Below are 288,358 nucleotides of genomic sequence, written 5' to 3'. Positions count from 1 at the left end.
AGATTATATAATCCAAATAATGTTTTTCTTTCAATGTCATGAGAAAATACATTTTCTTTTCAGCTGCAACCAGGCAAATGAAGCATTGATCCTAAAAATCCACCAATGGCAGTGGGGTTGGAATTATATGGTCTTTGAAGTTCCTTTTAATGCAAACCATTCTATGAACTTGTGATATTTTTTCCAGATTTACTCTTTGAATATGTCCCTAAAAATAAATTCTGAAATGAAATCTTTCTTCATTAGTGTTCTGTTCTCCTTATGAACATTTTAAAATGAGATTAATTTTCTCGTAACCTCATAAAAATCCATCAAAGCCAGTGATGATCAGATTTTGTGTAGAATGTTTAAATGACAATGCACCATTCATATGTCTCACTGTTTTCAGTTAAGGTTTCTCCTTTTCCCATCAATCCATGAGTTGCCTTTAGCAACTAATTCTGTATCTTCTGGATACAGAAAGAACAGTCGCTTCATTTGGGTTGATTTATCTGTGGCTGCTTGATATTTGATTTATCCAAAATGGAAAAACTGACAGATATTCCAAAACAACAACAAAATATCCCCAAACCTAGTTTTTCTTCTGTTAGATCAGGCATGGTGATCCAAAACAATGTATTTCTATTCTGTAACTGTAGCTAATAGTTATCTTTCTCACTAGAAGGATTCTGTTTCAGTGAAGGAAATTTGATAAGCTATTTTATTTCTGTATAGCAAACATCTTTACAGCAGCCTTACTAAAGAATAAAATCAATTAAATTATTTTTGAGTTAAACTCCATATCTTTACAAAAGCCTGCTTAACCTACACAATGAATGAGAAAGATTTTCATGGACCAAATAGAAAAGTCACCATTTCTAAAAACAATAAAAATGACAAAAGTAAGAATCTGATTTGCGTGCTTCATTAGTCATGTTTAATGCACAATTGATTTAGCAAATTTACAAATGCAATTGTCTAGTGAAAGGACTATATTATACAAATCTAGAAAGAAATAATCTTTATAAGAGAAAGTAGATAAACTTCACAGAATGAATAATAAGATCATATGAATCAAGCTTTCCTTCTTCCAGATATTTCAGACATACTCAAAATGAGTTGTTTGATTTTCCTGGATTTAATTTATTCTACTCTGCAAAATGAGATGAAGCAGTCTTCTTTACAGATCTCACTAAAGTGTTCTCAAATTTGTTTATTTGAGCCTCTTCATGCTGATGTTGCAATTTTTACATGAAGCAAATTTGACCATTTGTAGCTGTAGATCAGCAGCACTGTTAGATAGAAAAAAAATATGTTAAAATTGGTTGAACCTCTTTAAGAACTGCTTTAAGCTTTCTTTGGGAAGATGGGAAAAGGCCAATAAAGTTCCAAGTGCATATTTCTCATAAATCTGTGGAACAGACACAGTGGATTTGAGAGTCTGCACAGAAGTAGGGACTAAATTTAAATTTAACTCTTGGTTCTTATTTAAGTTTTAAGCAGTAATTAATCTCAGGGTAAAGAAGGATAAAAATCCATTTTCATGTTCTCTGAAATTGCATATTGCTTTATTTACAAAAACATTAATATCTCAGCAGCAAACTTAGCACTCCCTACTCCCTCCTTAAGTCATGTACTCAAGTGCAGCAGGAATCCTTGTGGTGACAGGACTAGACTTTGAGTAGTCATCAAAAACCTTGCATGAAATAGGCTTGGAGAATGAATGGAAGCATCCTGGGACAGCTCTGAGAGGATAGAAACAAAACACTTTTGCAGGAGGAAGGTAGGAAAGTCTGCACAGTTGCTTCCTTGTTTATTATTGAGTGGTTTCAGTCTCCAGAGCTGTCAGGCCAATGCATGGCACAAATCCTAAATTCACTTTAAACAGCCAGCTGATTTTGATATAAGCATGCTTTTCCTTGACTTGCCAAGAATGCTGAGGGAGTCTCTTAATTAAGAGGTACAGTTCATTTGTTATGCAAAACTCCTGTGGTTTTTTTACACCTGCTTTGTAAAGTAGCTCTCTCTAGGGAAAATCCAGCCAAAGCATTTTGCTCATTTTGAGATCTACTTTAGCAGTTTCTATATCACCTTGCAATGTGCTGCAAAGTAACTTTTTAAAGACCTATTGCCTTATTTGCAACTCCACTCCTTTCACTGTACTTAAAATAAACTTGTTGGGGTAATCATTAGCTATAGATTTTATCTTGGCATTCAGCATTCCTACTTAGTTTGCTCATCATTTCTTGTTTTTTTCTCATGCATTGAATCTCTATTGTCATATATGCATGTTTGATCTAAGCATGAGGACAGGAAAGAAAATGAGGCTAAGGACCTAAATTTTTTCTTTTGATAGTTCCTCCAGTTTTGCTAGGAATGTGAAAGCCATAAAGAAGTGAGCAACTGTTTAACCAAGAACACTTTCTATTGTGAGAGACCTCCCATGTAATCTTCATTAACAGAACCTCTTCCACATATTTGAGGGTTTTCTTAATATTTCTTTTCGCATATTCAATTCTGATGCTCTTAGGAATTCCGAAGTCATTATCTTTTAAAACTTATTTTTGAGATGCACTAAAATTTCTCTCTCAAGGGCCATAAAATTTTGGATTACGAGTCAATAATCTTAGCTTTAAGGACTCTCATCATTATCTAGGAATAAGAAGCAGTAGAAAGATGATAACATTGATATCCAGAAGTAAACCCATCTAATCAAAGTGCTGTGCCAATGATCTTAGCTAGAAAATGCATACAAGCTAAGTCTTTCATGAAGCATGAAGCACTTCTGTTTGGAAATCTTTGGTTTTTTGGTCTTGGTACTCTGATAATGTAACAAAAAACTTCTGTAATCATGCAAAATTAATCATCTTTAAAAGTTACAGAATGGCATATATAACTTGTCTTTTGTAATATACCAGAATTTCCATGCTGATATAAAAGGATAAACAAAATCCCCCTGGTTATCTAGGCCTCAATGCCTTTGAATGAGGATTTGTGGGCTTCTTTGAAAGTTCTGGAAAGTGTCTGAACTTACGCAGTCTTTGCTATTTCAAAGAATATTTTTATGCAAGATCTGGAGGGAAATATCTCTTGTTATTGACAGAATTTAGCCTGGATTGTTTTAGTCCAAAGAAAGGTTTAACAAAAGAGAACAGAACAATTAAATACAAAAGGAAAGTACTTTTGCTTACCTCTTTGAACTGAAAGTATGGGAGAGACATGAGAGGCAGAACTTTAATTATTAGAGACTTAACACGTGCTAAGTTTTTAAATAAAAGACACACAAAATATCTGTGAAATATTTCTACAGTGTATGACTAGCAGTTGTATTTATAATGGCTAATCCTTTATTATTTGCTCCCCAAAGTTTTTTAGAAACAACTGAAATTGGATGACTGATGTTATTTGTTGTGTACTGTGCTAGTGGATACTGCAGTAAGAAAGAAATCTCAAAGACAAAGCTAATGACCATTTAGAGCATCTCCAAAATTCTAAATGCATAATTCTGCAGGATATTTCTGCAAATACACACTCCTCTCAGAAGGTACAACTGTTTGAGGGTACTTCTAGTCACCTGTATGTCTCACAGACTTTTTCTGAGCCTGTAGAAATATCTGAAACATGCTAGAATAAAATAAACCTTGCTCCCTACTCTTTTGGGGTTTTCCCATGAGAACTTCTAGGTGTACAGTAATATCAAAGGAAAGCCACACAGGTAGCCAGTACCAAGTGGAAGCTGCCTGGAGCTGTCTGTTACAATGGTTGTTCTGTGTCTGAGGAATTTGTGTCCAACACAAGCCTGAAGGCCACTCTGTATGTGTGGCACAGCACAAACCTGGCCCTATTCAGGAGCCTGTTGTGTGCATCACTAACTCCTCAGTGCCTAGCAGTCTCACTGTCGGATCACTGCAGTAGAAATACATATTTTTATGAGACATTAATAAAAAAAGATGCATTAAGATATGTTTACCTGGGGTTATCTCCTACTTAAATTTATGTCTCTTCAATTACAAATACATTTTAGATAGCTGGAATTATCATAATCACATTTTATTTGCATTCCTCCTAGTTTTGAATTTCATAATGCATCAATAAATGCATGCAGTTTCATTCTTAAAGTTACCTCTGTTTTAACATCTGGATACTCAGTCGAAGTTAAGCTCTAGTAATTTCATAAGTAGCTACACTTGGAAAGGAGAAATTGCTTCCTTCTTCAAAGGCTAAAATTTTTATCAGAGATAGATAAAATCTATCTTGTCTGATTTGGATGTATACTGAGTTCCCTTTGCAACACATTGACTGTGAAGGAATCATAAAAGCAACTGCAGATACAAGAGACCTTTTTTTACACTGTACAAAAAACATAAGAATCAAAACATGGTTCTTACTCCCCACAGGCAGAATGAGTAACAAAAAATTTAAAAAGAGACAGGAAATAGAAAGAGGATAAAGCAAAAACTGTGTGCATGAGCAAATCAAAAATAAGGAATTAATTCATTAATTCCAGTCAACAGGCAGACGTTTTGACACTTTCAGGAAAGCAGGGTTTAATGACACACAATGGTTGCTTGGAAAGACAAACATAGTAAATCTGAATCTCCACCCTCCTTCCTTTTCCCTGAAGTTTTATACTGAGCAAGATTCCATATGTATGGAACACCTCTCTGGTTACTGTCATGGCTGTGTCCTCTCCCAGCTTCTTGCACACCTCCAGGCTACTCGTTGGCAGGGCTGTGTGAGAAACAGAAAAGGCCTTGATGTTGTGCAAGTGCTGCTCAGCCATAACACAAGTTCCATGTATTATTGACACTGTTTTGGTCACAAATCCAAAGCACAGCATCACATAAGCTACTAGGGAGAAAACTACCTGTGTCTCAGCCCAAACCTGCAGCATGCCAACAGATACCTGCATGTACTCCCCATGGTCCTCACAGTGAACTGGACTGAGATGGTAAAGGCTAAATTGTTCCCAGAAAAGGCTCTATCCAGGCACTGTCAATTATGGCCATGTGGTCTTGGAGCCTGTGTAATTTCTCCAGTCTGCTATGGTCCCTTTGGAAGGCAGTTCTATCCACCATCATAATGCTCTAGATAATCTTTGTCCAGGTTATCCACTCATGAAAGCAGAACTACTGCACAGAATTAAAAAAAAAAAAAATCTAAATAAGAAACAAATAATTGCATTTACAATTTTAATTTGTGTTCCACAGTGATTCTAATACTCTTTGCCTACACACAGTGATTTTAAACTGTATAAATAATTTAATTTTCCCTCCAGAGAATTGTACAATCCTTTGAGTAGACAGCAAGATAGATCAAAGGTATTTGGAATGTTTCATCTGGAAAAGGCAGATCAAGAAAGGAATGGTATAAGCCTTGTTCACATAAAAAGCCCCCAAAACCAACACACTAAAGATAGTTGTTAGCTGGCATAACATCTGCTGGAGGAGGAGAAGAAGGAGGAGGAGGAGGAGGAGGAGGAAGAGGAAGAAGAAGAAGAAGAGGAAGAGGAAGAAGATGAAGAGGAAGAAGAAGAAGAAGAGGAAGAAGATGAAGAGGAAGAAGAAGAAGAAGATGAAGAAGAAGAAGAAGAAGAAGAGGAAGAAGAAAAGAAGAAGAAGAAGCAACAGAAGTAGCAGCAGTAGATGAAGCAGAAGCAAAAGAAGAAGGAGAAAAGGAGCAGAAATGCAGCAGAAGCAGCAGGAGGAGAAGAAAAAGCAGAAGCAGAAGAAATAAAATAAGTAGAAGCAGAAACAGAAGAAGCAGAAGCAGATGAAGAAGAACCAGATGCAGAAGCAGAAGCCATGCATGAAGCAGCAGCAGAAGATGAAGAAGTGGAAGCAGAAGAAAAAGTAAAGGAAAAAGAAAAAGAAAAACAAAAAGAAAAAGAAAAAATAAAAATTGAAAAGCTGTTATTGGAAGTACTCCTGGAGATTGCTACATACTGGTTTTCACTTTCCCTTTACCCGACTAAGCATCTCCTTTGCAGATCATGTGCTCTAGGCCCTACAACATTTTAGCAACACTCTGCCAGACCCTTTCCAAGTTTTTCCACATCCTTCATTTATCATGAGTTCTTCAGCTCAAGACTGTCTGAAGTTTCCCCAGGTCATTTCCCTAATTAGATATATTTTCAGTTGTTAGGAAAGCTAGGCAAGATCCTAGGGACTCGGCCTTCCAAGACATGGATCTGGGTGCTGTACTTCATCCAAAGTAATATAATGAAAAGAAGTGGTATAGATCTTATAGAAGGGTTCTAGCTCATACCTCAAGATTGCATTTTTATAGACTGATAGTAGCTAAAAGATGCAAAGTGGTGCCTCAGAGGGCTGTCACAGTTTCCTATAGACAGATATGCATGTTTTAACACAGAAGAGCTTCACTTTCAAGATGGTTTTCTTGAACCAATATACGCTCCAGCAGTTAAAAGACTCTGTGATGGTAAAACAGATTTTTTTTTTTCAAATGAGAGAATTCTCATTGGATTTTCTTGCTTTTGTAGCTTAACTATCCATCAGAATATGAGGTTTTGCATAATTTTCCCTTTCTTTGAAAAGTAGCATGTACAGGAAACGTGGACCCCAATGCCTGGATTTTTATCAATGTTCTGAATTTTTGATGCTGCTGCAGTTTGTACTGTTCCTGTGAAATGAAAATACTTTTATCTACACACCTTAGTCAAAAACTTAGTGCACCGAAATAATTCACACTGCAAAATCATTCCACTTTGACCTGTTTTGTCCAGACAAAAAATAGTTTATCACAGCCACAGAGTTGTCACCTAATTAAGCAAACAGGTGCCTGTAAGATGATGGTGAAATCTTTGTCGTGGTTGAGGCTTGATTTTGTGTTCAGAGCAATGATGGCACTGTTACAGATTAACACATGTGACACGATATGTGTTGTAGAAAATAAGAGAAGGAGGTGATGTGGACTTTGTACGAGGATTTTTGTGCTCACATCCTAAAGGAGAGTTCTTCTGTTCTCCAGCCTAGTTTGTCTATTTTGACTGTAAATTCATCAGAGAATCGGCTTTCTCTTACAATGCGCACTAATATAATCTGATATTCCTCAATTATAATTTAGAATAAATAATAAACATAAACAAGCACACTGATGTAAAGTGTAGCTTGCTCAGTTAACAATAGAGGGTGAGTGTTTTGCACAGCATGTGTTACTCCTTCACTGACTACTCTGAAGAGGTGCATGATAGACTCAGAGAGAATCCAAAGACACACTTGCTGGCAGAGGAGAGAGTTTCCTTCCATACTTAGCAGTGTGAGGGAGAACCCGGGAAGTTACTAGAGTGTGTATGGTCCCTCTGATCCACACTGAAGAGAGTTAGAGGGAAACATCTCTGGAGGGGTAGCAAAGTCCTGGTGTCAAACTCTGCTTTATTTATTACATTAACTACTCAAAAAGGGAATTTTGAACTTTTACATCAAAAATCCTCCAGGACATAGCTCAAAAAAATCAAACAAGAGGACTTCCCAAGTTAAAGAAAAGGGTGCTACAGTAAAAAAGAAAAAGCAGAAAGGGGAAAATGCGGAACACTACCCAGCATGGACACCATCTATCTAAATATTAATGCCTTGAATTTTAATTATGAATATGAATATGATTCATTGCACTCTATATTATTTAGTTCTCAGAACAAAGCTGGAGCATTTTTAAAAATATGTTTACTCCTTACAAATATTCCATGGACACAGAAACCAAGCAAACTATATTTGCAAGCGATACCTAAAAGATTTTGTGGACAGCAAATTGATTGTATGCTTGAAATATGATATAAAGGGAAAGGGATGAAAGAATGTAATACTGAACAGCATCTTCCAAAGTATTATTTCTTACACAATTATGGGCTATAATTCTGCAAAGTTCATAAATATAAGCTTAGATTCCAGGGCCACTGTAGCTTTGACTAGAGTGTTATGTTAAGGTTTATCTGCAGGACTAGGTGCTGCAGTTTGTTCAGGAAGTATGGAAGCAAATAAAAAAAATAAATATTTCATAGTGAGTGTGAGATAAGAATCCAGGCCACCACACAACTAGATAGACACTTAATGAGTAAGTTTTCTTCATTCTTGTATAGTTTTGTAGAATACATAAGTAAATTTTTTGTAGACTAGGTAAAAGAAAAGTGAAGCTTGAAGCAACAGTGACATCACATGATACAGATCATACTTGTCCTAAAGGTATTAGTTGCCTCCTGATTCCTTTTTCAAATGAAAAACAAAATAACATAAACTAAACAAGAAACCAAATACAGATGAAACCAGCAAAACAAACACCCAGACACTCTCTTTGAAAACATTAATGTCACAACACCTCAGGTTCAGAGATTCATTTTTCAATGGTGATAAAACATGAACAGAGATACAAATGATGTGATGTAATCTGGTTAATATTTGTTAAAGCAATGAGACACATGACATTGCTTGAAAGAAATATGAAAGATTTGACAACTGTGAGAAGGTGGGATTTAGAAAATATGCAAATTATCTGTCATGAAATATTAAATTTGGTTATCATCTTTTGAAAACTTCTGCATCAGTCAAGAAAAATCCAGAGAATGTGAATTTTTGATTCTACAAAAAGCTAATAGTCTAATGTTCTGCTTTAATTAAAACATTAAGCTGGGCAGATATCCCCCACTCATATATCAGTATGTCAAGTTGTTTAATGTAAGATTTCTTTTTGGCAGTTGTTTGTCACAAATTATAATGGTTAACAGCTCTTGCACTTTACTGCAGAAAAATAGGGGCAGGCATACATGAATGTCAGTATTTTTCCAGTTACAAAAACACTGTTCAGTGAGAGGAAATTCCATAGGACATAGTGGCAAATTTGCATTTAAATGAATGCCTTCTATTTCTGCATTCTAAATAAAATGAACCATCTGCAGCTAGACAATATATCCAAAGTTAGCATGATCCAAAGAGTTCCAAGGTACAGTATAACAGTTCTCTTTGATAAAAACAAGCAGCAGACTAGGTTTGGTCAATAGTTAATATCTCTGATAGAAATGCAAAATCTGTTTGTGCATTTCTCCTTTTAGAATGGGAAAAGTATTTGACTCTTAAGGAACTTCTAGAAGAAAATTCCATGATCTTTATGAATATTCATTATTTGCAGATGTTCCACTAAAAACTAATAAGATTAAAATTTTATAAATTCTCATTATTTGGGTTAAGGGAGAGTTAATTTTCTTCGTAATAGGTTATGGTGCCATGCTTTGGATTTGTGGCCAAAACAGTGTCAATAATACACCAAACTCTTCAATACTGCTGAGTAGCAATTACACAATATTGAGGCTTTTTTTTTTGTTTCTCATATGGTCCTGCCCATGAGTAGGTTGAGAGCGTGGAAGAAGTTGGGGGAGGACAGAGCCAGGACAGCTGATCCCAATGACCAAAGGGATGTCCATACCATATGGCATCATGCTGAGCAATAAGAGCTGGGGAAAGAAGGAGAAAGGGGAAAGATCAGAGTGCTGGCATTTGTCTTCCCATTATGTGAGATGGAGCACTGCCTGCCTGGAGATGGCAAAATATTTGCCTGTTGATGGGAAATAATGAATGAACTCCTTATTTTTGCTGTGCATGCAGCCTTTGCTTTACCTATGAAACCATCTTTATCTCAGCCCATGAGTTTTCACACTTCTACCCTTCCGTTCATCTCCCCCATCCCACTGCAGGGGAGTGAGCGTGTGGCTGGGTGGTGCTTAGCTGCCTACCCGGGTTACACCACAACAGTACATTTTTAGTTATCTCTTCCCCCTCAACACCAATATTTCTTTCATAACTGTTCCCAATCCTGCATTATGTTCTTGCACCAAATATTCTTGGTATGCCACATATGCTTGGATAAGGACACTCATAAATACTAATTAATTAACCAGTTAGCTGTGCTATTGAAATTTTATCATGAAAACAAGAATCCTTCCAAATCCTCCTTCCAAGTTTATTGTATTAAACACTGTGGTTTCTTTCTACGACGCTCTCTTCTAAGCCAAGTCAGTCTAGCAGGTTAACTCCTTCTCATAAAGGAATATTCAGCCTGTGGTCCCCAACTTCCTATTGTTTTTATTGCATGCCTCTAGATGCTGTATATGTGCTATTTTGGGGTGACTAAATAATTCCTAAGAAATGTACACTGCCATACTCCAAAGACACAGTGTTGTCTCTAAGATTATCTTACAGATCACTCCAGATTTTATGTCCCTTTGAGAGGGCAGAAGTAGAAATTTCACTTGAAATACTGTGTGATCCTACATCTCCTATTTTACCAATTCCAAACCCTTACATCCCATATTTTTACACCTCCTAAATAGAAATCCAAACCCATGTTCCTGTCACTGCCACTCAACTCACCCAAAAGATGAATTAACCTTATTCACTCTCACCTCACACTGCTGTTTCCTCAGTTCTTTTTCCTGTGCTTCCCTGCTTCCATGTCTGGAATACTGCTGTGCTTTAATTCCAGCCACCCAGTAAGTATCACACAGCCATGTGCTCCTTCCTCTCCCCTCAGCAGACTGGGGAGGGCAAACTTGGAAAAGGCAAAATTCACAGAACGCTTTAATTATTGAAATAAAGTAAAAGATAACGATGATCATAATGATGATAGTGAAAAACTATTTAAAAAGTGAAAAAGGAAAACAAGTGATGCACAACACAGTCACTCACCACCCACTGACCAATGTCCAGTGCATTCCTGAGCAGCACTTGGTGGCTCACAGCCAACTCCCCTCCATTTAAATACAGAGAATAAATTTGTCTTTGGCCAGTTCAGGTCAGCTCTCCTGGTCATACTCCCTTCCAGCTTCTTCTGCACCTGCTTGCTGGCAGAGCACAAGAAATTGAAAAGGTCTTGATTTAGAGTAAGCACTACTTAGCAACAACTGAAACATCCATGTGTTATCAACATTATTTCACACTAAATCCAAGACACAGCAATGTGCCAGCTACTAAGAAGAAAATTAGTTCTATCCCAGCTAAAGCCTGTAGTACATCACTTGTTCCATAAAATGTATGACATGCCACACTTCCAATACCCTATCTTTTCTGGTTTTGGGTATATGCACACAGATATATCCTCTTAGTGTATGGACCATTTATTGAGTTCATTTAGTCCATGACACTGGCCTCCATCTGTCATAACAATCTTTCAAGGCAGCAAGATGTTGTGTGAATTGTTGCATGTTGAAGTCAGTTCTGATTCCATCACTGCTGCACTTGTCCAGTTTCATAAAAATTCAGTTTTCATTAATGTGGCAATCAAAACTAAGTGGGCCTCAAATCCCAATGTGATGAGCATACAGCCACTGCACAGGTGAGAATATATAGTGTTATCTAGCAATTAACATCATGCAATTTAATTCTTGGCTGTTCTTACCCCATATCAAATCCCTCTGAGGCACACATCAGACCTACCCATCCTCCTACTTTACCCACCAAGGGCACTCAGGCTCCTGAGTAAAAGCAATTATATGGATGGATCAGCCTTTGCCTGAGGCAGGAGGGAGGAAGGAAGGAAGGAAGGAAGGAAGGAAGGAAGGAAGGAAGGAAGGAAGGAAGGAAGGAAGGAAGGAAGGAAGGAAGGAAGTTAGTTTGTCCCCTAGGTTGGCTCTGCAAGGAGAAAAGGTGGAAAGTGTAATTATTAATAGTTCCCAATAGATGGCTCCCGAAACACAGAGGTGACAGCAATGCTGAGCACACGGATCACAGATACCAGATTAGTTTCACAGCCAGTGAGTCTATGTAATCATAAGCCAGGATTGCACAGAACAAAAAAATTACAACCTTGGCCCAGACCTCGAGAAGTATAGACAGCACCACAGGGAACACACACATCAAGTGATGTATTACATGAACACACATGCAGAAACTCTGAGAGCAAACAAATCAGCAGTGTGGCCAGTGACTTTGAACTAATAAAATGAATGCTTAAAATAATTTTGTTTTAATATGCTCTAGTCAGATCTGTTGTTTCCTCGACTCTTTTTGCTCCACACTGGGCATTAAGAAGGACTGGCATGGTTTAACCCCTGCTGGCAATTTAGTACTACACAGCCACATGCTCATGCTTCTCCCACACACAATGGGATAAGGAAGGCAATTGGAAAAACGTAAAATTCGTGGGTTGAGAAAAGAGCAGCTTAATAATAATAGTCATGGCAAAAATAATTTTAAAAGGAAAAGGAGAAAGCAAATTAAAACCCAAAAAACAAGATGATGCACAATATTCACCACCCACTGAATCCCCAGCCTACACCTGTGCAGCATTTGATGGCTTCTGGCAAAACTCTCCCCAGTGTATGTTCTGGGCATGATGTTCTCTAGTACAGAATATCCCTCGGGCCAGTTTGTGTCAGCTGTCCTGGCCATGCTCCTTCCCAACTTCTTGTGCATCTGCTCACTGACAGAGCAGGGAAACTAAAAATTCCTTGATTTAGAGTAAGCTCTGCTTAGCAACAATGAAAACATCAGTGTGTTATCAACATTATTGTCATACTAAATTCAAAACACAGCACTGTGCCATCTACTAAGAAAATAACTCCATCCCAGCCTAAATCAGGACAAATATCCTCCTCTGCCTGAACATCACCACTCTGTCATTACCTGGATGTTCAAGACCATCTGAGTTCCTGCAGAAGCTTTAAGGGATTTAGAGATATCTGCTCACATTGTGAAAGATTAACAATGAGCAGTGAGACCTTGTCTCTGAGCAAGGCAGTCCCTACACTTCAACAGCTGATAAAAAACAAGGTGATGTGGGACATGTATGAGGGTTTTTGGTGGCCTTTTCCAGGACAAATACACTAGAAACAAACCAGAATTTACTGTACAATAAACAACTACATGTTCATTGCAATATTCTGCCATTTTCCCTTCCTTTCCACTAGCACTGTTATCCCGCACATGGGAGACATCAGTTAAATACAAATTCACTGCATGTCGTTGAAATTTCACACCAAAAACTAAACTAAACCCAACCTAATCCAAACCTTTATGAGAATTTTCTGGAAAATAAATACTGGGAAAATTTAAATATCTTTGCTAACTAAGCCAATTTTTAAAGATATTTTAAAAATTCCTGATTTGATATTTGGTGCAAGAATATTTTGGGCTGTTTATAGTGAAGGTAGGAGGTGTTAAAATTTGTTTCTGTGCTGAAACCAACTACAGAACAAAGGATCTTTCAATTCCTAGTAAGAGCTGCACTGTCAGAAAACTAGAAAAAATTCACCCAGGTATCCCTGCATGTATTGGCAAAGGTAGGAGTAGGGAGATTGATTTGGGTCCATGTGAGAGACTGGAAACAGACTAGAAGTTATGGACAAGAGCTTAATGTTGAATTTTGTGAAGGTAATGCTAGACCTCCAGTTTATGCAAATTAGACCATGAAAATTAGTTAATGTTGCAGTTAATAGAAAACAGGTGAAGTCAACCAAGTGTAGAGAAATGAGGCAGACAAGCAGATTCCACATAGGAACATCTCTTTGAGAGTTGCATGCTTGAACAAAATAAACACCCACAGTTAAATATGAACGTTTTTTACCCGTCAAATGTAGTGGGAAAGAGGAAGAATTGCATGCAGTGGTGCACTCTGGTTTTTGATTCTGATCTCAGGCACACAGATCAGAGCAGGCAAGTGCAAAGAACAAAAGGTTGTCAATCTCAATGGCAGTTTGTTGTTCTGCATGAGTTATGTGTTGTTTGAAAGACATTGTGCATCTTCAGTGGGCAAACAAAAACCAGACAGCAAGCCAAACAAAGGGATAAAGAAAAAAGAAAGATACACACTTCACAATAGACTCAAGTGATGCAGTCTTGAGAAGTGCTCAGGAAGAGATGGCAATGCTGAAGTTGTGAAACCCTAAAAAAGTTGACAGTAAAATTTAATTTGGTACTATAAGAACACAGTGATATGAGGAGAGCACTCATGTTTATACTGAAAGTTCAAGTGGGAATGTTGAATATATTATTTTGCAGAAAATACTTTAAATGGACATTAGGTACTTAAAGCCAGATTGTACTCACTTACTTAACTGAAAACTGGATGACTGGATAGAATATTGGAAGTTCTATTCCAAAAGTGATTACATAAAACCTGCACCTTCCTACTCAACAGATTTGATTGCTGTGTTTATTCAGAGTCAGATCTATTTACCTCAAAGACTAAAATAGGCCTTTACAACTTTTATTCCTGTCCTGTCTCCTTGCAGAACCCACACAATTCAGACAGGGGTCTAGATGTTATTCATTCTTATGCAACAGCTAAATTACTTTGCATCTTTCCACCAAAAATACCTGTAAGAAGAATCAGAACAGCTTCAATGCAGATATCAGGGAAATAAATTTTGCATTCTACATTTTGGAGAAGACCACAAAAGATTATATTGGTTCCTCCTGGTCTTAAAAAATCTGACTAATTTGACTAAACATTATTTTAAAATACTGACTTCCCTAAAAGTCATGGGGTTTTCCACTGACTTCAGTCAAACCTAAATCTGTGAAGACATAAACCAGTTCTCAGTCATTTTCTGTCATTTGTTGGTGTGAGTGCAATTGACCTCTAGGAAATAAAATTCTCTGGTTGGTGCTGTTGCTGCTAAAGAGGCTTCATCCAGATTCTCAAATATCTGTTCATAATGTTATGTAAAGATATATATACACGTTTATATACATTTGTTATACAAAGATACTTACCTAGAAAATATCTAGACTTGACATCTCAGCAAGGTTCTTAAATTCAGATTGTACTCTCATATTTAACTAAAAGCTGGATAAATTGTAAGTACTCCAACTACCTATGCAATGGGAACTATACAGATTCAACCCTTGATTCTCCCCATTATTCTCTGTTCAGTCTTTTAATCTTCCCAAACTGAAAAGTGAGTTCAGTTCAACTTACACAAAGCTCTGGTAGTGTGATATAAGCTGGAATTAAAAGTGAACAAATTTTGTCTCTTTCAGATAAAAACTTCTGCTTAAGTCTGAACAGGTCAAAGAGAGCAAATAGAGCAAATATCTGAAAATACTTCTCCCAGGAGCTAAAAAAAGCTAGTAAAAAAGCAAATCTAAAAGGCAAACAACTTGTTCTGCCTCAAAATTACAGTAGAATTGTGCTTGAATGCAATCTAATGCCAAAAATAGTGTAATTAAAATGGTAAAAAAATGTTTAAGAAAATGTCAGTGAGTTTATAGAAATAGGTATCTTTAAAGCAAAGTAAAGCATAAAACCTGTATTAAAAAGCTGTAATATAAAATGTGGCTGAATTTCCTTTAAAGAGGTCTGAAAAGACCCTTGGCCACAGTTTCAGTGATGTAAACTGGAACAGCACTACTAGGAGTACAATTCATTACTATTTTTTTTAATATCCTATGTAGCATGGTATGATCTATCACTGCTAAAGGTATTGGGCTATGTATAAAGAAGGCATATGTATGAAGGGACCATGACGATCATAATAACTTCATATAAAAATGCCTAATAGCTGATAACCTCTAGGCTTTAAAAATACATATATATAATTTATGAACTCAGAGAATATTCTAGTTAAAGAAGAAAAGACACAAGTTCTACAGGATGGTGCCAGCACACATCACAACTAAACAGCAAACTCTGCCAGCAACATGTAGGGACACTAAATATTGTTGAATGGAAACTCTAAAGAAGCAGAGTAGGAATAACAAATACCATTATGATGCCATAATCAAAATGGAATCTGATAATTTTAATTAAATCCAAAGATGAATCTGGGGCAAATAAAAAGGGTGATGGTTTTAAACAGTTTTTTAGTGTCAGCACCAAGTATTTACCATTTTCATAGCACTCAGCTTAGACAATAAAAATAGGGCAGTGAGTCAGTCTTTACCTTCAGCCATTCAATGATGCAATAGTTCTGTTCAAAATGCCTACAGAAAAAGGCTGAAATTGAACAAAACATTGTTCTTTAGCTTGATTACATTCATATCTGAAAATATATACCTGTTCAGAAAAACAAAACCAGGTGAAGAAAAGGAAGAGAAAAAGAAAAAAGGAAAAAAACCAAAAAATATTCCTGTCCTAAAAATGCAATCTTTACATTTTCTAAGCTTCTTTTTAATTTACTACCTTAGCAACTGATTTCATTTCATAGGGTCTGAACTGGGAAACATCAGGGTTTGTATTCATCACAGAAGGTATGAAACAGGATGTGTTTAACATATAAAATTATTGTGGTTTAACCCCAGTCAGCAACAAGGTAGCACAGCTGCTCTCTCACACCCCAGCTGCCTTGGCCCTACCTTCCCCCTGGGGGAGGAGGATAAAGAAAAAGCAAGATAGGAAAAGTTTTATAACTGAAAATCAATTAAATTTAAACATACTACAAGTGATGCACAATACAGTCATTCACCACTTCCTGACGGATGCCCAGCCCATCCCTGAGCAGCAATCAACAGCTCCTGGCCAGCTCTCCTCAGTTTGTGTGCTGAGCATGACATTCCATGGTGTGGAATATCCCTTTGACCAATCCAGGTCAGCTGTCCTGGCCCTGCTCCCTCCTAGTTTCTTGTGCATCTCCTCGCTGGCAGAGCAGGGGAAGAAGAAAAGTTCTTGATTTAGAGTAAACACCAAATAGCAACAACTGAAACGTGTGTTATCAATATTTTTCTCATAAACCCAAAACGCCTCCCTGTGCCAGCTACTAAGAGGAAAATGAACTCTTTTCTATATGAAACCAGGACAAGAACTCATTTACAAAATGCCATACACTACTGTGGTGTTGCTGAGTAACTGAAGACATTTAATTAGTAACACAATAAAGCTGAACACTACACATCATAGGAATAACTTAAAGGAATTAGAAAAGAGCATAGCTGCAATCAGCAGCCTTTGGGATTGGGCAGAGATGAGTAAAGAATGGCAATTTAATCTAATATTTAAAATCCTTGCAAGTCAATAAATAATGGTCAGCAGTACTGAAAACAATAAAAGGAAATATGCTGTAGAGAGCAATGCTGTAGCATTGAAGAATGGAGTAATCTTCATGGTTTAGGGTTTTTCCATGTATTATTTGTGTTATTCCATGTCAAATTGAACGGTGGATTCTGGATTCTTGGCCTAGAGCTGCAGTTCCTTGTAGACGATTCACTGACACAATGCAACTGCTTTCTCTCAGCACATTCAACTTCCAGTACTGACTAGAAGGCATCTAGGATGCCAAGAAAGCTGAGTCTTTCTGGAGTCAGCCTGTTGCCATCTTTACACAGTAGCTCATCCAACAAGAATGAGGGACTTGAGAAGAACACATAAGCATTTTTTGCATTATGAGGGTGGCACCAAGCTGAATATCACACACTAACAATTGTCAGTTGCTCATTGTTGACCTTGTGAGGTGCAGCATGTGATGTTCCAGCTCCCTATAAGAAGGAGTTCTGATGCAAACTTACATAGAAACCATGGTAGAAACAAGATGTTTTCCCTGAAGAGAGATCACAGGGAAAAGACTGCTGCTCCTTGTTGCTGTCCCATATTCTGCAGTCACCTCATATTCTCAGTTATCATGTTCAAAATCCTGGTTCTTAGAATCATAGAATCACAGAACCATAAAGGTTGGAAAAGACCTTTGGGATCATCAAGTCCTACCCAGCAGCACCACCGTGATGACTATAGAACATGTTCTCAAGTGCCACATCTACACGTTCTTTGAACACTTCCAGGGGTGGTGACTTCACCACTTCCATGGGAAGTCTGTTTCAGTGCTTTATAAACCTTTTGGTGAAGGTTTTTTTTTCCTAATATCTAATCTAAACCTCCCTTGATGCAATTTAAGGCCATTTCCAGTAGTGGCAATACTTGCCAAGATTGCTCTTTTTCTTTTTTTAGTTCTGCTGATTTGGTATCTCATTCTTTTGTTGGTCATAGTTAAGCAAACTGCAAAAACACTCCTTGCAGGGCTCAGAGACCCTAATACTTTACGCTGCCAACAGTGACAGTAAACAGATAGCTACTTCCTTTCAGCACTCTCCCTGTGCTCTCTCACAGATGGAGCACTGTTTTCACCACAAGGTATAGAAAACTCACCATATGAGAGAAAGTTTTCAGGCATGAATCATGAAGTCAGAACAAAACAAACAAAATAAACAAAAACAAAACAAAAACCCCCAAACAAAAGGAAAACCAAACCAAACCAAACTAACAAAAAAAAACAAAAAACCAAAAAAAAAACCCCAAAAAACCCCAAAAAACCCCAACAAAACAAAAAAAAACCCAAAACAACAAAAAAAATTTAAAAAATTGCTCTTCTTTTAGTCTATTAGAAGCTTGCATGGGCAGGAACAAAATGGGTAATTTCCACTAATAGACATGTTCAAGAGTGAGCTGTCTGCAGAGGAAGTTCCACCTGAACATTAAGAAGAATTTCTTTACTGTGCAGGTGACTGAGCATTTGATTGCTCAGAGAGGTTGTGGAGTTTACATCACTGGAGATATTCCAGAACCATCTGGATAAAATCCTGTGCCATGTGCTCCAGGATGACTCTGCTAAGCAGGGGTTTTGTTTAGATGATGCACTGGTGTCCTTTCCAAACCGACCCATTCTGTGATTTTGTGAACCCATGTCATTCTTGTGACAGGACTTCTTTTGCTTTTCCATTTCCAAGCAGAATGGGTTGCAAAGGCATGGACTTCTCTCTTGGACTCTATAAGGGCTATATGTATTGGCAGTATGATATGATACATTAACCAATATTAACAAGAATTTATTGTTTATCATTCATAAAGCTTTGTTGTATTCTAATTGCACAAAAAAATTATCAAGTACCAAGATTGGAAATCTTTAATCTTTACCTTAAGCTTAAGGCAAAAGAATAGTCAAAATAGTTTTTGCTTATAGTTTAGGTGCCATTCCTTGAAATACGATCTGGAGTCCGAGCCAAACTGAGTTTCCTTTCTATTACCACAAGTAATAAAATTCTGCAGATAAATTAAGATGCTCACTGGAATCTATGTAAATGTGTTAAAGAAATGTCTTCACTGTAGGTTTCCCACAGCAGAATCTCAGATGTCTGAAACCAGGAAAAAATAATTTAATATTTGAGTGGTACAACAATAGGGTTGGCTCAAGCTGAGTACCCCAAACAAAGCAATCGATAGGAATTATGCTGTTACAATCTATGTTTCCCACCCCTCATGTGACAGTTTGGTCCAATATTTGTATTAGTGCCTGAAGTTTTCTTATTCTTTGCTTGTTGTCTTCATTGTCTCTAGGCAGACGATTTCTTCTCCTTCTCTAAGTCTTCAGCCCCTGCTGACAGAGGTAGTGACCTTCCTTACTTTCTGATCTTCCTCTGTGAACTAGCTGTGGAGCCTCCCTTTACCTAAGTAGATAAAAAACTCAGCATGTTTAGGAAAAAGTTTCCAACTTTTAGCCTGAGCATGTCCACCTACTAATGCCAGTAAGTTACACAAAGTGACTAATTCCCATTCTTCTTCACAAATGTACTACCTCAGTCCCATTCTTGTAACAACTCCCAGAGAATTCTATTTAACTTCTGCAGTAAGTGATTTTCTACTAGGTCAAAAAGACTGATAACATGAAAGCAAGCATATCATCACTCTTTTCAAGTCTTCTCATTGCTCTCTTCAGGCTTTGCAAGACAAATAGAGATAAAAACCAGCAATAAGAGATGTTTCACTAAAAACAAGGAGGAAAGGAAAATACACCGGGACCACGTCTATTCAACAAGAAATCACCACCTTCACACAGACATTTATCACAGCAGATTTGCTACCTGAAAGTCTCTTACAATAATACAACATAATGAGGCTGGTGGGAGGCAGTGATTTGTAAAGTAACCAGGAGAGAGAGATATGAGGTCAGACACCCATGTCCGTGGTCTGGTATCACAGCAAAATTCAATTTTAACCTATATATTAAGACAACATGCAAGACCATGAGACAAAGTGACTAAAATTGCGCCCATCCATTTTTTCAGGCTCTATCAGAGAATGTTAATGCCAGTCAGAGGAGCATCATGTGCAACAATTTGCATGTCACAACTTGTTCATGAGAATCAGAAAAAGATGGTTCAGTCTTGTTTATCTTAACAAGGTAGTAATTTTAGTTAGATCACACTTGAAGGGGGAAGCCAAAGTAGTGATAATTAGTCAGAAAATTACTTCTGGAACTATATAATTTAAATATTATCAATGATGTCTGGACTTTTAGCTGCTATGTGCAATGGAAACTGGGCATAGATTAAGTATTAAATCAGATAATAAATAAGAATCCTGCAAGGTAGGCTGGCAAGTGATGAACAGCCATAAAGCCAACATTATGTTCCAAACTCTTTCAACAAAAATCTTATAAAGTTAATTTCTTTTTCACCATTAACATGTCTTCTAGATAGTTCTTTATGCAGAGATTACCATTGATTTTTTGTAAACAATCTCATATTACTCTTAAATTTCATGCAAACACACACACACAAAAAAAAAACCCTTTCCAAATAATTTGAAAATGTTTTTAAAACTTGTATACTGATACTGTAAATTCTTGTCAGGTCTTAAGGAGTGTTTTTCTCTATATCAGTCTGGCCAGGATGCTTTTCTCTCTGACAATAGTCACTGAAATTAATCTCCTCTGAGCAGACACCTTGCACTACCAGCTCCTCAGATGAAGTTTTTCAGAAGACCCCTTTGCCATTCTCTTGAGACTCTGCTGGGCATTGCAAAAGTGGTCCAGGTTCCCATTAAGACTTCATAAATGGGAATATCAGTCTCTTATTCACCACTGATTTCATAATCATCCTTAGCATAAAGACTTCACATAATGAACCTCTTTACAAAAACGTTAAATATAAGCACTATGATTGCAAAGCTGTCATGCTCCTGGAATACTGACTGCCCCCCATCTCTTTAAAAATAGTAAGGGAAGCCAGATGCAGTCACATTCCTCTCTGAATTTAGTGCTTGATTAAATCATAAGCAAATCATCAGACCATGATGAGCAAACCACCCTCTATACCAAATGATGTTGTAATCATCAAAGCAATGCAAAAAATTAAAATCCCAAAGCAAAGACTGACTGATTCTAGTATTTTCTAAACATGCATGGATTGTTGATTAATGTATCTTATACAACCACCAAAAGTAGACCAAAGCATATGATTCATTAAAGTCTGCTGGCTGGAACTGCTGATTGATTGCACTCACATCCTGAGGATCACAGTCTGAGGATTTAGAGCAGCTGACTCTAACTCACTTTTTAATTTGATAATATTACAACTTATTGGGTCAAAGAACAAATACTCAATAGGCAGGAATACCAAAACACAGGCACTGACATCAAAGTATAATGAACACACATCAGCATCAATAAAGATGCATAAAAAGATTTTTAAGCAACTGAGGTACATAAAGGGAGTAAATAAAACTAGGCAATTACTGGTGGAAAATATCAGTTATATGGCTTTACAACAGCTGCCTTTCAGTCGTTAGACCTTCAAGAAGTTACATTAGACTAATATCTATTCAGACCTATATTCAGTGTATTTCAATTGCTGCAAAACACAAATTCAGTGTAATCAAACTATGCCCTCCAAAGGGAAACAATCCAATAAAGGTTTATTATGCCTCTAGCAATTAGAAATCAAGTATATAAAGATCTCTGGAAAAGGAAAGATTAGAAAAAAAAAATTGGCAGTAATTACAGTATGAGTAGACTGCCACCTTATTGGTCAGGCTAGCCAGGTTTGGTGCAAAGCTAAGCAATAAAAGAGCATCACAATGTGCACACAATACTATATATGGAAATTTTTACAGGTGAACAAACTGAGGAACCCTGCAGTTTTGTGGTGGCTGTAGATTAAACAAGCAAGTGACCAGAGCGGAAATAAAATGCAAGATTTGTTGCTCTGCATTTATTAAAAGGCTTAACTTCAGACTACTTTATTGTCGCTTCTTTTTCTTCTCAAACAAACTCTATTTTTGGTCTTTCATCACATATTCATAATCATAGTCATATAACAAACATACATTTGTGTATCACAGCATTCCGCACAGCTGCATTTGGGCAACACCTCTTTCATGCACTGCAGCAGGGCAGTGGTTGGTTGAGATTTTGTCATGCAAGCCTGTGTTTTCAGTTTGGTTGTTTGGAACACTCCTGCTAAGGAAAAATCACTCGAACATACCACAAAAATAATAAATACTCTATACTAATTTAAGCCTGCAGTCTAAATTAATTAGTATAAAATTAGTAATTAGTAATAATAATTTTTATTACTAATTTATTAATTACTAGTACTTATTACTAATGCATTATTTACTAATATTACTTAATACTATATTAGTACTTTATATTAAATTAAGGCCTACAGCAGATTCCCAACAATGCTGACTATGTAACATTCTTATATCCATAGGAGACCTATGCTGTCCCTCCTTGTCCCTTGCTTTTGGTTCTTTTTGGAACCCATTGCTGCAAACTGAATTTTATCAATGCCAGTATTTTGTCAATGCTTCAATGTTTCATTAAAATGCTTTCTGTGATCCCCTGTCTCTTTGCACCTCACTCTGCCTTGATTAGGAATTGCCCAAGCATAAAAAGTAATAATGAGCCCCCAGGTCTTGGAAGTTAGGGCTGACTTCTGGTTTCTGCTGAGTTATAAAGACCAATTGGGCAAGGCAAAAAATTAAGCTTGGGAACTTCTTAGACTTTTTTCAGATGAGCTTGTGGCAGAAATTGTCCTGCTTGCTGTGCACCCCTCTTTCACTCTGTTGAGGCTGGAAAATGCTACCAAACAAAAAGAAAGGGGAGTGTGGGGACACAGTACTCTTCTTTCCTGATTCTTCTGAAGTATAGCACAAGGGGAATATGGGAATCAGTCACATAGCACTTTCTGTCTAGTTGATATGCTGCAGGGATTAGAGGGAGTAAACAGCTGTTATCAAATTTTCCTTTTTAAGCATACCATCCTCAATGAAGGCAGCAGCAGCATGGAATAAAGAGCTACATCAATACACATGGGGAAACATACTTCGTCAAAGACATGGAGGCACAATCTCCTCAATGCACAACCCTGCACAAGAAGTATGATAGTTCTCTTGGCTCCAGAAAGTAGCTATTAAGAAAACAAATATTGAAGCTACCAGGAGAATATCCCATTAGTGATGTGCTTAAAATTAATTTTAAGTGAGGTCTCTCTGTTTCAGTTGGCAAGAAAACCTAAGGCACCAAATGATTCTTTTGTTTCTGATGAATCCCTTTAATCTCATGTGGCCAGGCAATTGCGAACTGCCAATGCTAGAGAGCACAGAATTCTGGAAGTCATAAAATATTCCTAGCAGTGATGTCTGGAGTTTTGAAGAGGATCAAAGTACGGGTGTTTCCTAAACATCCCCTAGGTTAATGGATCTAAAGCAGAACGTGATGGTTTTCATCTTCCTTCACTGCAAACTGAACATGGGATAGCCATCTAAATGAGGCAAGAATAAATGCAATTTTGCAGCAAAATATGCTTGGCCTTTATTTTTCTTCAACTCATACTTTGACACCTAAGGTGTAAGTACAGACAGTATATTTTTGTTGTAATTAGGATGGCAAAGGAAGTAAATGCACGTTTCTTCCACTTCTTTTTAAACCTACAGCCAACCAGAAAGAGTTCATCACATGCTAAGGATAACACAGAAGAAATAGACTGACCCTGCGGCCAGTACCTGCTGCTTCAGAAGCCTCAGATGAAACAGCTACAAAATGACTTTCTCAAAGGGAAAGTTACTAGTTGTCCTGCAACTTTTCTCTCATCCTGGATTAAAGGCGACTTTTGTCCAGAAACACATGGGTTTTTAACTCTTTTGTAGTTCTGATTCTTAAACCCTCCACGTGTTAATCAAAGCCACTGCTTATCAAAGAAACAAATTTAGAAATCCTGTCACTCTTTATGTTTTGGTTTGGTGGTTTGGGCTGTTTTAGTTGGTTGGGGTTTATGGAGTGGTTTTTTTTTTTGGTTTTTTTTTTGTTCTTCATAGTTGAAGTCTGTTTCTACTGGTCACTGTTGGCTGCAAATCTTGTGCCTTGGCGGAGCCAAATTTTGTTTCCTGAGACACGATGTCTATGACAGCTCCCTAGAAGAGCTGCAGCTGTTACATACCTGTGAGTAGGTATGTAAATATGTAAGTACATCAGCCCTGAAGAATGTGATCAGTTTTTGTAAACATGAATATTGTCTTTGTAATATTTTCATGCTTTAAAAATAATGAAACATGGAAATAAATTCTGCATTCACTATCAATGTTTGTGTTCTGCACTGGCATTAACATCAGCCTCACCAGACTGCTTACCTGAACTAAGAACAGTATAGTCAGGCAAGGGAAGAGACTCAATAATGCTATCTGTCTGACTGTCAGATCCTCTTGCCAGAGATGTCTGACTGAGAGACATAATAGGTTGTTTTATTATATTTTATTATATTGTTTTATTATATTATTATAATGTTTTCCAAATTAAAGTTATTATTATTATTATTACTTTTTTTTTAAATTGGTGTGGGCTTGTGAAAAAATACCTTCCGTAACTGGGGAAATCTATGAAAACTTCTCATTTGAGGCCTGAAAAAGATATCAGTCATACCTGATCTCTGAAAAACTGAGCCAACATACAGCAGCTTTGATTTTGCTGCTATTTGGTCCAAGTCAGCTTCTCTTCTATATTTGTCTAGGGAAAGCCAAATTCTCCATTTGTATTGGAAATCAACAGCATCAAAAGAATGATTCTTTAGTAACATCAATGACAGGATAAATATATATCCTATTTGATGTACACTTCCAAGGTCTTTAGCCCTGTTTTAGTTGTCTCTGTCAGTCAGACAATTCAGAAGGTACACAGAGCACATGTGTGACATGCCTGTAAGATTTAATGGCTTTCAGATAGCTAACTGAGCCAAAGCCAAATCAAAAATTTTCTTGGGTTCTTGAATGCATTGCTCTCTGGGGCTAGCTTGCAGCAAACATTTCTAATGGCTTAATAGTATAATTCAATACATATGAATAGTTTCATAAGTCTCAGGTTTCTGTGAGTTCTCTGAGTCCACCTTGTTTAAAATCTCAGTGAGTCATTGAGTCACCATGTGAAAGATCAAAGACCTTGTTATGAGAAAGAGAAAAATGAAATGCAGTAAAAAACTAGCAGAAAACTGAGAAAAGAGAAAGGAAAGCTGTTCTTAAATAATATTTGTAAATATTCAGTAGGAGCATATAAAGACTGGACATAGCATGAACTGACCACTGACAAAAGCAGGATAATATGCAGTAGTTACAGTAAAGGACTCTGTTGACTTGGCCAATTTCTGCTCTGAGCTTGACAAGTGTAAAATGCATGCTATTGCAATGCATTGCTAATGCATGCTAATGCATGCAGCACATTGCAAACTACCCATCTAAGCATGCTCTACCTGTAACTACTAATAAAAAACTATGGGGCTAAGTGGTAAGTTCCACCAAAAAAGTTATTGGCCATGCACTTTGCCGTGCCTATACATTTTACTGGGAGAGGTGGAAATACAATTGTGCAAAATAAGTTGCTTTAAAATAAAGATTTAATAGCAAGACAAACTTTTCTTAATTAAATGGCTTTAAGTTTTGTCTTACCATGGACTGCCTCTGGATGAGAAGGTTTTTGCAGCCTTGAGATTAACAGTTTCTGTGATCAGGCTCAGTCCTATGTTAACATGTATAAATGGCTTTGGGAACAGATTTTGTTTCATGTCCTGCCAAGAGTACAGGCAAGCCAAGATATTTTTTGACCAATTATTTCCAGCTGCGCAGGAAGTCCACGTGAGTTTCTGTTCCAGTAAAACACCATCCTCCTCAGAGAGCATCCAGAATCACACACATTATTAATATTTTGTTTTGTTTACAGTTACAAAGAGACACATTTTAGCATCCAGGAATGAGGAAATAAATAGGGTAATAGAATGTAAAGGGAACACTCCAGAGACAAGCACACCAAAATATTACCACATTCATTGACAACTGCAATAAAACATCATAGCAGTGCCCTTCAGTATGCCCTAAAGCTGCAGTATGCTGCACAATAAAATATTTAATAATGATCACATTTAGTTTAAAAAAGGCTAGAATAACATCAAGTGAAAGCCCAAACAGTGAGAGCAACTCAAATAAAAAAGAGCTCTGAAATCACAGGATGTGACCCAGAGAGTATTTTTATTCTGAAGACATTAATGTGTTGGTCAAACTGATTAAAGTATCATCTTCCTTCCAGTGACTTCCTATGGACCTCAAATAACAGAAGTTCTGCCTGATATGTTGGGTTATAATACCATATAAACCCAATTATAGAACCTTGAAATCAATACAGAGCTGTAAAGAATTGTGCTGTCCAATAAGAATAATATTTCCAAGTCCCATGAGCACTAGCTCTTAATACAGCAATAGAGTGAGATAGGAATAATAAATACCCTCGAGTTTGATTCCACTGTTAATTGACCTGCACTTGCAGAATTGCAAATGGAAATGTTGTCTCCTTCACAAACAGATTGAGTCAAAGCATTGTCTTTCTGTATCTTTGTCTGCCTTTTAAGAGAGTTACCTACAACTTACCTGTAAAGAATATGGACTAGCTCTAAATAGTAGCCTTGCAACTCAGGATGCATGCTAGGGCTGGTACAGCTTTTATACCTTAAGATTACTCCTATCCTGAAGACTGAAATAGCATTGAATTAAAACTGTGATCTTATTTTTAAAAAATATACCATCCTTTGGAGTACAGGGGAAAATGTCAAAAACTGTGTCAATGTTTTTTTCATAGCAGAGCTAGCAATAGTCTGTGTCTGTAAGACTATGTATCCACCAGACATTGTGAATGGGATACTCTCCTTATGTGGGGTGCAGATCATGAGATGCATCCCAGAGGGGAAGGATTTACTTTTCACTAAGATCTGTTGATGCAGAGGAGCTCTAGTCCCTTAATCAATTAGGTCTAATGAACAACCTTCACTGTGCTCCTGTTAACCAAATCATGGAGCTTGAAATAATCTCATGAACAGACTCTGGGGCTTGGAATTGTGTGGACTAGGATAAATATGACCTGAATAAGATTGTGCAAAACATTTGGTCTGCGACACAGCTGTTGAAGCCATTATCATTTAGCAATTATATCATCATAAAGCTGTCAACTGTGCAGTGCTTACTGGTAGCATTCCAGATTCTGGAAGCCCATGCCAAACACTGACCTTGCTTGCTTTGCCTCCACAACTAAAATAATTTTATGCTGAGTGACTCTTTTCTTGCAGCAGCTCAAGAGTGAACTGCCCAAAGAAACTTTTTGAAGAGACAGTGAAAAAAATAGGGAGTAGCAAGAATCAGAATGGTTGAGCTAGGATTTCCATATCTGTCCCCACAGAATCTCTCCTTCAAACCCATCCTGGTTTCCTACACATTGGCTTCAGGAAGTAGTGAGATGAATTCTTCACAGCTCTGTTCTCTGTAGGAACTACAAACACTTTCAACTGTTTTTATTTTCCTCAGGCATTTTGACAAGATTAAGGAGGAAAAAAATGCAGAAGAGAAACAGAGAGATGAAGAAAGAGAGCTGCTTAGTGAATGAATGGTGGCCCACAGGATAAGTCTTCTTCCTGCTTAGAATTAGTTTAGCTTTAATGGTTGTTAAGTGGGATTTGTATAATAGGTTGTGTCTTTTAAAGCATTTAATTTGCACAAGCTTAGACATTTAAGAAGGAACCATTATATACTTAGCAGTCTCTTCTATTTAGGTTCTTCAAGAGAAAGTAAGAAGCAAATTAGCATTAGGATTTGAGGGGGAGCTATCACGTGAAGTAGTCTGGGCTGGGATAGGCATATCCAAAATTTGATGATAGCTTGTATGTCTATAGATTAGTGAAGTTTTTACTTTGCAGTGGCCTATGTAATTTTTTCTAGGACTAATGGTGACAGAAATTACACTTTTGCAGCTAAAATGGCACAGAAAATCTCTCCTAGTTGACTTTAAAATCCGTAAATGGAATATAAATTTCTGGTAGTTTCAGCAGGTAATAGAACTATTCCTATGAGACTAGGACTGGGATTTGCTTCTTCCAATTTATTAAGAGTGCTAGGAAAGCAGCACCTCGATCATAAATCTATACAGTTTAATGGAACAATTTTATTGTTTTTAATATGTATCTTAATTCAGTGCACTGCAGGCAGCATAACAGCAATCTCCAAAAGGAAAGTTGAAATGTAGTGCAGATACAAAGAGTCAACTTATTTGGTACAGAAAAACATATCTTCCTCTTTACTGGGTGTGTTAGAATCAATTTAGAAATTACAATTAATTTATACAAACATCTCAAAAATTAAAAGAATATTTAAGACTCTTCGGTTTTGAGATTCCATTTATGGAATCACAGTGAATATCTAGAGGTTGGAAGGAATCTCTGGAGATTATCTAGGCTGACCTCTGCTCTTGAATAATAGTCAGCTAGAGCAGCTTTTTCAGTATTCAATCAGGTTTGAAACATCTCCAGAGATATTCAATATCCATATCAGGTTAGACTATCCTTACAGTAAAAAATGAGCAGGGTTATTTTTAAACAGAATTTTCTGAATTAGTTGAATTTATGTCTCTTACACAACTGAGAATCAATAAGGTTCTTCCTGAAATTTCTTTTTAAGGCTAAATAATCCCAGATCTCTCAGCCTCTCCTCATATGAAAGGTGCTCCAACCCCTTCATGATCTTAGTGGCCTTTTGCTGGCCTTTCTCCAGCATGTCCCTGTAATTCTTGTGCTGGGGAGTCCAGAACTGAATACATATCTCAGATGTGATCTTGTTGGTGCATAATAGGGGTATTCCTTAGTACAGTCAGAAATGCTGTTGGATTTATTTGCTGCAAGGGCATGTTGCTGACTCATCTTCAACCTTTCCTTGAGGACTCCTACATCCTTTTTTTTTTTTTTTTTTTTTTTGCAAAGTTGCTTTCCATCTTTGGTACATGAGGTTATTCTTTCCCATGTACAGGATGTTCCCTTTGTCTCAACAGGTGTATCAATCAGTCCTCATAGTTTTATATCATCTGCAAAATTGCTGAGGGTGCACTCTGTCCATCTGCCCAACTTATTATTGAAAATGTTAACTTGTGCTGTACAAGAGATGGATGGCACCAATCATCATTTTCAGCCACTGCAGTGAAGAATTATAGGTAAAAATAGCGAAAGTTCTCCATAGCAAAGAGTATTTTAGCAAATAATCATCTATTTCACTGGAAAACATGTCTTCTGCAGTGACAGTTCTCTTGGGAACAGTCTTATAAATAAGAGCATGTTCCTCTCAGAAAAAAAACAACAAAAAACCCAAATCTAAACCAAACCAAAACAACCCCCAAAACAAAATAAACAAACAAAACAAACAAAAAAACCTCCCAGAAGAAACACCAAACAAATTGGTGGGTGCAGGACAAAGAAACTGTGATAAAGAACTGACTTGCAGAAAAAAAGGAGTCAGCAACAACTCTTCCAGGCACTGATGCCCTATGCCTACTTATGTATCTACACCAAAAAGGTATAAAATAACTAATTGCTTACTCAAAATGAACCTCTCTGTGAGAGCTTCATTGCATGAGATCTCTCTGACAAGACAGGACTCATGCTGGGGAAGCCTGGCTGACTCCAGACTTTGTGATATTGGTAATATTTAAAGTTAGACTTCTGATTAGCCTTACTTCTGGGAGAATTTTCTTGAGTGTCATACTAGTAACACCTCATGTAATATATAGTAAGTAGAAAGCAATTATCTGAGTTTCAATTCATAGTCCTTAGAAAGTTAATAAAACATTTGGGCAGGAGGAAGAAAATAGTGAAAAGGCCTTACAAAGACAGAATAGTTTTCTGAACTAATTAAAAACTTAGGAAATGTGTCCTGCTGGAAGTTTTCCTAACCTCTCTGCAGATTTATACACTATAATAAATTATCAGCTGCATTTGAAGAGTCCCCTCTATCTCTACAACTGTAAAATGACATGTTATCGCTTTGCTGGAACTGAGATACCAATGTTAAGTGCAAGATCCACAACACTCTTTAAGTTTCACTTTTAAATTTTACTGAAACTCAGAACATTTCAATACCACTTTCATCTCCTGCTCTAAAGGAAGACAAGTCGCTAATGAGGAGGGGTGAGAAGAACCTGTGTAGCTGAGTAGCATGAGAAATAAAGTGCTAAACTAGTGACCCAGAGATATGGTGGGGGATGAAAAGGCTTGGGACTACATGGTCTTTAAGATCCATTCCAATCCCATAACATTCTGTGATTGTATGATTCTGTAATTCTATGGTTCTGTGCTGTGTTTCACTGGAATTGATCTAGTTCTTGATTTCAGTCAAGAACCATATTTCCATTTTTTGAAAGCTCTAGTTTTCACTTGCCCTAAGTGAGTTGGTGGCTTACAGGCATTATCCTTCAGAGACAGAGGTTCCCCTGAAGCACCTGCAGGGAAAATGCATATGTGCTCCTCCCAGTTCAGATGCTGGTGCAGCCAAGAGGATGGATTTTTAAATCAACACAATGCAATTCAACAAAAATCTCCTCAACTTGTTACTTGATGTGCATTTCATGGAATGCATCTCATTTTGTATGTGAGCAACAGTGACAACAGACTCTAGTAAATTATTTGACTCATACTGGCTAATGAAAATGCTTGTACAACTGTCAAAAAACTGGGACTTGGACCTGCCCATTCTCTTATGCATTTCAAATACCAATGTTACTGGTAAACAAGTACACACTACAGAAATAATCTAGTCTGCTAAGATGCTATAATTATTATTTGTAGATAAAAACATCTCATGTTCCAGGACACTGGCACTCTACAACAATTTAAATTTCTGGGAAAAATGCAAAATTACTCTTACCCGGCTTCCTAGGCTAGGAAAAAAATTAGTCAAATTTCTTTTGCAACATGTAAAACTAGTGAAAAAATTATCTGTCCCTTTGATGATTAAGGGCAAGATGGACTCTTTATCATTGCTAGGTCAGTAGTACATCTACTATGTCATTAGCAAAAAGCATTTTTGTCCATTTTCTGCATTATCTGTGTTACTGACTGATGACAAACCCCTTCTGCTCCTTTTGGAGACCTGACTATTGTAAAGGGCTGAATAAAGTCCAATTTGGTTCACACCTTCCACTCCATGCAAAAGTAGTGTTAAATACCTGAGAATTTCCAGCAGATGGCCAACAAGTTGATTAGTGTCCTAGATGATTAGGTGGCACATGACATACAAGAAAAAACAGAAGACTTGCTATTCTTTGGCTTGGAGAGAAGAAAGCTAAGGGCAGGTGGGTCTAGGGGAGGTGTAATTCCAACACTTCACAACCAAAAAAGGCAGCTGTAGGGAAATAGAGACAGTGCATGCCATAATGACAAGTTGGAATGGTTATGGGTTGCAGGAACAAAATGAGAAGAATTTGCCCTTGAGGGTCCTACTGTGCCAGAACAGAGAATCCCCAGGAAGATTGTAGAATCTCCCTTCTTGGGGGTTTCCAGTTCTCAGATAGGTAAGTCCCTAAGCAAGCTCTTCTAGGTTACAAAGTGGAATTTCTTTAAGTTGGATGTTGGACCACAGACCTCCACCCAGTGGACGTTCCTTCAGGCAAAAAATATCCTGTGGTTCTATGAAATCATCTCTTCATTGTCAAAGCACACAAAGTATATAGGCATTTAAACTGGATATGACAATTCAATACTAATTTCTGTTATAAACATCCCATTGTATTTCATGCTGGGCAAAGTGAAAATAACTAATGTAAAGTGTCCCTGTCTTAAGACCTCCACTATGTATAGCTAAGACACACAAAAAAGGCAGGAAGATAAATGGATTGAAGGGTAATATTATTTACTCAAGGATCAGTGGAATAGTACAAGAATACTGTCAGAGGCAGAGTTAAAACATGTATCACTGAGCAATAATTTAGGCAAAAAATCTTATTTTCTTTATCCTGTTAAAATGTAACACTTCTCTCACAGGTATAATTAAAATTATAAGCTTTCCAATGTAATAATTTGCCAATGAGCCAATAAAGACATTCCTATACAGTCATTAACAACTACAGTTACAATTATTGGGTTTGCCGATTACAGTTTCATTAGGATCTCTTGGAAATGCAGAAGAAAAGGAAGAAATTGTGGAAGAACTGGCAGAAGCAAGGAGTGGCAGTGGGCAGCAGAAGGCCATAGAGGAGAAGGAGGAAGCAATGGAGAAGGTGACAAAAGAAGTTGCAAAAGGCTGCAGCAGAAGCAGATAAGGAGGAGGTGACAGAGGAAGTGATGTAGAAAAGGAAGCAGAAGAAGGTGGTGGAAGAGAAGAAGATGGTGAATGAGATGACAGAATAGGTGACAAAAGAAGCTAGAAGAAGGTGGTGAATAAGAGAAGGTGGAGGGAGTGGAAGGTGACAGAGGCCAAAGGTGGAGTCATACAGTGGCTGAAGGGTGGAAGTCATGGAATGGTGTGGTGGTGAAATACAGTGGTAAAGGCAGTGAGACAGGAGGCAGCTTCAGGATATGGAGGCAGTGGCTGATTAATTCAGCAGTGGAAGGTGGCAGCAGTGGGAGGTGGCAGAAGGCAGCAACAGGAGGCAGTGATGAAATGTGACAGCAGACTGCACTGACAGGAGCTGGTGGTAGCAGAAAGCAGTGGAGGAAGACAGCAGAGACAGGCAGCACATGAAGGCAGCAGTGGTGGAAGGAGGCACCAAAAAATGGTGGTGGAAGAAGACAGAAGGTGGAGGTGGCAGAAGAAAGGCATTTGCGTTGGAAGGTGGCTGTGGCAGATGAAGGCAACAGAAGCAGGCAGAAAAATAGGAGGAGGCAATGGTGGAGGAAACAAAAAAAAAAAAAAAAAAAAAAGGCAGAGGAAGAAAGCCATAGAATAAAGAAGAAGGAGAAGGCTACAGACAAGGCAATGAAGGAAGGTGGCAGAAGACATTGCAAGAAGAGAAAAAGGAGGCTATGGAAGAAGACAGTGAAGGAGGGGGAGGAGGAGGCTGTGAAAGTAAAGAAGGAAGAAACAACTGGGGAGGCAGTAGAAGACAATGGTGAAGAAGGTGATGGAATAAGCAAGAGACAGCAAAGGCGGTGAAGGCAAAAGGTGGCAGAAGAAATAAAGAGGGAGGCAATGACAGTGGTGGAAAAAGGCAGTGAAGGAAGAGAGGGCAGATAGAATGCAGCAGAATGCAGCAGAAGTGTGTGATGGAAGAAGAAAAGGAGGATGTGAAAGAAGGCAATGGAAGGTGCTAGAATCAGGAATGAAGAAAGTGATGAAGAATGTGGTGAGGTAAGTGATGGAAGAAGACACCAGAAAAACGTGGCGGAAGAAAAGGAGGATGTGATGGTACAGGTGACAAAAGAAGATTGCAGAGGAAAAGAAGGCAGAATGAATGGAGAAGGTGGTGGAATAAAGTCCAAGAAGAAGGCAGCAAAAAACCAGATGGAAGACTTTATGGAAGAAGGCACTGGAAAAAGAGCAGGAGGCAATGGAACAAGGCAGAGTGAGGAGAAGGCCACAGAAGAAAGCAGAGGATGAAAGTGGTAGAAGAAGATGGTGTAAGAAGAAAAGGAGGAGGAGACAGAAGAGGTAGAATAGAATAAGGAAGTGGAAGAAAGAGGGCAGCAGAAAAGAAGGAGGAGGCAGTGGAAGAAAATGTTGGAAGATTAGGAGAAGATGAAGGAGGAGACGGAGGAGGTGACTGTTCTTATTTTGCCTGGCATAGAGTTAGCTTTCTTCTTTGTAGTTGGTACAGCACTATGTTTTTAATATGACACCCTGATGCTTTGGTCATTCCTATGTAGTGCTTACTCCACATCAAGGACATTTCAGCTTTCCATGCTCTACCAGCAAGAAAGTTAACATGAAGCTGTGGGGGAGATAGCAGGGAGAACTGACACTAACTGGTCAACAGGATATTCCACACCACAGAATGTCATCCTTAGAATGTAAACTGGGAGGAGTTGGGCAGACAGAACTAATCACTGCCCAGAGACAGGCTGAGCATTGCTCAGCAGGTGGTAAGCAATTGAACTTTGCTTTTCTGGTGTTTTCTTTTCTATTATTATTATACTGTTTTCTTAAGAATTAAACAATTCTTATCTCAAGCCACAAAGGTGTTTTTTTTTTTTTTTTTTTTTTTTTTTTTTTTTTTTTTTCTGATTCTTCTCCCCATCCAGCTGGAGGATTGGAAGTGAGGGAGTGAGTGAGCAGCTGCAGTGTACCTAGTTGCTGGCTGCGGTTAAAGCACAATTATTTTTTTGTGCCAGTGTGGGGCACAAAGGGTTGAAATAACTACAGATCTGACCAAAGTGCGATGAAACAAAATAATTTTTGCATATTTAAAAAAAAAAAAGAAAAGCATTTTTATCAACTTATGATACGATAGAATTGCTAGTCTTGAAACTAATCTGATCTGTGTGCTCAGCATTGCTGTCACCTCTGTGTTTCGGGAGCCATCTATTGGGAACTATTAATAATTACATGCTTTGCCTTCTCTCCTTGCAAAGCCAATATAGTGAGGAAATTCCTTCCTTCCTTCCTTCCTTCCTTCCTTCCTTCCTTCCTTCCTTCCTTCCTTCCTTCCTTCCTTCCTTCCTTCCTTCCTTCCTTCCTTCCTTCCTTCCTTCCTTCCTTCCTTCCTTCCTTCCTTCCTTCCTTCCTTCCTTCCTTCCTTCCTCCCTCCCTCCCTCCCTCCCTCCCTCCCTCCCTTGCTTCCTCCCTCCCTCCCTCCCTCCCTAAGAGACAATAAACAATCAATCGTTCCCCAGGCCACTCACAATTTAATAAATCCCTATCATGTCCTGCATCCTCTTCCTCTCTAGGACACTAAGAATCCATGACTTTGGCAAGGGCAGATATATAAGAAAAGCATTGTGACCATAGGTTAAAAAGAAATACAGGCACAGAGAACAAGGCAAGAGGCTGTGACAGCAGTTTTGTTCAGGTGTGCAGAGCTGGAGGATAAGAAGATTTGGAGAATGTACCAGCTTTTCCCAGAAAGGAGACATGTGGGAAGAGAGGATCAATGCAACCTCCACCACCAAGTTCTGTGAGGTATAAGAGGACTACCCTCAGAAACACCTCCTGATTTATGCTTCTAGGAAGTTTATCTCTGTCAACCCACAGTTTTACCAGGTTTCTTTTTCCCAGGATCTTGCATCAGCCTGTACAAGTATAATTCCTGTATCTGAGTCCCGTGATGATACAGCTGACTGAAATATTTCAACTAGGAAAATGAAGTTCTACAAGTACAAGCTGCCATTGCTTGTCCATTAATAATACCTAACACAGTCACCATCCCTCCCCCTTTCTGTACCCCTGGAGCCCCCAGCTTTCTACTGCAGCATCACTGCATGAAATGAGAAACTTGTTTACAACAACAGATGTAAACCCTTGTGTGTATTCTTTGAAAGAGCCTGAAAAAAAATGTTACACTGGGTCTGTGGAATGTACAGCAGCATATCTGATGACAGCACATGTCTCTGCCAATGGGATGTTTTGGACAAAGAAATTAGAAATTTCAAACTAAACACTTGGATAATAAACTGGAAATTTTTTTTGCTTCACTTAGTTGTGATGGGATTGGACAGCTTTGGTAATTTTTGACCCTCTTTGTCCCATTATGGACATTTTCCTTTCCTACACGAAGCTTCTAATTCTTCTTTCTTTCACAGAATAAAACATGCTTGTAGGAAAGCTGTGCATTAATACCAGTTTAAAGGCCAACAGAATTCATGCACCACCTTGGAGAAGTCCCTGACCTTGGACTTGTACTTCAACATGAAGGAAAATTTCCCTCTGGACAGTGACACAGTGCATATCAGTCCTCCAGGGTCCATAAAAAAATTAACCAAGAAATGGAGATGAAGAGTGTTCCTATTTAGTCTCTCAAGCTATTCCAGCATCTCAAAGCATATGGCTTCTCTTTAATGTCTCTGGAGAGAATCCTGTGTCTTTCAGGAGCTAACACAACAAAGTTGGCAGCTGCTTGGAGAATGAACACAATTATTCAGCAAAGCATTAAGCTTTAGTAAACTTTGCATTGTGACAGAATTCCCCACTCCTGCAGAGAGGGATTTCAGAAGATCTCACTATTTGTGTTCACAGGATTATTGCTCATCTACATTGCATTCATAAGCATCAGCATTGTACTGAAATTCTTGTGTGGCAAAAGTCAGTCTGTAGAATATTCCAAATATGAATAAAAGAATGGTTTGGTATTTAGGCAGACATTTAAATACAGGTTAGCAGAGAGAAATTTGAAAAGGGAGATGCTGAGCATTCCCACATTTGAACTATTTAACTTGGGAAGCAGTAGGAGGGCACAAGATCATTTCTCTATCCTCCCTTTTGAAATTAAAGTGGAGGAATTTTATTTAGGAAAACACTGTGTTGCATAAGATAAAACCACATATTATTCAAGACAAGAAATTTGCCCAAATAAACTGAACAAAGTTAACCACTGGGTTTGGTGGAGTTTCGGGTTTTTCCCCAAATAAATGCAATGTAACTGTCTGTCCACTACCTAAAATATTCAACTTTGGGTAAAAATGTGCAATTTTAAGAAAGATGCCATCAGCACAGAGGAGTCTGAAAGAGGTTTGAGAGTTGTTATTCCTGTTATACAGGTGCTGTGTATAAGAATGAGACAGACAAACAACTACACATCATCCAAAGCCAAAAGGTATTTTTAGATTGAAGGCTACCTTACAGAATAATTAAAATAGCTCTCTATCTTAGCAGAGGTTTATGATTAACAGCTATGATATTTGAACATTCTACCAATACTTGATAATGCCCACATTTGGATCTTCAAATTTTCCACTGTGTACTTTTTTTCCTGGAGAAAACCTTGGACTAGAGATAAGACCAACACCAAGAACATATTTCTAGCAGCTCCCAAGTCAAGTCAACCAGTCTGGGTTTGAGGTTGAATCAAGACCATGAAGTGCCTGCTACTTCTCGCCTTTATTGGGGTGGCTGGTGAGTATATTTTTAATTTTTATTTCTTTCATTTAATAGGAAGCTGTTTTTTGGAGCAAAACTTCAAGGTAGTCTATTGTGGGAAAGCCAAGTCCAGTTTTAACTTGCATAAGTCAGACTCCTGCACCTTCCATCTCCTGTCTGTTCATAATGCCCTGTGCCACAAGCTGGGGAATGAATGCTTCATAGGGGCTCCTGACTTAGCTATGCAGATGTGGCCACAGCTTCAGGAAAAGGCTGCCTCCTTCTTCAGGACTGTGGAGTGCACAGGGAATAGTTCTGGCCCAGGAAGTTCTAAAGCAACTGCAAAATTTTGGACTCCCAGTGGGTGCTCCAAGAAAATATCACTGCACACTTGTTTTTACTTTTTCCCTCAGTCAACCCTTGACTGTTTCAGTAGAAGGGATCCAGGGAAAGACACACCTGTGATCCGATCCAACAAGAATGTTTCTGTGTCCCTGTGTCCCCTCAGGGAGCAGCCAGCAGGGCTTTACTTGCAGATACGTGAGGCACCAGTGTAAGTCTGATCCCCTTCTTTGAGGGTGCACCAAATGCCTGTGCCTTAGAGCTGCCCACCAGCGCTGCCCTGAGTGTCCATAGAAGGGGAGTCTACAAGTGAGGGGCTTCAGACAGGCAGTCACAGGGCAGATTACAGGCCACATTACCTTAGGCCAGCTGTTGACACGTGGCACTTCTTGTCCCCCAGTTGCCTTCCCCACCTTTGCTGAAGATGACGATGACAAGATTGTGGGAGGCTACACCTGTGGAAAGAACTCTGTGCCCTATCAAGTGTCCCTGAATTCTGGATATCACTTCTGTGGAGGTTCCCTCATCAGCAGCCAGTGGGTCGTGTCAGCTGCTCACTGCTACAAATAGTGAGTGGAAAAATTACATCCTTCTCTAACCTACTGCTGTCTCCCAGTTCACCTCTAGCAGGAATTCTAAGCTATGAGACAGAAATATGTAAGTGCCTCCATACTTACTGGAGACAGCCAAGGGATGGGTGGACCATTCAGGAAGCCAGACCGAGGCTTCCTGACGGGTTTTCCATTCTGCAAATGTTCCTGTGAAGGCAGAGCATTTTCTGAAATAACAATGGGATAATCAAGGCAGAGAATTCTGGGCTGTGATTTCTTATCAATTGCATGAATCTTGCTAAGGAAATCTCCCTGGAGAGCAGGAAGAGGATCGAGGTCAGTCTGGAGCTGTTTGCTTTGTCCCAGAAGATTTGTATCTAGTGCTGCTCTGTATTCAGCTGCTGTTATGTATTTACAAACCTGCAGAAATTCACCACCCATGCTTGGAGTGGGTTAAGATCTCAGTGTGGATCCCCAGGGCTCCCTGCAGGACAAGAAAGATCCCCTGCCCCAGAAGGCTTCTGTGGCAATGATGTTGGAGCAAGTGCACTCAGTGACAGGGGGTTTCTCTCAGCCTGCTGTAGCAGTAAAGGACACGCTGTGCCTTCTGTTTTCCAGTCGCATCCAAGTGCAGCTCGGGAAACACAACCTGGAGGCCACCGAATCCACGCAGCAGCTGATCAACTCTGCTAAAGTCATCCGCCACTCTGGCTACAGCCCCTACACCCTGGACAACGACATCATGCTCATCAAGCTGGCCACCCCAGCCACGCTCAACAAAGCTGTCCAAACCATTCCTCTGCCTACCAGCTGCGTGGCCACCGGCACCACCTGCCTGATCTCCGGCTGGGGCAACACCCTCAGCAGTGGCTGTGAGTACTCTGGGGGAACGTACAGACCCTTGGGGCCCAGGGCAGCCTCTATGACCTGGCCATTAACACCCAACAGGACAGGCTAAAACACAGGGAAATGCTGTGGGACGGGTTTTTTGAGTGATGCAACAGTGTAGGGACTGCACAGTGGATTCAGCTAATGTCAACAGAGTTGTCAGTTCTCTGAGAATAAGGGTGAAGTCTGAGACTATGGATCTAGAATTCCTACTAGAGATCCCTGTTCTCTCACACAGGTGGTCAGAGATGTGCATGGCGAGTGGTGTCTATTCCACTGATGACATCTAAACCTGCACCAGGGGAGAGGATGGTTTTCCTGAGGCTCAGGTTTCTTCCAGTGTATATATCACAAGAGTGGCCCCTCTCTTGCCAATTGATGAACTTCTAGGTGCCAGAAATTTAAGGTGGCTGCAGTGTAGAATGGTGGGCCCATGGGTAGAATTCGTTCCATCTCTACAGAGGGGACCCATGCTGTACTTACTGTTGACAGGAAGCAGGATGGCTGCTAGAACAGGGTGTCCAGCATTTGCTTTTCTGCTAAGATCTCTCTGAGCTCTGAAAAGGACTCAGCAATGCCATCAACCATCTTTGCCTATTTCTTTGTAGCCAACTACCCGGACCAATTGCAGTGCCTGAATGCTCCGGTCCTCTCTGCCGCCGAGTGCTCTGATGCCTACCCTGGGCAAATTACCGACAACATGATGTGTGTAGGATTCCTGGAGGGAGGAAAAGACTCCTGCCAGGTAAATCATCTGCCTCTCCTTTCCCAGTCATTTCTCTCCTGCCTCTTCCCAGCTGAAGAGGTCTTCACTTTACAGAGTCAGCTATACTCACTGCACTGGTAAATCTGAGTTTTTGAATGACAGCAGAGGCTTCAGGCACACAAATCCTGAAGGTTTGCCATGTACCGCATCTGGCAAAAACAGGCAGCTGGCTCATCCTTAGCTGTGATGCCCTTGGAGCTCAAGTCAGACATGGTAGCATCAGGTGGAGAGTGTGAATGAGGAGCAGCCTTTGGAGAACTTTTGTGCTGAGTACACCAGGAGGAGCTTCCTGCAGAGTCAGTGATCTCAGGGATCTCTGGCTCATTGCTTAGGCTGATGCCATTTGCTGAATATCCATATCCTTTGTGTGCACAGGGAGATTCCGGCGGTCCTGTGGTCTGCAACGGAGAGCTCCAGGGCATTGTCTCCTGGGGTTTAGGATGTGCCCAGGAGGGCTACCCTGGAGTTTACACCAAGGTTTGCAACTACGTCTCCTGGATCCAGTCCACCATTGCCTCCCACTGAGATGCTTGTTTGGTTTGATGTGTATTTTCTCATCATCATTTCTGTTCTTTTGTGTCTGGACAAGCAGAAATTATGAGAAATTAATAAAGACTTTCAGGCTTTAACTTTCCCTACTTTGTGCATTGTTTCTCTGGGAACTTCCAAAGGTTTTTATATGGAGCCCATAAGTAATGAATTCCACACAGGAGGAATTATTTAATATTTGCAGTGCCAGTAGAACTGAAAGCATCTTGGAAAACTTTACAGACTCATATTTAGAAGACTTTCCATCAGTTATTTTCAGTTGTTTCCGAAACTTTTCATTTATGTCAGTTACTCCACATTTCTACTGTTGAAAAGGCCACTTCAGGCTTCTGCCTCCTCCTTCTGTAGCTCTCTAGTCCATTCATTGTGAAGGATGCTGCTTGCTTCTAGATAGGAGGGCTTTCCTGAATTGTCTACACTTCGTTATCCTCAATGCAAAGGACAGTGCAGGGGCTCAGAGTAATCTGATACTCACCTAAATCTTCATAATCTATCAAGAACAGAAGCTGGAAATTCCTTACTGGAGTGTGAAGAACAGGCTTGGTCAGGGGAGCTGCAGCTCATGCCATAGCTGTGGGGACACAGAGATGCTGTCTGATGCTCAAGTTCTTGTGCTTTAAGCTGTAACTAGGTGTTACAGGCAGTCCCTCACTAGCCCCTTCCCCTGTGGGATGGGAAAAAGGGTAGAACTTAGACGTTGAGATCCAAACAGAGCAATAATACAAGTAAATAACAAAAAAAAAAAGAGAGATAAATAAGTCATGTAAATCCATGTGATGCACAATACTGTCACTCACCACCCACTGACACACTGCCCAGCCCATCCCTGAGCAGTAACAGGCAGCACCTGGCCAGATCCCCTCAGTTTCCTTACTGAGCATCAGGCTGGCAGGGAGGAAATATCCTTTTAGCCAGACTGGGTCTGCTCTCTCAATAATGTTCCCTTCCAGCTGCTTGTGTACCTGTTCTATGGCAAAGAATGAGACACTCTAATTTCCTGAATTTGCAGTAAGCAGTGCTTAACTACAACTAAAACTCTGTCAACACCATTATTCTCATATTGAATTCAGAAGACAGCACTCTGCCATAGTCTCCACTGCAGGATCCTGTCTCCGGCTTAGCACAGTTTTCCTCAGGACTTGGATGGAAATTTTCCCATCAGTGAAACACTGAATTGGGATACACCCCATGAGCCTTCTCTTTCCCAGCATTATGAGGTGCAAGTTCTATCAGGGAATCTAGCCCAATTCCACTTGTTTGTCCTTCCCTATTGGCAGGCAGTCATCTAGGCACAGTAAGGAGAAGGATGAGGGAAATGTGCTCCCAGCAGACCTAGCCAGAATGGCCTGTCACTCCTTCCCTGTGTCCCTTTTAACCCCTTGCCACTGTCCCAGATGTTATTTATCCCTGTGATCATTGGGTTCCCCAGATATCCCATGCAGACTTTGTGGAGCAGAGGACACGTGGATTTTCTTCAGAGCAGAAACACCTGAGGGCACAGTGGAGAGGCTGCAGTGGCCTGGGTCTCCTCAGCCTGTGAGCAGAGCAGCACAGAGGAGTCCCTGGCAGAGCAGGGGTGAATGAATTTGCACTGTACAGCTGCTTTCTAGACCCCAGTGCTCTCACTGCCTGAATCCCAGCGGCAGCCTCCAGACCCCACTGGAGGACAAGCTCAGTCCTGCCAGGAAAGCAAATCTCCTTGGAGAGGCCAATCCTCAGGCAGGAGGGGGCAATGACACAGATGCTCTCTGTCATTCCCCAGGGTTCCCAGCCAGCCAATGCCTTCTCTCACTTCTTGGCCAGCGCCACCCTGAGATGTCTCACACTCACCCACTGCTCCCTCTCCACATGTCTTTGGGCAGCTACCAGAGGCAGGTTGCTGAGAGGGTAGGGGCATTTCACCCATGGTTCTCTGCTGGTTCTTTGTGGCCATGCTGGCCCCTGTGGGTAAGTGAACTCAACACTGCCCGGAGCTCCTCCACTGATCCTGCTGCTGTTCTCCCAGCTGTGTAGCCAGTTCCTGTCAGTGTTTTATTCTGTAGAGCTTTCTGCATTGAGGCTAAGCAGTGAATGTGTTGGGCAGGAATCCCTGAATCTTCTGCAATGGACATCTACTTGTAATTGTTTTTGCAGCCCGTAGACGGTTCCTGGCTTTGGACTCAAACTGCTCAGGAATGCATCTTGCCTATTGAGGAGAGATTGGAAATTCACCTGCAGATCTGAAGAGCTTTCTCATCCCTTGGCTGCCCTATTTCTCCTCCCCCTTTCCCTACCAACCCACAGTGCCTAGTTCAAATTTTCCTATTTTTTTCCTTCTCCTCACTGCTCCTACTTTTCCTTTCCAGTGTTAGCCCTGGAACGGTCTCCAGACATGGTGATAAAAGAAGGCCAGTATATGAATCTGGAATGTTCCATGAAGAAATATGCCAGTACAGCGATGTACTGGTTTGTGCTGCCTTCTGGGAAGAATTCCAGTCTGACCCTACTGGCTTCTGCAGTACAAGGTGCTAACCCAGTGGTGGAGAAGAGTTTTGAGAGCCATTTCAAGAGCAGCAAGATAAAAGGAGATAAGATCACCCTCTCAATAGAACATGCCTTTCTCAATGACTCTGGCACGTACTACTGTGCTGAGGGCGAGCACAGTGCTGAATCTTCTGAGGGAGCTGAGCACAAACTTCTCCCTGTACATACAGAACGTGCTTTCTACCTTGTAGGTACTGCAGGAGGCTTCTCACTCATTAGCTGCTGTGATTCCTAGCCTTGCCTTCCTCCTCTTCTCAGATGCTAATAGTTTGTTTGTCCATATTTTTCCTTTTGATACTCCAGGCCTCCTTCTGCATTTAAGTCTTACTTGCACTACAACTTGATTCTGTCAGCCCTTCTTCTCCTCTCTGTCTCCCTTCCCTTCCCCACCCTTATCTTTCTGTCTTCAGTCTGCTCTCCACTGACATCCTCTTACTTAACTCCAGTCAACCCTGCTCATAATTCTCACTCTCAAACAGGACAAATGCTTGTGTGGCAAGTTCTTGGTGCACCTGTAGGTAAAGCCAAGGCCTGGCAGATGTGGAAGTAGCCATTACCATGTGGGAGCTACAACACACTCCTCTGTTACAACGATTTGCCTGTGGTTGTTCTGTGGCCACAGATATGAACATTAGAGTACAAGTCTGTGCTTACTCATTTAAGGTGTTACATGGTTCCGTAACTCTTCCATGTAGAGTGTTGTCTAGGGCAGGATCCACTGAGAGGGCTGTGCAGCTTTTAAGATTGGCTATGACAGGATGGACTGATGCACAGAGAGGAGCTTTCTGGAATTCAGTAAGGCAAATGCAGGGTATACTACACCTGGGGAGAAATAACCCCATGCAGCAGCACAGGCTGGGGGCAGGCCTGCTGGGAAGCAGCTCTTTGGAGAAGGATCTGGGGGCCCTGGTGGACAAGAATATCCCCATAAACCAGCAGTGTGTCCTGGTGGCCAAAAAGCCACTGGTGTCCTAGGATACATTAGAAAGAGCAAAAAGACAGTGGTGTCCTGGGATGCATTAGGAAGAGCATTGACAGGTGCGGATCCATTCAGCCCTGGTGAGGTAAATCTGCAGTGCTATGTACCTTTAACCATGGATGTGAAAAAGAGAGTGCAAAGGAGACATGGATGTCCTGGAGAAAGTCCAGGACAGGAGACAAAAGATGATTAGTAGAGTGGAGCACCTCTTTAGTGCACAGTGATTAAGGGAGCTGGGCCTGTTTTGCCTTGAGAAGAAAGAACTAAATGGCTACCTCATTGATGTCTACAAGTATCTGAAGGGAGGGTCCCAAGAGGTGGAGCCAGGTCCCTCACTTTGATGCCCAGTGCTAGGTCAGGAGGCAATGGGCAGAAAATGAAGCACAGGAAGTTCCACCTGAATCTAAGGTCAGAGCTTTGCAATGTGAGTGGCCGTGCACTGGAACAGATTGCCCAAAGAAGTTGTGGAGCCTCTCTCCCAGGAGATATCCCAGAACCATATGGATACAATAGTGTACAGTGTGCTCTGGAATGACTCTGTGTCAGCAGGGAGCTTGGAGCAGTGGCCCCCTGAGGTCCCTTCTTAGCTGGCCCATCCCATGATTCTGTCTTGCATAACACAAACCCGTGGACAGCACAGTCCTGCATGGGGCACTCCAGGTGGTTCCCACCCTGCAGATTCCATGCTAATGTCCATGCTCCTCAGGACCTAAACACAGGGCCCCACATAGCAGCCATGCCTATTCAACATCAGTAACTCTCTCAAATATAGTGACTTCCTCAAGGTTCCCTCTGCACTGCCCTCTGCACACCCCAGGCCATTGAGGACCCTTTGCATGAACACATCAGGCACAGCCTCCTCTGAGCTGGAATGCTACTGGTAGTATGAGGATTTGGTATTTCTACAAAGTAGCCCAATCCCTTTGCTTTTTTCTCCCACTTCATTATAGGAATCTGGAGTCTTCTCTGAATCTTTCTAGGCAGCTTAGGGATATGAATGAAATGAGACAAACTCTGAGATGCAGCAGAGTTTTTGGGAAGAGCTGGAGGCATTGCTGCTCTCCTCTGCTGACAGGACACAGGAAACATCTTCACTGCAAAGCCCAGGACAGCCTTGAGCAGTCACATCATCTTGATTTCCTGCATGGGCCAGCCTCACTCTGCCGTACACACAGCTCAGCACAGATGGGCAGAGCCTCTGTCACACCTCCGTACCCAAACTCAGTACACACAAACTACGAGTGTCTCTTCCTGCCTACAGGGATGTCCCACTGCCTTGGGCAGGGGAACAAGGCACTGTGCAGAGAAGAGGACATGGTTTTCTCCAGTTTTGTCCATTTGCATCCTGGGGCTCTTTTGCAGAGTGCTGCAGTTAAGAGGCAAGGAGACGTTCTGTTCTTCTTTGACATGGAGAAGGTCAGTGTGTAGCAGCGAACAGCCCTGAACCATGCCACCTACTGAAGTCCCAGCTACTCTTGCACAGCCACGTTCACACACAGCAGGCAGCCAGAGGAGCAGGGTTCAAGCACCTCATGACTGCCTGCAGGTGTCATTCCCCACCGTTCCTGGACAGCCAACAGCCTTGTGACATTTCAGACTCCTGCTCACTCCCCTGCCCACCCACAGAGAGACGGATCTCTTCCTCTCCACCTCTCACTTTTACACATCTCTGTGTCTGTGCTGTCACCGGGGGCAGGTGGCAGGAAGGAGGGGACCTTCTCTATGGATTTCCAGTGGTTCCTTGTGGCCATGGTGCTCCCTGTGGGTAAGTGGGCTTCCCTTCCTCTTCAATAGCTTCACTGGGGCTGCTGCTGCTGCTGCATCCTCAGCTGTGCTCCCAGTTGCTGCCAGTGCCCCTTTCCCAAGGCTTCCAGGGGGGAAGGTGGGCAATGAACCAGGTGATCCTTTCCACCACCTCTTGAATCAGGAAATTCTGGAAGACTGAAAATTTGTTTTTTCCTGCCCCTTTTTAATACTTTGCTTAAGAGTACCAAAGTAATTTCTTTTCAAATGTTGCATTTGAAGCTGGTTTGTTTGGGGTTTTGTCTTATATGTACCTTTTTTCAGAGAAGCAGGGCGCTGTCCCCAAGCTTTCTGATATGCTGGTGGCATTCTGTTAATATAAAGATGTGTATTTTTGTCTTCTTCAATGCATTTCACTTCCCACCTTTCATCTCCTTTCTTTCCAGGCTGGGCCCTTCAGCAATCCCCAGATACAATTATCCGGGTGGGAGACACCGTGACTCTGGAATGTTCTGCATCAGGGAAAGATTTCGTAAACATCTACTGGTACAAGTTACCCATGGAGAAGGATGCCAGTATGCAATTGGTTGTATATTCAGTGGAAGGTGGCAAAGCAGATATTCAGAAGGAATTCCAAAATCGCTTCCAGAGTAATGGGACTCGGAACAACCATTTATCTGTGAAGATACAGCATGCCCAACTCAATGACACTGGAACATATTTCTGTGCTGAAAGTAATCCACAGTGACTCAAAGACAGGTGCAGCATAGCACAAAGGTTTTCAGGCAAACAGGGATCTGCCACCAGCACACCCTAAGCCCTGTGTTTGACAGAACCCCATTTTCTTACATGCCCTTTTTCTCTTGAGGAAAAACACGGCATGACTGTCTGTCCATCTGTGCACCTACCTGTCCATCTGTTTGTCTTTAGCATGGTCTCTAGCTGCTTTTCTGTTCTTTCCCATCTCTGAATCATTGTCTAACTCTGCTTTCTTGTTGTCCTCACTGTAACACCTCATTTTTCTGCCATTCATAGACTGTTTCTCACTTTTCCACTTAGCGGTTAGATACAGTTTTCCTCAGGACTTCCTTCCATGGAAATTTCTGCTTCACTGAATTGGTTGACACCTGATGAGCCTTTTCCTTCCCACCGTTATGAGACAGAAATTCCACCAGGGAACCTAGCCCAATTCCACTTGTTTGTCCTTCCTATTATCCAGCAGACATCAAGACACAGGAAAGGGAATGATGAGGGAAATGAGCTCCCAGAACACCTTGGCTGGAAGTTCTATCAATCCTTCCCTGTGTCCCTTTCACCCCTTGCCACTGTCCCAGACGTTATTTATCTCTGTTATCATTGGGTTCCCCAGATATCCCATGCAGACTTTGTGGAGCAGAGGACACGTGGATTTTCTTCAGAGCAGAAACACCTGAGGGCACAGTGGAGAGGCTGCAGTGGCTTGGGTCTCCTCAGCCTGTGAGCAGAGCAGCACAGAGGAGTCCCTGGCAGAGCAGGAGAGAATGAATTTGCACTGTACAGCTGCTTTCTAGACCCCAGTGCTCTCACTGCCTGAATCCCAGCGGCAGCCTCCAGACCCCATTGGAGGACAAGCTCAGTCCTGCCAGGAAAGCAAATCTCCTTGGAGAGGCCAATCCTCAGGCAGGAGGGGGCAATGACACAGATGCTCTCTGTCATTCCCCAGGGCTCCCAGCCAGCCAATGCCTTCTCTCACTTCTTGGCCAGCCCCACCCTGAGATGTCTCACACTCACCCACTGCTCCCTCTCCACATGTCTTTGGGCAGCTACCAGAGGCAGGTTGCTGAGAGGGTAGGGGCATTTCCCCCATGGTTCTCTGCTGGTTCTTTGTGGCCATGCTGGCCCCTGTGGGTAAGTGAACTCAACACTGCCCGGAGCTCCTCCACTGATCCTGCTGCTGTTCTCCCAGCTGTGTAGCCAGTTTCTGTCAGTGTTTTATTCTGTAGAGCTTTCTGCATTGAGGATGAGCAGTGAATGTGTTGGGCAGGAATCCCTGAATCTTCTGCAATGGACATCTACTTGTAATTGTTTTTGCAGCCCGTAGACGGTTCCTGGCTTTGGACTCAAACTGCTCAGGAATGCATCTTGCCTATTGAGGAGAGATTGGAAATTCACCTGCAGATCTGAAGAGCTTTCTCATCCCTTGGCTGCCCTATTTCTCCTCCCCCTTTCCCTACCAACCCACAGTGCCTAGTTCAAATTTTCCTATTTTTTTCCTTCTCCTCACTGCTCCTACTTTTCCTTTCCAGTGTTAGCCCTGGAACGGTCTCGAGACATGGTGATAAAAGAAGGCCAGTCTATGAATCTGGAATGTTCCATGAAGAAATATGCCAGTACAGCGATGTACTGGTTTGTGCTGCCTTCTGGGAAGAATTCCAGTCTGACCCTACTGGCTTCTGCAGTACAAGGTGCTAACCCAGTGGTGGAGAAGAGTTTTGAGAGCCATTTCAAGAGCAGCAAGATAAAAGGAGATAAGATCACCCTCTCAATAGAACATGCCTTTCTCAATGACTCTGGCACGTACTACTGTGCTGAGGGTGAGCACAGTGCTGAATCTGCTGAGGGAGCTGAGCACAAACTTCTCCCTGTACATACAGAACGTGCTTTCTACCTTGTAGGTACTGCAGGAGGCTTCTCACTCATTAGCTGCTGTGATTCCTTGCCTTGCCTTCCTCCTCTTCTCAGATGCTAATAGTTTGTTTGTCCATATTTTTCCTTTTGATACTCCAGGCCTCCTTCTGCATTTAAGTCTTACTTGCACTACAACTTGATTCTCTCAGCCCTTCTTCTCCTCTCTGTCTCCCTTCCCTTCCCCACCCTTATCTTTCTGTCTTCAGTCTGCTCTCCACTGACATCCTCTTACTTAACTCCAGTCAACCCTGCTCATAATTCTCACTCTCAAACAGGACAAATGCTTGTGTGGCAAGTTCTTGGTGCACCTGTAGGTAAAGGCAAGGCCTGGCAGATGTGGAAGTAGCCAGTACCATGTGGGAGCTGCAACACACTCCTCTGTTACAACGATTTGCCTGTGGTTGTTCTGTGGCCACAGATATGAACATTAGAGTACAAGTCTGTGCTTACTCATTTAAGGTGTTACATGGTTCCGTAACTCTTCCATGTAGAGTGTTGTCTAGGGCAGGATCCACTGAGAGGGCTGTGCAGCTTTTAAGATTGGCTATGACAGGATGGACTGATGCACAGAGAGGAGCTTTCTGGAATTCAGTAAGGCAAATGCAGGGTATACTACACCTGGGGAGAAATAACCCCATGCAGCAGCACAGGCTGGGGGCAGGCCTGCTGGGAAGCAGCTCTTTGGAGAAGGATCTGGGGGCCCTGGTGGACAAGAATATCCCCATAAACCAGCAGTGTGTCCTGGTGGCCAAAAAGCCACTGGTGTCCTAGGATACATTAGAAAGAGCAAAAAGACAGTGGTGTCCTGGGATGCATTAGGAAGAGCATTGACAGGTGCGGATCCATTCAGCCCTGGTGAGGTAAATCTGCAGTGCTATGTACCTTTAACCATGGATGTGAAAAAGAGAGTGCAAAGGAGACATGGATGTCCTGGAGAAAGTCCAGGACAGGAGACAAAAGATGATTAGTAGAGTGGAGCACCTCTTTAGTGCACAGTGATTAAGGGAGCTGGGCCTGTTTTGCCTTGAGAAGAAAGAACTAAATGGCTACCTCATTGATGTCTACAAGTATCTGAAGGGAGGGTCCCAAGAGGTGGAGCCAGGTCCTTCACTTTGATGCCCAGTGCTAGGTCAGGAGGCAATGGGCAGAAAATGAAGCACAGGAAGTTCCACCTGAATCTAAGGTCAGAGCTTTGCAATGTGAGTGGCCGTGCACTGGCACAGATTGCCCAAAGAAGTTGTGGAGCCTCTCTCCCAGGAGATATCCCAGAACCATATGGATGCAGTAGTGTACTGTGTGCTCTGGAATGACTCCGTGTCAGCAGGGAGCTTGGAGCAGTGGCCCCCTGAGGTCCCTTCTTAGCTGGCCCATCCCATGATTCTGTCTTGCATAACACAAACCCGTGGACAGCACAGTCCTGCATGGGGCACTCCAGGTGGTTCCCACCCTGCAGATTCCATGCTAATGTCCATGCTCCTCAGGACCTAAACACAGGGCCCCACATAGCAGCCATGCCTATTCAACATCAGTAACTCTCTCAAATATAGTGACTTCCTCAAGGTTCCCTCTGCACTGCCCTCTGCACACCCCAGGCCATTGAGGACCCTTTGCATGAACACATCAGGCACAGCCTCCTCTGAGCTGGAATGCTACTGGTAGTATGAGGATTTGGTATTTCTACAAAGTAGCCCAATCCCTTTGCTTTTTTCTCCCACTTCATTATAGGAATCTGGAGTCTTCTCTGAATCTTTCTAGGCAGCTTAGGGATATGAATGAAATGAGACAAACTCTGAGATGCAGCAGAGTTTTTGGGAAGAGCTGGAGGCATTGCTGCTCTCCTCTGCTGACAGGACAGAGGGAACATCTACACTGCAAAGCCCAGGACAGCCTTGAGCAGTCACATCATCTTGATTTCCTGCATGGGCCAGCCTCACTCTGCCGTACACACAGCTCAGCACGGCTGGGCAGAGCCTCTGTCACACCTCCGTACCCAAACTCAGTACACACAAACTACGAGTGTCTCTTCCTGCCTACAGGGATGTCCCACTGCCTTGGGCAGGGGAACAAGGCACTGTGCAGAGAAGAGGACATGGTTTTCTCCAGTTTTGTCCATTTGCATCCTGGGGCTCTTTTGCAGAGTGCTGCAGTTAAGAGGCAAGGAGACGTTCTGTTCTTCTTTGACATGGAGAAGGTCAGTGTGTAGCAGCGAACAGCCCTGAACCATGCCACCTACTGAAGTCCCAGCTACTCTTGCACAGCCACGTTCACACACAGCAGGCAGCCAGAGGAGCAGGGTTCAAGCACCTCATGACTGCCTGCAGGTGTCATTCCCCACCGTTCCTGGACAGCCAACATTCTTGTGACCTTTCAGACTCCTGCTCACTCCCCTGCCCACCCACACAGAGACGGATCTCTTCCTCTCCACCTCTCACTTTTACACATCTCTGTGTCTGTGCTGTCACCGGGGGCAGGTGGCAGGAAGGAGGGGACCTTCTCTATGGATTTCCAGTGGCTCCTTGTGGCCATGCTGCTCCCTGTGGGTAAGTGGGCTTCCCTTCCTCTTCAGCAGCTTCAATGGGGCTGCTGCTGCTGCTGCATCCTCAGCTGTGCTCCCAGTTGCTGCCAGTGCCCCTTTCCCAAGGCTTCCAGGGGGGAAGGTGGGCAATGAACCAGGTGATCCTTTCCACCACCTCTTGAATCAGGAAATTCTGGAAGACTGAAAATTTGTTTTTTCCTGCCCCTTTTTAATACTTTGCTTAAGAGTACCAAAGTAATTTCTTTTCAAATGTTGCATTTGAAGCTGGTTTGTTTGGGGTTTTGTCTTATATGTACCTTTTTTCAGAGAAGCAGGGCGCTGTCCCCAAGCTTTCTGATATGCTGGTGGCATTCTGTTAATATAAAGATGTGTATTTTTGTCTTCTTCAATGCATTTCACTTCCCACCTTTCATCTCCTTTCTTTCCAGGCTGGGCCCTTCAGCAATCCCCAGATACAATTATCAGGGTGGGAGACACCGTGACTCTGGAATGTTCTGCATCAGGGAAAGATTTCGTAAACATCTACTGGTACAAGTTACCCATGGAGAAGGATGCCAGTATGCAATTGGTTGTATATTCAGTGGAAGGTGGCAAAGCAGATATTCAGAAGGAATTCCAAAATCGTTTCCAGAGTAATGGGACTCGGAACAACCATTTATCTGTGAAGATACAGCATGCCCAACTCAATGACACTGGAACATATTTCTGTGCTGAAAGTAATCCACAGTGACTCAAAGACAGGTGCAGCATAGCACAAAGGTTTCCAGGCAAACAGGGATCTGCCACCAGCACACCCTAAGCCCTGTGTTTGACAGAACCCCATTTTCTTACATGCCCTTTTTCTCTTGAGGAAAAACACGGCATGACTGTCTGTCCATCTGTGCACCTACCTGTCCATCTGTCTGTCTTTAGCATGGTCTCTAGCTGCTTTTCTGTTCTTTCCCATCTCTGAATCATTGTCTAACTCTGCTTTCTTGTTGTCCTCACTGTAACACCTCATTTTTCTGCCATTCATAGACTGTTTCTCACTTTTCCACTTAGTGGTTAGATACAGTTTTCCTCAGGACTTCCTTCCATGGAAATTTCTGCTTCACTGAATTGGTTGACACCTGATGAGCCTTTTCCTTCCCACCGTTATGAGACCGAAATTCCACCAGGGAACCTAGCCCAATTCCACTTGTTTGTCCTTCCTATTATCCAGCAGACATCAAGACACAGGAAAGGGAATGATGAGGGAAATGAGCTCCCAGAACACCTTGGCTGGAAGTTCTATCAATCCTTCCCTGTGTCCCTTTCACCCCTTGCCACTGTCCCAGACGTTATTTATCTCTGTTATCATTGGGTTCCCCAGATATCCCATGCAGACTTTGTGGAGCAGAGGACACGTGGATTTTCTTCAGAGCAGAAACACCTGAGGGCACAGTGGAGAGGCTGCAGTGGCTTGGGTCTCCTCAGCCTGTGAGCAGAGCAGCACAGAGGAGTCCCTGGCAGAGCAGGGGTGAATGAATTTGCACTGTACAGCTGCTTTCTAGACCCCAGTGCTCTCACTGCCTGAATACCCACTGGAGGACAAGCTCAGTCCTGCCAGGAAAGCAAATCTCCTTGGAGAGGCCAATCCTCAGGCAGGAGGGGGCAATGACACAGATGCTCTCTGTCATTCCCCAGGGTTCCCAGCCAGCCAATGCCTTCTCTCACTTCTTGGCCAGCCCCACCCTGAGATGTCTCACACGCACCCACTGCTCCCTCTCCACATGTCTTTGGGCAGCTACCAGAGGCAGGTTGCTGAGAGGGTAGGGGCATTTCCCCCATGGTTCTCTGCTGGTTCTTTGTGGCCATGCTGGCCCCTGTGGGTAAGTGAACTCAACACTGCCCGGAGCTCCTCCACTGATCCTGCTGCTGCTCTCCCAGCTGTGTAGCCAGTTCCTGTCAGTGTTTTATTCTGTAGAGCTTTCTGCATTGAGGCTAAGCAGTGAATGTGTTGGGCAGGAAACCCTGAATCTTCTGCAATGGACATCTACTTGTAATTGTTTCTGCAGCTCATAGACGGTTCCTGGCTTTGGACTCAAACTGCTCAGGAATGCATCTTGCCTATTGAGGAGAGATTGGAAATTCACCTGCTGATCTGAAGAGCTGTCCCATTCATAGAACTGCTCCCTTGGCTGCCCTATTTCTCCTCCCCCTTTCCCTACCAACCCACAGTGCCTAGTTCAAATGTTTCCCTTTTTTTCCTTCTCCTCACTGCTCCTACTTTTCCTTTCCAGTGTTAGCCCTGGAACAGTCTCCAGACATGGTGATAAAAGAAGGCCAGTCCGTGAATCTGGAATGTTCCAAGATGAAATCCTCCAGCACAGCGATGTACTGGTTTGTGCTGCCTTCCGAGAAGAATTCCAGTCTGACCCAGTTGGTTTATGCAATAGAAGGCGGTAACGCAGCAGTGGAGAAGGGTTTTGAGAGCCATTTCAAGAGCAGCAAGATAAAAGGAGACAGTATCACCCTCTCAATAGACCATGCCTTTCTCAATGACTCTGGCACATACTACTGTGCTGAGAGTGATCACAGTGGTGAATCTGCTAAGGGAGCTGAGCACAAACTTCTCCCTGCACATACAGGACCTGCTTTCCACCCTGTGGTTGCTGCAGGAGGCTTCTCACTCATTAGCTGCTGTTCTTCCTAACCTTGCCTTCCTCCTCTTCTCAGATGCTGACAGTTTATTTGTCCATTTATTTCCTTGCTACTCCAGACCTCCCTCTGCAGATAAATCTTCCTTGCACTATACTTACTTTTGTCATCCCTTCTTCTTCTCTCTGTCTCCCTTCCTTTTTCCCCACCCTCTTCTTTCTGTCTTCAATCTACACTCCACTGCCTTCATGTTTCGTAACTCCAGTCATCCCTTATCATATTTCTCACTCTCAAACAGGACAAATGCTTGTGTGTGAAGTTCTGGGTGCACCTGTATATAAAGGCAAGGCCTGGCAGATGTGGAAGTAGACAGTACCATGTGGGAACTGCAACACACGCTCTTCTGTTGCAATAATTTGTCTGTGGTTGTTCTGTGGCCAAGTAATATGAACAGTAGAGCACAAGCCTGTGCTTACTCAGGTAAAGGGTTATGTGAATCCCTAATTCCTCCATGTAGAGTGTTATCTGGGGTAGGATCCCCCTGCCTTCCAGCCCTTGGTCTACAAACAGTTTATCTTCCACAAACATGCTATAAAAATGACAGGTTATGTTAGCAAGCTGCAGAGCTAATAGAGATTTTCAAGAGGTTACAGTATTCTGTTCATCAGTGACCCGGGTGAAGGGGTAGAGAGTCTCCTCAGGAACTTCACCGATAATGCCATGTTAGGAGGAATTGCTGATAGACCAGTGGGCTGTGCAGCCCTTCAGATTGGCCTTGACAGTTTGGAGGGATGGGCAGAGAGGAACCTTCTGAAATTCAGCAAGGGAAATGCAGGTTCCTATGTGTATGCAAAAATACCCCTATGCCCCTATACCCAGGCTCAGCGCTGACCTGCTGGGAAGGTCAGCAGCTTGTCAGAGAAGGACCTGGGGGTCCTGTAGGACAAGAAGCTCTCCATGAGCCAACAAGGTGCCCTGGTGTCCAAGAAGCCAGTGGTGTCCTGGGATGCATTAGGAACAGCATTGCCAGCAAGGCGAGGGAGGCAAGGCTGCACTCAGCCCTGGTGAGGCAAATCTGCTGTGTTGTGTCAATTTCTCGGCTCTTTGCTAAAAAGGAGACATGGAGCACCTGGGGAATGTTCAAGACAAAAGATGAATGATGATTAGTAGAGTGGAGCGCCCACTAGTAGATGATTTGTAGAGTGGAGTGTGAACAAAGGCTGAGGGTGGTGGGCCTGTTCTGCCTTGAGAAGGAACACCTAAGTGGCCATCTCATCAATGTCTACAAGTATCTGAAGGGAGGGTCCCAAGAGGTGAGCCAAGTTCTTCACCTTGATGCCCAGCACTAGGTCACAAGGCAATGGGCAGAAAATGGAGCACAGGAAGTTCCACCTGAATCTAAGGTCAGAGCTTTGCAATATGAGTGGCCGTGCACTGGAACAGATTGCCCAAAGAAGTTGTGAAGTCTATTGGGAGATATCCCAGAACCATCTGGATACAATCATGTGCCATGCACTCTGGGATGACTCTGCTTGAGCAGGGAGCTTGGAGCAGTGGCCCTCTGGGGTCCCTTCTTGGCTGGCCCATCCCGTGATTCTTTCTTGCATAACACAAACCCGTGGACAGCACAGGCCTGCATGGGGCACTCCAGGTGGTTCCCACCCTGCAGATTCAATGCTAATGTCCGAGCTTCCCATGACCTAAATACAGAGCCTTTCATATTTTATAACAATTAGTGAGAGAATGATCCTCCAAAACACAGTATCATACCCAATTACCAATTACCCTATTTACAGAAACTTGAATTTTTGATGTAATCACTCAAATAGTTAAGGTAGACTTTCCAAGATCAATATCCACAACAATTACCAAAAAGATATTAATTATTTTGTAGAGATAGGGCTTAGCAAGGCATTCCATCATGCCTTAAAATAATCCATACAATATTAGACAACTTACTATACTAACCCTCAGTGCTAAAACAGTCATTAAGAACAAACACAGACATCAATATGACAAAACCTGTAACAGTAATTTTAGGCCCTAGAACGCTGCAAAAAAGTTTTAGTGAGTTTGTTACTACCCCAACTTTCTTCTATCATAACATTAAAACTGTAAGATCAAGTTAGATGTTAGCTAAGTAAAGAAACCAATACTATATCACTACAATCAGTGGATACACTCACAGACATCAACAGTGCTAAACATGCTACTCTTCAAAATACAACAGCAATTGATTTTCTTTTGCTAACCCATAAACATAGTTGTGAGGAATTTGAAAAATTATGTTGTATAGATTTATCTGATCATTCTGAAGCCATCCACAAAAGAACACAAAAGCTAAAAAATTTAACAGATAAAATCAAAGAAGACAGTGAATCATAGTTAGACAATTTATTCAAAAGACAGAGCTTTATACCTTTGTTAAGAAAACTTTATGAAATAGGTTTATACGTGTTGAGTATTTTAACAGTGATATTAGTAGTAGTACCTTGTATACTTCAATGTGTGCAACAAATGATAGACAAAACTATCAAGGAGGTTTTTATCATACAAGAGATAAATACAAGAAATAAAATGACACAAAATTCTCAAGATCTTACAGAGATAATAGATGAAAGTATATAAACATAAACGAAAGCTTTAAATTAAGACCTGAGAACAAACAAGACTTATTAGAACAATAAATTGTAACTAATACCAGATTTGGCTTTTACCTTTTAAACATATCAGATATTTTACAACATTAAAAATTACTGTTGTGTAAAATAATAACACTTAAAACAAACAGAAAAGGTAATTGAAACAAACAAGAAAAAAAATAGGTATTATAGTGGAGCTATGTAACACCAGGTACTTAGTAAGTGACAAAGTTAACAGTTTCATTTTGCTTATACCAAGAGAGGAAAATGTGGCAAAGAGTAAAGGTAAGATTTTCAGAAAGCTGGAAAAGCAGGCCTCAGAAACAGAAAGAGCAGAGAAACTCAGAAGTGGCTGCAGCTACAAAGTCTGAAAGTTGAAAAAGTTACAGAAGTATAGCAAGCAAGGACATGAAACAATAGCTTGAGTTTTAGGCTTGGCTGAGATAAACCTTAAGATTGCAGAAAACATGCTTACGAAGATAGTAGAAGGTTTTTAACTTAATAATGGAGTATTGTGTATTATTAATAGAAAGAAGATGAGCAGACATTGTGTGAAGGAGGTGTACATGTACTTTTCAAAATTGGCTAAAACAACTATCTGTAAGCTTTAGCAATATGCTATTAGCAAAAGTTTGTAGGATGCTCTGTAACAAAGAAATCTTAGGGTCGCTGCAGTCTGTATATGAGGTTTACTATCCTCCTACTGTATTAACCATGTAATGAAGCTAAATAATAACATACTCCAGCATTCCCGTAGTGTTCGTGAAAAGAGAACACCACCAACAGAGTTCCCAACCTGCAGATTCCAATGCTAATGTCCAAGCTTCCCAGGACCTAAACACAGGGCCCCACATAGCAGCAATGCCTGTTCAACACCATTAACTCCTTAAATACCGTGTCTTCTGCAAGGCTCCTTCTGCCCTGCCCTCTACAAACCCCAGGCCATTGGGAACCTTATTCATGGACACATCAGGCACAGCCTCCTCTCCGCTGGAGTGCTGGTAGTGGTGTGAGGATTTGGCATTTCTACAAAGTAGCCCAATCTCTTTGCTTTTTTCTCCCACTTCTTTAGAGGAATCTGAGGTCTTCCCTGAATCTTTCTAGACAGCTTAGGGAAATGATTGCCATGATACACACTAAGCTGCAGCAGAGGGTTTGGGAGGAGCTGGAGGCATTGCTGCTCTCCTCTGCTGACAGGACACAGGGGAACATCTTCACTGCAAAGCCCAAGACAGCCTTGAGCAATTGCCTCACTTGATGTCCTGTAGAAACAAAGGAGAACAATGAGGAGACAAAGACACAAAAATGCATTCCTGAGATCTCCTGCTCTTTCCATCAATTTCTGCCATTTCGTGCATTCGTGTGCACATGCTCAGGCTGCCACACAGCCCCATCCTACTCTGTGATAGCTCTGAACCATGCCACCTACTGAAGTCCCAGCTACTCTTGCACAGCCACGTTCACACACAGCAGGCAGCCAGAGGAGCAGAGTACAAGCACCTCATGAATGCCTGCAGGTGTCATTCCCCACCGTTCCTGGACAGCCAACAGCCTTGTGACATTTCAGACTCCTGTTCACTCCCCTGCCCACCCACAGAGAGACGGATCTCTTCCTCTCCACCTCTCACTTTTACACATCTCTGTGTCTGTGCTGTCACCAGGAGCAGGTGGCAGGAAGGAGGGGACCTTCTCTATGGATTTCCAGTGGTTCCTTGTGGCCATGCTGCTCCCTGTGGGTAAGTGGGCTTCCCTTCCTCTTCAGCAGCTTCACTGGGGCTGCTGCTGCTGCTGCATCCTCAGCTGTGCTCCCAGTTGCTGTCAGTGCCCCTTTCCCAAGGCTTCCAGCAAGGAAGGTAGGCAATGAACCAGGTGATCCTTTCCACCACCTCTTGAATCAGGAAACACTGGAAGACTGAAAATTTGTTTTTTCCTGCCCCTTTTTAATACTTTGCTGAAGAGTAGCAAAGTCATTTCTTCTCAAAACATATTGATTGTTGCATTTGAAGCTGGTTTGTTTGAGGTTTCTTCTTACATGTATATTTTTTCAGAGAAGCAGGGCGCTGTCCCCAAGCTTTCTGATATGCTGGTGGCATTCTGTTCATACAAAGATGTGTATTTTTGTCTTCTTCAATGCATTTCACTTCTTACCTTTCATCTCTTGTCTTTCCAGGCTGGGCCCTTCAGCAATCCCCAGATACAATTGTCCGGGTGGGAGACACTGTGACTCTGGAATGTTCTGCATCAGGGAAAGATTTCGTAAACATCTACTGGTACAAGTTACCCATGGGCAAGGATGCCGGTATGCAATTGGTTGTATATTCAGTGGAAGGTGGCAAAGCAGATATTGAGAAGGAATTCCAAAATCGCTTCCAGAGTAATGGGACTCGGAACAACCATTTATCTGTGAAGATACAGCATGCCCAACTCAATGACACTGGAACATATTTCTGTGCTGAACGAGATTCACAGTGACTCAAAGTCAGGTGCAGCACAGCAGAAAGGTTTCCAGGCAAACAGGGATCTGCCACCAGCACACCCTGTGTTCGACAGAACCCCGTTTTCTTAATTGCTCTCCAGCCCTGTAGGAGAAACATGGTATGACTGTCTGTCTGTCCATCTCTCTGTCCATCTGTCCACCTGTACATCCATCTGTCTGTCTTTAGCATGGTCTCTAGCTGCTTTTCTGTTCTTTCCCATCTCTGAATCACCTTCTGACTCTGCTTTCTTGTTGTCCTTACTGTCACACCTCATTTTTCTGCCATTTACAAACTGCTTCTCATTTTCCTCTTCTCATGTATTTATGTCTGCCCCCTGACTTTCCTCTCTGTCCTCTCATACCTGGCCCCTTCCCATTTCCTCTTTCCTACCTCATGAATCTCTTGTTCCTTGCAACCCGTTCCATCCCTTGATGGCCTGGGAAGCAAGAGGTGGAATAGTTCACACAGGGCTTTCCCTCTTCACCAGCTGGAAAGACAAGGCTCACTGGTCCTTAACCCCAGTGGTCTCCATGGAATTGTCACACAGCCCAAGTTACACCACTATCCTGTCACCAGAACACTCTGATATTTGGGAATTGTCCCTGCCCACAGCAGTAGACTGCCCAGGTTAGCCATGGAATGTCCCTGCTGACCAGGACAAAGACCGGGAGGAAGAAGTCCGAGTGGATTTTTCAGCAGGGGCCGTTGGTATTTTCAAGCATCTTGTCTGGCCCATCTACCACATCTCCTGCTGCTTGCTGAAAGTCACAAGGGCTGCCCTGACTTGTTTATTCCTCTTTATGTACAGTTTAAAACAGATTTCAAAGACCAAGGAGAATCCTCAGCTAAATTTTCATAATCCATCCAGAACAGAAGCTGGAATTTCCTTACTGGAGTGTGAAGCACAGGTTTGGTCAGGGGAGCTGCAGCTCATGCCATAGCTGTGGGGACACAGAAATGCTTTCTACTGCTCTGTCACATTCTTGTGGTTTAAGCCCAGCCAGCAGCTGGGTGTCACAGGCAGTCACGAACTAGCTCTGTCCCCAGGTGGGATGGGAAAAAGTGTATAACTTACAGGTTGAGATCCAAACAGAGCGAAAACAGGAGTAAATCAAAAGGAAAAGAGAGAGAAATAAAACTGGGAAATCCATGGGATGCACAATACTCACCACCCATTGACCCAGTGCCTAGCCTGTCCCTGAGCAGTGACAGGCAGCAACTGGTAAGATCCCCTCAGTTTCCATACTGAGTATTATATTGAATGGGAGATAATATCCTTTTAGCCAGCCTGGGTCTGGTGTTCTGGAAATGTTTCCTTTCAGCTACTTGTGCACCTGTTCTATGGCAGAGCGTGAGACACTGTAATTTCCTGAATTTGCAGTAAGCAGTGTGTAACTACAATTAAAACTCTGTTATCACCATTATTCTCATAGTGAATTCAGAACACAGAACTGTGCCATAGTCTCCACTGCATGATCCTGTCTCCTGCTTAGCACTTGCATACAGTTTTTCTCAGGACTTCCATGAAAATTTTCCCATCAGTGAAACATTGAATTGGGAGCCTTTTCTTTTCCACCGTTATGAGACAGAAATTCCACAAGGGAACCTAGCCCAATTCCACTTGTTTGTCCTTCCATAGTGGCAGGCAGAGCTCTAGGCACACAAAGGAGAAGGATGAGGGAAATGTGCTCCCAGTGCAGCTCAGCAGGATGCTCTGTCACTCCTTCCCTGTGTCCCTTTCACCCCTTGCCAATGTACCCAATGTTATTTATCCCTGTGATCATCAGGTTCCCCAGATATCCCATGCTGACTTTGTGGAGCAGAGGACACGTGGATTTTCTTCAGAGCAGAAACACCTGAGGGCACAGTGGAGAGGCTGCAGTGGCCTGGGTCTCCTCAGCCTGTGAGCAGAGCAGCACAGAGGAGTCCCTGGCAGAGCAGGAGAGAATGAATTTGCACTGTACAGCTGCTTTCTAGACCCCAGTGCTCTCACTGCCTGAATCCCAGCGGCAGCCTCCAGACCCCACTGGAGGACAAGCTCAGTCCTGCCAGGAAAGCAAATCTCCTTGGAGAGGCCAATCCTCAGGGTGGAGGGGGCAATGACACAGATGCTCTCTGTCATTCCCCAGGGTTCCCAAACAGCCAATGCCTTCTCTCACTTCTTGGCCAGCCCCACCCCGAGATGTCTCACACTCACCCACTGCTCCCTCTCCACATGTCTTTGGGCACCCACTACAGGCAGGTTGCTGAGAGGGTAGGGGCATTTCCCCCATGGTTCTCTGCTGGTTCCTTGTGGCCATGCTGGCCCCTGTGGGTAAGTGAACTCAACACTGCCCTGAGCTCCTCCACTGATCCTGCTGCTGCTCTCCCAGCTGTGTAGCCAGTTCCTGTCAGTGTTTTATTCTGTAGAGCTTTCTGCATTGAGGCTAAGCAGTGAATGTGTTGGGCAGGTATTCCTGAATCTTCTGCAATTGCTGTCAATTTGTAATTGTTTCTGCAGCCCGTAGACGGTTCCTGGTTTTGGACTCAAACTGCCCAGGAATGCATCTTGCCTATTGAGGAGAGATTGGAAATTCACCTGCTGATCTGAAGAGCTGTCCCATGCAGTGAACGGCTCACTTGGCTGCCCTATTTCTCCTCACCCTTTCCCTACCAACCCACAGTGCCTAGTTCAAATGTTTCCCTTTTCCTCCTTCTCCTCACTGCTCCTACTTTTCCTTTCCAGTGTTAGCCCTGGAACAATCTCCAGACATGGTGATAAAAGAAGGCCAGTCCGTGAATCTGGAATGTTCCATGATGAAATCTTCTACTTCAGCTATATACTGGTTCATACTGCTTTCAGAGAAGAATTCCAGTCTGACCCACCTAGCTTCTGCAATAAAAGGTGCTAACCCAGCGGTGGAGAAGGGTTTTGAGAGCCATTTCAAGAGCAGCAAGATAAAAGGAGACAGTATCACCCTCTCAATAGACCATGCCTTTCTCAATGACTCTGGCACGTACTACTGTGCTGAGAGTGATCACAGTGGTGAGAGTGCTGAGGGAGCTGAGCACAAACTTCTCCCTGCACGTAGAGGACCTGCTTTCCACCTTGTAGGTACTTTAGGAGGGTTCTCACTCATTAGCTGCTGTGATTCCTAACCTTGCCTTCATCCTCTTCTCAGATGCTGACAGTTTATTTGTCCATCGTTTTTTCCTTGCCACTCCAGGCCTCCTTCTGCATTTAACTCTTACTTGCAATACACTTGCTTTTGTCATCCCTTCTTCTCCTCTCTGTCTCCCTTCCCTTCCCCACCCTCATCTTTCTGTCTTCAATGTGCACTGCACTGCATTCATCCCAATATCTTTGCTTTTTTCTCCCACTTCTTTAAAGGAACCTGGGGTATTCCCTGAATCTTTCTAGGCAGCTTAGGGAAATGATTGCCATGATACACACTCAGAGCTGCAGCAGAGTTTTTGGGAGGAGCTGGAGGCATTGCTGCTCTCCTCTGCTGACAGGACACAGGAAACATCTTCACTGCAAAGCCCAGGACAGCCTTGAGCAGTCACATCACTTGATGTCCTGTATGGGCCAGCCTCACTCTGCCGTACACACAGCTCAGCATGGATGGGCAGAGCCTCTGTCACACCTCCGTACCCAAACTCAGTGCACACAAACTACGAGTGTCTCTTCCAGCCTACAGGGATGTCCCACTGCCTTGGGCAGGTGAACAAGGCACTGTGCAGAGAAGAGGACATGGTTTTCTCCAGCTTTGTCCGTTTGTGTCCTGGTGCTCTCCTGAACAGTGCTGCAATAAAGAGGCAAGGAGAATATCCATTCTTCTCTGGCATAGAGAACGTCAGTGTGTAGCAGCACATCCTGTGGGGCACAGCCTTCTCCTCAGAAATCTTTCTGAGGTGCAGTCTCTCAAGGGGCAGTCCCCGTGCAGAAGCAAAGGCAGCCTGTTCTCCCCATGAGATCCCCCTCTGGAGTCAGAGAAGACCAGGTGCAGAACTATGCTCTGCCAGGCTCCAAGAGACACCCACTTGGCAGATCAGCATCTCATCCAATACCTGGGTGTCACATCAGGCCTGACTGGAGTAAGCAGTGATTCCACATTGAGGCTTGCAGGGCTGGGAGTCTGTGAGTGTGAGGGTGGCTTGGGAGGAGGCAAACAGAGGGACAGAGACACAAACATGCATTCCTGAGAACTCCTGCTCCTAACATCAATTTCTGCCATTTTATGCAATCATGTGCACATGCTCAGGCTCCCACACAGCCCCATCCTGCTCTGTGATAGCTCTGAACTATGCCACCTACTGAAGTCCCAGCTACTCTTGCACAGCCACGTTCACACACTGCAGGCAGCCAGAGGAGCAGGGTATAAGCACCTCATGAGTGCCTGCAGGTGTCATTCCCCACCGTTCCTGGACAGCCAACAGCCTTGTGACATTTCAGACTCCTGTTCACTCCCCTGCCCACCCACAGAGAGACGGATCTCTTCCTCTCCACCTCTCACTTTTACACATCTCTGTGTCTGTGCTTTCACCAGGGGCAGGTGGCTGGCAGGAGGGAATTTCCTCTATGGATTTCCAGTGGTTCCTTGTGGCCATGCTGCTCCCTGTGGGTAAGTGGGCTTCCCTTCCTCTTCAGCAGCTTCAATGGGGCTGCTGCTGCTGCTGCATCCTCAGCTGTGCTCCCAGTTGCTGTCAGTGCCCCTTTCCCAAGGCTTCCAGGGGGGAAGGTGGGCAATGAACAAGGTGATCCTTTCCACCACCTCTTGAATCAGGAAACACTGGAAGACTGAAAATTTGTTTTTTCCTGCCCATTTTTAATACTTTGCTGAAGAGTACCAAAGTCATTTCTTCTCAAAACATATTGATTGTTGCATTTGAAGTTGGTTTGTTTGAGGTTTCTTCTTACATGTATATTTTTTCAGAGAAGCAGGGCACTGTCCCCAAGCTTTCTGATATGCTGGTGGCATTCTGTTCATACAAAGATGTGTATTTTTGTCTTCTTCAATGCATTTCACTTCCCACCTTTCATCTCCTGTCTTTCCAGGCTGGGCTCTTCAGCAATCACCAGATACAATCGTTCGGGTGGGAGACACCGTGACTCTGGAATGTTCTGCATCAGGGAAAAATTTTATATACATGTACTGGTACAAGCTACCCATGGAGAAGGAGGCCAGTATGCAGTTGGTTGTATATTCAGTGGAAGGTGGCAAAGCAGATATTGAGAAGGAATTCCAAAATCGCTTCCAGAGTAATGGGACTAGGAACAACCATTTATCTGTGAAGATACAGCATGCCCTACTCAATGACACTGGAACATATTTCTGTGCTGAACAAGATTCACAGTGACTCAAAGGCAGGTGCAGCATAGCACAAAGGTTTCCAGGCAAACAGGGATCTGCCACCAGCACACCCTGAACCCCGTGTTTGACAGAACCCCATTTTCTTACCTGCCCTTTTGCTCTACAGGGAAAACACAGCATGACTGTCTCTCCAACTCCCTACCTGTCTGTCCATCTGTCTGTCCTTTAGCATGGTCTCTAGCTGCTTTTCTGTTCTTTCCCATCTCTGAATCATTGTCTGACTCTACTCCCTTGTTGTTCTCACTGTCACAACTAATTTTTCTGCCATTCACAGACTGTTTCTCACTTTTCTGCTTAGCGGTTAGGTACAGTTTCCCTCAGGACTTCCATGGAAATTTCTCCTTCAGTGAAATCCTGAATTGGGTGACACCCCATGAGCCTTTTCCTTCCAACCGTTATGAGACAGACATTCCACCAGGGAACCTAGACCAATTCCACTTGTTTGTCCTTCCCTATTGTCCAGCAGACATCTAGGCACAGGAAAGGGAATGATGAGGGAAATGAGCTCCCAGCAGACCTAGACAGAATGGCCTGTCACTCCTTCCCTGTGTCCCTTTCACCCCTTGCCACTGTCCCAGACGTTATTTATCTCTGTTATCATTGGGTTCCCCAGATATCCCATGCAGACTTTGTGGAGCAGAGGACACGTGGATTTTCTTCAGAGCAGAAACACCTGAGGGCACAGTGGAGAGGCTGCAGTGGCCTGGGTCTCCTCAGCCTGTGAGCAGAGCAGCACAGAGGAGTCCCTGGCAGAGCAGGAGTGAATGAATTTGCACTGTACAGCTGCTGTCTAGACCCCAGTGCTCTCACTGCCTGAATCCCAGCGGCAGCCTCCAGACCCCACTGGAGGACAAGCTCAGTCCTGCCAGGAAAGCAAATCTCCTTGGAGAGGCCAATCCTCAGGCAGGAGGGGGCAATGACACAGATGCTCTCTGTCCCTGAGGAATCCCTGAATTTGCCAAATGAAGTGTGTTCCTGAAGCCCAACTTTTAGAAGCCCTTGTGCCACAGGTGGCACCTGTCTGAGACACCCTGGCCTCCCCAGCTAGGCCCCAGGACTCAGGAGAAGCCGTCTCTGGAGGTACTTAGCCTATTTTCTGTCACCAAGCAGAGGTCACCCTGATGCCCATCCTCAGCATCTTGTCACCCTCATGGCTGTCCCTGTGGACTACAGTTGATCCCTTCTCTCTTCCCATGCCAGGGCATTGACTGTCCCTCAGCTCTCCACAGATACTTACCTTCCTCTCCTGCTCTCACTGTCACTTCCATGAGAGCTGTCACAAGTCTGAGTGCTCAGGCTGCTCTGGCGTATTTGGGGGCCCTGCTCCTCTCATGGATGGTATTTGCTGTGCCCAAAGTGCTGCATAGAGAAGAAGAGCCGTCACACAGCTGGGAGGGACGTGGGGTGGCCAGGCAGGAACAGAACCAGCCATGTCTGGGGAAGACAAGGAGAGTGCATGGGAAAAATTTACAGGCCCTGTATGGGCCCTTTATCCCTCATTGCTCCATCTCACAAGGACTTGAGAAGCAGGAGGGGAGCAGCCAGCATTTCTCTGCCTTGCACACACTCATCTGGCCCTGCAAGCTCAGCACACCTCTGACCTTTCAACCCCATCCTTCCCACCACAGCCACAGATGCCCAGCCTGCCCCTTCCACCTGCTGCATCTCTGCAGGGTTTCTGCTGTCCTGCCAAAGTCTGTGCTGACACATTCCCCAGGGCTCCCAGCCAGCCAATGCCTTCTCTCACTTCTTGGCCAGCCCCACCCCGAGATGTCTCACACTCACCCACTGCTCCCTCTCCACATGTCTTTGGGCAGCTACCAGATGCAATTTGCTGAGAGGATAGGGGCATTTCCCCCATGGTTCTCTGCTGGTTCTTTGTGGCCATGCTGGCCCCTGTGGGTAAGTGAACTCAACACTGCCCTGAGCTCCTCCACTGATCCTGCTGCTGCTCTCCCAGCTGTGTAGCGTCTTCCTGTTCTCCTTCCTCCTGCAGAGCTTTCTACATTGAGGCTGAGTAGTGAATGTGTTGGGCAGGAATCCCTGAATCTTCTGCAATGGACATCTACTTGTAATTGTTTCTGCAGCTCATAGATGGTTCCTGGCTTTGGAATCAAACTGCCCAGGAATGCATCTTGCCTATTGAGGAGAGATTGGAAATTCCCCTGCTGATCTGAAGAGCTGTCCCATGCCGTGAACGGCTCCCTTGGCTGCCCTTTTATCCTCCCCCTTTCCCTACCAAGCCACAGTGCCTAGTTCAAATGTTTCACTTTTTTTCATTCTCCTCACTGCTCCTACTTTTCCTTTCCAGTGTTAGCCCTGGAACAGTCTCCAGACATGGTGATAAAAGAAGGCCAGTCCGTGAATCTGGAATGTTCCAAGAAGAAAACTTCCAACATAGCTATGTACTGGTTCATACTGCCTTCAGAGAAGAATTCCAGTCTGACCCAGTTGGTTTATGCAATAGAAGGCAGTAACGCAGCAGTGGAGAAGGGTTTTGAGAGCCATTTCAAGAGCAGCAAGATAAAAGGAGACAGTATCATCCTCTCAATAGACCATGCCTTTCTCAATGACTCTGGCACATACTACTGTGCTGAGAGTGATCACAGTGGTGAATCTGCTAAGGGAGCTGAGCACAAACTTCTCCCTGCATATACAGGACCTGCCTTCAACCTTGTCGGTGCAGGAGGAGGCTTCTCACTCATTAGCTGCTGTGATTCCTAACCTTGCCTTCCTCCTCTTCTCAGATGCTAATAGTTTATTTGCCCATTTTTGCCTCTTGCCACTCGAGGCCTTCTTCTGCATTTAAGTCTTACTTGCACTACAACTTGATTCTGTCAGCCCTTCTTCTCCTCTCTGTCTCCTTTCCCTTCCCCACCTTCTTCTTTCTGTCTTCAATCTACACTCCACTGACATCCTCTTACTTAACTCCAGTCAATCCTGCACTTAATTCTCACTGTCAAAGAGAACGAGTGCTTGTGTGGGAAGTTCTTGGTGCACCTGTATATAAAGGCAAGGCCTGGCAGGTGTGGAAGTAGCCAGTACCATATGGGAGCTTCAACACACTCCTCTGTTACAACGATTTGTCTGTGGTTGTTCTGTGGCCAGGGAATGTGAACAGCAGAGCACAAGCCTGTGCTTACTCAGGTAAAGGGTTATGTGAATCCATAACTCCTCCATGTAGAGTGGTGTCTGGGGTAGGATCCACCTGCCTTCCAGCCCTTCATCCACATGCAGTTTATCTTTGCCAAAATCATTCTCAAAATTACAGGTTATGTTAGTAAGCTGTGCAGTTAATAGAGCTTTCCCACAGGTTGCAGTGTTCCACATATCAGCGACTCAGATGCTCATATGAAGGGGTAGAGAGTCTCCTAATCAAGTTCTCTGATAACATCAAGTTAGGAGGTGTTTCTGATACCTGAGTGGGCTGTGCAGCCCTTCAGATTGGCCTTGAGAGTTTGGAGGGATGGGCAGAGAGGAACCTTCTGAAATTCTGCAAAAGCAGATGCAGGTTCCTTCGTGTGAGCAAAAATACCCCCATATCCCAGCACAGGCTCATTGCTGACCTGCTGGGAAGGTCACCAGCTCATCAGAGAAGGACCTGGGGGTCCTGGAGGACAAGAAGCTCTCCATGAGCCATCAAGGTGCCCTGGTATCCAAGAAGCCAGTGGTGTCCCGGGATGCATTAGGAAGAGCATTGCCAGCAGGGTGAGGGAGGTCATCCTGCCACTCCACTCAGCTCTGGTGAGGCAAATCTGCTGTGTTGTTTCAATTTCTGGGCTCCTTAGTACAAAAGAGATATGGAGCTCCTGGAGAATGTCCAGGAAAGGAGATAAAAGATAATTAGTAGAGTGGACCACCTCTTTAGTGCACAGTGACTAAGGGGGCTGGGCCTGTCTTGCCTTGAGAAGAAAGAACTAAATGGCTACCTCATTGATGTCTACAAGTATCTGAAGGGAGGGTCCCAAGAGGTGGAGCCAGGTCCTTCACTTTGATGCCCAGTGCTAGGTCAGGAGGCAATGGGCAGAAAATGAAGCACAGGAAGTTCCACCTGAATCTAAGGTCAGAGTTTTGCAATGTGAGTGGCCGTGCACTGGAACAGATTGCCCAAAGAAGTTGTGGAGCCTCTCTCCCAGGAGATATCCCAGAACCATCTGGATACAATAGTGTACCGTGTGCTCTGGAATGACTCTGTGTCAGCAGGGAGCTTGGAGCAGTGGCCCCCTGAGGTCCCTTCTTAGCTGGCCCATCCCGTGATTCTGTCTTGCTTAACACAAACCCGTGGACAGCACAGTCCTGCATGGGGCACTCCAGGCGGCTCCCACCCTGCAGATTCCATGCTAATGTCCAAGGTCCTCAGGACCTAAACACAGGGCCTCACATAGCAGCCATGCATCTTCAACATCATTAACTCTCTCTAACACCATGTTTTCTGCAAGGCTCCTCCTTCCCTGCCCTCTGCATACCCCGGGCCATTGAGGACCCTTTGCATGAACACATCATGAACAGCCTCCTCTGCACTGGAATGCTGCTAGTGGTGTGAGGATTTGGGGATTCTACAAAGTAGCCTAATATGTTTGCTATTTTATCCCACTTCTTTGGAGGAATCTGGGGTCTTCCCTGAATCTTTCTAGGCAGCTTAGGGAAATGAATGCAATGGGACACACTAAAAGCTGCAGCAGAGGTCCTGGGAAGTGCAGGAGGCATTGCTGCTCTCTTCTGCTGACAGGACACAGGAAACATCTTCACTGCAAAGCCCAGGACAGCCTTGAGCAGTCACATCATCTTGATTTCCTGCATGGGCCAGCCTCACTCTGCCGTACACACAGCTCAGCACGGATGGGCAGAGCCTCTGTCACACCTCTGTACCCAAACTCAGTGCACACAAACTACAAGGGTCTCTTCCTTCTTTCAGGGATGTCCCACTGCCTTGGGCAGGTGTACAAGGATCTGAGCAGAGAAGAGGACATGGTTTTCTCCAGCTTTCTCCATGTGCGTCCTGCTGCTCCTTTGCAGAGTGCTGCAGTTAAGAGGCAAGGAGAGTTTCTGTTCTTCTCTGACATGGAGAAGGTCAGTGTGTAGCATCAAACAGCCCTGAACCATGCCACCTACTGAAGTCCCAGCTACTCTTGCGCGGCCACGTTCACACACAGCAGGCAGCCAGAGGAGCAGGGTACAAGCACCTCATGACTGCCTGCAGGTGTCATTCCCCACCGTTCCTGGACAGCCAACAGCCTTGTGACATTTCAGACTCCTGCTCACTCCCCTGCCCACCCACACAGAGACGGATCTCTTCCTCTCCACCTCTCCCCTTTACACATCTCTGTGTCTGTGCTTTCACCAGGGGAAGGTGGCAGGAAGGAGGGGACCTTCTCTATGGATTTCCAGTGGTTGCTTGTGGCCATGCTGCTCCCTGTGGGTAAGTGGGCTTCCCTTCCTCTTCAGCAGCTGCACTGGGGCTGATGCTGCTACTGCATCCTCAGCTGTGCTCCCAGTTGCTGCCAGTGCCCCTTTCCCAAGGTTTACAGGGGGGAAGGTGGGCAATGAACAAGGTGAGCCTTTCCACCACCTCTTGAATCAGGAAACTCTGGAAGACTGAAAACTTGTTTTTTCCTGCCCCTTTTTAATACTTTGCTTAAGAGTACCAAAGTCATTTCTTCTCAAAACATATTGATTGTTGCATTTGAAGCTGGTTTGTTTGGGGTTTTTTCATACTCTGTGACTTTTTTCAGAGAAGCAGAGCACTGTCCCCAAGCTTTCTGATATGCTGGTGGCATCCCATGGCATACTTCAAGGATGTGTATTTTTGTCTTCTTCAATGCATTTCACTTCCCACCTTTCATCTCCTGTCTTTCCAGGCTGGGCTCTTCAGCAATCACCAGATACAATTATCCGGGTGGGAGACACCGTGACTCTGGAATGTTCTGCATCAGGGAAAACATTCGTAAACATGTACTGGTACAAGCTACCCATGGAGAAGGATGCCAGGATGCAATTGATTGTATATTCAGTGGAAGGTGGCAAAGCAGATATTGAGAAGGAATTCCAAAATCACTTCCAGAGCAATGGGACTAGGAACAACCATTTATCTGTGAAGATACAGCATGCCCAACTCAATGACACTGGAACATATTTCTGTGCTGAACGAGATTCACAGTAACTCAAAGGCAGGTGGAGCATAGCAGAAAGGATTCCAGGCAAACAGGGATTTGCCACCAGCACACCCTGAGCCCCGTGTTTGACAGAACCCCATTTTCTTACCTGCCCTTTTGCTCTTCAGGAAAAACACAGCATGACTGTCTGTCCAGCTGTCCATCTGTCTGTCCATCTGTCTGTCCTTTGCGTGGTCTCTAGCTGCTTTTCTGTTCTTTCCCATCTCTGAATCACCTTCTGACTCTGCTTTCTTGTTGTCCTCACTGTCACACCTCATTTTTCTGCCATTTACAAACTGCTTCTCACTTTCCTCTTATCATGTATTTATGTCTGCCCCCTGACTTTCCTCTCTGTCCTCTCATACCTGGTCCCTTCCCATTTCCTCATTCCTCCCTCATGAATCTCTTGTTCCTTGCAACCCCTTCCATCCATTGATGGCCTGGGAAGCAAGAGGTGGAATAGTTCACACAGGGCTTTCCCTCTCCACCAGCTGGAAAGACAAGGCTCACTGGTCCTTAACCCCAGTGGTCTCCATGGAATTGACACACAACCCAAGTTACACCACTATCCTGTCACCAGAACACTCTGATATTTGGGAATTGTCCCTGCCCACAGCAGTAGACTGCCCAGGTTAGCCATGGAATGTCCCTGCTGACCAGGACAAAGACCGGGAGGAAGAAGTCCGAGTGGATTTTTCAGGAGGAGTTGTTGGTATTTTCAAGCATCTTGTCTGGCCCATCCACCACATCTCCTGCTGCTTGCTGAAAGTCACAAGGGCTGCCCTGACTTGTTTATTCCTCTTTACGCACAGTTTAAAACAGATTTCAAAGACCGAGGAGAATCCTCAGCCAGATTTTCATAATCCATCCAGAACAGAAGCTGGAATTTCCTTACTGGAGTGTGAAGCACAGGTTTGGTCAGGGGAGCTGCAGCTCATGCCATAGCTGTGGGGACACAGAAATGCTTTCTACTGCTCTGTCACATTCTTGTGGTTTAAGCCCAGTCATCAGCTGGGTGTCACAGACTCACAAGCCCCTGTCCCAAGGTGGGATGGGAAAAAGCATAGAATTTACAGGTTGAGATCCAAACAGAGCAAAAACAGGAGTAAATCAAATGGAAAAGAGAGAGAAATAAAACTCTGGGAAATCCATGGGATGCACAATACTCACCACCCACTGACCCGGTGCCTAGCCTGTCCCTGAGCAGTGACAGGCAGCAACTGGTAAGATCCCCTCAGTTTCCTTACTGAGCATGAGGCTGAATGGGAGGAAATATCGTTTTAGCCTGCCTGGGTCTGCTCTCCTGAAAATGTTCCCTTTCATCTACTTGCGCGCCTGTTCTATGGCAGAGCGTGAGACACTAATTTCCTGAATTTGTGGTAAGCAGTGTGTAACTACAATTAAAACTCTGTTATCACCATCAGTCTCACATTGAATTTAGAACACAGCATTGCCACTAAAGTCTCCACTGCAGGATCCTGTCACCTACTTAGCACTTGCATACAGTTTTCCTCAGGACTTCCATGGAAATTTCTTCTTCAGTGAAATCCTGAACTGGGTGACACACCATGAGACTTTTCCTTCCCACCATTATGAGACAGAAATTCCACCAAGGATCCTAGCCCAATTCCACTTGTTTGTCCTTCCCTTCAGTCAGGAAGAGGTGTAGGCACACAAGGATGGGAAGGATGAGAGAAATGTGCTCCCAGTAGACCTAGCCAGAATGGCCTGTCACTCCTTCCCTGTGTCCCTTTTAACCCCTTGCCAATGTACCCAATGTTATTTATCCCTGTGATCATTGGGTTCCCCAGATATCCCATGCAGACTTTGTGGAGCAGAGGACACGTGGATTTTCTTCAGAGCAGAAACACCTGAGGGCACAGTGGAGAGGCTGCAGTGGCCTGGGTCTCCTCAGCCTGTGAGCAGAGCAGCACAGAGGAGTCCCTGGCAGAGCAGGAGTGAATGAATTTGCACTGTACAGCTGCTTTCTAGACCCCAGTGCTCTCACTGCCTGAATACCCACTGGAGGACAAGCTCAGTCCTGCCAGGAAAGCAAATCTCCTTGGAGAGGCCAATCCTCAGGGTGGAGGGGGCAATGACACAGATGCTCTCTGTCATTCCCCAGGGCTCCCAGCCAGCCAATGCCTTCTCTCACTTCTTGGCCAGCCCCACCCCGAGATGTCTCACACTCACCCACTGCTCCCTCACCACATGTCTTTGGGCAGCTACCAGAGGCAGGTTGCTGAGAGGGTAGGGGCATTTCCCCCATGGTTCTCTGCTGGTTCTTTGTGGCCATGCTGGCCCCTGTGGGTAAGTGAACTCAACACTGCCCGGAGCTCCTCCACTGATCCTGCTGCTGCTCTCCGAACTGTGTAGCGTCTTCCTGTTCTCATTCCTTCTGCAGAGCTTTCTGCATTGAGGATGGGCAGTGAATGTGTTGGGCAGGAATCCCTGAATCTTCTGCAATGGACATCTACTTGTAATTGTTTCTGCAGCCCGTAGACGGTTCCTGGTTTTGGACTCAAACTGCCCAGGAATGCATCTTGCCTATTGAGGAGAGATTGGAAATTCACCTGCTGATCTGAAAAGCTGTGTCATGCCTTGAACAACTCCCTTGGCTGCCCTTTTATCCTCACCCTTTCCCTACCAACCCACAGTTCCTAGTTCAAATTTTTCCCTTTTTTTCTTTCTCCTCACTGCTCCTACCTTTCCTTTCCAGTGTTAGCCCTGGAACAGTCTCCAGACATGGTGATAAAAGAAGGCCAGTCCATGAATCTGGAATGTTCCAAGAAGAAATTCTCTAGTACAGCGATGTACTGGTTCATTCTGCCTTCAGAGAAGAATTCCAGTCTGACCCAACTGGCTTCTGCAATAGAACGTGGTAACCCAGCGGTGGAGAAGGGTTTTGAGAGCCATTTCAAGAGCAGCAAGATAAAAGGAGACAGTATCACCCTCTCAATAGACCATGCCTTTCTCAATGACTCTGGCACATACTACTGTGCTGAGAGTGGTCATAGCGGTGCAACTGCTGCAGGAGCTGAGCACAAACTTCTCCCTGCATATACAGGACCTGCTTTCCACCTTGTAGGTACTGCAGGAGGCTTCTCAATCATTAGCTGCTGTGATTCCTAGCCTTCCCTTCCTCCTCTTCACAGATATTCACAGTTTATTCGTCAATCTTTTTTTCCTTGCCACTCCAGGCCTCCTTCTGCATATAACTCATACTTACACAACACTTGATTCTGTCACCTCTTCTTCTCCTCTCTGTCTCCCTTCCCTTCCCCACCCTCATCTTTCTTCAATGTGCACTCCACTGCCTTCATCCCAATATCTTTGCTTTTGTCTCCCACTTCTTTAGAGGAGCCTGGGGTATTCCCTGAATCTTTCTAGGCAGCTTAGGGAAATGATTGCCATGATACACACTCAGAGCTGCAGCAGAGTTTTTGGGAGGAGCTGGAGGCATTGCTGCTCTCCTCTGCTGACAGGACACAGGAAACATCTTCACTGCAAAGCCCAGGACAGCCTTGAGCAGTCACATCACTTGATGTCCTGTATGGGCCAGCCTCACTCTGCCGTACACACAGCTCAGCATAGATGGGCAGAGCCTCTGTCACACCTCCGTACCCAAACTCAGTACACACAAACTACGAGTGTCTCTTCCAGCCTACAGGGATGTCCCACTGCCTTGGGCAGGGGAACAAGGCACTGTGCAGAGAAGAGGACATGGTTTTCTCCAGCTTTCTCCATGTGCGTCCTGCTGCTCCTTTGCAGAGTGCTGCAGTTAAGAGGCAAGGAGAGTTCCTGTTCTTCTCTGACATGGAGAAGGTCAGTGTGTAGCATCAAACAGCCCTGAATCATGCCACCTACTGAAGTCCCAGCTACTCTTGCACAGCCACGTTCACACACTGCAGGCAGCCAGAGGAGCAGGGTACAAGCACCTCATGACTGCCTGCAGGTGTCATTCCCCACCGTTCCTGGACAGCCAACAGCCTTGTGACATTTCAGACTCCTGTTCACTCCCCTGCCCACCCACACAGAGACGGATCTCTTCCTCTCCACCTCTCCCCTTTACACATCTCTGTGTCTGTGCTGTCACCGGGGGCAGGTGGCTGGAAGGAGGGGACCTTCTCTATGGATTTCCAGTGGTTGCTTGTGGCCATGCTGCTCCCTGTGGGTAAGTGGGCTTCCCTTCCTCTTCAGCAGCTGCACTGGGGCTGCTGCTGCTGCTGCATCCTCAGCTGTGCTCCCAGTTGCTGGCAGTGCCCCTTTCCCATGACTCCTGGGGAGGCTGGGAAGAGAACCAGGTGAGCCTTTCCACCTCCTCTTGAATCAGGAAACTTTGCAAAGCTGAAAATTTGTTTTTTCCTGCCCCTTTTTAATACCTTACTTGAGAGTTCCAAAGTAATTATTTCTCATAACTGATTTACTATTGCATTTGAAGCTGGATTGTTGGTGTTTTTTGACCCTATATGTCTTTCAGAGATGATCCTGTGTTCTTTTTTCAGAGGGCACTGTCCTTTTAGCTTTCTGATATACTGGTGGCATTCCATCCCATGGCATACTTCGACAATGTGTATTTTTATCCTCTTCGATGTAATCTTCTTCCCACCTGTCATGTCCTTTCCTTTCAGGCTGGGCCCTTCAGCAATCACCAGATACAATCGTCCGGGTGGGAGACACCGTGACTCTGGAATGTTCTGGATTGGGGAATGTGGTCAAGACCATGTACTGGTACAAGCTACCCACGGAGAAGGATGCCAGTATGCAATTGATTGTATATTCAGTGGAAGGTGGCAAAGCAGATATTGAGAAGGAATTCAAAAATCACTTCCAGAGCAATGGGACTAGGAACAACCATTTATCTGTGAAGATACAGCATGCCCTACTCAATGACACTGGAACATATTTCTGTGCTGAAAGTAATCCACAGTGACTCAAAGGCAGGTGGAGCATAGCACAAAGGTTTCCAGGCAAACAGGGATCTGCCACCAGCACACCCTGAGCCCTGTGTTTGACAGAACCCCATTTTCTTACTTGCCGTCCTGCTCTTCAGGCAAGACAGTGTATGTCTGTCTGTCCATCTGTCTGTCTTTAGCATGGTCTTTAGCTGCTTTTCTGTTCTTTCCCATCTCTGAATCACTTTCTGACTCTGCTTTCTTTTTGTCCTCACTGTCTCACCTCATTTTTCTGCTATTCACAGACTGCTTCTCATTTTCCTCCTTCCACGTTTTTCTGTCTGCCCCCCTGACTTTTCCGTTCTGTCCTCTTACACCTATTCATTTCCTGTTATTCCCTATTCCATTCCCCATCCATCTCTCCTTACTTTCTTTCTGTTTTGTCAACTCATGGCTTGGGAAGGAGGGTGTGGAATACTTCACACATCCCTTTTCTTCTTTGCATGCTGGAATGACAAGGCCCGCTCGTCCTTGGTGCCACTGGTCTAAAATGGAAATTGGCACACAGCTGTGCACCTGGGACCCTAAGTTACCACCACTATTCTGTAACCTGAACACTATAATATTTATGATATAACCCAACCTTGACTGTATTCAGGAACTGTAGGCAAAAAGCCCCAGGCAGCAGCAGATACTCATGGCTACCATCACTTCGAGCCTTTCTTCCTGCCCTCCTGCTACTTTAATTTCTTGTCTTCCTTTTAGTGTTCATCCTCTTTTAGATTTTTACCTTTTTATCTTTCTTTCTTATCTCCTGATTTCTTCCTTTCCTTCCTCACTTTCTGGCTTGTGTTTCCGCTTCCCTCCCAGTCCTCTAAGTCCTTTCTTCCTGCAGCTTTTCTGCCTGCCCTCCTCACTTCCCACCCACCTCTCTCCTGACCTTTTCTTGTTGGGATTTGGGACACTACAGCCTCGTTCCGTGACTCTGCAAGCAAAAAACATGACATCCTAATCATCAGCCTGGCAAGTTCTAACACTTCAACGTGGCAGATCCAAAGTCTCTACTGCAATGCCCTGCCTGCTACTGACCTCCTGGCCCTCACCACCCTCATCACTCTTCTGTTCCTCAGGCTGTGATATAAACTGTCTCAAAGAAAGGGTGACATGCTACAGCTGCTAGTATTTCCAGAGGAAAGGGGACAGGCAGCATTTGAGGATGAATTTCAGAATCAGTTCAAGAACTGTTGAAAAATGAACTATTACTTTTCCTGTTGAAAAATGAACTATTACTTTTCCTGTTGAAAAAGAACAGAAATTATGTTCAGCTTCAGAAACAAGAGCATGTAACTGATTGAAAGACTCTTGATGATGAGTCTACAGAGTGTTTCAAGACCCTGCCAATTGAGAGGCATTACAAATAATAAATATTTTCCCTTGAGTGATGTTCACTGCCACAGTGCTCCATATAAAAGCCTTGGAAGTTCCCAGAGAAACAGTACAAAATGTAGGGGTGCCTGAAAGACTTTATTAATTTCTCATAATTTCTGCTTGTCCAGACGCAAAAGAACAGAAATGATGATGAGAAAATACACATCAAACTAAACAAGCATCTCAGTGGGAGGCAATGGTGGACTGGATCCAGGAGACGTAGTTGCAAACCTTGGTGTAAACTCCGGGGTAGCCCTCCTGGGCACATCCTAAACCCCAGGAGACAATGCCCTGGAGCTCTCCGTTGCAGACCACAGGACCGCCGGAATCTCCCTGTGCACACAAAGGATATGGATATTCAGCAAATGGCATCAGCCTAAGCAATGAGCCAGAGATCCCTGGGATCACTGACTCTGCAGGAAGACTCTCCTGGCGTACTCTGCACAAAAGTTCTCCAAGGGCTGTTCCTCATTCACACTCTCCACCTGATGCTACCATGTCTGACTTGAGCTCCAAGGGCATCACAGCTAAGGATGAGCCAGCTGCCTGTTTTTGCCAGATGCGGTACATGGCAAACCTTCAGGATTTGTGTGCCTGAAGCCTCTGCTGTCATTCAAAAACTCAGATTTACCAGTGCAGTGAGTATAGCTGACTCTGTAAAGTGAAGACCTCTTCAGCTGGGAAGAGGCAGGAGAGAAATGTCTGGGAAAGGAGAGGCAGATGATTTACCTGGCAGGAGTCTTTTCCTCCCTCCAGGAATCCTACACACATCATGTTGTCGGTAATTTGCCCAGGGTAGGCATCAGAGCACTCAGCGGCAGAGAGGACCGGAGCATTCAGGCACTGCAATTGGTCTGGGTAGTTGGCTACAAAGAAATAGGCAAAGATGGTTGATGGCATTGCTGAGTCCTTTTCAGAGCTCAGAGAGATCTTAGCAGAAAAGCAAATGCTGGACACCCTATTCTAGCAGCCATCCTGCTTCCTATCCACAGTAAGTACAGCATGGGTCCCCTCTGTAGAGATGGAACAAATTCTACCCATGGGCCCACCATTCTACACTGCAGCCACCTTAAATTTCTGGCACCTAGAAGTTCATCAATTGGCAAGAGAGGGGCCACTCTTGTGATATATACAGTGGAAGAAACCTGAGCCTCAGGAAAACCATCCTCTCCCCTGGTGCAGGTTTAGATGTCATCAGTGGAATAGACACCACTCGCCATGCACATCTCTGACCACCTGTGTGAGAGAACAGGGATCTCTAGTAGGAATTCTAGATCCATAGTCTCAGACTTCACCCATATTCTCAGAGAACTGACAACTCTGTTGACATTAGCTGAATCCACTGTGCAGTCCCTACACTGTTGCATCACTCAAAAAACCCGTCCCACAGCATTTCCCTGTGTTTTAGCCTGTCCTGTTGGGTGTTAATGGCCAGGTCATAGAGGCTGCCCTGGGCCCCAAGGGTCTGTACGTTCCCCCAGAGTACTCACAGCCACTGCTGAGGGTGTTGCCCCAGCCGGAGATCAGGCAGGTGGTGCCGGTGGCCACGCAGCTGGTAGGCAGAGGAATGGTTTGGACAGCTTTGTTGAGCGTGGCTGGGGTGGCCAGCTTGATGAGCATGATGTCGTTGTCCAGGGTGTAGGGGCTGTAGCCAGAGTGGCGGATGACTTTAGCAGAGTTGATCAGCTGCTGCGTGGATTCGGTGGCCTCCAGGTTGTGTTTCCCGAGCTGCACTTGGATGCGACTGGAAAACAGAAGGCACAGCGTGTCCTTTACTGCTACAGCAGGCTGAGAGAAACCCCCTGTCACTGAGTGCACTTGCTCCAACATCATTGCCACAGAAGCCTTCTGGGGCAGGGGATCTTTCTTGTCCTGCAGGGAGCCCTGGGGATCCACACTGAGATCTTAACCCACTCCAAGCATGGGTGGTGAATTTCTGCAGGTTTGTAAATACATAACAGCAGCTGAATACAGAGCAGCACTAGATACAAATCTTCTGGGACAAAGCAAACAGCTCCAGACTGACCTCGATCCTCTTCCTGCTCTCCAGGGAGATTTCCTTAGCAAGATTAATGCAATTGATAAGAAATCACAGCCCAGAATTCTCTGCCTTGATTATCCCATTGTTATTTCAGAAAATGCTCTGCCTTCACAGGAACATTTGCAGAATGGAAAACCCGTCAGGAAGCCTCGGTCTGGCTTCCTGAATGATGCACCCATCCCTTGGCTGTCTCCGGTAAGTATGGAGGCACTTACATATTTCTGTCTCATAGCTTAGAATTCCTGCTAGAGGTGAACTGGAAGACAGCAGTAGGTTAGAGAAGGATGTAATTTTTCCACTCACTATTTGTAGCAGTGAGCAGCTGACACGACCCACTGGCTGCTGATGAGGGAACCTCCACAGAAGTGATATCCAGAATTCAGGGACACTTGATAGGGCACAGAGTTCTTTCCACAGGTGTAGCCTCCCACAATCTTGTCATCGTCATCTTCAGCAAAGGTGGGGAAGGCAACTGGGGAACAAGAAATGCCATGTGTCAACAGCTGGCCTAAGGTAATGTGGCCTGTAATCTGCCCTGTGACTGCCTGTCTGAAGCCCCTCACTTGTAGACTCCCCTTCTATGGACACTCAGGGCAGCGCTGGTGGGCATCTCTAAGGCACAGGCATTTGGTGCACCCTCAAAGAAGGGGATCAGACTTACACTGGTGCCTCACGTATCTGCAAGTAAAGCCCTGCTGGCTGCTCCCTGAGGGGACACAGGGTCACAGAAACATTCTTGTTGGATCGGATCGCAGGTGTGTCTTTCCCTGGATCCCTTCTACTGAAACAGTCAAGGGTTGACTGAGGGAAAAAGTAAAAACAAGTGTGCAGTGATATTTTCTTGGAGCACCCACTGGGAGTCCAAAATTTTGCAGTTGCTTTAGAACTTCCTGGGCCAGAACTATTCCCTGTGCACTCCACAGTCCTGAAGAAGGAGGCAGCCTTTTCCTGAAGCTGCGGCCACATCTGCATAGCTAAGTCAGGAACCCCTATGAAGCATTCATTCCCCAGCTTGTGGCACAGGGCATTATGAACAGACAGGAGATGGAAGGTGCAGGAGTCTGACTTATGCAAGTTAAAACTGGACTTGGCTTTCCCACAATAGACTACCTTGCAGTTTTGCTCCAAAAAACAGCTTCCTATTAAATCAAAGAAATAAAAATTAAAAATATACTCACCAGCCACCCCAATAAAGGCGAGAAGTAGCAGGCACTTCATGGTCTTGATTCAACCTCAAACCCAGACTGGTTGACTGGACTTGGGAGCTGCTAGAAATATGTTCTTGGTGATGGTCTTATCTCTAGTCCAAGGTTTTTTCCAGACAAAAGTTACACAGTGGAAAATTTGAAGATCCAAATGTGGGCATTAAGAGGTATTGGTAGAATGTACAAATAACACACCAGTTAATCATAAACCTCTGCTAAGATAGAGAGCTATTTTAATTATTCTGTAAGGTAGCCTTCAATCTAAAAATACCTTTTGGCTTTGGATGATGTGTAGTTGTTTGTCTGTCTCATTCTTATACACAGCACCTGTATAACAGGAATAACAACTCTCAAACCTCTTTCAGATTCCTCTGTGCTGATGGTATCTTTCTTAAAATTGCACATTTTTACCCAAAGTTGAATATTTTAGGTAGTGGACAGACAGTTACATTGCATTTATTTGGGAAAAAAAGCCGAAAATCCACCAAACCCAGTGGTTAAATTTGTTCAGTTTATTTGGGCAAATTTCTTGTCTTGAATAATATGTGGTTTTATCTTATGCGACACAGTGTTTTCCTAAATAAAATTCCTCCATTTTCATTTCAAAAGGGAGGATAGAAAAACGATCCTGTGCCCCCTACTGCTTCCCAAGTTAAATAGTTCAAATGTGGGAATGCTCAGCATCTCCCTTTTCAAATTTCTCTCTGCTAACCTGTATTTAAATGTCTGCCTAAATACCAAACCATTCTTTTATTCATATTTGGAATATTCTACAGACTGACTTTTGCCACACAAGAATTTCAGTACAATGCTGATGCTTATGAATGCAATGTAGATGAGCAATAATCCTGTGAACACAAATAGTGAGATCTTCTGAAATCCCTCTCTGCAGGAGTGGGGAATTCTGTCACAATGCAAAGTTTACTAAAGCTTAATGCTTTGCTGAATAATCGTGCTCATTCTCCAAGCAGCTGCCAACTTTGTTCTGTTAACTCCTGAAAGACACAGGATTCTCTCCAGAGACATTAAAGAGAAGCCATATGCTTTGAGATGCTGGAATAGCTTGAGAGACTAAATAGGAACACTCTTCATCTCCATTTCTTGGTTAATTTTTTTATGGACCCTGGAGGACTGATATGCACTGTGTCACTGTCCAGAGGGAAATTTTCCTTCATGTTGAAGCATAAGTCCAAGGCCAGGGACTTCTCCAAGGTGGTGCATGAATTCTGTTGGCCTTTAAACTGGTATTAATTCACAGTTTTCTTACAAGCATGTTGTATCCTGTGAAAGAAAGGATTAGAAGCTTCGTGTAGGAAAGGAAAATGTCCATAATGGCACAAAGAGGGTCAAAAATGACCAAAGCTGTCCAATCCCATCACAATTAAGTGGAGCAAGAAAAATTCCCAGTTTACTATAGTGTTTCCTTTGATCTGTGGATTTCTATCTTCTTTGTCCAAAATATGCCATTGGCATAGAACCAGAGCCATGTTTTAGAACAATTTTTTTCCTAATCCTTAGCTTTTATGTCCTGTGAGGTAGTGCATCATACTGGGCTGACTGATAATCCTTAAGAAGAACATTGTTGTGGCTACCCAGAGCCCGGGCTAGCTCTTAGAACTCTGGTGCCACACCAGGAGTGGGAAACTGCCTTGGTATGGGGATTTGCAAGAGGCAGAACCTTTAGAGCCACTTGCTCTATGGGGCCAGACAGAAGCCATGACAGGGACCAGGCAGAAGGGAATGGAGGAGGCTCTCCATCTTGAGGTTCCACAAGGAATGGTTTACTCCACCTAAAGAGATCAGAAACAAAGAGCCTTGGGCACTCCTGTGCAAGGGGTTTTATACAGATACAAATCAGGGGGTGGCTACAAACAGGTATCTGACAGGGAATCCTCAGGGGAGGAGTGAGGGGATTACATCAAGTGTATGGGGCCAGTTGGGGTAGGAGGGTGGAGAGGATGGGTCACATGGGCCAATGGGGCTTCCAGGAGTATGGGAATTCCAAAAGGCTGTTGCAGTCAGGGATTGGCCCGAGGTTAAAGTGGCAGAGACGGTTCGGGAACAAAAGGGGCTGGGTTGCCTTGACAGGCAGGGAAAGAGCTGGAATGAGGGGCAGGGAATAGCATGAGGGACAGATTTGAGGGAGGGTAAAACCCAGGGGTGAACCAGCTTGGGGAGAACATGGGGGTACAACAGAATTAACTACTTAATGAGGAATCAATAAAATTAATTCGAACTGCAAAAAACCATGATCTCTGAGTTTCCCTAAGCTACTTGCTTAAATCAGCAAGAGGAGACTCCTGACCTCTTCCTAGGCTACTGCTAAAGCTCACAGCCAAAGATCTGGATCATAGCTCCTGTGGCTCTTGTGTTCCCAAGTCTTTGATGGCAGGTATCTAGTGAACATGCCTCATCCAAGCCCTTCTCATTCTCCTAAGAGCCTCTCTGACACCTCTTCTGGAGTCTCCCATAAAACCCAGAACTCCATGGTGTTCTGCTCATGGGGAAAACTGATGTCAAATGAAGGCTAATGGTTTTCTGATGTATGATTCAAAGGTCATCCAGCAAGCAGACTCAGAGCAGCCCTTCAGGCCTTTCCATGAGAACTGTGGAGGATGAACAGACCCCTTTGAATTACAATTGAAATTTGAACACCCTCTAATGACCCTCCTTTCTTTCTTTCTTTAGGAGAAGAAATCCCTGTCTGAAACATAAATAACTCCTTCTCAGTGGTGCTGAACACCCCACAGACCTATTGAAAGGCTTTTTATAATATCCTTCAAAGAATATACTCAAGGGTGTACATCCATTGCTGTAAGCAAGTTTCTCATTTCATGCAGTAATGCTGCAGTCGAAAGCTGGTGGCTCCTGAGGGCACAGAAAGGGGGAGGACTGGTGACTGAAGGGTAGCTGTGTTAGATATTATCAATGGACAAGCAATGGCAGCTTGTTTTTCTGGAACTCCATGTTCCTAGTTCAAGTATTTTGGTCAGCTCTATTATCACAGGACTCAGATAAAGGAAATATATTTGTCCAGGTTTATGCAAGATCCTGGGAAAGAGAAACCTGTTAAAACCATGGGCTGACAGAGGTAAAGCTTCCCATGAGCATAAAACATGAAGTTTCTGAACTTAGCTATTTTGCATCTCAGTCATGGGTTTGATCACTGTTTGAGCCATTCACTTATAAGCTGGACTTGTGATCCTTGTGGGTCCCTTCCACCTCAGAATATTCTGTGATTCTCAGATCTCACAGAGCTTTGTGGTGGAGGAGCAATTGCTCCTCTATTCCCAATTGTCTTCTGCCAGTGAAGTGTTCCTGGACAGGCACACCTAGGACTTGGAACATCAATGCCTCAGTTGCTGGGGATCAGGAGAGTGTTTGGTGAAGGGTTGTGAATCTTCTAGACTTTGCATCTGAAATCCATATTCAGTGACAGACTGCTGGCTTAAGATGTTCCTCTGCAGGAGTCTTCAAAGGGGGGTGCAAGATCATGCACCGAAGTGTGAGGTGGAAGCATTAGAACTTTAGTGTTACACATATCTAATTATCAGCTACTAAATGTACATATACTGGGTGTATGTGTTTAAAAATACTTCCCTGATAGGGGTGTACAATTAAGAACTTTTGGAGAACACTATTCTAGTACTGTCAAAAAATATTTCACATGGGGTTTCTTATATTTTGCTATAACATCCAGTGTCCAACAATGTCCAATTCTGCAGAGCCTTCATGTCCTCTCTGATTTCTTCATTACCTTGCAGCCATTCTGATTTTTGTTAGATTTTGGAGGGTTGAAGAAGGAAAGTTATGACTTCTTTCAGAGTGCCTGAGCTCAGGAACTGGGAAGGGATTCTGGATGACTATGGCCAGAGGCACTGAGGAAATAAAAAAGTAAGAAAATAGCATGGTACTAGGAAGAAAGGTAGGAAAATCCTAATAACAGGGGTCCTACATCAAGCCAGATGTAGCTATAAAGCCTCAGCCTTTGAGGTAGGAAACAGACTCTGCCCCAGTCATCTTCAGCAAATGGCTGGACCAGAAAGGAAGGGCCTTGAAAGGACATAGTAGAGGGGGACATCAGATTTGAAAGTATTTATTTAATCCGTCTCATCCAGCACATGATCTGCAAGAGAGCAGAAGAGGAGAAGAACCTTCCCTGGAGGGTCTGTGTACCCCAAGCCTATACAAACTGGGCAATTTTAACATCTCTAAACCTAGAAGCTGACTATTTGCTATAAAAATATGGGATGGAGGGTTTGGGAAACAAAAGGGAAGACAAAGAAAGACTGGGAAAAGTGTAAACATAGTGATGTGGAAAGTCAGATGGTCTGAAAAACTTGGGAAGAAGTTTAGAGGTGGTAGCCAGCAAGGCTGGCACAGTGAAATAGAATGGATGAGGAAAAGGAACTTTCATCAAATAAGCAGAAAAGATGTTTCCATTAGAGATAGACTTTGACTGCATGTTTGGGGGTGAGTGCTGTAAAGGAGCAACATGGGTCTGACTGGGCAAGGTATGACAAGTCTGAGGAGGAAGGATTCCTCTAAGAATTGTCTGCAAAGAATTGGCCCTGGAGGACCTTCCTGTACTAGTGTAGACTACTAAAAGGACTGGCCTGAAATGCCTTAAACCCCCTAAAACTACAGAGCCATCTGATGCTCACCATTGCCACTGACATGGATGCAGTTCTAGTCTGGACTTTATGCACTAAGCCTACTAAGATGTAGGTCAGATAATGGGTTGTATCAGTATCTTCCTTGCTTTGCAACAGGCATTTTTCTCTATCATTTGGAACAGGGAAGGCCACCTTTTCCTGATGCTCTGTTAAATGACATTAGTTTCCAAATCCAGCACAAACCCCTGCTAAGCCAGTACTTATTGTTCCCAGTGTATGTTAAACACTCTTCAGTAAGAATATTTTCCTTATTCCCTTGGTTCTCCTCCATGTGGGCAGCGTACCTCAGCCCTTTCCTCATTGTCATAACTCTTCGATGGTCTCTTCTACCCTTAGGGAGGAGATCTCAGTTTTCCCCCAAGGCTCACTGTTAGGCTGGGCTGACACAGCTCCAGGCCCAGCTGGCAGTAAGAAAGTCTGCCCAGTATTTATACAGATAAATACCAAGCATACATACACGTATACACAGCTGAAGACATGGATCAACACAGATGCAGTCACAGAACAGCACCAATGGCCTCATCTTTTGTCCCTCTCTGGCTGGAGTTTGCAGTGAGAAATCAGGGTTCTAGACAAGGATTCAATAGTTGGAAATATGTGTATACACATGTACAGTGTGCAAACTTTCCACATGTTTCCATGCTGAAATATTGAGTCCAGTCGTTGTCACTGGATCCCAGTCACATGTGCCAGCCCTTGGACCTCTGAGTCCCCTAGCGCTGCAGTTCAGTCATTATGTCCACACACACACCTCTCACACAGCTCCCTCTCCAAAAAATCCCTGCTCCTTCTGGTTGCCACCTCTCACTTTTCTTGCCATTAGAGACACACCCCTGGAGCCCAGCTGACCTCACTTACTTGGCAGGTAGTCTGGCCTCATGTTCACTAGTGATCACAGGTTTGCACACCCTCCCTCTCCCCAGCTGCCATCATGGGGAACACATGGCCCCTCTTGCCTGTGGCCCAACTCCCATGTCTGCTGCTTAAGTTCACCTGCTCTGCTTTCTCCAGCTGCTGGTGCCTGTAGTCTGACTCCAGTTCCTAGCCCTTAGATGTCCAGACACAAAATGCATGTACATAGAATGGACAGTTCCTCCCTCAGGTAAATACTTAGAAATGGAACTTAGTAAGACAGGGTTTAGTAAGACTGAGTTAAGCCAGTACAAAGCACAGCCAGACAAGCATAACACCCCAGCATCCTGTTTACCTGTGAATGGCCCATTTATAACTGTATTCCTCCACTTTTCTGCATCTATTCTTCCCCAAGTACAGTAGTTCTGAGTTTTACTTGGGAACATTGACCATACCTGCCTTTATCATGGTACTTTTTTGTTTTCCCTTATTTCATCTTTAATCTTAGAAGAAAACAGACTGAAAAAATCAGATATTTTGAACTGAAAAATGAAAGTGTTGTTAATTCAGCTACTCTTCAAAAGACAGTAACATATTAAGCAATTCCCTAGAGACACACTAGAGGTCCCGAGTTAACATTTTCCAGTACTTCCTTCCTTTGGAGAGTCTTCAGTCATCTTTTGTTTACTGACACAGAAAAGCTAATCTGAATAAAAATCTTCATCCTGGAATGAGTAATAAATTCTAACATAAGTGATTAAAGAAGAAGGTGCAGCCCAACTGCACTGAGATGTTTTTTTGCCTTGTCTCAGAGTTCTTACACAGAACAATCTTAGAATTAATTCCCACAGCCTCCACAATCTGTTTAATTTCCCATCAAGTGTCTGAAATAGTTTCTTCTTACAGGATTTAAGGTCTGATTACTACTGGAAAAAAAAAGGCTTTTAATAGGTTTGGCATGACAGACAATAATCAAACTAAAAATCCTGTACTATCTTCATGCAAAAGGCATGCATTTTGGGGCATTGATCAAAACAGCAGTGTCCTATGAAACTGTCTCAGCAGGGTCCATGGAAGTGTCTAAAAGTGTCCCATCCTAGCAGTAAGGTGAAAGGGCAAAATGTCAATAAAATAAAATGAAGAACAAGTAAAATCAAAATAAACCTTCCATAAAAAGAAGAAAAGCTTGTGAGGAGTAAAAGCTAAAAATATGCATCAAGGATAATTAGTATTGAAACATAAAAGGATATGGAAGTATATTAAATTTGTTCAAACTTATTTGCTGATGTATTGACTTTGAAAACAGCATAAAAATTCAAAGAAAAGTGTAAAAGTTATGGAAAGTAATTAAAAAAACAAGAAGGTCCATATCATATGCAATTCTTTGACAAGTCACTGAAACTGTAATATCACCAGCACAAGGTTCAACCTCATGGCAGCACAGGAAAGGAATAATTTCTCCTGAGAAAACCAAAGAACTGGCCAAACCCCTATTTCTAAGATGCAAAATGTTCATGACAGTGGAGATCAAATGAAACTTTTATACATCATATAAAATGCATTTTCATTCCTGAATGGGGAGAAGCTATAGCTTCTCAGGTAAGTTCTATTAACTCCCTTAAAAAAAAGTATTTAAAAAGTGAGAGAGGGAACATTCACTACCAAATTTTTGAGATTTCCACTGCTCTGAATCCTGGAGGATTTGGGAACCAAGCCTCAGGCCCTAAGAAAGTACAATTTGCAAGGCTCATAGAAAGAACATGCCTTTTAAATATCTAGAGGCCAAGGGAAGATATAAATCTCTCTAGAGCATCAGGCAAATAGGCGAGAGGGGATAACAACAAAATGTGGAGAAAAGGGGAAAATTTCAGAAGTATCCCAAAGTTTTTTGAAGCTGCAATATCAGGATTACTGAAGGTCATTAGAATTGAATGTGTGTGATTCTTTAAAACTTTCTTTAAAAGTTCTGTTCTCTAGGGAAAAAAGAAGCAGTTGTAACAACAATTTGGAATCTTACATATTCAGAAAAGAATGGATAGCTGTATAGGTTGTATATATAGAACTGTATAGAACAGAATAGAATCTATTCTATATATAGAATAGGCTAACTAGGATGTATGTGGCAGGCTAGAAACAAACAGAGTGTTCATGAGGTTTATGTCTAACTATGGTTTTTCTTTTGAGAAAAAATGGCTTGTGGAGATGTCTTGATTTTTGTAGAAGTGAATTAGAGCTCCCAGGAAGATTAACTAGCAAGGAATATGAATCCCTGGCTGGAAAACTGAAGAAACTAAGATATGATTAAACATGACTTTTTGTGCCTTTGCTATCTTCATCTATCATCTTTGCTTCTGACTAATATGATCCAAGTTGTGAAATGCTGTGCTCCAGATACAAAGAAAACTATTCAGAATGAAACAGAAATAGGTGTACTTTTGCTGGAAATCCTTCTGCAAAGATGGCCCAATAGCCAATGATGTAAATGGGTAAAAAAAAAATCACTTATGAATCCACTGATGCTACATTCCTGTCTGAGCTCCAACATGGAATGAGAGCTCAGCATTGAGCCAGCAACACACTGGTCTGTGAGAAATTCCACATTTGTATCAGGAGCTGGAACACTGACTTGTGGGAAAGCTAAAGCAAACCTTGGAGACACATGAATATTTAGCTTTGCTTTTACTGGCCCACCAAAGAAAGTATCAAAGCTGGACAGTGCCTTCTCTCTCTCTGCCCAAACTTGACAGACAGAGCAAGGGGAGGGGCATTGGTCTTTCTTAACTCTAACCTCACCGTGAGCAGGAGCACACTGTCCTGGGATTGCTGGAGGGCCATGCTGGCTGTTGTGCTTGCCCTTTTACCTGGTGAGAGACAACAGATCTGTCTGCAGCAGGGCTCTCATCCACGCCATGCAGGGCTATTGTTAGGTAGAGGATCCCTTTGGTCATCATCTGTACTCCTACTGCTCACTCTCTCTTGTTATCTCTTATTGATGCAGGTGTTGGTATTGGAGCCTACATTGCTCAGTGGCCAGAAAAAATCCATCAGAAACCAGGAGGCTCTTTGATTATCTCCTGCTACCAGACTTATAGCAACTTTGCCTATATGTACTGGTACCAGCAGCCTCCAAGAAATGGTTTGAAGTTAATAGTCAGCAGTAGTTCATGGAGTTATAACTCTTACGAGGACGGTTACAGTGAGGCCAAGTTTGAAATAAACAGAGTGAGTCGTAATTCCACTCTGATGACAATCAAGAATGTGACACCCCAGGATGAAGCCACGTATTTCTGTGCTGCGAGCGGTCACACAGTGTAGCGACGGGGTTGAAAACTAAGATAAAATCCCCACCTTCTTTGAGTGAGAGATGGAGTCTTTGAAAAATGTGAGACAGTCAGGAGAGTGGCAAAGGAAGAGCAGAAAGAAGACAACATAGAAGTTGGTGCAATGGACCCAAGATGTTTAGAATGGGAGAGAGACAGAGCAATGCAGCAACCTCTGTCTTTGAAGACAAAGACCTTCAGAAATACAAACCCGCAGATCAGCATAGAGAACTGAAGCACAGCTGGTATGGTTAGATAAGGCAGCAGATATTTTTGATGATTAGCACTCCAGAAGCACAGTCATGTTCCAGGGCTCTAGTTCCCCACAGATACTCCCACAGCACCAGTAAAAGAATACAGAGCAGCTGGAGAATTCAAAGTTCTTCAACATATTCATGATCGACACAGAACTGAGGTGCCCAATTAGAAACTGATTGGTGTGTGAGAAGAGATCAGCCCCTGATTATGGACTTAGAAGAATGGGAAAAGTAACAGTGGAGGAAAACATACCCAGGGGACCAGGCATACCCCCCCTTTGTGGAAGCAACAGTCCTTTGTCATCTTTACAAGCAACACTGTGCACTGCAGCATTTTATTCAACTGCTTCACACACTGCTTAATTGCAGGATCCCTTTCTTCTCTGCCACAGGGATGCCTACAATTCTGAGCTGGACCGAGGCATCCCCTCAGGGCAAAACCTCATAGGCAGAGAAAAGAAACCACAAAGAGCTGCTGTTACTTGTGAGAAACAGCTGAAGGCAGAAATTTCCTCCCATTGTGCCTCTGTCTCCATTGCTTGCAGAGCTGAACTTCTGATGAACTAATTGCTCTTCTGTGATAGACCTGGGAAAGCTGAGGGCAAGGTATTATTAGGGTTCCCTCACCTGCCATTGCCTGCCCATGCTCCTGTTTTTATTGCATAACCTAGGACTTACCTTTTCTCCAAAGGAAGGCAAACAGCTCATAAAAGAGCGAAAGGTGTTTTTAAGAAAGTGTGGCCATACCCTGTGTATTTTGGGTTCTGTTTTTAGGCTGTGGCCCTGACAGTCTGCCTACTTACCACTGAGCATGAACCAATTGTCTCAGGTGCTCATGTGGAGGCCATGGCATATGAAGCACTTGGCTATCACAGGTAGCAAATGTACTGTGCTGCTCCATGATGTGGCAAAGCTGGATATGGATATGCTGAAGTGACACACACTCTGTGATCACAGCAAGAAAAGGAGTGGGATGTGGTAAGAATAGCCGGTGAGAGCAAGGAGCAGGAATCAGCTGGGAGCATGTGCTCTAAAAGATCCTCACACTCCTCGTCACCAGCATTGCTGGGTGGCTCCTGCAGTGCCAAGATGGATCACTCAGATTCATGGCAGCATCCAAGTTTCCTGATCAACCACACTCCATAAACATGCCTGTGCTCTGAAAGAAAATAAACTGTTCTGGGCTAGGGAAATCGAGGCATGTGACACCCGTGGAGCCAATATTCTCCTGACTTCAGGGACTGCTCAGCAGCAAATGTAACACATCGCTCCTTGCTCTCAGGGAGTGCTCCTCAGAACACCCTCAGGTCCATGATCTCCTCCCTATTCATGTCAGGCTACAAACAGCAGGGAAGCACTGGGAAAGTGTTATCTCTCACATAGCAGAAACATACTGAGTTCCTTTTTTCTTCAGCCTCTTATCTTTTTGTAGAGATCATCTTTGTAAAACCTGTTGTCGCTGATGCTGTCTGGCATTATTGAATTATTACTGCTGATCCAAATTCGCTGAGAAAGTTTCAGGAAAACTAGTTCATGGTGGAATCATGAAGAAATATAAACACTATGGTGGAGACTTTGGGTGATTTTTTTTTTTTTTGAGCTCTGGTAATACAACAGAGGAAGGAACTTTTTTATTTCTCACCTCCTGTGCACTTTTAGTTTTGACTGGCAAAGGCAATTTTTAGGCTTTGTGATAACAAACTTATCAGTCACCTTCAACATACAGCAGTTTAATGAGGTAGCTATTGAGTGCTCACAGCTGTGCAATTTCCAAGTGGCAATAGCAGACCACAGAAATCTCTAGGTTCATTGCCATCGTTAATTCTGTGGTTACAGTTCCTTTTTCCAACTCTAAGGGACATTTTTCTCCCATGCAGTACTTCTTTGGCCAGCCTGAATTGCATCTGCACAAAAAGCCACTATTCTAAGAAGTTTCTCATGAAACAGCTACTCTCCTTCTTGTCTCATTGCTTGCCCTCAGATTTGTTCAGATCATTAACCAGATTCCTCCTTCAACCATCTTTTCAGTGCACAGACAGGCCATTAAAAAGAAAAATGGAGCAAAAGAGAAAAAAGAGAGAAAGGACCACAGAAGTAATCTGATTGTTTGCAAGATGCAATATCGAGATTACTGAAAGTCATTAGAATTGAATGTGTGTGTTTCTTTAAAAGAATTAGGGAGAAAAAAAGCAGTTGCAACAATAATTTGGAATCTTACATATTCAGAAAAGAATGGATAGTGGTATAGGTTATATAGAACCGTATAGAATAGAACGGAATATATTCTATATATAGAATAGGCTAACTAGGATGTATGTGGCAGGCTAGAAACAAACAGAGTGTTCATGAGGTTTATGTCTAACTATAGTTTTTCTTTTGAGAAAAAATGGCTTGTGGAGATGTCTTGATTTTTGTAAAAGTGAATTAGAGCTCCCAGGAAGATTAACTAGCAAGGAATATGAATCCCTGGCTGGAAAACAGAAGAAACTAAGATACGATTAAACATGACTTTTTGTGCCTTTGCTATCTTCATCTATCATCTTTGCTTCTGACTAATATGATCCAAGTTGTGAAATGCTGTGCTTCAGATACAAAGAAAACTCTTCAGAATGAAACAGAAATAGGTGTACTTCTGCTGGAAATCCTTCTGCAAAGATGGCCCAATAGCCAATGATGTAAATGGGTCAAAATATCACTTATGAATCCACTGATGCTACATTCCTGTCTGAGCTCCAACATGGAATGAGAGCTCAGCATTCAGCCAGCAACACACTGGTCTGTGAGAAATTCCACATTTGTGTCAGGAGCTGGAACACTGACTTGTGGGAAAGCTAAAGCAGACCTTGGAGACACATGAATATTTAGCTTTGCTTTTACTGGCCCACCAAAGAAAGTATCAAAGCTGGACAGTGCCTTCTCTCTCTCTGCCCAAACTTGACAGACAGAGCAAGGGGAGGGGCATTGGTCTTTCTTAACTCTAACCTCACCGTGAGCAGGAGCACACTGTCCTGGGATTGCTGGAGGGCCATGCTGGCTGTTGTGCTTGCCCTTTTACCTGGTGAGAGACAACAGATCTGTCTGCAGCAGGGCTCTCATCCACGCCATGCAGGGCTATTGTTAGGTAGAGGATCCCTTTGGTCATCATCTGTACTCCTACTGCTCACTCTCTCTTGTTATCTCTTATTGATGCAGGTGTTGGCATTGGAGCCTACATTGCTCAGTGGCCTGAAAAAATTCTTCAGAAACCAGGAGGCTCTTTGATTATCTCCTGCTACCAGAATTATAGCAACTTTGCCTATATGTACTGGTACCAGCAGCCTCCAAGAAATGGTTTGAAGTTAATAGTCAGCAGTAGTACATGGAGCCATAACTACTATGAAGATGGTTACAGTGAGGCCAAGTTTGAAGTAACCAGACAGAATACTGATCACTTTCTCATGACAATCAAGAATGTGACACCCCAGGATGAAGCCACGTATTTCTGTGCTGCAAACGATCGCACGGTGTAGCGACGGGGTTGAACACTAAGATAAAATCCCCACCTTCTCTGAGTGAGAGATGGAGTCTTTGAAACATGTGAGACAGTCAGGAGAGTGGCAAAGGAAGAGCAGAAAGAAGACAACATAGAAGTTGGTGCAATGGACCCAAGATGTTTTGAATGGGAGAGCGACAGAGCAGTGCAGCAACCTCTGTCTTTGAAGCTAAATTATTAATCAGATCCATTCTTCCACCATCATATCTTTTCATTGCACACATATGCCCTGAAGAAGAGCTGTTGCTTAACTTCATGGGGTTGTGGCCAAAAGCATTGGATGTTTATGGAAAGTGTACTAGTGTCTCTAAAACAAATGTGTAAAGCTCAGGGTGTCTCTGTAATATGGCCTGCTTCCTTGTACTTGCTGCTCTGCGAACGCCAAAGAATGCAGGACAGATATGACTGATGCAATCTCTAATTTCCTGTGAAATTCTCCCACAAAAAAATATTATTGTTAGAAAATATATCCCTAAATGTTTCTTCCTTACACATTCTTGTTTTCTCTTGTCTGATGTATTAGGCAGCATAGCCTCCAAAGCTCAAAAACCTCCTATGAAAGACTTGGAAATAAAAATCAAGGATCTCCCTCCCCTTTGCTCTGTCACTCATATTTATTTGTATTCATGGCCTGCAAGTCCTTTCCTTCTGACAGGTTGCCAAGGAACTTTAAGGTGCAACAAGACTGGTCTCTGCTGGCATGTCTTGGAAATTGCCTTTTGAACATGACCTGAGGAGCTGCTAGCACCACATACTCCTTCAAAACTAATGGAGAGGCGACTTCATTCTTTTTAAATTAAAGACTAAGTGTCATTAAGGACACTAATAGAGCTCTAGACTGATAAAACTCTAGTTTTATCATTTAGGCAGTGACAGCCAAAAAAAAAAAAAAAATCCCAGAAGCATTTTTTGACAAATTCAATGTATACAAACAAAAGTTCTGTATAAACATACATAATTAGTGACTTAAGTATTCTGTTCACTGTTGTAGAAGAGAGAGAGCAACCCAGGAGCATGCTGAGATGACCTGCCTAATATCTTGTGTTCTATAGTCCTATCTCTTGGTCCTACATGTTACATCTTAGTCCATGTTTCTCATTCCATTCTCTGGGACACTAACACCTCTTCCCAGCTAAACAGGCTGTTTGAGAAATTATGGGCTCTTCTCTGATATCTGAAAATAACAGACAAAATATTTTGTGATTCTCCTAGTGGAATGACCTTGTTTTGAGGGATTTTGTCCTATGATTTACAGTCTATTTTTCATATCCAGGCAGACTCAAAGGAAGCCATTACAGAGCAATATGGTCAGGTTGATAACTATGTGCCGAAACTTTGTGAGACAAAACCCTGCCACTTACATATAAGGAGGGGGGATGAATGTAGCCTGCTACCTCTCCCCATCATTTCCTGTCCCTTCAGACAGTCTGCAAAATGAAGGCCTGCTCTTACTCTCCTATTCCTAGATGAACCCTTTTCATAGGGAGAGTCACAAGCTCTAGGAAGATGCTCTCAAGCAACACCAAGCTACAAACACCAGCCCATAGTAAGCAAATTACTCTCATTGCAAACCAAAAATTGCAAAATATGAGCTTGAGGTTTGCTTGTCATCCTGGGGGGAGAAGAAAGAATAGAAAGGAAGGCAGCATGAATACTGCCACGACATTACCAAGTGAGAAATGACTGCATTTAAAGCCAACCTATAAAAGAATAAAAAGTATTACCTTTTTGAGTATAAGAAAAAAATCTTGAGATTATAATTTGAGGAATATTGGATACACTGAGAGGTAATTGGACTATCACAAAGAAACAGCAGTGGCAAAGGAAGGATGTGGGCTGTGGCTCTGTCATGGTTTAGCCGTAGCCAGGATCAAGCCCCACACAGCTGCTTGCTCACTCCCCACCAGCAGGACTGGGGAGAGAATAGGAAAAGCACAAGTGAAAAACTGATGGCTTGAGATAAAGGCACTTTAAGAGGTAAAGTAAAAACTGTGCACACAAGCAAAGCATAACAAGGAATTCATTCTCCACTTCTCGTGGGTGGGCAGGGGTTCAGCCATTCCCAGGATGGCAGGGCCCCATCACCCGTAATGGTGACTTGGAAAGACAAACACCATCACTCCAAATCTCCTTCTCTTCCTTCTTCTTTCCCCTGCTTGCCCCTTTCACATAGTGAACATGACACCATGGGATATGGACTATCCCTTGGATCAGTTAGGATCAGCTCTCCCTGCTGTCCTTCCTCCCAAGTTCCACCAGCCTCCTTGCCAGCATGTTGGTATGAGAAGCTGAAAAGCCCTTGAATGCTGTGAAAGCACTGCTCAGCAACAACAAAAACATTTCTATCTTGTCAACAGTATTTGCAGAACAAGCCCAAAAGACAGCCCCACAGCAGCGTCTTTCAAGTAAATTAACTGAACCACAGTCCAAACCAGCATAGGTAATCATGGCAATCCTTCCTGGTTGACAAAAACAGGGGGTGGAGTCATGGGTGGGATTGTTTTTGTAGGAGACTGTATCATTGTGGGGACAGGGGGATCCACGATGATACATTCTCCAGGAAGCCTTTACAAAAACCCATGGGTACCTGAACCTTGGGGCCATGCATGTTAAGGCAGCAGCTGCAGACAATTCTGCAGCAGAACAGGCGTGCTCTGCCTTGGTTTCTCTTAACACACCTTGTATGCTGGGATTTACTTTCATCATCTGAGAACTGAGCCTGCCCTCACTGGCAAGCAAGCTAGGAAATTCTGAGATACTGAAATTAATTTTCACCAAACCAAACTGTGACTGCAGATGCATCTAAAGCCAATCAACCATGCAAAGTTGGAATTATTATTTTTTCCTGATGCACCAATGTTTGCAATAGATGACAAAATGTTTGTTTCTTAATGTGGTACAAGTGTTAGAATTCTGACATGTAGCAGGTATCTCTCAGAGGCACTACATGAAATGTGTTGGGGTTTTCTGTCTTAAATAATCAATCCTCCAGTATCTGTTGAGTGCCTTATGTCTGTGAGAACAAAGGTTGCCTGTAATCCCCATCCCTGCCGTCTCACTGCAGCTCTTCCTAATGGCTGTGAAAGGTTTGTCTGGGACTGGTCAACAGATTCTTCTGGGCTCTCCTTGTGTGGATTATTTTAACCAATCAGAAAACTGAACGGGATTCTGCAAGACTATTGAAGACAGCTGGCCTGCCATGGAAAAGAAAACAGTGGGATTTGTTTTAGTTCCCTGCCAAAGGTGAAGCACCTGCATTTGACTATGAAAACCACAATGCACGTGTCATTTGATTATTAACTTCACAAATTGCAGAAAATAAGGCATCAAAATGCTTGGAATACAAGACTGACAGTGCGGAAGTTCTAGGTGTGGAAGAGTTCTATTCCTAGGCAGTGACAGCCTTTGGGTTTGTCTGCTTGTTTTCAAGATGTGCAAAATGAGAATAGCAGATAAAATAAGTGATGTAGCATGAAGCTTGGAGAAAGGTGGCAAAAACAGCTTGGGGTGAAATGTAGACAAAGTATCAAATGAATTCTACAGACTATAAAACTGATTTCAAGCTGGTTTTCTATTATATCCCTTTAGACAGAGATTGAGTGATGTTTGGAATTCCAAATGCAGATTTCTTAGGCTTTGATTATAGTAAGGCAGATGCAGTGTCTTCTCTTAGTTTATGATACATCACTTGGTCACGGTGTACACCTCTGGTTTGTCTTTCGGCAGTGGCACAAAACTTACAGTTATGGGTAAGAAATTTCTGTTTCCTCTTTTAATTCACTTCAAATGCCATGTCTTCTCATTAGAGAATTTAATGATTATTCTCCCTTTCATTATAAAACTGATGTTCTCCTGGTGTGCTAGTAACCCTGTCTACTTCATAGAATAAGTTTGGTCCTCTAGGTAGCAGTCCACCTTTCATTTTGGAGAATGAAATTAGTGCATTGTCAGTAAAGAAAAAGCTGTCCCTAGAAAGAATGAGGATAAGGGATAGGATAAATAATGTGTACGTGACATAAAAAAAAGTTCCTACTGAATCAACACACGGAAAAATTCCCCAAAAGTATAGCTACTCTCTGTAATGCTGGTTCTGCTGGGGTTAGAGAGATGATTAAGGACAAGTCAGCGAAAAGCTGTCTATCCATCTGGAAAGAACTGACTTACAGTTACACTTTGAAGGGGTCTACGAAACAAAATCAAGATGATACAAACTCAAAGTACCCTGACTATTTCCAGGGTAAATTAAAGAATGTGTTGCCTCAGATAACCAGGAAACACACGCGTGCTGGCATTTTTGGTTGATGAAACAGAAGGCAAAAATAAATGCTCAGCTTTATAATAAGCAATACTAAAATCTCTCTACAGCTTTTTAAGTCCTTATAGAAAGTATCTCTCCACAGCACAGCCAGTTTATTTCCACTGTACAGGCTCACCAGGATGGTGATAAAAAGATCATTAAGGACAACAGTATTACTATTTCAGAATAGGTGCTCAACAGCCACTGAAAACCACAGAAGAAGAATATATGATTCATTTCAAGGGAAAGAGCTCTCAGAGAATGTTTATTTCTGAGCCACATTTATGGATTTGGATTGTCCAAATCTGGGGAAAAGAAGGCTGCTGCTCAGATGTTGATAAATGACGGTGATCTCTTCTACTGCTTGTGTTACTCCTGGTGTTCGAAGAATTGATGCCTCATATATTTCTACCACATTGTGCCACTACAGAATAAACTGATAACAGGTGGTGAAATTCAATCTCCAAGAAAAAAAAATGATCAGCACATTTTTTGAAATCCAAAGTTTATCTGTGGTGCCTGAGCTGGTAAAAATTAATACACTGACCCCTTGTTGACCACAGATATTTAGGCAGCAAATTTGAATTATCATCACCAAGGAAGGACAGAGAATAAAAGCAGAGACTACCTTTCAAGGAAGGCCTTCCAGGGAAAGGGAAAGGGAAATGGAAAGGGAAAGGGAAAGGGAAAGGGAAAGGGAAAGGGAAAGGGAAAGGGGGCATATTTAGGAACTTCTATGAAGGGCAGAGCAGACCAGGACTCTGTGCTCTATATAAAACAATTTTTTGCAAGTAAAGAAAAGGCATTCATTTTAGAAGATAAAAATATTCAAAATGTTAAACAAAATTTAAAGGAAATGTGGCTATTTAGCTGATAAAAAGAAATTACTCAGTCAGCATATGGGAAATATTTTCTAATACTCTAATATGACACCTAGATTAATAGACAAATATCCTATAAAAAAATGGTGGAACCTCCAACAACTGATTCACCTACACCTAAAGCAAAATGGCTCTGGACAGGGCATTTCTGGTGTTGATCACAGCTGTTTAGGCACATAGATTTGGTAGTGTTCCCTTACAGATTTGTTTTTTTAGGGGATATGAATACTTGGTGTTACTTGTTTTGTTGATACCACATGAGGGGAGGGTTAGTCCACAGGTTTGGCTCAGAGGACTGGGAGTAGAGGAGAGGTTTTTCTGCAGATGCAAAATGGTGTGAATAATAGGCAATTGTTCTTTGGCAGTGGGACAAAACTTACAGTCATAGGTAAGTAAGAAGTCAGATCTCTGTGATCTATGTGATACTGGTTTAGAGGACAAGAACATTCTTAATTAAAAGCTTAATAATGATAATTTTTCATGCAGCCATGAGACCAGGATTAATGCTTTATTGCATGCTTATTAAAATGAGATGTGCTACTATGAAACTGAAGAATTTGCAAGCACAGATTTTGAGATCCCTGTTTCTGCCAACTTTCTAAGCCTGGGAACTTAATGAAGGGAGAAGGGAATAAATAATGCTGCTTCCTCTCATTCTCCAAGAAAATAGTATAGAACTTGGGAATGGAAATGACCAGTATAAAAGACCAGACACAATGCGCTGCTGATCAGACACTTCTTCCAGTTCTTGCTTTTACTAGTCCCCTTATTACATTTCTAGACTGCTCATTTCCTTTTTCTTTCCAGTATTTTTATCATTCTTTCTCTGTCCCTTTTACCTGACTTCATTTTTCTTTAATGGAGTATTCTATTTTGGTTTTAATCTTTTCTTTGGTGTCCTACTGTCTGTTGCCACCTCTCACTCATCAGCTGTTACGGCTATGAGCTGAAGAATTTGTCAGAAATAATTTTAGAATAGGAAAAAAAAAATCATAATGCCAAGTGCTGGAAGGGAGAAATAGAAGTGATCAACCTCTCTCCATACCAACTAAAAGGAAAGAGAGCAGTACTAAACACTCTATGGAGTTATCTCCATTTAATATCCAGGTCATCTAAAGCCTGTACAAGCTCATACAGAAGCAGCCCAGGGATCTTTGCAGAGCAAGCACTGGTGGTCACAATTAAGGCATCACCTGAATGCAAACACAAGGACTTAGGGGGCAAGATCTCTGCAAAATATTAATTTCTGCTCATCCTGCTAGCTCTCTTCCTCTGCAAAGGAGAGAGTGATCAGAAATAACAACCACAATTCATAGTGCCTTGATACAAAAATCCAACCCAGAGTAATAATCTTCTCTTTGGTTACATAGTTTTCCCTCCATTCCCTTTTCCAGCAGCACTCTACAGACCTCATGGGTTTCTCATGCTAGATGAGTCAAAAATATTTCTTCTACTCATCTAGCATGAGATATAGTATATGAAAACTTCCTGGCTTTAGTATCCCTGCTTAGCTTCTGAATAACTTCTCATGGCTGCCTTGTACATTCTTTTGGCTGAGGTCTGTTCTCAATAATCTTAAAAGTAGATATTAAACACCTTAGGACAGGAAACAATGCTTGATTTGCAAGTCTGTAGAATCTAGCATCATTTTGGGAAGGTGGGTAGCCTAGGATCAGAGCTCCTCATACCTACAATAAGCTAAAAATTAAATTACATAAAGAGATGTTTAATATTCTTAAAAATGCATTGGTTAAGACCCAAGGCAAAACCTGTCCCTGGCAGATTCATGTTACCTGCTTCAATAGTTTTCACTTCAGACAGTGAGAAGGATCAGCTCCTTCCTTCCTTCCTTCCAGGTCATTTCATAGATGGGGGACTAAGTTGGGTATCCCATGACAGCATAAATCTGAGCAGTGCAATGACCACCATGTCTTAACTCCATCCCCAGGTATATAAGTCAGTTTGCTGAAGATGTTTGTGCCTTAAAAGAGACTCCCTTATCTATTAATACAATATTACAAATACAGGTCTTACTAACAGCAAATTATTTGATGGGGACTTTTCTGCCCATCTGTTTGCTCAGTTTCTTTGCAGCTTTGTATTCTTCTGACAGAGGCACTACAAGAAATTCATGTGCTCCTGCATTTCTGTGGCAGGACCCTTTATGCTTTTGTGTAACGAGTGAAAAGAAATCCTTCCACTTTCCTGGTGTGTTGTATCCAATAGATACAAATTGTCCGACAGACAGCAGGCAAAAGGCCAGGTGTTTCAGGAGTAACAGGGCATAAATTCAGGACCATTTTCAGGGAGTTGGGATTGAACAGAGGCATGGAGGCTCTGGACCATGTTGCTTTGTGTTTCAGGGAAGAATGATGAAATCATACCTCCAGCTGTGGCCATCTTTTCCCCATCCAAGCAGGAGATCCAGCAGAAGAGCAAGGCCACGCTGGTGTGCCTGGCCTCTGGTTTCTACCCTGACCACCTGACTCTGGGGTGGAGGGTGAATGGTGTGAAGAGGACTGAAGGGGTGGGGACAGACGAGTCCTCCACACAGAATGGGAGCACCTACTCACTGACCAGCCGACTGAGGATGCCAGCCTGGGAATGGTTCAACCCTCTGAATCGATTTGAGTGTGTTGCCAATTTTTTTCAGAATGGAACAACAGCATCAATAAACAAATTTATCTCTGGTGATGCTGGTGAGTAAAAAAAAGCATCTCTTACCATGCTGTCTAAGATAGAAATCACAAATCAAAAGAGCAAGTGTTATGATATGAACCACATCTATATGCAGCTTCTATACAGGGTGTTCTTCTGGCACAAATACAGACCTAAATATTGAGGCATTAGCAGATGTCTCTTCCCATTCCTGGGCCTTTGTTCCTGTGATACCATTCTACATGTAGAGTTTCTTCAGGCTTTCCACTGAGAAATCTCTGTAATGGAGTATCACTAAGCCCCTAGAGTAGTAGGAAGAATGAGGCAGTGTTGTGTACTATATAGTAAGACTTCGAAAATCTGTATTCTGTCTGCTCTGAAGAGACACATGACTTTCAATTCATTTTTGTCTTTCAGGGTGTGCACTCACAGAAGGTACGTGTGGCTTCTCACATGAAGAGAATTTAGCCTCTTCTCCCAGGCGATTACCAGTGTGTATTTTAATGCCAGTCTTACTGACAATAAGTACAACATGTGGGAGATATCTGCTGTATGAATAGCTTCTTCTTTCTCCTGTAAGTGATTTGTCTGTGATATTAAAAAGAAAGGAAAAGAAGAAAAGTTTTTTGGAGGGCTGTTTGTGCATATTGTATGTAGCTCCGCTTTGGGCTTTAGCTCTCCCATATGATTCCATTTGAAAACAAAAGAAATCATGGTACCTTCCTGTAGACTGAAATGTACTCTTTATCATCTCCTCCTGTCCTAGAAACTGACTTCCATTGGGAAATTCTTGCTCAGCCAGGCAAGAGATGATCCATATTTACTCAAGTGATTCTGGCATCACGATTTAGGATATGATATTCTGAATATTTCTCAGTATCAAACTCAGAACAATTCCCATGACAAGTCACATTCCGCTCCACACTGCTATCCTATATGGAGGATATCCATAATAAAAATTACATTTCTTTCCTCTTTGTATGCATATTTGCACACTCCAATTTTTCAAGAGCTTTTTTAATGCTTCAGCAATCTTAACGCTGAACCAAGACAGATCTTGTATCTCAATGCTATGGCAACCCCTTTAGAATGAAAACTCCACAAGAATAAAACTTCTAGAAGCCCTCTTATTCTGGGCTTTGTAAAACTTTCCTGATCCATCAGCAGCACTCATAAGGCCACTCTCAATAATGAGACAAAAAAAAACATTTGTGTCGTGCGATTCACCCTATTTTGTGTTCCTGTCTGGGGACTCAGATGAACAGCCCTGTTCATCAGTGGGTGTGGAACTCAGTACTTTCCCAGCATAAAGCCAATCTCTGTCTTTCCTAGACTTGCTTTCTCTTTTGGTTCTTTAAGTTGCTATGTTCTGTCCCTTCCCTGGTTCTCTGGTGTCAGCAGAGCCACTCATTTGCTTCTAGTTCCTTTATGTTGCTTAGCTAAAAATTTCCAGGGTTCTCATTTGATGAACGCTCCATTAAAACTACCATCTTGCAATGATGATGATGAAAACTGAATAGACAAATACAAATGGTGTTTGACTTGCAGAGTCGTACTTGCGGTATGGAAATTCCCTGAAGCTCACTTACCTCATCCTCTGTGGCAAAGCCTTTGTCTATGCAGTTTTGGTGAGTGGTCTGGTGTGGACAGCCAAGGTAAGTCAGAGTGTCCCTGGAAGGCTGGGCTTACTCACTACTCAAGGATCAGTGCATGCAGGCTAAACCTTTTCTCAGAGGGCTGGCTGTTCTGCAGGTGCTCTGCCAGGCTTGGTGCAGTTCAGCTTGAGAAAAATCACAAGTGATGGGTTTTCTCTTACTGTTTGGCCAGAACTCCAATAAAATCAATGCTACCAAGCAGAGGAATTCCTTCTAACAATCCTCTTTGCACACATGAAAAAGATGAGAATTAAGGACAAGTAGCCCAGAAAGTAAGTAAGGGAAATAGCAGATTTATCATACATTTGTGTAACCATTGAACAGGGGCATATGTCAGCAGTGATAATAATAAGCAGGTTTTTGAGGTGATGCAGGGGATAAATCTGATCAAACATTTAAAAAGATTTATAAAGAACAGTGGATCGATCTAAACAAATGGGATAAATCAAACTAATTGCCAGGAAATGCTTTTTATTGGTAAGTTTTGCCTACGGCGGAAACATACAGGCAGTGGGAGCAGCAGGAGTCTCAGCACTTGTCCATTTAAAAGCAGAACAGGGAGATGTACTTGAAAAGTGGCCTGGTAGAGTTGAGGGCAAGGATGAGGACAATCTTGGTTATATTTTATGGTCCTTTTGCAAGGATATACTGGAGGGGATAGATTTGTCTATTTCTGGATCATAGTCATAGAATCACAGAATGGTTTAGGATAGAAAGAGCATTTAAAGATTATCTAGTTCCGTCCCCACAGTGAAATGGGCACGGACATCCTTGACTAGACCAGGTTGCTCAAAGCCCCATGCAACTGGGCCTTAAACACTTCCAGAGGTGGGACATCCACAGCTTTTCTGGGAAATCTGTTCCACTCTCTCACCATCCTCACCAGATCAAATTTCTTCCTTTAATCTGAAGCTACCCTTTATCAGTTTAAAATCGAGGCTCCTCATCCTGCTACTGCAGGCCTTGGTAAATGTCTCTGTTTTTAATTAAAAGTCCCCCATGGCCGTGTATTGAAAGGCCTCAGGCGGGGGCCTCTCCAGAGGCTTCTCTTCTCCAGTCTCAGCAGGGTTTGTTCTCCCAGCCTGAATCCCTGTTTTTGTGGGCCTCCTCTGGACCAGCTCTGTCATGGCCATGAGTTTCCTGTGCTGGGGCCTCCCGAGCTGGACACAGAACTGCAGGAGGGGTTGGTGGGGGTTCACACGGGCTTTTCTCCAAGTTTGTCCAGTTCCCTGTGGCCGTCATCCCTTCCCTCAAACACACCCATGGCCACACAGCTTCATGTCATCTGTGAACTTGCTGAGGCTGCACTTGGTCTCAGTATCAATGGCACACTGATGAAAGTTGAAAAAATGCTTCTGGCCCCAGTACAGTCCCTGGAGGGAAACCGTTCATGGCTGATTCCCACTTGAACATTCAACCTTTGATGGTAACTCTTGGGCAAGGTCGTCCAGCCAGTTCCTGTGCTTGTTTCTGTTGTTTGGTGGTTGTTATCATTACTATTTTATTGTTCTTCTTATTTTATCCCATTTTGTTTTCAATTAGACTGGTGTCAAGTTATCTAGAGAATAAATGAAGAGCCCTTGTCATCACATCAGCAGGAGCATACCAAGTTCTCTACCTTTCAGTAGCAAAAGAATCAATACTTCCATGAACTTCTGAATATAATGTTTTTGTAATTGTCTGTTGCCATCCTGTTCTTCACGTTTTTGTAATCACTGCTGAACTTTCCCTGTTCTTCCATATCATAATGTATCATATTTCACTGTAACATTTCTATAAAAATAGCACTATCTTAATCCTCTGAGGCTGAGAACTCATCTCCTTGATTCATGAATAAAGTTTTTGCTTCTTTTCCCTTGAAGAGCATGAGCTGTTGTTTTCAAATTTGGTCTTCTGTAGTTATAATGTCCTACCACTAAATTTTCAGACATGAATAGTGGCGTAAGCAACTCTCATAAAAGATCATTCACTGACAATCCCTGTAGAAATAACTTATCAGAGATGGGAACAGCGGAGACTCATCCAGCACTTACACTGTGTACCAACAAGCAGAGCAGGGCTGCAGGCTTTGGAGGCTTGCTCTGGCCAGACACTCATTTTGGGCCAGAACAGCTGCATAATTCAAAGGTGGTAGAGAAGGAAACAACATTCCAGCCAGATGAGAAGTGACATCCTCTTGGGAGAAGCATGGGAGCTGCTTTTTCTCTCACTTTGTTATTTTGTGGGATTACCTTGGCAATGACACCAGATTCACTGTGGTATTGAGGAAAAAGTTGGTGAATAGATTATAAGGCATCTGACACTTAATGATTTTGTTTCAAAAGGATCTGATGAGAGACTTGAGAGGAATCCGTCATACCTCTCTTCATGTCATTAAAGAAACAAGCTGCATCTTAATGCTAGAGGACAGATGGGTATAATGCTGTAAAATGGAGTTGATTTCCTGCTCAGTGTTTGTCACTCTTTCAATGTCCTCAAAACACTTCAGAAGAGGAGAAAATATCTTACTGAACCAAGAGATTTATTTGGTGCTCTGTGTACAGAAATCACTTAAGTAGTGTTGTGGCTGCTCCAAACAAAACAGAGAACTGTTTCCTGAAAAATACTTCTAACAAATGTGCTTCAAGGTGTCTTATATTGACAAGATGTGAATGAGCTGGTCTAGGGAAAGGTGTCCCCTTCCTCTTTGGAGAAGAAACAAAAGGAACAGTTCTCGGCAAGTGAGAATCCTGAGAAGGTTGTACAAAGGGGCGCATTTCAGGGGGTCTGACAATGATAAACAGAGTCATCTTTTGATTCTGAGGATGGGTTCTTTTCCCAAGAAAAAGAAATGTCCCATTATTCTTGCTCTGTGAAGTTGGAATAGACCGGAGCACAGCAGAATGGAATATTAAAAAATAATTCCAGCTCAGCCTGAAACACATTAAGATGAATATAATTTATTAGGACATTTGATGAAAATAGCTGAATTTATCAGAGCTGTCAGAAAATCCCAGATCAATCTTGTCCTCACACACACAGACTTTCAGAGTGGCCTTGGTAGAACTTGGTCAAAGTGAACAGGGGACAAACTTGGGCAGAGGAATTTTGGAGCAGACAAGCTACAGTGTGAAGGAGGGACATAACTAAGCCGTTCTATGGCAGGGAGGAATCTGGAAAATGACAGAGACTTCCCTTTTGTCTCTGGAATGTGAAGAATGTTCCCACACTGAATTCATATCTCTCAGTTGCTGGAAATTGAGGCCAAGGTCAGCAATCCAATCCTGTTATTTTCCAAGCGTGCTACAAGCCCTATAATTGTCATTCTCACACCCTTCTGCTATTATAGAGGTGCTTGTGCAAAGAGACCACTTTGAAAGAGAGTCAGAGACATATCTGGGCTCATAAAATATCTCCTCTTTCTTTTTTTTTTTTCTTTTGAATTGACATATGTTTAAAGGAAAGCTTTTGTCCATCAAGCTCTTTTTCAAGAGAGACAATTTTGTAGAGACAATGCTTGTGATTGGGCTGATGTTTACATTCAAGGAGAAAAGCAGAATTCTACTCTGCCCCCATTTGTTGTCTCTTCTTCTGGCCATACAGGAGACCACTTCGGACAAAGTGATGTCTTCAGGGTGATATTTACGTTAAGTCCACTTCTCTACAATTATACTGTGTCTCTTACAATTTTCAAGAGAACCAGCTAGGGAGAATGAAGGGGAAGATTTTAAGCAAAAAGGAAAGAGAGAATGACAGGTGCACTAGGCAATGGATGAAATATGATTAAATTGTGTTGTCCTTCCAAAGAAAACAGTAAATAGGAAAATGAGGAAAAGTAAGAAAACAAGGAAATAAGGACTAAGAAAACCAAAATAAAAATGAAAATAAAGACACAACCCAGAGATAAGGTAAAATGGATACAACTGAGAGACAAGGAAGATATCTAACCTGTAGTGGAGAACAAGCAAAGGGAACCAGATTGTGTTTCTGTAAAACAGTGTTTGTGGTGACCTTTTCTGTGCACCCTAAATTATATATTCAAGGGATTAGTAAATGTGGAAAGTCTTTCCAGAGATCTTTCATCCACTTTGCATCTCATTATTATCTCAAACCAAAAGTTAAACCATTTCTTCTGTGGAGGAAATGTTCTGTGGAAGCTCTCACAGTTCTGTGGAAGCTCACACTAGGCTAAATGAAGAATGAAGTCATACATTCTATGTATAAATGTTTCCTTCATAAATGTAGGAAAAACACAGACTAAGGTAGAGGTGAAACAGTGTAAATTTAGATGAATAAGATGATAATGAAAATAATCTAAGAAATATTTTGTGATTTTCCTAGTAGTATGACTTTGTTTTGAAGTATTTTGTTCTCTGCTTTGTAGTCTCTTTTTCATATAAAAAAGATTCAAGTGAAGCTGTTAAAGAGCAATATAAAAACATGTTTAGGTTAGGTTGTTAATTATGTCTCAACACTTTGTGATACAAGACTGCACACTTATGTATAAGGGAGGACATAAATGTAGCCTGTTACCTCTCCCATCTGTTCTCGTCCCTTTGGACAGTCTGCAAAATGAAGGCCTGCTCTTACTCCTAAAAGAAGCCCTTTCAAAGTCATAAGCCCGGGAGGACTCTATCAAGCAACACCAAGCTACAAACACCAGCCCATAATAAGCAAATTACTCTCATTGCAACACAGTTACGGGGGGCGGTTAAAGGTTTTTGTCATCCTGGAGGCAGAAGAGAGAAAGAATATAAAGGAAAGGAGCAGATATACTGCCATGACATTACCAGTGAAAAATGACTGCATTTAAAGCCAACCTATAAAAGAATAAAAAGTATTACCTTTTTGAGTATAAGAAAAAAATCTTGAGATTATAAATTGAGGAATATTGGATACACTGAGAGGTAATTGGACTATCACAAAGAAACAGCAGTGGCAAAGGAAGGATGTGGGCTGTGGCTCTGTCATGGTTTAGCCGTAGCCAGGATCAAGCCCCACACAGCTGCTTGCTCACTCCCCACCAGCAGGACTGGGGAGAGAATAGGAAAAGCACAAGTGAAAAACTGATGGCTTGAGATAAAGGCACTTTAAGAGGTAAAGTAAAAACTGTGCACACAAGCAAAGCATAACAAGGAATTCATTCTCCACTTCTCGTGGGCGGGCAGGGGTTCAGCCATTCCCAGGATGGCAGGGCCCCATCACCCGTAATGGTGACTTGGAAAGACAAACACCATCACTCCAAATCTCCTTCCCTTCCTTCTTCTTTCCCCTGCTTGCCCCTTTCACATAGTGAACATGACACCATGGGATAAGGGCTATCCCTTGGATCAGTTAGGATCAGCTCTCCCTGCTGTCCTTCCTCCTAAGTTCCTATACCCCACCAGCCTCCTTGCCAGCATGTTGGTATGAGAAGCTGAAAAGCCCTTGAATGCTGTGAAAGCACTGCTCAGCAACAACAAAAACATTTCTATCTTGTCAACAGTATTTGCAGAACAAGCTCAAAAGACAGCCCCACAGCAGCGTCTTTCAAGTAAATTAACTGAACCACAGTCCAAACCAGCATAGGTAATCATGGCAATCCTTCCTGGTTGACAAAAACAGGGGGTGGACTCGTGGGTGGGATTGTTTTTGTACCAGGTTATATCATTGTGGCACAACAGCGGGGTGACCACTATGATACATTCTCCAGGAAGCCTTTACAAAAACCCATGGGTACCTGAACCTTGGGGCCATGCATGTTAAGGCAGCAACTGCAGACAATTCTGCAGCAGAACAGGCATGCTCTGCCTTCGTTTCTCTTAACACACCTTGTATGCTGGGATTTACTTTCATCATCTGAGAACTGAGCCTGCCCTCACTGGCAAGCAAGCTAGGAAATTCTGAGATACTGAAATTAATTTTCACCAAATCAAACTGTGACTGCAGATGCATCTAAAGCCAATCAACCATGCAAAGTTGGAATTATTATTTTTTCCTGATGCACCAATGTTTGCAATAGATGACAAAATGTTTGTTTCTTAATGTGGTAAAAGTGTTAGAATTCTGACATGTAGCAGGTATCTCTCAGAGGCACTACATGAAATGTGTTGGGGTTTTCTGTCTTAAATAATCAATCCTCCAATATCTGTTGAGTGCCTTATGTCTGTGAGAACAAAGGTTGCCTGTAATCCCCATCCCTGCCGTCTCACTGCAGCTCTTCCTAATGGCTGTGAAAGGTTTGTCTGGGACTGGTCAACAGATTCTTCTGGGCTCTCCTTGTGTGGATTATTTTAACCAATCAGAAAACTGAACGGGATTCTTGAAGTCTTTCAAGCCAGCTGGCCTGCCATGGAAGGGAAAACAATGGAATTTGTTTTAGTTGCCTGTTATAGGCAAACCACCTCAAATAGAGAATGAGTGATGTTTGGGATTCCAAAACCAGTAATGGTTTCTAAAGCTTGTGCTTCTAGTAAGGCAGCTGCAGTGCATGCCTTCTCTTAGCTTAGGATACATCATTTGGTCACTGTGATTGCTGCTGATATGGTTTTTGGCAGTGGCACAAAACTTACAGTAATGGGTAAGAAACTTTTGTTTCCTCTTTTAATTCACTTCAAATGCCATGTCTTCTCATTAGAGAATGTCATCATTAACCTCCCTATCATTATTAAACTGGTGTGTTAGCAGGCCTGTCTGCTTTTCAGCATAGAGTAAGTTGGGTCCTCTAGGTAAGGACACACCTTTCATTTTGGAGAACTGAATGAATGTGTTTTCAGTAAAGAAAAAGCTGTCCCTAGAAAGAATGAGGATAAGGGATAGGATAAATAATGTGTACATGACATAAAAAAAAGTTGTCCTATCAAATCAACACATGCAAAAATTCCCAAAAAATATAGCTACTCTCTATAACACTGGTTCTGCTGAGGCTAGAGGGATGATTAAGGACAAGTCAGTGAACTTGTCTATCTGTCTGGAAAGAACTGACTTAGAGTTGCACTTTGAAGGTGTCTACAAAACAAGATCAAGACAATACAAGCCTAAATTGTCATAGATCTTCACAGGGTAAATTTAAGAATGTGTTGTCTCAGATAACCTGGAAAAACACATGTGCTGGCATTTTTAATTTATAAAAAAGAAGGTACTAATAAGTACTCAACTATATAATAAGCAATACTAAAATCTCTCTGCAGCTTTTTAAGTCCTTGTTGTTATAGATAGTAGCTCTCCACAGCAGAGCCAGCTTCTTTCCACTGTACAGGCTCACCAGGATGGTGATACAAATACCACAAAGGACAATGGTTTTACTATTTCAGAATAAGTGCTAAACAGCCACTGAAAACCACAGAAAACTAATATATGATTCATTTCAAAGAGAAAGAGATCTCAGGGAATGTTGACATATGGGAAATATTTTATAATATTCTAATATGACACCTAGATAAATAGATAAATATCATCTAAAAATTGTTGGAAACTCCAACAACAGCTTTTTAGACACACAGATTTGGTGGTGTTCCCTTTCAGACCTGTTTTCTAGGAGACCTGAAATAAATGTACTCCGTATTTCTTCTTTTCTGGTACCGCATGAGGGGAGGGTTAGTCCACAGGCTTGGCTCAGAGGACTGGGAGTAGAGGAGAGGTTTTTCTGCAGCTGCAAAATGGTGTGAATAATAATAGACTGTACTTTGGCAGTGGGACAAAACTTACAGTCATGGGTAAGTAAAAAGTCGGATCTCTGTGATCTATGTGATACTGGTTTAGAGGACAAGAACATTCTTAATTAAAAGCTTCATAATGATAATTTTTCATGCAGTCATGAGAACAGGATTAATTTTTTATTGGTTGCTGATTAAAATGAGATGTGCCATTATGGAAATATAGGATTTACAGGCACAAATGCTGAGGTCCTTCTGCCTGCAGTCTTTGTCTTTAATTTCTGGGAACTTAATGAAGGGAGAAGGGAATAAATAATTTTATTTTCACCCATCTTCCAAGGAAAGGTTGAGTATGAATAATCCTTCTCTAGTCTGCAGGTTTTTACAGTTTATCTGTATAATAATCAAAGCAGCATTTTGAAGGTAGAGTCTGGATTCTCCTGTGTGCTGAACCACAGAGGTAAGGAGTAATCGTGCTGGAACTTTGCTTGCCTGTCCATAGATGGTTGTCTGTCTAAAGTTGCTTTGGGATGCTGTCTTCTGCTAGCAATCCTTTTCACAATTTCTGCTGCTCAGCAAGGACTGTATTATTTTTCTTAGCATACTTTCCCCCTATATTATTTTTATTTTCCCCCATTTTTTTTCTTTGTTTTCCCCCATCCCAGCAAAGGATTTAACATCACCTATATCAAGGCATTTTGGAATGACGAGGCAAAGTAACACTTTCTATCTGCCACTGCCCCATCTGATAGCAAACTGTAGAAATATTCACTGGTGCCTGCTCCTTTAAACAGTACCATTTTAAGCAGCTATGTGGCAGGTAGGAAGAGCATAATGACACTGGGGGTTAGAGCCTGACTTTGTACAGCTGTGCAAACCAGCCGCTCAACTTTGGAGTTGGTACTGTGCTCAGAGTCATAGGTAAGGAGCTGTTGTTAACCCCAGTGCTCAGTGTGGAGGACACCTGAAAATTGCCCTTGCATTCCTGACATGTAGTATACACAGATGATTTTAAAATGAGAGTAGGAGTGAAAGACAACAAGAAATTGTGAAACTGACATTGCAATGATGGGAATGGAGGAACTGTGATACTTCTTCTCCCAGGTGGGTGAAGTCTGTGTGAGAGAGAAGGAGTTTATGCATGGAAGCGATTGAGCGTTATGTCCAGTGTCGACCGTGAGCAGCATGGATGACCAGAAAACAAAGGGCTGCTGATCAGACTTTTTTTCTAGTCCTTGCTTTTACCAGTCCCTTTATTCCATTTCAAGCATGCTAATTTTCTGATTGTCTTTCCAGTAGTTTCAGTACTTTTATAATTCTTTCTTTCTGTCTCTCTCTTTCACCTACCTACCATGGTTGTTTGTTTCATTTTTTTTTTTTAGGCTATTAAATTTCTCCTTTTTCTTTTGTCCTCCTATCTGTTTTCACCTCTTCACACATTAGCTGTGAGGCTAAGGCTATGAGCTGAAGAATTTGTCAGAAATACTTTTAGCATAGGAAAAAAAACGCCAAGTGCTGGAAGGGAGAAGCAGTAGTGATCAACCTCTCTCCATACCCACTAAAATGAAAGAGAGCAGTACTAAACACTCTACGGAGTTATCTCCATTTAATATCCAGGTCATCTAAAGCCTGTACAAGCTCATACAGAAGCAGCCCAGGGATCTTTGCAGAGCAAGCACTGGTGGTCACAATTAAGGCATCACCTGAATGCAAACACAAGGGCTTAGGGGACAAGATCTCTGCAAAATATTAATTTCTGCTCATCCTGCTCTCTTCCTCTGCAAAGGAGAGAGTGATCAGAAATAACAACCACAATTCATAGTGCCTTGATACAAAAATCCAACCCAGAGTAATAATCTTCTCTTTGGTTACATAGTTTTCCCTCCATTCCCTTTTCCAGCAGCACTCTACAGACCTCATGGGTTTCTCATGCTAGATGAGTCAAAAATATTTCTTCTACTCATCTAGCATGAGATATAGTATATGAAAACTTCCTGGCTTTAGTATCCCTGCTTAGCTTCTGAATAACTTCTCATGGCTGCCTTGTACATTCTTTTGGCTGAGGTCTGTTCTCAATAATCTTAAAAGTAGATATTAAACACCTTAGGACAGGAAACAATGCTTGATTTGCAAGTCTGTAGAATCTAGCATCATTTTGGGAAGGTGGGTAGCCTAGGATCAGAGCTCCTCATACCTACAATAAGCTAAAAATTAAATTACATAAAGAGATGTTTAATATTCTTAAAAATGCATTGGTTAAGACCCAAGGCAAAACCTGTCCCTGGCAGATTCATGTTACCTGCTTCAATAGTTTTCACTTCAGACACTGAGAAGGATCAGCTCCTTCCTTCCTTCCTTCCAGGTCATTTCATAGATGGGGGACTAAGTTGGGTATCCCATGACAGCATAAATCTGAGCAGTGCAATGACCACCATGTCTTAACTCCATCCCCAGGTATATAAGTCAGTTTGCTGAAGATGTTTGTGCCTTAAAAGAGACTCCCTTATCTATTAATACAATATTACAAATACAGGTCTTACTAACAGCAAATTATTTGATGGGGGCTTTTCTGCCCATCTGTTTGCTCAGTTTCTTTGCAGCTTTGTATTCTTCTGACAGAGGCACTACAAGAAATTCATGTGCTCCTGCATTTCTGTGGCAGGACCCTTTATGCTTTTGTGTAACGAGTGAAAAGAAATCCTTCCACTTTCCTGGTGTGTTGTATCCAATAGATACAAATTGTCCGACAGACAGCAGGCAAAAGGCCAGGTGTTTCAGGAGTAACAGGGCATAAATTCAGGACCATTTTCAGGGAGTTGGGATTGAACAGAGGCATGGAGGCTCTGGACCATGTTGCTTTGTGTTTCAGGGAAGAATGATGAAATCATACCTCCAGCTGTGGCCATCTTTTCCCCATCCAAGCAGGAGATCCAGCAGAAGAGCAAGGCCACGCTGGTGTGCCTGGCCTCTGGTTTCTACCCTGACCACCTGACTCTGGGGTGGAGGGTGAATGGTGTGAAGAGGACTGAAGGGGTGGGGACAGACGAGTCCTCCACACAGAATGGGAGCACCTACTCACTGACCAGCCGACTGAGGATGCCAGCCTGGGAATGGTTCAACCCTCTGAATCGATTTGAGTGTGTTGCCAATTTTTTTCAGAATGGAACAACAGCATCAATAAACAAATTTATCTCTGGTGATGCTGGTGAGTAAAAAAAAGCATCTCTTACCATGCTGTCTAAGATAGAAATCACAAATCAAAAGAGCAAGTGTTATGATATGAACCACATCTATATGCAGCTTCTATACAGGGTGTTCTTCTGGCACAAATACAGACCTAAATATTGAGGCATTAGCAGATGTCTCTTCCCATTCCTGGGCCTTTGTTCCTGTGATACCATTCTACATGTAGAGTTTCTTCAGGCTTTCCACTGAGAAATCTCTGTAATGGAGTATCACTAAGCCCCTAGAGTAGTAGGAAGAATGAGGCAGTGTTGTGTACTATATAGTAAGACTTCGAAAATCTGTATTCTGTCTGCTCTGAAGAGACACATGACTTTCAGTTCATTTTTGTCTTTCAGGGTGTGCACTCACAGAAGGTACGTGTGGCTTCTCACATGAAGAGAATTTTGCCTCTTCTCCCAGGCGATTACCAGTGTGTATTTTAATGCCAGTCTTACTGACAATAAGTACAACGTGTGGGAGATATCTGCTGTATGAATAGCTTCTTCTTTCTCCTGTAAGTGATTTGTCTGTGATATTAAAAAGAAAGGAAAAGAAGAAAAGTTTTTTGGAGGGCTGTTTGTGCATATTGTATGTAGCTCCGCTTTGGGCTTTAGCTCTCCCATATGATTCCATTTGAAAACAAAAGAAATCATGGTACCTTCCTGTAGACTGAAATGTACTCTTTATCATCTCCTCCTGTCCTAGAAACTGACTTCCATTGGGAAATTCTTGCTCAGCCAGGCAAGAGATGATCCATATTTACTCAAGTGATTCTGGCATCACGATTTAGGATATGATATTCTGAATATTTCTCAGTATCAAACTCAGAACAATTCCCATGACAAGTCACATTCCGCTCCACACTGCTATCCTACATGGAGGATATCCATAATAAAAATTACATTTCTTTCCTCTTTGTATGCATATTTTCACACTCAATTTTTCAAGAGCTTTTTTAATGCTTCAGCAATCTTAAGGCTGAACCAAGACAGATCTTGTATCTCAATGCTATGGCAACCCCTTTAGAATGAAAACTCCACAAGAATAAAACTTCTAGAAGCCCTCTTATTCTGGGCTTTGTAAAACTTTCCTGATCCATCAGCAGCACTCATAAGGCCACTCTCAATAATGAGACAAAAAAAAACATTTGTGTCGTGCGATTCACCCTATTTTGTGTTCCTGTCTGGGGACTCAGATGAACAGCCCTGTTCATCAGTGGGTGTGGAACTCAGTACTTTCCCAGCATAAAGCCAATCTCTGTCTTTCCTAGACTTGCTTTCTCTTTTGGTTCTTTAAGTTGCTATGTTCTGTCCCTTCCCTGGTTCTCTGGTGTCAACAGAGCCACTCATTTGCTTCTAGTTCCTTTATGTTGCTTAGCTAAAAATTTCCAGGGTTCTCATTTGATGAACGCTCCATTAAAACTACCATCTTGCAATGATGATGATGAAAACTGAATAGACAAATACAAATGGTGTTTGACTTGCAGAGTCGTACTTGCGGTATGGAAATTCCCTGAAGCTCACTTACCTCATCCTCTGTGGCAAAGCCTTTGTCTATGCAGTTTTGGTGAGTGGTCTGGTGTGGACAGCCAAGGTAAGTCAGAGTGTCCCTGGAAGGCTGGGCTTACTCACTACTCAAGGATCAGTGCATGCAGGCTAAACCTTTTCTCAGAGGGCTGGCTGTTCTGCAGGTGCTCTGCCAGGCTTGGTGCAGTTCAGCTTGAGAAAAATCACAAGTGATGGGTTTTCTCTTACTGTTTGGCCAGAACTCCAATAAAATCAATGCTACCAAGCAGAGGAATTCCTTCTAACAATCCTCTTTACACACATGAAAAAGATGAGAATTAAGGACAAGTAGCCCAGAAAGTAAATAAGGGAAATAGCAGATTTATCATACATTTGTGTAACCATTGTACAGGGGCATATGTCAGCAGTGATAATAATAAGCAGGTTTTTGAGGTGATGCAGGGGATAAATCTGATCAAACATTTAGAAAGATTTATAAAGAACAGTGGATCGATCTAAACAAATGGGATAAATCGAACTAATTGCCAGGAAATGCTTTTTATTGGTAAGTTTTGCCTACGGCGGAAACATACAGGCAGTGGGAGCAGCAGGAGTCTCAGCACTTGTCCATTTAAAAGCAGAACAGGGAGATGTACTTGAATAGTGAAGTGGTAGAGTTGAGGGCAAGGATGAGGACAATCTTGGTTATATTTTATGGTCCTTTTGCAAGGATATACTGGAGGGGATAGATTTGTCTATTTCTGGATCATAGTCATAGAATCACAGAATGGTTTAGGATAGAAAGAGCATTTAAAGATTATCTAGTTCCGTCCCCACAGTGAAATGGGCACGGACATCCTTGACTAGACCAGGTTGCTCAAAGCCCCATGCAACTGGGCCTTAAACACTTCCAGAGGTGGGACATCCACAGCTTTTCTGGGAAATCTGTTCCACTCTCTCACCATCCTCACCAGATCAAATTTCTTCCTTTAATCTGAAGCTACCCTTTATCAGTTTAAAATCGAGGCTCCTCATCCTGCTACTGCAGGCCTTGGTAAATGTCTCTGTTTTTAATTAAAAGTCCCCCATGGCCGTGTATTGAAAGGCCTCAGGCGGGGGCCTCTCCAGAGGCTTCTCTTCTCCAGTCTCAGCAGGGTTTGTTCTCCCAGCCTGAGTCCCTGTTTTTGTGGGCCTCCTCTGGACCAGCTCTGTCATGGCCATGAGTTTCCTGTGCTGGGGCCTCCCGAGCTGGACACAGAACTGCAGGAGGGGTTGGTGGGGGTTCACACGGGCTTTTCTCCAAGTTTGTCCAGTTCCCTGTGGCCGTCATCCCTTCCCTCAAACACACCCATTGCCACACAGCTTCGTGTCATCTGTGAACTTGCTGAGGCTGCACTTGGTCTCAGTATCAATGGCACACTGATGAAAGTTGAAAAAATTCTTCTGGCCCCAGTACAGTCCCTGGAGGGAAACCGTTCGTGGCTGATTCCCACTTGAACATTCAACCTTTGATGGTAACTCTTGGGCAAGGTCGTCCAGCCAGTTCCTGTGCTTATTTCTGTTGTTTGGTGGTTGTTATCATTACTATTTTATTGTTCTTCTTATTTTATCCCATTTTGTTTTCAATTAGACTGGTGTCAAGTTATCTAGAGAATAAATGAAGAGCCCTTGTCATCACATCAGCCGGAGCATACCAAGTTCACTACCTTTCAGTAGCAAAAGAATCAATACTTGTATGAACTTCTGAATATAATGTTTTTGGAATTGTCTGTTGCCATCCTGTTCTTCACGTTTTTGTAATCACTGCTGAGCTTTCCCTGTTCTTCCATATCATAATGTATCATATTTCACTGTAACATTTCTATAAAAATAGCACCTTCTTAATCCTCTGTGGTTGAGAATTCATCTCCTTGATTCAGGAATAAAGTTTTTGCTTCTTTTCCCTTGAAGAGCATGAGCTGTTGTTTTCAAATTTGATCTTCTATAGTTATAATGTCCTATCGCAGAATTTGCAGTGATGAGTTGTGGCATAAGCAACTCTCATAAAAGATCATTCACTGACAATCCCTGTAGAAATAACTTATCAGAGATGGGAACAACAGAGACTCATCCAGCACTTACACTGTGTACCAACAAGCAGAGCAGGGCTGCAGGCTTTGGAGGCTTGCTCTGGCCAGGAACTCATTTTGGGCCAGAACAGCTGCATAATTCAAAGGTGGTAGAGAAGGAAACAACATTCCAGCCAGATGAGAAGTGACATCCTCTTGGGAGAAGCATGGGAGCTGCTTTTTCTCTCATTTTGTTCTTTTGTGGGATTACCTTGGCAATGACACCAGATTCACTGTGGTATTGAGGAAAAAGTTGGTGAATAGATTATAAGCCATCTGACACTTAATGATTTTGTTTCAAAAGGATCTGATGAGAGACTTGAGAGGAATCCGTCATACCTCTCTCCATGTCATTAAAGAAACAAGCTGCATCTTAATGCTAGAGGACAGATGGGTATAATGCTGTAAAATGGAGCTGATTTCCTGCTCAGTGTTTGTCACTCTTTCAATGTCCTCAAAACACTTCAGAAGAGGAGAAAATATCTTACTGAACCAAGAGATTTATTTGGTGTTCTGAGTACAGAAATCACTTAAGTAGTGTTGTGACTGCTCCAAACAAAACAGAGAACTGTTTCCTGAAAAATACTTCTAACAAATGTGCTTCAAGGTGTCTTATATTGACAAGATGTGAATGAGCTGGTCTAGGGAAAGGTGTCCCCTTCCTCTTTGGAGAAGAAACAAAAGGAACAGTTCTCGGCAAGTGAGAATCCTGAGAAGGTTGTACAAAGGGGCGCATTTCAGGGGGTCTGACAATGATAAACAAACAGAGTCATCTTTTGATTCTGAGGATGGGTTCTTTTCCAAAGAAAAAGAAATGTCCCATTATTCTTGCTCTGTGAAGTTGGAATAGACCAGAGCACAGCAGAATGGAATATTAAAAAATAATTCCAGCTCAGCCTGAAACACATTAAGATGAATATAATTTATTAGAACATTTGATGAAAATGGCTGAATTTATCAGAGCTGTCAGAAAATCCCAGCTCAATCTTGTCCTCACACACACAGACTTTCAGAGTGGCCCTGGTAGAACTTGGTCAAAGTGAACAGGGGACAAACTTGGGCAGAGGAATTTTGGAGCAGACAAGCTACAGTGTGAAGGAGGGACATAACTAAGCCATTCTATGGCAGGGAGGAATCTGGAAAATGACAGAGACTTCCCTTTTGTCTCTGGAATGTGAAGAATGTTCCCACACTGAATTCATATCTCTCAGTTGCTGGAAATTGAGGCCAAGGTCAGCAATCCAATCCTGTTATTTTCCAAGCGTGCTACAAGCCCCGTAATTGTCATTCTCACACCCTTCTGCTATTATAGAGGTGCTTGTGCAAAGAGACCACTTTGAAAGAGAGACAGAGACATATCTGGGCTCATAAAATATCTCCTCTTTCTTTTTTTTTTTCTTTTGAATTGACATATGTTTAAAGGAAAGCTTTTGTCCATCAAGCTCTTTTTCAAGAGAGACAATTTTGTAGAGACAATGCTTGTGATTGGGCTGATGTTTACATTCAAGGAGAAAAGCAGAATTCTACTCTGCCCCCATTTGTTGTCTCTTCTTCTGGCCATACAGGAGACCACTTCGGACAAAGTGATGTCTTCAGGGTGATATTTACGTTAAGTCCACTTCTCTACAATTATACTGTGTCTCTTACAATTTTCAAGAGAACCAGCTAGGGAGAATGAAGGGGAAGATTTTAAGCAAAAAGGAAAGAGAGAATGACAGGTGCACTAGGCAATGGATGAAATATGACTAAATTGTGTTGACCTTTCAAAGAAGAGTAAAAAGGAAATATAGGAAGAGTTAGAAAATAAAGACATTCATTTCAGGACTGAAAAGAAATAAAGACATAACTCAGAGGTAAGGTAAAATGGATACAATTGAGAGATAGGGAAGAGATTCTAACCTGTAGTGGAGGAGAAGCAAAGGGAACCAGATTGTGTTTTTGTAAAACGGTGTTTGTGGTGACCTTTTCTGTGCTCCATAAACTATAAACCTGAGGGTTTAGTAAACATGGAAAGTCTTTCCGGAGATCTTTCATCCACTTTGCATCTCATTACCATCTCACACCACAAGTTAAACCATTGGTAGTTCAGTGGAAGCTCACACAGAACTAAATGAAGAACAGAATCATACAGTTTATGTATGTTTCCTGCACAGATATAGGAAAAACACGGACTAAGGTAGAGGAGCACTTGTGAAGCTTTGGAAGCATAAGACCTGAGAATGTACTAGCCATGCAGAAGAAGTAGGAGGCTCAGAGCAGATGTCCTAAAGGAGTGTCTATCTAACATAGAGTCAAAAAGAGAGGAAACTGTCTCTGAAGGCCTCAGCAGAAAATGGTACCTCAGAATGAGAGGAGATGATGTGCCAAAATGTGCTGGAAAATATCTCTTTAAGGGAACAGCAGTTAAATTTTACCAAAACAGGATGCGGTTTGACATTTACTCAGAAAACCTTTCTGATAACCCATCAGTGTCTCTTACCACAACACCTCCCCAGCTTCTCAGGACGTGCACAGGATGTGGCTTTCTGTTCGCCATTTTACACCTGGGCAGAAAAAGTGACACATAAACGATCTCATGAAAGCTGTTGGGTTTTTTGCCTCAAGTTATCACACAATCTTCTTGTTACTCAAGTCAACAGATGGGTCTGCATGTGCAGCTGCTCTTTCTGTTGTGCAACATACAAAAAAAAAAAAAAAAAAAAAAGATTTGTGGTTTTGGGGGAGTTGCCGACCTCCTTTTACAAGTTAAAAAAACTCTAGTGCTTTTTCTAGGCATCTCAAATCAGTAAATCAAGATGATAAAAATCATAGGCTTGTAGAAAAATTGATGGGAGGGAACTTCTGGAGGTGTCTCAATACAAATTCCTGTTCAAAACAGGGCTAACTCCAATGCTCCAACACATGTTGCTTAGAGCTTTGTCCACGTGATTTCTGAATATTTTCAAGGACAGAGATTTGACAAAATCTCCAAGAAACATTTTCCAGTGTGGAAGCATCATCAAGAGAAAGTACTTTTTATTTATTTATTATTAGAAAATACTAATCAGGGTTTACCTTGCTGCAGCTTCTTCCCACTTGATTCCACTGTGCCCCTCTAAGATTACAATTCTGGTTAGGCATTTGGAGTCATGCAATTACTAATCTTTTAGCCTTCTTCTCTGTATGCTGAACAAAATCCCTCAACCTCTCTTAGATTTCTTCCCCAGTCCCTTGATCATCTTAGTGACTGACCCTCTTCTGCACTCTACAGTTTTTGATACCTCTGTTGTACTGGGGCTGAGGCAGGACAGGAATGTGTGTGGACTAGAGAGGTGGTATTCCAGATGTAATCTCAAGAGTGCTTCAACATTTTAACTGCACCAAAAATGCAACTAGCGTTCACTGCTGAAAGGGTTTGCTGCCTATTCATGTTTAATTACTGTTCTGCAAAGTGGTTCTCCTAGCCAGTCAGCTGATATTTAAAGGATTCACATAAAAGTTCTTTTGCCTTTTCTTCAGGGATGTGCCTATAGTCCAATAATTCCCATCCCAATGAAGAAACACTGCACAATAATCACAAATTGGAAATTTCCTTTGAAGATCAGTATGGTTATCCTACATGCGTGGTAATAGTCCTTGGCCCTGCAACGTTTACAATATAATCTGACATATTTCAGACTGGAATAAGAATAATATCACAGTGTGTATTGCACTGTGCAATAATTGCACAGTGCATAATTATGGAATCTTCCCATTCTACATCCTTTATCTAAACCTTTCCAAAACTGGAAACACATTCTTATTATTATTCTTTATTTCAGAACTACCAAATTATGCAGGTGACTTTTATACACCACAAGAACCTTGCTTAGTGCTTTTTTGGTTTAAAACAATTTAAGATAATTTGTTACATTATCACCATGAAAGGCTTACACCAAAGAGTATCTCAGGCTATGACTAATCCCACGGCATCAATTATGCTATCTGGGACAATGGTGGTGATGGAAAGAGACTGGTAAGTCTTTTTGTGTGGCATGAAAGAGTCTTTATGGCAAACCAGAAATATTCTGTCAGAGAGAGGTTATACAGTATAACCTCTCATTCACATCCTGTTTTTTCATCCGTCTCTATTTTTTTTGTCTCCAAAATATGGATGCTCTCTCAGCTCACAGTCAGAAAGATCTATAAGACCCTGAGAAACATTGCAAAGTTGCATTGTATAAAAAAAGCCCTCAGAACTCAGCTGCAGAGAGAAGAAATGAACCAGATTAATATTGAATATTACTGCTTATTCAGTTGTGACAAAGGGATGTGAAGAGATAGATGTGACACACATAGTGGTATGGGATTCACTGTGCAGCCAAAAGTAAACTCCATAGTCAGAACAATTTCTGAACAAATGAAAATCTGCATGTTATTTTTTCTTGAATGTGAATTTATTCCAAGTTGCATACTACTTTGACTTTACACTTTTTACCCTCCATATACATTCAGTTTTTCAGGATTTTGTCTATGCACTTGCAGGCCATGGTAATGACTCCTCTTTTGTCATTTTAATCCAGTTTGTTGCATATTAGTTCTGTATAGATTCTATTTCTGCATCGTCTTTTGTTCAGACTCCTTTTCATCACCATTGAAAATGATAATTCTACAGTTTTCTTGTGATTAGGGTAATTAACCTTTCCCAGCACAGTGAAAAACATTGTGGTTCAGGAAGGAATGAGAGTGCACACAGAAGTCACTATCTCTAAAGTATTGCAGACTTGTGTATGTCAAGCAACTGTTCTGTTCCAGGTAAGAAAATATCTTAGAGACAATAACTTGTGGCTGCACCAACTACAATTTACATTTCCTTCATTTTACATCTGCATTTGATTAACTATCTTTATTGATTGTTCTGATATGGTGGAGGATAAACGGCTGAGCAGGAAAGAGGAGTTCAGCAATTAGCCTGCACTTCAAATACCTGTTTTGCCTAGATCTTATTTCTACCTATTCTTGCTCCACCTTCTCAGTAACATCTGGTTTGTGAGTAGGTGATTGCTATACACCCCCTTTTCTGGCGCCGAGAGCAGCTCCCTTTGGATGGAAGGTGCTGAAAGGGGAGAGGTTTATGTAAAGAAAGCAAATGACTTTGAAGTGTTGTGTCCAAACTACTGGCACAGAAATAGACAGCTGAGTGGTTCGACTTCACAGACAAAATGTCCAAATAGAATTCTGCAAGGTTTGGCCGGTTAGCTTGGAATCCAGCCGAAATGTCACCCTCTTGCTTTAGAGTTCCACCATAGGAATAATAAATCAATTGCATCGCCTTCCCTGGCTGCTGCAGATACCAGTACATAGAATTGTGATTATCATTTTGACTGCATTTCAGGGTAACGTTCTTATCTTCTCTCACCACAAGACTTGGGGTTTGGGTGATTTCGGCTCCTGTAAAACAGAACAAAACAAAAGCACAGTAAAACAAGTAAGCCATGTTCTCCCAGCAGCAGAGCAGATATTATGGCTCTACTGACTCCTTACTTGTTCTGAAGAAGTACATGGCCACACACAGAGCTGTCCACATCCTCATTTCTGCCTCAGGAGTCAGTGAACCTACCCCATATGACTTACATAGATCCGTTTCACCTGCTTCCCCTAAACCAATAGCAGATATCTCAGTAACACCTACATCTATGCTGAAAAACAAGCTCCTTCCTGCAAGATTTCAAGCAAACACTTTATTTGAAGTGCATGTGTTAAAAACACACAGAAAATTTCAAACTGAGTCATCGGGAGCCTTTTCATACTCTACCAATGACAATTGTGGTTTTATTTACCCTTGAATGTCTTTTTATAGTTTTTGATACTTTTTTCCAGAATAAACCAGAAAATGTTTAGTGCAACCAAATAATATGGTTTAATTTTTTATTGGTGGATGTTTTCTTCTGGAAAAAATACAATACCTATGCTCAGACCTTAATTTTTTTCTTCTTTCTCCACCTGTTAACTAGCATGCATGATACTGTTTTGGGAAGAGATTTTTATGGGAGTCTGTTGCAGCCTTAGCACAAAGAAGAATGAAGGAATACTGGGTTATTCCTGAAGTAAATATCTAATAATTTCTTGGCCAGCAGTACCTGTACTAATTATGTTATATGTATCTTGCAGGATCCAGAGTGATATCACTGATTCTGACACAAACTTTTAACCTGTATTGAGAAAACTGATTGCTGTCCCACAGTGGTATTTTGGAAGTACAATGGGAACCATCACAGTATTCATAATTTGCCATTTATAGCTTTGAAGTGTGGCCCCAGAGGCCAGTGCTCATATCAAGCAAGACAAGATCTGTCTTATATATATTCCTTCTTATTTAAGTGAAATGGTACCATCTGGTGGAGTGAGGGGTGTTTGCAGTGATCCTTAGAGAATTATTTTTCACAGATCTTCATTTTTGCTTTTTGCAGATATTAATGTAAAAGGGACTGGGACTAATATGCTAGAGATACATATGTCTGTTGTTAAACTGGAGACTGTGAAAAGCTGCATTGAAAGTGTTGACTCACAAGTACACAAGTTCTTTATCTGGACAAGAAAACTATCAGAGGTGATATTGAGAATGGGATTTCAAAAACATAATGCAGATGAAGAGGGGAACTAGTGTGTGTAGTAGTTGATGAAATTTCTAACTAGATACACTGTAAAAATTGTCCTAAGATCCAGGTAAATGGGTTGGGAAGAGAAACCTCTTTTCACTCAGAACACACTTTTCCTCTGGGTTTTACATGGTACAGCAGTCAGAGGGGGCTGTTAGAGGTAAAACCTTTCAGAACAGTATCTAGATTCAAATCCCATGTTGCTGTTTTGAGACAAGATCTGAATCCTGACAAACCAGCTCTCTAGTGCACTGTGTAGTAAGATATCACAAAGGGATTCATGACTAATTTTCTTCTACTGTATAAAAATAAAAACTTATAGCTTAAATTTCAGATTCTGTGGTCGATCAATAAATATTTAAGTATCTATTCAATAAATATTTATGTATTATTTAAGTACATATTCACTTAATACAAAGTGAAAGAATTTCAAGAGGAAAATATGACTCACAACATCCTGCTGCACGCCAGTGGTTAAGTCTAAGTGGTTAAGTGTGGGCAGTTGGAGGGAGAGACCTCATCACCTACTCCTGGCAGTGAGGTTGTTGGGTTGATCTTCCTGATGAAGCTGTAAAAATAAAGGTATCAAAATGTCTTGCTGGGGCACTCTAAGTATTACATGGCTGATAACCTATTCACCTATTCACCAATTCAGTGCTGTGATAGGCTTACTTTCTTCTTAATGGGAATGAACACATGTAACATGGGCTTCACTTTCAACAAATGTCATGATTAACCTTTTAGCTATGTTTTATTTTAATTTTTGTGTGACACTGAAATGACAAGATGTGGAAAAAGTTGTTACCAGCAACATTAGTAGAACTGATCCAGTAAATACTAATACATCTTCCAGAAAAAAAAAAATTACATTGTTAATTTTAAAAAAATTCAATTTCTTTTAAATACTGCTCTTTTTTTCTTTTTTTTTTTTTTAAAAAAAAAGTATTTGTTTGAATGCCCTGACTATTATCCTGTCAGTCAAAAAGACAAGATGAAATGTAGAAAACATACCCTTTTTTTTCTTTCTCAATTTTTCAAATTAATTTAAAAACTTAATTACATTTTTCACCTTCCAGTCATGAGTATCAGGAACATTTTACATGAGAGAATACTCACTCCTGTCTGCAAGCCAGCTGCTTCAGACTTATGTTGTCACATTATTTTTATTTGAGAAAGATATGATAATGGTATTTAGCATAATTTGCATGTTCTATAATCTCTTCTGTGGTCAGTTCAATTTCACACAGCACTTTTAGTGAGGATGAGTTACATAGAGAAGGATTTTGATGTGGGTTTCAGCATGAATTTCATAACATCCAGACATGTAAAAATATTTATCTCATAAATCAGAGGTCTCATAGCTCTCTCCATTGTCAGAAATATGAATGCTGCTATTATTCAGGGCTGAATTACAGGTTTTCTTTCAGAAGATCCCAAACTTTTTAAGGATGTCTCTGTTTCAGAGCCCTGTGAGCTGCTCAGGGAGAGTCATGGAAGTTTCAGCACAGCACAAAATTGTTGTCATTGCAGTTAAGCCACTGGCAATGTAGGTTTGGTGCTGTAGCACTCCTACTCAGATCTAGAATTTCAATCCTTTTTTTTTTTTTTTTTTTTTAGGATGGCTACTTTGTGGTGGTTTTTTTTTGGGGTTTTTTTTTTGAGATTTTGTTTGTTTGTTTGTTTTTGTAGGTTTTTTTTTCCATTTTAACCAGTTCTAAATTCTTTTTGCAAATATAATGGAATTAAGGAATTGACTGTTTATCACAGGAACATCCATTGGTGAGGGTGGAAGGGAAAGAAACTGGCCTACTGACAGAAACTTAGTCTGTTCAGCTACTCACAGTGAGAGTAAAGGAGATTATTTTTTGTTGTTGCAGGACCTGCATGTACTTGGTCATACAGAAGGTTCCTGGCACTGTAGTGCACCCCAGTGTTTTGGGGTCTCCTTTTTTTCTCATAAAGTGTTTTTATACTCACTCTAAAGTTCCACTTGTTTTGCTGCCTGCACTAAAACAGTCTGTCTCGACTCCCTGAACTGGTTGTTGGAAGCAGTAAATGCAAGATTGTCTCTGTGCCCCTCCTGGTGGAGAATCAGAGAATCCACCTGAAAAAGAAGGAACGAGGGAAGGAGTAAAACAAACAAAATAAAGAAACAAACAAAACCAGAAGAAGGAGAAAGTCTTCTCATGCACAGCAGATAATTTCTTGCATTTTATCATTATTTTTATTAATTTTATCAGTGAATGTCAATATAAAAAAACAAACAATGGCTACCCAAGCATCTTTCTTTCCTTAAACATCACTGATCTCAGATAATTTTCCTTCTTCCAGGCAGATAAAAGCTACAGACCGGTTGAATCACATACCATTGCAGATATTCTGTCTTCCACTGCCATTTGTCTTAAGTTTATCCCTAATTTGCTCCAGAATTTGCATACAACACTCTTACAGATTACTTCCATTCTCCCCTCTTCCCATCTTCTCGCTTTTCCTCTTCCTCAGTTAAAACTCATCATTTCTAAACAAGTTTTCTGTGCCTGTGTTCTGTGCCCTTTTGCATCAGGGCCTGCCAAACCTCACAGCTCTGATCAGACTGTACTTTTGTTAGCCTTCAGATAACAAAGCAACCTTTTAAAATTTCCATTATTAGATATTCAAATGACTACTTTTTGTCATCTTGTGAGTGTTTAAGAACACAAGAAACTCTCAGGCTTCCCCCACCCACTCATCTGGTCTATATAACCTCATCGTGCAAATTCTACCCTCTGTTCTTTCAATCACACAAGCAGAGTGAGAGGAATTATACTGAAAGCCTTCCTCTGTTTGGCAATCAACACTAGAATAAAGCACATTCTCACATTTATCCAGGTTTAGTCTTTCATATCACACTACTCAGAAGCCATTAATATCCTGTCCTGCAGGACTGATGCTTCCTTGGGCAGCTGACCACAACTCCTATTAGTCTGCCTCCAGTTTTAGCTGCTGGCATCAAGCATGTTGCAGCTCTACTGACCTTTGGCTTCTCACTAATAACACAGCTTGTGAGTGCCTTAGAAAGGAGAGCCAGTGGGAGAACAGGCAGCATTAGGAGTGGAATAGTAAAACAGAAAGTTTGGCATAAAGCTAAGTCCTCTTGTCTCTTAACAATGCAACTACTTTGCTGAGAGGGAAGATAGAACTGGAAATAGCAGGCAGGAGATCAACAGGTGTATTACCTCAGCCAGAAGAGAGAGAGGTGGAGGCTGAAATAAAGACAATAGAAAGTTAGGGAAGGGATGTTTAGTCTACTTTTAATGTTGTGGACCAAGATGCAGCAATTACAGCTGCTTGTCCTTCACCTAAGCAATGCTTAACACTCAAGGTATTGATTTTGAGTATATTTGCTTTCAATGCAGTCAATAAAATACTTTGCAGAGGAAGCAAAAGCTACAGACCCCTAAATTCTCATGTAAGTAAAGAAGCATGTTTACAGCACAGCTGCAAATAAAACCTAAAGGATGCTGGCTGCCACACATTCTTGAGTAGAAGATACTGCTCATTAACTATTCAACAGTATACTGAAAAACCAAGGAAAGAAGACAAGTCAGCAAAACCTTAAAACGAGCCTGAAACTGTATGTTATCACATGGTGATAGAAGTATTTAATTGCAGAGTTTTCTTTCTGGCACATCTGTACAAAATCTCACATATAACCATCAAACAAAATTAATTTCTTTGCCAATCTTATCCATATGATTAAAAAAACCCAACAAAGCATTTGACTTTGCAAACAACATAAAAATAACACATAGCCAGGCAGTGAATAAAGTGAGAGTCACACACAGCAGGACCAAGAAACACAGCTTGTATTTTATAATGCTAGCAGGACTGTATGGGAGAAGGAAGAAATTTTTCTGGCTGATGGCACGACAACACAGAGGTATAACTCTACAGTATTTAAGGTAGTCTTAATTTATGCTATAACTATATATATTTGGTAATAGGATGTAATTGAGAAAGAGTACTATTATTTCTATGTCTGTCACAACTATCCATTTTTTCACTGTTCAGATGATTCCAAAAATATTATTACATAGCGGCTAAAATTACCGAGAAGCTGATTCTGTGAACAGTTAAACATGGAGGAGAAGGGAGGCTGAATCTGAGTGACATTAATAACGTTTTGGTTTTTTTTGTTGTTTGTTTTTTTTTTAGTTTGAGGAGCATGATCTATCAGGCCACTTTCACTGTGCAACAATGTACACAAACCCTGTTATATTTCAGAATTCTTATCACATCCTGAGAAAATAACTCATGCAGTTAGTTATACTTGCTTGAACACACTTCTTCTCTGGGAAAGAAGATGGGAATAATAAATAACAGTAAAGCCCATAAGCACCTTTGTGGTGATATTTGATGTTGTGTTGGTAATCAAGTACTTCTTGCAAGAAAAAAATCTCACAACACGCTTTGGTTGGATCTGTCCTTATCTCAACCCTTCGTGTCCCACTTTAGCAAAAAAGGACTGTTGTGGGTTTAAGCTCAGCTGGAGATGAAACAGCAACATGGCCACTCACCCCCCTCCTTTTCCCTCCACATCTCCCCTGATGGAATGGGGAAGAGAATCAAAGTAAAACTTGTATGTTGAGATAAGAGCTGTTTAATAATTGAAAATAAAGTCAAATATAATAAAAATGAGTATTAGTAATAATGAAACAAATGAGTGATGCACTCACAATTGCAATGCAATTGCTCACCACAGTCTGACCAATGCCAGACCTCACTTCCCAACCCCAGACTGGCTGTGGTTCCAGTTTAAATACTGGGCATTACTTTGGTCAGTTTGGGTCCACTGTCCCAGCTATGCTCCCTCCCAGCTTTTGTGTACTTTCTCACTGGCAGAGCATGAGTCATGGAAAAAGACAGAAGTCCTTGACTCAGGATAAAGCAAAAAACCAAAACATTAGTGTGTTACCAATACCATTCTCTTTCCAAATCCAAAATGCAGCACTGCAGCAGCTAGGAAGGAAATTAACTCTACCCCAGCTGAAACCAGGACAATAAAGTACAGATAAACGCTACTATTCCATTTGAAAACTTGAGTATCTAGACTTTTTCATAAAGAAGGATAAAGGATTTTCAATAAGCATTGATAAATGTCCACCATGAAGATATATGTGAGCTTCTCCATGCTTTAACACTATTGACTTTAATAAATATACTTGAATCCAAAGAAAAACCCTTATTAGATTTTCTTTACAAGCTTTTGAAGCTTTTTAGTGAAGCTAAAAAAGAGTTTGGAGAGCAATGTGATTATAGAATGAACCTATGTTGATGTACATGCAAAATGCGGTAACACAATTTTCTCTCAAACTGTGATATAAAGTTAGTATCAAATATATGCAGACAAATTGGAATATAAAATAATAGAAATCAATTAATCTCTTATTTCTGCAGTTATATATGATGATTTAAGAAGAACTAGGCTGAATTTGTCATAGCAGTAGGGCTAAAGGATATTTTCCTATTTATATTATTCACTATAGTTAAACTTGAATTAAGATACTCTAAAAGAAAGCAGAAGACAAAGTTTATTTATGTTAAAAATTGGGTATAATTTTCACGAAGATCCACAAACCCCAGAGGTTTATGCCTAAAAAGGAGGCAGAGGAGTCCTTCAGCTTTATTTGAATAAAGGGGGAGAGGCACTGGGGCACACACCCGCAGGGTTTTCTCTCTCCAGGTTTCGGGGCTGCAGCCTCCCTTGTTCCTAAACTCCCGGCCGCACGTGTCCCCCTTCCTTTCCCCATTGCTGAGGGGTTAGGGAGGTACAGCCTTCCCGAGCTGCCCACCACATCTTCCCCCTTGAGCCTCCTGTTTTCCCAAAGCTCAGAGGTTCAGGCTTGTGCAGACCCGGGGCTGTTTCAGAGCCAAGGTGCCAGGGCTCTGCAACAAACCGGCTCCCCTAAGCCAGCAGAGACATTCAGACCTGTTTCAAAGATGTTAACACCCATACCTTCACCCATCAAACTGTGTGTAAAGACTTTCGTTTTTCTCTCATAAAGCAGACCAGGGAAGATGTTATTTATAGCCTTGTTTTTTCTACTTGAAAATTTTCAACATTTTTCTGTCCCTAAAACAAGTTCCTATGCATTATTTACCCTTTAGTTTTCCTCAATCGGAGGGAAAATGTCAAGTCTCTCTAGAAAAGACTGCAGATGGAACAGCATTAAGACACACTCAATGTTGTCAGGTGCTGTCAAATTAAATGTCTGGCCATGATCCATTAGGATAGCTCAAATTTACAGAATAAAATACCTGTGATCTAAATTTTATTTCATAAACTCATAAAGAAATGCAGCCAGTGGCTGTAAAACAGGGACTCAACCCCCTTTTGCCTAGACTAGTCTATCACAGAAATTCACTTATTCAGCATTTAAATCAGGTGGTTTGAAATCTTAGAACACATAATTGTTAATTTGTGCCCTTACAAGGAAAAAAGAAATCAATTCATCATCTAGCCGAAAGTGAAATGTTCATCCTTCCTCTTCCATCACGCTTTGGGCATCCCCCGTGAAACACCGGCAAGCACGGAAGTCCCAGCAATGCAGCTGCTATTGTGTCTGCTCCAAATGCACTCTGAGGAAGCTGATGGTTTTATATCTTCCATCCTGAAGGTTTGGTCTAAACCATTTTCATAAATCAGCAGATTGTGCAGAAGATGGCAGAGGAGAGGATGGCTGCAGGTGACAGTGGCTCCGTAATGGCCCTTTGCCCCTTTCTGGGCACCTGTCCTGCCCACTGGTGCTCTCTCTTTGACCCAGTGTCTGCCCCCAGCATTCATCAGGCCCCAGCACGAGCTGTGCCAGCCAGCTCCCGAGCAGGATTTTAGTGAACAGGCACAATGCCTAAACAAGATTTAAGAACAACCTGTTCCCTATTCATTAATAAAATCTCCGTGCAGGGTGAGTCCAAAGAAATTGTCCCTCCCACACACAATTAAACTGATTGTGAGCTGATCCTATTTCCCCTTCCCCTAGGGCATGAACACACTTGAAGGCTCACCTCTCCATGGATTTCTCACTGATGAGCATTCCTTAGACTGAGGTGGATGAACCACATTCCGTACATCCTGAAAATGCAGATTTTAAGAACAGTCTCAAGGAGAAGGCAGTGTTACATTCTCCAGTGAATCTTATTTTTATATGTAACACACCAATGAAAAAACGCACAAAATTTATCAGAGATACTGGGAAAAAAATCAGAAAAAAACCTTTTGATTAAGAAAGAAGAATTTCAAAGAATTTTCTGTGAAACTTGGGAGTAATTGTACTTGTGATCTGAAAAGACTTTACTAATGAAAAGATCCTTTTTCATTCGGCTTCCAGGATTAACAAAAGGTAAACAGCCCGTATTTATCAGGAAGCAGCCCGGGGCACCTCCCTTGAGAGAGGGTGGGAAGTGCCAGCTGAAACCAGCCCAGCTCTGCCCGGCCCGTAAAGAGCTCTGTGTTTTCATGTGTTTTTAGCGTGAGACTCCAGGCACCAGTAACACATCTCTGGTGTTGCTAAAAACGGGACCACACTCCCGGTACTAAAAGTGATTTCAGCATGTATTATTAAAATAAAAAAACCTAAAGCAAGGGGGCCCACAGGCTGAGCAGGAGCTGAGCTGGGTCTTCGGAGCAGCCATGTCCCTGATGTTCTAGGTGCAGCGGCGCAAGGTTCAGTGGGTCAGAAGCCCCCTTTTTATCCTGATTGTTTGGGATTTTTGAGGTTTTTTTGGTTTTTTTTTGTTTTTGTGGTTTTGTTTTTTTTTTTTGGGGGGGGGGGTTTGGTTTTGTCTCTTTTTTCTTTGGCTGTTTGGTTGGTTTTTTTGTTTTTTTTTTTTTTTTTTTTTTTTTTTTGGATCCTTCGTTTCGTATGAAGGTTTAAGGCGCTAGATTGGCCCATTACACGATATGCTGAGTCCCGTATTTCTGACAACTACCCCGTTAAACCCCTTTTACCATAACCAAACAACAATACACGCTCAACAGCTATCAACTATTTTACAGTAGTTTCTAACCTGTTTTTAACAGGTGTCAGTGCTGCTAAAACTCTGTGTGCTCTCCGCAGCTGCCTCTTTGTGGGATGCTCGCACTGTCCTAGCGGCGCACAGCTGGGAAAGCTTCCCCACGGACTGGCTGCTTCTTCATGGGAATGCAGCCACTGCGGCTCTCCAAGAAGCTGGACTGATGATCCCTGGAGCTGAAAAACTAAACCGGGAGGCTACCAAAAGGTCTGACAGCACTCACCTGAAAGAAGGAGGACAAAAGGAAAAAATTGTTAAAAATAGGTTAGTAACTATTGTAAAATGGTTGATAGTTGTTAAGCATGTACTGTTAGTTTGGTTGTGGTAAAAGGGGTTTAAAGGGGTAGTTGTCAGAAATGCGGTACTCTATGTACCATAATACACCTAAGTACAGTGCACTGCCCCCAGCGAAATGAGCCAGCCTGGACAGAAATGTAATGGGCCAATCTAGCGCCCTAAACCTTCATGCAAATGAAGGATCAAAAAAAAAAAAAAAAAAAAAAAAAAAAAAAAAAAAAAAAACCACAAAAACAAAACAATCCAAAGGGACAAAAAAACAGGATAAAAAGGGGGCTTCTGACCCACTGAACCTTGTGCTGCTCCACCTGGAACATCGCTGCCCAGAAGACCCAGCGCTGGCGCTGCAGCATCCTCGATGGGAATGCTCCTGCTCAGCCCCCTTTTTTTTTTACAATAAATGCTGAAATCACTTTTAGTACTGGGAGTGTGGTCCCGTTTTTAACAGACACACCTCTTGGTCCTGACAGCTCCAGTGTGTTCTTGCATTCGGCAGCTGTAAAGAGAAACAACAGCAACCACATCAGCATTTTCCTGTCCTGCAACTGCACTGATGTCAGCAAGAGATATCAGGCACTTGGAAGCCAGATGCTCTATCTGTTGCCTGGATTCTATTTTTCCCTACAAAACCTCCCTTTTTCCAGTCTCCATTAATTAAGTTGTCTGGATTTGTTATTTGGTTATGCTGTGGACTCTCCCTTTATTCCCAGTTCCCCCCTTTTAAATTATTTTTTTCAATTTCCTGAAAAATCTGAAGTTAATACTTTACCTATGGTGATTTATTCAACATTCCACTTCCACTGAATAATTTTATAAGAGAATTACTGACAAACTGGTTATGAAATTGGTCCTATTTTCCTTGAGTATTCCTTTTATGAGTTATGTTCCATCTTTGAAAGAAGAGATAAATGCACCTTAAACATGAATTTATGTTCTTTACATTTTTTTCACATTAATTTCTGTTCTTTACAATTTTTCACATTAATTTATTTTCTTTGAGTATAGGATGCTGAACCCTGAACCAACTGCATGAACCTCTTTGCATGTGGCAGCTTCCTCTCCTTTTAAATGATTGGCTCAAAACATTTATTGATTTAGTCTTGCTCAGGCAGTAGCTCAGTCCAGGAAAATGAAGAATTTCAGCAGTTCATTAAAAAGCACTTCATATGAAGGGAATGACAGAAAGTCAGTAGGTAGAAATAGCAGACTGCCTGATTAGACCAGCACAGACTCATTGTGAGGCAGATTGACACAGGCTGTGTTTTAGGATAAATGTGAATGAAAAAGAAAAATGGACTTGTAGAAAGCAAAAGACAGGTAATTTGGGATTAAGTCTGTCCCTAGGACACTGAGGTAGAAGCAAGGCATTAGGCTAGTTTGTTTATGGAGAAAAAAGCAAACCCACCTTACTGTGAGCCAAACAGCTTTACTTTCTTTACAGGCCACAGTTTAATAACTGACCCTCAAATACAGTCTTGCATTTATCTGAAGTCACAGCATTTTCTTGAGCTAGAGAAATCTTAGTCAAAGATGCAGACTTGCAGTTACAGACAGAAATCATTCAGCCACATCCTTGTTCATCTTGTTGAATGTGAAACCAGAAAGCACCTCACTGCAAGCAGCCTTCATTATCTGCTTTAGGAGAAGTGTCCTCTTTCCTCTTCCTCACCTGCATTTTGTGCCCAGGAAAGCTATTTGCTATGTCCTCTCTGAGCAGACACATAATCAGCTGTAATGAAACAACAACTGTACCACACATTTTGAATGTACACTATTTATTTATTTATTTGTTTGTTTGGATGACCTGTCCAACCTTGCTGCAAAGCACAGCAGCAAGTTCCTAGTTTTTTTCTTTCCCCCCCCCCCCCCCGCAACTCTTTATTATTCACTTGATTATACTTCATCAAAACTGTTCATCTTTTTTAATGCAGCAAGTAAACTGCAGTACAGGTGAGATCCCACCATATATGGGTCAGTCCTTACAAGCCTGGCTCTAATTGATAGACCTTGCAGAAGTAGTGCCATGACACTTTCCATAAAACTTACAGTTTGTTTCTTTTTAAGATGACATTTCCCTGCTCTTGCCTGTACGAGGACTGATTTATTGTCTCAGTAATGCTAATGGGATCTGAGAAAAATGTCTGTATTTTGGCAATGTAACATAGCCACTTGTGTCAGTGACAGAAATCTTAAGCTGGCCTTTCCTGAATGACACTCTGCCTTTAAAATGCTCTCAAGCATTTATGCATCAATCCAGTGGTCACTAAGAAGGAGAGAAAGCCTTTAGAGAGCCAGCAGAAGACTGCCAACATGAGAACAACTGATTTGTAAATATGGTCCCTAAAAGATCTCTGGGGCTTTTTTCTAACAGCAAATGCAAGGCAGAATCTGCAGGGCAATGGTGCATCTCACCCATCTTACCAACAACACAGGTGAAGACCTGCTCACGACATAGCTTAGACAAGTGATGTGTGCTGATATTTGAGTTTAAATACAGCTTTTGGGGCAAGGGGCAGAAACTGCATTCTTGAAGAGTGCAGGTGAGCTTGTCTAGAACAATTGAAGCTTACTGATGCTCTCGGGAATCTGACTGTCTTGGCTGAAGCAGTACAGCTTCAACATGCTTTACCGAGGAAATCATAGACTTGGAAAAAAAATACTTACTTCAACCACATGTAGCATGACACAGTGTCAGTAGGATAATGATGACTTTAAACAGCGAGGACCTACTGCTTCAAAATACTTTCTGCAGCAGAGAAAAGCCCATCAGGGTAGTAGTTAATGATTAGTGATCAGTCACAGTCACTTAGAATTCATGAGTATCCCTGAAATGCTAGAGATTAGGTAGGTGGTTTCAAATTACTTTCCCTACTGAGTTCAGTACCTTGAACTGTGCAGTGCTAGTGAAGACCCAAAAAAGGAGAGGGCTGTGTTATGTGTAGTATAAATAATTCACGACATTTCTAGTATGATACATGTGATATTGAATATTTGTTGGATTATACGCCTTTGTATTGGGATTCCCTCCCCACCCTCGCAGGCGAGACCTGGTGTATATTAGAACCCGATTTACACGTAAAAGGATGTGGCTCGGCCGGGAGGTGGGGATGGGCCATGTCTGGAGAGATACTGGGGGACCCCAGGCGCTGATCATTGTGTGAACGACCCGAGATGGATATCATGGAAATCCTCGGGCAGATCCATGTGAATGCAGCGTTCTCGTAAACTTCAGCAAGGGATTCACCAACTCCTGACACTGAATTGTTCTTCTTCATCACCGAAAAAGAAAATCTTATTAACCCATGGACTCTGAATAGAAGAAAAGACTGACTGCCGAAATCTTGGCCTCAGGCGGAATTTTCCCTATAAAAACCGCGTGTGCCAGGATGGAGGTGTGTGGGCTTAGAGGAAAACCTCTGCTGAGGCTGACTTCTTGTTGCACACCCAGCGCCGACCCCGGGCTCGGCACTGTACTTTCCTTGTGGCTGGCTAGATCGAATTTGACTGCAAAATAAATATTTTACTTTTGCATTTTAATTTGGCTGGACAAATTTTCGTTTATAACAGCTAGTACTATCTCAAGTTTTCATGATTTTTGGTTGGGGTTTTATTTTTGTTGGGTTTTTTTTTGGGGGGGGGGTGGGTTTTTTTGGGGGTTTGTTTGTTTGTTTGTTTGTTTGTTTGTTTGTTTGTTTTTAGTTTTTTTTTATATCACGGGATTTCTAACATCTGCCCACCGATGCTTTTATACGCCCGGCTCCGCTAAGCGCGAGGGCCGAGGCTGTGCGCTGGGTGCAGTGCCGGCTGCGGCCGCCGGGCGGCACTGCTGAGGCGCGGAACCGCCCGGGGACCGCACGGCCACGGCCACGGCCGGAGCCCCCCGAGAAATGCTACACCCGGACACCGCATCTTCAGCCCGAGGAAAAATGTATTACTTGCTCTCAAACGCGTTCGCCGGCTCTCTATTCTCCTGAGCTCTAGTTCAAAATTACACTCCCTATGCCACGTTTTTATCCTTTCATACCTTTTCACAAGTCTTAGTCCTCTGTGTTCACAGCCTGGACTCTAATAGGTGCAAACTGAGGGATGAGAGGCTGGAGAGCCCTATAGAAAAGGATATGTGGGTTTGGGTTGATGGCAAGTGGAACATGAGTCAGCAGTGTCCCGGCAGCCAAAAGGGCTAACTGGGTCCAGGGGTGCATCAGGCACAGCATCACCAGCCCAGCAAGAGAGGGGATTGTCCTGCTCTGCTCTGCATTGATGTGACCTCACCTCAAGTTCTGTGTGCAGTTTTGGGCACCACAACGTAAAAGGAACATCAGATTATTACAGTGTGTCCAGAGAAAGGCAACCAAGATGATGAAAGGTCTCCAGAGACAGAGGTCACTTGGTTTGTTCAGCCTAAAGAGGGTTAGGAGTGACCTACAGCTTCCTCATGGGGTAAATAGAGTGGGAGGTGCTGATCTTCTGTCTTTGGTAACCAAAGATTGAACACAAAGAAATCTAGAACCATTAAGGTTGAAAAAGACCTTTAAGATCATCAAATCCAACCTTAAACCAAATGCTGCCAAGTTTGTGTCTAAGACATGTCCCTAATTGCCACATTTGCACGTCTTTTAAATGACTCCAGGGATGGTGACTCATCCACTTTCCTGGACAGCCTGTTCCAGTATTTGATAAACCTTTTGGTGAACAAATCTTCCTTAATTTCCAATCTAAACCTGCCCTGGCACAACTCGAGATTGTTTCCTCTTGTCCTGTTGCTTGTTACGTGGAAAAATACTCACCCCCACCTGGCTACACCCTCCTTTCAGATAGATGTGGTGTGCTAAGGTCCCCCTGAGCCCCCTTTTCTCCAGGCCAAACAACCCCAGATGCCTCAGCAACTCCTCACAGGACTTGTGCTGCAGACCCTTCACCAGCTCTGTTGCCCTTCTCTGGACTTGCTCCAGCACCTCTCTCTTGTCTTGAGGGGCCCAGCACTGAAGACAGGATTTGAGGTGTGGCCTCACCAGTGCCAAGGAGATAGGGAATGATCACTGCCCTGGATCTGCTGGCCAAGGTATTGATCATACAGGCCAGGTACCACTGGTTTCTTGGCCACCTGGGCACACTCCCAGCTCCTGTTCAGCCACACCCCCAGGCCCTTTTATGCTGGGTCACATTCCTTTCACTCTGTTCCAAACTCTGCATGTTTCGACCCAAGTGCAGGACTCCACACTCAGGCGTATTGAACCTCACACATTTGGCCTCAGCCCACAGATCCAGCCTGTCCAGATCCCTCTGCAGAGCTCTCCTGCCCTCCTGCAGGTCAACACTCCCACCCTGCCTGTATGTCCTGCAAACTGACTGAGGATTCCTTTGAACCCTTTGCCCAGATCATCAGTAAAGATATACAACAGCACTGGCCCCGGTACTGAGCTCTGGGGAGCCCCACTGGTGACCAGCTGCCCATTGGACACAGCTCCTTTCACCACCACTTCCTGGGCCCAGCCACACAGCCAGTTTTCAACCCAGTGAAAAGTATGCTTGTCTAAGTGATAAGCAGCCAGTTTTTCCCAAAAAGATGTTGTGGAAATGGTGTCAAAGGCTTTATTTAAGTTCAGGTAGAAGAAAACATCCACTGCCTTTCCCTCATCCACTAAGCACCCTGTCATGGAAGGAGGTCAGGTTGGTCAAGCAGGACCTGCCTTTCCTAAATCCATCCTGGCTGGGCTTGAATCCCTGGTTGCTGCACACGCTGTGTGATGGCACTCAGGATGAGCTGTTCCTTGACCTTCTCTGGCACTGAGCTCAGCCTGACAGGTCTGTAGTTCCCTGGATCTTTCTTCTGGCCCTTCTTTTGGATGGGCATCACATTTGTCAATATGCAGTCACCTGGGCCCTCCCTGGTAATCCAGGTCCCTTAGGTGGATCCCATCTGGATCCAAAGCCCTGTGTGTATCTGCAGCAGGTCTCTGACCATTTCCATTGGATTATGGGGGAGTGCATTCTGGTCCCTGTCCCTGCCTTCCATCTCAGATCGCTGCGTACCTGAAGAACAACTGGTCTTGCTAATAAGGACTGAGGCAAGGAAGGTCTATTATGTACCTTTTCCTCATCCTTTGTCACAACATTTGCCCCTGCAGCATCCAGTAAAGGATGGAGAGTCTCCTTAGCCCTCCATTTGTTGCTGATGTATTTATAAAAACATTTTGATTGTCCTTTCATTCCACTGAAATTATATGAAGCTGTGTTAGAGGAAGTTTACATTGGACATTAGGAAGAATTCCTTCACTGAGAGCACTGTTGGTCACTGGAACATGCTCCCCAGGGAAGCTGTCTCAGCCCCAAGCTTGCTGGAGTTCAAGGAGCACTTAAGTCATATGGTTTAGATTTAGGCAGTCCTGTGAGGAGCAGGGGATTGGACACAATGATCCTTATGGGTCCCTTCCAACTCAGGATATCATGTGATTCTACAATTCTGTGATTCGGGGTGATAGGCAGGAGAGCTGATGTGATTGTAATAAATTACTCCCAACATGATGAAGATGAGCAGTTGTTCATTGCTTTTGTTACCTTCAAGGTGCTTGCTCACCTTCTGCAGCCGTGCTGCCAAATGCATAGGGGGATTACACTTTGCATGTTACCCTGTGGCGAAACCTGTGTGACTTCACACCTGCACTCCCTCAGTGTTTTCCAGATTTGCGCAACAAGGGCATTTCAACAATTTCTGGAGGCATTTTCAAGTTTAGCTTTATTTTCTTGCATAGTTTCTTAGCAATTTTCTTTCTTTCTTTCTGCAGCTTTATTTTTGGTGGGAAGAGAACAGTTTCATACACAGACCACAACAGCAAGGGGTACTGAAAACACATCCCTGTTATGGGATACTCACTTTCAAAGGCCTCATACTCTGGGGACTGGCATATGGCCACTTAAAACAAACATCAACCCTCTTGACTGTCCCTCCCCAACCTGCCCACCCTTTGCCTTCCCATCCATCTTCTAGCTGTAGCATTTCATTCAATTCCATAAAGTCTCCTACATGTACACCAAAATTGTGCATTTAATTTTTGATGAATTAGTTTTCAGACAGGTAAGGTCCTTCATCCAGATCACTGCACAAATCTTTGCTGATAGCACAGGGAAGGTGATGAGGAAAGGGCAGAGAAAAAAAAGAGTGTAATGTCATCTGTCTCTGTAGAGATTCATATTCTTGTGGGTTTGAAATATCTGTGGGACTACAGCCTTAGAAGTAAAATCCCATTTTGCACTACAGTGCTTTTAAAATGTTTTCTAGAAATATGTTGCCACCTCTGTGTTCCTGAATATGCCAGTCTGTGCATGAGAGATTGAATGAGAAATTAATTTTTCTGTTGAGATGTTTCCACATCTTACAAGTAATTAAGCATTGCTTGGGAAGAAGCTGGCTCAGTCTGAGACACAGGACCTGTCATGATACAGACTGGTTCTGCTCATGAAACACTTTTTCTGCCAGGAGATGTATCCAGCCATTCTTTCCCTTCTCTGAAAAATTCCTGGAATAATTATATTAAGTGGAGCTTCATGCTAAACAAAATTGTTTTAACACTTCCCACGTTCTTTTTCTCTCTGAAAGAAAATAAATAATTTTATTCCCAACTAAATTTGTAGTTGTCCTTTCCTACTCATTTTTCAGCCAAGAGCTAAATGAGAAAGGCAGTCATTTATGTAACCCCTTGCTGCAAGTTTGAGCAGGCTCACAGACCTTTACTGATGGGTCTGGACATAGGGTGGCACCAGTCACCCTCTTTGGCAGTCAAAAAGAAAACTCCTCTGGGTACCTTATGTTGTCTCACAGAAGCTCAGCTCCATTCCTTTCAGCTTCCTGAGGGTGTGCCTTCACCTCTCTGCCTTTCAATACCAGTAACTTAATGTCCTTATTTTTCTACAGGGCTTCCAAGAATAAGTTGTATGTTATGTGATCTTTTTAGCTGGGCAATTTTGCTTAAATCCCAGGGCACTTAGGAAGTGCAACTTCCCTTTCCATCGACGTAACCGTTGATCCATTTTTTCCACTAGAGCATAAAGCATGAAACTGAAAACAGAGCTTTTTGCAATCTTCTGCAGCTTTCTAGAGTCATTCTTCAGATGAGCAACAGCCACCCAAATCTAGCACAGGTCTCCTTAAAGCATGGAATATTTCCAGACACTCTTAAGGAAGCAACAGAACAGTAGGATAATTACAGCTTACTTGAGCCCCTCTTCCTTCCAAGTCAAACAGACAATACTGGAAAAAGTACAGTGATACTTTGTCTGTGCTATTCCAAAAGGAGTTTGTAGTTTCTGGTTTTCACAAGTAGAAATTAGAAAGGGAGTGAGTGAAGCTTGGATCAACACGGATCAGCAGATACACACGGCTAATCTCAGGTGCTTTACAGAATATAGAGGAGAACTTGTAAAACATACAAGTTCACAATAAGTTCACCTATACAATCATAATTTCTAGGGAGTTCATAGGACTTTGATAACAATTATACAAAATAAATATACATCTCTCTAAGTGCACATTTCTGCTTCTGAGCCATGGCTGCAGAGCTCATGAATTTTACTTTTTCTCCCTTTGGCAGCTTCAGAAACCCTGTAGTGTCTCATGTTCCAGTAAGCAAAAAATTAATTTACAAGGTCTGGGCACTCAGGTAAAACCTAGTAGCAGTATTGAACTTACACAGCTGGATTGCGGGTCTGCACAGAATTGACTAAATAGTGTCCAGTCCCAGCAAGGAACAAGGCTTAGTGTAAAACCAGTCATGGATTCCCAGTCAGCCACTTCTCTTTTTAAAGTTACCCAAACCCTGGTCCAAAGCACAAATGACTGTTTTTCACTCTGGCTGTCAGCATGATGAGCACTGGCACTCAGTCTGTGTGATGAGTGTGTTAGAACGCTCAGGTTGCATAAGTAGGATGCTGGAAAATGGATAGATAAACAGATATTTAGACTGTAGCTCTGGTGAACTGGCACAAGTTTAGCTGTTTCTTCCCCTTTGAGACTGAAAATCTGCAACTGGCCCATGCCAACTGAGGAGAGAGGTAGGATGCAAAGCATAGAATTACAATGGGCAAATGTTAATTCACGTGCATGAGGTGTCCCAGCCAAATTGGGGCAACCTGAATGTGGTTTTACACACAATTCTTATATCCTTCAAACATTCAGGTAATACATGATTTGACTAATAACTTACACCCACACTACTGATTATTAATAACAGTAAATCTCTGCAAAGCACCTGCATTTTTGCAGAATTCTTACTGCTTATCTGTTGATCCAGACATTCCTGGATTCAGTCTTGCTATAATTACTTGCTCTGCTGCCAGAAGATGCTGGGAAGATGTGGTCTAGGTTATCTTGATTGTCAAAGTCCATATTTCCAGGACTAGGTTACCCTTTAGTTTCTTTTACTTGAGCAGGAGCAATATTAACTTCAGTAAAATTTCACAACTTTGTGACAATACAGTGTACAATGTGAAATAATACACGTTAACAAAGTTAATACACTGTTACATTATAAAGATTTGTTGATATAATAGTAAAGGAAAATAAGTTTCACATACATAATGAAAATAATAATTAAAAATATAGGTGGTTGAATAGTCAGCTAATGTAGATTGTGGTTTTTCTTCTCTCTGGCATTTATTTCCATTAAAGCTCATAAGCAAAGCCCTAAGCAGAAATGAATGATGGCAAAGAAGGAACAGAGCAGAGAATAAGCCTGGTCTGTAAGCAGAAGAACACTGCTTGTTTCAGGGGAGAGCTGAGACTTAGAAGCCTTCTTGCTGGTAAAAAAATAAAAATCATTGTTTGTGATAAATATTTAAAAAATATAATTAAAAGCATAACTGTATACTGGTGGTTGCCAAGAACCAGTGTGGAGACTGTAAAGGTGCAGGGTCTGTTTTTTCACATTCCATCTTGAGCTGCCCCTCAATCCTTTGCACTTCTGTGCTTCCCCAAATTATCTTCAGTTATCTCTTATGAATTTTCTGTAAGCTTCTCCTCTTTCTGTGCCAAGTTTTCTTAGGGAGAAAATACATTTGTACTTCACCAAACACAGCAACAAACAAAACAACAAGGCTTTGGATATAGGATATCCAGAAGGATATTACAAGGTTTTAGTTTACTGATCTGTATGATTATTTTCCAGAAATGTGTGAAGGAAAATGTGCTATTTCAGACAGTTGCAGTGATAAATCTGGCCTTGAAAAAATCTTCTTGAAGATTTTATCCACTAAATAGTTCTGCTTCAAAACTGCTTGTCAAACATGTCCTCTCATGTATAAATAGTACCCTTCTTATTCTTTGCTTTGCCTGCTATTCTATTTGCTGTTCCCAGCTCCTCCCATTCTTCTTCAAATCCTTTTCTTTCCTTCTCTGTCTTTTATAGTTACTCTGTGTGTATCTTGCTTTCTCTACCTCTGTCTCCCACCTCTCTTACTCTTACCCTCCTTCTCTCCTTTTTCTTTGAAACTCTATTCCCCTTGTCTTAGCCTCACCCCTCCCTTTTATCCTCCTCAGCTATTCTCTCATGGGTGGTTTTCTTCTCTTTGGTTTGTGTGGTCTGCCCTGCACATTCCAATTCTTTTCTCTTCAAGACCTAACAGGTTTCACACAGTGAGGAGAATATTTGATAAATGAATTATGCTTTGCTGCTCTGACCATTGTTTGAATAACTTCAACTTTAAATATTATGAGATCTGTTTGTGTGTCTGGACATTTGAAACTCACCATTGTGTGGAATCATCCCTATAAAATGAATGTCTGTCTGTGTAATTTCGAGTACATTATTGCCTTTATCAGAGTCTCCAAACTTTCTTGACCACATATCCCTCTTGGTAAAAGGCTTTAGCATACACCCCCATTATACATATATTTACTTATTTATCAATTATGTTCTACTGAAATTCTATTACTTTCCTCCTGCACAGCAATGGGTTGCCTTGCATACCCCTTTGGTGTTCATGCAGCCCTCTTTGGAGATCACAGCTCTATATCATGCAAGCCACACTGTTGCATGAGATATGCTGGTTTTGTCACATTTAAGATTCTCCTGAGAATCTGCTCCATGTGTGGTAGTTCAGGATTAAGAGCTTTTTCTTCTCTGTTTCTGTCACGTCGGCTGTGGTTGTTTATATATTGAGAGGGCTGAAGTTTCCTGGTAGGGTGCATTAATTTGCCTAGCAGAGGGAAGATTTCAGAAACTGGAATTTTTTTTAAACATACAAATTCTGCAGCATTGCAAAATGCTGCAACACTGGATAAAAGCATTTAAAGGCTGAGGTAAAAATTAATCCCTCGTAGAAGATTGACTGTCAGCTATCCTTTTACCAGGTGAAGTTTTAAAGAGGATTTGGATGTTGCATGTGCACGCGTGTGCACAGGAACTTTTCTCAGACTTCCCCATTCAGTGTAGCAGTTCGCTCATGCTTGGCTTTCATTCCACAAGAAGGAGGAGGAGGAGGTTTTGGGGGGAATATTCCGTTACCATAAAGGGGAGGAAGTGTTTCTGCAGCTATTGAACAAAGCAGCTAGTTAACCTCTTTCTCGACCCCGGTGCAATGGTACAGTCCCACTGCTCCTTTCTAGGGGCCAGATGCTCCTCATAGTAGTAAAACAAGGAAGAAAGGAAAACATATGTGCAAAAATTTACTACCCAGCTAGTAAGGACCAGATTCCAGGAGGAGCTGAATACCTGCAATTTCTCCTAAAGTAAATTTCTTTTAGAATCAGATGGGGAGAGGGAGAGGGAGGGAAGTTGGAAGGAAAGAGGTCTGTTGTAATTCGTGTCTAGAAACCCCCACAGAGAGGATTAAGAAAGAAACTATGCTGTCTGGGAAGAAGTAGGTATTTGTGTTACTCTGCATATATACAGAACTGCTAGAAAAGGCTGTGCTCTGTGGAAACCAGCCCTATATTTTTGAGCACTGAGATGTGTCACTGTCTGCTGATAGTACTTCTTTTAAGCAGAACTTTATTTAATGTGCTTTCCTTTTGTATGTGTTCCAGTGTCTTATGTGGAAGGGAATCGTGGTCACTTTCTAGTGTGTATATTGTGAAGCTCATACTTTAAACCAAAGGGAGTTACTACAGGAACAGAAGCCCACAATTCTGCTCTGTGTTATCACAGAAGCATTTATGAATTGTCAGGCACTGAGTTTTGATATCTTTTCCATCCAGTCCTAATGCACGCTGTGTTTACCTCACTGCCCCATCCCTCATTTTCTGCTGCTCAGCTGTGTAGCTCACTGAATGGTAGGGACGAGCAGAGGGTAATGCTGTGCGCCTCATCCGCTAGCATTTCTCTGTATGCAGCCCAGTGGCATTTGCAGAATGAGTAGGTACACTCTTCTTCTTGCACTGGCAGGAAACAGGAGATACCCAGAAAGATTTTTCAAGAAAGATGCTTTCATTCCTTTGTTTCCACATTGGAAGGTGAGGTTCTCTTTTGGAAGAACTGAGAAACCCTGTTTGATTCACCCACATGACTGAGGTTTTTCAGTGCCTAGAATCAAGGAAGCGCCTCGCCTCTGTGACATTTCACGGAATCACAGCATGGGTCAGGTTGGAAGGGATCACGGGAGGGATCATCTGCTCCAGTCTCCCTGTTCAAACAGGATCATCCCAGAGCACACGGCACAGGATTGCATCCAGATGACTCTGGAATATCTCCAGTGAGGGAAACTCCACATCTCTGGGAAATCCATCCCAGTGCTCAGTCACCTGCACAATGAAGAAGTTCTTCCTCATACTCAGGTGGAGCTTCCTGTTCATCAGTTTCTGCCCATTGCCCCGTGCCCTAGTGCTTGGCACCACGGAGAAGAGCCTGGATCCACCCTCAGCACCCTCCCTGCAGATAGCTTGTGGCACTGGTGAGCCCCCTCTCAGACATCTCTTCTAAAGGCTGAACAGGCTCAACTCTCTCAGCCTTTCCTCATAAGAAAGATGCTCCAGTCTGTTAATAATCTTTGTAGCCCCCCATTGGACCTGCTTCTGGAACTCCATGTCTCTCTTAGACTAAGGAGCCTAAACTGGACACACCACTCCGGAGGAGCCTCTCCAGAGCTGAGCAGAGAGGAACTACTGGAGGTGGAGTAAAAGTAAGCACAAATGCACGAACATGAGGCTGGGTTGTACAGACCAACGGGAGATGGCACACAGTAACACGGATTTCAACAACGTCAAGAGAGACTGACCAAGGATCAGTCTTGTGCAGCAGCCACTGTCCTTCCTGACCTGAGCCTGGCAGGGGTAGGGGCTGGGGCAGGGGCAGGCACAGCCGCGGCCACGCTCGGGATCCCCGGAGAGCAAGCGGCGAGGGAAGCCCCTTTTGGAAAACCCCCCTCTGGAAGAGGCTGGCTGTGGGAAGCGGGAGGGGTTCGGCGGCGCAGCCCGGGATCGCGGAGGGAAGCCGGTGCCGCCCAGCGACCCGCCCAGAGGAGCGGCTCCGGGGGGCGGCTGGCGGGCGGGCAGCGGCGGGGCGTGCGGCACGGAGCGCGGCCATGGCCGCGGTAGCGACAGGAGGGGCGGCAGCCGCCTCGGAGTGCGGGATCAAGCAGCGCCCCCGCCCCCATTTGCCGTCGCTGGGCTTCTGCGAAGGAAAGCAGGTCGGGGGGGCGGAGAGAGAATGGAGGAGGGGCACGGCGAGGAAGGGAGGGAGGGAGGGGGGAGAGAAAGCGAGAGAGAGGAGCCCGGAGAAAGGGACGAAGCAGATCCTGGGAAGGCAGAGGAACAGAGACTCCTGCAGGAGGGGGAACCTGGGCGGGGAGAGGACATTCCCAGTGAAGGGCCTGCAGGGGAGCGCAAGGATCGGGACTGCTCACAAGCATCCTACTTGTTGAAAGACGTCGAGCGAGGCCAGAGGCTGAGGGGGCCGGGGGACAAAGCGGCGCTGGGCGCGGAGCGAGCAGGAGCCGGCGCTGGCCCGCCGGGATGGTGCAGCTCGCGCGGTGAAAATGGTCTTTGTCCAACTTTTCTGAGGCCGGGCGGCACGGCTCTAGCGGGAAGGGCTGCTGCGAACACTGCTCGAGTAATGCTGGGAAGTGGAGGGGGTGTTGCTGGAGTCCTGCACAAGGTACCGTGGCGGGCGGGCGCGGGCGGGCATTGTGAGTCCGGCCGGAGCGCCCGGAGCCAGCGGGACGTGGTCGCGGGTACCCGCGGGTCTCTGCCAGCGTGGGGAGGGGGCACAGAACAAACGAGGACACTTGGAGAGGGGTTAAAGCTCCTCGGGTGATGCTCTTTTTCCTCCTTTCCCGGTGTGTGCTGTTCAAGGCGGTGTTACCGGGACCCTTCGCCGAGCGCACCGCTGCTGTCAGGTGCCGGCCGTGGGCACGGGGAGGACAGGTGTGGGAATCCGCTCACGAAGATGCCATCGCCCCCGGAGCCCTTGTGGAGCGTTTGGTCTGCTCCCACCAGCGGTGTTTCCCCTCTCTCTACCCCCCTGGAGAGCCACAGGGAAATGCTGCCTTGGAAGTCTGTGAAGCAGGGATTGATGGATGCTGGTGTGGGTTCCCGAGCCTCGTGGAACGGCACAAGGGAGGCTGTGTGGCCTTCTCTGTGGGTAGGGTTGCTCAGCGCTCTTGTGGGGGACAGATGGCTGTATGAGTGCTTGTGGCAGAGAAAAGCCATGTTAGGCTATTTTTCAAGGAGATGATGCAAGTTACTACTACTCAGGCTAAATAAATCTGTGAATGTGGGAGGGGCTGTTGTGATGGGTAATTTTAATTTTGCCTTTTGTGGGTTCCACTGAGATTATTTCACTTACTCTGAAGTTTCTCTTGCTATTACCACACTCATTTAGTCGGGAGGGAGAGTATCACCTGCCTTTACTACAGGTTCCAGAAATCGGAGAGTAAAGATGGGGAAGCAAATCTCCCAAAGGGCATCCTTCACTAGCAGTGATACCAAGTAATGAAGATTCATGATGAAGTAGAGTGAGGGGGCAAATGGAGTCAACAAAGTCAAGGAGAGTTAGCTGCCCCCCAGACACATCCGTTACAGAGACAAATCTGTAGCCTCAGCTGCAATGAAGGAGCAGGCTTCCTTTTTCATTGTTATATAGGTTCTAATCTGAAACATAGAACTGGATGTGGGAGCACCTCATGTTTAGTCACAGCTAATCCACTTGCCCTAAGCCATTAACACAAGATTTATTGGCTAATTTTAAGTATTTCTTCATCCCCAGTTTGAAATAATTCCAATGCTGATGTTCTTTTGGGAGAAGGAAATGAAAAGATCATCCACAATCTAGTAATCCTTCTCACCCCATCTCACTGCAGAAAAAAATACTGGTTTTCTCTTGAAGTTCATTCCCTAAATTCAATACATTGCACTACTTCAGTTTACTTTGCCCATGTATTGGCAAGCTGCAGATAACTGCACATAATTGCATCTTTTCCTTTACTGCCTTTTGCATGTATGCTCTCTTAGCCAAGTTACATATGTGCAGTTTTTAATTCCTTGACTTGTGTGCCCTCCTAGCCACTAAACATTTTTTCTTGTCTTCTGAGCTCTCACCTATTTGATATTCTTGCACTTGCACTGAGCTGCTCAGAATTGTTTGCATAGCCATGTTTTTGATACTTGGAAAATACATCACTCTGGGACACTGGATATTGTATGAAATAGGATTATTGTATATCTTTGTAATTTAATCACTGAAACCTCACAGAAAGCCATGTTGTCTTTTACTGTTCTGAAGTTGTCAGCTCTTCCTATCTGTTATCTGTGACAAGAACAGCTTAGGTTGTGGAGACTTTTTGGAGGGGGTTGGGGAGGAGATGTCTGTTGTCTTTTCTTTTGCCCAAGGCTGCTACTGTCTTTACCTCCTGTATTTTCCTTGGAGGCTGACCAATGGCACAGTGTGAATCATTTTTGGGGGGAAGGCAGCTGGTGGCTCCAGGGAGGCAGCTGCTTGTTCTCCAGCATGCTCCCATAGGCTGCCAGCAGATGTGTCTGACAAGGGAGCTGATCCTTAGCCCATTGAGAATTGTCTTCTTTATGCCTGTATGGATTCACTCTGTGGGTCCCTCTTTGTGCCCAGGTGCAGATGGCTTCCCCTTCTCCCGTCTGATATTGCATGTGCCATATGCAGAGAATCATGTAAGAGATGAGTACATTTCCCCCCCTGCCCGCCTTATCTCGTGTGCCTCCAATTAAGACAGTTTTGATTTTCGGCCAACTTTCCTTCCCTGGATTGTCAGAAGATTTATGCTTTTCCTCTGGTTCAGGAATGCTCCTGTCTCCAGATCTGTGCTCCCTAAAACCTTCATTTCCTTGTATTTCATTATCCATCAGCAGTCCCTGTGCAGAGGGTTAACCTGAAGTCCCTACAGATTAGTGCAGAGTGTTTTTGAAGCACACCTAAGGTTGCACAATATATTTTTATTTTTCATTTCTGTGGCCATATCACATATATTTACTGCTCACATAAACAACAAGGTGGAAGAAGTACAAATTGGTGTGTGTGGTCAAGCTAGAGCTTTATAATGTCATTTAGTCACCAAACAAGAGGGCAGTATCTTCTAAAAAGGGTGCTGTTCATTAAAAAGTATTTATTAAGAATATTCAGATTGTCTCATTTTGGTCATAAACATGTGATGATTTTTTTCAAAAATCTCAATGACTTATTTCTGTGAAAAGCTGATTAAAGGTTTAGAGGAAAACTGACGAGCCCCAACATACTGTCATTATTTAGCCTTGTTTGCTGTTGTTTTTTTCCTTAAATGTGATTTAGCATTATATTACAGTTATATCTTGCTGTTTGATTTGGTTAGAAAGTTTTGTATCATCTTACAGAAATACAGGTAAGGTATTTCTTCCAGCTGCTGACTGCATGCATTCAGCAGTTTTCCAACTTATTATGACCTTATACTTTCGCTTCTACCTGATAAATCTTGGGCTGGATATCACTCTTCTCTCCATGTTTGCTCTTTGGCAACCGTGAAGTGTCATGGGCTTCAGGGGCATACACAAGTGTATCACAGGTGTATTCTGTAAATAATTCTGTAGATGTTGTACAACAGCAAACTAGCACTTTTTCTCCAGTGCTGCTACATAAACAGACACCCAAAAGGATAAAAGCTCCTTAATTGCACATGTCAGCCATAGCAGTCAAACATGTGAGCAGCAAGTCTGAGTAAGAAAAAGCCATTTCATGTTGTCACTCTTCTCACACTTGATTTATACAAGGAGTTTTAAAATTAACAAAGAACTACACTAGTACTTCCTTCTCAGAGGCACTCTGTTGCGCTTTCAAGAAATACTCCTCTGCCACCAGAAAGAGAATTTTATCGGAAGTGTACTGTTAATATGTGTTGTGTTTTAAAAAATGCAATTAAAATGTATGTACCTTTTGGAGATCCTGGCACCTTATTTTATACTGAAAGCGCTGTCTTGCCTCTTAAAAAGTCACCACGGAGCAATCTGATACTTCTGTCACAGAGGTCCTACTTGAAGATTGTTCTTGAGACCACTTCTAACAAAAGCTCTTCTAGTCGCTGGTTTCATTTTTCCATGCCTCCAGAGGCCCGTGTGCATTCTGCTAGACAGGCCTGCTTGTCAAGAAGATTTTTGTTCAAACGTTTCATATGCACACCCCCACACCCATATGCACGGGCGCATGCTCGTGGGTGCACATAGCTATGGGCAAAGGGCAGAAAAAAGGGTTGACTGTCCTGGCAGCAGGGAAGATGCTGGGTACCGTAAGAACAGAGCTTCTCCAGTCTGAAAACTACAGTCTTACATACGAAAGCTGAATCCTTAGGCTCTTGATTCACCTTAGGATGGAAATTCTCGCCAGCCCAGACCTGCACATTGAAACATACATGACTTCATTTTCAGACAGACTTTTTTTTTTCCAGGCTCCTTAAGCTTGCCAAGTAAATGATTCCTCTGCTGATTCTGCAGTTTCCAAGTACGGTTTTTTGCTCTGTGCCATGTCTCTGGAAAATATCCAACGTGTCTAAATCATGTAATTAAACCCTAGAAGCTAAAGACTGAGAACTACTGACTCTTTGTAAGATATTTCTGTTTTAGCATACTGATGTTTCTCCAAGTTACTGTAAAGCTTTCAAATCTCCCTAAATGACCTGATCTCTCTCCCACTTACAGCAAAACACTCACATGATATGAATCTGTTTGGCCCAGCTGACCACTTCAGAGGCAGTGTGTAGGATACAGACGCCTGTGTGGAAGCCTTTAGCATCAGGCTTACCACAGGTTCTCTCAGATCCTGGGGATGTCTGCAAATGCAAGCATGGTTCCTTGGCAGAACTCTCTTATCTTCCTAACTATTCTCTAAAAAGAGAGTGTGATGTCACAAGATCACAGATGTCGCAGTATTACAGATCCTTCCGGGCAGGTTTTGAATAATTTCAATTTGGAAATTCAAACTGGACTGTTGATAAGACTGTTTGAATTTCCAAATGTTAGGTTTAGCTCACAGCTAGGATCAATTTCATTCCAGTACACAGAATCTGGAATGCTTTCTGCACCAGGAAGATGTTTGAAATTACTCCTTCTTGGGTTTGAGCCAGGAAGAAGCTGCTGGAAGCACAGCTGGATTGGGATGCATGCCTGCAGTTGTCTCCCAGATGGTCCCTTCCCTTTCTAATGTCAGTAGGCTTTCAGCTGGTGCCAGCAGCAATGGGGATGCAAATACATACTGACATTTTCACTTTTCAGTGAGTTTGCTAATCCCTTTTGGTGCATGTGTTGTCCATAAAGGGGCTAACATATCAGCAGTTACCACTGGCATCACTGTGGTATCAGGAATGGAATAGTTCTGTTGAGGAATGTTTGTTTCATTGCTACTACAGAGAGTATATAGTGGTCTTCTCCTCTTCCAGTATCTCACCATGTTAGAAGTACATAAAGATGTTCTAATGTGATGTGAGAACAAATCCTGGTGACCTGAGTGTAAATCAGCAGTGTTAAAATCTAGGGGATAGGTAGAAGCTTTGACAGAGGGAATTTTCTTAGTTTGCACGTGCCTTGTTCTGCTGGGACATGTATGTGGAGTCAGATGCTGAAGAGTAATTAGTCTTCATTTTGAGCCTCACTGTAGCTACCTTTTTGCTTGGGGCCCCAGGCTGAGCACCAGAAAGACATTTGGTGCAATAACGTAATGGGAATGATGCATGACTTGTGCTCCTTGTTTCAGTCAGAAGTCCTCTTAAGTCAGACTGCAGGAATGGTGTTGACGGTTGTGTGTTTCTCATGGATAATTTTACCAGTCTTGAATTAGAAGAGGCTCTGGATGGTCTCAGAGAGCTGCAGGTTCTTGGAAGAACTAAGGACATCTTTGGGCAGAAGATGGAGGGCCATGAAGGTAGGGCCAGAAAAGGCCAGGAAGGGAGGTGAAGCACCTCTCCTGAACACAAGCTGAAAGACCTGGGATTGTTCAGACTGGGAAAGACTCTGGGGTGACATTCTTGTGGCCTTCCAGTTCCTAAAGGGGATATAAGAGAGCTGGAGAGGGACTTTAGGCAAGGACCTGTAAGCAATACAATGTCTGGGAAAGACATCAGAATTGAAGGGTTAGTGTAGAGGAAGAAATTCATTACTCAGAGTGGTGAGGCACCGGAACAGGTTGCCTGGCAAAGTTGTGGATGTCCCTTCCCTGGAAGTGTTCAAGTCCAGTCTGGATGGGGCTTGGAGGAACCTGGTCTAGTGGAAGGTGTCCTTGCCCATGGCAGGGGGTCAGAATTGAATGGTCTTTAAGGTCCCCTCTGACCCAAACCATTCTGTGATTCTGTGAAATCAAATTAGTGACTAGATCCCTGTTACCTGAGAAGAATCGCTTAAAAATTTTCTCTTAAATAGGTTCTTTTGATTATGTCTAATGCGTTACCCTCCAAAAAATGTGCATGATGACAGAGTGTGAAGAAAGTAAATCAGTCTCTGGAAACAGAGTAAAAACAAAAATGTTAAATTCTTTAAAAGAATTAAGCTAAAACAGATCTTATTCTGTTTGATAAATTAACACCTACTGGACAGTCCTAATTGAAAGGATCAGAGTAGAGTCTGTTGAATTGTACATTTCCTGCTTCTTTTGGCTGATAGTCTGTACCATGCCAGTGTTGAAAAGAGTTGTGTATATGGAAATCAGAGTGGGAATGAGAAACTTGCCCTAAATCCTTGGAAAAATCTTTTAAAATTAGTTTTCAGATTTTTTTTTTTAAAGGCTTGGCCTTCCCCTCTTCCACTCAGATCATAGTGTATCAGCCTGGCATTTTCTACTTTTTTTCTTTGGTGCCTCTGAACCTGTGGTGTTGAAATTGGACAGTCCCTGACTTTATGGCACTAATGCAAATGCACAGAGACCATTTGTATTTGACTGCGTGAACTTCTCTGCCACAGCACTGATGAACTGGGAGCTCAGTGAAGAGCAACAGAAGTGATTAGGTGACTATAGGGAATTTTTAAAACGCTATTAAAAAGCACTAGCTTACTGATGAGTGAAAAGGATTTGCTCTGGAGTAGAGTACCTAAAAGACTATTGACAGGATCCCAGGCAATGTGCTGGCCAAAGGGAGAAAACTGGCTCAAATTGCCCAAAGTAGATGGGTTTGGGGTCAGGATTAAGGTGTCATTTCTTCCAGCAAAGGTCCACACAGATTGCACAAAGTCATGGAAAGCCCTGTTGCTAATGACATTTAAAAATATGACTAGGGAACTTGAAAAAAATACACCAACAAAAATCCTGCAGTTGACATGGGACTGTAGGCCAGATGTTGTCTAAATAAAGGTGCCCATCCCCCTCATTTCATTTCTATTCTTACAGTTTTACCAACAGCTGGGGGAGGGACTACCTTCCTGACAGAAAATGTACCTTGGATCTGCTCTGTTACAACCAAGACTGGTTGATATCCTAGGAAAGGAAGTGGTGTATTGTGTTCACTCCATTTTAAATGTAATCCTTTGGTTTTGAGGTTAGATGTGGATGTAACAAGAGCAGTGAGCCCCAGCATCCACACTGAAATATAAATAAGCCTTTGAGACACTGAGGAAGCAGGATGAACTCTGAGAATTATGTGTTGTTGCCTTCATCTCTGGCACAAAAAATAATACAAACATGCATTAGAAATAGATGCTATGAGCCTGAAAAATATTTCTACCGTAACCTGCTTGGCCTTCCCTTTTCCTCTTAAGACTATTTCTGTTCTGCTGAAGTATTAGTGGCACATAATGTTCCCATTTCCTGAGGGTGGAAACATCAAACTGGAAATGCAGGATGGAGGAGGAGGGAAGGACCTGAGAACACAATTGGCTGCTCTTCAGGCTCTGCCAGTGGCAAGTTCAAATTTTTGGTGGAGCTTTCTAGCCCACTTTTGCTACACATGGGCTCCTTCTGATGCTTCACTGAACTCAGGTAATTGTTCCAAGCAGTCATTGCCATTCAGATCACCTCTTGTTTGCAGCCTTTATCTGACTTCTTTTCTTCAAGCTACTGTTTGTGCTTCAGTTCGCTCTCGATTGTCTCGTAGATGACATCCAATTTTGGGCAACCTGATTCCCAAAATCTGGTTGAAGCCTTGAATCAGCATGAATCATTAGTGTTTTTCTCTAAATAAATATATAGATGTTGACAAAAGTTAAAACGAACTTCGTGTGAAAGATCTAGTGAGATGTTTCTGAAGTCCAACAGAACTTCTGTAGTGTCTCTTCTTGCTTAGTTTAGTCATTTTAACAGTGAGACCAAGACCCTAAGAGGAAAGACAGCTGAGTCTGAATGAATATTATGGATTTCAAGTCTTGAACTGAAGACAGCAAAACTGGAGAAACCATCTATTTTCTCAAAGTCTTTCCAGAAGTTCTAGGTCTCATAGTTCTTTTCTCTGTGTTCTCGAGAGATTGCTACGAAGGGAGCTCCCTAATTGCCTGTTACTGCAGAGTGAATAACACCTCCTGCAAAAAATGGCTGTAGACAGACTGTAGTAAGTGTTGGTGTGCACTTTTCAGAGTATGACCAGTGCAGTGCAGGGTTGTTCTGTGATGTTTTAGTACCTACACATGAATATGAGACTCAGACTAATGGTAGAACAGACAGAATTCCCGTCTAGGCAAACAGTGGTCATAAAAGAATGAAGGCTGTATGGTAGAACTCTTCTCTGAGCCATCTTCTCCCTCCCTCATAGCTTCCTAGTTTTGTGCATATATTTCCACATCAAACGCTCTAATTTACGTGCTGGAGCTAAAGCTTGTATATTGTACAGCCTGTTGGTGCAGTCAGCAAAACATAAGGGAATCAGCTTGACTGAATATAATTTTTTATTCTCACTACCATTTGGGGAATGTGTTATGTTACAGCCCTCTGTTGGGCCAACCTTATGAGTTCAAAATCTGGTATTTGTAATTCTGTGGGGTTATAACTAGATGGGAAGTACCTGGTAGTCATCTGCATGGAGTGAAGGTAGAAGAGTAGGTTTGGACAGCAAGGTCAAAGCTTGCTGCGAAAAAGTGAAAAAGTGAGTAAAGTGATTGTGCTTCAGTGCTTTTCTGACTTGTTTTTTTACATAGGAGCATTCTTGCTTCTCTTAACAGGAATAAAAACAGTGATGATAAATAATGCTAGTAATTAAATAGTTTTAAAAGTAGCCTCTATCTGCAAATGCATGAAGCCAACAATTTGTGAACCAAGCTCTATGACAGCCCAAGGCTGTGAAACTGATTAAAATGGAAAAAAGTAGTTTTAATTAACCCTTAAATTATGAAGCACATTCTCTGAAAACCCAAGCTGCCTCATTGAAGCCAGACAGGAGGTTAATAAAAAGAGCTGCACTTAAATTGAGATGCTTTAATATTATTAATCCTTTCTGTAATCTGTTTTGAAATGACAGTTTCTCCCATGGAATGAAAGGCAATTTCAAAATGATGGGAATTCCCATAGAAGAGGAACATTATCTTTTAACCGGCTGTCAAGTGCTGCTGCTATATCCCAATAGACAACATAACCTTGGATACTGGGAATACGAATAACATGCATTTTCTGCTTATGCTAAATATTTCTTACTGTAAAACCCTCATGAAGTCAAAAGCAAAATTAGAGATGAAGACAGTAAGCATATTTTTGCAAAAAAATGAAGTTCTTTGCTGCAGCTGAAGAAAATATTAATCCTTACTAAAGGATTTTGCAAACTGGTCCACAATGAACAGCTTAAGAAAAGTATTTTCAGCTTGTTCGTTTTTCCCCCTCCATTGTATCTTTTGAATGTTTGTGCGTGGATCTTGGTTCATGTATTTCTAGGCATGCCATGTAAGGCTACATTCTTAAGTTACAATGGGAGAGAGCATTAGTATAAAACATGTCTTTTCTTAGACTTATTCATATCTCAGTGTTGCAAGCCACTCTCACTTTTGCTCCGGCTCAACCCTTCAGGCCCTTGATTTCTTTTCCAGTGTCCTCAGAGTGCCTCTTAAGGCTGTTGTGCAGCTCTGTGTCTGGGCTGTCAGTGCAGATTTGCAGTTGCATTTGCAAACTTGGTCAGCAAATGTCGAGGTTATTTTTCTGATTTGTGGCATTGCTTGTCTGGCCATTGCAAACACTGTGCTTGGCTTCTTTACCATTTTCCACCCATCAGCAAACAGAACTTGGTATATAATAACTTTAATTTCACTTGAAAAAAAAAAAGCATGATCAGCAGTAGACGAGGACATGATTTTTGGGACATTCTCTTTACGTCACTGTGGTGGTTTAACCCCAGCTGGCAGCTGAGCAGCACACAGCTGCTCGCTTAGCCCCTACCCTCCCACCCCTCCCACTCCTCAGTGGGATGGGAAGGAGAATCACAAAAAGGTAAAGGGCATGGGTTGAGATAACAACAATAAGAACAATTTAATAATTGGAATAAAGTGACAACAATAATAATAATGGTGATGTTGTAGATGATGATGGAAAGGAAAGGGAGAGAGAGTCATAAACTGCAAAAACACAAGTGATGCTTGCTTGGTGCAGTCACTCACCACCCACTGATGTATGCCCAGCACATCTCTGACCAGTGATCAACAGATCCTGGCCACCTCCCCTCTGTTTATGTACTGAGCATGACATTCCTTAGTGTGGAATATCTCTTCAGCCTGTTCGGGTCAGCTCTTCCTGGCCATGCTCCCTCCCAGTTTCTTGTCCATCTCTTCACTGGAAGAGCATGGGAAATTGAAAAGTTCTTGATTTAGAGTAAGCTTTACTTAGCAACAACTAAAACATCTGTGTTATTAAGAGTATTCTTAATCCAAAACACAGCACTGTGCCAGCTCCTAAGAAGAAATTTAACTCTATCCCAGCCAAAACCAGGACAGTAAACCATTCTTTGTTTAATAACCATTTGTGAAGATGTCTTATTTCCCTTCCCCTTTTAAATGCTGAAATAGTATGCATCTTTCTTCTTGTTTTTAGACATCTTCTGTTATGAAATTTCAGTGAATTTTGGGGTGTTTAAATAAACTTAAGTTGTATCAGAGAAGGAAGTGTCAATTTTCAAAGAATTTTTAGTACCACAGATTACTTTCACCTAGAAGTTAATAATGTGGTGATCTTCAGGGGTACTTGAATCTTGTATTCCAAACTTAAATTTCAGTGCTTAGAATTTTGGAAATACAACATTTTACACAGTGCTTGACAAAGGTTTGCAGCTGTGCTGTAGAGTTTGTGAATTGCATATTTTTTTTCCTCTCTGAAGCCTTGTGTCTTCCTTTTGTACAAATGGAAGTATAATTGTTGAAGATAAATTATACTTGAAGTTGACAACATCATGTTTATTTCTACATAGATGAAAGTGCAGGGACCAATGCACAGTTGTACTGAGAGAAGTATCCTTAGGAATTAAGAGTAAAATCAGCAACAGGACAGTGAAACCATACCCACTGGGTACAGTTGTCATCTTCTCTTTCCATCAAAGAAGATAAATGTGATGGACAGCTGTTAATTCATTTCTCCCTCTTTGCACAGTCTCCTTTATTTACAGTATGAAAATTCAAAGGGAGTAATTTCTGTATCACTTCAATTCCTGTTATGTTGTAGAAGATTTTCTATCAGGCAACTAATGGATAACATAAATTAACAATTAAGTTCTTCACATTTTTCATTCTATAATGCTGTTAATATTCTAGAGCTGGGATTTTGCTTCCAGGTGTTAATGTTAGAAACTTGACTATAATTGCCAATGTTTCTTTGAAAACGATACAAATCACTATAAAAAATGTCAATGAAGTCAAATCTTGTAAGGGGGGAAGAAATTGTTTTCAGAAACCTAATTGTGTTTAATATATATGTAATTCAAGTATATAATAGATCGAAGAAAGAATCTGTATCTTTAATTAGATTTTTTTTTTAATTGCTGTAGTTTAAAGAGATCAGTGTCCATCTTTGTTAGGCATAGCAAAACATGATGTGGAGGCTTTGAGAAAGGCTCCAGGAACAGAGGGCAGCTGTGAATGAATTTTGCTTAGGAAGAAAGACTAGATTTACAAGCTAAGCTGTAAAGCTACTCTAGCCAAGTATATGTCATGGCACACAAGAGAGATTTAAGGGAAAGCACTGTAGTTACCTAAAGAGATGCTAACTTGGCCTCCTGTGTGCGTTGGGAGATGGCACAGAGGCTTGGAATGTCCCCAGATACCTCCGGGCTGCACCTGGGGGGGTCATTGTGAGGGAGCTGTTCAGCTGTCCATAGCTCCCTTTTTTAATTAGTGCAGATCTTCGTTACCTGGTGAACATGATTCAGCTCAGTCCACTGACTGTAGAGGCCATTTGAGTGATTATGCTTCTAAGTTGGGCACCCTACTACAGCCTCAAGGGTTTAATAAAAATTCATGAAAATAAGAGTCTCTGTCTTCCCTTTAAGAGCTATGAAAGTTCTTAATTTGAGTCCCACTAGGAAATGCATAATCAGAGCATGGAAGATCAGCTTCAGGACTCCTGGTGTTTCCATGATAAACAAGGAAATAAATGCCTTTCTTTGGAGAACATTCAGAATCAGCTTTTGGAGTGTCATTGTATACTTAAGGGATCCCAGGAGACACAGACACAACTCTATGTAGATAATCTGTAGGAAGCAAATGGCAAGCCAGCTAGAAGAAATATTTTATGAAGCATGCTCTTGAGGAAGTATTCCTTTAAACTTAGTTATACAGTTCATCTAGAGTGTTTCTCTCAAAATTAGATTAATCAACTGAACAGACTGTAAAAAATCCACAAGGGTTTTTTCAATAAATTCTACTTTCGTCTCAGATATTTTCAAAGTAGTTTGGAGTCATTAAAAATAATCTCAATTAGTAACACAGGATAAAAGGATATACAGCAGCTATCAAAATGATCTATTCATTTAATCAGTAGTTTTTCTGTGGTGCTTTATGTGCCCCAGTAATAGAATTTTTGAAGAAAACACATTAACTTCATTACATTAAAACCCTGAGCAATAAATTATGTGTTGCCCCCCCCCCCCCCTTCACTTCCTGTTTGGGGTGTAGAAAGATTTCTATGAATAGCAGTTATTGTAATTATTGTCTAAGAAAGAAGGTAGGCAGTATTATGTCATGCTCAGGGTGCTGGACAGGCGCTGAGTGACAGCTTTTCACAGCAGCATTGTGAAATTTATCCCAGTGAGATGCGTGACCACTGCTGCAAGGGCATCCCAGTGGCAAAGGAGCAATTAGAGTAGGACAGGACTGGGGCCAGCAAAGGAGGGGGGGGCCTTTTGCTTGATGCGTAACACTATCATGATTCCCTACTGATCGTGAATGAGAGGTATTAATTCCACTTTTTGTACTCTGCCTAAATGTGATGAATCAGTGTGCAGCACAAATTAATTGGAATAGTAGTTTATTGACTCTCCCAGATGTTGTGCTCATTTATCTTTTTAATGGCTCTTGCTGAGAGATAATACTAAGCTGATATGAGTCACAGTGCAAAATGTGCAGGAGGAGGAAAGACTGTGTTTGCAAAGGTACAGCATTTTCTCTACCATGGAGAATTCTTGAGGTGCATTTATTTTGCACCCTAGATCCTTTGTGTGAGGAAGAAGTATGACAAATACAGGGAAAATTTGTGGAATGAAGTATAGCAGAGGGCAGGTAGACCCATATAATGATTTCTTCTGTGAAATAAGCCTAGAGGAGTCAGTTAACAATGAATGAGGAAGAAGCATTGTTCCAGTGGGAGGAAACAAGATGATTTGGAAAAGTTCTTGGAACAGATAAGAAGAATTAAAAGCATAAAAAATTTGGCACTGTTATGATTTCAGCTTCTATTAGTAGAACAATATAAAATACGTAAAAATACTTTGTTGTACAAGGATAGACATCTTTCCAAATCTGTTAGAAGTTCAGAATGGGGATTGGATTAATTCCTAAAGAGATACTAAAGTGAATTAAAGGGGGGATATTGTCTAGTAATCTTTGTCTTACATTTGTGGATACCGGAGGAAGAGGAGGGAAGTGGGTCACATAGAGGTCAGGCTTGCAAGTTATCTGCTCGTAGCACCTCTTCCTGGCACTGGAGACACAGAGAAAGCTTGGCTTAGGAGGACATTCATCTGCTTCTGCATTTTCTTGTGTGTTGAATTGTAGAACTCAAAGAAACAGCTATATTCAGGCCCTCATATTTTCTCCAGAAAGCTTGTGCAGTACCTGAACAATCCTAGCTTTTTTCTTAATCCAAAATGCATGCCTGAATTCCTCCTGTGGAAGCCACACAAGATGCATGGTTGAGATGAGTGGGTAATGCTATTTGATGTCAGGTCCCTGTCAGAGGGAAATAGGGTCCCTGTACTTTACTTTCTGATCTGTGACTGCATATTGTCTGTGTAGTAAGTTAGAATGTGGTTCAGTGAAGATCTGTCCAAAGTTTTATGATTGGAGTCAAAAGGTTGAGAAAAGGAGGGGTTTTGTTCAAAGCTTAGGTCCACAAGAGCCTGTGGCCAGCACAGAATTAACACAGTTCATCTAGCTGTCACTGTTTTTGATCAGTCTCAGAGTGCCGTGCACACCCCAGAAGAATAAAAAAGCAGTCCATTCTAAAGAGACCCCTCTTTGGTTTGTCACTTGCATGACCACCTTCATCAAGACTCCAGACATATATCATTGGGGTGCTCTAAAATAAGTGACTGCACAAACCTTGGAGCAAACCTGCTTCCTTTAAAAAAAAAAACCGCACATGCAGTGGTGGAAGGGAATTCTCGATTAATGCTGACCTGTTTAGCAGCACTGGTGCCCTGTGGCCCTTCAGGTGTCATCACTGACAATGCTTGAACTTTGAGGGAATCCTTTATTTGCATAAAGAAGCTGCTGCAAAGCTGCTGGCTGCATGAAATGCTTTGCCACAGCATGGGTACAGCATGGGCAGACAGCAGCGCTCTTTGTGACAGAAATCTCACAAGCACAGAGCTGTACTACTGTCAGTTGTTTTAGCACATGTGGGAGCACTGTCACTATCTCTTCTGTAGCACTGAGCATCATTTGCCTGGAGATGGTACTGAAGTGTTCCCACTTTAGGATTGAGTTCAGAAAAAGTGAGAAATTACGGCACCAGCCCTGTCTGGTGAGAATAAACAGGACTTAAACAGTGCCAGTCAAGCCAGGCATGCTGTTTCACATTCAAGGCTTTCCAGCTGAAATAGCTTGTGCTTTCAGTCTTGGGTAGAAGAAGCTTTGAGGGGCTTGGCAAGAGCTGACTCTCTTCTGTAGAGATAGAAAACAGAAGAGAGCAAAGGAAATTCTGACTACATATAAGGAAGAAAAAAAATCCCCAGTAAAAAAAAAAAAAGAAAATTACCTAGTTCAGCACTGCTACAAAAGCCCCAAAAAACTTGAGGAATCTCCATCCTTGGTGGTGTTCAAAACTCACCTTGACAAGCTTCCCAAAGAACTCTATTCCATTGCTGGTTCAGCTAAGAAACCAGGATTCTTGAAAATAGTGGTGGTGATTGTATTTATCTCTTTTTAACTGGGATCTCAACATAAATTTTGGTAATCTAAGTACCACAGTGATGGTGCCAAAGTAAACAGTCATGATAGCTTTGGTGAATAATGTACGGAGACAACCCAGAAACTTCTGTCTCCCATCTCTTGAAGCTTAGTATTGCAGTAAAAATAATATGGTAGTGGTCTTTTCTGACTGCTTGGGATCTTCACAGTTTTATAGGGTTGAATCATTAAAAGACATTTTGATCCTCAGGAACTGTCACTTCTCAGATGCTTTAGAATTTTCAGGACTTCCAAGGAGATAGAAATCATTCCACTAGCTAAGGAAATATATGCCTAAAAATAGGTTATCATAAGAGGATTGACAGCTGGTACATGAGTGGCAAGTTCATGTACTTGGAGGAGAGAGAGGGAGAGAAGGGGTATTTAAGGAAGTGTATTGAAGGATCCTGTGCACAGAAGATGTATTGCTTTGCATTTGGATTTGGAGGAGTGTGTGGAAAAGTGGATTCCATAGCAAAGAGAAGTAATCTTGCTGAAAGCAGTTTTGGAACAAGTAACTAGCTGAGGCGGCCATGGAAAGGTGCTTGTGTGGACAAGAGAAGAGGGTGGTTTGAAAGTTGGGATGGTTTGAGGTTTCTGTTTACGTAGTTTGGTGTAGGGTAGAAGTAGTAGGAGAACTGAAGAATGAAAGATGAGCGTCTTTGGGTGTAGGCAGATTCTGTACACATCAGGTGCTAGGGGGAAGGGCAGGGCAGTGGTTAGCAATTTAGGGGCTTGGTACTCTTTAATTCACAGAGGCTAGTGCTTCCCTCCTACTCTTCCTTAAATGCTTCCATAATGTTCTCTCTATCCTTCATTGTGGAGTAAGCATTTTTCATTGAGGTGTGGAAGAGGCAGAATAAAAAACTTTTAAAAACCCAGAAATTTAAAAAAAATTACCTTTTTTTATCTACTAAATCACAACCATCTTTTTTGTTTAGCCACAGTTTATTTTAGGGAAAATAACTGCCAGTTTAATCCAGACAAAGGCTGCGTGATTCCCCTTGAAGAGCAATGTAACTTTGGTGGGATACAGAGGAAACCAGGATAAGGCAAACAGATGTAAGAGAGATGTGCAGGTGAGGAGGGCAGCAGAAGAATAATTGGTTTCCTTGGAACCAGAAGTTTTTTTGTGTCTGGTTTTGTGTATTAGGGGTTTTTTTAGTTATATCTGTTTTGTGGTAATTTTGATGCTTTGGTGTGAGATCCAGCAGCTGAAGTGTATTTGGGTTGTGTTTTCTGCTCTGTGACTCCGAAGTTATGTGACATGAGATTATCTGAATTTCGAGCTGTTTTCAAGCCTTCTGCAGATAAATGAGTTTGCATTGACTGAAATGAAAGTATTCTTCAGTTTGTTTGACCTCTGTTTCTGCATTTATTTGCCTTCATTATGAACGCTAAAAAGTCCCCATCTCTTAGGACTTCACTGGTCTAATAAAAAGCTTATAAATATTATAATATTATAGATTGATTGGCAGTACAAATGGTGAGTATTTATGTCTCTATATAGAGGTGTCTTGCAGGCTTGATTTTGTTGTACCCAGTCTTAGTTTTGGTGGCTCAGGCAGCAGTCTTTTCTCCTGTTCCAGGAGACTGCTCTTGTGTGCTTGGGTAATTGTTTCTCTAAAGAAGGACTTTCTGACTTTTCACCCTGAAATTTTCTCCTTTTTGCAGTTGCATCCAGTGATGTTTTTATTCTGTGATGTGTTGTGTTGTATACATGCTTCATAAAGTAATAAGCAGTACCTGTATCCATCCTCACATTTAATTTTAATTTTTTCTCAGTAATATTTAATTATTTTTTTCTCTTTCCACAGAAGTCATGAATCAAATTTTTTGCCTCTTGCTGAGATTCCTTTAGTTGCCTTACTTTTTAGTGATGCCCAGAATGCCTTTGGTGCATCTGTCTTGGGTGCTCTAGGTTCTCACTGGAAGCAGCAGAAGAGAGAACTGTTCCATCCTGCCCAAATTTCTCTCCCTCTCCAGTAAAGCAAATCTAATTGCGCTCCGCTGCCTTTTTGCATGCTCCCCAGGCTGCTTTTTCCTCTGCTATGCCCAACTTGCTCAAATCTCCTACTGCAAGGTTTTCAGATAATTGCACTGAGGCTGCCCCTTTTAATTACAACTCTTCCCCCCTCCTCCCCTCTTTCAGCCAAGTTTTTGAGCCATTTTTGTATATTGCCTGAGACATTTCTCTTTCTCCTTAGCTACGCTTCACTGTCTCACTGAAGACATTGGAGCATTTTCAATGCTCTGCTCAAAGAGCACCTGAAGAAACAAAACATACTGGCTTTTTGCATGCAACCTACATATTACGGTGATATTTCTCTGGTGGGCTGAGAATTGGACAGATGGAGCTAGAATTACCTTGCTTAGCAAAATTGTTATGCTGTATTGATCTAATGCAGGGCTGGATTAGGCTACATGCTGCTCCCTTACTGTAAGATAAGCTTTTATGTCAGGTTCTTAATGGTGGTGGTAGAGTTTTGTTTGGATTTTTTCCCACTTAAGATAATAAACTTGGACTTGTGTGCTTTTTCTGGCTGTAATGCAGGCTCCCTATTTGACCTTAAATATCACAACGTTTGTATCCTCATGTACAACATATCAATGGGAAAAATACTGTCCAACTTAGTAGTGTTGTGCAGTCGTATGCTTGAAGGGACAAATGCCTGCATCTGAAATGCAGTTACAAGTGTGTCAGCTGTGCAGATTTGTGTTGGCAAAAACTCTCCTGTCATGGCTACTGCCCTGCAGAGTCCTTAAAAGGCAAAGTGTAAACTACAGGAGACAGAATTTGAAAAGCATACAGGGAAAATGGAATGGACACCTTCCAAGAAATGTTGCCAAAGATGCAGAAAGGTTCAGGACTTCAGTAATAGTACAGCCTATACTGTAGTAGAGATTAATGTTGATTTGGGAACCACACCATCACTGATGCCATGAAAGTCTCAAAATCTGTGTGTACTGGCAGTGCAAAAAAACACCTGTGACTGACTGAAGTCTTGAGGGGTGGGTATATGGAATATACTCCTTTTTACCCATATCTTGGAAGTAGTAAATGATGGAATGGGTGTATAAAAACTGTCAGTTTCATGTTAGAGTGACCTGATTTCTGTTTCTACCTTCTATTTTTTCTTAAACAGTATTTCTCTGCTAAGACCTCTGTGCTTTAACTTGGGAAGATATTAAAACACTTCAAGAAATCTCAGAGCATTTCAAGGGAGTGGTGTGTGCTTGTTGAAGATGGTGGTATTTACAGAGAATCTTCATGGATTCTAATGCTGGCATCAGTGCAAGAAGAGTGTCGGGAATGGGTTGGCTCTGGATGGTCTTCTTCTTTCATCTAGTCACCTCATTAGAAGGTAAGAACAGATGTTTCACATCAGCTTTAAAGAGTTTTCTGTAGAGGTTAAAAAGAAGAAAAGTGTGCTCTCCAGTATGCTTATATCCTAGTCTGAGCACATGTCTTTCTGTTTGATGGTTGATACTATCTCTTGGGATTTAAAAAGTTATTAGTATTGTTTCTGCTGGGAGAGGCAAACCCTCTTATGAAGGATCATTAGTGAGCATTACTACTAACTATCTCAGAAGTGACTGCCTCAAAGAAGAGATTTTTTTTTTTTTCACCAGGAGTAAGCTTCTTGTTTATACTTGGTGTGTATTTGATTCTTGTGTTTCTGTTCTTGCACCGTGTTTGCTTTGTGAAACAATCCCTGGAACATTTATACTGTTTGAGAAGACAGCACCCAGTGGCCTGAAATCAAGAGTTTTTGTCTCACGTCTGATAAACTTGCCACAATAGATATGGAGAGAATCTTTTGCATTAACAAGAAGAGGCAGTTCACATTCAGCTAGCAGAGAGAGGAGGGAGGAAGCACTGGAGGCAGGTTAGGGAGAAGGTAGGCAGGGGAAAAGAGGTGCCAAGAAAATGGTAGAAGAAAGAATAGATGATAGAAGGGAGGGTGATGAGAGCAGGAGATAAGATGGGAGCTATGGAAGAGAGTTAGAGAAGGGCAGAGGTGCTGTAAACAGTCCCCTTGTTTGTTCCAAGAATATCCTTGCAGCTACATGTGCTCAGTGAGCTGCACTGCTTTGTGATGAATGTTCATCTCTTGCATTTCTGAAAGCCGCTGAAAGAGGAGAGGAGGGAGAGATGGAATCAAAGGAAAGCAAGGAAAGACCTAGAGGAAAGGAGAGGATAGTAGTGTGAGATCTAATAAAAAGAGGAAAGCTTGTTAAAGCATCCCTTCTTTTAATAGGAGGGGAATACAGTGTGTGCGGGATGTTCAGAGACTAAATAATTGATGCAAGATTATGATGCAAATTCGTAAATCTCTGAAATTCTGTGAATTACTGATTTTAAAATTGCATTTAAAATTACTGTGTAACTGGTAGAGAAACTGAGATAGAAAAGGGGGGAAAATGTAAATTCTCTCAGCAAATATGAATTAACTGAGTGATGCCTGTACAAGTGAACATTTTTTAAATTCAGTGCTCAGTCCTGAAAGTTTGTAGAGATAAAAAGAGTTTAGAAAGTACTGTGTGACACAGCTTCACAGATCACATGTTGACCTGCCTGGATTGAAATAGGACAGTAAAACTATGCCTATGGAGAGGAAACAGTAAAGGTGTCCATGAGCCAAACTTCAACTTTCAGTTCAGGGTCAGGGGAGTCAGCATCTTCATTGTGACTGTACTGTATGGTCCTAAGTTTGCACTTTAAAGCTGATTTGCATCTCAGAGGTAAGTATTTTTGTTGTGGTTAAAAGTTATATAAAAATTATATGGTAAGGGAGGAAAGTCTGATGATAACTATGTAGAAAGCTTTGCTTTAGTGAGAGTTGTCCATAAGGAAGAAAAAAGGCCTATGGCTTGTTTGTTGACTCATTATTCTATAGAGCAGAAACTTGAAATTCAGGTTTCAGATTTAAGTTGAAAAATATAGGGAATATCCAGTGTGATCTTTAGTTTTTGTAGAGCTTCTTAGAAGTTTTAGGTGGGTTTTAAAATACATTTCACCTCCAACTAAAGATAATTGACTCAGTGGGAAAATCAATCAATCAATTCTTTCTAGTGTTTCTCAGGCATTTTAGTTAGATTTAAAGTCTGAATGTAAATCACATTTTGTCTCAAATTAAATGTTGTTCAAACTTTGAAATTTTCTAAACCTTAATGTTAGTCATTAAGAAAAGAGGGAGAAGATGTAGAGAGGAGAAGGGAAGTAGTCAGAAGATTCAGCAAATACTTCTTAGGCAGAATGTCTCTCAGACAGAAAGAAGGCAGCATGCTTTTACAGGACCTAATGGGACTTTAAACTCCCTCATGACTCAGAAGTAAAGAAGTTCTTGCAAGCAATTGAAATTATTTTGTTGGTATTGGTTTTAATGCATGAAAAGGAGACATTAGGGTGAATTTATTCACTACAGCCCTAGTATTTGAACACACTGATTTCACCAGGAATGAGCATGTCTGTGCAGAGTTTTCCTGACATGATTTTTAAACCAAAATAAAAGCCTGAATGGAAGCTTGAGGGAAAAATGTTTTGCAAACAGAAAACATTTATATACGGGGTTTTTTTAGCTTTATAAAAGGAAACACAATTGCACAAAAGTTTTCATTAAGATCACATTTCTCAGGGTTTATGGCTCTGCAAGAGTTTTTGAGGATTTGGTTTTGAGAGCATTACTTTTGAGCTACATACTGGGTGAAGTAATGGATTTTTCCTTTTTCTCAAAGCTACATAAAGAAATATAGCAATTTTATTTCTTTTAAAATCCATACACGTATGTAATCATAGTTTATCACTGAATATTTAAGTTAACATTTTAGGTTAACCTCTCTGATTGTAAAAGTTTGTGAGGCATAGAATTTAAGAATGCTTGATGGACTGCAGTAAGACAGGTGAGAGCAAGTGATAACTTGTTAGTGAAATAGCTCTTGCTAGGGCACTGAGATCAATTTTATGTGGAATATTGGTTTTGCTTTGATGGAGTTATAAATGTCCGCAGCTGTAAACACAAGCAGAGTTCATTTTCTAGAACTCATTAAATATGTTCCAAAGGAATGATGTTTTCTGTCTGTGATTGCATTTATTTTACAAGTTCTCAAGCCTGCAGAATAGCTGGACAATCTTTCTAACTATCTTCCAGAAATTCAAGATATAGAGAGAATAATTCTTCTGCTCTGGTAAAACCTCTTTGCATTAAGAATGTCTCTTTGGCAAAAGGGAATATGGAAGAAAAAAATGTAGTGAGATCAGACATTCTTATTTCATTTTCCTCCTATTTTTTCTACTAACTGGTTGTTGTCTTGGGCTGTTGAAAATAATGTATTGATTGCTCAAATTGGCTTGCCTTTGAAGTGGAGGAAGATATACCTTCCTCAGAGGGAATCTTCAGAGTGAGAAATACCATTGTCTTTTGGTTTATTATATGCAGTTTAGTATACACAAAGAAAGGTTTAAATTAGTGTCATTTTACTTCAGGGGGAAAAAAGAAAGTAAAATTAACTTTTTTGTTTGATTGCATGTGATTCACATGAGTTATTAAAATCCTAGCGAACATTTTCTTCACAGCTCTTTCCTGACGCTCTCCTGCATGCCAAAAACTTTGCCACATGCTTGGAAAGCCCAGGGCAGAGGAATATCCTGCTGTAGACATGCAGAACATGAATGAGACAGGGCTGGATGTGCAGCCTGTTTGTAAAGGGGGAATAGACAGGGGTTTATCCTTTTGGTCAGTCTCAGCAGCTCCATTTGATTCGTTTTCTTCCATAATAGATACCTGTGTAGTTCTTGTGCTAGGGACATCCCTGTTCCCAGGTTTGTACCATGCCCTGCATTAAATCTGCTCCCAGTCTGCTGCTTGGAGGCCAGTAGGACAGGAGAGACTATTCATGCTGCAATTAACACTGTTTATATTCAAAGCTAATTAAAGCTTCAAAGAAGAGGAATGGCATTCTTGTAATGCAGGGTCTCCAGGATTTTCAGTGTATGCCTTGGTAAAACTTTGGAAGACACAAGCTCACTTTTTAATGTCTATGAAAAAAAGCAAGGAGGAGAACATAGGTAAGCATAAAAAGTCATGCTGTGCTGTACTGAAAGTAGCTGGTTTGATGGCAGTGGCAGTTAGACCCAAGTTCTAGACTTAATAGTGGGTGTTGGGAGAATTAACTTCTTAAGCTGTGGAAGAGCAGATATTATATTGTATCTCTAGAAAAGTTGTAGATAGTAATTTAACTGGATTTCATATGCAAAGTTGGAACTTTTTTTATTTTAATTTCTTGATGCCTGCATTTTCTGACATCAGGAGTAGTGCAACATGCTAATCCCGGCAGTTTCCTTAGGGCTTTAACAAAAGAAAGGGGCTGGGAAAGAGAAAAATACACAATCATTCATAAAGCTTAAAAACTGTGTTACCTTGCAAAAAGCTGTGTATTTCCATATCCTACACCATTTGGCTGTCATTTCTCTCTGTCACAGATGGTACATAACTCCTGGTTGGAGTGTGAGAATTCCTCCTTGCAGATGACAACTTTGATGTTCTGATAGTGTCAGCATTTTGCTCTGACATAGCAAGCACTTAAATTGCATTATACTTCATGGAACTTACTAAACACATATCCCATTGATTCCAAATAGCTTTTCTGAAATTAATTGCATGTGAGAAGTAGCTTTGCAGAGGTAATAGAGGATCATTCATTGCAGGATTGGCATTATATCTTCATACAAGAAAAAATTCAAACTAATTTGTCTCACATAGATTGGTTTTATATATATATATGGTATATATTCTGTTATATTAGGAGGCATATTCTATAACTCTGTAGCTTGTTTTTTCATGCTAAGTCATAGCTAAACTTTTAAGACATTTTCTTTTAAAAAATAACAGCAACCGTTGTGGTTGGATAGTTATGAACAAGTAAGATTTTTTTGGCTATTTTTGTTTGCTTTTTTACTTGTTTCATCAACTCATTTTTGCAAAAATACTTAATACAGTTGCATATGTCATTAGCTATTGATACATTATTTACTTCACCACAGTTGCTGTTTGATTTTGGAAGAAGTTCTAGCGTATTTAAGGCTTCCCAAAGGTTTCCACTGTATTTTGTCTCCAGATGGTAGACCTCATGCATAAATGTATTTGTTTATATAAGTGATAAATAGTTCCTGATAAAAGGGTCTTCTCCCCATGCTCAAAGGAGCACAGAGGAACAGTGAAAGGCAGGGAAGCCTCAATAAGCTAACAGAGAAATAAATGCCCTGACCCAGCTTCTCCCAGAGCTATCAGAGGAGTATGATCAGTCCATGGGATGGGAATGAACCCATTAAGTTAAATCAATGGAAGTGCTCTCTGGAATGCCTTTCAGATTGAAGGAGATTATTGCCAACAGGGGCATGGTATTTATAATGGGATGTAAGGAAGATAATCTGCAAAATTTATTGTGTTTAGGGAGTAACTGTAGGTGTGGAAAGGGGTAATTCAGTGTGAGAAAGTAGAGAGATAAGGGGCCATTCATAAACACCAACTGCAGGTCAGTATGGCTGTCAGGCATCTGATCACCACAGTCTATCCTATCGTCTTAATAAATTTCATTTTTCACCATTAACCTGGGTGAGGGGGCTTTGTTTCACATGTGTGTATGTGTGTGTGTGTGTGCACATTTTTTTTATTCATATACCAGCAACTGGAGTTGAACCACAGGTCAGAGTGGCCCATAAATCAGTGCTACCAGCAGCTGAAGATCATGGAATGGATGAAAATCAAGTACTAGGAACTCAAGGTAGACCACAGGTCATAGGATCTGTGCATCTGTGATGTAAGCAGCTGGAGTGAGTGAGCTTGTATTAGTGAGTCTGTGATCTCTATAGCAAGCCAGACTAGTTTGATGGTAGACTTAGTGGGTTGGGAAGGCAGGGAAAGAGCAGAGTCTGGAGGAAGAATGAGATACCTATTTGAATGTGTGTCTATGAGTGAGACAAGTCGAGGGGTTTATCTATGAGGGAAGAACTATCAGGAGCTCCAGGTCAGCTATTGTGGTCACCATAAATTCCAGGGGTTTTTTGAGAGTACTGTCTATGTGTTGTGTATCACAGTGCACCTGGAGACAAGATGATCCCAGGGCAACTCCTGGGTAGGCTGAGTGGCAAAGACCACTTCATGAGAGATCCACAGAATAACAACCCAGGAGAGCAAACCCCCAGGGCTGCTCTCTTAAAACCCTGTAGCAGAGGATCCATAGCGTGCTTCTGTGTGTGTGAAGGGGTATATCAGTGAGTGAGCCTGTCTGACTGCTCACACCAGGGGTGGGGCTGTGAGCTCCAGGTGCCAGCAGATGGAGAGACCACAGATGTAGAGGTCAGGAGGCTAAATCTTTAAGGACAGTTATTGCAGAGATCTGCATTGTATATAAATGCATATACATTTCCCACTAACAGACCTTAATCCTGACCAACCAGAAAGAGGAGCAGGATGAGGCCACTGGTGGTGCTGTTTCTGTTTGCATGACTGGTGAGTGCTTCTGTCTGTGTGGATCTTTGTGGCTGGCCATTCATGGATGTGCAGTGCCTGCGTGTGTTTGTGTGTGTCTGTTGGGAATACCCACCTAACTCTGCTGTTGGTTGTGCCTGGGGCCATGGAGCTGCAGCAGCCTGGCTTGTGTGAGGTTACTGGATTTGACAGCTCCTAACACTATTTTTGCACAAGCCCAGGAAATGCTTTGTCTTTCCAGCCTTCTTGGAGAGCATTCACACTTTTCCTGCTTTTTCAAGGAATGAGTTTTGCTGCTTGGGGCATTCAGCTCCATAGCAAAGCAAACTCTGAATGTTGCCTTTTACCATAGTGCCCTTTGCCTCTACCAGTGTACATTTGGATATATTCAGAATTCAAGTGGACAAGATTTGGAGCAGCCTACTGTTATTTAGCTTGGCCTTGAGTGGGGTGTTGGTTAAGATGACCTCTGTACCTCCCTTCCAGCTTGTTTCATTCTATGATTCTTCAGTTTTAGTAACAGATTCTCATCATACAGGTAAAGGGATTCTTTTACTCTCTTCTCAGGATTGACTCTCTTGTCCATGTCTGTAGTTTGCAAGGCTTTGGTTGTAGAATTCCCTCTTGCACCACTGCACCGTTAAGACACCAAGAGCAAATGTTCCTCAATCCAGAAAGCTGTTAGGCCATCTCTTCCTCCATGAAATTGTCTAAGGGTCAACCATCCTTGGGTGAATTGTCATCCTCTTGCATCAGGGGATCATTCTGTCTGTAACACATGTGCTTAAAAGTACAGGCAGACCAAAATCTGAAAATTATTAACATGCCTATTCTGAACAGCCTGATCTGTAATAGCAACTTCCAGCCTCCGCCCAGTTTTTCTGGATGTTGACATTATAGCATAATGTAGCCCAAGAGATTGGTTTGTGATGCAAATATAGAATAGTACTAGCTGAAGCATTTGGGATTTTTATTTTATCCTTTCTGGCCTGCAAGTACTGAGGCTACTCAAATGAGAGTTTAGATTTTGCAGAGTGTAATGAACCCATGTGACTCTTCTATAAAAAGTGATGTTTTTTTCTTTTTAGTTTAGGGAAGAGACATAGAAGATAATCTCTCGTCAGTTATTTTTATCTTTCTTGAAGTAAAATAACACTTGTAACATAAAATTGAAATATCATTCTTCAAAACTGAGATTAAACAAGGAGTGAAAAGAAAAATTGTAGAATTGTCGTAATTTCATGTATTTCAAAGCCTCTAGATTGCTCAGGTATCTTTCCTATTCCTCATTTTTAATGCAGAGTGAAATATTGCTCCAGTGATGCCCTGAGATACATCAATCAGTGTTTCCTCTAGCAGCAATCATAGGCTGGACTGAGCCTGAGTCTAACCTGATGTTGCAAGACCCTTGATTTTGAGCAATGTTGAAAAGATTTTTTCCAAGACGGTAAATTCAGCTGAACAGATCATTTTTGTCAGCACTGAAGAGCAGAAAAATACTGGTCTGGCTCAGCACAGTGAGGATGTGAAATGCTACATCAGTGCTAATGAAGTGTCAGAGTGAAGGCTGATACCTGTACCCATGAAGTCATTCATACTGTTAAATTATGAGCACAGCCATGGGTTTTTTTGGCCCATGCCAAATAATCTTGTCACAAACAGTGCCTACACATAGGTCAGAGGTTAGGATGGACTGAGAGGTGGTTTGGATGCAGCTGTGCACTTCTGTGAGGTTGGAATTTTTAGCCATGGGAACATGAACCATACTGTGCCTGTTGTCCTTAGAGCTAGAGAACAGTTTAACAGCTTGTTAGATTTATGAGTGTACATGCAGCTAGTGTGACAGGGATGTGATTCCAGGCATACAGCCAGTAGGAAAGGGAGGAAGAACAAACATAGTGAGGGACTTTTGGCCATAGGTTGCTAAATGAGATTTATGTACACAAAATTCTTGTGTACTTCTCTTAATTTTTCTAGTGCTTTCTGACTTAAAATATTCATTGTGAAAGGGACAGTTCTGTCTACTCCAGGCTGCCTATTTCTGTTTGCTTGTAAAATACTCACGTGCTTGGTAAATATTACCTTGCTCACTGGTGAGAAGTTATCTGGAGAATATGCTTGACATGGCAGAGCACGGGCTACTGAGCAAGTCTTCTTTACTTCCTTTCTTTTCCATTCCTTTCTCACTTTCTGTACGGCTTTCCATGCCCTGATTAACTTTTCTCTATTTTACTTTCTTCTAGAGTTTCCATGGGGTAGAAGCATTATACTTTGGTAAATGGGAGAGTCAGATCAGCTTAGAAAAAAAGGTTCTTTTTGTGTTGAAAAATGTCCTTGTGTATTATTTCAGCATATCAAGGCTATGTCTGGGATCCCAGTGGCAAAGTAATGACATGATACAATGCAATCTCTGTGCCAGACTGTGCAATTGAGAAGGTAATGGGCGTAGGGGAATGCCAAATTCCTCTGCTGCTAGGGCAGCCTGGGGAAGACTGTGCCTCAGGGAGGCATAGGCCTTTTGCAGATGTTCTGCTGCTCAGAGGGGCTGTCTGAGCTGAGCTATCCTTGAGAACTGAGCAGCTCAGAATTTCCTGAGGTCTGTTACATAATTTTAGGGGGGTTGTACTTTAGTTGTAACCAGTAGTTCTTTCCAGTTTTGGCAAGCCAACCCTGGTATTTTGCGCTGCTTTTGAATCAAGGAGCTGCATCCTCAGGGAGGTCTAAAAAGTATAAAATGTCTTCTAGAAACATAGGGAATATAGTTCAGGGACATCATTGAAGACTGGGGTCTGTATAAACTTGCTCACTTGATCACATCTGCTTTAGGATGAGCCTAGCCTTTCCTTTCTGATGATTAATGTGGAGTGAATCCCCAGGTGTATTGGTAAGGGTAATGACATAAGCAATCCATAACTGGAAATAAAAAACATTGAGGATCTCTCTCTTGCATAAAACATGGAACAATCATATTATAAACCTTTTCAAGGTTTAATAGTGGATCGTGAACCTTATTTGTAATCAAGATGGCTGTTAGGTTTTGGGTTGGATTTTTCAATCTGTTATTTGCAGTTTTTTGGGGTTTTTTTAAGCAATAAGATAGAAATATAAAAATGAAAATAAGCAAATAAAGATTCTCAGAATTTAAGAAAAACCAGTTGATTTATACAGTATATATCAACACATGTAAATACCTATTCAGCTGAGTCATTTTCTTTTTCTGTGTCCTAAATGTACAGAGTGAAGAGCACATGTGTGCATACCATAGTGGTCTCAGACCCTGACATTCTCTTTTGGAGAATACTATGTTTATAGTTTTTACTGTCAAAATCTCTTTTGTGTTTCTTTGTACCCAAGAAGAGAATAATTGTCCAAGAGCAGTTAAGGCTGATATCTGTCTCCAGTGGTAGATTCAATAACAATGGAAATGCAGACTAGTTGTGGGAATAAACTAGGCTTGTGAAGTTCTGCATGTACCCTACTCTTGAGCAGTGTAATAATACAACAGATTATTTAATACTGGAATTCCTACACAGGCCTGCAATGTAATTCCCAGCTCCAGAACAAAATTAATTCATTACAAGATCAGCTGGGTCATAGTCTTAAACTCCCAAAGAAATTTGGTTCCAGAGCTGGGAACAAACATGCTTTGGCTTTGTGTCCACACTTACATGTGCAAATAAAATGGGAAACCATAATTCTAATGAGACTGGCATGCATTCATGTAGCTCATCTTGTGTCCCACCTTTTCTTTTCCAAAAAGAGAGTGGCCTCATCTGAACTGCTTATTGTGATCATTCTGCACCATGCTGTCAGTGTGCTTATACTTTGCTTGGGAAAGTCTGGTGAGAATATTGCCAAGCAACTTGAGAATTGTAAGTTAGTATGATTATGTGCCCAGAGCCTCTGCCTTTGTCTTGACCTTTCTTAATTTATTAGTATGGACATAACCTGTCATATTTAGTCTCAAAACATGAATGTTTATTTTTTGGTGTATGGAAGTCCTTTACAAGACAATCTTGAGAGGAACAGATAAGATTTTTGTCTGGATTGGAATAGCACAAAATACTTTTTTTTATTTATTTTTTTAAAATACAAACAGAAATACTGCTGGATACAACTCAAGAGACATCAGAGATTGGCTGGACTGCACATCCTTCTGATGGGGTAAGCATTTACCTCTTCTTGTCTTTATGTCTGCTGGGAAGACATGCATGCATCTGTTGAAGAAAGGGAAACTGTGAGGCTTAGTTCATAGATTTTGTATATATGAAGAATTTGAACAGTGTTTTGCAAAGCCAGATAGATAAGAGAGAAGGATGCTTAGTGGAATGTTGTTGCCACCTCCTTACCCTCTTCCTTCCCCTCTGCTCTAGAGATACTAAAGAGTTCTCCAGCCACCCCTCCATACAAGAATAGAATAGAATAGAATAGAATAGAATAGAATAGAATAGAATAGAATAGAATAGAATAGAATAGTACCTACAATAGTCACCTAGTCCAGCTGCCTGACCAATTAAGGGCTGACCAAAAGTTGAAGCATGTTACAAAGGGCACTATCAAATGTCTCTTACACACTTACAGGCCTGGGGTATTGACCACCTCTCTAGGAAGCCTAAGCCTGTTCCAGTGTCTGACCACCCTCTAGGTAAATGTTTCCTGATGTCAATTCTGAGCTTCCCCTGAGGCAGATTTGAACCATTCCCATGCATCCTATCATGGATCTGAGGGAGAAGGGATCAGCACGTTCCTCTCCAATTCCCCTCCTCAGAGAGCTGCAGAGCAAGGAGGTCACCCCTCAGCCTCTCTTCTCCACATTGGAGAAACCCAGAGGCCTCAGCCACTCCTCCCAGGACACACCTTCCAGCCCCTTCACCAGCTTTGTTTCCCTCCTCTGCACACATTCAGAGACTTCCCCACTCCTCTGAGGTGGTGGTGCCCAGAGCTGCTGCTGGCACTCCGCCCCAGCGCTGAGCACAGGATGATCCCCCTGTGCCCAGCTGGGCTCTGTGTTTGATGCCCCCAGGACACGGCTCCTGCCCTCTGGGCTGCCCGGGCACACCCTGCTGACCCTCACTGAGCTGCTGCCCCAGCACCCCCAGGGCCCTCCCTGTCTGCAGACACTCCTGGCACAGTTTGTGCCTGTGCCTGCAGTTACTCCATCCCAGCTGCAGGATCTGGCACCTGTTAATTTTTGTGCCATGAATGATTGCCCAATGCTCCCATGGTGTACAAACATTTCAGTTGTGCTCCTGAGCTCTCCATGCTCCTAGGAACAGCATATATGATCCCAGCTAGCACTGCCATCCTAAGTCTGTGCCATGCTAGCCCTTGGTTTACCTTCATCTCTCCTGGTGGTATGCCCTTCCTCTATCAATTATAGATTATATCTCTCAATCAGTCCCTCCAGTTTATGAACAAAGATATATTTCTTCCATCAGAACAGTGGATCCTGTCATGTCCCAACACACCCTATGTCTCAGAGATTCTTCAGTGGTTACGAACCCAAGCATTTTGGCAGCGGCAGCAGTCCTGAAGCCAGTATTGATGTCTTGGTATAATTTATTTCTTTCAAATGTGCCTTACTGCTACTGAAAAGATTGAGAAAAACACTACCAGTGCTCCTGATTTTTTTAACATTTCATCCAGGGCCCTGAAGACTCTCTTGATCAACTTCACACTTTTTGTTGGAACATTATTTGTACCCATGTGAAAAAGCAGTTGTGGATAGTAGTCTGAAGGCTGTACTAAGCTATTCCATAATCTGGTGACATTGCTAAACTGGGGCCCAGGGAGACAACACTTACTTGAAAAGATTTCCCAATCAGTAAAAGGGTGCTTCTGTTTCGCACAGGCGGGAGTCAGTAATGACTGTAATTTGCTGTTGTTTCTTCTTGGCAAGTGATCTTAATACAGATCTTATTGTGAGAAGTTGGTTGGTCAGACCTTCATGAGAATGCTTGAGCAGGTTCCTTCTATCTCACTGTGCACATCCTTTGTCATACCCAGGGCCTTGTACCTATTCTGTAAAGCTTGTTGAAAGGTTTTGTCTTACAGCTTTGGACAGGAACCTGTGTCCATCCCTCCTCATCCCTCCTCATCCCTCCCTTGTGCCTTCCTGCAGGCACAAACCAGATCTGAACCTGCCCCTGTAGTGGCCATGCTGAGTGGTTTATGTGCATAGGAGATGTCAGCACACAGCTCTCACTGTGGTAAAGCTAGGTAGAAGGGACTTATGCTTTAATGTGTTTTCCAGAGAACAGTGTCTTGTTGCTCTGTCTCATTTGTTTGTGTCATTTGGTTTGTCTCTGGAGATAAGAGATGAGAAAATAGGAAGGAAGAAAGTGTGACTCTTGCATTTTAAGATTCTCGATGTCGTGTGATCACGTTTGCATGATTTATGTTTTCTGTCATAACAATTCTTACTTCAGAGCTTTGACTGCTCTTCTTTACAGGGTCATATTCTGTCTAGAATGCTCTGCTGCACATAGCATCAACAAGTTCAAATCTTGTCATAGGCATGGCAAGGAGAGGTGAAGACAAAGACCTATCTTGTATTTTTGATGCAGTTGAATACTGAATCCATCTTTTTATTACTGTTTCTTTTTTCTCCTCTATATCCATGGTAGTGGGATGAGGTAAGTGTCCTGGATGACAAGAAGCGCCTGATCCGAACCTTTCAAGTGTGCAACGTGGCTGAACCGGGTCAGAACAACTGGCTGCGCACTCACTTCATCGAGCGGCGCGGGGCCCACCGCGTCCATGTCCGCCTCCGTTTCTCCGTGAGGGACTGTGCCAGCATGCGCACTGTGGCTTCTTCCTGCAAGGAGACTTTCACACTCTACTACCACCAGTCGGAGGCTGACATAGCCTCTGAGGACATGCCAGAGTGGCGTGAGGGCCCCTGGACCAAAGTGGATACTATTGCAGCTGATGAAAGCTTTTCCCAGGTGGACAGCACTGGGAAGGTGGTCAAGATGAATGTTAAAGTACGTAGCTTTGGGCCACTCACCAAGCATGGCTTCTACCTGGCCTTCCAGGACTCGGGAGCCTGCATGTCCTTGGTGGCAGTCCAAGTCTTTTTCTACAAGTGCCCAGCTGTGGTGAAAGGATTTGCCTCCTTTCCTGAAACGTTTGCTGGCGGAGAGAGGACCTCACTGGTGGCGTCGCCGGGGACGTGTGTCCCCAACGCTGAAGAGACGAGCATGACGGGGTCCTCGAGCGTTCGGCTGCACTGCAATGGAGAAGGGGAGTGGATGGTGGCCATTGGACGCTGTACCTGCAAGGCTGGCTACCAGCCTGTGGATGATGAACGAGCCTGCCAAGGTGAGAGAACTTTTTTCCCTCTTCCCCTTAGGCTGCCATCTTTTCATTGGTTCTCTATGTCAGCAATATTTGGTCCTAGCCAAAATTTCACAGAGCTGGGAGAGTAAATAGTTTCTCACAGAGATCGCCTTGTAGCAGCCTCTTCTCACACATTTAGCTCCTCAGACTGGAGTTGGAGTGGCCACTTGTCATGGTTTAGGAATGGTGTTCTCCAGTTTGGTATTGCCACTAAGACCACACTGCCACTCCCTCCCCCTCCAATTGGAAGCACAAAAGGCAAAGATCATCAGTTATGATAAGAACAATTTACTGGAAACAGCAGTGAGATAGTAAATGAACAGTATCAGCAACAATATTAACATAAAAGGTGTAAGACAGATGTACATGGGAAGTGACAATAAACAAATACTGGTCTGATTGGTTCTTTCCAACACAGAAGGGTTTTCTCCCAACAGAGAGGAATGCCCTTTTCCTTAGAGTGTGAGTGCCTTCCCCCCACCCCTGTCAATGATAAGAGGTGGTGTAGAGTAACATCTGTGGTACACCCCCACAGCCAAGCCCACTGCCAGCTAATGCAAGAGATTGTCCTTGTCCTGGCCATAACCAGGACACCACTGTTTGTTGCTAAGAATATGGTTGGAAACTCCACTCAGGCCTTAGTTACAGCTGCCACCAGAGACAGGGTACTTACACAGAACTAACAGTAGCTGTCACTAGCCAGATCTACCATGATTCCACTTCTTTACCTAGAGGCAGCAGAATTAGAAGAAAGATGCCACATGGAGGACAATTGAACCCAAAGCTAATAGACTCTCTGTCCTAGTTATTTCGGTCCCTTTTGCTAGTGTATAGTAATAAAATTAAAAAAGGAGAAACAGCAGCAGCCTGGTCATGGGACAGGGAAAATGTGGCTCTGTGAGTCTGTTCTGACTAGAAAAAGCAGTCATAATAGTATCATCATTACCAATAATGTACTCTCTGCCCCAGGGCCAATGGTATTTCTGTGTTATGTTTCTAGGAGGAGGTAGATTACATTACATGTCACCCAGAAGTAATATTGGCCTAAAATCTGGCCAAGCCTGAGCACCAAGTCTAATGTCGTGACTATGTTCCTATCTTAAGTTTAGGACAATCCATTAGAGCAAACTGCTTATGTTGGTTGTATAATTTGTGTATGATGTTTTTTCTGGTGCTTCCTTTGTTTTAATATGCATCTATTCAAAATCTCTCAGCAGTCTAAAATGTTTCTTCACTAGCCTTAGTAGTCTAAAAAATAAATGTAATGTGGAACCTAGTTTTGGCTGCAAACAAAATTTAAAAGTTGGATTTATTCAAACAAGAGTTGAACTTGGACAGGGATTGTACAAATACTCTGATTAACACTGAGTGCAAATACAATGAATAATAAATGGTCATCAATATATTACCTTAAATTCCTGCTTCATGAAGTGATTTGGGTCATGCAAAATAGCTTTATTAAAATACAGGTCATTGTTCTGGAGACTTAAAAAGCAATTAAAATTGGTAAGTGCTTTTCATTTGTTTAAACTTTGAGAATAATTAAAATATGTGTGCCTTTTTATCCTGCTCATTCTGAGAGAAATATAACTACATTCATTTAGTGCTGCTTCAGAGGCAGTAAGCTCTGACTTAGAACAGCTCTGTATAGCACTAAATTTGTTGTCTGCATCAGTAGCACGACTAGTTCACAGTCTAAATAAACTGCCAGTCAATAATTTAGTTTCAGATAGTAGTCTTAAGCAGTCAAAAAAAAAAAAAGAGAAAGAAATTTGGCTTCTCAAATAAAAGCAAGGATTTTTTTAAAAAAAAGGCTTCTCTTTTCCATAGTATCCAGTGAAAACTGATACTTCCTTGCTGCCTCATTGTCACAGAAGCTGGAGATAGATGAAAATGGTTAATATTACAAGGAATAAGTGAAATAATGACAGTCTCTCAAGCTACAAAAGTCAGTTCCTATTATTTACTTCCTGAGATTCCATGAGCAGCCTAGAGCAGCCAATGACAACCAAATACAAATCATAATGTTAAAGGGTATTCTTTGCTCCTCATGTTTCTTGTAAACTCCTCTGGCTTGGTCATCCTTCCTGATCTCTTCTCCTTCTAACAACATGTTTCTGTCCTGTCCTGAAGACACATTCAGCTCCTGTCCCCTTGCTTGGTGTTCTTCTGCATGGAGTCCTCTCCAGCCCTTCTCCTCTGTGCATTTGTTCTCCCTTCCTAAGAACAGACGTACACCCTGATACAGAGCAGCCACAAAGTTCTAGATGAAACACAGAACAAAAGCATTAGCTCAAGGGCAGATTTCTACTGATGACAGTGCAGAGAGGTGTTCTTAGTAAGACTGAAGAATCAACCAAGGATAAGGAGGAGAAGCAAGTTTCCTTCTTACATTTTGGTTGAAGAGTGTGTGGGCATTGCCTTCCCCCTCACCATATGCAAGCCTGTGGAGTCCTTCCTAGACCAGCTGTTAGCTCTTTATTTAGAACAACAAATCTGCCAAGAGCCATTCTGAGCAGATAGATAGAAAGCCCTTCTTTTCCCCCTGCCCCCTATCATGATTTAAGGTACTTTTCTTTCCTTATTTTTATAAGACTGCCTGCTCTGTGTTACTATATGGCAGATTTCTGCAGCTAAATAGAAGAGTGAAACAGCAACCTTTAGCAATCCCTTTGGGTGATGTGGGGTGCAATCTGTGTGGGATTCACTTTTCACTTTATCTAATTAGACTTGTCATGCTGAACAGTCAAAAAAGAGAATGGCAGTTTACAGAGGAAAAAAGAAGGTTGGGACTAGAGTTCCTTTTCTTTCTGTAGATGTATGCACATGGAGTACCTTGCCATCGAAAATCATATAGGATTTAGATTACCAGGTGCTTTTGAAAATAATATTTAGAATTTATGACCGGGACATTTAATTTTTTTTAAAATTACAATGTAGACAAAAAAGAGAAGAGGAATGACTGCCTGATAAAGTGGTAAGCTGACTTCCAAACAAAGAAGGACAGAGCTCTGGACAGAGCCAAGCTGATTAGCCATGTGTGTGGCACCTCTGTACAAACATACTTAACCAGGGGCAGAAAACACCAGCCAGAAAGAGGAGGAGGGAACAAGTTTGGAATGAAAAGCTTTAAGCTGAACTTGGGAGAGGGAGGAGAAAAGGTGTTGGTTTAATGTTTGTTTTTGTTTTCTCATTACCCAAATCTATGTTAATCAGCAATAAATTAAATTTCCCCAAGCCAAGTCTGTCTTGCCTGAGATAGTAATTGGTAAACAAGCTCCCTGTCTTTATAACTTCTTTACCTCTGCCCACGAGCTTTCTCATCCAATTTTCTCCCTGTGTCTTGCTGAGGAGGGAGAGTAAGAGGGTGGGCATTTGGTTGTTTACCAAGGTTAGCCATCCACATGGCTGCTTCTCCTCTCTTCTTTCTCTGAATGTTTGTTTCTAAGAGTATTTAGCAAGCAAAAGGTCTGCCTGACATCTGTAGTAGCTGTCAGGATTCCATAAAAGTGTCCATGTCCTTTGGATATATGCAGTCCCTTCTGATTGCAGAAGAAATCACATCTGTATTACTGATAACCACAGGAGCAAGCAACTGTGCAGGGAGCTGTTGGAGGTCTCATTTGGGAAGAATATTGCATGATTATTTTTGTGTTATTAAAATATGCCTTTTCTCATCAGCTTGAATAAACCTTTTTAAGTGTGTGGCTAAAAGAATGTTAAGATATGTATTAAAGTAAAAAATTTTATAGTCTTCTAAAAATATGCTCACACTAGTAGCAAAAGGAAAAAAGAGTACAATAAGCTCTTCTTAAATTTTAATCACTTAAAGGATGCTTCCTTTAAAGCCATAAAGGACAATTTGTGATTGATTCACAAGATAATTTATGTTGCAGGGACTTGTGAAAGTCAGCTGCTCTAACCCTGCACTCAAAGCAGGACCAAATTGGGTTAGGTCACTCAAGGCCTGTTCTACTCTAGTTTTAGTTATTGCTGAAGATGGAGATTACACAATGTCCCTGGGCAACTGTTCCAATATTTGACAACGCCCATGGTGAAATGAGTTCTTCCTATGTAGAAGAAGATTTTAGTAAGATGTAGTAAGAAGTTATTACAACTTGTGTCTGTTATCTCATGTTCTGTCACCTTGTGCCTACACCTTCTTCATAATCCTCCCATTAGGTGGCTGATGACAGCCATAAGCTCCCGCCCCACAGCCTGCTCTGCTTCAAAATGAACAAACCCACTGTCTTAGCCTGTCCTGGGTAAGAGCTTTAATTTCTAGGTAAACTCATAGCTGACAATAATGTTTGATGCCTTGATCTAGATTACCTTTTTCAGTATCTTTTTTCTTTCATATTACTCTTTTCATCAGTTTCTTCAGCCTCCTTCTGCTACTTGCACATGCATTTTGTTGCTTTTCAAGTAGTTGCTTCTTTTCCTGTATCAAGTGCTTGCTGTCTACTCATATTCTGTCCTACCCTGCCCAAATCTTTCCTCTCGTGTTTTTGCATTTTTTTCCTCACACAACCCATTCCCTGGCAGTTCTCCCACATATAATTAGCCAGTAATTGCTTCAGCTCCACCTCTTTTACCTAAAAAATCCCTTACTCAACTGATCTATCAACAGTTAAGCAGGAAAGAGGTCTTAGTCACTTCAGTTATTTTATCTCTGTTGATTTGATGCTCTTCTTTAAGACTCAAAAGATACACTTTTCTCTCCTTATGTTTCTTTCATTTTCCACTCTCTCTTCCCCACCCAAACAGTTGTAGTAACTGAAACTCTAGATCAACCCAGGGCCCTATTGCATCACTGTGCCTGGCTTTTATTGCTGGCTGATCCCACCTCATTCAGAGCAAGATGAAAGATGCACAGTATCAGTCAGTGTGGAATAGTCTGGCCCAGTAGGAATTTGCTACCACCATAAGAAGGCCATATTTATGGGAGGGGGGAAGAAGTGTTTTATCTAAAGGACACTACAGTTTTTATTTTCTAGTGTGTTTTCTTCATGCTAATTATGCTATCTTTTTAGCATTTTAATGTAATGTCTAAATGTCTACATCGTGCTTCTACAATATTATTGGTTGCTAACTCCTTTCCATCATCCTGCCCTCTAAGTTCCAAACTCCATCCCTTTGTCTCGAGTCATTCTCATTTGAGGCCCTGTATAGCTCTGCACATGCAGTTTTCCCTAGGCCTCAAAATCATCTGTGTCCATTCATCCTTCCCAGTTTGACTCCAGTTCCAGCTTTGACACTGTTCATTTTAAATACTCTCACGTCTAGATTTATTCTTGCTATCCCACAGTACACCTGGGAGCAGAACTCCTATATAAGAAACTGATCAGTTGTCTCAGTCAAAAAGAGAGCAATTTTATGCTCTTCTAAATGTCTTCTTGTGTCTCAGTTCAGTTCCAAGTCATATCTGCATACAAAAAGTGTCACCTGTATCACATTCCCTAAAGTCACTGCTGGGTATACCTAAAGCTCTGTTGAAGTTCCCAGCTGCCTTTCTTAGTTCTTCTCCTCTTGCTGCATTTTGCTTAGTTCTCCAAATATTTCCTCTCTGCTCTTACTGTCCAAGTGAGCTTTTTAATGCCTCTTTCTCTACCTCTTTGGTTGTTGGTCCATCCTCTCTTCATTTTCATTTTCTTTACCCCTTTCCCTATTGCCTCTCCATGATTCCAGCACTTTTTTCTGCTGGTTTTGCTATTTGTTATTGCTAGAAGTCTGTCAGAAGCTGCCCCTCTGGCCTCCCGGGTGGAACTCGTCTCCAGTGAGCAGTCAGGCAAACACAGGCAGCACAGGGGCTGAGGAAAACTGGGTCAGTGTCTGAGATGAGCTGTGCCCAGCTGAACTGCTGTGGCATTCTGACACTGTGCCAAGATATGAAAAATGACTGAGACAAGCTGAGGGAGAAGCGCTTGCGCGCTCCAAACTCTGCCTTCTCCTGTCATAGTGGGCTTGACTGGATGGGAAGTGGCAGCTTGCACTGCCCCCTGAGGTGCTAGCTCTGCAACCCTCTGTCCTTGCATCCAATACTGTGAATCAATCAGAGCTAGATCTGTGTTTTCTTGGAAAGTCCTGGTGCTGGGGGTGGTAAGTTGTGCTATCACCAGTCACAAGGCCTGTGGCTTAGCTGGTGTTCGTGTTTTGTGTGAAGCTGCTCTGCAGGAACACCATGGAGGTGTTTCAGGAGAAGCCACTCCTGAGAGAAGGCTTTCTCCGGGATGGTCCTGAAGTATTAGTGTTCACTAAAGGAAAACATCCTAGTCCTGGTGACAGTGGGCCTGCTACAGTGTGAATATTTGTTAAGACTGTCTCCAGTGACACGGTCATCTGCAGAGGCTGTAGGACCACAGCAAGTGGACCTGATGCCATGATCTGCAGTAAGAGGGAATGAAAGGTAAGATCATTCAGGAACAAATGAGAGATGGATTCTGTCTGTGTGTGCAAAGACAGCCCTAGGCTCACTGTAAGTGCTTGAATAAAAGGAAGTGGCTTTTGCCTATTTAGATTGCCAGGGAATTTTTTTTCTCTTTCCTCCTGACTTGACCTTCGATATACTATTTATAGTGACTGGACTGAGGCAAAGCCAGGAAAAGCTCCATGTCCTTGGAACAATTATTACTGCTATCTGTGGGCTAAAGTCCTCAGTGCTGTGGGCAGCCTATCTAAGGCAGTTTTGGAAAGGGATAAAGGTGTTCGTGAATGCAGGCAGTGCTCTGACTGGATGCAGAGGCAGGTTCCGGTGGAAGCAGAAAGTTTGTGTTAGCTGCAGTGCCTGCCTTTGGAAGCCATTCTTTAGCTTCTTGTAGCTGGAGGCCAGTTAGTGTCTACTTTACTCAGTCCAGCCGTTTTGGCCAAAATTACAGATGTAAAATATAAGCAGCAACAAAGCTTAGGCCATAGTATTATTTTTCCAACTATATTTTATTAGGAAGGTGAGAGAGATGTGAATCATATTTAATCACTGTAAATCTGCTTTGCTTGCAGTATGCTATGTGATTTCATTTTGCTGTTTTTCTTCTGGAAATAGAAATACCCAGGGGCAGAATGAGAGTTTCAAAGCATGATTGTTTCTCTGTATCTGCCATCCCTCCTGGAAATAACAATGTGAGATTATAGGTTTATGTAGTAATTATTTTTTTTCACTAGACAATAAAAAATAATCACTGTGGAGAGATCTTCCTTCCTAAGTTGCTCAGTATTCCACTCCATAGTTCTTCAGGTGCAATTTCTATAATGGGAGTGGAACTGGACAGGTGAATCTCTTCCTTATTGCTTTTCTTTATTCTTTTCTTCCTGTTTAAGGTCTTTTCTCAGACCCCTCCCTCAGAGGGAACCTGACAATCCTATTCTCATTTCACTTCTGAACGTCTGAAATGAGATTTAGTCTAGTGTCAAGAACTTTCCATTCATTGTTCCCTGTCCAACCACCCTCAATCATGTATGTGATGAGTGATCTGGCAGTGAGGCAACCAAGACCACAGGGTTCTATCCACACATTTTAATTGGCTTATGTTTAAGGGAAAATACAGAATAGCTGAACTTGGAAGAGATCTTTGGAGTACACCTTAACCCCTCTCCCTGCACAAGCAGGGTCATCTCTAGCAAGTAGCCCAGCAGTAGATCCAGACTGTTTTTGAATTTCTCTAAGGAAGGAGACTCTACAATCCCTCTGTGTAACCTGCTTCAGTGCTCTGTCATCCTCATGGTAAAAATTTGTTTCCTTGTGTTCAGAGGGAACCTGCTGTGTTTCAGTTTGTGCTATTCACCTCTGGACCTGTTGCTGAGAAACACTGAAAAGAGCCTGGCTCTGTCCTCTTCACTTCCTCCCTTCAACTATCTGTGCTCATTCATGAGATTGCTGGAAACCTCCTCTCCAGGCTGAGCAATCCGATCTCTATCAGCCTCTCCTCCTTTGGGAAATAACTCCATCCCCTTCATCATCTTTATGGCCCTCTGCTGGATTCACTCCAATATGTTAATGTCTCTAGTGTACTGGGGAGCCCAAAACTCAACACAGGACTCCAAGGGTACCCTCACCAAAGCTGAGTAAAAGCCAAAGATCATCTTCCTTGCTGCAGAATTCCCCAAGGACTCCAGGACCTAGCGTTCCTAAAGGCTGGTCTTGCCAGTAAAGACTGATGTGAAGAAGATGCCCTGTGTCACCCAGCAGTTGACCCACATTTTTCTCTAGTCTTCCTTGAGCCACTTATGTTCTTAGAGAAACCCTTTTTGCTTTTGACATTCTGTGCCAGATGCGATTCCAGGTAGGCTCTGCCTTTCCTAGCCATGTGTCTACGTGTTTGGACAATGGTTCTATGTTCCTCCCAGGCTACCTGTCCATGCTTCTGCCTCCATATACTTTCTGTTCTAGGAGCTCTGTTCAAACATGCAGGCCTGTTGGCATTTTTTGCCTGAATTTGTGCTTGTTGCACCTGGAAGAGGTAATCCTTGCACATGAACTAGCTTTTTCGTGCCACTCTTCCCTCCAAGGCGTTATACAACAGGACTCCTGCAGGTGACCCAAGTGGTCACATCTTCTTGTCCTGGAGTTCAGTGTTGTGAGCTTGCTTTTTGCTCTGGTCACTGCACTCTGGATCTTGGAACTGCACCATGTCATGGTCACTGTAGCAAAGGCTGCCTTCAGCCCTCACAACACCAATGAGCCCTTCCTTGTTTGTGAGCATCAGGTCCAGGGGCACACCTCCCCTCATTGCCTCCTCTATTGCTTGGGTCAGGAAGTTGTTCCTGATCCTTTCCAGGAGCTTTCTGGAACCCTTATTCCCTGCTGTGTTCCTCTTCCAGTATAGTGCGCTGGTTGTAGTCTCCCTTCAAGATCAGTGCCTCTGAATAGAAGGCTAATTCCAGCTGTTAACTGAGCTCCATCCAGATTTTCACAGGTAAAGATCAAAAACCATCTGAGACATGCTGGTATAGTCAAGACATCAGTCTGCTCAGGTCTAGCTCATACGACATGGGAGCATATTACTGAAATTTATTTCATTGGTGGAACAGCTGCAGTGAAGTTTTGTTTCTTCAGTTTACTCAGCTTTAGTGGAGTGCTTATTAGTGAGCCTATGTGGCTGCTTCACTCTGCTTATGTTAAATAAAGGACAAGAGAATGTTTGGCCTGGAGAGGCTGGAAGGGAGAGCTGTAAATGGCAACTATCAAAATCACTTCACAGACAGGCCAGGTTCCTTCTTAAATGTGGTTAGGCTTTTTGGTTTGGTGGGTTTGTGGTTTTTTTGTTTTGTTTTGTTTTGTTGATTTTTTTTTTGTCTGCTGCTCATATTTGAAGTTTTTCTCAGAAGCCTGCTACTTTAGTTGGTGGAAATATTCTTCTTGTTTAAACCTGTAATTTACTGTAAAGTCACCTGTTTTCATGCTGTCATTACTCTTGAACCTAAATAAACAATTCTTCATCGAGTGACTCTTACAGTTCTGGGATTGCATTCAAAACTAGATGCTGCCTCAGTGACTAAGAGATCTCTTAGGTAGCAAGAATAATCTCAGTGTCACAAGACGAAAGGCATTGGACCCTGGGCAGTGCTTGGAGGAGACAGCAATAACCTACTTTTGCATATGGTTCAGACATATAATGCCAAGTACAGTGCATGGATGGTGAAATTAGATTTTGTGAAGCAGTTAAGAACAGGTGTTTTATCACTGGCATTTGTTACACATACCTGTTCCAGAGTGTTGTCCCTATAGCAGTGTCCTGCATCAGTACTGTGAGCAGGTAACACTGTTATCCATTAGCTGACACCATGTTCCTGTCCAGATGCTTGTGTTCTTTCTCTGTGTGTTGGTTGGTTGGTTTTCACAAGCAGCTTTTGAATGTTTGTGGTCACTTGGAGTGACTGCCCGTATCATGGATGAAATCTTGCATGGCCTTTTAAGCAATAGAGGTGCTCTAACTTGCATGGACTGCTTTTCTGTACTGAGGAGCTGCTGCACTATTTTGTTCCATTGCGTAAAATCTACAGCACTACACTTGTGCTTACTTACTACCTTTGGCTAATTCATCAACAATGTTCTATCTCTGCAGACCTCATCCCTGCATCCCCAGGCTCAACAGGAAGTTGCCAGTAGACTTTAAAAGAACTGTGTAAAAATAAATGTTTATTTATTTTAACACAACATGTTTATTTTAAAATTAATTTCATTTAGCAAATACCAGACAAACTCTTAATTCACAGCTTTGCAAGGTTTCCATGTGATTTGAAATTGGGCTAAAGGTGCATTTACTTGAAATCTTTTTGCACTGTCCTTGTAGGGTAAATACAGTTTTGTACTTCAGAGGTAAAGTCTATACTCTCTACAGATTTCTCTTTAGCATGACATACATGGCAGACATTACCATTACATGTTCATTTTCATTATTGTGACTAGCAGCAAGGTGTCCTACTTGATATCAGGCTGTAATACTGAATGAATGAAAATAACCATTCTACAGGGTCTGCCTTGACAAGTGGAATGAATCTGTCATTAGCTCTAAGCCTCACCAAAAGCTCAAGAAGGAGTTTGATGCAAAAAAAAAACAAATGAGATAAAATTGCTTTTAAGAAAATAAAGACATTCACATTAAGTTCAGCATTCTCAAACTTGAAATAAATAAAGAACAATCCCTTAAATTTTGATTGACTGACTTTGCAATGTGTTGGATGAGAACTTCCCATTCATACTACTCGTAGTTTCAGTACAAATGCATTTGCCAAGAAGTGTGAATATTATATTTTACATCTGTGGCTGTTAAGAGAGCCTAAAATTGAGTAAAAGCTGTATACTTTATGAAGTGGATAAAATCTTGCCTATTCTTTCTTGTCCATGCAAACATATGGATGTATCTCTCCGTATGGGAATAATTTGATTTTCTGCTGGATAAAGGCCTGAAGGCAAAGGCAGTTGCACTTTCTTAACCATCATCCATCACATGAAAAATTACAGTCTCTTCTTTCCCTTTCCTTTCCAAATGGTAATGTATCACACACTGAATGTTGTCATTTTTTGAGTGCTGGAAAGAAAACAGTGTTCCCCTATCTAACAGCTATCATTCAGAGTTATTGAAGTCCCCGTTATGGTCTGGCCTTACCACTCTTATCTGTGTACATGTGAAGGTTGCTCTGTGCATCCAGGAAGAGTTTTGACAGAGAGGATGAAGTAATAGAAGAGGCATGAACCTGATGGGACTCCACAGATGTTATTGGCTGTTATTTCTGGACTGCGCCTGTAGCCACAAAGGGGATTGAACACATATGATTCTGATTTCATATAACACCTCTATACAATATTCTTCTCTTACTTGCTTTGCTTTTTTTAGGTAACTTTCTGCTATGCTCAATCCATTGGAATATTCTCCTTATGGTAACCACGAGAATAGTTCTGCTTTTGAGGGTGTCCCTTGTGTCTTTTGACATCACATGCTTATCTGGGGTCTGTCTGAAAGTTTCCCATTCCTTGTAAATGCTCTTTATTGTGAAATTAATGAACCAAACATTAGCTGCAAATGAGCTTTCACCTGAACTTGTTAGTCCATAAAATCTAAAAGAGCTGCATCTATTTATATAGAAAATCAGCATTAGAAAACATACATAAAAGCAGCAAAAGCTGTATACTAGCATTTCTATATAAGGTCCAAGCACCTCCTATTAGGCATCTTTGCCAAACCTAGAATGTGACATACTCTCATATTGTTAATAAATTATTTTTTCATTTTTCATTTTCTTTCCCCTTAGGATGGATTTCCATCCTTGTTTCAGCTTGTTGCATATACATGTTCCTATGCATTTGCAGATTAAGTTTGACTAATTAACATGCTTTTATCCATTACTGGGAATTTTTCAGACCTACTGGAAAAAAACAGGACTGCCAGTCTTAGTGTCGGCTCTTAGTTTTAATGAAAATCAGCAAGGGTAGTGAATATTACTTTAAGCAATTAAACTGTTGCAGGTAGCATAAAAAATCCAATTTTGTGGCAGTGTTGGCTGGGGGGAAGGAGGTGTGGGTAACTGTTTGATATTTCAAGACAAATCGCTTGGCTGGGCTCATTGGCTTTTCCAATTTAAAAGCTCTTTGAGTGAATAATGAGAAGAAAATTATTCAAGGTGGCCAAAGCTGTCTCAGGACTGGTTCTCTTTCATCTGCCAGTGAATCAATTTAAGCACTTACATATAGAATAAAATAAACTGTTTGGAAATGGCAACTTGGACAAAATATGCTCTATAAAGAACCAAAACCAGTAGTAGCTATATGCAATAACTCCTCCCAGCAGTAGCAGCACAAGGTAAATGCAAATAAGATTACAGTGTTTCTGAAATCTAAATTAATTATTTTCCTGCTTTTGCCTCTCTTATTTTCCTCCTCTTAGCCTGTGCCCCTGGTTTCTTTAAAGTATCTGTGGGAGATGACCCCTGCCATCTGTGCCCTGCCCACAGCCACGCTCCACTGCCAGGTTCCCAGGAATGTGTGTGTCAGAATCGGTACTATCGATCTGCTTCGGACAATTCTGATGCTCCCTGCACTGGTAAGTGTTTGGATGAAGTGTTTGAAAGCAAGAAGGGCAGTTAATGGAGAGAATGTGTCCAAATGATATTGGGGGGGGGGGGGGGGGGGCGGGGTTTGCAATTCCCCTCTTCTCAAGACCTTTGAAATTACCCAAAACTTCCCTTTGCTCCTGCACCTGACTACAGAGTGAGGGTGAGAATGAAGGTTTCATTACAGCCTTCAGAGGAAATGTTCTGTAAATAATGTTTCCCGTACCCCTCCCTGTTACTGAGCTCAGCCTCTCTGTCCCTCCCTTTCCCATCTTGCTTTGTGTTTGTCCCCAGGTTTAGCAGTGCAATTCTGCTGCCTCCTTCTACCATTCTGAACTTTTCACTTCTTAGATGCAGTGTCTTGTCCCATTCTCATCCCCGTGCCTTCTTCTCACCCTCTGCATTTTCCTCCTTCTCTTCACTGTCTCTGTGCCATCAAGGGAAATGTTGGATGCACAGAATGGGCAGTTTTTCAGCTGTCAGAGTTTACTTCTGATGCCATTGAGGAATCTGGCTGGCACCAGGAATAATTGCAGGCAAAACTGGTGTCCAGTTCCTGGAACAGATGCAACAGGTTAACTAAAGTCTTAGAAAATTCAGAGATACTAGGTGCCAAAGGAGAGAATTACAGGTCTCAGTAGAGATAAATCTTTATTAAGCTTGTGTAAAGTTTAAAATTTCAAGGGATTGGTGCTTCCCTAAACAATGGCTGTTTCTTTTAAGGAAATTAAAAAGTCACACCCTTGAAACAAAGACTCTTCTTTGGAATTTTGTTAGTCTAAAATGTGCTAATACAGTTGTTCCTTTTGTGTTTTTCTTAGCCTTGCTCAAAGAAACAACTGATGAAGAGTAAGAATGAGATGAAGCAGCAACTTACTCTTCTATTCTTTTCTCTTTGCTTTGCCTCGTGCCTTCCCTCACCTCTCTCCCATTCTTTCACGGGATTTTGATCCTTCATTCTACTTTCTAGGCATCCCCTCTGCTCCTCGTGACCTCAGCTACGAAATCATTGGCTCCAACGTGCTGCTGACCTGGCGCCTCCCCAAGGACCTGGGCGGCCGCAAGGACGTTTTCTTCAACGTGATCTGCAAGGTGTGCCCAGCGGGGTCGGTGGGGCCCTGCGTGCGCTGCGGGGACAGCGTGCAGTTCGAGCCGCGCCAGGTGGGGCTCACCGAGAGCCGCGTGCAGGTCTCCAACCTCCTGGCCCGCGTGCACTACACCTTCGAGATCCAGGCCGTCAACTTGGTCACCGAGCTGAGTTCAGAAGCGCCCCACTTTGCCACCATCAATGTTAGCACCAGCCAGTCCGGTGAGGAGACCCCTGTCTTGAAGTTTCTACTTCTCTCGCTCATTTGATTTGCCTGTGTCGCGTGCCTTTTTTTATCCTGCCCAGCTAGTTCCATAGTTTCACTTTTGCCCTTCTCATTCCTGCCTTATCTAAATGGGCTTTCCATTCTTGCTTCTTGGGAGAAAAACTCAAGTGTAGCAGCTGATGTGATTGTTGGGGAAGGAGCTGCCTGGAGAAGATTCCAATAGGAGATGTAGTGCTGTGGGTCAGATGAAGCACATTGTTTCATTGTGCAGGAGAAGGGACTCTACCAGAGTTTGATGAGGATTTTGTGAGCATCAGTTTGCCAGAGAAGCTATTAATTTTCTCTATCCCGTACTCTTCTCCATTTCATCGTCTTATTTTCCTCTTAATAAGAAACAATTTTTTTTCTCTCTTTACATGGTAGAAATATTAAAATATGTTGTGAGGTTATATTCAAAGATGTCATGATACTTGTAACTAGAAACTAAATCGTGGGGATGACTAAACTAACATACTAATGGGTTGTGTGGGCAGTCAGAGGAGTTCTGTTTCCTGTAAATATCATTTACTGGAGCTGGAGAGAGACACATACATCCAGGCATAGAGTTCTGCTAAATGTCAGCATTAAGAGGCTGGGCATATGTTGTTCTTCACAAGCATGCATAAGCTAATACAGAGAGGAATTATACACAGCCTGTTTAAGAGGATATAATAAGAAGTAATGTGATGGAGAGGAGAAGGAGGGGTAACATTTTGAACTGAGTGACAGAAAATGTCTGCAAACATTTAGAGTTGTGTAAATGTTAAACTGAAACAAATCCTATATGAGATTCCAGAGTGTAGTGTGGAAACCCCTGCAAAACAAGGTTTTGGTAAAGCTCCAGAGATGTGCTGTGAAACCAGATGTGGCATCATGGGCTTGGTTAAATCACATCTTATCGCTTCTGCTTCTATTATATGGAAAGAAAGGGAATATATATATATATATATATATATATATATATATATATATATATATACACCCCCCATCTAATTTTCTGCTGTCAATAGATGCCAGGGGGTTGATCTGTTTGTTCCCTTTGAAATGTTACCTGACAGATATCAAGCAGCAGCAAAGCACCCCAAGGATCCCTGGTCCCCTTAAGAGGCAGGCTGCAAGTGGGTGATCATTTTTTGTTTACTGTAAAATGTGGCTGGGTAATTTGTATGGTAATTCCAGGCAGTTCCTTTGGCTTCTCCTGGAGAAAGGTGGGTGTTCTACTAACATCCTACAGAATTCTCTTTCTTCATGCTTCTCATCTCAACCTTCTTTATCTATATCTGAGATAACTTAATTGAACAGCTGCTTCCTTCTCCTTCCCGGAATCACCCAATCTAGCCTCTGTTTCTGTTTGAATTTTCTGACCACTCCTCTTCCAAGTGTCTCATAATGTGTCTGGGTGTCTTGGGTGCTTTTCTCTAAGATGCCTCTCTTGTGCAGTAAAGCTGTTTCAGGGAAAAACGACTTCCTTAAACATCAGTGTGTACTGAGTGGTTTCTTTTTGTGTTTGGTCGCAGTTTTTTCTTTCCTTGCTTTTCCTTGGGATCGTTAGGAGTGAGCTTGAGATGAGCTGCCCTCGATTTGTACTGACAGCTCATACTAACAAGGCCCTTCTTCCTCCATCACGTGGCCTGTCTTGTCTATACCCCCTCCTTTTGATCCCTTCAGCAGCTTTTCACTTTAGCATTGCTTGTTGATGTTGTGTTATTGTAACAATTATTATTATTTCTGTTATTATTATTATACAAGCAGAGATAGAGCTTTCAGGATTTTATATGCTGCAAGAAAGAGGGTATGGGAAAACATGAAGGGTACAAGAAAAAAAAAGCAAACCAGAGAAAGGTACAGTGTCAGGATAAAGGACCATAGCAAAAATTTTCTCTCCACTGAATTAAAGATGACCCAAAAAAAGATCCTCCAGTCCTGGCAGTTTCTGAAGATTCTGCTTACTCATACATCAGTCTGAGTTCTCCCTCTTCTTCTAAAGTGCTGGTCCAAAAAATACTGCTGCCCCTTTGTTAGAGGTATCTTAGGCAATGTTCTGTGTTCAAACAGTTCTACTTTTTCTTCTTCCCTTGATACCGATTCACTCTTCACCTTTGTCTCCAAAGCACTGTTCCTCTAAGAGTTTGCATATTCCTCACAGTCTTCTGGCCCTTCTTCAGAGCATGATAGTGTCCTTTGGTTATACAATGACATTTTTCTGTGGCAGACTGATTATGATGTTCCTACTCTTCAGTGACCTTGTGCCTGAAATCAGAATTAGAAGGGCTGTCACTGAAAAACCTCCTTTTTTGTAAGACTTAACCTGAAACATGAGACATGTTTGGATAGCAGTAATGAAACCTGTTTGGATAGTAATAGTATGAAATGCAAATATGATATGCTAATCACCGGAAGAACTGTGCAGAGATGAGTCAAGAGAAGGGAATTGCTTTCAGCTCAGGTTTGAAGTGCTGAGGGTGAATATCTAAATAAATGTCAGGAAGTATAGAGAGATGTTGGAAGGCTGTTCCAGATAGCAGGAACCACATGATGCAAAGCAATTGTGTAATTCTAATGAAGTTAGACTTTTTCACAGGTGTGAACCTGACGCACAAAAATGCAAAGAACTTAAACTCCTACCATATTATCACAAAAAATAAAACAGACTAAATTTTTATTCATTATTTTAATATCTTCAAGTGTACTTAGGGTAAACAAAATCTCTTCTCATGTCTAAGGACAGAAGTAAGGTTTTCATTTAAAGGGTTGTGAAAATTTTTTTTCTATGCACAGCTATAACTACCTGTAACTATCACTTTTTCCCTGCAACTTTCACTGAAGCATGTAGTAATGTCTGTTGCCAGAGAAATGCTACTGAACTTATTCGTTCAGGCAGATCTTACATTCCTAGAAAGAAGAGGAAAAAGGAAAGGCAGCAGAGATTTAAATGTTGGCACAAATCAATGCAGACTTTCAAAAGCAAGTGTATTGGGATTTTTAGCTGAGTCCAGATATTCTGAGAGCTAGTAGAGGCATGTGAAGATAAAGGTTATTTGACCAGGTTGCCTTGTACCTGTGAAAATATATGTAGCAGCCTTCTGCATCAGTGGTAATCAGAGCAGTGGGACCTGGCAATACCAAAAATCTGTAGCGTTGCAGAAATGAGTGCTAGACAGTCTGAAGGCTTGTGTAAGAGGCTGAATGGGGACAAGGACACTTTTGGGTAGTGCCAGGAAGTTTAAGAGGACCTGACAGAAGATTTTCACATGAAATAGTGTGAGAAGAGGAAAGGAATTAAATGCCAAGTATGATTATGAGATTGTGAAGGGAAATGATGAATTGAAGGTGTTTGCTTTTCCAAAGAGAGCCGAAAGAGTATAGTAGACTTAGTGGGCAAAAGCAGGGAAAAAGACAAGGCATTTTGTAGTTCAAAACAAGAAAGAAGTAAGAAGAGAGCTAGCTGTCAAAAACTTCATGCTTTTGTGTTTTGCCAGGCTAAAGCCAGCAGGTACAGCAAGTAGAGTGTGTGTTCTTTGTCCTCTGAATGGAATACATTTGTCAATATAGCCATCTTTAATGGATTTTCCCAGCTATGACTGGGAATTAATAACAATTTCTATGGTCACTCCACAAAAAGGAACTATTCCAGCTTCTCTCTTTACTATGCCCAATCTCTGCAGCATGAGCAGAGAATGAATATGCTTATTTTCAGAATTCAGGTTTCACTTACCCTTTAAATGAAGTCAGAAACCTTTTGTGCAAGTATAAATATAAAATACAAAGTAAAACATGGCACCTTGTGTCTTAAAGGCTATTTTCCTTTTTATTAAGCATGAATGGAATGCATATAAAAAATCTAATAATAAGAGAGGGAAGTTAAAATAACTGACTAATTTGCCCTTTTAATGCACTCTTCATCCATAGGGAGCAAAAGTACAAGGTTATGACAGAAGACAGTCCAAGATACTTTTAAAGGATTTTTGAGTATTTAGAGAAAGGGCCAGGACTAAATTGAAATATGTGGAAAAATGTAGAACATTTTTCAAAATAAAGATAAGATAATAAACATATCGAGAAGGGAATTTCCATGCTGCATTTAGACTGGTCTTCCTAGAAGATGATGTTTGGGAAGCTGAAACAAAACTAAGAGCAAAGCTAGGGTCTTCATGTCATCTGCTTGGAATATGAGAAGAATAGGATACCTGAAGGGATAACAAAAGTGAAATAACTATGAAAGAATGTAGAGGCATGTTAATGAACATTAGAGGCCTAGCTGAGGTTGATCAAACTGTATAAATTCAGAAGATTGTGGAGCAAGATTGAAGGGGAAGAAAACACATTACTAGATATAACACACAGGTCTTGGCAGGATTTAGTTTGAATCCCAGCTAAGTGATGACCCATCATGAGCCAGTTGTCTGAACTCCCCTTGTATTCTGTGGCTGTCTAGTCAGTACTGCTAAATGAAGGTCTCCTCAGAACCAGAAAATGGCTAAGATACCTCTGGAGAATGTATTCTCCAACCTGTCTGCTCATCATGGTCACCTCAAGCAAATTGTAAACTGACCACACCCAGAACACCCTTGAATGTTGCCAAGGTTGGAGACTCAACAACCCCTTTGGATGAAGGTGAGGCCGAGCTGCTTGCCTATCCCTGTATCCTCTTTCCTTCCCTTATTGAGGAGTGACATTTTTTTTCCACTAGTCCTCAGGCACCCCTCACAGTCACAAAGATGATTCTAAGATTATCAAGAGTGCCCTCAAAATGACATCAGCCCGAAGGATGCATGCCATCAGGGTCCGTGGAATGGTGTAATTTGCCTGAATATTCAGTCAGCTGATCTGGCATGAGGAAGAAGATCTTCCTGGCTGCAGACTTCCCCAAGGTCTGCATGACCTGGTGTTCCTAAAGGCAATACTTGCTGGTAAAGTTGTGAAAGAAGATGCCCTGTGTCACCAGGACCCCTGCACCACCCAGCAGTTGGCCCACATTTTCCCTCTTCCTTGAACCACCTCTGTACTTAGAGAAACCCTTCTTGCTTTTGACATCCTGTGCCAGATGGGATTCTAAGTAGGCTCTGGCTTTCCTAGCCATGTGTCTACTTGTCTGGGCAATGCATCTGTGTTCCTCTCAGGCTACCTGGCCGTGCTTCCACCCTCCGTGTACTTCCTTTTTGTGTCTAAGTTTAGGTAGGAGCTCCTTGTTCAAACATGCAGGCCTATTGGCATTTTTTACCTGATTTTGTGCTTGTTGGGATAGACTGCTTTTGCACCTAGAGGAGATAATCCTTGGACATGAATTAGCTTTTTTCAGCCACTCTTCCCTCCAGGGCGTTATCCCACGGGAATTCTCCAGAACCACAGAGGGGTCACATTGGCTCTCCCAAAGTATCTTCATGGAATGTAATATGGACTGAATGTCACACGCCAGAAATGCTCGTGGTCTGCCAAGAATGGCACTTGGCTATACTCTGCATAAGTGGGGATTGCCATGTCTTGTTACATGAGTATGCACTTCCTTCACATTCCTTACTTACCTAGTGTGTTGACTGAGATAGATTTTTAGTCTTTCAGGCACGTGTCTGCTGCCAGGAAAAAATTTGGCCTGCAACTGACAATCACAAAATACGGAATCTGGGAGTTGTATTTAACTGGTGTTTGGACTTCTTTGCAGCCTTAACTAGGTTTATGTGGGCAAGAATTTTCCATACATTTGGTATTATTTAAATTGCATACAATGAGAACTGCTTTTTCAGTCTTAATTAAAGATCTGATCTCATAGCATGTTTTTTTGCTCTCAGTAAATAGAATAGAATTAGAATTAGAATTAGAATTAGAATTAGAGTAGAATAGTTGGAAATGAACCTACAGTGATCATCTAGTCCAACTGCCCTGATTGGATTGAATCAGGCACTGTGATTTCAGCTGCCATTAGACAGGGATGTAACATGTCTATGTCTATAAACCTCATGTAAAAAGAAAATAATAAAACTGGCAAGTCAATATAGACCTGGACACATTGGTGTATACAAAAGAAAGCTTTGAAAGCAAAGTTCTGTTATAAACATTTTTAAAAGTTGGCATGTAGACAAGGGAAAACACTCATGTAGCACTAATGTGGCAGCAGAGGTATGGAACTTTGAATGTCTATATACATAAAATCTTGAACTTTATATTTCCTAATATATTAACACTGAGAAAATAACTTTATAATACACCTCTGACAGGAAATATGTGCTTACTCCGCCAACAATTACGTTTGCCTTGCACATCAACTTAGTATTAATATTCATATCATGTTAGTATGAAATTTTCAAAAGAGAAATCTTGATATCTATTTTAATTCAAGTGATGGAAGAGTTCCCTGGCCAGTGTTTCATAATTTTTTAGGTTTTTAAGAGAGAGGCAAACATGTATCAAAATCTAAACTATGTCTCAGAGAGGCAGATTAAAGACAATCTGCCTTGCAGTGATTCATAGCTGGTTTTATTTCCGAGAGTTTTTAATGGCTTCTCCTCTAAGTAGTATCTGCTTATTAGGTGCAAATCACTGAAATTACTATTTTTAATACAACAGACTGCGGTATCCTGGTTACCCCCTCCCTGCCACCATCTGATTACCCTAAATAATGGACATATCTGGATAATAAGAACATTCTAGAATGCTGTGGCACATGGTCAAGAGATACGCCTAAGGGATGTTTTTATTATTTCTTTGCTGATTAATTCTTCCAGGTAGGGGAAAAAATGGAGATTGGGAAGAAATGAGAAGCAAGAGAAGAATAACTGTCAGAAGTGGGAAGGAGAGGAATTGAGGAGAGATTTAACTCTGATCATTCTGTAAAATCTTAGAAGGAAGTGAACTGTTCCCTGGCAATGTAGCTTTGCATTTAGGTTTGCACTTCTCCTGTGTGTTTGCTTTGTGTCTCCGTGGAAGAGAGTTAAACTTTTTGGAACATTAAATGTAGCAGAATCTGTCTTGGTCAAATGTTAGCTGACCAGTTACCTCCCGACATTTTAATACAGTGTTATTCATTTGCATCTTAAATGCTATGTATGGTCTTGGTTAATTATTGCTCTCTTCCATTCTTGTCACAACATTCTCATTGACAGGTGAAGTAGTGGTGTAATCTTGTTTGAAGGGCAAGCAAAGGTAAAAAATAAAAGGAGTAACAAGGAGAGAAAGCAGTTTATGGCTTAGACTCTTATTTTGTTTCATTTACATTTTTAAATTAGTTCCCACTTGCCTGAGCTGTTTGAAGCCCATCTGAAATATGTTTTACAGAATAATTTTATCTTGCTATTAAAAACAATCCTTTTATCTTTTTCACGATTAATGAGGGAAGAAAATTCTATTCTGCAGGTTTTGATCATTTGCCAAATGTCTCTGCTTCATTCTTCACATCAAGGAAATTTATGTCTATTTTCTAAAACCAGTGGGGTTTGGTGGCAGCTTTTCATTGGCATGCTTTTTCTGGAAAATTTAAATGTTGCTGAAAATGTTGCATCCATTAGGAAAATGAGGATACCCTAGCTGCTTACCTGTAGGTTTCTTGGCAACATGACATTTTCTTTGCAGAGAGAAAGCAAAACTTGAGAAGAGCCTTGTGGAAACACAGCTGGCAGTCTGAAAGATCCTCTTAAAATTGTCCTGAGATTTTTGTTTGGAGATCTCGTCCCAAGATGAAGTTCATACACCCTTAGCTTTTTTCATGAACCTGGAGAGTGTGCATGTGTATGCAGCTGGGTTCATGAATGGCTTTGGTAAAAGTGGATTTCCATTCTCTGGAATGTTTCATATACAAGGTCTCCATTACTCTGATAGTCTATATTTGATTTTTTTCCCCCAGGAAAAGAATTACAGTCTGGGGGAGTAGCAGAAGAGAAGCAAGGTGCTCTGCTTTTGTTCTCACCACCATCATATTCTTTGGTGATCTTAAAACAAGGCAGTGGCATAGAGCACCTTCTCATTTTGCATGCAAAAATTACACATTTGAAGATCAGAATTATATTCCAGCTATAATATAGATAATTTCTTAACTCCTGTGCATAATCAGTTGGATGTGGATTTCTTTGTTTTCTTTCAGTCTCAGTTGTCAATGACTGTATCTTCCAGTGGAGTAGTATTGTGCCTGGATTTCTTCTGGTTATTTTACAAAGTACTTCATAATGCAAATTAAGGAAAGTTAAAGGAAGAGCTGGCCTAACTTACTAACTCATCCTAAGGAATTTTCAATTACAGTTAATTTTTAAGCTTATCCCTTTGCAATCTCTCCCTTTTGTCTTTTATTTCAGTTCCCTCTGCTGTGCCTATGATGCATCAGGTGAGTCGTACTACCAACAGCATCACACTGTCGTGGCCTCAGCCAGACCAGCCCAATGGGATCATCCTGGATTACCAGCTACGCTACTTTGACAAGGTGAGCAAAAAGTCATACTGAGCACTTGATGTCTGGGTGATGCACCCCTACCTCCAAATGAACAAGGTGGAAAAGAAATGCTTCAGTTACGAGGAAGGAACAAACTTTACCAATACCAGAAGATTGTGATATACATGTCATCTGACATCAGTCCATCTGCATTTCCCAACTTGGAAACATCGAGGGACAAGACAAATTTTTAGAAAAGAGAAGACACTTGTTTAAGCTTAAAAGCTGCAGCTAAATATAAGTTTAGTAACAGCTGACACAGGTAACAGTGGATGGAGCTGAAGTTTCTAAATATGTAAATATGGTATTGGATTCACTGCAGGTCTGTCATTCATTTATAAGGAGAAGTCTCATGTCCCCATTTATGCCTGGACAGACATCTCTAAGAAATTTTATGAGAAGAAATGCCCTCTTCCATTTGATAAGTGGCAAATACCTCTTTGTATGCTGAAATTACAAGGTGGCAAATACAAGTTTGTCCTCCACTCACATGTCTTGTGACTCCTAATCCATCTGACTTGAGGGGAAGAGATGTGTGGGGCTGTTCAAATTCCCATTCCATATTACTGGTCTATCACATAAATACTTTTGCAGGATTTTGCAGGGCTACTTTACTGGTTTTTAGTGGTAAAAATAACTGCTATTTGTGATAATGTGTGTAGCAGCTTCCTGGATACAGCTTTACATGTGTTCTTGCTCTGAATTCTCCTAGGAGAATACACAAGTTTGGAGTTTTTTAGAAAGCGAACCACAGGAGAAAGTTTTGTCTTTCATTTTTGTTTAGATTGAGAGTCTTTAGCAGAGCTTTGCGGGAAGCCCAGTCCTGGGGGAATGAAAAGCAGCAGTGAAGAATGAGTAGTGTGAGAGGAAGTAAGGTCTGGAATAGCAGCTGTTGTTGGGAGGCTCTGTAAAGGTTCAAAGAACACTGGGTTGACATGGAAACTGTCATGTCGTGATGAGGAGAGTGAGCAGTGTAGGCAGAAGTTTCACATTCCTTTTTGGTCATTGACATTCACAGGCAGAAGATGAGGATAATTCATTGACCTTAACTAGTGAGACTAACATGGCCACGATACCAAGTCTGAGCCCAGGCAAGATCTATGCCTTCCAAGTGCGTGCTAGGACAGCAGTCGGCTACGGCCCTTACAGTGGGAAGATGTATTTCCAGACTTTAACTGGAGGTAAGTGCTGCCATTTTGTGCCAAGGTCTGCACATGATGACCTTCCACTTGCCTGTGTCCCTGACTGTATTGGCTTATCCTCTGGAAGACTGCACTCAATTTGTATTTCTGTTTATAATAATTTTTATATGCAGATTTGGTCACTCAGAAAAGCTTCATGGTGTTAGAGGGTATTGTTTATACTACTGCCAGACTCCCCAGCCCTGCTCCCTGTTGCCTCTGTGCCTCTGACCAGCAAGTGCAGTGTGCCAGTAAAAATCTCTTCAGGGGGATGTGGCCATACACTGCACTATATACTGCTGTAGTTTGTTCCCCAGCTGTCATGGGACAGCTTACAGCTGAAAGCTTTGTGAATGTATAAAATACAGGTGGGACACAGGACACAAAGGTAGATGGGACACAGGCATATGTGCTTTCCAGCAGGATCACCATCCTTTTGGTATGGATCAAAGGTACTCGAGTATGTCACTGGCAAGCTACATTAATAGGGGACAGTGGGATTACAGCCCAGGTGTAGAGCTAGTCTGTGCTTAAGTGGCTTGTCAGCCATCAGTGGACCAGGGGAGGAGAAAGTGGATTCAGAGGGAGCACTGGCGTTTCAGAAGTAGGAAAGAAGGCGCTGGAGAAGCACAGTGACTGGGGAGCAAAGGGCTGTTAGGGCTGGAATTATGGATGAGATCTTGGTGAGCAGAAGGGAAACTGCACAGTTCCTGCCCTCTGCATCCATGTGTGTGTATGTGTGTCTTCCTTGCCAGGGGAGCGCTCGGAGATGGTGCAGGACCGACTGCCGCTGATCGTGGGCTCAGCGCTCGGGGGTCTGGCCTTCTTGGTAATTGCTGCCATTGCCATCCTTGCCATCATCTTCAAGAGGTGAATTCCTTGACCTGCTCATGTGCACTTCAGTGGAACTTCCTTACCCCCGCAACATAACCCCGTCCCAAGGGAAACAGCCTGATCTGCATTTATCCAGATGTCCTTGAGATGCCATTCTCTAATTAAGGAAAGATCCTGCCCCATTACTCCTATCTGGGGAGCCTCTCCTTTGGTAAACCACTCATGTACTTAGCTGATATTTGGCTAGTTAGCAATATGGACACGAGGAAAGTATTTCTAAGTTGGTACTCAAAAGGTATTTAAATGCATTGCTGTGAAGGAGGGACTGTAAATTGAATTTTAGGCAAGCAAGTGGAGAATGAAACAATGTAGTGGAGAAGTCTGGTGGAATAAGTATGCATATCCAGTTATTTAGAAAGTGATAAATACCCTTTCACCAAGGACCAAGAGACAAGGGCTCATTTGCTGAAGAATAAAATCTATACAACCCCAATGGTTCCGTGGAACACTAGCTCATAAAATACAGGTTAAAGAAAGCAAATACCACTTTCCATTTTGGAAAGAATAAAGGGCATATAAAAGATTGTAGAGATAATCTCTTAGAGAAAAAGAAAGGAGAGAAATTTTAAAGAGAAAAAAGTAAGGGTTGCTATTTTTTAGAGGTACAAAAGTAAACAATGGGGGTTTTGTTATTTGAAGAAAAGAAACAGTCATTACCCACTCCTTGAATTTACTGAGGTTTGAACTTAATCCCCTAGAATGTCAGTAATGGGTTTCTGTGTCTTTGCTCTACTGTGCCTCTGCACAAGAGGGACTTTTTAGCTTTTTCTGCTGACCTAAAAAAAAATGTATAAACTACTTAACTTTAAAAAGTGGCATCTAGTTTTAATGACTTTTTTTTTTGTACTCTTCCCTTTTCTACATTTGTTTTCTCCTCTTGTATATATTATCTTTTAATATTTTTCTTTTTGGAAAGAAAAGAATTATCAAATATTGTTATATTTGAAATGTTGCCTCCTTTTGTTGCTTTGAACTGTTAAAAATACGATTTCTTGTTACAGCTGGAAATGTGATATTCTGTGCACAACTCAATAAAGCATATATTTTTCTAAAAAAAAAAAAAACAAACCCAGAATAAGTTAATATTACCAAAACTGTGTTGGGGAAAGACATTAACAACATCTGTAAATATACATATGAGGAAATATTATAAAAAAAAAATTAATTTGTACTTAAAGTATTATGTACAGTTAATAGACAGTTTTTCAGAAAAAGTCAAGACACCAAATTTCTATTTTAAATTTGTCCTTGATAAGAAAAGTAAGTTTGAAGATGCAGAAAATGAGGAACACCAGATGAAATTAGTAGTTCCATAAAAAGTTGAACATACGTAAAATTAAATGCTCTGACTTTAACTTGTTTTTATAAATTGTTGGTACACATTTTTCAGGCAATATGCACTGTGAAGCATCTCTTTCAGCTAATTGTTTTGTTGGATTTTTATATGGAAAACAATGAATTTGTTAGATAACTTATTAAAAACCTGACTTTCAGGTTTAACAGCAAAGTTAGAGCTCTTAGGTATAGGCCCCCAACAAAGCCGATTTCTTTGCACAAGAGAAAAAATTTTGAAGTTAAAACTGTCTTGGTTTTGAAAGCAGAATTTAAAGAGATATATCTGACAAGTAAGAATAATACAGTTAGCTGTTAGAATGTCAGAATTACTTATGTTCATAAAGAAAAGTAACATAATGTTTCATGATACTTTTCCTTCAAATGCTAATTGAATCAGCAGCTAAAAGGTCTCATGCTGAAACAGCAAAACATGAGTTGACACAAATCCATGCAGACAGCAGGGATACTGCAGGATACTGTAGGGTTTGATTTACAATCTGGTCTAATTAATAGGGTGATTGGAAACTAGCATGAAACATACTTTTTTTTTTTTTTTGTTTTTTGTTTTTTTTTTGTTAAATGAACACTGCTTGGAACAAAGGAAGTAGCTTGAAAATGGCAAATAGATTTAGTGCAAACAAAGAATAGAATGAAACTTGTAAAATAATTGTGTGGGAAATAAATGGTGAATCATACACATTCAGAAGGAGAATGAAATCTGAGAAATGCAATGCTGAGAAGGACCTATGCTTACTGGAAATTAGATGCATATATGCAATAAACCTTACAATATTAAAAATCTGTTTTGATCTGCACATGCAAAAGTCACATCAAGGAACAGATTTCCATCTGTTTGTCTCTGTGTGGTTTGGTTTGAGTACCATACTTATTAGAATGGCCAAAATAAATGCTGTTAAACAAAGCCAGGAGGAAAAATAACTGGGGGAGATCTATACATATTAAGCATTAGAGTAAATGGCTCTTAGAATGTTTTTGAAGAACTTAAAAGACATCACAGAAGAAAACATACATTATAATTGAGAATAATAATTTGTTGTAATTAAATTAAATTAAAATGCAAATTTAGCCTGAATAGCAATAAAACTTCCAAGGCAGTAATGTTAAACTGTAATATTCTTTTTCAGGATAGTGTTGAAAGCCCTATCATTTGTCTTTTCTAAAGTGGGGGTGCCAACAGCAGTATAAAAACCACCACATAGAAAACAAGCATGCACTGGTTACCAGGAGATGGGCAGGATCTTAACATCCATCTTCTACCCCTAATTTCAAGGATTCTCTGAGCCTTGCACTGAGAAGCCTACCCCAGGATCTGATGAGAGACTCTTGTGTGTGTTTTGACTTTCCTTTCCTTTGTGTCCTGCAGTAAAAGGCGAGAGACTCCATACACAGACCGCCTGCAGCAGTATATCGGTGCACGAGGTAAGTGTGTTTGAGCAACAGATGGCCAGGACCTGTCTCTTTTCAGGACTCATTAACACCTGTGTGTCTCAGGGTTTGATTCTGGTGATGTTTGGGCTGTTTCCCTCACTGCAGGACTCGGAGTGAAGTATTACATTGATCCTTCAACCTATGAAGATCCCAATGAAGCCATTCGAGAATTTGCCAAGGAGATTGATGTGTCCCTCATCAAGATTGAGGAGGTCATTGGATCAGGTAGTGTGAGAATCTGCAGATTATTTAAAGTGCCTTCTTGTTCACATTGAGACCTGGCACACTACTAGCCTGAAGTGGACCAATGGATCCATCCAGTGTCCCAGGATATCTAAACCTTCATTTTTACCAAAATTCATTTTAACCTACTAGATGCTGGCTCTAAACTAAGTTTACAGCACCCTTTAGATGCTGGCTCTAAACTAAGTTTAAAACACCCTTTGAAGACTCAGAACTCCTCATTTGAACCCCAAAGATGTCTCCAGCCTAGACCAAAGACTTTACCTTAATCTGAACAGTCCCATAACCCTATTTACATGCATCGCCCAAAGTCGTCCACGGTAGAGTGCTTTAGTACATCTGTTTAAAATCCATTACTCTGTTTCCTTACTTGAGGTGTATTTCTTCCCTCCCTGACAGGAGAGTTTGGAGAGGTGTGCTTTGGGCGCCTAAAACACCCAGGGAAGCGTGAATACATGGTAGCTATTAAGACCTTGAAGTCAGGTTACACAGAGGAACAGCGGCGGGAGTTCCTGAGCGAGGCCAGCATCATGGGACAATTTGAGCATCCCAACGTCATCCATCTGGAGGGGGTGGTCACCAAGAGCCGACCAGTCATGATTGTCACAGAGTTCATGGAGAATGGATCGCTGGATTCCTTCCTCAGGGTACCACAGAGTCTCCCACAGCCATTAACCTCTTCATCTCCCTGTGTGCCAGTCTCAGACCTGATAATTTTGCCTGTCCTTCTTCTTCAGTCTTGTTTCCCTAAGTCCTCAGTTGCCCTCTTCAGGTGCAATAGAAGTTATAGTAGTTAGCCACAGTAAGTGGTTTCAGGACAACATGGTGAAAACACTCCAAGGGCTCAACAACCATGTAAAATTTCAGTATTTTAGATTTCTTCAACTCCCAATAATAATGTAAACAGTACCAAATCTTTGTATACACCCTTTCAGTTACTTATGTGCATGTTCCAAATTTTTCCTTTCTAATAATATTTTTAGACTTTATTTCACAGAATATATTCTAATTTCAACATTGTAATGAAACTTGCAATTATTTTTGGATTTTGAGTTTTCTAGTAATGGAAAACAAATATGGACAATCTAGGTAGTATAGGTGCTTCACTTCTCCTTTTTTACTGATTCATGTGCTTCAATTTGAAGAGTACATGAGCTTATTGAGTAGAACTGCATAGAAGCCATTGTGAAGATCTTAGTAAAAGCAGATTTGTGTGCTCACATTAATTTAGCCGTCTTCGTAGTTAGTGAGGCTACATGTAGGATGCTAAAGGGGGATGTGGCCACAAGAGGAGGTTTACCTTTAGGAAAAGATCACCAATGTGTGGTTTTATTTGAGGTTCATTGATTTAAGCCCACCGTCCTTTGTTATTTGTTGTCCTTGAACCTTCAGATTTCGGCTGAAATTAGGATGTGTGTTCTCTAACTTCATAAATCCACATTGTTACCCTGCTCTTTGTTAGTCTCCTGTTGGCTTCATGTTCTGTGGCCATGAGAGCCTGTGTTTGCCTCATCCCTTGCAGCAGAAGGAAGGGCAGTTCAGTGTGCTGCAGCTGGTGGGAATGCTGCGGGGGATTGCCGCCGGCATGCGCTACCTGTCAGACATGAACTATGTGCATCGTGACCTGGCAGCACGAAACATCTTGGTCAATAGTAACCTGGTGTGCAAGGTGTCAGACTTTGGGTTGTCCCGCTTTCTGGAGGATGATGCTTCCAATCCCACCTACACTGGGGGTCTGGTGAGTCACTGCTGTGGTGGGAGTTACTGTAGTGCTGACAGATAGAATTTTTTCCTGGGTTCCTCCTTGGTTTCATGTATCTTCTCTAGTCTGTCTTAAGACCATAGAGAAGCATGGAGTAGAGACTTCTGTCTTGTGGGCTATTTGTTCCAAAGCAGCAAAAATTAAAAATAACTGAGTATCTGAGCCACTCTGCCATGTGAAGTCTCAGTGCTGTTCTTTGTGGCATGATGGTGAATAGGTCAAACCACACAGCCTGATATAACTATTATCTTCCCCCTTTCATTACCTTTTTGTAGGAAGGATAAAGGACTTAAGGAGAGATTGCAATCCTGTACTACCACTCTTTGAAGAAAAGAGTTCGGTTTTTTCAAAACATAAATGGCCTAAGTGAATTTATCGGCTTACAACCAACCATCAAATGAGCTTATTGCCTATGAAGTTGTGACACCTGCAAAAAGGGTGGGAGTAAAAAAGAAGGGGATGAAACATCCAGTCACTGAAAAGTGGAACAATTATTAGATCTGTGCATTTTGAAGAACCAGCACCTGAATGGTATTTCATCTTACAGGTCATACCTGTAGTTAGAGAGGTCAAGATGGAAAGGGAAATGAGTTAACACTAGCTACTCATTGGATCTGTCCCTAAGTGCTGGAGTTTGGCATTATTTAAATGGCTTTAGATTTCCAAATGATTGCCACTTTCAAATGCTGCAAAGTAAAGCTGCAGAAGTATAAAATCATGGGATTTGTAGCATCAAAGAGGCATGATTCTCTTCTTTTCATTTATACTTGTCAGTAAAACAAGGTGGAAACCTTGAACATAGTATGAATTTAAACCAGCAATGTTTCCAAGACAGAATCAATGGGACTGTCGCTCCGTGCTCCAGGCTGTGTTGCTAACATCTGATTGTTTCAGTGATTTTGTTTTCACAAGCAGTTCTTGTCTCACTGCATTCTGGTTGCTTTCTGTCTGCTTGCCAGGGCTGCAAGATCCCCATCCGCTGGACTGCCCCTGAAGCCATCCAGTACCGCAAGTTCACCTCCTCCAGTGATGTCTGGAGCTATGGCATTGTCATGTGGGAGGTGATGTCCTACGGTGAGAGGCCTTACTGGGACATGTCCAATCAGGATGTAAGTTTTGGAAGTGGTGAGGATGTACATCTGCCTCTCTGTGCTGTCTCAATTCAATCAGAAGAAAGCCACATACACCAAGTTATTGAATCTCTCTTATTTTCCCAGTTGTGATAAAGCTTTGTTCTTCTTTTCTTGCAGGTAATTAATGCCATTGACCAGGACTATCGCCTGCCACCACCCCCAGATTGCCCAACTGTTCTGCACCTGCTGATGCTTGACTGCTGGCAGAAGGAGAGGGTCCAGAGACCCAAATTTGAGCAAATAGTCAGTGCCCTGGATAAAATGATTCGCAAGCCATCAGCCCTCAAAGCCATTGGCACTGGGACCAGCAGGTGAGATGGGGATTTAATGTAAAGTAACAGGACTTGTCTCTCAGTAGGCATCATGAGGAAAGGGAAGCCAGAAATCAGGCTATATAGTTTTTTTCCTAACCCTGTCATTTGAGACTGGGAACAAACAGGAAATGGAAAAAAAGAGAGGAAGCAGGTTGGAAGAGCTGTATATCCTGATTCAGTTAATGGGGAGCTCTAAGTGCTGAATGTGACAGGAGATAAATCTTGATGAGTTACACTGAGGATGAATGACTGAGGGATCATAGAGAATAAAGGGAGGGACACATCTATGTGCAGCAGCATGAGGTATTCTGTGATCTCACCATATTGTGTGACCACAAGAGATGATGAAAAAAAGAAGGCCTTAGCTTATAGAGGGAAGGAAGTCTCTACGTAAGAATAATTAGAACTGCAGCTTACATCCCATATTTTCCCAACTGCATTTTGCAGTCTGATGGAACAAGAGGCAGGAGGTCAGCAAAGAAGAAGTCTCTGGAGGGATAAACGGTGCCAAGGTTAGTTGGCTGCTGTGCTGATGACAAAATTACATCCTGCTGTCCTGGAGGGGTTTTCCCTGTGGTTATAAATCTTGTCTCAGTGGAATGTATTCCACATATGGGGGAGGGGAAAAGTATCTAGTGAGGCCCAGTTTACTAAAAGCAGCACATAAAAAGTGTTAAAGCTCTGGGACAGGTTCAGATGTTGAGGAAAAGAGCAAATACCATATGTAAACAGTCATCTCTTTAGCCTTTTAGTGCAGATCTGTTATCTGTGGGTGTTGGAGCTGAAACAACACCCCATTGTCTCATAGGTCACTATCTGACCAAAAGAGAACATTTAGGAGAGGAAGACCTAGTCACAAAGGTAAAAAAGGTGTATAAGGTCTCTTCCAGAAACCTCCTCACTGCAGTTCATTGCCCAGCTAATAGGTCTAGGCCAAGAAAGTGTGGAAGGATCTTGGGCAACAAGAAGAGAATGCGCCTGAGAGAGTATGGGCAGTGGGAAGGGAGAATCAATTCCTTGCATTGGTTGATTGTTTTCAGGCAGAAAAAGGGACACTGGAATTCTAGAAACAGCACATCAAGGTGGGACTTCAGGAGCCAGGGCACGAAGAACAAATGTCATTGTTCTTCATTCTGTCCTTTTCGGAGGCTGCATTCTCTCCCCCTCATAGTTCTTATTTTACTAGTGTGCTCAGCTGCTGCTGATAACTTGGGTTTTAGAGCCTGCCTCTTTTGCAGACCATCTCAGCCTCTCCTGAGCAACTGTCCTCCAGATTTCCCTTCCCTTAGTAATGCCCACGAGTGGTTGGATGCTATCAAGATGGGCCGCTACAAGGAGAATTTTGACCAGGCCGGTCTGGCTACATTTGATGTGATATCACGCATGACTCTTGAGTAAGTAACAGAGCAGAGAGCAACAGCTGCCAGACACTGAGTTTTCCTTGCAGAAAGTGAAAGCAGTCTGAGAAATTTGCTATATGGAAAATACATAAACATGAAAAAGACAAAATAGCTATTGTTCCTTGCATATTACTAGGGGCTCTGGACAGCATCCCTGTTGTGATGCACTTGTAATCTGTATCTATAAGCACTAATTCTGATCCAGGGTGCATCAGAAAATGTATTGTCAGTGTTGCAGAGAGCCTGTTATATCAGACTGTTCGTGACAGCTAGCACAGATAATAACAAGCACTTCTAAGCAGATGTGTGGAACCAGGCACACCATATACTGGGTTGAAGTACTACATAAAAGACAGGATCCAGGAAAAAAAAAACATTCTTGGAATCATAGAATGGTTTGTGTTGGAAGGGACTTTTAAAGATCATCCAGTCCAACACCCCTGCCTTAAGCAGGAACACCTTTCACTAGATGATGTTGCTCACAGCTCTGACCTTGAATGCTTACAGGGATGGGACATCCACAACTTCTCCTGGCAACCTGTTTCTGTGTCCTACTACCCTTCTTTATTTCCAGTCTAAACCTACCCTCTTTCTGTTTTAAACCATTGCCCCTTGTCCTGTTATCACAGAGCCTGGTAAAAAGTCATTCTCCATCTTTCTTGTAAGCTCCCTTTATATATTGAGAAAGTTCTTTCTGGAGCCTTCTCTTCTGGCTGAAAAACTTCCAACTCTCTTTTTTTCTGTAGGAGCCCTCTGATCCTTTTCATGGCCCAGTTGCAATGCTTCTTTTTGTACCTACTAAGTTCTGCCAACACCCCCTCCACCCATGCACATTTGTCAAGCAAAAGCAGAAGCTTCGTCAGCTGTTTCTCAGGCACAGATAGGCACACACACACACATATCCATACACATTTATTTGCATCTACAGCAAAATAGACTGAGACTGTTCAGGGCAAGCAGTTAATTTCAACTCTGTTGTTGTGTCCTCTGTTGTTTTGCAGAGATATCCAGCGTATTGGAATCACCCTCGTTGGTCACCAGAAGAAGATTCTAAACAGCATCCAGCTCATGCGAGTCCATTTGAATCAACTTGAACCAGTTGAAGTGTGATGTTTACATCATCCTCATTCCACTAGTCTCAAACTCTGGAAAGGTTCTGGGGGAATTCAGAGGGATTTTCAATGTAAGAAAAAGATGTCAGTATGCTACTTGAAGACTTAACGCACCCAGAGAGTGCACACTACGTGTCCTGTTCCATGAACAAAAACCAAGCCTTGCTGGGATTGAAAGCAGAACTAAATGACTGGTGACAGTTACATGTGGCTGATCTCATACATTGGGAATGGGTTTGGGGAGGGAAGGTTATAATAACACGGGGTGGAGATGGAATAATGGCTTGGACAGATCGCAAGCACCTGTTGCCTATTGTCTGCCAACAAAAGGTATCTGACAGCTTCACAAAGTCATCAGCAGGCTTTATTTATGGCTGAGAGTCCAGCAAAGCTGCAAAGACATAATAAAGGTAACAAAAAATTAGCTTTTTTTTTTTTCAGAAGAATGCCATTGTGGTGTGAAAGATTATTCCTCAGATGGAGATGAGCATCAGGCTATCACTTGGTGTGCCAGCTCAGTTCGGAACTGAAGTTCCAGCTAGTGCACAGCATGTGGTAAGCAAAAACAGATGTCACCTGGTACACAGGTTCAGAGTAAAGAATCGAAAGTCAATGCTATTTCGTGTGCAGTTCTTGGGTCTGCTCCATAATGGGAATTGCTAATCTTTTGTGCTGATGTGAGGAACAGTCCATCTCTATTTATGGGACTGCAACAGAATAAACAACGGATTCCTAGAATCCCTCCTGCAGGACCTGAAAGTGAAGGGTGAAACGGGTCCTGGTTCTCACAAGCCCATTCTTATGAGGAAAGGCGTAACCTGTGATATGCAGAAATCCTGAGTAGCCGGATCTTGGGTTTTGTTTTCTTCTGAACCCTTTACAATGAAAAGCAGAATGAAAAAAAAATGAAACCTTTTGCTGCTGAAAAATACTTCTTTTTCTCACCTAGCCATTAGGCACAGAATATTTTTTTTGAAGAAAATACAGACATGCGGTAGTCAACTTCAAACAGACAACTGGAATGTGTGAAGTGAAACTCTTTCACGAGTTTTGGTCAAGAGTGATCAGGGAATGATACCAGTCCCATAAGTCACTTCAGTCCTTAAAAAAGGGCTAACAATGTTCTTGGGTTCAACAATGTTGATCCCCAGGCACGTGAGAGTGACCAGAATGGCAGAGCTTATGTATCCCTTCAGGCAGACTAGTTCCTGTTTATGGGAAAATCTGCTTCAAGGGGGCTGTATCTATCTGTGTATCCCAATGTAGTTGAGCTTGAGAGGAAAACTCATAAACTATACACTTTTCTACCTCATCAGCATGTAGGAAGGGAAATGGAAATGGCCCACGTAAACAAGACCCTAGTTATGATACCCTCTGTGTGTCTAGAGAAGAAATAACCTCAACTGTTCTGATCTGTGTTCTTATGTTTGCTTACTGTGAAGTAGACATGAATCTCATGTACTTCTCCAGCTGTCAAGAGCATCACAACTTCTTCACATACTACTCCTGTATGGATTTAAAGATTCCCCCAGTCAACCTAGCAATTGAAGACCAAGAAACCATGTTTAAGAGTGATTGAAGAGTCCACTGGAATGATGGGAGGTGCTCCAGAATAGTTGCACTGGAATAGCTGATGCAGTTCAGACTCTTTGTTGCAGCATTAGAGTAACATTATTTTAATTTTTTTTTAGCTGAAGAGGGAGAACAGCAGTGCATTTTTAAAGATATAAAAAAATCAATACAAAAAGAATAAAAGGAAACATGAATAAAACATTCATTACAGTACAAAGAGACTGTGAAGATTAAAAAAAAACCCAAATCACATCCAACTAGAGTCCAACCTAGAAAATCTCAGTCTGTGCTTTTTAAGGGGTTTCTGGAAACTTGTAATACTCACACATCCAGTCACATGTATGCTGACTGACTGTCAGCTCCACCCACGGCATCTTAGACAGAACAAGTGTTGTCCTCTTCAGAAAGCATATTGAGCACAAGATGCTGAGGGGAATCTGTGGTCTCTAGCACCTTCCATATATATTCACCAGAGGACAACAGTGCATGTATGCATCTTCATATATGAGTGTATTCTAGAAGTTCTGTGTGCTATTTGGGGAAACCAGGCAGCCTGTCTTTTCCATGCCTTGAGTGGTCAGGATTACTGGAGAGATTAGCAACCTATATAGAATTTTATGGCCTCTTTTCAGCCTAGTAGAAACTTATATGCAGAAAAAACATTTTTTTGCTTTCTTAGTGCAATAGGAAATTAAATGGGAGCCTTGCCTGAATTCTGTTTTGTTAACAATGAAACTTAGAACTGCATAAGGATCAGGCTTGGCATCACATTTGAGTGCAAAGGAATAACTTCTATAAGAAGTGTCTCCATTCTCTTTATTCCCAATGTGTTCCCAGTTTTCAGGCAGTCATTCAGTTTGGGATGCAAAGGTTCTCAAGCTGCAATGTAGCTTGTGTCATTTGCCATCATGTCACTCCTTAACTGTGCAACCATGGAGGAAGGGCAATCATGGCAAAAGCATTAGAAATACCCTGATCTTACTTTTCTCAATCATCTGAAACCAGAAATTCTACACTGTGTTTCCACAGTCATCTGAGATGTCCTGCAGTACATGAGCAACCCTAACAGGTAGGCATGAAAATGAGGAGGGAAAGCAGTGAGCTCACCTAGACACCTGGTATCTGCCCTTCACCAGAAGAGTGAGAAACAGTGCTGAAAATGTCTTACAGAGCTTTGCCAGAGAACAGATGGGAGACTAACAAGTTATTGCCACCCTTCAGTCCATATGATTTCTACAACAGGAAGTGGACAAGAGTAATGAATAAACTAAATGCACAGGGATCAGTGGACAGACTTTCTTATGGGAGTTAGACATTTGTATGAAAACTCAGAAAAGTCATACCTATAGCTAGAAAGAATATATTTCAAAGATTAATGCCTTTTGTGCTTAAACACCAACTTTTCACTGTCTGGAAACAGGAAGAAACTTCACCTTAAGGCAAGCTGGTTTGTAATTATTCTTGATGAGGTTCCTTGAACCTGTCTTTTTGGTGTCTGTTGCTGGACAGCCTCCCAGACAGATAATTGGATCTGCACCAGGATGTCAGTTAATATTCTGTGCTGCCAGAGAGCACATCGGGCAAGCAAGTTCCCACCTATGCTGCTTTGGCAGCCAAGTGAAATTCTCAGCCAGGAGCTACGTGCCTGTGCACTCCTGCCTCACTAAGCCATGGCATGTTTCTGCCAGAAGCAGGCCTCAAAGTGCTCAAAGACAAGCACATAAGCTAAGATTTTTTCTTCCATGCCTGAAATTATTTTAAAGAAAGGCTCAATGACAGTGTGACTTACACAGTGATTTCTGTGCTTTGCACCCAAGTAGCTTCAATGCATGTGCGGGTGAAATGGGTGAAGTCCCCGGTTTCTTGTTTGCTTGTTTGTTTTTTTTTAAATTGAAGGGTGTAATCTTAGTGCATGCTTCGACAACACTGTATTAGGGCTAATTGAGGGAGCACAAGATGCTCAGTGGAGAGAAATGCTGAAAGAGTCTGTCTGTCTAGCACAAATATATTCAGCACCTAGGGCTATCTAGAAAGAAAGAGACAGCTGTAGCTGGTCCCAGACAATTCAAATGTTACAAAGCTGAATGAAAGCTGTGTTTATGGTGAGAAACAATGAACACCACCAAGGAACTTGGCTTTACTAAACAAACAAGGGTAGAACTGTCCCTGCCACTGGATCTTCCTTGGTCATGATTCCAGCCAACACGTCCACCTGAGGACAATTCCAAGTGAAGGTAACCAGCTTGAATCCATCCTGCTTTTGGCACATTTTTTCACCAGTTGGCTACACAATTCTTCTTCATGAAGAATTAATGTCTTCTGCATGAAACTCATGTCTCCTACACCTAGAGATGCAGGTAGGCAGTAGATTTGGGTTCAGAACAATAGTGATAAATTCTCTTCCTAAAACCAGGTAATGCTAGAAGGGCAATGCAATCAGCTGATCACATGTGTTGTGTATTAGCAACTGTTCATGAGTACCAGGCGTCTGGAGGATTGCAGATCACACATAAATTTGAATCTTTGGATATCATTAAAAGACAGCATGAAAGCAAACCTCATTGCTCTACCTAAAAGCTAGTCTAATCTTTCACTCTTCAAATCTATATGGAAAAAATTGCACCTCTTTCAGAATTTACACTTTGTGGCATTCAAGGTCATAGTGCACTTTGTGTAGAGCTGTTCCACTTCAGTGTTGCTGAAAGGGCTGCACTGAGATAATGAAAAGCCACTGTGTCTTCTAGACCTTGTGGAGCTGTAACTAGGACCTGTTCAAAGAGGAATCACTCCCCCTGGTGTGCTGAAATGCAGAACTGAAGTGTCCCGGTGTGCTGTAGTACAGAACTGCCTTCAAAAAGCCTGGGAGCTTAGCTATTTCATTTCCCTTTCCCAGGTGATGAGAAAACTCTCTTCCTGAAATATTCTCAGTTGAAACATGCAGATTCATGAAAACATTCTAGCACTTCCTTCTGGTTTCTTCCATGACCTCTTTTCCTTAAACAAACAGTAACATGGTCTTTACTCAAGTGCTGCAAAAGCAAGTCACAAACATGAGTGCCATGGGTTGACATGTATGCCCCAAATAGTTAATAGTTTGGCCTGTTATTTATGTCTCTTATACAAGACCAAGTGTGCTTAGCTGGCAGTGATAAAGCTGAAAATTAATTCCTTAAATTCAGGCCTTGCTAAGTAAGGTTGGATTTTTTCCAGTTTACAAGTGACATGAGAAACTACACAGGCTGCTGGCTACAACTGGAATTTGAGTTACATCTCATCATATTTTGGATACTTTAACTCAAACTTACTACTGCCTGTACATTTGGACAGATGGAACAGATAGATCATTTTAAGCAATTCTGTTTCTGAGATCAGACTCTTACCCTCTTTGAACCCTACTAACCCTGCAAGTGAACTGGAGATTAAAAATAAGAAAATCAGATTTATTCAGGGAAGTCACCTAGTTGAACAGATAGGAATGACAAGGCACTATCTGAAATTAGCTATTTAAAAGTAGATCTGTTTGTGTTGTTCTGTTGAAAAAGACAGTAATTGTAATATGCCTTACTGTTTCTACTGTTAAGGTAGAAGAGGGAACATTGATCTTTACCTTCCAGGACAGTACACTTTACCCACTGTTGAGTTTACCTTACATTTGACTGGAGAATTTTTGCTAGAAAGGCATCTATTCTTGGTTAATTAAGAAATAATGAATCTACAAGATACCTTGGACTGTTTTCCCATGGCTGTGATAATTTTTAATTGCAGTTTGACTGGTACTTTTTGTTTACTACCCAATTTGGATAAAGAGTTGTCTGTAATCTGATACTTCTGCATTTTCCACCATCATTGGGTCATATACATACTTCTTTATATTCTAAAAAAGGGAAATATTTACATGTCTTCCTGTCACACATCTTGATTGGTCCTCCCATCTTTGTTATGGTTCTCCATCTTATCTTCTGCCTTCCTTTCTAAGAGGGGAATAGGAAGAAGAGGCAGAACCAGTCTCACTAATACTCTACATGGACAGGAAACCAGCCTCTCAAACTGACTGTTCGCTGCTTATTCACACACAGATCACAGTAAGCCTTTCACAATTGAGTTTTTTGACTCAATCAGGACACTCTGATCCTTCTGACGTAAATGGTTTTTTTAGGATACTCATTCTATGTAGATAGAAAGTGCACTCTTTTTTTTTTTTTTCCCCCAGCTGTCAAGCACTACCCTTAGAGGAGAGTTTTCAAAAAATGGATCTTAGTATTGGCGTTTTACAATGCTAAGCAGTTTTTATTCAGTATTTTCAATCTAACAGAACGTAAAATGATCCATAAGTCAAGTCTGGATTACCTGAGTTCAATTTTACGGGAATTTTGCTATCCAAATCTCAAAGTAAGTACTCACAAGAACTGCCTGAATTAAGGAAAACATATCAGTGTCTGCCACTTCCTCCCTAGACACAGTTTTCCCTTGCTTATTCAGCACCTCACCAGAAGAATCCAGCATCTAGCTGTTTCTGGGTTGTAAGCTTTTCTTAAATACAATAAGGAATGAATCTGTGACTTCAATTTGGTGAAACTCCAAGGGCAGATAAGTTACAAATCCTGGGGCATATTACTATAGCATTTTTTTAATTAAAGCCAGGAACTTACCAGAATAAAATGTCTAAAATGAAAGTGATCCAGAGCTTCTGAATCCCTAATGGCCCTATCAAAGGCAGGCCTTACCACCTCACCTACCAAATGTTAGTTTGTGACTGCTGGTTTGTATCCTATCAATCTTTTCCATTTCTGCTTTGAGAGAGTACTTATCCAATAGGTCCCCTACAAGATACAGCCAGAGCAAAGCTAGATAAGATAATCAACCACATATTTGTGATCTGATGGGTAAGCATAGCAGCAGTATCCTTGGGTCCAAAATAACTCAGTCAAGAAATTCTTAAACTACATCCTCTCTGAAACTGAAATAGATTAGCTGGAGCAAGTATGGATCATAGGCTGAGGCATTTAGGTGTTCAACTCTTTTAGTGGATCTGGATGGCCATGCTGTAAAATTATCCTGTCACTTGTCACAAAACTGACTGTGCTGTTGGATTGCACAGGGCTGTGATGTGTGAGTTTCCGCATTGCAACTCGATGGTTGTCCATGCAGCACTTGGGATCTGTGATGCCATTCACACGGCAATGGAGCAGGTGAATTACCAAATCATCTAAGCTGATGATAGATATAAAAAGTAGCATGCACCCCTTCCAGTCCTCTCTTCAAACTGATCTATCATACTCAAGATCCCACACTACTGAACTACTCTTAAGTTCTTAAGCAATTGTATCCATTATGTCCTAGTCATCAATCTCCCCTGTTTTTTCATTTTTTGATGCACTACGTCAGGTCAAGGATCCATTTCTGGATCTCCTCTGTCTCATTTAACGATCTGCTTAGATGGTGGCATAGGTAAAAAAAGAAGTATAGATTTATCCCTAATCCATTAATGTAAACTTAAGAACTAATTTAATTTTCTTCAAGTTTGTAGTGTACCAGTGCCTAAGACTGAATATTTTTCACTACGAGGTTGAAAAATACCATTCAAATGATCCAGAGGGAGAGCTCTGTGTCAACAAATGTCTCCATTTACACACCACCGCTTCATTTGAAATTCCCACAACAACATTCCAGAATTATTTGCTGAAGGCAAAAAGAGTAAAAGAATCTGGGGGGAGGGGGGGGGGGTTTGCCTGAAAGAGAGAGAAAATATTTTCTGACAAGAATTAAGTCATAGCAGAAAGTAAAGACTGAGCAAATGAAAGATTTATGTTCTTCAGAGGAGAAGGTGAAGGGAGTAAAAACTTAAGAGACTGAGCAAATACGTAAGACACAAGAAAACCCATGAAGAATTTTAAAGTAAGAAACTGCTTTGGACTTAGAGCCTCAGAATGACTGAAAATGCAGCAAATCTAGATTTTACAATATCTGTAGGCAACCTCCTCCTGTGCTTTGTCACCCTCCCAGTAAAATACATTTCCTGATGGAACATGCTGTCCTTTAGTTCATGCTGATTGCTTTTTTTTTTTCCTGTCACTGGACACCACTGAAAGAGCCTGTCCAGATCTGCCTTCTTTAAACACTCTCTTCAGACTTCTCTACATGTTGGAGAGTCCCAGGTCTCCCTGCCTCACCTCATAGGAAAGAAACTCCACTCCCTAAATTATCTTAGTGGCCTTTTGCTGGACTCTGTGTGACAGCTACATGTCTCTCTTAATTTGGAAGCACAGATCTGGAGGCAGGACTCCAGGTGGTGCCTCACCAGAGCCAAGCAGAGGGGAATGATCAAGATGGGAATGATCACCTCTCTCAGTCTGGTGGCAGCATTCTCTTTAATGCAGCGCAGGATTCGCTGTTTTGGTGTCAAGAATACACTGCTGGCTCATGTTCCTGTGGTCCATCAGTATCCCCAGACTCTTTCTGCAAAGCCATACAGCCAGAGGCGTGATTTATAACAGGGTTTGTTTTGGGTTTTTTCTTTTTCAGCATTTCATTTTACTGTAGGAATTAAAAGAAAAATGTCTCCTTGATTTTGGGGGATGGAGAGAAAGAACTATTCATATAATGAAATACAAGTGGAAGCATAACAAAATAATTATTTACAAACATTAGAAAGGGCAAACAAAAGGGGAAAGGAATTGTTTATATTAATCATAACTCCTGTTTATAATCTCCTGTTTATGAACTCTTACTCATGGTCTCTATTAGCAGGGCAGTACAGAACCTGAGTGGATGCTCCTATTTAGCATTCATCATGGAAGAGAGGTTCATCATGCACAGTGCAAGGCTTACGTCCCACTTCAATCTTATTTTATAGTGTGAGTGGGATGTAAAGGAGTTCATCAGCCTCATAATGACTCTATTTACACAGATTCTTTTTCCTCATAAAAGTAGTTCACTTAAAATGCCTTAACTTCAATGAAATGTCACTATATTTACAGTGAAGTAATCAAGAGTAAGATTAGACCACCATCTGTAGCAGATTTGATTTGAAAAGTGTCTAACTCTCTGAAAAGCTGCTTTTATTAAGTATCTACATGGAGAGATAAGTGACCATATTTTGGAACTTTTCATGCTTTCTCAATTGGAATTTAGACAATGGACCAGTAAATGTTTTAAAGCAGAATATTGAAAAATCAGTGGGATGGAAAGATCTATGATGTGAGATTCAATAGGAGATTTTGAAGTTCCCAGGGAAGAAATGGAAGCAAAAATGTAATATACACATAGTACAGTCATATATAAGCACAAAGTACACATGTTTCTGTACACACCACAGGTATATACATATATACACCACACAGATGTTTGGCTTAAAAATTAATTGAAGTGTCAGTATAAAAATAATGGTAAATTTCTTTTCTTATTTCCTTACACTCACAGTTTGTGGCAGTGACAGTTAGTAAAAACAGTGGCCAGCTGGTTGACTAACAAAAATAAAATACTGGCATTTATTGCATTATTCCAGTTTGTATCAAATGACAATTAACCCCAGTAGTTTCTTAAGGGGAAAACCCAGCTTTATAGGAAGAAGCAATACAACAAGCAAGCTACAGAATTTGAAGAAATGAAAACAGAAATTAAATACAGACATTTAAAAAAATTTTTTTTTTGGATTTGCATTCTTTTTCACCTGTCCTGCAGAGATTTTCTGCTCTTCAGGGGTAATTCAGATTAACAGTATAATGAAAAGATTATTCTCTCCTGCAACACTATGCTGATCTTCCATCTCTGCCTTGCCAAATCCTGGCAGCAGAGGTGTTCCAGCATTTAAAAGAGAGGTTTTTTTAATCATAGACAGGTGTTTTGTGTCAAGAGAGACTTACTGAGTGTTAGCATATTAATAATAATTCTTTATCTACTCTAATTTAAAGTGAGCAAGAATTTGTCTGCTAAGTGCCTAACACTTAATATCCCCAGTTCCATACTATCACAAATATTTCCTGATACTCAGCACACACTTTTGCTTATCAAATTTCAACTCCTTTTTTGTTGTTGTATTTTTGAGGCCTTTTTGAATATCTGCTGTCTGTGAGTGTTGTATGCTTTTTTGAAGCATATGATTAGGTGAGAAGAGATGAGGTGGCTTGCTGTGATGTGACATGACATGAAGACTATAGGAGAGAATGGAAGAAGGAAATGCATCCACACGAGAAAGAAATTGGAAAGATGGCTTTGGAAAGAAAATCACAAGTCTGTGCACTCTGAAGCAATGCTTTTCAATTTCAGAAGGGTAGATAAGAGAATATATGAATATTTTATATATACATATGTTCATCTAAATTTTAAATTAATAATATCACTGTCTCAAAGCCATCTGTATTAATTGAAGGGGCAAACCATGAAGCCATGTCTGATGTCAAATGTTACCTTACAATACATCTGGACCCACAAAACAACAGTTCCATTAGAAAAGAAAACATTATTAACGATGTGGATGCATTTGCACAATCTGCCCTTTTGGGTTATTTAGATAATTTTTTATGCTGACTTTGGTTCAGAATCAGTTTCCACAGACACCAGAACTTAATATTGCATATTTCTATTCACAGCTAAGGTTGCAGAATATTTTCATAGTTGTGTATGAAGGGTTGATGGTTTTGGGCACGGTATGAGAGAGAAACCATGGTATGAAGTTTCAGATTAGTTATGTTAGTGTTGTAATGGGTGACAGTGAAGTCATTAACAGCTCTTGTCAATACCATTATCTTAGAGGATTAAAGTTTGCTGCTTCTTTTCACTGTATCAGGCAGCCTGCAGGCTCAGACAGGCATTTCCCCACAGGTCACAGTTCCATTAGGGTACAGGGACAAAAAACTACTACTTTTTTAAATACCAAACTTCTGCAGAAAAGTTCTCTGACAAGATTTGTCTTCCTTAGCAATTCCATACTTATCATTTGTGGAAGAGACACAGGCATGCTACTGATTCAACAGGTTGATAGAAAGAGGAAGAAAAGGTGGACAGTTGCAGAGACACCCATGTCAGAAATAAAGCACAGTGGTTTAACCCACAGATGAGTACCAAAGTAGATGAGATTGTAATAGTTGTGACTGAAAATTCATTTAGTGGCCTGAGGATTCTTGACATAATCTCCCTTTTCCATTATCACCTTCACCAAATTGATGGTTTCTTTCACCACAGCCCTGTGAAGAGCAGTCTCTCCTGCAGCACACAATCTCCTTATTATCTCTCACACCATATCAAATGTGCAAGAAATATTTCAACAACTAGAAATCCACAGCACAGCCACAGATACTTCGCTAGTGGAAAACTGAGAGATAATAGGAAACTACAGGATTTTCAAAGATTTCCATGGCAATGAGTGATGAATATCCATGGAACTAGGGAGATGAAGCATAAGATTTCATTCAAGTCTCAGGAAATTGTCAGTTCAAGACTTGTCTCATTTTCATATTAGGACTGACTTTCTAGAAGACAGTCTGAGTTTTGTGCTGTGAGAAGGACCATAATATCTGATCTAGTTTCTCATTCATGGAGGATTCCATTTGTTTGGACCCAAAGGCAGATATTAGATCTGTGAAATGAATTGCCACTCAGAGTGAACCAATTCAGTGTCAGCATTTCTCATTTAAGTGTTTCAGCACTTGGTTTATTTCACTTCTGTTCCCAGTCATATTTTTATACTCTCTAAATGCTTCACTGGGAGTATCTCAAGCACTTGGAAATGATACTTCACCAGATTTCAGTAAAGTAGCCTTTGTTTATGGATCTGAAATAATTAGTGGTCTTTTACAGATGGAGAAGCTGTGGCACAGAGAAATGAAGATCTTTGTTCATAGATAGGAAATTGAACATAAATCGCTCTTTCCTACCTTTTTTAAGACTTTTTCTGAAGTAGGTGGATGCAACTCTTGCACAATGTAGGCTTGCTATGAAAGCATTTTAAAATGTGACATACCCCTCCAAAAAGTCACAATGTAAATATAGCGTTCACCCTGAAATTTAGGCAAAACCACAGATAAATACTACTGCTCCTGAGGGCTACATGGTCTTACAAGAACTTTGGATGCATTCTCTTCTCATGAATTGTGTTTGTTCAGGGAGGAGGCTCCTCTCCATGACTGTTTACATTGCTTTCTCTAGCAGATCTGTGCAGCAACATCTGTGAGAATGAGCTTCAAATAAAGAGAAGCATCATCTGGATCTACACTGCTTCTGTCAGCACTGAAACATGTCTACAGAGGTGATCTTTCTAAATTATCAATCCAGACAAATCGAATAGGAAAAATAAATGGAGAAAAAAAAGCTGACAGTGGGATACATTCCAAGGACAAAATTGACTTATGGGCCTTTTAGGTCATCATAAATACACAGTTTAAGGACATGGGTGTTTTAGACTATGTAGGTACACAGTTCACCTCTTGGAGTGAAAGCAAAGTATTCAGAGGTATCAAGGAACTGAGTCATGGGTAAATAAAATAGAACATCCTTGAGTAGATAATTTTCACTACCTCTTTGGGGTCTTGAGTAAATCTCTTACATGGTTCTGGACCATTACTGGATCATGTTTGATCATTTGGATGTCCTTTCATATATTTATACATGCCTATGGGTCAGATGTCATTGTTTCATTGACAAGCTCTGGGGCTGTGTCTGTCACAGCTGAGCAACATCCACATTGTCTGACAAAGCAGTCACATGCAGGGCTGCCTCCCCCACTGCACCTAGGGACATTTTAATAAATTCACCATCCCAGTGCTGAGTCCCCACCATTCAGCCATTTCCTCTTTGCTCTGGCAAGTTTATTTTCTGCTACAGATACCCATTGTCCAAACATACAGGCTCCAGTAGTTTTCTTCTAAAAAAATATTGCAGCCTGGACTAGTACAGGAAGGGGTGTTACCCATCTCACGAGTACAACAGATATTACAAACAAGAAAAGAAACAAGAAGCTTCTGAAGAGCTTGTTATTCTCCAAGGCCTGGAGCATGGGAGATTTCCAAAGTCTGGAACAATAAAAATTGCCCATCCATAGCTTTAAAATTAATACATTTATTACATGAAATGAGTTTTGCTGCATCAGCCATCCAGACTTGGTTAGAGGTTTTTGTTCTCAAGGTAGCGGACACTTTGAGAACTCTCAAGACATGCATATAAATGATCCACCTTTTATAGATCAGACATTTTGCATAACCAGAAGATCCATAATTCAGCTTTTACATGACCAGGGAGCTGATGAAGATGTCACAAAGGAAACATAATTCTGACTCGGGTGGTAATTCAGCATTCCAGGGTTATTGCATATTTACTGTACTTGACTAGACTTAGTACAAGGTGTCAAATTTCCTTCCAATCTTACACGGCCGGGCCTCAGCATTTTCCAGCACACATCTGAGATCCATGCAGAAATTGCACATATTTCTGGCATTATTTATGGATTTCTACTCCCATTTCAAGTTTTTCAACCGGTTTAAAGTAGACTGGATCATTGATTCTTGTCACAGTACAAAATTCAGTAACCAAATCCTTTCTTTCTGACAGATGGAAATACACAGCCAGAACACAAAGCTGTCTCTTTGATTCTCATCCTTCTGCTCTAACCAGGAAATTCAGATAAAAAAGAATCCTAATTAAAGATGTAAACCTTTCATCTTGCTCCATCCCAGCAGGGGAGCTTCAGCTCAATACAATACATAATGACCCCTCTGGAAAGTTTGAAAATAAAGATGTCATTGTTAAGAGAAGTAAATAATTTTTAAGTAACATAAAGGTTGGCTGCATGCCCATTGTAATTATCTCTGATACTAAGAGCCACAGGGGTTCAGCCTGTAAAGTCCCAGCCAGCTTAATGTGCCAAATTAAAAAAAAAATCACAATTAAAAAAAAGAAGCTTCTTCTTCATCTCTTTATTAACCTAAGTAAAATAAGGTGATACGCTAGGAAAATGTACTAATAACATGCAGCATCATGCTTTTCATAAGGAAGGAATGAAAAACCCTTCTGCCTGCTCTTAATGAGGTGGGCTGTGCTTAGGAAGTTGAGAAGTCAAGCCTGCAGTTACTGATAAACAGGCTGAAAGGGCAAGATTGGTGTAACAGCAGATCTGGCCAACAAGGTATCACACCACAGATATACAAGGCTGGAGAGTAAAACTGGGAAAAGAGCTGTGTCTCTCTGACCTGCATCTCCAAAATATGATACAGAAACTAAAGAAGAAAGAGCTGAAAAAGATGAAGAGACAGGAGTATACTTGAATATGGAGTCAGCACTTGTTCAGTATTCACTGGCTCTGCACAGCACTAGGTAGTGCTGTCAGCTACTCATCTTTACCAGCATTGTAATTCCTGATTTATTAAAAAGATAGATAAGATAAATGGTTGTCATAGTTCCTCATGGTTCAGTGGGTAATACAAACATCTGTAATCACAGCCCAGGACCTCTGCTTTGCTGCCTTTCTGTTCAAGAAAACAGAGGTATCATTCATGTGTTTGAATGTTAGTCTTAAAGAAACACTGAAAGAGGATATAGGGCTCATCATTTACCCTAAACCCATTGTGGAAAGTAGGTCCTGATCCTCCATTACTTTCTCACAAAAAGTTGAGAGAAACCCTTCCACCAAGTCTTGTTAAGTTCCCTTCATGTGTTTCTGCATGGTTTTGGAACACTTCATAGAAAAGGTTCTAAAGTCTTTATAGCCTCTCTCTATCCATGCAGACTGTGATATCCTCAGTGTTAGGAACAGCCCAAAATGTAGACTGCAGCAATGTAGATGTCCCTCAGTTTACTAGGTTCCTCAAGAAAATCGATCAGGTCTTTCTGTCACTTGTTACTCCTAGAGAGTTAAGAATTAAATTAGATTAAGTCTGAATTATTTATAAGATAAGTTAAAAAAAAAACCAAAAAAAAAAACCTGGTAGCTGATTACAGAATAATTAAGATTTTGAACGTGAAGTTGCAGGAAATTTAAAATATGGACAAAAGTCAAGCTTAAGATAATATTTTTTCTCAGAAGAAAATATACGGTGAAAGTCTGGAATGTCATTTCATTGTGATCTACCCTAGGCAGTCAAAAAATCACAATTTTGCCACTGCTAAGTCTAAGTCTTTTAGATTACAAATGTTTGTGCTTCTGTGCTTAAGGGGACTGTTTTACAGGTTTACGTAACTGTGTTTGTGCTGAAGGATATCATAATTCTACCTGAATCTTCTGGGTTTGCCTAATTATTTTCTGTAGTTCCCTGTGTTTTCTTTGAGCCACTCTAACCAATTTTATTGCTTTATCTTTAAGGATAAGATCAGTGTCTGTATAATTCGACCTTTGCCTTAAAATTGTTTGCATCTGTGCCTAACATTCTCTGTCTTTATTCTCAGCAGGGTGTTCATTATGCTAAAATTCCTAAAGTGAATTTTAAAATTCTACTATTAAAATTTTGTGAAAACGCAGTAAATGCAATCTCCATTAATTAAAACTTTAATCAAACTTCTATGAAATATTTTCTATGTTATTTTGAATTATTTTTAATGTAGGTGCTCATCACCTGATTGGATATATGTATCCACATAAGACTGGATAATTGTACAGATCTCATGAACTTGTGTAACAGGGCTGTGGAAGTGTGTGTGTTGATATACTACTTGTAAAGTGTTCAGGAATCAAGAAACTACATTCTTTTGTTGCAGAATTTTTTTCTCCAGGTAGCTAAAGTAGAGTTTTGAAAATGGTTAAATCCTGATGATTCTAGTAAGGAAACATTAAATATATTTTGATTAAAACTATATTGAAGATTATCAAAATATCACTTGACTGGTAGTTCCACGCTCTGAAATGTTATTGCTAGTCTATTATGAAGTCCCACTCAACAAAGGAAGAGAAAAAGGAGAAGTTCCCTGCCTTTTTGTCCTTCTGAGCTTTCAATAGAAGAATTAGTTTCTGCTCATGCCTCACTAGACTTATTCTTCCCAGATGTGTTTGATTGTGTTACTCACTGATTATTCATATTAAGATGACTCAAGCAGTGAGGTTCACTTTTCTTGGAAGTTCATGCAATTATGAAATCTTTTTATTGCTTAATTATTAATACTTAAAGCAATTCTTAAAGCCTGATGGTGGGTCACTAATTATAATTTCAGTTTGACTGGCAGAGAGCCTTTCCAGATTTTGAAGCTGTCATTCCATTTATGTTTGTTTAACAAACAAACAAACTGTAGCACTGTCACAGCATTTAACCAAGAACAGAACTTAACTTGCTTTTATTTGAACTAACAGAGCATCTGCTCCCTTTGGTAGCTGCCTTGTGATATCTGGCTAGGATTGGCTTGGCTGATAGTTTAGATAACAACAGTTCTCACAGGTGTGTTAGTGGCCTGCAAAAGATAAACATATCATTTTGTCCAGGACACAGAGCTGAGCAACATGGATTTCTCAAGCAGAACAGCAGAATCCATATATTGACCATTTTATTTTTGCAGTGCTTTAGTTTGGAAAGGCTCTCTTCTCCTTCTCTCTCTTCTCTTCTTTCTCTTCCCTTCTCTTCTCTTCTCTTCTCTTCTCTTCTCTTCTCTTCTCTTCTCTTCTCTTCTCTTCTCTTCTCTTCTCTTCTCTTCTCTCTCTTCTCTTCTCTTCTCTTCTCTTCTCTTCTCTTCTCTTCTCTTCTCTTCTCTTCTCTTCTCTTCTCTTCTCTTCTCTTCTCTTCTCTTCTCTTCTCTTCTCCCCTTCCCTTCCCTTCCCTTCCCTTCCCTTCCCTTCCCTTCCCTTCCCTTCCCTTCCCTTCCCTTCCCTTCCCTTCCCTTCCCTTCCCTTCCCTTCCCTTCCCTTCCCTTCCCTTCCCTTCCCTTCCCTTCCCTTCCCTTCCCTTCCCTTCCCTTCCCTTCCCTTCCCTTCCCTTCCCTTCCCTTCCCTTCCCTTCCCTTCCCTTCCCTTCCCTTCCCTTCCCAGACTTAGTGATACTTGAGAACACAAGCCCACATTGAAATGGCAGTAGATGTGATGGCATATGGTGATAATTTATGTTTTTGAAAGCAAATATGATGGATTTGGTCTGAGACAGGAACAACAGTTTATTTTATTTTTCTAACACTAAAAAAAAAAAATTGCAGAGCTGAGAGAGCCTTGCCCAACTCAGCAGAAAAAGGCCTACCTCAAATGACTGCCTCGAATGTTTATTTAAACTTGAAACTCTCATTCTTGCTGGTCACTCTAGGACCACAGGCAGGCCGTGGTGAGGATGTGGCCATTCTGCTGCAGTGAGAATAAACGAACACAAGGCAGCAGCAGAGGCTTGAGTGGAGAACAGTGAGGGCTTGAAGAAATTCATCTCTGCCTCGACTTGACATATAAAGACTTGCTCAGCTTATCTCTGTCTGGAGAATGCATGTATTTGCCAACTCCAGTTAAATGTAAGCCATTTGAACTAGGTTTTAGTTCAAGTGGCTACAAACATCAACCTAACCTCCCTCCCAAACTCTATTCTTTGGCTAAACCATTGACACCTGGGGTTATATCAGACCCCATATATAAAAAGTGCACAAGCTTTATGAGGCCAGATTTACAACACTGGAATGCAGCTGCTACCTCTAAACGTCAGGGAGTTTGTCCATAAAACCATACACCTGGTTCTCATTCCCAGGCTTGACTGCACCCTGGCTCAGACAATGAGTCTCTCTTGGTTCATTTGAAAATGCTCTATCTGCTAACAGAGCTCTTGTAATAAAAAATAATTGTCTGCCTGATTTAATTATATTTTCTTGAGCTGTGCCACATTTCTGGCTCCTGAGCCCCTCAATACAAACTCCTGCATGCTGCTCAGAGTGAAGCCATTTGCACAGAAGGATGGCAGGTAGTTATAGAACAAGAATTGCCCAAAAGATCTTTTAGAAGAAAAGAATATTTGCTGTACATAATGATTTACATTCTGAGACACTGACCCCTTCAAAAGAGTTTTCAGTGGGGTTCCTCTCTCCGCACAAAATTCCTGCCATCTTTGAATAAAACATACTACATTCTTTCATAACTAAAAAATATCACCTGCATAAATGAGCAGATGATTTGGGCTTGTTCTCAAGATTCCAAAGCCACAATAGATCTTTCCAGGCAGCAGCAGAAAGGAATGATAGAGGTGATTCAATCTGATCATGATAAGCATCAGCTGCTGCATAATTTCTCTCCACTGACTCACAATAGGGTGAGTGAGGTTTGCAGACAGGCACCCCTTGAAAACAGCAAAAAGTTTTTATATGGGTGATATCTATTGCTCTATGGCTAAGTACTCAGTCAGAATTCATAGGAGTTTAGCTTTTCTGAAAACCAGACCAGATGAATGTGAAGATAATCATTGCTTAAAATGCTTGGTCAAACAGAAATTTATTTAATCTCTACTTGGACATAGAAAAGTTCTGATATCTGTGTCCTATATACCTGCTGAAATGACATTTTCCCTCGAAGAGTTCTGGTTCAGAAGCCATAACAGCAAAACATAAGCTGTTTTTTTTATTTTCTTAACCCAAGATGGCTCCATGTTAGCAAATATAAAGCTATGCTTTTTTATTAGACACTTTCTTTATTAATTGTGTGACAAATTATTCTGAATAACAACAATTAGAAAATTTCCAGAAATTCTGGAATTAAAACTACTGTGCTCAAATCAGATGTCTGAAACCCCCTTAAGAGAGTTTACATTTATCTAATCAGAGTTATTTTTCTGGTACAGAGTTAAGTTGGATTCTACACAAAAAAAAAAACCTCATCTAGGCCAATCCCTCAGAGATTAGTTTCTGGCACAATATTTGTGCCAGAATTCTGCTTCCCTTATTTTAGATGCTGAATATATACTTATTTGCAATCAGCTGTGATCCAGGTGATTGCAGGCTTTTTTATTTCCTTAGTGAGAGTGTGGACCTGTCCAACATGCCAAAGGCCAGGAATGAATGGGTTTAGCAATTTTTTAAGGGAGTTGATGCATGAACCCTCTTTCTTACACATCACAGAAGTATTTAAACTAATGCCAGAAAATTGACACCTACTGCATTCAGCCTCTCAGTGGGGATACAAACAAAATATTTTCTAAATGCATCATGGCTCTCAATACAGGCTGCATAGTCCTAAGACTTCCAAATCTCTGCAGTGCTGCACTTCCAAACAGGTCAACTATTAAGCTGAGAGCAAATAGAGCTGTTCTTCTCTCTGAGTAGCTGAAAATGTTATCCTACTTGGGGATTTTAAACTGATGTCATGACAGTATCTTCCAGCTTATTTACCTGAGCAAGCTTTAAATGCAACCAAGGCAGCACAGGCATCACTACAGGTGTGAAAAGCTGCTCAAAAAGCTGCTCAAAAAACTGGGTAAATCCCAGACACCTAACCTACCACAAACATTCCTACATAAAATCTTTCTCACTGGGAAAGATTCTCTCTTCACACTTTCTTGTTCTATTGTCTTCCTATTTTTTTTTTCTCTCTTCACACTTTCTTGTTCTATGGTCTTCCTAATTTTTTAACTACAGCACTCAAGGCTGTAGTATTTAGTCCTTTGCTTAAAAAAACTGCTGAATCAGATTACCTCTCAAAAAGACAGCACATATGCCTTGAAACACAGGAAAGAAGAGACTTTACCTTTGCAATTATGTAAACAGTCTGAAGGATTTTAAAATAAGCTGATTGAGAAATTCTACAGCAACACAAAAGAATATTGGTCTGTCTTTAGTCTGTTTTTCACTTACACCAGTGCTGTAACTCATATATTTGCACAGCATTTCTATCAGAAAACAGTGACTAGTGACCAGCTCAAGGCAGGATCTATGGGCTCTTGCACAAAAGACACCAAAGGGCTCTGGCATTGGAGCCTTCTTTTGGTTTGTGCTCTACAGTTATGGAACCCCAACCCCAGCCACAGCTTAGATCAAAATAGCATTGCTAGAAAAGGGAAGATCATCAAATATTATGTACCAGAAATTAGATATTTTATCTAAAAATGGTTTTCTCTCTATCCTAACAGTTATCTCATACATGGGCCTTGCTCTAGTCAGTGCACTCTCCCAAAAAATACAGGATGGACTCTGTCACACAGAGTTGTACCTAGAATCCTAAATTGTAACTTTCAAGGCGAGTACCTTTAATGTGTGAGGTAAAGAAGCATGTAAGAGTTATGAGACAGCAGTCACTAATTGTCTTGACCCCAATCACTAAACTCAAGATTGGATTATAAAACTTGCCAATATCCAGAAACAGGACAGACACCTGAAATGATGTGTATTTCAGCTGGTTGGGCACTGTGCAACCACTTCTAGCACAATACACTATCTAAACAGAGACTGGAAATTCTTCATTAGATTTATTATCTTTTAAATATGTAGGTTATCATTATTTGATGCAATCTTATTATTCATATGCAATGATTAACCCAGCAAGGTGTACACAAGTATTTCAAACATTCAAAGAATAAGCAAAACCCCTCATATGATTGACAGTCTCTGGTCATAGCAGAGGTTAGGTGTTAGGAAGAAACCTTTCACTGTGAGGGTGATGAGGCACGGGAACAGGGTGCCCAGAGAAGTTGGGCAACCTGTCAACATCTCATCTGTGTTCAAAGCCAGGCTGGATGGGGCTTGGAGTGACCTGGTCTGGTGGGAGATGCCCATGCCAATGGCAGGAGAAGTTGGGACTAGATGACCTTTAGGTCCCTTCCAACCCCTTAACATTTTAAGATTCTGTGAATTCTTCTCCATTTTATAAAATAGGGGAATACACAGAATGCAATGGTAGCACAAAGAGCAAAATAATTTCAACTGCAACATACAAGGAACAGTTTAATGAAGCGCAGACATTTTTCCTCTTGACTGAATAGTTCTCCAGCTGACTAGCACAGCATTGACAGCCTCCTCAGAATACAGGGAGTTCTCCGCTTCTGGTGTTAGCCAGTGTAGAAGGACAAGTACAAGGTCAAAGACAAAATGTGCTTTATTGCCATTTTGGCAGAAGGTGATGCTTGTACATAATATATTCTGAACTTAGTTATGAGTAGCTGTTCCTTGCTTTTTTCTCATTACTCTTCCTCCTCACCCCTGCTCCCATGTTTATGGAGTTGGTGCTCACTACCTCTTTGAAATAAAGTGTATTATTAGAATTTAAGGCCAGAAGCAAACCTAAAATCATGTAGGCTGACCTTCCATACTTCTTAGATGCTTATAACTCTCCACATACCAGAGCTCTGGGTAAAGGTGTCTAGCTGAAGCTTGTTTTCAAGAAAGCTTGAGGATTAAAAATTTACCATTTGTTGGGGAATTCTGTTCCCCAGTTAATCAATGCTGCTGTTACAGATAATATCACTCCTTTTGTTTAAAATTAACATTGGCTTAAGCTCCAAGCCACTGTTTCTTGTTACATCATTCTCAGGTATTTCACAGAGCTGTTGCCAGGCTGGCATTTTCTCCTTGTGGAGATACTTAACACTTGTGACATGCCACTTCTCTTTTTTTTTATTGTAATGTTTTTATGGACTGTACTTTGTAAGCTTTTCAGTGTCAGGCATGTTTCCCAATCATTGATTGATTGTTAGGGTTCCAGTCAACAAGTTTTTAAACTTTTCAGATGCTTTAACAATTTATGTATTAATTAACATTTTACATTCTTTCTCTTGTATAATACTTTCAATATGCATGCCAAGAGTTTCACACTGACTGTCATGTAGGTTTCTTTGTCCTCTACTACCCCAACATGGTTTTCAGTACTCTGCTCCCCCTCACAACCTGTCCATTGTTATAGATACCTTTCTTCTTTGATAATCTTGGTTTATTCAGCTGTATTATTAAAAACAGAAAAACAATCCACAGAAGATTTACATCTCAAAGTATGGATCCAGATTGCCTAAAAACCCCAGTGTCTTGCAAAATTCCTCTGTTTAATCTTTATTCTGTTTATTGTTGCAGCGCTGATGACAGAGTGAGCAGCAGTGATCTGCTCCTTGTCGCTTTCCATTAATATTTATGTTATCCAGTTTTACACTAAGCTCACAGTGAAACCTGAAAGAGAACCCAGGAGCAAAAGACACTGGTCTCATTTTCCATTCCCCCATCTCCCTAACAGAATGACTAAACAGTAACAGGAGCAATGCCCTGGTCCTAAAAGGTTTATTCACAGATACTCTGCTGCCTTCTTACCTTACAAGCAAGCATGGGCCTAGAATTATCTGTTTTCCCATGTCACCTGTTCACCACTCTGCACTGTATGAAACCAGCATAGAAAGGGTTCTGTGTCCCTCTGGAATAAAACAATTCATTCTAAAAACCAGAAGTTAGTATTTGCTCTCCATTTGTAGCCCTGTAATCTATGTGCATATGTGGCCAATTATTAATGGATTAATTCCTTCTACTTTAGGTAGGTCTCTATAGACTAAGTTGTATTTTAAGGTTTTTTTCTTCCCCCGTTATAGAGATTTTGAAACAGTTTCTGGAAAAGTTTAAACACACACAAATCCAATAGCATTTATTGAGCATGAATAATATCAATTATTTAATGGCACTCAAGGCAAATGGCAACCAATGGAACTGATGTGTCTCAATTTTTTTGTTTTTTGATGCCCTTTCAGGTAGCCAATACAAAAATATTTCCATAGGCCTGTGACAAAACTTATTTAGAAAAAGAAAGAGAGAAAGAAGGACAGAAGATGGGAAAGTGATAATTAGAATGAGCACTGCTTTGGTGGTATGCTTGTTATATCATTATGACAAGGTAGAGCACATATCCCTTCTACACAGCATCACAGTATCTTCAGATAGGGAAACTCATAGAGAAAAGCACATACATGAAAAACAGTGTGAAAATAACGTTCTCTTTTCAAATGTCTTTCTGACAGTAATCTTGTGCCACAAACAGAATGATTACACAAACAGCCACAGCCTCCAGTTTGCGTTGAGCCTTGCACACAGAAAAGCACTGAATTTCTGGAGTGCTGCAGGCACACCTGCTCTGCTCCTCGTGGTCACCGGGCCAGTCACAGGGTTCAAGAGCAATTTCACTGCATCATGTGGCTCTTACCTCAGAGAACTTACTGGATACTTAAACATACCAGCAGTGCCACACTATCAGATATTTATGCTGCTGTGGAATGTTCTGTGCTCCACTGAGATCACTGGTGACGCCACGACTTCTTGATAGCCTAATTCCCACAACACTGGGGGTTTTAGCAGAGAATCCTTGGATGCATTCCATTTGAGCTGCTACTCAAATGGAATTTCTGTGAATACTCCTAAGAATTCACAGAATAGGTTGCTCATAGATGTCAAGCTAGTTGAAACTCTCCTGAAGTTAAAGGCTTGCATATGGGCAATCACAACAAAATAAAAACAAAAGAAGGAAGACAGAAGTCTGTATTACAGAAAATTTTATATTTATACTTCCTTTCAGAAAACAGGACTTTATAAAACTTGTAGAGTTCACAATATGAATAACAATAATACATAGGTAAAATATATCTGTTTTAAAATAGTTTAAATACATACCTGAAGTTTCCTATAAGTGAAATAAAGACCTCCTTCAAAAACTGTTCTGTTGTTCTAGATGAATAAAGTAACTTTTTTATAGTTTTTGCATTTACAATGACATTTATCATTTTCATAACAAAAAAGACTAGAAGTGGCTCTCTAACACTGCCATTGATTGCAGTAGTAGGTGTTCTCTGGAAAGTGATCCTGCAAAATCCATACAGTTTCTATTCAGGAACAATTTTAACATACACTGACTGATGTTGGTGTATCTCACCCAAGATGTAGATGCTGGCAACCCTTTCCAGTCTCATTTCAGCACATCTGTTTTTGATCAAAACACATTATCTCTTTATGTATTAATGTCTCCTGTTAGCTTTTCTGTTCATCACTCTGAATATGCTGTGGGGACTCAGCTGGCATGAAATTAAGCAAACCTGTCTCCTCTTGCTGCTTTCCTTTCCTTGCTTCTCCATACCTTCATGTAATCTAAGAAGTACATTGATTAGAATTACTGTCTTAGTAAACTCTCATGTAGCATCTGTTCTACCCCAGGAAAGCATGGATCTTTCTCACAGATATAAACAAATACTGTGTTTTGGAGGTGTACACAGTTTTGTAGGAAAAGTTAGCATTACATCACCAGGAGTCTTTCAGGAATAAGTGCCAAGCAGAGCATCCTATAGTGACTATTTTAGAAAAATTTTCTTCATGGACAACCTGTTACTTCATCCTTTCCTTTCCTAAGAGACACATAACAAGGCAGATCATATCTGCTTTCTTTTTAACAGCATCAGAATTGCCAACAGGTTATAATCAGTGTATTATTGAAAATAATAAATCTGGGGTAATACCTTCGGGACAATCAAGTAAACCTTCAAAACACAGCCTTTGTTTCAAAATAAAAGATAACAGTAAATAAGTTACTTTCCAAGGTGTTAACTGTGAGTGCTCTTTTACCTTCTTCAGAACTGTGTAGCACATGTATCAGTAAAGATGGTATACTGGGTTAGAAAAGCTACACTCAGTCTAAGTTTAAAATCACTAAAATGATTGTACATAATTTTAGATTTCTTTGATTAAACGAATTTTAAGGAACAATTCCAAATACCCCTCTACTGTGGTCATGAAAATTTAAATCTTGCAGAATTCCAAATAATATTCATGATCTTTCCTTACTAGATCAGAGTTCTCTTCCAAAAAAGAGATAGTACTAAACTTAACAGTTCAGTTTACAGGTCTGTTCAGCTGCTGAAATCATCTATTACAGGTCTTGGGAGTCTGGGAATTCATTCCTGACTGGAAGTTGAAAGCAAGCCTACATTATTCCAATTTACAAGAATGAAGATCCAGGAAATTACAGAACTGTTACTCTAACCTCAGCACATGGAAAATTATGGGGAAGATCATACTGGATGCTATTGAAAGGCATTTAGAGAGCAATGAAACAATGAAATCATCAGGTACAGTTAAAAGGAAAGTCCTGTCTAACTAATATGATGTGTTCTGCTGTAACATCAGCTGCCTAGTGGGTAAAGGAAAGTGAAGGTTTTCTGGATTTTAGTAAGGCTTTCAATGCTGTTTCTCACAGCATCCTTCTGGACAGGCTTCCTAGAGAGGGAGTGAATGCCACAAGCCTGTCAGTTTGAGAAGCATTTGAACACAGCCCTCAATAACCAGCTCATCTTTTGGTTAAGTTTGGACTTGATGATTGCCACAGGGATTTTCCAACAAGAATTATTCTATTCTAATTTTAAAAGAAAATTAAACTGTATTTCAAACTTCAAATAAACCGTTAAACTGTTTGTGTAGCCCCATGAGACAAGAGAAGAGGAGGTGAATGCTGGCCAAAAGGTCATCTGTTCTTGGACCACTTGAATGGGCTAACTGAGGTCAATGAGTTTGGACAGTGTCACTGAGAGTAGGATTTACCTCATAAAAATGCAACGGCTGTGGGCTGTTTGTGTTACATAATAACTCTTTAGATAAACCTGTTAGGAAAAGTCACTCTTAAAAATACAGTCATTTATGGTAATGACTACTTTCCTAATACCCTATTAGCAGTGCTGCATTCCTCAGCATGTTATCTATGTAATCATCTAGAAGAATGTCCCAGACAGTTCTACATGAAATTCCAGTTCCTGCTGGACAGTGGGGTGCTTTTTAGATATCTGAATAAACAACTTTGGTGAAACATGAACTGATAGCACTTGGCCTTTCCTACATCAGGAATGCAGGTATTGTTGAAAAAAAATATTATGGATGTTCTGATGATATATGCATAATCTAATGGTGCTTAATAATTTCAAAATGAAAAATCAAAATATATATGATAATTTAAGTGAATAAAATCCTAGGGCAAATCAGCCTAGTCCTATTCTTAATGCATACAAGAATTACAATATATTACTCCTTAAGATATAGTCAACGTTTTTAATTAACCAAACATTTTCAATGAGATAATCAAAAGGGAAGCTCTACCCTACAGGTTATAAGGTTGAAAATACAGAGAGGTAGTACAAGTTATGCAAGGCCATTCACTACAATTAAATTTCAAGGTTACATGATGCTTTCCTTTCTTATTTTGTGAAACTAGGGCAGCGTAGCCTTGGCCAGACTGTGACATAATGGCAACTCAACTCACTCATTGCCCTGTCAGAGAATGGCCAGTGACATGTAAAATGCAGAAAGATGACAGAGGCTTCTTTAATGCCAACATCAGGTCAGATCCACTCGTGGGTACAACTTTCATATACACTCAAGTATATGAGGCAGTGAAGTGTGTGCCTTGGGGAGCGGTGTCCTGTGCACCAGCACATGACGGCACTGATGATGGGGGAATCTGCAGGACATTTAACTGTCCCTTTCCTGGCAGAGCTTCACCTGGAGAATGCTGTTCAACAGGTCTCTTGCATCTCCCACTGCATACAAGAGATTCATGAAGATGGACATTGGTATGAACATAATCTACCTTACAAAAAAAACCAAAAAAACACCCTGTACAAAACAAATAAAAAACCCAACGTCTAGATTTTCTGCCTTTTTTTTTTTTTTTTTGTAGAAAACCTACTAGTCTAGAAGCAAACTGCATTTCTTATGTAAAGCAAATTTTGGTTTTGTTGACAATTTCTCTGATTTCTTCCACTATGTGAAGGACAGGATCATCCTCTTCTTTCTCATTTATTGTTTTAGAAAATCTTCCCTCTATGTACACACCCTCACAATTTCTAATCTTCCTAAACCAAACAATTTAAACACTGTCTCATATCACATTTTCTTTATGCTTTAAATAAGTTTTTGTATCCATTCTTACATTCACCTCATTTATAAGATAAGATAACCAAGGCTGAATGAACTCCTTTACAGACTGGGAGAGGAGAAAATTTTCTGGAGGATGTTGGCTGTGTAACTGTTCACTTCTCTCATTCAGCTTGTGGCTGCTTCCAGCCCTAAGCATTACAATATTCCCATTGTTATTTTCTTCCTACTCTTAAATAGATGAAAATTTTAAAAATGAAATTGCTAACAATGGAAGTATTCTAACATCCCACCCCTTTCCTCTTTTCAGACACATTCCATTAATTTCGTTATTTGCTTTGAACAGTTCATTAATTCAGTGGCATTAATTGGTAATAGAGTAGGAGGGCTTAGAGGAAAGGTTTCCAGTTGCTAACCTTCTAGTTACTAATTACTGGCCCTCTGGACTTCAGTTCTCAAGCCAAGTTTTACTACCTCCATGTTCATGAGCTCCTCGGGTGCAAGCTTTAATTATGATTAAGCCAGATACAATTACAGTATGCACACCTAAGACTTAATAGAATAAATAACTGATCGAGCCAGTCCTGTGATTCACCTGCTTGGCCACCCACAGGAAATAATCACCTACATTGCAGTACTCAGTTTTCCCAAATACCTTGCAAGAACAGGGTCCACAGCAGGTACTACGTTAAGATAGTGAAATTTTTTTATCCTGACAATAGTTGGAGTTTTTTTTCCCTCTGGTTGTATTCTGAGGACCCAGCAGCTCACCTTGACCATCCCCTCTTTCTCCTAAATGTTGTTGCAGAAACACAGATGCTGTGGCCTCTGTGCTATGGATCCTGAAAATTAATCACAATGATAATTGTTATGTGTAGGTCCCTGCAATTAAGGATGACAGCCTTCTCAGATAGCTGAAGCTCAGAGGAACAAGTTTGGTGCCATTCACCAAAGCAGACTGCAGTGGTAATACCTTTGCATAATTTCAAACTGTTTGACTATCCCTCACTTCATAGGATGCCACTGCCAGGAAAGAAGGATGCCAAAAGGCTGGCAGCAGATCCAGATGGATCAGCAGTGGGTACATTGTGTCTTGGGATGCAACAGCACACCACTGGGGTGGGGTGGGCAGACCAGGAGGACTCAGCCTCACCCTTGTCTGTGCCCCAGGTGTGCAGTGTCTGTACCTCCTTGTGCTGAGGTTAATTCATGTCCAGCTCACAGCAGCATATCAAGAGACCATCCAGCTGAAAACAGATCTTTTTCTCAGGTTTCTTTTCTTCAACAAGCTCACATCTCTTCATTAGCTTGCAGCACAGCAACATTAGCATTAGTGCTGGCACAAGGAAGGTGATGGAGTGAATGTAGGTGGGTGGGACACGAGGAGAAGACTTCTGCTCTCAGTGGCATGCAGAGCACATAACCTCATCTAACTGTGGCCAGACAAATTCAGCCCCTGAAAAGCCAATACAGCTTTTCATTGGCTGGCTTTCTTCCCCTAGGACCTTACATGGGCATGATGGAACATTCCTGTAATCTTTGTTTTACTCTTCTCCATGGTCACACAATTTTAAAATGCTTTACAAATTTGTCCCTCTCCATAAACATTTCAGCAGAGAAGAGACAGAGATGTAGTGTGATAATCATGGGTGTGACACACCAAATTTCTGGTTGCAATTAGGTGAAAGTTCAGAGTATGGCTCCCTCAAGATCACAAACTATTAACAATGACAGGAGATTCCTATGATCTCTGTTGTGCTTTCCCTCACAATTTGGAACTGCTGAATTCTCAAAGTTGTCAAAGTACAAATGCCATTGAGCTGTAGTGTCCTTTAGTTTGCTTTTAGCATCTTTGGAATGACCATTTCTTAACACCCAATGATATATGAAAGGAAAAATTGTTTCCAAGCTGTCTGAGCACAGCATGTTTAGGACAAAGAAAACAGGTAAACATCAGGTGAGGATGGCATACCAAAAAAAACCCCCAAAACAACAACAACAACAACAAAAAAACCAAACCAAAACAAAAAAAAAACCAAAAAACCAACCAACCAACCAACCAAACAACCAAACAACCAAACAACCAACCAAAAACAAACAAAAAAACCCACAAAAAACCAACCAACCAATCAAACAAACAAAACCAAAAAAACAAAAACCCACAAAAAATTGAAGCAAAATGCAGAAAGGTAAAGCAAGCCTTATACATACATTTTTTGCTGCAGTAGGTTGATTTCATCTAGACATCTGGCCTGAGTCCTGTCACCCTGTAAAGTGTCTAAAAAGAGCTCCAGAGCAACTCATGATACTTAGGCAGGGCCATCTCCATGGTGCCGTTCTCAGCTGAACTCAAACCATCACCTCCATCTCTTTTTCCTTCTCATGTGGAAATGGCACTTCCCCTGTACCACCTGGGATAAGGCTGCCCCACCTGAGGTAAGACTACCCAAGTGGAAATCATGCTTCTGCACGAAATGTTGTTGCAGAAGAGTGGCAGGGAATTGCAACACTTTGGCCAAGGATGCAACTTGGCTGAGTTTCAGGGACAGGCAGCCTGATGGAGAGTTGCTGAGTGAAAGACAGCAAACACACACCCCTTTCCCAAACTTCTTCCTCTTTTAAGAAGAGGCAGCTTTCTTCAGAGGTTATAAGAAATCTACTGTGCTTTGCATAGTCTTATTTATACTCCACACAGGACTTCCAGAATATATTTGCAACAGAAGATTTCAAAGATAAACAGCAGATTTATAAAAAGAGTACCAAATATTGTCAGGGGCTCCAATTCACCTCCACTTCTTTTCACTTTCCTTCTCTTTCAGGTATATTCTGTCCCTGTCTGCAGAAGTAGGAACAGTATTTAGTTAGAGGAGAATGTAAAGGTTTGCTTGAAGCTCTTCTGCTTTAAGTTTCCAGGCAAATTTCTCTCTTGCGTCTTTTTCTGACAACAACAATCCCATCTGCAATGCTTAAAACCCAGCCCTGAGTAAGAGCTGTCCATGGCCTTCAGCTCTTTTAAGATGTTCTTTTCCCCTTTTCCCAGTTTGAGCCATCAAAACAAAAGTGTATCAGCAGAGGGACTGAAAAGGAGCCATTTTCATAAGATCTCTTTGGTACTGAATCCTGTAATGCCTATTTAATAACCCCTGCAGGTACTTGCTATCCCTGAATGAAAATATGATTGTGCTATATTGGCAATAAAAAAACATGTGGGGGCCCAGGAATCAGGCTGTTGTTTCATGTCTCTCATGCTACTCAACTGAAGGAGCACACAAAGCACACCAACCCCAAACTGATGTGTGAAGTTCAGTTAGGTACAGGTCTCTTGCTAAAAAGACACAAAAAAGGCACAGCATCATCTAGTTGTCACCATAAACCAAGGATGGCAGCTTCATTCCTAATCATGAACAGAAATCAAAGAAAACTCGTTTAGATTTGTAAAGCATGAGTTGGAATGATTGTAATCTGGTGGAGGTTTGGCAGGCTGGCTTGAGCAAGGTCTCTGGGTGCAGTGTGTCTGCTGAAGTGCATGAGGATAAACCCTGTGAACTCAGAGAGTCTCACTACCCCTGTAGACACAAGACTGATTCTTTGCTCTCAAAGGAATTGCCTGGTGGGAGAGAGCTGTATATGAACAAGTGTGAGAACCTTAGTGACTGGGAACACAAACTTCTGCTGCCTCCTGCCATATGGGGCAATCAGGATGAGAGGTCTGTCTTTATCAAAGAGATGAATAAAGGGGCAAGGGGAACCTCTGTAACTCAGAATTGAATAGCTGCCTGTCATGACCCTCACATGAGGGTCTTGATAAGTTCAGGTTCAGGGTAGGTAGGAACGTGTGCTCACACAAGCAAACTAAATTCACATTTCACTGTTCTGTTCATGGTTGTGACCAGCTCTTCCTTTAGGGAAGCAACAATGCTGATGCTTGTGTTCTCAAGACCACTTAAGAGAAATATCAGACAAACACAATTTGATTTAGTTGTCTTAGCTGAAGAATAGTCCTTTGAAAAGCGATTAAATATCAAGGGTCTGACTTTTGACCAGGAAAAAGCCTAGAAGTGGTAAAATCCTGCCCTGCCCAATCAGAATAAACTCACTTCTTAACAATCCTTTAGGTGCTTTGAAGAGTTGGCCAATTATCTTTACTCAGAAATTTCCATTTCCTGGAGTTCAATCAGAGCCTCCTGGGTTCCAGATTGTGCCTACTGCCCCTTGTCCTGTTGCTGGGCACCATTGGAAAGACCCTGGCTCTGTCCTCTATGCATCCTTTCCTTGGATATTTGTGCAGATTGGTGCATCCCTTCCAGAGCCTTGTTTTCTCTGGCCTGAAAAGTCCCAGCTATCTCAGTCTCTCTATCCTGCCCCTTAATCATTTTCATGTCCCTTTGCAGGACTCTCTCCAGTATGTCTATTTGTACTGGGAAATCCAAAACTGGTCACAGAATTCCAAGTGTGGCCTTGCCAGAGCTAAGTAGAGGGGAAAGATCATCTCCCTTGACTTGCTGGTAATATTTGTCTAATGCAACCTTTTTTGTGGCAAGGGTACATTTCTGGCTCAGTGTCAACCTGGTGTCCAACAGCACCTCAAGATCCTTTTCCACAGAGCTGCTTCCCAGCTGTGGCTCCCAGGACAAATTGGTGCATGGGATTGCTCCTCCCCAGGTGCAGGATGTGTCACTTCCTATTGTTAGACTTCATGAAGATCCCATCAGCCTATTTCCTTCCAGTCTTCTGAGGTCCCTCTGGATGGCTGCATGCCCCAAAGTTGATCTGAGCCCATCCGGAACAGACTGTATATATCCAGTAGGATGGATTGAGGAAAAAATATTTATTTTTCTTACCACACTATTGTATTTATCTCAGGTGTATAATAAAGTGACATTAATGTGACAGCAGCTGTGCTGCCAAGTACAGCTATTTCCTTGGGCAGCTCAGCTCTGTATCTCAATTCCATCTTATACAAAATGGGAGCAATAACACTAAATTTTATTTGTTTTAGTGTGACCAATTAGCTCCCAATCTTCAATGATAATCACAAATACTACTATGGTAAATTACCTTTATGTTCTTAGTATTTTCAACTCTCCATAGGCAAGAGATGTAGTAAATGCTAAAGAGCTATTGTGCATAGCAATGAGGGAGAATTATTTACATACAGAATTGGCTGTGATGAACCATTGCAGGGGGTAGGAAAGTTACACTTTGCCCTGGCTTTAGCAATGCATGCTTCAGCCTAAGTGGGTTATGGTCCTATCTCTTAGCACTTACACTATCAAGAACTTTCTCTCAATTAGGATTTGATAATGAGTCAGCTAACTTTATATGAAGATTCATTCCTGCATTTCCATTTTCTCTGTTCCCTTCATAATGCAGCCAAGAGCAAAAAAATTTGGTATTTCATAGAATCATAAAGTCATAGAGTGGTTTAGATTGGAAAAGACCTTAAAGATCATCCAGGTCCAAACCCCCTGCCATGGGCAGGGACACCTTCTACTATACCAGGTGCTCAAAACTCCATTCAACCTGGCCTTGAATACTTCCAGGGATAGGAAATCCAAAATCTCTCTGGGAAACCTGTTCCTGTGCCTCAACACCTCACAGTAAAGAATTTCTTCCTAATGTTTAATCTAAGTCTCTCTTTTATAATTTAAAATCATTCCCCCTGTGCTGTCATTATCTGCCTGTGTAGAAGGTGACTCATGCTTTTTTTTATAGGCTTTGAGTACTAAAGAGCTGTAATGAGGTCTCCCTGGAGCTTTCTTTTCTCCAGGCTCAACATCCCCAGCTCTTTCAACCCATTTTCATTGAAGAGGTGCTCTGTCCCTCTGATCATCTTTGTGGCTCTCCTCCCAGATCCTTTTAACAAGATTTGAGGATATTGATTTTTTTTTTTTTTTTTTTTTTTTTTTTTTTTTTTTTTTTTTTGTTCAGACACTTTCAAATGCAATTTAGCTTTGGGAAGCAGACCCTAAATATGGAGCATGCACAGAACTTCTTATTTATGATCTAGGACAGTCAACCTAGGACACTACTCTTTGGTAGAGCGATCTCTGACTCAACCTTGTTATTTAAAAATTAAAGTGTCTAGCTCCACATTAAGTGTTATTTTACAAAATTAACCTGAGGTCTAAGAGGCAAGAAATCTTGCTTCATGTTCTTCATCCTATAAAATAAAGCCTTGTAAAGTATGACAGACATGAAAACAATTAAATATACTCAATCATGGTGGTTTTCAAAATTATATGATAATGGATCTCCTCCCTGCCAGGCTTGCTGTCATTTTTAAAGCATAGACATAACAAATACCTCAAGTAAGCAAACTCTTCTTGACAAAAAAATTATTCCAGGAATAATAATGTAGTGGGGAAGGTGATATTCACAAATTCTTCTCTGGAGAATTCAAGCACTATCTCTCAACACCATATTCAACAGTTCAGTTACATCACTGAAGGTCAGTGGGGCCAGGTTCCCAAAAGGTGTGAAATCCTGGCCATATTGATAACCCTGGTTACCTTTGCAACTCCTGCTATTTGCTGAAGTAGAAGATGGGGAGAACAACCTAAAGCAGCATTCTCATAGTCAGCTGAAGATAAGGAAATAAAGTTAGGATAATGGAAAATATAGGAGTGATGGAGGGACTTTGATGGAAGAAAGAAAGCCAAAGACCTTCAGAAAGGGGAAAATGCTTATTGATTAAACAGAACTGAAGACACAGACCAGAAAAAAAAATCAGAAGTAGAAGAATTCCAAAATTTTGAAGAGGGAAGGGAAGGGAAGGGAAGGGAAGGGAAGGGAAGGGAAGGGAAGGGAAGGGAAGGGAAGGGAAGGGAAGGGAAGGGAAGGGAAGGGAAGGGAAGGGAAGGGAAGGGAAGGGAAGGGAAGGGAAGGGAAGGGAAGGGAAGGGAAGGGAAGGGAAGGGAAGGGAAGGGAAGGGAAGGGAAGGGAAGGGAAGGGAAGGGAAGGGAAGGGAAGGGAAGGGAAGGGACCCAATAAATCCAGACTATTAAGAGGAAATAATCCTGAAAATCAATGTAAATTCAGTCTCTCATTTAGTCTTTAGGGAGCTGGTTTTATAGTATTATAAATTTTGATCTCATTTGGAGGGGGGTTACTTACAGTAAATAATACCCTCATACTTGTGGAATAATGATCTGAGTTAGAACTGAGCTACCATAGGTCCAGCAGTTTCCAGTAAATGTTCTTGACATTTTAAAAATCCCTTCTGGATTTCTGATTGAAAAGCAGCCCTAAAGCTGAGATCTGGAAGCATTCAGTTCATGCTGCAAATGAGGCTACTGAGGTCAAAGCAGATGGCAGATCTCCAAAGTGATATTGAGGCAAGCAATACAGTTGAATTCCTTTTGTTTTCTGTAACTACAATTTATCTGAAGAGCAAATATGAAATAAATGGACACTTTCACTGGAATCTCAAAGATGTCACCTGTTCAGATGTGTTGTTCTTCCATTTAAAATGACGAAATTCTATAAACCTCCCTTAAAGGGAAATTGAACAGAAACCATGAAATGTTAAGTTTTATGTAGTATCTCACGGCTGCTGTAGTTCTGATTCAAATGCAGCTGTCTAAATATTTACCATAATATAGAAAAGGCTCCCAAGTGGGTGAAATTGCTATTAAAAAATAGACTACTTGCAGAGAAATCAAAGTCAAAATGTGTACCTCTAACTACTTCTGCCATCAGAGGTCATACAAATCACTAACCTGCAGTCATTATTAATTTAGACAAGTGACACATGCATGCTTAAAAAGTAAGAAATATCACAGGGACATCATGCTAAGTGAGTGCTAAGAAAATAAATTTCCTTGAAGCATAACACTGCAGGGGCAGGCATCCAATATAAGTGGCACAGATCTCTATGTCACTAGTCAGAGAGCCAGCAAGTTCACTCTGTAACTCTCACTCTGAGAGAGGCACTCAAAGCAGGCTGAATTCCTACCTGGAGCAGTTTCCCACTATGGACCATTGAGAAAACCTGACATGGAGTAGTTTCCTAATAGTTACATGATGAAAGTTAAGGGAAATCCACTGGCTGATGTCAGAAATTACCCAAGCAGTTTTAGTTGGAATCAAGCAGATGGCCTCACGTACAGAAAGAAATATGCCTCGTTTCTGTTGCATATGTTTGTATTTTTTTCATGTTCTTGCATTTGTTCATGAGATTTATTTATTTTTTACTGTTTGTGTGATTAATTTAAAGTTTGTTAAGTTTGTGACCAGGACTACATGGTAGTATAGTCTAGCTACAGCAAGGAATCAACCTCCATGACCCTTCCTGGCACACAGTACACATCATTTAGCATCACTGACTCTTTCACCTCTATGCACTAACTAAAGAAAAGGCTAAGACACCTCCCAGCTTGAAAACAAGCTCTAAATAAAACAATTTTAATGAACACTGACATCACCTGTATATGAGGAATGAAAGAAAGGCATTTTTAACGTGTTCTTCAGTTGCATCAACAAAGAGCTTTAGACAAGGCAAATACACAGGGTCTGTTGGAGGAAACAGCCCCACTTGAGCACATTGTTAGGACATCACTGCTCTGAACAAAGGAATTTATTCACTTAGTTATGCATCATTAGCATCATTTGCCTCATACATCTGGAAGCTGCTAGCCATCAGTGGCGTCTGTAATTTTACTATTATTAAAACTTAAGATCTGGCTATAGAAAACAATAGAAGACATATTGCCTGAAGATTCCATGCAGACAGAGTTGTTGTATGAATGAGAAACAGCACCATAGTGATTGTTTGTATGTCCAATGGGAAAAATAATCTTGAGAAAGAGGCAGTTGTAAACTATTTGGATATTTATGGGCTAAAGAGAGCATTGTCAACATGGAAAATTGCCATTAAACAACTTAACCCTACCTGCTGCTCCTGGAAAGTGCCAAATTTCTGCATTCAGTCAGATGCTGTGGTACAGGAAATGCTCATTTCTAATGAGTATGCCAGTCAGTCTTATTCTAGATCAGCTAACTGTCCACAAAGAGCCAAATTAAAAATCTCAACAAAACTGGACCACATGACATTGCTATAGAAGCTCATAATGGGAAAAGAGTTCTGTGGTTGGAATATGTAAGAACAAAGGAAGTGCAATTTTCTGTGTTGAGGTCCAGTAGTATTTTCTTGTGCAATTTTGGCCAGTATTTAGTATGAGCATTTAAGGGTCTTCAAATCTTGTGTGCTTGATTTGAAAGCAAGCTCCCATTAAACTATGGAAATTTTAAATGAGTCTTCATTTCAACTCCTTAAATTTGGCTATTGCTAGGATGAATAATTATGTCCCACTCCATAGGATACATCAAGTGCTTTGACATCTTTACATGATTAAGGATATAGAAATGTAAAATGTTAATGGCAATTCAACAGTCAAGGTAAATTGACAGGAAACTAGATGAAAGCCTGTTACATATTGCACACTCCTGAAACCAAACATGAGGAAGGTTTTCAGGTGAACTGACTGCATGGTTTGGTCTTACAGACCAAGATGCAATCACAAATTAGGAGCATATGTCCAGCATGCATCTGCATATACGTCCACTTCTTAAGGAAAGCTTCTACCAGAACAGCCAGGGAATAGGAGCTCTGTAGTACAGGACTTTTGATGAGCTTCGTCTGTTGCCTAAAAGTAGTAATTCTGATGTTCTTTTAGAGACAGATGCTGAAGAAGAGTTGTGTGTTAAGAGAAAAAAGCTCAATGTTTTCAAGATGTTTTACATTTACAAAGCAATTTCTATCAAAGGTATGCAAGACAGAAATATGGAGACATGTAAACCCATTTTCTTCTCTATTCCATTCTTCTATTACCTTCTAAATAGCTGAGCAGAGTCAGCAGTCACATATATATATATATATATATATATCTACACATAAACACAAATTCTATTCTCTCTTTCTTCCCACACGTAACTTCAAAGTTAACTTTGCAGTTCTGAGTCCTAATTTATTGAATTTACTAAATGCATTTAATTTGGCCTTTTTCTTTCCAGTTCAACTTATTCATTATTATTCTGCAGCACTCATATTTTCCTCAGAGTAGAAGCTTGATTCATACGTTGTTTCTCTTTGAAGCAGAGAGATCTGAATACTAACGTGGCCCAACATGAACAGGTACTGGAAATGTCAACTATAATTTGACAGTAAAGTAAATAAAGTAAGTAAATTAGGCAGCTATTATGAGAAAAAGCTTTTAATCTGACACCACTCAGCTAAAAGCAGCATCAAGATATAAAGGTATCCCTAAAAGAATGCCACCAGACTGAATATCTTTCATAAGTGCTGAAAGGAAAATATTATTACAGAAGCTGAAAGTGAGTTCGTACACACGAGTGTGTACACATGAATATTCACAAAGTGACAGGCACACACATATGAATGAGGCCAAAGCTCAGAGTCCTGTATATGCTTATCTAGAGGACAACATTTATTTTTCTGATCTTCTGTAAGGAAATTGCTGTCCTTAGTAAGCACTGTGGGAATAGCCAGGACTCATTGCCTCCCCTCAGTGATTAATAGCTTTTCTAGCTTGCATTTTTTCTGTTTCATTCCATGTCCTTGTGGCCACATCTCTGTCTGTAATGAGAAATCAGAATTATTTTTTCCTTCTACCTTCCTCAGCTTGTGCAGGATTTTTTCAACTCTGCATTCTTTGGAGTCACTGAGTTCATAGCGAGAAACATAAATAATGTATCTGCCTTTAACCCCCGTGATCCACTGCTATCTTCTTCTTTTATCTTTAAGAATTTTTAAGGTTAAGGCAGAGTAATACTTCACACTGTGTCTGGCAGACCAGCTACTGAAGGCTGTTGTTTTCTTCTATTTATGCCTCAAGCAGAAAGAAAAAAGAAAAAGGCCTGGCAAAATCTGATGTGTGCAATGTATTGGATCCATCCTCATGTCACAATGTTTTAGGGTTTCCTGTCACATTTGCTACATGTGTCTGGGAAACATCTCTTTCTCACATATGTACTGGCAGTCTCTGAGCTGGGAGAGAATCATGAGATTCAGCTTTCATTGCTCATTTTAGCCCTGGGCTGGCCAAGGATGCTGATCAGGCAAAACGCAGCCACAAATGGAAAATTCAAAATGCCTCTTAATCCCATTCACTTCAATCTCTGCTGTGCCAGGATTTCACTATATATTAATGAAAATAATTTGCACTCATATTCTACAAAATATGGGAAATGTTGGACCTAACAAATCATTGATTCTTTCTTTATCACCTACTTATATTGAGTTGTAACTTGAAAGAGTAATGAGTGCCTTTATTTTCTAAGTACTGGGTACTTTTGATAATGTCTGGAAGCCCCCCAGTATTGTTCTATTAGACAATAGACAATGTGAACCAATATCTATTGTCTTGTGTATTGTCTGACAAACAGAAAGAAGAAACAGTTTCTGGAAAGGAAAATTGGCAAAGACAAAGCCACATAGCAGTAGAAGAACAGGAATAATCAAAACCACATCTTCAGATGGAATGATTCTCGTGTTTTCTGAAATGAAAAATAAATCATGCACACAGCTCTGGAGCAAGCTTAAGGGATTCTAAATAGATTCCTTGAAGCTGTCCTTTCAGCTAATAAAGAAAATATTTCAGATGTTCTTCACTGCTTTGATGAGAAAGAATGAATGCTGGAAATTAGCAATGCTCTGCTCTCTGTAGCAGGAGCTCATCCTCACTCTGTTGGCATGTCTACAGAAGTGGTTTCCCTTTTTGTGATAGTTAAGTCAAGGCTGAATGAACTCAAATCCTTCATCACCATTCCAATGATGGTTTGGCCACTGGTGTGGAACACACCTTCACTTGCTCAGGCATAAATATCCTGTGAAACTCAAGACTCCTCCAAGGCTAACACAACTCCCTATCCATGACACGCTCCACTTGTTCAAGGCAGGATTAAGGCAAAATGGACTCTGGGCCACGGAGGCCTTTCCTTTCTCCTGCCTCAGACCGTGATGTTTTACCCATTTTGGTTAGGTGTTACCAAACTCGTACATCCTGTGTGTGCAAAATGAAAGATGGAAATCTGAGGCAATGCCTTCCTGTTCAGTGTAAAAATTTATCCCTCCCTGCAGGTCTGTGATCACCTGTACTGTGCAAACAGTGTTCCAGCATTCACCACCACCTGTGATGATGGTACAGAAACTTCTCATGTTGGTTTAAAATACAGACATGATCTAAACTTTTTGGGAAGTACTCACTCTCTCTTTTCTCTTTTTTATCTGTTTTATGTCTGTCTATATCTCTATTTCTAGTATGATCATTATTTCTTTTCCTCCCCTTCATCTTCTCCCACATGAAGCAGCACGTTTATTAGAAATGTGGAATGCAAGAAAATAGAAAGACGGAATGGAGAAATTCTGGTTGTTCTAGTCAGACAGTTCTCTGAACCTACAGTTGTCCTCTTACAGTTAAAAATGGCATTTCTGCTGTCTTGCATCTAAGCCTCCAATTTGGAGCCCCATTTCTAGGCTCAAGGCTTGGAGATCAATTGCCCAATCTTGAAGACTGCTGGAATATCAAAATTCTTGGCCAAAGTGACTTTTCTTGAGGTTTTCAGGGGTCTACTTTTTTGACATTTCTTTATAGATTTTAGAAAAAGATAACATCTTTTTCTAAAGAAAATTTACTTAGGTTTAACTTTAACTTCATAAAACAATCTTGAGAGAACACACTGAAATGAACTAGATTGGAAAATAATTTCTTGGTTTTCTCAAATTTGTCTTCTCGAGTGTAGATTTGAGCTCAGCAGAAAATTTTCCTTTACAATTAAAATTATTTCATTTCGAGTTTCACATTCACAAAGCCTTCTGAAAATACCCAGATAGTACTATAACTGCAGAGAACAAGGTAGTTTTCAAATATAAATGAATTAATTTCAAATGCCTGAATGAAGTAACTACACCGTGGGGCCCAATTTTTAAACAGCGTTTTTTAATAAGTGAACAAAAGTTAAATGGAGGATGGTCTGACAACTTTGTGATATTTTGATGATAAAAATGCCCCTTAATTATTTGCTAAAAGTTATTTCTAACTACTTTTTTCCTAATAATTCTGTGTTAGTTTGTTTTTTTTTTTCCAAACACTTTTCTACTTGGCTGAAATATAAAAACATAACAAAATTATGAGACTTGGCAAAAAAAAATTGCATATACTCCTAATTTCTAGAGGCAAATGTTTTGACTTACTGAGCTGACATAATGAAGAGTTAGGGTAATGTTAGAGACCCAGCATCTGACCTCTTTATTACTATGTTTTGAGAGAAATCCACAAAGGGATTTTTTAAGTAGAAAAACTTTAAATAATTGACAGCTGCTCAGTTATGTGCCAGTCTAGAAAATATAATTTCAAATTCAAATAGGATATGGAAAATAAGAGCTGTAGCACTGCATCCCCCCCCAAGTGAAGGCCATTAACACAACCCAGGAATATATCTAGACAATTGTGTTTTGCACATGAGATTTCCAGGGGAATCTAAGAATCCCTCCAGATTTAAAATACTTTAAAAATCAGTGCTGACAGATTTTGTATTGTTGCATGCATATCTTGTTGAATAATAATGGAAATCAGGGTGTCTCATGGGCAGAAACACAGGGTTAAGAGTTTTTGGGAGTCTTCAGTATTAGACAACACCTGGGCAAATTATTCAGCCAGAAGGATGGGCAAATTCTTTAGTATTATTTTCAGATCCAAAGGAAATATAATCTTAATGTTATTTTCCTCATAATCTTTAATTTCCTTTGGTTGGTTGGTTGACTGGTTTTTGTTTTTTGGGGGGGTTTGTTTGGTTGGTTTTGGTTTTGTTTTTTGATTTTGGGGTTTTTTTGATCTGACATGATTTCATGTCAATTAAATGTAAGTGTAGTGTAACTTTGATGTTTTACAGGAGATCTTCCTGGCATCTATATGAATAAAGCAAAAAGGCTTTGGTTCCCAAAAAACAGACCACCAATATTTCCATTGCTCCCTTTGTTAACTGCCACAGAATACTTCTTTTTACATTCTCTGGCAGAGCTACATGCCATAATATCTGGTTTTTTTCAGCTTCAAGTGTAACAGGACCTGGGCATCTTCCTGTTCATTGTTAAGAAATATTTATTAAGCAGCTTGTGGTGTTTCCCCCCTGTAAAACCATAGGATCTGAAGTCATCATGGGCTCTGTTCCAGGTACTGTGTAAAATCGAGTTAGTAGCAAGCCACAGTAACTTACTGCACTATCTGTGTTTATGTTTTCTGCACTGAGTAATATGTGGAAAACCCCTGAAATTTCTTCAAACCATTTGGAAAAATACTTATTTTCAGTGATGTTCTCACTGCTTTAATTTGCCTGTGGATGTTCAGCAGAGTGTTATACCTGCGGAGAATCTACTCAGCAGTGCATGGTGGGAGGTCAAGGGACAAGAGACAAAGTTAGAACAAGAGGGGTTCCAAATAGACATAAGGAAAAGGCATTTAATTGTGAGCACTGTTAAGAACTGGAAGAGATTTTGGAGGGCTTCTGCAATTTGTCTCCAGAGAAGCTTCCAAGATCAGATTGGAGAAATCCTACAGCAAACTTGTCAGACCCCATAGACCCTTGTCAGACCCTGCTTTGAGAAGGAGCATGGACAAAATAACATCCTGATGTCCCCTCCAACCTGAATTATTTCATGCCCTTAAGGACCTAGTTCTCTTGTCATAGAGACTGTATAAAACAAAACAGATTGTAACTTGCTCTATCCATGCTCTGTATCTCTTAAGCACAGGAAAAAATACTAGAGAGAAGATTCTCAATTCTGTCCATGGTCTTCCCTCATGAACTTTTCTTGGGCTCATACAGCAATGAGGAAAGAAAAGTTGAACTAAACTTGTCTTCTTGGAAAACTAAGTAATTCTCTTATAGCTTTATGTTCTATATAACTAAATACTAAAGAAATTTAGTATTCCATACTAAAAATCTCAAAGTTTTTTCTTCTAAATTTTCATGGATGAAACAACACTTGCAGAAAAGTTGAACAGTAGTTAGTCACTTCTGGATTTGTTCCATGCATTTGCTTTCCTTTTAATCACTTTTTAAAAACTCTCCTATCCTTGCTATATTTTGTTTTATTTATTGGCATGCTGAACTCGTCAAACAGGACTCTCACCATTGTTGACTATTTTTTATGTGTCACAGGGTTTTTCCCAGGTCTCAAAGGTAAAATATGCACGTAGGTGGCAAATGCAAACAGAGAAAGGGTTACTTGTGTATATACTGAAGTTGGCAAGCAAAGAAAATGCTCAGTAGTTACAAACAGGCAGTTCTTACTTCTGTGTATGTTGGGTGTGTGTTTGATGGGACCAAAATGAATAGAAATACACTAACCACATGTAACAGGGTGTTCTTGGAAAGACAAATGTCTGCCCCTCTTCCTACTTCTCCCCCTAGCTTTTATTGCTGAGCACAGCATCATATTGTATGGAATATCCTTTTCATCAACTGGGATCAGCTGTCACAGCTGTGTCCCTGCCCAGCTTCTTGTGCACCCCCAACTTCTTGCTGGTGGGGCATTGTGAGAAGAAGAAAAGACCTTGACAGTGTACAAGAACTGCTCAGCAACAACCAAAACATCTCTGTCTTGTCAACACTTCTTTAATCACAATTTTAAAACACACCACCATACAAGCTATTGTGAAGGAAACTAACTCTATCCCAACCAAAACCAGCATATTAAATTAATTTTATGCATATATTATTGTTCAGGAAGCCTAGATGGCTAAATGATAACAGAGGATAGTGTGGAAGAAATCCCCAAATTAGTTGGCACAGTAATAATATGAAGCAAGAGTGCAGCTCCCAAATTTCCAAACTCAGCACAGATGTCTAATGAAATAAGCCTTGGAAAAATTATTTAAAGCAACCTGCATTAAGTACCCAGTTATCTTACATGCTTCTGTATCTTGCTTGCATACTCTTCATGCATGCCTACAGAAAATGCTCTGGAAATTGTCAGACCTTGTCTGTAAGTCTTAACTCTGTAGGGCTCAAAATGCTTTTGAATCTGCTATGAAATTGCCACTAAAAGCAAAGATTCTAATAATAATGTATCATTAATGCAAGTCCCAGAGTAAAACCCTGCAGTTCCTGAGTTTTAAAAAATCAAATATGGCTTGCATAAACAGAAGAGACCTTGGGTGTATGTGTCTTGAAAAAGTGATGGTATATACACAGACCTCCAAATGGATTTCAGTGGTTAGGGGTTTGCAAAGATGATAATGAAAAACTGTATTTTAAATTGTTGATCTATCTCATTTCTAACCTTTAGCAATGTCACTCTGAATAACAGAGTGCTATTCCCCAGTGCTGCAGGGAAAAAATTATTATGCCTTTGTTCTCACAGGCATCACCATTTTAGTACACTACTATACACAGTCCATACTACAGCAGGTGCAATTATGTCTGTCTTAATTTCAGGGTTTTTAATTGGACTACTTTACTTTTTGTTATGGGTCCAGACTGACTGTACTACCTTTCATACCTTTTGCACAGAGCTCAGGGCATGAGTGGAGGTGTTGTGCAGACAAGTAAATCCTAGGCTTCTTTGAATTGTATGCTATGAGGAATAGCTCACAAGTTTGGGATTTTTTTCTGCATTTTAGCCCCAGGAAAATATCTTTCTTTAAAGTCTCATTTTCTACCTGGCTGTGAACATTAATTTCACTGTTAGGTTGCAATTTGATGCTGAGAAGGGAACTCATTTGTTGCAGAGCTGCAAAACCCCCAAAAGCAGTGTGCAAGTCTGTAATAGAATAAAACTAGGAAAAGTTTTGATCATATCTTTTCCTGTCAGGGAGTGGTCCCAGACTAAAGAGTTTTAAAAAACAAATTGGCAGATTATCCCATACTCAAAGAACTATATGAAAGTATTTAGGGAAGGAGCTGCTGAAATAGTGAAAAAAGAGAATGACAGAAACAGAAAACTTCATCCTTCCTTCCTACTAAAGAAAATCCATATATAGAGGTATTTAAAATATGAAGACAAATATACATCTAGAGGAAGTACTGCATAACATAGATCATCAAAATGGCTGTCAGAACCATTTATGACAAACAACATTTAATTTTATTAATATTATCTAATATTATTTTTAAATATTATTAATCTTAAATAATATTATTATTTAATTTTGTCAATATCTTCTGACCAGTCAATAGAAGAGATGGTGGCTCATAAGCAGGCACAATTAAATATAAAGATTTTATTAATTTAGCATTCAAGTATATGTCTGAATCTTTGGACTCAAATCTTTGGAAAGTACTAGAGAGGTAAGGTTTTAGAATAGATCTTTCCAAGAAGATACCAAGTTCCTGAGTATATCACTTTATCCTTTTACTGTTATTAGTGATCAGTTGTGCTATGGTACAAAAATGCCCTCACTTTTCAGAATTCATACCTATATTCGTCTTTAAATAAGTCCCCTATTGTGTATTATGAGGAGGTAGTTCTGGATCATTTGTTTTGATGTCTCAAGAAGAGAAACAGCATAGTGGTTGCTTCTGTAGTTTGCCAAGGCAATGCTGCTTCAGGTTCTCTCAGCACCCTGTTCACCAACTACTGATTCTGGAAAGTCATCTTAAAAATGCTCAAAAATCACTTCCAGTGATTCTTGCTTTACCCAAACAGTGTTCAACACTATACATCAAACAATCTTGAAGGAAAAATGCTGAAAAAATACATAAATGGTAACTACCGTTCAAAGTGAAGGAGAGGTGGAAATGCACTGGTACCATATGTAAAAAGCATTTCAAAATATCCTATTCTTGCTCTTCACAGAGAACAGGAGGAGAGCATTGAGACTGGTTGTGAACAGGTGTTGGCTAAAGATCTTAGCACAACCAAAAATCCTGGACTGACTACATGTCTTCTTTCAGCATGGACTCCTCTAAACCACGAATCTGTTGAAACTATTACGCTTTAAGGCCAGGAGAGCAGCTAGGATCACCAGCTGCTACTTGGTGAGCCACTCCTTCCACCAGCCCCGCCCCACTGAGATCAGTATTTGTTAAAGGTCAGCTGCTTTAGAATGAAGATCAATACCCTGATACGTATACCACAGCCAATGCCAGCTGCTGACACAATATTAAGAAGCTGACCTTTTGCACATTGACATTTAGGATCCATTCCTGATTATTTCAGACGTGGAATATCATAGAGTCTTCCCAGTGGGAGTGGGTCAGGCCTATCCCAAACACTGAGACACAGGAGGAAGAAGCATGCCAGCATTCTTAAGCATCTCAGCAGTATTTCCAGAGTATTATGTTAGAATGAGCCAGTCTCTATTGCTATAACAGTCCAGGCACTTTCCCCAGGAGACCAAGCAAATTAACAGGACTATAAGCTTGAAAAAAGACCTAACTCTCATCTGAATTCATTGGACTCTCTTTCATGTCTGTCATAAAAGGTAACAAGAGGAAGCACTCTGGACATCCATGTGCAGAAGGAGCATAGATGGGCTCATCTATGATGATGATAGATGCAGCTGCATCTGCCTTGTATCTCCTATTCTTTTCATTTTATTATCTTTTAGTTGAAGTGCAAATAAATGAATTATGGCCTTGAGAATTCTAGGAGACAAGCATTTTCTCATCAGTTTTCCATTCATGACCCAGACAGAACAATGCATAGTATGGTGTTGATTAGGATGTGTTGCAGATATTGTTGCCCTGGAAGCTTGAATTTATTGATGCTTTATATTAAAATTCTTAGATTAATTTAGAACTTCTCAGAGATTATAAAGAATCATTTATTCTGACAATATAGGCTGGTTGAGCTTACAAAGCAGTGTTTTCTTTCCTAGTCCTGATTCTTTCCAACATACAGCCACAGTGAATTCTTTGCAATAAAAGGAGAACATCAGCCAACCAATGCATTTGATTAAGGAGTAGGAAGTTGTTCTAAGGACGAGGTTTTCACGTATGCAGAGTTGATGGTACAGTGTGCTTCTTTTGGAGCAGCAGAGAGGAAACAATTTGCAATTATCAACTGAGCATAAAACAGTAGCAAGACCAGAGGGTTTTCATATGCTCCATCTCAGAGATGCTTGGTTACATCTTCACTAGTTTCTTGTCTTGGATTGTATATTTCTCAGGTCAGGACACAGCTCTTGCCAGAGAGTTAGAGCTGGATTTAAATTCTATAATTTCAGAGATAAAGTTAACCTTATTCTTAAAATCAATAGTTAATGGCTTTATGTATTACCCTAATACTCTATAAACCATGTATTTGGTTAATTCCCATTTAGGAAGCCTTCAAAAAAATAAATTTGAATCACAGTAATAATTTAAGAAGTGGTGTAAACATCAAATTCATTGAACCATGATCATACACTGGCATATTATAAAACTGAGTTATCTGTATCTGTTTTGCATGTGTGTTAACTGAGAAAACTCTGTATAAAGGATGTATGTGTCCAACATACATCATTCCACAAACGTGAAAAGACAACTTCTCTGAAGAAAAGACAACTGCCCTGCATTTTTCACTAAATTCTCAATGATTTTAAAAAACAGGGCCTTGGCCATTCATAGTTTGAACCAAAAATCAGTATTTGGAACATTATACAAACTTTGTATAAAGAAATACCGGAAGTGGATTGCTGTGAAACAACAGATTTAATAAAAATATTTAGTGTGGACCCATATGTGACAGTACAAACAATTTGTCAGCTAATGCCTATTATTGCTGCTAGAGAAGCAAACACAAAAATTGGCTCCTGATAGTTATTTTAGACACAAAGAAGGAGTCAAGACACTCCATATTTTTATTGTCAGTAAAATAGATCTCATTTAACTACAAGCAAATGGATCAAAACATTCATTCTTATCACATTACCATAAACTTCAGTAACATAGAAGACAGTTTGAGGTTAGAACTTTCAGAGAGGGGAGGAATGCCTGCTTTGAAATCACTGCAATATTGTTAGAGGGAGAGGAGAGACACCTTGCAACAGCAAGGAGCAGCAATACTGTTTCAGAATTTTAGGATATAACTAAACCAAAAAGCACAAAACTTGAAGCAAATCTTGAAGCAGCACATTCATGCAGAATGTTACAGTGAAAGTGCTTTGCCTCTCTGTGACTGCAGTCACTGCTATTGCTGAGTCAGACCCAGATTGCATTGAAACAGCTCAAAGGTTATTCCAGTGCCTCCTGTTTCTTCATCACCTGAGATTCACACGGGTGCACTTCATGGATATATGTCCAAATGAAAGAGGGTAGTCCACATTTACATGTTAAATTTAATATTCCCAACAACTGGTGCGCCCATTACATTTGCTGAATTTTCACACCTCTAGTTTTCTTCTGTAGCCATTTATCCTACAGATAAATCAAATAATTCTAAAAATAGTCTGCATTATTGATCAGCAACAAAAGACTGGGGAATCAATTTACTATTGGTAAAATATTCTACCCCCTTTTCCATAAGATCTTTCTCCAGGGTTTTAGCTTTTCTAAAACATGCAAGTCATTTTAGGAAACTGGGAGTCAAATTCTAATAGAAGCCAGTAAGAAATGTTTTTACAATTAAGGTGGTGAAATACTGGAACAGCTTTTCCAGAGAGGTGGTGGATGCACTATCTCTGGAAACATTCAAGGTCTGGTTGGACAGGGCTGATCCAGTTGAAGATGTGCCTGCTCAGATTCAGGGCTGCATGACCCTTAAAGGTCCCTTCCTTTTATGATTCTATGATTCTCTATCCTATTTACATTAGGCAATTCCAAAGTCAGAAAGTCAATCACACAATTCCAATGATGCGGTTTGCAGGGGTTCTATGCAGGAATTTTGAAAGCTAAGTATCACAGGATGCAATTTTAGGGAAGAAGGCACTTGGAGAGCAGATACCAAAATTATTAAAAGGCCTAGCACTGGTAACTGAGTTATGTTCTGCTTCCTGCCATGTCAAAGTGTTGTTTTAATATCTAAGATCAAATTACTCAATGTTTACAGCAATGAAGAAGAATGCAAAATCAGAACCAGGGCTTACCCAACTTGTACTTCAAACTGCCACTATTATTACTATTATTTTGTCACAAGGGGGAGTTCTTTCATAGAAATGACAGCATGTGGTTCCATCACAACTGCATTTCAGTGGTTTTCAAATTAATAAAAATTTTACTATATTTGAGGCCAGGGATAGTACCTGGAAATCCTTAGCTCTCCCCTTCTTGCTATTGCCTATTCACTATGAAATAAAATTAATCTACAAACAGAACAACATTTCACAGTTCTGGTTAATGTACCACGTTGCTCCCATTTCCATAGATCACCAGTGGAAAGGCCAAAGGTTTTGGGGAGGACTGACAGCACTTCAGTGACTGAGACCAGGCAACACCTTCAATGCAATAACATTAGTCAACTCAAAAGCATTCAGCTGACTTCCAGAGTGACATCCTTCTGTCTGTCTTCCATTGGAGGACAGAAAAAAAAAAATAAAAGCATTCAAGTAAGAGAAAGTAGGCATTTAAATAAATACACATGATTGCAAAGATCATGATACTCATTACAGCACCTGCAATTGAGAAGGTGTAGGAGAGGTTTGCAGTGATAATTCAATACAATCAGAAATCCAATGTATTCAGTTTTTCCATTGTCTGCTTTGATTATCACAGGGTGATTTGGCTCAAAGTCTAGTGCTAGGTAATAATCTTTAATTTCTTAAAAAACAAAGTTGGTGTTACTAGTATCATTGGAAGGAAATGTTAAGACCGTGAATTGCTTTCTGCTTAACTTCTGCTACTGGAATGAAACTCCACACCCCTGAGAATACAAAAAAACCTGAAATGACTATCCATTTCTCTGAACATTTATTCATTTTTCTTAAAGTGGCCTGAGGCAGATGATAAACTGACAGACTGGCAGATGCCTGGAAAGGAACTGTTGATAGTTGTTCATTGGATAGTTTTAGATCAGAGAGACAGAGAGAGCAAGCGAGCACCAGTTTCTGAACTGTCTCTGCAATAGCTCTTATTCATCTATCCAACATCTCCTCACCATTTCTTTCTGTGTTAGATAGGAGCTCACTACGCAACGTTGATGGCTCAGTTGTAAGTCAGGGAACTATGGTTCAGAAACCTATTCTTCCACAAAAAACAAAAGACCAGCTTTAGCTTATTTTGGAGATAAATATCTCTGCTGAAATTTCACACTGCTGAAAGTCACCTAGTCAGGTCATACACTCTCTCAATTGGAAAAGAAGTTCCCACTTTAGAATCCTCCCAGGGATAGCAATCACATCTTTTCAAAAGCTTAAAGTGCATTCATGTGACAAAAAATTAAAACAAACAAAAACATCCATCACCAATAAAAAATCCAAACAAGCAAACCAAACCAAAACAGTCCTGCTAAGCCAGAAATGTTGAAATTGCAGTTAATGGAGACTGCCTTTCTTCAGAGGGCAAAATCTGTCAGGCCCTGAATGCCAGCTGAGTAGTTACAGTCCTTTTCAATCATCACAGTGTCAACAACTACGTTCATTCCTGAGATCAGTGACAAGGTTTGTGGGGTACACAAGAGTTTGGGGGTTCTTTTTCTGTTCTGTAGAAAATCATAAATCAGAACTTCAGTCATTCTTTGCTATGAGAGCCTTGCAATTTTGTGAAACTGGTGGGGGGGTGGGGAGGGGAAGATTATGTAACAGTCTGGAAGAGGGCTTACTGATCACTTCATGGTAAATAGATGAAATCCCATTGCAGACTTCTTTTAATCATTTGAATAACACAGCTCAACAAGCCCACCAGCTTGGTGTAAATATCAGTGCAATTGCAGAGACACTTATAAGTAGGAGAGAAAAAATTGCATTAATTTGTCATGGCACAGATGTCATGAACTGCTCACAAAATTTTCACCAGCAGAGTTCTCCAAGGCTGACGAATGTGTGTGGCATGATGGGGAGTGTATAACAGCTGTAGAAGACAACTGTCATGGCAAAAGGGCCACTCCACATATTGTGGAGTGAAAATAGAGGCTTCTTAGACGTCATAGACCTCCTCATCCACGGCAGGACCGACCTCTCCACAGAGCTGGCGGAAGGTGTTGCGCCTCAGTATCTCCCAGCCACGGTGAGAACTCGTTCTGGATGTGCTCCGTGACAGTGACAGAGCAGACATTTCCTTCTTGCACAAGGTGTCCCTGCTGGCTTCCAGCTTCTCTGAACCTTTGTCATAGTTATCCCTATCCTGAGCCTTAAATGCCTCTGTGTACCGCATCATCTTGTGTTTGTTGGGATCAACCCTGTCTTCAATTCTGGAAGAGGATTAGAAAATATAAACTGAATTAAGTAGAAAATTGCCAGTTTATCAACAAAACCCCTCCAAAAAACAAGCCTACTGACACAGACACTCCAGAAAAATCTGCACAGGAAACCGATTATAGGCAGGATGCTAGGGGCTGCTAGCACAGTTATCTCCTAGACCTTCATCCTGATCATTGACTTCAATACCTTTGTTTGTCTGTGGTTTCTTGTCCTTTAACTCATTTCCCAGTTGTGATTTGCCCTTTCCATTTTGCCAGCTGTAAGCAATTGGCAGACCTTGATATATGCATATATGCATATATTCATACATATGCATATATTAATTTATTTTCTCTGTTCTTGACTTTCCTCCTCTGATACTCTATGGCTGCTAGCCTCAGGATGTCACCCATCTCTTGATGAACTTTTATTTAACTGCTCCAGTTCCACAAATCCTCTACATTACTTACAGATTGTCTTCTAAATTACTATCCCACACATATATAAGGAACACCCATGTGATTTGACAGAATTAATCACAGCACTCTTTTCTCACAGCATCCATTGAATAATTGGCATTTCCAATTATTCCCAGTGAATTTCTGGGACATTGCTCTTGCGATGTATTTTTATATTTCATGCCTTGGACTGAAAGTGTTGCCTATTGGCACCACTTTAGGTCTGCTTGTTCTGCCCAGTAAATATCAAAATCCACAAGGCTCAGTTTGTCTGCAAAACCTGCAGAAAGTCCTGTGCAGGGCCAGGAGTTGGACTTTGATGATCCTTGTGGGTGCCTTCCAACTCAGGATACTGTGAGTGTATGATTCTATGATTCATACAGCCACCACTCCCCCTTCTGGCTTTATCAGCAAAAGATGGCACAGTTAGAAAAGGCAAATGCCCAAAATTTATTTATTTTCTCACCTGGCATAAATATTGATTAAAATCAGAAATAATGAGGAATTTAGTGTTATCCTGACTACAGACAGTTTTTTAGTTCAGTACCTAAATTGAAACCCTGGACCTGTGCCTTTGCAACCTGACACAGTCATTGCAAAGTATAACGTATTTACCAGGTTCACCTGAGAAAAAAATTTTTACTTTAATTATTCCTGTTCTGATTTTGAGTCATTCACATGGCAGCTCATTGCTGTTGAATGCCTGATAGATTGATTCTGCCTCTGGCGTTTCATGTATCCAAGTGACAGGGATGGCCAACCAAGCACAGCAGTGAAGTTCAGTGATACTCTTTACAAGAAGTTTGAAAGAAAAATTCAGGTCTTATAACCCATGCAGTTTCTGGGGTCTGTCCAATGTGACTACTGGATGAGAAGGCATGAGTTGATTTCACAAGGAAATGCACAGCAGAGCTTTCTGAGGGGGACAGTGCTTGTCTATCTATCAGTCACAGACAGATTGGAGTCTGTATTGTGTAAGGCCAGCACTTTGAACACTCCCAAGACCACTGGGAAGACTCTTTGTTAACATCCATACATTGGGTTCTTCTTGTTGGATCCTTGTATGCACACACTCCAAGAAAACTCACCTGAGATACCATCGGTCCCCCAGCCCAAACTCCCGCCCACAGATTCCCGAGCGAGGCCAGAGGCACCGCGGCAGCTTCCGCTCCAACATGACAGTAGTAGCAACAACCTTTGGAATGAGAAAAAAGGAAACACTCAAATTAATTAGAAAACAAAAAACTCAGACTCTCTTTCAAAAATACTAGTTATATCAGCACTGACCCATACTGTACTTCATTACAGCTCCTTAAGGAAAAAAACAACTACAGAGTCTACGCACCATTTCAAATAAGGCAGTCACTAATTTAGGTCTAATTGTTGAAGATCAGCTTCACCATGTTTTGAAGAAGTAATGGTGGTCTTAAAACACTATTCCATTTCTGTCTTTTTATACCTCATGGAAAGGATTAGGGTAATTAATTGCAAGCTAGAGAAGAGGATGGTATCTATACCCACTTTAATTGTCATCACAACTTGCCACTGTGGCCACATGACTACATTTAACCATCTGTCTGACTGCTTTCTCACAGAAAAGCATAGGAAATGGATTTCCAGTTGATTAGCTATAGAATTGGTTGAATTTCTTTGCCTTTTGACCAGGATAGTCAGGCCATCTTCTTTTAATGGATTGAAAGACATTTCTGGCCTTCCTGTTACCATTACCTAATGTTCTATCCCCCCTCACTAAATCCCTATAACTATAATTTAACTCTCAGCTACACAGCAATGTGATTTGCAAAAAAAAAAAAAAAAGATGCAGCTTCAATTCTATTTAACAAGAGATTCCACATGTAGGGAACAAACATCTAGGGAGACACAGCATGAACAAAAACTCTGATGGGCTTCTAGCTGCTATTTGAAATAAGGTAGGAATGCCCACCTTAACTAGATTACCTGGGCTCTCCAGAGCTCATCCTGCTCATGGGCCACTCTCCAGTGGGTGTCACCCATCATGGCAATTAACAAGTTGAGCATAAGGAGGGTGGCAATGATGGCGAAAGCAAAGTACACCACGCTGTACATAAAGGGCAGGTCCACATCATAGTTTGCAGGGCCATCAATGATAGTGAGGAACAGCTCAAAAGTGGTGAACAAGGACATGGGATAGTTGTAGAACTGCCCGAGGTTTTCAGGGTTCTCTGTCTGAAAGATGATGTAAAAAGCTGGAAGAGAGAAATCAAGAGGAAAAAAAGAGGGAGTTTAACAATAGGAATCACATTCCAGGAGGAATAAGAGAATCCTATAAGAGATTCTGACCAAAAAAATGCTCTGGGCAGGACCTGCATGTGTTTCTATGCAAGGATAACTCCCTGATTAGAATCACTGGTCTCCATGATAAAATGACCCAAATTTACTTTGATTATTTATTTTGCAAACTAGTGATCTTTTCATCCTCAAAGATATAATAAATCTTTGTGTGTTAATCTAATGTTTCATAGACAAATATCATAAATGCAGTATGTTCTTAAACCTTGACTTTAAAATATATGTAATTATTTGAATTATCCTAGTTTCTATTACCCTGGAAAGAGGAAGAATTGAAAACCAAACTCATGATTTTAAAGCTGAAGTCAGTACTGTGAAGTGACCATGCTCATAGAAATAGAAGCTAAACATCATCACCAGATTTCTCAACTATTAAGAAGTCAATCAGAGATTTAATCAAAACCCACATTCTTAATTCATTCCAAAGCAGTTGGCAGGGGTAACATATGATTATTTTCTCCTTGTAGACTCACCTGATGCAAAGCCCAATATCACCACAGCCATGAGCCAGCAAAAGCGCATGAGATCTCCAAATATCATCTGTAGAGCAAAGACAGAGCCACCATGAGGCCCAACTGTTCCACTAAGTCACAGTGTCACCCCATGAAAACCTTTTCCCAGATTCTAAGACCATGAGTGGGCTAAAGGAAACCTTTGCACTAAAGAGAGAACGTGAAAGTTCTAAAACGCTCTGTGCAGACAAGAAGCTGTCCATTTGACATGAATGCAAAATTAAGCAAATAGTCCTGAGGGACAAAACAGTATTCTTACAGTTCTCCCTATCTGCAAAGAGGTGCCAGGATAGCCCGTACTTGTTTGTGTCTCACACCTTTTGGATCATGATGGTGAAAGGTCCGAGCATCTGGAAGCCCCGAGCGAAGTACATGACGTTGCACCATCCCAGCACCAGGGCGAAGGACATGGGCACCACCTCCCCAGTTGTGCTGGTGAGACGCATCACCATGGTCACCAGGATCATGCAAGCATATGTGATGCTGCAAGGAAGAAGAGACAGCAAAAAGAAGTTCAATAAAGAAAATATTAATCTAGCCATTAAGAGAAATAAATCTAGAGAAAGAGTACTCAAAAAAAAATGGAGAAAGTGACTCATCTGGCAAAAGAGAGCAGTAGGGAAAATGATAGACGATATATTTATTAGACTTATTATGTTCTGCACTTACACAATTATGTGGAAAGGCCCTCCTAGGATTGTTTGTCCAAAGTATTTTGCTGCTCCAACTCTAAGAATATCTGGAATCTGAGAGAGACATCCTGTCAACTTAAGGACTCAGACAGTTTTCATAACACTACTAAATGTCATGGCAACCACCAATATTCACAGGTTCTTAGGGTCAGCCACATCTCCTTTGATGGATCAATTTCTATGCTACTTTAAAATCAGAATGGTTGAGCCAGGTGGGCCCTTCTTGGGATGAGACAGAGATTGCTGAAAAATCTAAGAATGCTTGGGCAGATTAAGAGACTTGTCACAGAGAGGTGCCTCAGTAACAAAGACAAAAAAGATCTTCTTGGGGAATCAAAGGAGTTTGTTATAATTCACACTGTGTTGGTTGTAGCCTTAGCCCCAGAGTCCTGACTAAGCACAGGAAGAAGGACTTGTCCATCTGGAACATACGAGAGAATCAAAACTGCCCACTGCACTCAAACTGAGGTCACACCAGTGCAGAGCAGAGAGGGGGCAATCACCTCCTTTGGCCAGCTGCTTACACTGTGCCTGATGCACCCCATATAGACAGAAAGCTGTTTACAAGACCTGTTTTATTTTCAGTTCTTCCTGTCATCATCTTTTGAGTTTTCTCAAAAAAGCTTCAATCTTCTATTTCCTATTATAATAAAATCAAGTGGAGGGTAGTTGAGAAAGGCTCCTGTTACAAGTCCATAGAGTAACCGATCTCCAATTAAATATAAATTTTGCTGTTTATGCACAGAAATCACTTTACCCAGCAGCCCTAAGCACAGGAATATTTATGGATGCTGGATGAAGCAACATCTGGGAGTCAGCTGGACCATGGATGGTGCTAACAGGAACTGTGGGTTACCCTGCAGACAGTATTTGAGAGTGCGCCCAATCCTTCTAATTGCTTCTTCCACACCTGGAGTCTTACTAGGACATTGCCACAGTCTCTGTCTCATCTAATAGATTCTGTTGGCAATGTCTATTGCCACAGACCTGTGTGGAAGCACTCAGACTAAGCAAATAAGCCCTACCAAGTAGTGAGCACAAATCCATGTTTGTCTAGTAAGTAAAAACTGCCTTGATGAAACTAGAAACTGTATAGCTGTTTCTCTTACCTCAAGGACCAAAATTACTACAGCTCCAATGACTGTGATCAGCTCCCCCACCAGCCTCAGCTCATCCTCGTATGCCACATATGATTCCTGAAAAAGAAAGTTTATGAAAATTAAAATTAAAATTTAAATAAAGTGAAAGTAAATTTTAAGAGGATGGGGAGAAGAAAGCCTATTGTTAATTTTAATAAACATGAGTAGACCTGGCCATGCCAGAGGAACCAGCCCAGCCACAGCAATGGAGGACAGAGCACACTTCCTATTCCTCCCTGACAAAGGTCAGCTGGCTGAAAGAGGGGAGGAGGGCAGCTGCAACAGCTGAGGACTGGGGAAGGATTGGACTTTCCAGTTAAGTAGGTTACATGGGAATTGCCCAATAGGGGCTCCTGCTCCTACAGTCACAGTACCTGGAGCATTTTCTGGACATAGACTGTGTTGTCCCTGCTGCTGGTTCTGTTGCCTGTGCGGGGTTTCAGGGGCCGGTAGACGCAGCACATGGTGAAGCAGACCATGTAAAGGATGTAGAATAAGGCCAGGAAACAGAAATAGGGACGGCCATACATGTTCCACTTCAGGCTCACCAGCTCCTTCACAGGTGTTAGGTCCAAGATCTGGCGTGCCTGAGGAAGACAGAAAGAAGGAATCAATTGCCAGAAGTGTGTTGCTTTAATGGCATTCACAAATTTTCCTGAGAGGGTGTTAACAAACTATTCTCATCTGCCCTATTCAGCATTATGAAACTGAATTTACTTTCCAAAAGTGGCATGGTCTAGTGGGCATTGGATTTGCTCAGTCTGACAATAAAGAGCTTTGGAAAAAAGAAATATATCCTGCAGAGAACAGCTGTTGAGAGTACCAGTGGGAAGTACAAGAAAAGCATGTTAGATACTGGAATAAATTTGTGCTCTGTGTAAGAACATAGAACTGAGAATGACAATATTCTTGTTAGTACAACAACAGAAGTTTCTGTATCAGGCATTTTAAAATAAGAAAACTGAAACATTTTTCTAAAAGATATTTGTACTTGACTGGTGCACTATGGCTTATGTAAAAATACTGCCTTTTAAGTTTCTGCCTTATTATCTGCTGATTAATTGAATTCCTATATGAAACCTTCATCTTATACTATAAGACTGACAGAGCATAAGTAGAAGGGACAACTTATGAATTTGAGCCACACACTTTTTTAAATATTTCTAGATTACTTTCTGTTGTTTAGGAGACCACTGCAGTAAACAAGAAGAAAATGTGAATCAAATTGTTGTGACAGGGTTACTTTAAAGAAAAACTTCTTAATATACTCTGGATGTTTTTCTTCTCTTGCTACAATGCCCTGTTTCCTCTAAGTCAGCCAAAAATTGCTGAGTGTACAAAGTGCAGGGAATGTTTCCATAAATGGACATGACTAACAAAACTCTTGAATGCCCTATGAAATATCATAAAGGATCAAAACTGCATGAGAGAGAATCCACCTATGGGTGTTCTGGTTTCTGCAGAAGTCAGCATTCTAGAATTCTTTGCAAAGGAGAATAAATTTCATTTTCAAAGGAATAATACAAGTCTGAAGTTTACTATAATCTTCCTGTAGCTTAGTTCCCATCTATTTTTTTTACTTTTCAACCACTTCAGGATCAGAAAATATATCTTAGGACCTCTGTGTGTATGCATTCCCCTTAATACAAGAAGAATCTCCTTCTGACTGGGGCTAAAGGTGCTTCTCTATTCCAATATTGAACTAGGAGGGGATGATGGGATGGCGTCACACATGGCATTTTTCTAGAGAGACAGCAAACATTTTGGGCCCCACATATCAAGTGCAAAAAAGAATTGCTAGTTATGCATCAAAAATTGCAACTGCATATAAGTAAGAGCATTCTAAAAAAAAATAATTTTATCTCTTGATATTTGGGGACATCTTATCTTCTGAGATCAGTATTCTTGAATCTGCATGCACTAAATGAATGTCTTGGGATAAGAGAAGCCCAATATTCTGCTATCTTTTTAGAATTATGATTTAGTCTTCTAAAGTGGACAACTTCTAAGCCTGTTATATTTTTTGACATGGACAGCTTTTTCCTGGATTTCCATATGTATCCCCACTCATGGAAATGTAGAGTATTTCACTAAGAGCAATGAGAGCTCCATAGACATAGCAGCTCCATAGCAAAACTCTTCAGAAGCACAAACTGTATTTAGAAAGGTTTGACTAAAATTTTGATAGGTGGAAATAATACAGGATGGGCAGAACTGTGCTAATTGAAGTGTCTTCTGATTCATTTCCTGTCCTGTTAGGATTATTTAAGGTCATTACAACTGATAGGGTTGTGTACCTTGAAAGTCCTAGGGAGATCTATCAAAGCTTGCCATTACACTCAGCTATTTTTGTCTTATTAATCCTTTTACAAGCTTTTGAGCCTACAGCAGAGATAATTCACCCACTTTGTTTTGAGTCATAACCTGTCATTAAATGAAGGGAATAATAACAATGAGTGGTTTCTAAATGCACTCCAGTTTAGGATTTCTGAATGTACTCCTGTCTCATGGGATATTGTGAGAGTTAATCAGTATCACAGCTACAGGAAGATACTTGTTAGAGCTACTCCACAGGTTCTTAGTGTATCTTTGAGCCTGCCGAGAGAAAACCCTTTTCTGTGGTTTGTTCATACCTAGTTCTTCCAATAACCTTGCATTTTCACACCTCAGAAGAAACTGTATATAAAGCATCAGATGTAGCCAGACCATTAATAAACGTCTGTACTTCATGTGTCATCTGCAGCTCAGGCACAATGTACCATGCTCTATGGATTGTATCAGTGAGCTTGAACCTTCAAACTTATCTTTCTTATCATCCCTCCCCTTCTGTAATCACCATGGTCGGCACACAGAATGTATGCAGTGCAGTACCTCTCTCTTCTTGGTGGATACTATGAGCTCAAGGAAGGACTGATCTTCAGCCCAGGAGTCAATCTCTGTGATATCATACAGCACAGTGCTCAAGGGGCCAAAGGACCAGAGATTCTGCTTCCGCTTCTGCATAAGGTATTGAAACATCTGAGGAGAAAAGAAGGGAGGCAACGATCTCAGAAGGTTTCCAGTATATAGTGTTTTTGCAATGAGAACAAATAAAGTTGCTCAAAACCCTCAATTGTGACATAGTTTCCTTGAACTTGGTAGTTGTGGTTCTCGATCTCTTGGGAACAATTACAGCAGGCTAAGAAGTGGAAGAATTTTTTCTGATTCCGATATGATTATTAGCTCATGCCTGATGTAAAAGATGAGTTATTTTTACTGTAATCAAACTGCTAAAGTTACTTGACACTGTTATAGTTCCTCACAACAGACTTCAGATGGAATTACATCTTGATTAGAAAAAAAATGTTTTAATACTCTTCTACAAGACATCAGAAAAGAGGTGTGACAAGGGAAATGATCCTGTCCCTTCTTCCCCTACAGAAGAAACATTGACCATCTTTGTCTTTTCAGTGAGTGGAAGGATGAGGGTTTGCATTAAATGCTAAGATTTTGCCTATGAATAAATGCCTGTGGGTACCCAAAGAGGTTTGCCATCTGTCACATTTAAAGTAATGAAATCTAGACAAACAAGACAATAATTTCTGTGAGCCTTTAAAAAAATTGCTTGGGTTAAATGTGTCTATTAACATCTGTTTAACTCAAATGCTCCAAAAATTGGGGGAAAATATCTATTCTTTAAGCACTCATTTCTATCATTAGGATAAAGAAACTTCTTATAAAGGGTTTTTGGGACCTACATAAGATTTCTGGGGAAAAAAAAAAATATCTTGTTATGTATCTCCTACCCACTAAGAACATACACAAACACCCTTGCTCTGAATGATGTTATTTCAAGGTCTCCATTTCTTTTGTACAGAGGTACCAGTCTCACACAAACTCACCACAGTGTTGCCCTCAACTCCAGCCAGTTTGAATGGACTAAGCCCCTCATTGTTAGGAATCAGTTCAAGTGACCCTGGTCCCTCTTTGTTCCTGTCATAGGAAAGTATCAGGCTGTACATGTGGCAGGCAAACGTCTTATTAGGTTGGAGAACCAGGATGTGAAGAACAGTGTTACCTATGAAGGAAGCAGACTGGATGAAGTATCTGGAATAGCCCAGCCCTGTGCAAAGATTGGGAATGGACTGATGGCTCTTATTTTCCACATATCCCTCATCCCACAGCTGTTTCTAGCCAGAATATTCTTTATTTGCATGCACGGATGACAGCCTGAATTAAAATATCCAGATCCACTCTATGTAATTCACTGAGCCCCACCGCACATACCCAGAGAATCCTGAGCTCTAATGTCAGCTCCATTCTCAATGAGCAGCTGCACAATTTCCTCATTTCCCACACAGGCAGCAAATGATAAAACATGTTCTCCTGAAATGAAAGGAATGGGGAGAAACAACATTAAGGATCCAGGAGGCAGAGAGAAGCATGCTGAGGGAAAACTATCCATGCTATGAAGCCATAGGATATGAAAGGAAGAGTTTCCTTAGATAGCTTGTAAATTTCCTGCCCCACTTCTCATCCTAATCAGAAAAGTTAAAAAAGACCTGTCCCACACAACACTAAAAGGAAGAAATTATCTTTTCAGTGGTTTATCTCCACAAGAAGTAGACATGTAATTTACTGCTAGGGAGACACTAAATTACAACTTTTATGTAATATATATATATTTATTTGCATACATGCAAAGCTATAAATTGTGTATTGTTTGTATTCACATAACATTCACACCCTCAGAGGAGGTCATACCCTCTGCTAAGAGGTGTATGTCTGATGACACTTGGAGATAGGAGCCTCTGTTTATCCACTTCAGATGGGGACTAAAGGAAGGCTCCCCCACATCCCCTCACCACTCTGCTGGTTCCCTCCCGTAGCAGCAAGGGGAGAACTTAAGGCTGTACCAAAATAGAAAAGGTTCTGGGAGCTGCGCCTGAAGAAGTGCCCAGTGGCCCTTGCTGTGCTGGCGTTGGCTCCTCTCTTAAGCAAAGCCTTCACCAGCATGGTGTTCTGGTTGGCTGCTGCAATGTGGAGAGCTGTCTGCCCTGCAAGACACAGAAACAAAACCTTGTCATTCAACAAAGCAACTTCAGGCTGATCACCAGCCTGCAGTTCACGTCAGTCACGGTAAATGGACAGCAGCTAAAGGAACTGGCTTTGACGTTATCCTGTTGTGTGCAAAGGGTTGTGCTTTCCCTTCTAGTAGAAAGGTTCTTAGAAGGTTTCCCTTCTAAGTAGAAATGTTCCTTTCCACTTAAATCTTTTCATTCATTTATTAAAACTGACTTTACAAATTGCCAAAAAACCCCAACAATGTGCATTCTCTACGTTTTTTTCTAGGGAAAATCAAGACATGTCACTCTCTCCTGGGAAGCAAACAAAGTTATGAGATTGACTATATTTTCTTTCATAAGAAATTAAGATAAGGTCAAGACAAAACTCCCAAAGACTTCCTCTAATCCTTCAAACTAGGCTTTAGAATTTTTAAAACCCCATTATTATTATTTTATTGGTTTTGAGATTAAGACTGGAATTTCTATGTACTCGACCAGAAGCATTATTTAAAAATCTGGATAAGAGTCTAGCCTTAAAAGCAGTGGCCACATTTCACATTTTCTCAATCAAATAACTAGCTTTTTTGCTTTCAGGGGAGGTCAGGCAGATATCCTTTTTTTACAAATGAGTATGTCAGAAAGAAAACTGTATATATCCTTGCAATTCCCTGGTCAAGGCCTTTGCATCTTTGTACATGTATGTACTCATGTTTAATATAATTCCACCTTCCAAGAAAGGCCAGAAGCCATTTGCATGTTGGTTTTGCTGTGTAACAGTTCAGCAACATATTGAACCAGGAACCTTATAAGCCAATTTTCCAAATGTACAAGTAGCATTTCTGCCCCCCCGCCCCCATCTGCAGGGAATCCTGCCCATCCTCTTTCCCAGTGATATTACCTTCATAAAGTTCTGATGTCATCCTCTCATTGATAAGCTCAGGAGCTGCTTCCATCAGAGCCACTGCTGCCTCCAAGTTATCATACATGGCAGCTACATGAAGGGCAGTCTCTCCCACTGCGCCTAGAAGCAGTAGGACAAAGATGAGAATTGCCAAGATGTTCAACTGTACAGAAAGCAGAAAAAAAAAAAAAAAAAAGCGGAAATATATTCATTGAGGTGGGGAATTACAGGAGAACTATGTTCTCCCTTGAGTAGTGCCTGGTACAGCCACACAACTGCACAGTCTCTGTCCTTCAACAAAATCTGAAAACTGAGCAGAAACTTCAGGTGTCTGTAAGCGACAGCCAACCTCAAGCATTAAGTGAATGAGCACAACCAAGTCAGAAAACTCACTTTGTTGCAAAGCTGCTGACATAGAGTTAAGTCATCTGAGCCTGCTGATGCAAATGTTTTAACCAGCTAACAAGCTGCTCACTGTAGGAAGCTCTTGCCTTCCACAGAAAGCCATTTTTTCAAGTAATCCCAGTTACCTCTCTGATAGATATCACATGTTCCGTCAGTGAGAAGTTTCCTAATGGCAGAGAGGTTGTTCTCTTTGGCAGCCTGGAGGAGGGGGGATTCCCAGATCCTGGAGTCAAGAAAAAGTGGCTGATAAGGAACAAAGTCAAACACATGGTGCCTCTCTCCAGAGCTAGTATGGCCTTTGCTCAAGACAGTGTGTATCTTGAACATTTTCACTGAAAAGTCAGCAATGCACATCTACCATCTGAGGTATTATTTGAATGCACAAAATAAAAAACCCAAAATAAACAAAAAGCAAACAAACACACAAAAAACCACAGGAAAAAGCAAGCAGTGCAATTCTAAAAACACACTGAAGTTCATCATCTCTTACTGGTGCTGAACCGTATGGTGGCAGCAGAGGGAAAGACAAGGGAAACAACCAGAATGCTTCTTGTTTTGATATCCCACTTTTTGGGGTACAGAAATAGTGAATGATGGGTCATTGAAGCTCTTCTGCAAGAAGACACTTATCTCCGGAGCCAGAAAAAGCCAGTTGTTTCTTCACACAGCACAATAAATTAAGAAAAGATTGTTGTCTGAATTTCTTCCATAGTGGATGGGAAAGGAAAAACAAGAATTCCACCTGTGTTCTAGCAACACTTCCTATAATTAAGAGACTGAGCTCTGAAATGTAGTTCTTCCATATACAAAGTTATGGAGAAAAATTTTACAATTTAGCTATACTACTTTTTTCTCTAGTGCTGAGAGAACTGAGGAAATTGTTGAGAACTGAAATATGTTCCTGTCCTGAGAAAGAGCATGCGCTCAAACAAGTTCCAGACAGAGTGGTTCACTTATAGCTGAAGCATGTCCTCAAGTCTTCCATGAGGATCTGGGTTATTTTAGTATATCTTTTGGGTTTGATGAAGAATTTATAAGTACAGCCACCAAACTTCACTAGAGCAAGGTCTATGGAAGCAAACAACAGGTCAAGGGAGGTGATCTTCCCCCTCTACTCAGCTCTGGTGAGGCCATACCTAGAGCCCTGCATCCAGGTATTAGAATCTTCAGTATTAAACACAGAGGGAGCTACTGGACAGAGTTCAGCAAAAGGCAAAAGATGATCATGAGAATACAACATGTCCCAGCTGAGGAAAGTGTGAGAGAACTGTGACTGTTTAGCCTGGAAAACAGAAGGCTCAGGTGGTGTTCCTATCAATTTGTGGAAGTATCTGAAGAGAGTTACCTGCAATGTTCGTTCAGCATCCAAAGTTTGCCAATGTTCAAAGTCATGAGTTGGCCATAGATAATAAAAAAAACCCCAAAATCTACAAAATTGAGGTAAATATTTCTGTTATCCTTGAGTATTTTTCAGTTCATCTTTTAAATCATAAATCAAAAAGTGTTTTGAGGTGGGCTTTTGCATTTCTTGATTTTGTATAAATAAAGAATTGTAAGTATCCATATTCAGGAGATAACAATTAAAGGGGAGGAAAGACTCTCAAACCAAAAGAAAATAAATATGTATAATGAGTTTTCAGTATGAAATAGAAAAAGATTCCTCTCTCCCAACAAGAAAAGGTCAGTTTTAGATCTCTGTTCAAATGAAAATTCTGTGGTTTTGTCTCACCCCTGCTGTTTTCTAGTACAGATGTTTAATTTGATCTTAATTATCTAGTGTGGCCAGGTCAGGCTGCAATGTGTGATGTGGAATAAGTCTAAGGATTACAGTAGAAAATTACAAATTCAAGCTGATATGAACCAGGAAAACACCAGCCCTTGTTTTTCTACCAATCTCTATCTGTCCCTTTACTATCATCTAACAACTGGCAATAGTCGGTTTAAACACTCCTCCCAAAAGCCCATGTGGGACAAATACATTAGTCAAACCATATACCTGCAGATACAGTAAATGCTTCCTCCTGGTGATGTTCCATGTATACTGGCATTATTTAGTTACAAGATTTTTAGGGGTAAATCCTACATAAAGCAATAGATGCTTTGCATTAAGTGGTAACACTGATGTGAGGATACATTACTTGTGAATATAACTCTGTTATAAGCCACATTAAAACTCACATCAGAGACATAGGGACTATAGATGGCCCATTGCAAAAAATGTTTTCCTACAACTCATTCATCTTAAGTATAGGACAGTTTAACAATAAAACAACAGGAAAGCAGGCAACATGAATTCCGTGGCTTACAGGAATATGTATTTCTTGCTTTAAATTATTATTTTATGAACAACAAGATCTTGAATTAAAAAGAAATTTATATGCCATTATTTCTGGATTTAATCCACTTAAAACATGAGAGTTCTGCTTTCTTTTATAGTAGAAAGACACTTGAGAAAACTTGAGGGATAAAGCAAAACAAAAAATATCAGAATTATACAGATAAATAGAAATCATCTGAATGAGCATAAATTAATGGGCATGGGCTACAAGTAATCTTAGTATAACTGAACATCATGTTTATCATTCCACAAAATGTGCACTTCCTGTCACCAAAAACACCCCATTATCTAAGTCATGAGAAACTAAACTAGAAAACCCCTGAAGAGCAGAGGAGAAATAAAAACATTCAGGATAAAAAGAACCATCCTCAACAAATCAGGGAGCCCTTCTGAGATATTTTTATATGTCCTTCACACTCCTAGTTAGGGAAGTATTCCTTCTATAGCTTACTCATGCGTCAGTTTCATTACTAACTAATGATGATTTGATGAGGAGATTGCATCTAGGATCACACAAACAGGAACTAAATGAAGAGGCACTCTAAGCAAAAGTCTTAAGATTCAGTGTTAGTGAAGTCAGTCTGCCACCTCTGCCACTATTTTGGCTAAGAAAGGCTCTGTGGTTCTGGAAAAGACAAGTTTCAGGGGCAGGAAGTGGGAAAGAGGTGGGGTTTCAATAGTATAAACAATGCTACAATTAATATGTTGATGCTTTACTGGGGAGGCCTTTATCCCTCAAATGACCTCAGAGAGGAGGAAGGATTGGGCAAGAGACAACATGGGAGGACACAAACACACTATCTTGCTCTCAAAAATTACCAAAATTCTTGTAAACATCTAATTAAATCACGATACTGCTATGAGGAAGGCACGCAAAAAATACTATGCTCAGCTTTTGGAAACTGAGGGCAAAATTGTCAAAAATTTCTTCTTATTGTAGCAACCTCCAATTGGGCTTAGAACACCAGAGATCTCAGGCCAAAGAGCAAACTAGAAGAGGAACTTAGAAATGCTTGCAAATGTCATGGCACACTGCTTGTGATGCCTCAAAGGTTTGTGAGTTACGTGTTCCTGGCACATGCTTTTACTCTCATTTAATTTTCTGTCTCATAATTGGGGAAACATTTTAACCTCATTTAAAACATACTGTTCTAATTATCAACTAATTTTTAATACATTACAGCAATGTACTGAGCATATAAATGTCAAAAACCAGGGGAAGCAAATTTGCTAATATAAAAAATTAAAGTCACCGGAATTTAGAACCTTCAAAACATTTTCAATTATTTAACTTTGGCATATTTAACCAACTTTCTTCCTGATGGATTAAACACAGCACAGAGCACAGAGTTCTGCATTTTACTACTTGGGCCTCTTTGTGTGTCAAAGCAGCGGCTGGTAAAATCTGTGACTTAAGTCTCTTAACAGTGCTGCCCACAGTAGATGCTTAGCTTCCAGAAAGTACCATTATGTCACAGAACAGTGAGGCTGGCTTTCAGAAAAAGATTCAGCAGACATATCTGGACACCTTGAGATGATAATTCAGCACATCTAAATTAATCTTCTCTTCTAATCCTCTTCATCCCCTTCAACAGCTACGGAATCATGGAATACTAAGCTCCTGGATGACCCAGCTAAGTTAAGTTTGTAACACTAGGCAGGCTGGATGTTGCCTTACAGGATTTGTTCAGGTTAAGCACAGCTCCATAGCAAACCAGTAATTCTGAGGGGCAGGGAGAACCACAGCAGTATCCACCTGGATGTGCTCCTGGGTTGCTCTTGCTAAGGAATGTGTCAGTGTGGAGGCATGAGTGAACCTTGATCATGCCTTCCTATCGGGCAGCTTTCCTCACAGATGGTTCCATGATCTGCTCGGGAAGCCGTGAGCTGTTTTTCCAATGTAGGTGAGGGCAAAATCAGGAACACCCGAAAATCCATTGTGAAACAAAGAGAAGATAAAATGTAGGTCAGATTCTGACTGAGGGAGTAATGTAAAACAGTTCTAAACAAGGCTAGAGATTTCACAAGCACTTTCTGCTGGTAATATGTACCCTTTTAGCTTCTTAAGCACTTCTTTTGGAGTGCAGCCTGCTCATTTCACTTATGGAGAGATAGAGAAAGCAAAGACTAGTAAATAAGTCTTAATTTCATTATAAAAAGAAGAATTTGGATTGCTATGATTATTCTTTCAGAACAGGGAAATATCTGAAATATGTGAACTGTCTGGACAACAACCAATCTGAAGATTCTATTTAATGACTGAACTCACCAGAAATGCAATGAAGCATCTCTTTCTGTTCTTCCCTTATCAGATTCTACAACTTCAATCATTTACTATATGGAATTTCCCCATTCTTTGCTCTAATTTAAGTTTTCTTCCAGCTTCAAGCTTTATGTCCATAGAGAGTCTGTTCCTGAGGTTTTAAGCAGTTATTTTAACGTAAGCTATAAATTCATCATCAGGATATTAGCTTTCTCTTCTTTCCCTGTTGTGCTCAGAGTAGCCATGCTCCAGAATGAATCATGAAATTGCCAGAGGAGATTCATCTTCTCCCTTCCTTCTGCTAGCATGTGCATGCAAATGTGAGGAAGCCTTCAGGAGAGCAGAGGGCTGCTTAGAGGAAGCCAACCAGATGAAAGAGGAACAAAGCAATCACCTAGCAAGATGCCAAAAAAGGAGTTAGGGAATAATTGCACTAAGTGAAAAGGAGCCAGATAACAGGGGCTTGGACAATCAACAGGGTCAGCAAATTTCTTCAGCACCAGCAACAAGACTCAGCAACTTAACTGGGACCTCTTGCTCATGTATGTCAAAGCCCCTTCAGCTGAGAACAAACAGAGCTTCTCTGGAAATAAATTAAACAGGTTAATAATTGCCAATGTTACTAGACAAGAAACTGATAGGGAATTCTTATCCCTTCAGATATTTAACTGTCTGCCACACAAAGCAATAGAAATCTTGATCAGTCATTTCCAGCAGGGCAGTCTTCTTGCATTAACATTTTTTTTTCTTCCTAATTCTGCATCTAAGACCACCATAAGAATAATCTCATTCTAGAACTCTTTTAATGGTTTAGAAGTTGTTAGTTGTTATTTGTTGCCACTGAAGCAGTCATAAAACAATTTTTTTCTCTCATGTATAGCCTCATTCTGCATCAAAACTTCCAACCCTCCTCAGTAGGGACTGTCTTGCAGTTTTATTCCAGGTTTGTGTTCCTTTGTTTTATTCCAGGTTTGTGTCTAATAATTTTTTTTCTAACAGCTTTTTTTATTTGGGGGGAGCGGGGAGTTCAGGGCAAAAATTTCATGTTTTCTTCTTTATATGGAAATCTATGGCCAAGTTGAGGAAATATAACTTCCTAAATCTATGAGCCTGAGATGCATCTTAGGCTGAGATTGGGTGTGTGTATGTCTGTGCAGTGCTGGGGAAACACCACTTCTGGAGGACATTTACACTTGTGAAATTAGGGAAACTGTTTTCCATTATTAGTCTCAGAACTTCCATTAGGATGAAGGTGAATCAGTAGAAGAAAAGACCAGAAATGCTGCTATTGATGCATTTGATTTTATTTTATGCTCAGCAGCCAATTATCCTTTGCATCTTGACTACTCAGAAGCACTGTTGTTGAAACAAGCTATAAATGAAGCTCTGGAACTGGAAGATGCCATCTTTATTTCACTGTTACCTTTGGGAGCAAATGAACCAATTAAGACTGATAGGCATTGTGGATTTTAATCCTACGTTAAATTGTGGGATGAAAACTCAGAAATGTTGTTTAGACAAATGAACAGCCAAACTCTGGGGACATCTCATTCACTAGCAGTTTGAAAAATATTTGTGTAGAAGCTGAAGGCTCTCTGTGTCCCTGCTCAACTCTTAAACAATCCGGTTTACCTGCACTAGGCTGAGCTGCTTCTTTATTTGTGCCACATTTGTTTCCAGGGTAAGCAAAGCACCTTGATAATATGCCTGGGAGACTAAAGAGGCACTAAAGAATTTAGAAATTAAAGGTTTGATTGTGACACCTTTGGAATGACCATAGCTCTCTTTAAGTTATGCAAATTGTTCCAGACACCTCTGCTGCATTACTTACTATTTATCAGCCAGAGTTATGAATACACGCAACAGCAGGAGGAAAAATACTACATAATTGTTATACTTTTACAGGTACTGTAACCATGTACTCACTTGTTCTAATCTATATATTGCTTATTTTTTATGAACAGTGGAATTTCCATAGGGTGGATTTGCTAAAACCACATTCAAGGAGGAATTTGTTCACATTTCCTTGGAAATTCTTGTACTGAAAATCATTTCTAGAGGATCCATTCCACTATGAGAGACACGTGATTCTTCTTCACATTTATCAGGCCCAAATTTTTGTAAGTATTCATATTTCTGTTCTCTGTCGTTAACGAATTACGTTGAGGGATTATTTTCATATGCTTCAGGCTGTGTAGATCCCGGAGTTTGCTTCCAAAGATGATTCTAGAGAGGACATATGAGATGTGACCACTGTCCCTGGGACTCCACATTGAGCTAAAGGGTTTAAAAAGGACTCTTCGACAGAGAGAAACCAGAAGATTAAGGCCAAATAAACTCAAAGTCCTCTTCAATGTTAGGAGGCTGTATTGCATTTTCTGAAACTGGATTCCCATGGGGAAATATTATAGAGTGGAATATTAATCCTTTTCTGTGAATAATGCCAAGATCTACTGCTAGCAAGATTCAAAGGACTGTTTCACAGGAAGAAAGAGAATGAACATCAGTACCAGGGAAGGTGACAACTACCAAAACAATCAGTTTTTAGGTATTATCACCAGTCATCAGACAGAAAAAAAAAGCTTTGTTCTTCTCTTGCAGACTTTTTGTGTGTGATCAGAGAATGCCAGTTAAACAGTAACATATTTACCACTGGCTTTCAATAAGACAATAGTAGAATTTAATCACTGCTAATTACTGTATGTATTCCAATGCCATTTTCACTAAGAAGAACTCAAGCTGAAGCCACAATATTGCAGTTCTATACCACAAAATGACAGGACACAGCAAAAGCCCTTTTGGCTTACAACAGTTTTTCCACAAAAGCAGAGGTTTCATGAGAGCAGTTCCCACACACCAGTCACCAAAGAAGGTCTTCCTGCTGTGTTTTTCTATCTCTACATAACTAAAAATATGAAAGCAATAAAACCAGTCCTCTGCAAAATGTTCATTATTTTTTCTCCTCAAACTCTGAGCATCCCTGGGGATAAGAAAGGAAAGAGTAGGATAATAGGAGGATGAACTGGTCCTGTTGCTCTTTAGCAATAAATTTTTCACATATTGGCACCATGCAATTTGTAACCAAATAGCAGGAACTTAATTTGTGTTAGTTGAAACCTATGGGAAACATATAGACCTAAAATGGAAGGGAACAATTGTGTCCCCATGCAACCCTGATTTCACAGTGAATATTGCGCACACTGCATGTGATTTACAGAGAGCTTTATAAAGAAACACAGAAAAGTTAACTTTGGGGCAAGTGGGATTGCACTGCAGTGATCTAAGAGAAGTTTATGCAGAAGGGTATATGCGACTAACATTTTTTCTGTTTTCTTCCATCAGCAGCATCACGCAAGATGTTCATGAGCCTGTAGCACATGACTCATGAGGACCAATAAGCAAAGAGAAGTGGCAATCTAACAGGAGCCTGTGTGAAAGGCAGCAACAAAAAGGAAGGGACCAAACCTCTCTTGGCAACAGCAGATGGTAAAAAAGGGACAGGAATAGCATCAAAATCAGGTTGACTATTTGGGAAAAAAAGAATGAACAAACTCTTTCACTAGGAGGTTACTACAGCGCTGTAACAGGTACCTAAGGATATGGTGGAATCTCTATCCTGGGAAGCTTTCAAGACTGAGCTAGACAGAGCTTAAGCAATGTGATCTCTTGCTGGCAAGAGTTCAAGTGGGACACTATCTGGAGATCAGCAGAGCTCCATTCCACATCTCTTTGACTTAAAAATATTAAGATAATGTTATAATCAAAAAATACTGCATTACAATTTATTGCTTATTGGTATTAATTATTAGTATATCATTGATTTGATATATAAATACATTTAAGCTTCTATTTTGTACTCATTTGGTCCTTACAGAATCTGCTGAGAACTTTATTTTCAGTCACCTCTGATGCTTTTCATGAACACATCAAAATGTAAACACTTCAGCATTCCACAGAAGCACTATTGTTCCCATTGTCCCTCCCATTTTAAGTGTATTCAAGTCCCACTGCTCTGAAGTAAACTGGCACAGGCTTTATTACTTGGTCAGAATCTAGATAACAATACAATTCTTTCCCTAAAGATGTACTTTTGTCCCTCTTAATCTGCTTCTTTGCATATTTCTATACATATCTGTACATACACATATGTATAGACAGATATTGTCCCACACAGTCACATTTTTGTCCCCACAGATGTTCAGAGTTATGCATGGAAAGAAAAAACAGATTTTACAAGCAACTGGAAGCAATTTGTTATTTGAGTACTGCAGCATTTGTGCATGCAGAAATGACAATGAAAACCAGATCCAGCTGCATTTCCATGAATGGTCCCACATTTCTGTGTGTGGAGGGAGCCTTCAGTGCTCACATGGGAAGACACAGCCAATCTTCTGGATAATCTAAGGTCTAAGAGGAGTCACTGTACATGTTGACACTCAGGTCAGAGGTCTGAGAAACCACAGTCTGACCCGGGAGGTGACTGACCCCCAAAATGCTCAACAACATTCAGCCTACTCTATCCCGCAGTAAGAGCAACCTTTAGAGAGAGAGAAAGCAAAATCCTGACAAAAAGACACCACTATTTCAGCTGACTGCAGCTTATGCATCACACACTCTCCTAATCATAATAATAATGGTAATGATAATGATGACAATAATAATAACGATAATAATAACAAACCTTCATGCATTTTCCTGTGAGCTTTACCAATGAAGCAGGAAAGACAAGAGAATACATTATTAATTTGTGACTGAACAACTGCACTCAGGGTAATTCAATTGCAACCTGGTAAATCTACCCGTGAAAGAAGATAAGATTGGAACTCCAGAAGCATTCCACCTTGGAAGAAGAAATCTGATAGAGAAAAGTGCTCCAGGGTTGTTTAAAGTTTATCTACTGGCAGAAAAGCCTAAGGGGGAAGAGTGAGAATCGGCTACAGGGAGAGCAGCGGAAGAAAGAGAAGACAAGAAAGCTGAAGTGCACCGTACCTTTTCTGCTGGAGTAAGTAGATTTCATCCAGATGTTTATCCCAGGATTTTTTGCCTTGCAGCTTCTGACTTAGTCCATTCCATATCCGGGAATAGAAGGGATTGCTCTCCCCAAATAAAGGTACCCCCATATCAGGTCCCTTTTTCTCTCTTGCCTAGCTGCCTGAAAGCCAGCAATCCCCACTTAGGGAAAAAGTCAGGAAAGGCTCACTTCAGGTCACTCCTCCGCCCTCAGGTACTTACAGAGGAGACTGTCAGTCAACAGCATCAGCTGATCAAAGTGCGTGTAAAAACACACAATAAAATCACTTGTTCCTAGCAGACCATACCTTGAGCCTCATCAATTACTTAAGTTTCCAAAATAGCCCAACCCAAAGGTGTGTCTGATTTAGAAGTAGCTTGCCAGCAGCCTACCCCTCAAAAAGACCCTGTACAGCAACTGAAGAATTCATACAGCATCAAGGTCCTAGGCTTCTATTATTTTGATTTTCAAACCTAGGCTTTAGAAGCAATCATCCTCCTTTTGTATCTTTGAATTCCTCTGGAAAGCAACATGTAAGCAGTTTTGAAATAGACAGCTGAGCAAGTCGGGCAAAACACCTTTAAGGTGAGTGAACATGTGGGAACGTGCCCTAAAAGACACAGGGCTCTGGGAAGGTGGCAGAGAGGAGGACACACCTCCCACCTCAGCTGTCTGCAAATCCCATTAAAGAAATTATCCTTACAGACTCCACCTTCTCCACATAAAACAAAATCACCTTCCTCCACAAGCTGGAAGAAGGGTTTACGTAGATTAATGTGTAAACTTTACATATTTCATTTTCATTTAATGTTCTACAAATTAATTATTTCTTCTAGTTTCTTCCAGAAAAATCTTATTTAGGAAAGGGGTAAAACTTTCTATTTAACAAAACCTTTTTTAAAATATATTTAACAAAAACTTGATTTTGGCACAGAAAAACATGTTCAGGGTCAGGGGGTATTTGCCTGCAAAGCAATAGAAGAAATATAAAAATTAAGAGATGCTACATACTTCTCTATGTGAAGAAACTGGAAGCTATGAGGGAGAAAAGAAACACCAAAAAGTAAAAGAAAAAAAACCCAAATAAATAAAAAGAGAAAAGAGAAAAGGCAAGGAGAAAGCTTCTAGTTTCTAATCATCTTTCCCTGAAGATTTGTCCAGTATTTTTGTACCTTGAATCAACAGAAATATCCCTTAATTCCTGCTCCTGCTGTAGTGGAAAAGAATTCTGCTTAGGGTGCCTGGACCTTAACAGAATCAGAAGGTAAGAGAGTGAAGTGTATAAATCAGTAGGACTGAGTCATCTCTTTGAAATTCCTGGCTTATTTAGAGGTTTCTTAGAACTACAAAAGCAGGATTAACATCCAAACTTCTGTCGATTCATGATGTATCCTATTCTATAAAATCATAAATTGCCACACAATTGCTACACAAAAAACAATGCTTTAAGGCAAACCTGGGGATCATACCCTAAAATGTAAAATTCACTGAGTTGACCCGATCCAGGAGGAAGTGTCAGGTTAAGCTGTCATAATAGGAACAATATATTACGTGCTACTTTGAGAGGTTAGAGTTTATACCAGCCAGGTGTTTTGAGCATATATTGTGTTTTTAATAGATTTTTTAAAATAATATCAATAATGAGTCCCTCCTAACACTGTGAGGGGTGGGGGAAGCAACTCCTCTTGAAGTTGAGAAAGGTATTTAGACACTGAGGTGTTAGGTGTCTCTGACAGACAAACACAATTTCTATTTCTCCCAAGCAGAGAATACTTTCCAAGGAAGCCCTAGAAGAGTGGTGTCAGCAGGGCAGGAAAGCAGTGATTTATTCCTGCCTCCTCTGGGCAGTGCTGCCACCCTGACAGCAGCTCTGGGGTACCAGAAGTGAAGAACAGTCAGCCAGCAGGTTGGGGAAGGTGTTCTTAGCTAACCGTGGAGGCAACATCTGCAGCAGCCAGGGCAGCCCCGGCAGCTGCAAACCAGGTGGACTCACCTCATGGCCGTGGGTGGCTCATCAGAGCTCTCATTACAGCTTCAGACTGCAGTAAAGCTGCCTCAATAGTTTTCCTTTACCCACCTGTATGAATATAAAGTCAAATACTGCTAAAGGCTGTTTTATTTAATTCATGGTAGAGGGCATTTTCAGCAGAAATAGCATACCGAGATGAAAGGTGGATGAAATATGTAAGGTATGGTAGGGACTGAAACCTCTTTAGCACATCATGATCATACCACTTAAGCATAGATGGACTTTCAGTCTAGCAGGCTGTGAATAGTTTTATTCAAAAACTAAGGACCTGATAAAGCCTTGCAGTTGAGGTGTGGATTGCAGGTCTATACAGTTTTGCTGTATGTGGTTTTCCATCTACCTGATAGGTGTTTTTAGGTCTCTGAATCCCTTTCCTCAGCTCCTGAGTCGTTTCTAGCCCTTTAGCTCCTGACATTATTCTAGCTCTACTTGTTCCTTGTTCCAAGCTCCTACTGCAAATATTGTCTTTATCCTGGCTGCCTGTGATGCCCTTTACTGGTGTATGCCTTGACTTCTCTTGTTTCTGAAATGGGGTAATTCTGACTGTCCTGATTCCTGGACTCTCTGGATTCCAGCTTGACCCCTTCTAACAAATATGACAGCAGATGTCAGCATCTTCTTCCACACAAATTCCCTTCTATATCCATAGGCCATCCATAGCAATGTAAGCATGAAGAAATGCAAAGCACAACCTGTCCAAATGTGTTTCTCACACCACAGTGTCTAACTACACATAATTGAAACAGACCAGCAATGATGGAACGATGCTGGCTCTGTGCAGTTCAGTCACCCCATGGCCCTGGGGTATTTATCAATATTATACATGGCACAGTTAGGATGTGCTGCCCTTTGCAGGACTATAGAAACTTAAGTGCAAATAAGCCAGAGTGTGGAGATACTTCAGCAACAACCAATTCCTATTTTCCCATACCTGCCATGGGCACAAGGGAGAAAAAACCCACTTTTGTCACTGGGGATAGTTATCTTGCTAGAGACAATACTCTGCACTTTTTTATAGTACAATGCATTCCTTTTAAGTCAGCCTTGAATTTTAATTTTTTTTTTTAAAGTAAACCTGAATAGTTGAGTGTGAATGAAGTGACCTTTGATGAACCTGAAATTCAAGCTAGCATTTGCCAGCAACGTACTTGAAAAGGGAAAATTATAACAGGAGAATTAGAGAAAAACACTACAGTAGAATTTCTCACATAACCTCCAGTTTTGTTTTCCTCCCAGCCACCTTTTCAGTACTTTCTTTCTTTTCAAAATTAAATCAAACACAGCTATTACCTAGCCTACTATAAAAGTAATTTCAGTGCTAATGTAGAGACAGACGTAATTTGCACAGTACATGGATTCCTTTCCTTCTGAATGTTCCTGACCCCTACATTCCATGTTCTTACAAAACTCCTGTTAACCTTCCTGGAAATTTTGAGTGCTGGAGGTATGTAAGATTAAATCAAATGAGCTTATCTGGTGACAAATCAGGATGGGAGTGTTTTTATATTTTTAATCTTTCTGTTTTTAACTTACTTTTTTTTTAGTGGAAGGGGGAATTGCAAAAATTGCATGATATTTCAAAGTTACTACAAAGATGTAAGTGTAATCCCAGTCTTTCACAAAATCCACAGGAATACAAACTCTGAGCATCAGGAAATGGAAAAGATAAAAGGCACTGTAAAAGTAAGAAAATCTATTGAACGTAAAGGAGAAACAAAATTGGTTAGATATGCTAGATATCCCCCATTTTGATCTTCTGAAAAAAATTTTAAGGTTTCTGTTAAACACACAAAATTATGTAATGAGTAGTATTGGGGAGAACTTACACAAAGTGGCTTCTGAAGAGAAAGGAAAGAAAGGAAAGTCAACTCATTTATTATGAAGAACTGAAAATCTCTTCTTCATTTACTTTCCAAATTTGGCCCCCCACATCCATGTTAAGCATCTGGTAGACAAATAAATTAACATAATTAGATGCTTAATACATTCAGAGCCACTGAGTAGCCAAGCTATCTCAGCTAGAGTACAGACAAGTTTTATCTGTCAGAGATAAGTATTGCACCCAAACATCTGCCTGGACAAATTTTCACAGAGAGATTTGCCTGCTCTTCCAGAGCCATAGACTGCCAAGCCAATTCAGAAACTCTTATTCTTCCATGTGTTTTTTGCATATAATCTCTCTGAATCACATATATGCTCAAACCTTAAAAATAAAAACACATTTTCTATTTTTTTTCTCAAATTCACAAAATAATTTAACTATAAAAATTAGCTCTTAAAAAATCCCAATTTGGAAATCATAAGAGATATTCTGTCATTTCAGCAACAGCAAAAACAAAGTGCCTGGATCGCATTCCCAAGTTTACACTACCATCTTAAGAGCAACACTGGAATTGCAAGCTACAACCAGACCAGCCTTTCAACACTTCTCCTGTACATTTCTGATTGCACTGGAATTCTTTATCTGAAATCTCAACATCTAATAAAAGCTCTAAAGATGTATGTTGTGAGAGAAAAGAAGGAGCGCAACAGAAGTACAGGGAAAAGCAATGACAGAGAGAGTCAGAGTAAGTACAGAGAGATCACAGAACAGAAAGTCAAGAATTCACCAAGTCAGCAGTAAACAGTGATGTAGTTTCTCCATGTCTATAACAGATAATCTTCCATCTGAGAAGATTGTAATAATAACTAGGCAGCAACTGATTGGTGTATTACAGATATGTTAGGGAATCCTGTTGGACTGTGATATTTCCAGTTGTTCAAGTTATATATCTTATTTGTGCAGCATAGGAAAACAAACCTGAGGGTGATTGTATGGAAATGCACAGCGTTATGTACACTTTGATATCACACTCTTGAGTGGTGATATCTATCAAAAACCAAAACAAAGTAACAGAGGAAAATAACTAGATATTCCAGAAGCAGAATGCTAGTGGTGTTACCTCCACTAGTCTTGAGAAACTCTTATCTTCACAAGATCTCATCTGCTGTGTAAATATGAATTACTTCACCACCAGTAAATCACAGGTAACTCAGCAACAGACATAACTTAACAATGCATTATAAACTATATCAGAGCATAAGTGTCCTTGAAGGATTTACTCTATATTATGCAACTAATCCTGATGTGTAACTCCATTAATCCATCTCCTGGCCTGGAGGAGTGCAAACTGCTAGAGGGAAGCTGGTTGTAAATAAAATATTACACTGAATTCCTTTAATTAATTAGAATGGCCTTGTTGTGTATGAATGTGTGTGTAGTAAGCCTGATTAAGAAAGTTAAAGGGAAGTGGTCTCTACTTCTTGACTCAGATTAGCAGAAGCAAGGACAGCTACTCGTGGTGAGGAATGGCAGCAGAGGCACAGACTTCCTTGAAAGATGCATTCCTGAGATCCTGGTCAGTTGGATGAGGGATCAGCAATAGCACTATTGACTGTTATAGAAAACCAGCACAAAGATCACTAGATTTTGTAAAACCTACCCCACTCCCCCACAACATTTGCAGCAGAATTTGTAACATTTCCAGGAAAAGCCAAAAGTGAATTGAAGACCTCTGATAGCTGCAGTCATATTGGCAATGTGAAGGAGATATCTTAGTGAAATAGAATCACCAAGAGTATTACTAATTCCTAAAAAAAACTTGATTGAGGGGGGGAGCCCAGACAAGGATCCTGGATGGTTTTCTACTGTTATGATTTGAGGTACCAGCTCAAGTCAGAAAGCTTTCTTAGTTTTTCTTAGTGAGTTGGGAAGCTTATTTACTGGTGGTTCACATAGTGACCAATCCCCCAGCCTCCTGTCAAGGGAGTGTGTCCCAGGAGCTTGTGTACTCAATAGAAGCAGAAACATATTCCTTTATAAAAGCTGGACTGAGTAGATGTGAAAGCAATAATCTACTCCTGCAGATACGGAACTGGCAGTGGGTCCTAATACAAAAATAGATAATAAAGAAAAAGTAAAAAAAGGGGCTTGGATCTTCACCTGCACTGCAGACTTGACATTAAAATCGTGACAGTGATGCCTTGAGGGGCTACCTGGAACAGAGGCTGGACAGTGCTAAAGGAATAAAATAGATATTTGCTAAAAGGCCTTCAGAGGATGCACTTTGGGCAGTACAAGATCCCAGCCATGGCTACACCCAAGATGGATGATGGTTCCCACATTTTTCACACTTTTGGTCTATTTACATATTGGAATTAATTGTCCAAATACAGCTTCAGTTTATGAAGTCCCATCCTCCCAGATTGCTCTCATCCATTCACTGTTGTTTATACTTTTTGGGCCTGAAGCTGCAACAGTGTCCTTGGTTCTCAGGAAGAAAAGAATTGTTCATCTAACTAAACTGTGAAGAGAAGCTGCTAACACTTAATATGAAGTTCAGAGTTATATACTAATGCAGTACAGAATCTGTAAAATATGAAAGCTAAAACTTAAGGCATCAACAGTAAGGTTATAAGACAATGAAATCAAGTCATGAGAGCCTTCTCATGCAAATTACCTCAAAGAAGGCCTGGGATTTAAAGGTAGCCTAAGGTTGTTACCAGGAATCTCCAAACCACCCTATAACGAAGTGGGGAAAACTATTAGGAAAATAAAGCACCTCATTTATTAGTTTTATTTTGTGGCCTGGAATGCCACAAGAATAGCTAAATCTTTCATTCAGCAATTGTAAAGTTCTGTGTATGAGTGGGTAGACCCTGCTTTTTCTGTAGAGACTCTCCTTGATCCTAAAGATACAAAAAACCATTAAAGTATAGCACTGGGATACATCTATGGCAATGTTAACCCCCAAATCTGTGGCCAGTAACATTTTTGCAGTTTGGAGAAAGGAAGAAGTTTCTGTAACAGCTGCTTTGTTTTCATGCCTTATAGCATTGATTTGAGACTGGGTGTGGGTAAATTGGCTCCCAACTTCATAGCTGGTATCAGGCTTAAAAGATTATCTGAAACCTCTGAAGTATGAATACATCCAGATTTTATTGAGGTTTTTTTTTGGGTCTTAGCCCATAGCAAATGTACTACTAAGTCAGGATAGCAGACAGGAAATCAAACTTGGATTGTGACAGGGGTTTTTTTTTGTGTGACAGCAGGTGACACCACTTATTTCTTGGAATGCACAGCTCTGAGTTGTCCAAAGCACCATTAGGGGAACTCCTGAATATATGCTTTGGTGTAAGAGGAAGAATTTTGATGGTAAGTGCTGATGACAGAGGTTAAACTTTGGTCCTGACAAACAGGGGAAATCTGGGCCCTGTTAAATGTTTGTCTTTAAGAATATCCTGAGAACAATTCCTGGTAGAGCCATTCAACAATACATCTCAGATTACAGGGCTTGCTACAAATAATAGTACAAATTTCACAGGTTGATTGCTGCAACCTGTGAAATCTTACAGCAGACTGAAAATCCTTGGTTTCATTCCTCTGTCCCGCTTTGGTGAGAGTATTAAATGGTCCTGACCAGCCTCATCTGATATCTCCAGCCTCATATTCATCACCTTAAAGTCTGTATGGTCTCTCACATAGCCTAAGTTTCCAGGTTTCCTCCCTTGTTCCCTATGGTTTCCCAGGGTTTCCTTCCCCCTGCTTCCTCTGCTTTGCCTTATCCCCAGATCTTGTCAAGGGTAGAGTGAATTTCTGCCCCACTCATCCCCTGTTGTCTCTCAAGCCCACCTGGCCTTTAGGAACCTCATAGGCACTCTGAATTCTGCTACCCAAACCAAATTATCCCATGCTTTCTTCTCTTTCTCAATAGTCTGTCCTTGGCTTTGTGTCCTCTGAAATAGTCCTATGGAAACCCACAACACCTAATCCACTCTACTGACAGTCCTTTCTGACTCC

At 41.3% G+C, this 288,358-nt stretch overlaps 7 protein-coding genes, 1 long non-coding RNA gene and 1 gene segment (V, D, J or C); 6 read left to right on the top strand and 3 right to left on the bottom strand.

The window, feature by feature from the left end:
- The first annotated feature begins 36,880 nt into the window (after positions 1-36,880).
- On the top strand, positions 36,881-40,166 carry LOC110480718 (trypsin I-P1). The gene is made up of 5 exons (XM_085592562.1): positions 36,881-37,017; positions 37,724-37,892; positions 38,493-38,746; positions 39,371-39,507; positions 39,904-40,166. The coding sequence occupies exons 1-5, from the start codon at positions 36,978-36,980 to the stop codon at positions 40,051-40,053; spliced, it is 750 nt and encodes a 249-aa protein (XP_085448688.1). The 5' UTR covers positions 36,881-36,977; the 3' UTR covers positions 40,054-40,166.
- A 638-nt stretch (positions 40,167-40,804) lies between these two features.
- LOC146768634 (uncharacterized) lies at positions 40,805-52,923 on the top strand. Of its 3 annotated transcripts, XM_085592637.1 has the most exons (6): positions 40,805-42,024; positions 42,423-42,787; positions 45,769-47,209; positions 47,608-50,529; positions 50,954-51,266; positions 52,787-52,923. In XM_085592637.1, exons 1-3 carry the CDS (start codon positions 41,982-41,984, stop codon positions 45,820-45,822), a joined length of 462 nt encoding a protein of 153 aa, XP_085448763.1. In that variant the 5' UTR covers positions 40,805-41,981; the 3' UTR covers positions 45,823-47,209; positions 47,608-50,529; positions 50,954-51,266; positions 52,787-52,923. The 3 variants fall into 3 exon arrangements, 1 of the variants encoding a protein (XP_085448763.1); XR_014958567.1 differs by lacking the exons at positions 40,805-42,024; positions 42,423-42,787 and adding an exon at positions 43,702-45,344; XR_014958568.1 differs by lacking the exons at positions 40,805-42,024; positions 42,423-42,787 and adding an exon at positions 45,363-45,477.
- A 10,700-nt stretch (positions 52,924-63,623) lies between these two features.
- On the top strand, positions 63,624-103,327 carry LOC144245887 (uncharacterized). The gene is made up of 16 exons (XM_085588325.1): positions 63,624-65,519; positions 65,929-66,228; positions 68,962-69,036; positions 69,476-69,773; positions 70,582-70,681; positions 77,528-77,647; positions 78,248-78,328; positions 81,718-81,730; positions 87,865-88,088; positions 89,218-89,318; positions 90,425-90,537; positions 91,636-91,833; positions 97,434-97,541; positions 99,517-99,852; positions 100,229-100,246; positions 101,360-103,327. The coding sequence occupies exons 1-16, from the start codon at positions 65,477-65,479 to the stop codon at positions 101,530-101,532; spliced, it is 2,301 nt and encodes a 766-aa protein (XP_085444451.1). The 5' UTR covers positions 63,624-65,476; the 3' UTR covers positions 101,533-103,327.
- LOC146768633 (uncharacterized) lies at positions 71,926-76,046 on the top strand. Its single transcript, XM_085592611.1, has 3 exons — positions 71,926-72,079; positions 72,489-72,857; positions 74,401-76,046. The coding sequence occupies exons 1-3, from the start codon at positions 72,037-72,039 to the stop codon at positions 74,700-74,702; spliced, it is 714 nt and encodes a 237-aa protein (XP_085448737.1). The 5' UTR covers positions 71,926-72,036; the 3' UTR covers positions 74,703-76,046.
- LOC110480825 (trypsin I-P1) lies at positions 76,276-79,641 on the bottom strand. The gene is made up of 5 exons (XM_077781268.2): positions 79,312-79,641; positions 78,437-78,605; positions 77,583-77,836; positions 76,822-76,958; positions 76,276-76,425 (listed from the first exon to the last, which is right to left on the bottom strand). Exons 1-5 carry the CDS (start codon positions 79,349-79,351, stop codon positions 76,276-76,278), a joined length of 750 nt encoding a protein of 249 aa, XP_077637394.1. The 5' UTR covers positions 79,352-79,641.
- A 4,625-nt stretch (positions 103,328-107,952) lies between the features above and the next one.
- On the top strand, positions 107,953-115,758 carry LOC144248879 (T cell receptor beta chain MC.7.G5-like). The segment is given in 5 exon segments: positions 107,953-108,004; positions 111,949-112,284; positions 112,661-112,678; positions 113,791-113,897; positions 115,440-115,758. Coding segments are annotated over 5 exon segments (525 nt in total).
- Positions 115,759-121,192: 5,434 nt separating this feature from the next.
- LOC144248878 (uncharacterized) lies at positions 121,193-130,573 on the bottom strand. Of its 2 annotated transcripts, XR_014958571.1 has the most exons (5): positions 129,787-130,573; positions 129,579-129,645; positions 124,512-124,638; positions 122,986-123,102; positions 121,193-121,326 (listed from the first exon to the last, which is right to left on the bottom strand). It is a non-coding gene; the product is annotated as an uncharacterized LOC144248878 (long non-coding RNA). The 2 variants fall into 2 exon arrangements; XR_014958570.1 differs by having other exon boundaries at positions 129,579-130,572.
- Positions 130,574-144,341: 13,768 nt separating this feature from the next.
- Positions 144,342-233,969, top strand: EPHB6 (EPH receptor B6). Of its 4 annotated transcripts, none has more exons than XM_085592146.1 (17): positions 144,342-144,500; positions 162,999-163,217; positions 173,443-173,507; positions 175,970-176,666; positions 189,062-189,217; positions 190,198-190,536; positions 198,859-198,983; positions 200,011-200,173; positions 200,929-201,043; positions 203,787-203,842; positions 203,957-204,076; positions 204,494-204,741; positions 205,617-205,832; positions 206,816-206,965; positions 207,107-207,300; positions 208,542-208,697; positions 209,705-233,969. In XM_085592146.1, the coding sequence occupies exons 2-17, from the start codon at positions 163,124-163,126 to the stop codon at positions 209,811-209,813; spliced, it is 3,003 nt and encodes a 1,000-aa protein (XP_085448272.1). In that variant the 5' UTR covers positions 144,342-144,500; positions 162,999-163,123; the 3' UTR covers positions 209,814-233,969. The 4 variants fall into 4 exon arrangements, with proteins under 4 accessions (XP_085448272.1, XP_085448282.1, XP_085448289.1 ...); XM_021548905.4 differs by lacking the exon at positions 144,342-144,500 and adding an exon at positions 144,566-144,967; XM_085592156.1 differs by lacking the exon at positions 209,705-233,969 and having other exon boundaries at positions 208,542-208,701.
- Positions 233,970-255,906: 21,937 nt separating this feature from the next.
- On the bottom strand, positions 255,907-287,891 carry LOC110480824 (transient receptor potential cation channel subfamily V member 6). Its single transcript, XM_021549083.3, has 15 exons — positions 280,469-287,891; positions 271,004-271,101; positions 270,471-270,593; positions 269,423-269,563; positions 268,794-268,892; positions 268,409-268,584; positions 267,399-267,545; positions 264,902-265,114; positions 264,498-264,584; positions 263,366-263,442; positions 263,014-263,179; positions 262,658-262,724; positions 261,813-262,081; positions 260,942-261,048; positions 255,907-259,406 (listed from the first exon to the last, which is right to left on the bottom strand). Exons 1-15 carry the CDS (start codon positions 280,597-280,599, stop codon positions 259,133-259,135), a joined length of 2,175 nt encoding a protein of 724 aa, XP_021404758.2. The 5' UTR covers positions 280,600-287,891; the 3' UTR covers positions 255,907-259,132.
- Positions 287,892-288,358: the final 467 nt, after the last annotated feature.

The sequence above is a fragment of the Lonchura striata genome, chromosome 1, assembly GCF_050655825.1.
Source record: "Lonchura striata isolate lonStrDom1 chromosome 1, ASM5065582v1, whole genome shotgun sequence".
Taxonomy (NCBI): domain Eukaryota; kingdom Metazoa; phylum Chordata; class Aves; order Passeriformes; family Estrildidae; genus Lonchura; species Lonchura striata.
This window is presented reverse-complemented; position numbering and strand designations above follow the sequence as displayed.

Coding starts and splice junctions, on each gene's coding strand:
- LOC110480718 (XM_085592562.1), top strand. CDS start 36,978: ATGAAGTGCCTGCTACTTCTCGCCTTTATTGGGGTGGCTG. Junction 37,018..37,723: donor CGCCTTTATTGGGGTGGCTG/GTGAGTATATTT, acceptor CTTGTCCCCCAG/TTGCCTTCCCCACCTTTGCT. Junction 38,747..39,370: donor CAACACCCTCAGCAGTGGCT/GTGAGTACTCTG, acceptor ATTTCTTTGTAG/CCAACTACCCGGACCAATTG.
- LOC146768634 (XM_085592637.1), top strand. CDS start 41,982: ATGGTTCTCTGCTGGTTCTTTGTGGCCATGCTGGCCCCTGTGG. Junction 42,025..42,422: donor GGCCATGCTGGCCCCTGTGG/GTAAGTGAACTC, acceptor TTTCCTTTCCAG/TGTTAGCCCTGGAACGGTCT. Junction 42,788..45,768: donor CAGAACGTGCTTTCTACCTT/GTAGGTACTGCA, acceptor CTTTCTTTCCAG/GCTGGGCCCTTCAGCAATCC.
- LOC144245887 (XM_085588325.1), top strand. CDS start 65,477: ATGGTTCTCTGCTGGTTCTTTGTGGCCATGCTGGCCCCTGTGG. Junction 90,538..91,635: donor AGAGAGAAAGGACCACAGAA/GTAATCTGATTG, acceptor TTATTGATGCAG/GTGTTGGCATTGGAGCCTAC. Junction 97,542..99,516: donor GACAAAACTTACAGTCATAG/GTAAGTAAGAAG, acceptor TTTGTGTTTCAG/GGAAGAATGATGAAATCATA.
- LOC146768633 (XM_085592611.1), top strand. CDS start 72,037: ATGGTTCTCTGCTGGTTCTTTGTGGCCATGCTGGCCCCTGTGG. Junction 72,080..72,488: donor GGCCATGCTGGCCCCTGTGG/GTAAGTGAACTC, acceptor TTTCCTTTCCAG/TGTTAGCCCTGGAACAGTCT. Junction 72,858..74,400: donor ACCTGCTTTCCACCTTGTAG/GTACTGCAGGAG, acceptor CTTTCCTTTCAG/GCTGGGCCCTTCAGCAATCA.
- LOC110480825 (XM_077781268.2), bottom strand. CDS start 79,351: ATGAAGTGCCTGCTACTTCTCGCCTTTATTGGGGTGGCTG. Junction 78,606..79,311: donor CGCCTTTATTGGGGTGGCTG/GTGAGTATATTT, acceptor CTTGTTCCCCAG/TTGCCTTCCCCACCTTTGCT. Junction 77,837..78,436: donor GCTGCTCACTGCTACAAATA/GTGAGTGGAAAA, acceptor TCTGTTTTCCAG/TCGCATCCAAGTGCAGCTCG.
- EPHB6 (XM_085592146.1), top strand. CDS start 163,124: ATGGATTCTAATGCTGGCATCAGTGCAAGAAGAGTGTCGGGAATGGGT. Junction 204,077..204,493: donor TGAGGAGGTCATTGGATCAG/GTAGTGTGAGAA, acceptor CCTCCCTGACAG/GAGAGTTTGGAGAGGTGTGC. Junction 206,966..207,106: donor GGGACATGTCCAATCAGGAT/GTAAGTTTTGGA, acceptor CTTTTCTTGCAG/GTAATTAATGCCATTGACCA.
- LOC110480824 (XM_021549083.3), bottom strand. CDS start 280,599: ATGGGGGTACCTTTATTTGGGGAGAGCAATCCCTTCTATTCCCGGATA. Junction 268,585..268,793: donor TAGAGCTCAGGATTCTCTGG/GTATGTGCGGTG, acceptor CTTCCTTCATAG/GTAACACTGTTCTTCACATC. Junction 261,049..261,812: donor ATGAGCTCTGGAGAGCCCAG/GTAATCTAGTTA, acceptor CTCATTCCAAAG/GTTGTTGCTACTACTGTCAT.